The sequence below is a fragment of the Synchiropus splendidus genome, chromosome 11 (genome assembly GCF_027744825.2).
Source record: "Synchiropus splendidus isolate RoL2022-P1 chromosome 11, RoL_Sspl_1.0, whole genome shotgun sequence".
Lineage (NCBI taxonomy): Eukaryota > Metazoa > Chordata > Actinopteri > Syngnathiformes > Callionymidae > Synchiropus > Synchiropus splendidus.
Window position 1 is genome coordinate 20872514 of NC_071344.1, and position 215012 is coordinate 21087525.

A 215012-nucleotide genomic window follows, 5' to 3' on the forward strand; every position below is an offset into this window, starting at 1 on the left:
ACAAAGTGTATGCTCTCCTTAACAAAGAGGTCGTCGAGCTGGTGATGATCAACAGTTTCTACTGCCCATACTTCCTGGTGCTCAAGAAGACTGGGGGGTGGCGGCTGATACTGGACATCAGTCATCTGAACCAGAACATTGTCACTCGTCCATTTTGCATGTTGACCATTTGACCATTTGACCATTAAAAAATGCTAGATCGTGTCAGACAGGGAGACCGGATGACCTCTACAGACCTGACCGATGCATACTTGTCCTGATCTTGCGCAGACAGGAGGGTCAGTTGTTTCAGTACACTCCTTTTGGGTTGGTTAATCCTCGCCAGGTCAGAAGAGGAGTCACGTATACGCACGCAATTGGTGTTGGCACATAGCCGCTTCCGTAATTTGTGTCCCGTGAGAGCGCTAGCGTGCTAGTGGGTGCAGCAGTTCAGACGCACAGATTGTATGCTGATCTGTTTTGGCGGTGGTCGGAAAGTCGAGTCGCTGGTCCCATAGCACATATCACTCCTCTTAGTTAAGATCTGCCATTTAGCTGGCTTACGATGCAGTAGGTTGTGAATCTCCAGGGTCAAGCCTCACTCCATTTGCCTGCTCAGTGGCCCTCTTTGGCATTGTATCTGTGAAGGACATTTGTGCCACTGCGTCATGGTCCTCCGCCTCCTCCTTCATCGGATCTCAGGACCTCTTCTACACTTCTAGCTCACTGGTGGTGCATTTTGCTTTTCGCCAGACCTGACGGTGTAATTCTTTCTCAGATCAAACCAGTTTGCAGGCCATCAGGGTCCCAGTCTGCTGAGGTTTCATCTGTTGTGTATAACTGCTGCTCAACGTTACAAACTGATCCAGATACGTGTGGAGCCTTCTGTCCATGCTCTGTGTTCATTTTGTCTATATTTCTGCATGTTTCCACAAAGTTTACGCATATGGACCAAACGGAGCAGTACCACAGTAAAACTGTGGGACTGTTGTTGTTGGCACTAACTGATGAGTAGCAATGGCACCTACCAACCACCACGTCCTGCAATGCTGCCTCCATCCTCGTCTTTTGTGCAAGGGTTACTTGATTATTTTTCATTGCCGTTTTCTGTTGATACATATTATCGTTGTACTTTCAGTCTGAATTAACCGACTGTTCCTGTCATGACTCCGCTTCCTGGCTCAGTGTCCTTGAGCCATGTTTTGCTTTTTTCCCTCTGTTCCTTTGGCACACGGCTGGAGCTGATTCTCCCCTAATCAACTGAGTACTTAAGCACCTGGACTCTAGCAACAGGTGCCAGATCGTCACCTTCTCTCTGTTCCCCAGGAGTGTCACTTCCAGTTCCTTGGACTCACCCGTTGTTTCCCTTTCTTGGGATTTTGGACTTCTCGTTCCCCCGTGGTAACTCCTGAGTCGCGTGTCTCTCCCTCTCTGTTTGGCTTCTTGTTTTCTCATGCTAGCTAGCTCATTTAACTCCAGAGTCGTGTGTCTCTCCCTCTCTGTTCGGCTTCTTGTTTTCTCATGCTAGCTAGCTCATTTAACTCCAGAGTCGTGTGTCTCTCCCTCTCTGTTCGGCTTCTTGTTTTCTCATGCTAGCTAGCTGGTTCTCGTGTCTCTCCCTCTCTGTTCGGCTTGTTTTGTGTGCTAGCTAGCTCATTTAACTCCCGGTTCTCATTGTTTCGGTCTCTCATGCTAGCTAGCTCATTTAACTCCTGATTTGGTGACGCTTTTGGTTTGGACTTTGTTAGTTTGGTTACTGTTTTTTTCATTCTGTGTTTGCTCTGTTTCTCCCGGTTCAGTGACGCTTTCTGTTGAGTTTGTTTGTTTAATTATTAAATATTATTTCTAATTTGCTCCTGCCTCGTTGTGGCTTTCACCATTTGCGTTTGGGTTCCGCTCCACGTCCCCTCTATTGATCCGTTACAGTTCCACTTCACTTTTGAGGCATTTCACTGAGTGATACAGTGGCATGAAGATTTATAATCTACACAGGATCTTGCTGAAATGTGAGCAGTGTCAATGTCAATGATATAGTAATAGATAATAGTTTCCAGACTGGATCGTGTCACCCTGTTAAATACATGGAAGATTCCTAAAGGATTATGATTCCATAGCAGAGTTAAAATTGTTTTCTATTTTGTATTCATCTTTATTGTTATGAAGATGTGTCAGCTGTGCCTCTCAACTGTCAAGTTTTCAAATTGATTACAATGGGTGCCATCATGCAGCAAAATTGAATATAGCATAAAGTTGATTGATGCAAGATTCAGGTGTTTGGGTGTCATCCTTCTTTCTTGTTCTTTTAGTAGTCATGTATCTCATGGAATAATTTTATCGCTCATGATCTTTTAATCATATGTATATATGTCTCGTGTATTTTAAAGGAAAACATTTCACTGGAGTAGTTGGTGTTGGTGTGTTTGCAGACACAGAGAGAATCAGGATTTTATGAACTACTTTCTGGAGGAAAACATCTATACAGAGTTCACTCTGTCATTAACTGAATACTCAATTCAAATATGTGTATGAATTATGGAGATATTTGGGCAGACAGGCTGCTTTGGTTAATGGCTACATGACCTGTAGGTGTGAAAGGGAGTGTGAACGATGTGTGTATATTCTCTCTGTGAGTGCTGATCTTAATCTCAAGATAGGTGATACTAAAGATGAATTAATGACACAGGATATGCATCAATTTAGGTTTTTCTGTTTAACATTAACAACGATGATCAATTATCAGGAGTGTTGTGCTGAATATGAAATTAAATGAAATTTTATGGAGCCCACAATAACAAAATTTGAAACACTCTGAACTGTTCCTGTTCATTGGCACAACTAAGATAGATTTAAGATGGATTAGTCTATGGAATGATGTGGTTTTATTGGCATCAGTGATGGGGAAGCGTCAAGTATGTGGTAAGGACAGAGTGAGGGGCAAAGAGAAAAGTCAAAGTGCTTACTCCCCTCCCCCAGCAGTCTCGGCATGTAGTAACCTAAAGAACTATTCAAATCTGAAATAAATATAATAATATATAATAACCAACAATACATATATGGTACATAGTGGAACAACCAGAGATTTACTTTATTTTATGTTACAGATCAGGATCGAACATGCTAGAAACCCGGATCTGTTTGATCTGCTTGTCCAGGATTTCCTGCATGAAAAACTCCATGTCTCATCTCCTCTAGGTCTCATCTCCTCTGTATCATCAAAATCAGAATTCATGATGAGGTCCGGCTTTGAGGTGGCCATCTCGACTTCATCTTTGTCCATTCCGACAATCTGTGGAGGGATCTTCTTCCCAGCAAAGTGGTGCTTGTTTTCCTCAGCGCATTTCCAGGCCACTGTCTCTTACCACAGGGGAAAAGGTGAATTGACAAGTCCTGTGTGTAAAATGGTAAGGAATTCCAATAGATACAATATTATTGATACACCCATTGATTCCTTTTGAAAGTGTAATAGTAAATTTATAAACCCAAAGCCCACGTGCAAGCACTTTCACCTTGTATGGCTCTTTTTTTTTTTTTTTCTTCAAAGACCTCCATCCATCTGGCTCTATTGGGATAGAGGGATGGATTTACTTGGAAGAAAAGATGACAAAAGTTTTTTTAAGCAAGGATATATTCTCATAATGTATCATAAACATTACCCTGTATTATGTATTGGGAATTCACAATGTGGAGATTTCATGTGAAGAATTTGTCTGAGCAAAATAGCCATGGTCTGGGTCATGTATAGTGCATACTGAAAAATAATGTCCACATTAAAAAGCCGCATTTGGAACACACAAAGACCATAACATTACAATTCTAAAACCACTGACCATCATCATGTGTACCCCCCAGTTATTCAGTCCCCCACTCCTGAGGTGCACTCTTTCAAGGTATTTGCCTCTGTATATTTGTTGACTAATAATTCTTCCTTAGTTAAGCTTCATTATTGGCATCTTTATAGGTGACCATATCAATACTTCACTTTTGACCACAGCAGGATGGAGAGGTTTTTCTTATCCGTTTTAATGCCACAGTGGTTGAACGTCACCACCAATTGCTGGCAGGCACAAAATTGTACTGATGATGAAGCTGAGAAGGGGCTTCCTCTGCTGTACTACGAGTGGGTGCAGGAGGAGTATGTAGCTCTGCTGGTGATAGTGGTGGAAACTTTATATGACTGGATGATGGTTGCGTGACAATGACACCATGTCTCTGCTGCCCAAACCAGCCTTAACTAAGAAATTGTCAACTCCTTTGGGAAAAGTACTCATCTTGCATTTGACAATATTTATAATAAATAAAACCAACTAAAATTATATAATGTAAATATACACATGTTCATACTGGTAAATAATAAAAATTAACAGGAATGATAGGTCAAGACGTGAACAAATGAATAGTCTATACATTTTCAGTATGCTCACAGAAGTTACTGAGAGAATGAAATTCATGTTGCACAGCAATGCTCATGTGATTCTGAACATGGTTCTTGATCTTGTAAGATTTCATGAATATATTTGAATGCATGTCAGAATGACAAACATACGCAAGTACAAACATTTTCAACATGCATACAAAGTAATGAGTGCACATAAACACAAAACACACAGCACAACGATACAAAGACTAGTGCGTACATTCAACTGGTGATGTAACACGTTGCTTAGTCTCATAAAAATGTATCTGTGGTCTCTTCAAACTTGAAACAGAACATGCTGAAATTATGTTCATTTTAATTTTTTTGATATTTGGACATATTACTTGAGTGCCTACGACAGCATGTTCCTGCAGTACCGCACTGGGAAGGTAGCTATCATACAAGCCAGGTTACCATGCAATTGACCGCACACAATGCATGATAGACATCTAAAAAAATAACTTTGTGGATACGTAGAATTAACACCATCTCTAAGAAACAGTGAATGAAGTCTATGTTCCGTTCCGTTCAGTTAGTTATGTAAATTAAGTAGAAAATTTATATCGCTTGTCGCTCCCTGTCAGTTGGTTCAGATTGAAACTATGGCTACAGTTCGAACCTGGAGGCGGGGTTGCATCTGGTCCAACCTTGCCCATCTGTTCTGCAGTGAGGAGCCTCTCAATCTAGGGCCCAGATGGTACCCCCCTTAAGCCAAGAGCCCACTTCATATAAACACCAAACATAAAATCACAGGTGGATCTAAAATACAGTATGAACTTCCCTCAGGATCCCACACAAGACCCTGTCAGATGCCACTAACTAAGCCTGTCTTGGCCACCACACGACCTGAATGGATCCAAGGTGTAAGCCACATGTGGGGCCTACAATTGCAGCCCAAATGGGGATCCAAGACACCACATAGCATTCCTGATGAAGTGAGAACGAAGAATGTTCATCCATTTCAGAGTAATTCAGTTTGAAAAGGCTGAACTTACTCGATACATTATCCCCACCACGATCTGTTCACTTCTGGACATCATGAGGCTTGATGTTACAAAGCTCGCTCATGCTCCTCGTGTAACATGTAACATTTCAATCAGCACAGTGAACGCTTTAACTTACAAACTTCATGGAGCATTGTTTTAACTGTGTTTATTTCAGTGTGTTTTTGGCCTTGAGGGAGAAGAACATGCATTCACCTTTCCTAACTGGCAGCTCCATCGATTAACTTTGTTTTTGAAGGCGTGGCAGTGGCTGCAGGATCCATCTGCTGCAGTCTCACACAGGTCAGCAAATCGACCATTTCACAGACATGACCAGCTGCCGCAGGTTTTGTGGAGAATCACTCGTGTTCAGTATGGAGCTTTTCCAAAGATTGTCCTGGAATTGTCTGCAATTTGTGAATTCACCTGCAGTGGAACAGCTGTCACTGAAGTGGTTATGGACATGATGTTGCTTAACAGTGATCAAACTCCCTGTAGACAAATAACACTGAAGTTTCTGGTGTCCATGACAAGAATGAGGACAGACAAATGAATTGAGGAAAGAAGAGAATATCTGATACGTTGATTAGACTGTTTTTATTCTTGCCACAAAGGGAAAATTTGGGTTGTCACAGCAGCATCCAAACATTAGTCATCAAAGACAAAACATTAAACTTTAAAGACATCCACACAGCAACAACACAACCAACACAGTGGAAACCAAAGTCCGGAGGTGCTGCCCTGCACCACCAGAGCAAGAGAGAAGCATTGGAACTGGAGCCGGAACCCATCTAATGCAACGTAGGCATCCAACCAGTCTGGAGTACTACAATACCTCAGTGCAATCTATTCCAAGCTCTGCTTTTAAACATTGCGTCAATTGAACATTAACTGAATGATACACATTTTGTCACCTCACACATAACAAGAGTAACACTGATTGGTGTGGGTAATAATAACAATCATAATTTCATGAACACATTTCACTACATGTCCTTTTCTTTCCTTGTCCTTGTCTTCAGCGCTTGCCTACCAAAATGTCAGTAACGTGCCTGACCTGAAACTCTTCTTTCCATCTGCGGTATCAGAGTGTTCACACTCAACTGTCAGCTGTCCAACAGTTCAACCATCAGCCAGTGTGACTCAGACCGTGAATTGACAGTTCATTAAGTCCACATGACTCTCTGCTTGGTACAGCATTCTCTCAGTGTCTGTCCAGACTTCAAGAGTCAACAACCATCGTTGCTACTTGACTTAGCTGTCAGTCTAAGTCAATCTAGGTGTAACTGTTCAAATAAGTCAAGTTCCTCCATTTTTCTTAGTCTGCTACTTACTGTGAATGAAACAAGCATTCAAAGAGAGTGATGTGTTCTTTCAGTGAGTGCACACGCAAAGACCTCTCTGGCCAACTAGCGCACGTGACTGCTTCACTTTGAAATGAATTTTGCTTGCTAGCTTGACATGGCTTTATTCAATCCATCACAAAATAATAATAGTTGTGTAGTGTGATTGTTCTGATAATGTCAAACAAAACCTGCTTTGACTGTGAGATTCACAGGCGTTCAAGTTAGATGTTCATATGCAATGAAAATCTAAGTGAGCGTTGACAAAGCAAATGAAATGCTGTCTACAAATATGGTTAAAATTGTATAACCTGTGTAGCCTGAACAACGTTTTAAAGTCGATTTATTACTGTTTGAAATTAGTACTGGTTTATAATAGAGCACCACATGGCTAAAACTACTCAACCATGTTTTTAAACTTATCAAAGTAAGTAGATATGCTATTAAAATGTTAAAGTACTACTAGAAATGAAGGGATTTCAAATTGAAGTTATTAGTTAATAACTGCATGTAAAGATGATGATTAAGATGATGTTAATGAATGAAAACCAACTTGTTACCCATACCTTCTGTTGCATGTGATTTTCTGTAAAATACTTAAAAGAGAAGTCTGACAGATGGCAACATGAAGTTTGATTTTGTGTCTTACACTGTTGAAAAGCGTTAGTGCGCTCAGGTTTGCAAATCTAGCTCAGGGCAACAAACAAATGCAAAGTTGCTCATCTCAGTTCACTTAAGTTAGATTCATTTTGACTTTTTGCATACTCTTAATCTGCACTTTCATAAAAGCATGTATTGTACTGTTGCATAAGTAGCATCAAACAAAGGCAAGGCCAACTACCTCAACGTATTAATTTTGTTTGCATCGTATCTCACCTCATATGGATCATTTCTGTCAATTCCTTCCTTTGAAAGTGGCTCTAGCTTGTCTCATTTCCACAGATGGACCATAAGTCTAGGGACTGTGGCATTGTGAAATCACATAACCTTTCAAGACCTATATAAAAAATAAAATGATAAAAAAGAGGCCCTTGTTTGAAAAGCTGGGTTAAACCCTTTACTGAAGACTAGAGCTGGTATCTTGGTAGATACCATGCTGCAGAAACTGAATATGAAAAAAAAAGATTTGTAAAAGAGGGAAAATGTAAAACTCCTATCATACTGAGGGCAAATTAGATAAGAACATGAGAGGGAAACTTGTCTGGAGATTTGCTATCAGTGATGACTCTTTTGAGAATAAGCTTCTTAATTCATCTTGAGAGTGAGGATCTCCTCATCCTGCTGGCGGTATCTGACAGGAAGTCAACATTTAAGTATATGCATGTGTTCATCTCTATTAGCATGAGTTTATGCTGAAGTACTGCCTGTGTATGGTTTATGTATATAGCGTGTGTGTCTGTGTGAACAAATGAGGGTGTGACTTGCGCACACTAGGATCACCCGTAAGGTCAAAGTCATCAGTTATTTGCATGCATCATGGCAACTCAGACCATTTCTTCCTGCACATCTGACCCTATCTGACACAGCATTATAACCATCACAACATTGAGCAGCACAGACTTCACTAGATGGTGACCAACCTCTGGCTCTCTGACCATCAGCAGGGTTTCAGATCTGAACACACAGTGATCACCTCTCTTAACCACATGCCAGAACCTCCGGTGTCCCGCAGAGAGACGCTCCTGATCACCAGGCTCCTGTCAGCAGGAGACATCTTGTCTAGTCATTGATACTCCTCAGCATTAAAGACTTAAAGACTCTGTTGGTTCTGTTGGACCTCATGAACCAGTGAACATCACCAGTCTGATTCCATCGACCACAGTGAAGAGTGAGTTTATTCTAGGCCCACTAAATGTTCTGAACTAAGAGCTCTCACAATGCGGTTGTCGCAGACGAGGAGAGTGGTGTTCTTCTCAAGCGTCACATTGCCCCAAGTCAAGCACTGCTCCTGGTGCTGACCCGAGTAGGAAGCACCCACTATGAAGTACTATGAAGAGTTTCATAGAAGCTCTTCCCCCTCACCGGTCCATCTTGACACCAAGCCGAAGTCATCCGTGTGGATGTTGGAGATGTACTCCAGCATCAGCACCTACATGTATTCCATATTGTTGTTATTTTAATTGTCTAACGTCCTTATTTATTTGATATTGTTTTAATTGTTCATTCTATGTGCACTCACTTTATGTACATCTTTGATCTCTTGTGTTTGTCTTTAATGTATTTCATTTTTGTGACTGTGACAAGTCAAACTTACCCATTGTGGATAGCATAAAGGCTATATAATAATTTTGGGGAAAACACAGCCTAATAATGCCATGCATGTCTGTGTTCAGCTGAGTGTGAGGTTGGATGAGGCTGAGCCAGTGAAATGACTACTGACTGGGAGAAAGAGAAATGGTGCTTGGAAATTTATGAGGAAGAGGGACTGAGACATACATTAGTTTTGAGATAACCAATACACCAATAAAAGACTGAATGCAGTGAAAAGAATGACATATAAGATTAAATAATCATACGAGGAGACAGGTGAGATCAAATGTAAAACACTGACTAGCAATGGGTTGACTGGAATGGGGGTGAGGCAGGTAAGATGAATGAAAATCAAAGAAGTGAACTGGCTATAAAGTTGGGTGAGAGAGGTGAGGTGTGAGGAACAAAAGAGTGAGACAGGAGAGGTGGGTGAGAGGCAATTGAGTTTTTGTCAAACTGTCATGAAGACGAAGAAATCAATTTCAAAGTCTTCAAGCTCTTACATCAGAAATCTTAAATAGCATGTAGCTCTTCTTTGATCCTCTTAGACCAGCACGTCAGGAATAGATAAAGGATGGTTTTATTCTTGTTCTGTTCAAAAAATATTCTGTGCCACCAAGAAGTTGAGGTATTGGTCTGATGTAATGTTTCGCCTTCAGAACATTACAGAGTTTGTTTTCATTATTAATCATTCTCAATGCTGGACCCCATTTTAAAAACTTGTTCAGAAGTGGTGACATGTATCCTCATGCATTTTAAGCTGGTAAACAGACAGCATAGACTGCACTGCAGCATCTGTGGCTATACCAGCAGTGAGAAGATTTGCATTGTAGAACATGGTATTAATGACATGTCACAGCAACCTCACAATCTCATGTTCAGAAAGAGTTATGTAAAGACATGTAAAGTCATATTGGTCTTTGTTTTATTATTAGACAAAACAGCTTAGGTTTAATTATATTCATTTGTCTGATATTTTCCATTTTTTTCAGTAGTTTGAAGGTGCTTTCTTCTGTAATTAAGTTTTTAAACAAAGAATGTGATCCTGGGACATTGAAGGTTCATGGTTCGTATCCAGTTCTGGACCTTTCTGGTTGGAGTTTACATGTTCTCCCTGTGTCAGTGTGGGTTGCTTAAACAGCCCAATGCAGTGTCAGGTTTTGAATTCTGCTTGGGTCTGGTCCAAAGTAAAATTGAGGAGGAAGGAGAGAGAGATCGACCAGTTGGTGTAGATGTGGCAACAGTTCCAAAAGCAGTGGAGGGAGGAACGCAAGCAATGAGGAGAAGGAATCATGTAGTCTCTGAGGGAGGAGGCGTAGGGGACCCTTGTCAGGGCAGGGCAGAAGGAGAGAGAGGAGCAGCTGCATCAAAAAACCCTTCAAGCACCCGAGACAACTGCTATAGGACAAGATTAGCAGGAAGCTCGAGATCACACATTCCAAGTGTTCTGTAGTACCTGAGGAACCTCATGAAAGTGGACTGGATGAACCAAGTAACCCCTTCAGAGTAGCAGACATCAGTAACAGTTTGTATTCAAAATGCTACTAACTCTACCACCAGCAACCAGATAAGGAGCATTGCACTGCTGAACCTGTCATTTCTATCCTGGTCAAGTGGTTGAGCTTCTCCCTCACATGCAACAGATACATTGACTCCAGCTGCCAGTAGGCAGCTGTGCCAGGTTTCGTCAGGTGTTCAGAACATTCTGCAGTGATATGGGAGCAGATCCAGAGAGGAAAATGTGAGAGAAGTTACCTGCATCTGTTGGTGGGACTGCACCGAGGCTCAGCTCTGAGCCCCTTCTTCTTGCCACGGTGATGGATGGGTTGACAGATGTAGTTAGACAAGAAGCTCCTTGGATGATGATGTTTGCAGATGACATTGTGATCGGTGGTTTCTTTTTTTCAGTAGTCAAAATTGTTCTTTGTAGCTTGAGCTGTCTAATTACTGAACACTGAGTTGAAGCTTGATGCAGTTGAAAATACAAATGTAGTATAACAAAAATGTAGCAAACATACTGCGCATTTCTGTAAACGTAACCATAAATCTGCCCCTGAACGTTGTAGCTCTAGCTCCTGTTAAAATTTGCACTGTGAAGCGTGTCAGTTATTGGATTTTCCCACAGCTCCATATAGAGGCAGTGAAGCAGATATAAATCAACACCTTTAGTTCTGCAGACTTCATAAATCCTGGATTAATTTTCTTGATGGGATTTACAACAGAGTTGTGTCATTTTGCTTCTGTTTTTACGTCAGCGATCTTAATGACTTAACACAATGTAAAACAATCTCACATTCAAATCTACATCGGGGTGTTTTCATATCACCCTTTCTTCATTGCACAGATATACAGCAAGCGACAGCAAATCACAGCAGTAGCTGTGTGACTGGAGAGTCCTGCATCTTTGGTCAAGTCTATTACATCTCCCAACATTACTGGTTTGACAGAACTTATTTTCCTGACATGGGTCCAGATATCCATAAGGCGATCAATAGAAAATATTCACTAAGGGGAAGAAACCGGTGTATTATTTACAACTCCAGTGACTGAGGGCATATGGTGATACACTGTGTTAACCTTTCAAGCATGTCGCACAGTCTGAAACATTATCATTGTTTTTAAAATATTGTGACATCACAACAATCTACAATCCAAAACTCCTAATCATTCTTTTTGTATCTGGACAGTGAGTCCAACATGTGTCAAGGAACATGTCGTGTCTGATGATATCAGAGTGGTCACTCAAGCACTAGCCAATGTTGTGTCAATGCAAGACAGGTAATGTGACTAAAGTTTACAACCTTCAACAGCAGCTGTGTACAGCAGCCATTTTACACTTCCACTGCCATGTTTGGACACACACGAGAGCTCCACCACTGACCGCTGTCTAATCCTGCTGACAATGCATCATGGGATTGGCAGCTATTGAGTTTGAATAGAATTCACTTTGGGCTTCCCCTGAAAATGTAGACGACCAGCAGCTCCCAAGGGAGACAAGCTATGTGTCACTGTTACCAGTCACTCAGGGATCACTGAGAAACCCTGTTAAGGAGAATGGGTGTACAATGTTCTCAAGTCAGAGAAAGTCATGAGGTTGTCACCAGATGTCAACTGAACATATGTTATAAGGTAAAGTGCACATATACTGAGCTGCCTTTCAGTGGCATCATTGATTGATGATCAGCGTTGTACATATTGATCACGGTAAGTGCAACATATTGATCTCCGAGGTTCTCTAACGCACTTGTGCATGACCTCGAAAACCTTCAAAACTCAGATTGCTTTGACGTTTTTCTACCACTCTTCATCCATCTTCAAGCTTTTTCTCTGCTGCAGTTTGACTCACCATGACCCCACTAATATGTTTATGACTTGTACGTGGCCTGTTGTTTCTCCATCACTTTTTTTCCTGCACAGCCATCAAAAGGCAGCAGCCCAGCTCTCTATTCTTTCCAAAGAAGAATAACACATGACTGCCACCTTACTCTTGAAATGTATATTGCACAGTGATCCAGTTACAGTCATTTGTGACCTCATCATCACCCTTGTGCCTGGGTGGAAGTGTGAAAGTGGCCTCTGGCCACATGCCAAACACACTCAGATGTGCTCCTCCAGGTCTCTTTCTTGAATGTTAATAGAGAATTATTGCACCCCTGATTGTGAGCCATACAGTGTTTGGTCTCTTTAAGTGAAAACATGCCCTGCTACATTGTAGAGGGTTGATTTTACTTGAATCATCACTGGACTCTGGCTGACCGATCATAGTACTTAAGAAGCTGCTACAAAAAATGTGTACTGTTTTACTCATTGTGCCACTGGTCCTATAAAAAGCTCCACAGTCAGCCCCACTGGTCTTTCACTATATACCTCAAGGATCATCCAGGTGAAGTGCAGCATTTCATGAAATAACTTCTTAACCACTGCTAAATATTGTCTTGCGTGATGACCAAGTGTGTTGTCATCGACACAACCTCACTCCCATGGCGTAAGATATTGACGTTGGAAAAGTGTGCTTCCTATACCAATGACAAAGGCATCCTTCAGTGTTGTATGTTGTCGCATTGGTGTTTCAATGGATTTAAGACTTTTTCCTTCCCATGTAATGCTCAAGACAGGGGGTGTGGATTGCGTAGCACGTGTGGGGAGAGTCCAAGGCTTTGGCAGAGAAAAAAAAGTTTTACTTCCGAACAAAAAGATGGCAGTGAATACATGACCCCTTTATCTATTTAGTGGAGTGCCAGCATTACAGTGAACCAGGAAGTTTTGTTTTTGATAATGTGAACTATTGTTTGAGATCCGGTAAGACTCTCAGGTCAGGGTTAGCAGGTTTAACCTCCAGCTGCTGTTCCGTCCCAACTTGTTCCAGTAACCAAGAAAATCTCACAGTTTAGTCAGGTGAGTGCAGATTTGTGATAAAACCTTTATTGGAAAATTGTATATAAGAGACTGCTGATGTATTGACCTGACATCGGTGTCTGCTGCATCATCCACTTCATTCATTTACATTCTTGGTTTTAAAATTGTTGCTGACCACCTTCCAGCCCTCTTGGCAGACTGTCTCACAGTAATTGAAGCTGTACATAACTGCAAGGGTGAGCCGCACTATCACAGAGAGCCCAGTTGCATCCCTGTCAAAAGAATGTTGAAAATATGTAAATATGTAAATTCTTTTATTGCATAATATGTGGGCTTTGGTTGTTGTTTATCCTGGAAATTGATGATAGGCTGAAAGGCTACTTTCATGAAGCCTCATCAGCCAGTCATTAAATCAAAGTTAAAAATGTCATTCTGTTAGGTTGTGGTAAGATGAGGTTGTTGGTTTTCTACCCCGGGTAATGACCACATCCCACTGTCCCGAAGGAAGAGACTGATGTATCTGGCAACCTGGCTCATCCAGCACACCAGAGAAGCCAAGAGAACAGCAACATGCTCGGTCATTTGGTGAAACCATACGGAGTCCAATTGTCTCTCACCTGCTGATCCGAAAGAAATTAGATCTCTACCAAGAGCCATCACATGTCATCAAGCTAGAAATGTCAGATAAGGATTGTCAGTGGGAGGCCCCATCTTAGCCTGGATGAAAAACATCTAAGATGGACATGGATGGTTAGCAGAGAAGGAAGCGCATTTTTATTTCTGCAGTAATAATGTACATCAGTTCTTGTAAAATGGCTCCATCTTTCTCTCACTTGGCTGGTCTGAGGTTCCATTTCCCGAGCTCCTATCAGGTCACTGCTTGCTAACCTGTCTGTTGTTGGTTCGGGCTGAAAGGCAAGCTGGCAGAGCACTCCCCCCTGCTGGTTCTATTTCTTCCCCAGTCGTCATTATTGATCCTGACTGGCTGTCACTGCTGTCACAGTCGACTGACTGGGCACATGACACAACAGCCATTCCTTTTAAGGTGATTTCATTTTCAACTACAAAAGCACTGAGACCATGCATACATTTGCAGAGGAGCTTATTTTGCAACACAGTAAACAATTAAATTGATAAAACAGTTTGATGATTCCTGATTTGAGTCAGCTCACATGTATGAACAGTTTCAGCAGTTAGTTCATTGCCATGCCTGTTTGGTACCCGTATCTGTGTATTTCAGACTAGAAATGTTTTGACAATTCACAAACATGTGCAGTGACACAAACCTGAGAACATATGCAATGTCATGTCATGTTTTTGTCGTATTTGCAGAATGAAGCAGGTTGATGATTCAAACTATTGGAGGACACATCTAAAACTACATGAGCTATAGTGGACTATTTATTATTAATAATAATGATAATAATAATAATAACAATACTGCAGTAACATCTTACCCCAAAAGAAAAAATCTTCCATATTCCAATCTTCTGATTTCAAGAATGAAATATATTGCTGCATGTGTCCTGCATGTGGCTACGCTACACATTATAGATTGTTTGCTCTGAATTTTCTCCCTTTCCGTGCCTCTTTTAAAAGACTCAATTAACAGTGCTCTTCAAGAGCCCAATTTATCAGTCACAGGTGTCATTCTTGATGAATTGGTGGGGACTATCACGCAGACTAATGTCTTTGTCATTGCTACTGCAGAAGGTGCAGAGTTGTACACTGCTAAAAGGAGGAAAACATTTGGAAGGGACAACAACCCCTAAGGCATGCCAGGAGAGGATACTTTAGAGCCCAGTGGGAGCACAGCAGTGTACCCTACTCTACAGATGCCGCAAACATTATTTAAAAAATCTGATTTGCTTGAAAAACTTCAAGAGATCAAACCATCAACTCCCAGAATATATTAGTCTCATATAGATAAATAGACTAGAGAATAGAATAGAGTTTGCGCTATGTATTCAAGAAATGATTCGGCTTCAGTACATCAGTCCTGAATATCTGAACGCAAGAATTCAGAGCATCCCATATCAGCACAGGCTTGACAAACCAAAACCTATTGCTAAAATTTTGCAGCTAATTGGCCGACATGGATGTGAAAATTCAACTTTGTTGAGATTATACACCTCTGTTTTTTGTAATTATTGAGGGGTGCTACGGTGTGAGCCAGCCTGTGACGGATTAATTTGTGTTACCACCCAACTATTCCTAAAAACCTCTGCACGCTTTTCAGTTCTTGGGGCGCAGGGAAGGTCGACACGGCCCTGACATTTTCAGGGTCGAGTTCAACACATTTTTTGACAGGTTTCCAGATGTTCAAGGTTAGGTGGCGCTGATGTAGTCTTTAAAACACCACAGGTCCTTCAGGTCCTTCAGCTGCTGTAGACAAAACTAATGCTACCTCTCGGTCTGCATCAGTCACTGAAAGAAAGACTCCAGCATTCCTTTAAGACTAAACAGGGGTAACTTTAAGTTGGAACAGACCAAGATGGGTAATCGTGGCTGTTCTAAGTTTGCTTCCCCCGTCCATCTCCACTTTCCAGTAGCCGCTTTGCATGTCTAAGGAGTTGAAATACTTGGTACCTTGCAGGCACTCCAAGACCTCCTGCACAACGGCAATGGATAGGCATCATGGTGAGTCTTGGCATTGATGCATGTAAATGAAATGTGCATGACAGGTACATCTCTCCTTGCACCATAAGTACTGCAATTGCACGTTGACTTACCCTTTTGGTTTGATTTGATAACCTCTCATGACAAAAAGCATGCACTCAAACTTTCCACAGTGATTTGGTCCATTCTTCCTTTAATTCTCAGTTCTCATCTTTCTCTTTTTTCCTTTGCGTTCCATGGTCCATAATACACACCAGTTTGCTTACAACAGCCACCAGGCTATAACAGAAATATTTGTCGAAAGAAATGTTGAAATGTATTGTACTCATTTTTGCAACATGTGAAGACATAATCAAATTAATAATTAATAAACAGTTCTGTATTAATTATGTTTAACTATATTAAAACAAAAAATATTTGCCCCCCCCATCATTTTTTTAATTTTCACACATATTTGATAAAGCCCCAAGGAGCCACCAGGGGCGCGCTAAATAGCCACATGCAGTAATTGCTGTGTTGTTTGACATATGGGCGTGAGGGGGCATCTTCCCCATCCTCTGGTGGAGATGGTTCATCAGGTGATTCTAGATAGAACCACTGGACAGTGCCTCAAGGCCAGCTTGCTGTCTAGTGGTGACATGGCAGATCCTATGCCCCGCAGTGTCTGTTGGTGGAATCTCAAGCACTAAATCACTCGGAGAATAAGGAAGTTTGTCATTCATAACAGTGTCAACCCATCAAGATGCCTGCTGGTAAACAACATGATTTCTTTTGTTTTCGAGTGAATGTAATGCACAACTGAACGGCAATATGCAGCAGCTGTATATTCCCTACCCACCCAAAACCAGCACCCACTTCCAGTTGGCCAACAGGAAATGTGAAGCACTGAGACATACTCAACCATTGTCTTGTACAGTAGTTAAAAAAAAGCAGAAAAGTAGTAAGATAATAATAATGAGGGTTTTTATTATATAAATAGCAATATATTACTTTGTTTTGTTTTTCATACTTGTTTCTTTGTGGGATTTTCACTGGGTTAGAGTGTGTCAAAATAAAACACTCTTTGTACATTCATATAACTGAGTTTGTGCTGAAAAAATGGCCTCAAATTTGACATAAAAAAATATTGTGAGGGAGTAATCAGAAGTCTTATTACTTTTTCAAAGTAACTGTGGCAACACTGCTCATGTTGCCAAATGAGCAACAACAACACATTTTGTCACCATGGTCACATGAAAGTAGATTTTGTTTCACTCACATTGACTACAGTTGAAGTGAAAACGTGTATATCGTGGCTAATCAAATCGGTGTTAGGAAAATATTTTGTGGATACCACACACTTTCTTTATCTTGGAAGGTGAACCACCTTTGGCCATTCAAGTGAATAACAGTCAAAGCCCTCCTAAATTAGCATGAAACAGATGGACACTACAAAATTCGAATAACTTCTAAGTACTGTTTACATGGAGACATAAACAATCGTCAGTCAGCTCTTCATCAACCTCGGATCACTGGCCCGAAGGTGTTTTTTCAGTCTCGGAAAGAGGTGGGAGTCACTGGGGGCAAGGTCTTGGTCTTCATTTTCAGACACTTTGCAATATTTGATCATTTAGTCCCCGTCCACACAGATGCAAAATCATTGTATGTGCTCAAGTTTTGTGTCAGATAGGCTTTTCGTTCACATGGATCTTGCGTTTTCACTTATCATTTCAAATATTTTATTGACACCAGGTCCTAAAGATCCAGGTCCAGAAAGATATGTGCAAACACAAAATAACAATATACTAAGTTACTTTGTCATTATAATGATGAGCAGATGATCCTCGTGACACATAAATGCTGCAGAAAAGCACACACAAGTTTAATACTTCGAACAAACGTTCATTTTCTCAAACCATAATCAAACAAGCACTTATGGAATTGAAACAGATTAGTACAGTTGGTGTTGATGGAGCACACAGAGGGTGACTGAACTGCTGCTGAACCGCTCAAAACATGGAAAACACGTGTCCCTGGCACCCTGGTCGATTTGTATTTCAGTGTTGACTCGAAAAATAAGCTCAACCACACCATCAGTAAACACTGTTACTGTGTTAGTCCGGCTTAGTTCACAGTTTTAAAACACATTTAAACAGCTTAGTCTGACTACAAAGACAATTCAAATTTCTCTTCGTCGGACTACACGACCTGGATAATGCAGTTAATAGCCCGGCCTATGCCATACCATGTAGCTGAGTAGCTCGACTATCTGCTGTGTTTCTCTTCAACTTCCTTTAACCATGTCATCTCTACAGTATTATTAGTTCCCACAAGAACATTAGAAGATGTAATTTGTTGGTTTTAGACTACATTACCACGTTAGCAGTCGTTAGCTTGGTTGCTAAGTGAGTCAGGGCTCACAAAACGAGTGATCAAAAACTACTATTCATGTAATACATAGACAACACAGTCTCCAAAATATTATATTTTATTCAGAAATTTGTGAGTCTTTTCCCAAAACCTGCTGAAGGAACTGTATTGACGTTGATGACAGCTCCATGAGGGCGACGCCGTGGCAGCCAACAATTTCAAGAGATTGGTCACAGGCAAATCATCAATGAAATCACTGCAAACTCAAAATCAAGTTCTTTTGGATCGTATTGATGACCTCGACCTCTCGTTCGGGGGTGGTTGTTCAATGGGTGTAGATTTATTGGTGGGGTAGGGGAACAACAAACTAAAGGTGACATGAATATCTTTGTTGTATGTTGTTTGTGTTCACATTGTCACATACTGTATGTCACATGTTTTATTAAACAAAAGGAAAATAATGTCAGTAAATAACGCATGATTTATCAAATGGAATGTAAAGGGTCTAAATGGGCCTATTAAAAGAGCCAAAATATTTATCCCTCTTGAAGTAACAATGCGACATAAAATAGACATAAATACATTATTTTCATATTTCCTGCGATATGAACAGTTAAAAGTCCCGGCGTCAGACTCTCCAGCTCTCTGATAAACACTGCCTTGGACTATGTAACTTTCTCTGGGCGAGCCACCCTGGGGCGTGTTCTGTGAGGGGCACATAACTCCACCCCCACCGCAGCAAGTTCCTTCACAGCATAGCAGAACCAAGGGTTCGTAGTGAGGAGTCCAAGAAGAGAGAGAGTGAAACAGACAGTATAGGGGATGCATTTACACTCTGGCGAAGACTAAGAGCTACGAAAGGCTTTTCTTCTGATCCTGAAGTGGCTATGTTTCTACTCGACTTGTAATTCATTCTTTGTGTTACTGGTCTTGGATGTGTTATCAAATGTGGGGAACATATTTTTGAGATGCTAACAAATGCATATTGTGTATCACAATATAGTGTAGATATAGCCGGCGAAACAGATTAGGCGTTTAGCGGCTAACGTCTGCTAGCATTTATCAGACAGAAAAAATAGTCGATTTAGTGTCATTAGCCGTGTGTATGGGCCACCTGGTTTCGACAAGTGTAACATGCTATATCTCATGTTCTATCTGTAGATGCTGCAGATGAGTCTGATCTGCAGACCAGCTCAGTGCTGGTGAGAGACGCGACCAGTGCCACGTTTCATCATCCCCTATTGAAGAGTATTTTCTAACTCTAACGTCTGTGTCCACAGTCAACTCGGAATAAAAGTGTGAAGGGACGTTTTGATGCTCACGCTCTGATCGCTTTATGCTCCTCCTTGAAACATGCTGAATCATGATGTATTACTCTAGTCTATTACTCTACAGCGTTGTAAACAATGGTGTCATAACACCATTGTTTACAACGCCACAGCTTTAGTGATAGCCGCCAGACCATCAGAAAAATGTTCTCTCATTGGAGATGTACTCTCCAATCAGAGCTGATCAAACGTATTGAAACAAAGTAGAAACAGTTTTCAGCCCATTTTTCACGGAAGAATCCCTTAAACATCACAATGACTGATTTCCGTTGCTCGCAGAACTCAAGTAATGCATTCCAGGCAGACATGTGACGGAGACGGACCCATGATGCATCTTACAGATTCATTTCTCAAAACTAAAAGATAGCAGTGTGTGCTCAACAATTCAGTAAATGTCAAAAAATTCCCCTTTTCGTTATTCTGAAATGTGCAGTCAAAAAAAACTATTTATCTGGGTCCGTCAGTCTTGCAGCTGCTTCCGTTTCTTGCTGGATCCTGGCTCTCCTCACTGGCTGAATGACAGAGTTTGATTCCTGATATTGAACTCTAGATGTTTCTAGAGTTTCCTTCGCAAGTATAAGCTGGACAGTGTTGTGTATATTGCCATCTGTGATTACAACTTTTGCTGTTTCGCCACGGCGTTGCTCATAAACAGATAAACGTGCGATGGGAGGCGGGACCAGAGACCCAGCTTTACGACAGCCAGCAATTACACACATTTCCACTTTAAGATGAATGTACTCCCCAAATTCCTTTACCGTCCCCAGTGTATCCCGCTTTATCTAGCAAAATCATTTTTCACAGATATAGACAAAGCATTCATCTCATTTATTTGGAATGGTCAAAATCCAAGAATTAGGCTGGAGCTTTTACAGAGAACTAAACTTCAAACAATATACCGACTATCCAAACATTCTGTAAACCCCAGGTTTAGGTGATACACTCTTATGTGTGATATAAATTTTGAGGAAATTAATATCACGCATAAAAAACTGCATAATGTTATTAAATAACACTAGATAAAATCGGTACAATTATGGTGGATTGGGAGGAGGAGTTGAGAACACCATTAGAAGAGGATGCTAGGAAATGTGCACTTGAAAAGATCAACAACAGCACCACCTGACATGACAATGTTGACGCTACCTGTGAAAGATGCCGTACCAGCCACACTAATTGAACTCATATGTTCTGGTCATGCTCTGCATTTAACATGTATTGGAGTGTGTGGTAATCCAGGCCACAGTAGTTGGAGGAGGCAGTGACCCGCTATTTCCTCGTTTTCCCTCCGCCACTTTGTCACAGAGTGTCATCTTTAAGACATTATCCAAGTCCTTAGAACTTGATTTACAACCTATTGCCACCATTGCTATTTCCCGGATTATCGAACAAGAGCCACCGAGTCTCAAGAAACCACATGATAATATTATTGCCTTCACCACATTTCTCTTACTTTACAGGAAAGAGGAAAAACCCTCTAAACGCTTGTCAGTGGTTGGCTGACATCCTGCAATTCAACAATTGGGAGAAAAAAAAATTCTCAATGAGGGGATCAGGTGGCCAGTTCTTGAAGATTTGGAACCCTGTTATATCTTATTTCAAAACACTTGAAGTTCTCACTGATTCCGTCTGTATATTTGAAAAAATGTCTATGCTGTTTAATGCGCCATCTTGACTGAAGAACCCCAAGTATATGACTCTGCATTAGACACGTTAATCCAACTCTTACTTTTCTTTCTGTCTCTCAGATTTGTCTCTTTCAGATTATTATTATCACATGGTGTCAAATTACTTTGATGTCATTCCCTTATTCTTGTTCATCTAGATGCATGTGCTCTTGTTCTAGTGGTTGGGATAAAAGGGGAAAATAAGAAGTATATGTTATTATTTTCTGTATGTGTACCCCCATGTATGGTTTCATATTATCTCCAATAAATAACTTATTCATAAAAAAAATTTTTTAAAGTGTTAAAGGGCAAGGTGTAAAAACAACACCCTTTGACACCCGCCACACCCTTTGACACTACATTATCAACTGTTGCAGCGGACTGAAGGCAATGTCAGCAGAAGCAACGGTGAAGAAGAATAGTCAACATGGTGGCCACAGTAACGGTGCCGGTGGTTCTGGCGTTATATCTGCGTCTTTCCCTGACAAAACTCAAAAATGCTCAAAGAAGATACCTTTGACACTTCCATGGAACAATTCCCGGTGTGTATCAGGAAAATACATTCAATGAGCGTGAACAGAATGACAACAATAATTGACTCCAGCATAGCCTGTTGCTGATAACTTTTTTCGGGTTGCTAACCTAAACAATTCCGAGTAGTTCTGCAGGGAAGGATTGAACATTTACAAACACATTGACATGTCACAGACTGGTGCCCGTTCTGTGTACTGCAGAACCAACGTCAATGTGGTGATACTCTGCCTGTGGTTCAACACAGAACCTGAGCTGAGGCAAGACTTCTTGTCTCACAGAAAGGGACAGAATAGTCTGCAGAGGTTTAGAAAACAAGATCATGGATGGCGAAAGGATCTGGAAGTACCCTTCCACCCATTTCGCCTGGCTCATGGACTAGTGAGTGGTATGTTGGGTTTTCAACATACCAAAGTCAACAGCCTATCGAGTAAGTGGTGCCGAGACATATGGGTCAACTTGGGCCAAGCATGCTCCTTCCAGCCATCTGCAGAGCTGCAAGCGGTTGGTCAAGTTATTGCACAATTGTCCAGAACTACAGTGTCGGAGCAGTTGAGTAACATAAAGATCAATCACCACAGAGCTACCGGTTCGACTATTTAAACTACAGGTATAAAGGATTGTACTCCATAAACATGCAGGCAATTTGCAATTCAAGGGGCAGATTTCAGATGTTCTGGGATATCCAGGTTCTGTTCATGACACACAAATCATGAAAACCGCATGTTTTATAAGGCAAGACCCTACGCACCACCAGGTTACACCCTTCTATTGAAGACAACACACATTATATTTTAGGCTTGTTGGGCTGTCACCTTATCTTGCAGGCCCAGCTCTTTCACAAGTTGTCTCAGAGACCCAATAACAATGTTTTTTTTGTACTTTGATTTCAGAAATCTCTGCTCGTTTTCATGTCTGAAACATGTTTTCTCTGCCGACCCTGTAATGTAAGACAGTTTGTTATCAAGGAGTGTTCAAAAATACAATGGTGTTCACGTGAAAAAAAATTCTTCCACAAAGCTAGCATCAAAGATAAAGCTAAAACATAAGCTTGGCAAGTCCGCTCTGTATGATATCTGTCGACACACAACTGCAGAGTAGCGATTCCTCCAACTATCGGATTATTACATTCGGATTTGTTACTTCTAAAAAAATACTCATGTGTACTTGAATGGGTTCTGTGTTGAGTCGTAAGTCAGGACGGTTTGAATATGAATACAGTTGAGTTTGTCAGAAGAAGTGACAACCAGGAAGCGGCAATCTTCTGAGTGAGGGCTGAGATCTGCTCGACAGGGGCAGATGATATGGGAAAAAAATGCATAATCTCATTACAAAAACTCTCCAGGGAGGAGATCTTGGTGCCTAAAGTATAAGCAACCTTGTGCCAGTCCTTGTTCTCTGCTGGGTTCATTCTGGCCAGAGTGTACTGTGACACTGAGAACTAGCATAGAAATCCAAGAACAGATGAAGGAGCTGAATAACAGGAGAACTAAGCAAACAAAACGGCAGGAATTGCATACAAAATGCAGCCCGACATTGGAAAAAAGACGACTCCAGTGAACAGGTGACAGAGTAAGTAGTCCACAGTCAAAATCTCGAAGTCCACAAAACACTGAGAAGCCAGACATGATCCAAGGAGGCTCGAAACACAACCAAATAAAACAAGAAATAACAATTAGTAAAAAAAAAAAAAAAAAGAGCACTGACAAACCCGCGACAGACTCACAACGACAGAGAACAGGGTAAACCAGGGAGGAAAAAAACAACAAAAGTCCACTTGATAAATGCGAGGAACACACCATGAGGAACAAACAAAAACACTCTGAGCACATGTTGCCACTGGCTCGGCATTGCAGCATGAAGTAATTGGGGGAATTGCGGCCAGGTGCTAATCTGTCAGTTTAGAAAGCAAAACAGTCCAGGAGAGGGAAGTGCACAAAAAAAGAAGCAATATTTTGTTGCTATAAACAGTGTTGACCTGTACTGTAGCTGAATGATGTTATTCAGGAACATTTTCTGCATTAAAATATGAATATAATATATATTCCAAAAGAGGCTGTGAGAAACTGCGGTCAACTTCTCACAGAATTTCGAGATTGATCATTTTAAGAGAGGTAGTGAAAACAGAGAGCTTGTAACCCGTCAGTCAAAAATAAGTTCGTGATTTTGATGCGTCGTTAATCATGCACCACTCCTTGATGAAATTGGGATCGATAAGGTTTTCAGTGTCCAACAGCAACAATAAATCATCCCCCTCCCCCATCCCCAAACGTCATGAATGTCAACCGCAGCAAAGTAAGAAGGGACAGATGAGGAGAATGGAAAACAATTCACAACCAAATACTGCTGTTTGATTTTATTGAGTTTCTTTCGCTGAACCATTCAAAAAGAAAGTTTTGACGGGGGAACCACATACGATGTGACAGTCAACATCTATTTGACTATGAAAACTGGTTGGTTTGTGAAGTTTCTTTGTTTTATTGTTTATATTTGTAGATGGACAACTGCAGGTAGAAAGACTTATCAGGTTACAATGATGGGCGGATGAGGTAAACTGAAATGTCCTCTTTTTCAGATCTCAGAAGATGGCGCACTTGTTTGATGAAAAATGTATAGAAGGATTATAAAGCACAGAGTGCCGTCTTTCTGAGCTCTGAAAATGAGGACTTGGCAGTGAGGAAAAAATAAGGTTCAACTTCAGCTATATCATAGCAAGTATTGTAAATTAGTTCCACCTGATTTGATCAGTAAAGGACTGTGATGTCTCTTAGTGACACAGCAAGGAAGAACGCAGTCATTGACAAGCCCCCTCCTCCCCTCCCTCCTCTTTCTCTTGACATCCTGGAGCAGGCCACACCAACGGAAAGCTGTGGGTCCGGACAGAGTTTCCCCTGCCATCCTGAAGTATTGTGCCACTGAGCAGGTTCCAGTATTCACAGACATGTTCAATGCATCCTTGGATTCCTGTCATGTTCCAGCCTGCTTTAAATCCTCCACTATTATTCTCCATACTGTGGGATCCCGAGATGCTCCTAGGTCAGTGTAGAACTATAATCCCTCCACCTGTTCCGGGGTCAACCCCCCTGACTCCTCCCAGCTGGCTGTGCCTGAAACTCCTCTAAAAGAAGAAGTCCAGGAGTCATCCTCATGAGATGCACGAACCACCTCAAATGACTCCTCTCAGCGGAGAAGCAGCAACTCATGACCATTAGTGAGAGTCAGTATGAAGATTGATAGAGAGTAGAGTAAATAGAGCGCTTTACCTTTTGGCTCAGCTCTCGCTTACTAACAACAGTGCGGTAGAGTGACTGCAATTCCGACCTTTCTTCTTCTTTTCCTTTCGGCTTCTCCCTTCAGGGGTCGGCACAGCTGATCATCCTCCTCCATCTCACCCTGTCCTCTGCTTCCTCTTCGCTCAAACCTACAAACCTCATGTCCTCCTTCACCACCTCCATAAATCTCCTCTTTGGCCTTCCTCTCCACCTTCTGCCTGGCAGTTCCAACCTCAACATCTTCCTACCAATGTACTGGCTCTCTCTCCTCTGTACATGTCCAAACCATCTCAATCTGACCTCTCTGACTTTATATCCTAAACACCAGACATGTGCTGTCCCTCTGATATACTGGTTCCTGATCCCATCCATCCTAGTCACTCCTAGAGAGAACCTCAGCATCTTCATCTCTGCAACCTCCAGCTCTGCCTCCTGCCTTTTCCTCAGTGCCACTGTTTCCAAATCATACAACATTGCTAGCCTGACCACAGTTGTGTACACCTTCCCTTTCATCCTTGCCAACACCCTTTTGTCAGCTTCCACCACTTTGCCTTCTTCTCTGCCTTTGCCCTCTTCACCTTCCTCTCCACCATGGTCATCCTGCACACCACCATCATTTGTTGTCTGGCCACACTCTCACCCACTACTGCTTTACAAACACTAATGTCCTTCAAGTGACATCGTCTACACAAGATGTAATCCACCTGTGTGCTCCGACCTCCACTTCTGTAAGTCACTCTATGCTCCTCTCTGTTCTGGAAGAAAGTATTGACCACAGCCATTTCCATCCTTTTTGCAAAGTCTACAACCATCTGACCTCCAGTGTTCCTATCCTGGATACCTAACTTTCCCATCACTTCCTCATCACCTCTGTTTCCTGCACCAACATGTCCATTGAAGTCTGCCCCAATGACCACTCTCTCACCTCTGGGAATACTCTGCTTCAGTTCATCTAATTCACTCCAGAAGGTCTCCTTCTCCTCAAGGTCACACCCCACCTGTGGGGCAGAAACAACAACTACATTAAAGATGACCCCTTCAATTTCACATGACCCCAGTAGTGTCATGTGACCTGAGCGGTGTCATATGGCCGCAGCTGTGTCATGTGACCCCAGCTGTGTCATGTGACCGGAGATGAGTCATGTGACCGGAGATGTGTCATATGCCCCCAGCTGTGTCATGTGACCCGAGCTTTGTCATGTGACCCCAGTTGTGTCATGTGACTGGAGATTTGTCATGTGACTGCAGTTGTGTCATGTGACCGGAGCGGTGTCACGTGACCCCAGCAGTGTTATGCGACCCCAGCTGTGTCATGTGACCGGAGCGGTGTCATGTGACCCCAGCTAACCAAGCTAAAAATAGTCGACTCACATATGCAATATCAAGCATCATGCATATCAAGAATCTTCCAACACAACAAGTAAACTAACTCTCATCATTGAAGTCATATGACACCATTGAGAGCGCTGGATATCAAGGAACTTCAAACAGAGTGATAAGGCTCCTGAATCCGTCTGTTGTGAGACTGAATTTTGTCCACCTGAGACCATCGTATTCTGTGACCGCTCCTCATGGGACAGTGAGCCTGTGTGGCTCAGGCTAAAATGAAGAACGAACAGGTTTCTTTCACTGGAATAAGATGATCCCGATGATATCGTGATGCAGATGTAAACCAGTTATGAGGTAATGTCAAAGCTGTGTCAGAAGCGTGTGTAAACTGATGGGAAAGTTGAGACGTAAAGTAGTCTAAACTGTCAACCTCAGGTGAGTAATAATAACACTGAACCCCAACACCAATCTGTGCAGAAATGACAAACACCGGCTTACGTTGATGAGATGAATGATGGGGTGAATTGGATGGATTGGTGAAAGGGTGATGAGTCACTGAAGTAGGTCGGTCAGGAGATGAGGGAGGAGGCAAGCGGTTATGGAGGGAGGCCTCCTGGTTCTGACCGAGGTGACTTGGAGACGATTTTTTTTTCAAAAAGAAGAAGAGGTAGGAGAAAGAAGAACAAACATGCAATAAGCAGGACCTGCTGCACTGATTTGCCAACCAATCTTCAACTGTCTAACCCCTCACTCAAGAACAAGACCCCAAGATACTATCTCCCTTACAGAGGGTGGAACGTCGGTGTTAAGGAGTTACTGAAAGTGCTCTTTCCAAGGGCCAATTACATCCTCAGTTAAAGTCAACAGCATCCCTACCTTACTGTAAACAGCTTGGATATTCTGCGGTCTCAAAGGGCATCGCCTGAAATGATGAGGTGGGAGGCTGCACAGCAGGGGGCGAATCCGACTCAGGCCACCCAAGACAGTGGCCTGAAAAGTGGCGGTGTGAAAAGCCCCATAATTAAAACAATGATGTTGCTGTCCCCTCTGTCACTGTTCTCTCCCAGAATGTCAGGTTACAGAGTGCTGCTGATTCAGCAACTGCTGTTCTGCTGTTCTAAATACTAATCATATACATCTAGTCTTCTAGATATTGTCTTCAAATGATCGCAAGCTCATTCCAATTATATAACTTGAGACTTGACTTGGACTTGTGAACAAAGACATGAGACTTGGCGTGAGAAATACTTACAGATCATCATTTAGCTCTTTTTGCATCATTTTATGTTAGTTTTGGGGAGTTTACAGACAAATCTCGGCATGGTCTTATTTGCGTATCTTTTTCATCCAACTGGGCTGATGGGGACCCAGACAATTCAGGTTCGGCACTCGGATAGGACCAGGGCCTGTCTGTAGCAAATCACTATCATCTCTATTATACTATAAGTAACATCCGACTTACGGCCGAGATCGGTTCTGACCAACCGGTCCTAAGTCAGATTGGACGTAAGTCGAATGCCATTCAAAATAGCCGACGCGAGGGTTATAGGTACTACTGTAGAGGTAGATCGCTGTGTGAGAGTGAGATGCTGGGATACTGTGCTGCATCAGCATCTGCTGGCCGTGGTCGTAAGTACGGGTGGACGTAAGGCGAGCAGGTCTTTAGTCGGATGTTACTTTCTAGTTTAATTCAAGAACATTATCGGTGTGAAAGGAACGCACCTTTGATTTTGACTCTAAATTGTTATTGACAATTTTTTTTTAGGCTGAAACTCCTTACAAAGGGCAAAAAGCGCAATTTAGAATTGACATTTCATTGGATGGAGGACAGACTTTATTTTGCTCTTCACATACTCTGGTTCTCTCTTAAATGAGTTGCAATAATGCAATATTCAACACACAAGACCAAAGACTAAATATGGACCACACGGAAACCATAACATACATGCCTCTTGAGAACCTCGGCAGGAGTGTAAGACATGAATGCATAAGACTCACCTGCTATAAATTCAGATATTAAATCACGATTGATCCAACATAGATGGGCGCAGCACATAATCAGATCTCGCATGTGGGGTGTGTGGGGTGATATGTGTGTGTGTGTGTGTGTGTGTGTGTGTGTGTGTGTGAGAGAGAGAGAGAGCAGTCTAAGCAGTCCTGAACATGTCAGCCAATGTGTAATTGGGTGCAGCACAGCTCGTAGTGCTGATCAGACTCCCTCAGATATGTGTTAGCGTGCTGAGAATCAATATCTTGCTCTCCTTGAACATGATTCCTGCTGCACTCAACACTCATTGAAATGAATCCTTGTGTAAATGGAGACATACCTGAATCTAGCCGGATGGTGGACACCCTTATACTATCAATGTTTGCCAACGTTTCTTTTCTGAAACTGGTGGACATGCACTTGTCAGTGTAAGTGATGGAAGAAACAAAAATGACAAAAATATACAACAAAAATATATTTTTGGAACTAATTTGTTATGGTTTGGATAGTTAACCACTGTGAGTTACTCTGATGCGTTCTGTTTCCTGTGTATGGGATCTGTATAAATGCGGCGTGTGTGTGTGGGTGATCGTTCAGGGATGTGTCACAGATGAACTGCAACCTACACCCAAAAACACTGGATTATTGGACTCAGTTGGACTCCCTACGTTTGGTTGGGGATCCAAATTATTTGGATAAATTTGACAACTTTATCAAAACATCCAACCACATTATGCTCATGATCACAAACAGGATCCAGACTACAAAAACCTCTCTAACCAGGAGCTCCTCTCCTCAGAACTAGGAGATAACTCAGTCAACCGTCAGACAGTTTCTCTTCTTTAAGAAGGAATCAGTCTACAGGACTTGCACTCATTGGTTAATGCTTAACTTAAAGCCAAAATACACTTTATAAACTGCTTGCTCCAGAATACATGATGCGCCGACATTCAGCAGTAGCGAAACATGCGCTGGGTGGTCACCAATCATCTGAAGGGGTAAAGCTTTGTCCACTAATGCAAGACTCCTAAATGTGAGTCCAATGGGCATGAAAGGAAATGCTGACAGCTTTTTTCAGGGTCCTTAAGGTATATCCTTGGAAGTGTTGCGCCCAACAAACTGAACACTGAGGCACCCAACTTCACATTTACTCAAGTTTTGTTATTTTGCAGATATTTAAAAACTGTATTGATATTTCTGTGGTGATCATCTTTTATTTTGGTTTTATTTTGTGCCTGAACTTCTGCTCTCTTCTCTGTTTTTGAGCATTACCTTCGGCACACAGCTGGAACAAATCGCGAATCACCTGCTGGAGGCAGCAGCCTTCAAACTCCAACTGGTTCCAGTTTCGTGCGCCAAATCGTCAACTTTTCAGACTGGTAACATACTCAAATATTGTCTTGTCACTTGGACTTGCGTTTACTTAGTTGCGTTTTTTCCCTCTCACCGTGTGTTGTCCTGATATTCACGTCTGCTGTTGATTTTTTGATTTGCTCTCCCTTGCTCTCCACAATATGGTTTTGATTTTGGACTTTTGAGACATTTGGATACCTGATATTTTGTGATTGTGTTTGTGGACTAATATTGGACTATTGTGAATTCTTTTATCAAATCACTGTTCCTGCCTCATTGTTTCCTTGACATTTTGCTCTGGGGTCACAGTTCATTTTAGTGACTCAGTTCATTGAATCTTGTTGAGTAAAAAGAATGTTTTTTTGAGTCTTGCAGTTTTGAGTTTCGCCACCTACTGGCAACTTTCAACACTCCAGTTGAATGGTAAGTGCGGTTGGATTTAAATGTAAATTTAATTGACTTTGCCAGTGTTTTACAAATAAAACAAAGTGTCAAACATGGCATGCTGTTAAACAAGTTTGACCAAATTTTTTGATTTCTCTGTTTGCAGACATACTGTATGCAATTTACTGCTTGAATAAAGAAGTGGTTGGCCATCATTGCATGGTATAAATGTCCAACCAGCACAACCTCAGAGCCGCTGATGTAGGCTCTACATCGGTCTAATGTCTAAACCATAGTCTGAACCATCTTAAAGAGTTGGCCTGGCGTTTGGCACCATATGAACAGTAAAAGGTCAGAAAAATATTGCCACTGAGGGAAGAATGCAGGCACTCTAATCAGAGAAATGTTGGAAGATAAATAAAATAGAGGAAGATTTTATAAACATAACAAGGATAAATAACGTAGAACAAATGACTTCCCAGCAAACAGAACGGGTTCTGTACATAATCCTCACGTTACAGACGTGCAAACGTGCCTCGACAGCACTGAGGTAGGTTGTGGCGTGATGCATACAAGATGAATGATTTCACTTATTTCTTTAATACTCTCTTCTAAAGGACTTCCCATGGTTCACGCACATGAGAGAAGCTGCTAAATGGCTTCAAACCAACAAGTGTTTGCTCATGGCTCCAGTTGAAGAACCACCGTTCCTCTAAATGGATGAAGAGGAACAAAATGATGCCATACAGACTTATTACACTGAGTCAAATATAAGTCATCAGAGAGCCCTTACATTCATGTTTAGGGCAAGATGTGACATGAAACTTTTCATTACCCATTGTGACAATAGATGCCTAAAGGTCAACATTGTCTCAGAAGAATAGTTTGTTTTACCCTCTGTTCAGTTTTCAATGGTTTTCGATTTTTGGATGTTCACTCATGTAAATAAAGATTTGTAAATGAACAGTGCTGCTGTGTTTCTCACGACTTTGATCAATATGGATTTGTTTAAAAAAAGAGTGAGTTTTCAGAATAAGAAAAATAAATTCATTAAATGACAAAATTTCAGTGAATTGTATTGTTACTTTGTGCATTACATTTTTCCACAGTGCCAATTGTGTTGCAGATAAAATACAGACAAATGAATGAAGATGTGTTTTTATTCATTTAATACATTTTTATTTTGGATCTGTAGCGTTTTGATCCAATCTCAACTGTATAGGTGTCAGAATTCTCACAGTACAGATTTAAAAACAAATCTTTATTGAAGTCACTTCATGTGACAGATATGATGAGAGAATGCCATCTGACTGGCTTTAATGTCAGGAAATTCATCAATCCATCGTTCTCAACATTTAATCTAACTCCCCAATTTCATTAAAGTGCATTGCGTTGTCTTGTATGGTCTGAAAAAAGTTCCGTCGGATGCGTCATGGATGATTTAAAAAACACGCGTCCAACTTTCAGGTCTTTAAATATGGAACCGTTCCGCCGCTTCCCGGTCCAGACGCCGACGCCTGGAACCACTTCCGGTCTCAATCATCTGCCTGCGCAGCTGGTTATATTTGGGATATCAAGCATCGTTTATTAGTCAAGGGAAGTTAATGACAAGACTCCACTTCCGGTAGCGCCTTTCAAAATTAAATAAAAATGACGGTGATATGACAAAACTGTACCTGCGCATGGGCAAAAGTGAACTATTCCATCCCTGAGATGACTCGTACTTCTCAGGTTATTTTGAAGAGTCGTTCAAATGAACAAATCGTTCAAAAAACAATACATCACTAGCGACACTCTGCTCAGCAAACCATTACTATTTCTGTCCTCGCTCACTGGAAATTTGAGTTTGGCTTTCATCACTTTTATTTTGAAACCACTATCTTTGATGGCCAAATAAATACCATAACTGGCCTTGTTTTGCCAGCTCAGTTCTTCAGTATTTATTTTCAGCCCTCCGCCGAGATTAACTGACACTATTGTTGTATTACTGCGTCACATTCAGGGACAAAAATGTTTTAATTGTTCAAATAAATTCATCCTCTTTTCCCTTAGGTCAAAGGAGATTGCTTTTATATGTTAAAATAGTACTGTTTGATAAGAAAAATTGTGGTAATTATTCAAAAAGTTGTCTTTTTATATGAACTTGAGTTTTCAGTGGAGGCATTAGAGGTGAAATATGTGTGTTCTGCCCTCTTATGGGCTTTGCTATGAGCATTACTTCCATGGCAGCACCTGGGCACTGCACTCACCATCCAGGGGGTGGCAGTATGGTCTTATTCTGTGTGAGGCTTCTCACACAGTTAAACCCAGCAAGACTTTGCATGGTCAACTTCAAGATCTCTGCTTTGTCTTTTTAACTACACTGACAATGGTGCGTGCTTGAGACCCATAGCACAGCCGGGTGTCTCACACCTGGCTTTCCTCACTCATATTGGCTTGCTGCTTGTTGAATTCAGAGCTCAGTGCGAGGCTTTTGTCACTATGGAGAGGCATGTGAAAACCTTGTGCATCCTGGTCACTTGGTCAGCAATGACAGGTGCTGCTTTTAGTGTTTAACTAGTTCTCACTGTGCACATAGACCCCCATTTTATTTGGGTTCAGCTAAGAAATTTGCTCTCTCCCGGTCTTCCTCATTGATCTTTGCCAGACTCCAGATCTGGCTCACGTATTTCAGACCAATGAAAAGGTTGCATGCCTGCACCCTCCACTTGAAGGTTCACCCAAATTTACAGTATATATACACATTAAAAAGAATTCATATTGCACAATTTTCTGTGTGGTTACTGCACTACAAGAGTTATTGCACACTGGATGACACTGCACAGTCCGATGGCCACAAGTAGAAAAGATTTCCTGTGGCGGTTTGTAGTGCATCGCGGTGTAATCAGTCTGGTGCTGAAAGAAGTGAACGGAAACACCTCCGTCCACCCTCACTCCCACATCTGCTGCTCAGTGGATCAGTTTGTCCAGTTTGTTGGCGTCCACTATGCTCAGCGATTTGATTTAACTAAGCACATTGTGGAGTGAAAGGTGTTATCTTTTAGTGCAGTGGAACCGATAGCAACAAAAATCAATAGCCAAAACTTGTGTGATGTCTCTTCCATCAATATACAGTGAAAGCACAGGAAGAGGATTTAAAATTGTCTAAAATTTGTTATCTGCTAAGCCACAGTGCTCTGGGCTTTTGAAATAGTGCCTGAAGCATTGGGACAAAAGCTAACGTACAGCGCATCCAGAAAGTATGCACAACGCTTCACTGCTTCCACATTTTATTGTTACAGCCTTATTACAAATTGCATTAAATGCATCTCGTGCCCAAAAAGTCTATACACAATCACCAATTATGACGATGTGAAATAAGTTTTGGGTGATTTTGACAAATGTATTAAAAATAAAGAACTAAGACATCACATTTTCATAAATATTCACAGTATTTACTTCATTCTTTGTTGATCCACCTTTGGCAGCAATACCAGCCTCAAATATTTTTGAATATGATGCCACAAGCTGCATTCATCTTACCCTCTATCCTGACTAGTTTGCCAGTTCCTGCTGCTGAAAAACATCCCCACCATGCCATGGTGATGAGCAGTGGTTGGTTTCCTCCAAACATGATTCCTGGTATTCATACCAAACAATTTAATCTTTGTTTCTAATGGTCTGAGAGTCCTTTAGATGCCTTGGTTGGTGGACTGCTGCAGAGATGGTTGTCACCTCCCTGACTAATGCAGTTCTCTCCCGGACGCTCAGTTTAGACGGCCGGCCAGCTCTGGGAACAGTTCTGGTGGTTCCAAACTTCTTCCACTTACGCATGATGGAGGCCACTCTGCTCAGTGGAAGCATTAAAACAGCAAATTGTTTTCTGTATCCTTCCCCAGATTTGTGCCTCAATACAATCCTGTCTGAGAGGTCTGCAGACAATTACCTTGACTCTCAAGAATGATCGATGGAAACCGGATGAAACTGAGCTCAGTTCTGAGCTTTATGCCAAAGGGTTTGAAACGTATGTAAATGTGACTTCTTAGTTCTTTATTTTTTATATATTTGCAAAAAGCAAAAAAATAAAATAAAATCACATTGTCATAATGATATACTGTCTAGAATTTGTAGGCAAGAGATTTATTTAACACAACTGGCTACTTTCTTCCTCTGCTCAGTTTGTGATTCATTTTGATCAATGAACAGAACTTTCCTGGTGTTGCCAGCGTTTCTGGTTGTGAGTTTTCACACGTGTGACCGTGAATTGTTTAAGTGCCGCCAGTCTACGAGCCCCAGCCTGCATCAGCCTCTTTGGTTTTCATCTTCTCTTCGACACTGTTGTGGATCTACACTTTGTCTGAATTCATCTGTTTCCTATGGATATTGGATTATTTTCTGGTTGAATTCATTTTATGAACTTTGAAGTCACTGCTTGCTTCTGCATTTGGATCTGAGCTCAGCTACAACGCACAATTTTCTCAATGTATGTAAACACTTCACTTACAGACCACGACTCTACAGTATACATGAAATAATTCGCTTTGTTCTTCATTCAGACTGAGGGAGAAGCATTTGTCATGTTGCAAAGCGGCAACAGCGACCACATTACAAACCATCTCTGTGGTCACTGATGATAGGGTCAAGGGCTTTAGGTTTTTGAGCTCTTGCTAGCAACTCCTTGGTAACATGTGGCCTCACTCCATTTCTTTCATCTGAAAAGTAAATTTAATGACCTTGCGTGGGAAGTGATGCTAAAGTCCCTTGTTTTGTGCATAATTTAAAGGAGAGCCAGGAGTGAACAACTCCATCACAAGTCAGTAGCAGGCCGAAAAACAGACGTGAGTGAGTTTGATCACCCAACCTGTGCTGGCAACAGGTCGGCATCACCTGTCTCAGTCATCGATTCAGTCAACCCCTGGGCTTCATGATGCTGCTAAGACAAACTAAGCAAATTAACAGGAAACACAATCCGCAGGTTCTGCTCTGGGTGCCAGGATGAGGCTGCTTTGACATCTGTTCACAAGCACATGGGAGCCTTTCTGACACTCACAAATAGAAGTTTAATAAAATTGGCGCTTGATCAAGATGAATGAATCCCTCATGACATGCTGATGCAGCAATTCAATACAGCTTTGCAAGCTCAATGCAAAGCTCAATTACAAATTGTGGAATTCCTAAAAGAGCTGGTGAAAAACACGGTGTTGTTAATGAGGCAATTGAAATGCAAGCAAACTAAATTAAGACAAAGCTACTTAATGAATCATTGACTCTGATTTAAATCACTGTCACATGCGGTCAAATCTCACATACTGTATTTAAGGGGAAGAAGCTGCTTGTTTGCTTGGACAATCTGATGTTGACTCTGCTCCCCCCGAATGAAATGGACTTCATGGTGATCAACAATGAATAATGCACTAAATGCATGACTTGTGTTTAGTTTAGACAACGCGCAATGCTGAACTAACCAACTTTTAATCTTCAAGATGGCGTCCTCTCTTGTGTACTATCAAGTTCTCACAAACATATATACAAGATCTCTTACACAGGTGCATGAGCTCATGGCAGTAGGTTGTAGATGTGAGAGAACTTGGTAGTGTGCATGAGAGAGCTAGGAAATATAACTGAGAGAACTCGGACGTAGATGTGACATTACAAGTGATTTTAGGCCCAAACCGCACCTCATAAAAAAATAGATTGTGTACATGAGCTTGTCACTGCATCCCCTAATTAATCATGTGACTATCCATATCTGCAGTTTCTCCCTCAGAGCTTAATATTAGAATAATTTGGAAAGCTATTACTGAATATAGACGATGTGTGGCTCTCTGGCTCTCTGGCAGGATTTCCCCAGGCTGTTTTCTTACCTGTGCAGTCTGATGATTTGTGCCGCTTTGGATAGCCTTGGATGGAAGTGGTTACTGGGATGTTCTGTTGATGAAGAAAACTTCAAAGACATGATGGGGATAGTATGTGGACCTTTGTCTGTGTGTTTCAAAATAAAATGAAAATGTAATGCATGTTAATTGTCTTTGCTTGACTAAAACATAAAAAAGAAAATAACTAAAATACTATCTAATATCTAGGTTTGTTTGTTTTTGTTTTTGCTTTACATGTTTCTGTGGTTGAAGGACATAGTTAACCTTTTTAGCACCAAAGTCACAAAACTGCAAGCCTGAGGTATTAAATATTTTACTCTTCTCACCTCTAACTTCAACAATCTGAGCAATATTTATGAGCATTTTGGGACCATGACTGACTCTAATTCTGAAGAGGAACATTCATCCTCTGATGAAGATGTTCAAGCAGGCAGGACATGTCAGTGATGCAGGAAACTGGACTCAACTCAGTGCTCAACTCACACCAAAGGTCAAGGTCTTTATTCCAGGAAAGGTTGGGTACACGGGTGATCAATCCAAACAGGCAAAAGTATCTAAGGGGGTCGGCAAAATCAAAAACTTCCTACAGGCAACGTTTCAGGGATCACAGGTCACATACAGGGTACACAATGCTGGAACTTTCTCACTGGGACAAGATGAACTGGCACTAGAGAAAAGAATCACGGAAACTAAATAGGAGTTCAGCAGGAGATCAGTGATAAGGTGCTGATTGTACAGGTGGGTGGGACATGACAGGAAGGTCAAGCAGGAACAAGACATCAGTGCAACTCTACAAAATAAAACAAACAGATAAACACGACAAACTAAACATGGCAGGACATGCTGGAGCCAATGCTTTGCTGCGTCCGGGATGGAGGAACAATGGTACAGGAATGGTACAAGCAAAATCAATGAGGCAGCCTTCATCTCTAACTTTCCATAAGTTTTACTTTTTTACAATAATTCCATTGCAATTCCCCTATTTTTATTACAAGTTAATACAATCCAAATAATTGATTAATGATCAACACTATTGATTATGATATTAAATGAGATGAAATGTATGATATATGTGATTAAATGGTAAGAATGTTAAAATAAAATTAAAAAGTAAAATACAAATTGAAAAGAACTTCTCAGAATAACATCCTCATACACCCAATAACATCATCATACACAAAGTAACCAAAAACACATCAAATCATTTAAATGACAACAGCATACCTTTTAAACAAAAACAGTAGGAAAAATATCGAGTTCCACCTCAACAGGCAGAATGGCATCATCATTCATCAACCTGGGGAATGTTGAGTGTGATATTGACTGGCAAAGAGACATCAAGAGGTTGAGCAACTTGTCTAGCCATAGCTGAAGTTATCATCCGGGAAATCAATGATCCTACCAGAGGAACCACACAGCAGGCAAGTATTAGTAGTATCAAAAGTGCTATGCCAGTTAGCGCACTAATCTTAGTTACTCAAGTCATCCATCCCCCACCTGTGATCCAGGTCCACCAGCTCCAGGTGGATGAGGCAGCAACGTCATCTTGTTTCATATTCATAAGCAGTGAATTCAGTTGGTCAATTGTATGTGTGATATTACCAGAAATATCAGGAATGAACGTGCAACATGAATCACCTCTCACATGACATAAACCTCCCTGAGTGGCAAATAAAAGGTCAAGTGCCATTCAATGTTGCATTAGCATGTTGCAAGAAGCTACAATGAAACAATTCATAGCTGAGAAACCAGCAGTCAGTAAAGCAGTTACATTATCGAGTCTGATGTGTAGCTTATCGATGTTTGTGAGTTTGTTAACTGTTCCCCACCAAGGAAAGAACCCTGACAAGAATTTACTTCCAGGGCAGGTCATGAGTCACTTTGAAATGTCAGAGGATGGCGGAAGTGTGGATAATGATGAATAGTGTGTAATAGGTCAGACAAAACAGTTAAAGACAGACTTAAACGTGCCAGTGAACAGATGCCACTCCATCTGTGGGGACTGATATAAGCTACTCCTGCAGACGCAAAGCGCATGCGGTGACCCAAATCCAGCATCACTTGGCCATAGCAGATTTTTCATAGACTGATGAGGTGGCGGAAATCAAAAATTCAGCAGTAACCCATTTTACATCACCTCCCACGAGGCAAGCAGAAGAGTTGTATGGAAATTCGCCAGAAGTGTGATTGACAAGTTTGTCACAATTGGCGTTCTCACCTAAAAACAGTCAGTTGTGTTGCTGGGCTCTGTGTACGCAGAGTGGAGTGAAGTCATGTGTGTCGGGTGGGTTGCTGCAACAGGTTTATAGAGATTTCCACTTTTGGTTCTAAAGGCACTGGACGACTTAGGTCTGAGCACCCCTGAGTTTGTTAGAGACAACAAAGAGCAGTACCATTCAACATCAGTCGGAAGGTGAGGTTTGACTGGCAGAGAACCAGGATCCAGGATCTAATTGTGTGCCACCACATGTTATTTTACAGGTCAGAAGGGTGAACATTGTTATCAATAATGTCGTCTGTCACGTGACCAGAAGAGGTCATGTCATGTCTCATCACTGATAGGAGTTTGGTGATTGTAGCCAAATTGACCAGTTAGGAGTGAAAGGAACAGAACTGATCGAGTCAGGTGATCGTCCTTCAAGATAAAAGTATCTTATCTTATCAATACAAATTCACTCAAATTACCCTGACGTGTCGTTGGGGACAGTGAATCCCCAATCCTCATACCCAGTGCGTCAGACTGCCTTTGTCCAGTCAGAGCAAGGTGTCTGGTTCCACACAACCTCATAGCTGATATAGATCATGGCTCTGGATGACTAAGTTGGACCTCCACTGCAATGATCAGGTCAGAACCATTGAGGAATTGGGTGGTGTTGGCACAAAGACTGGTGATGGTGGTAAGATGCCACAGAACCACAGAAGCAGGAACACAATGGTGACTGCCTCCACAGTTAGGCAAATCACTTTATTAACATTATTTTTGTCTGTAATGAAAAAGACTGAAAGTTAATCAATTTGACTGAAATAGAACAAAAAATCATTAGTAGATGTGCAATTACACTTCATTCTACTACGGCAAAAAAATGTATCTTCCAAGGTCACATGGCATCGCTCCAAGCCCCCCCAAGGACTGCACTAAAGCAAGCAGTGAATCAGTCACAAGCAGCTCTTCATTGCAATGAGCAATTTCATTGGTGCTGCAAGTGTGCTGTGTTTTGTTTCTCTTATCTGGTCATGGGCAGCAGCACTGTTCTCATTAGAGCGTCAGTCTGAGAGAGGGTGGGATGACTGAGCATTGTTGTCATCTTGGTGTCGTCCACTAGATGGAGTGCCATATCCACATCCATGACACTTTCGTTGATCTCAGTCTCTCGTCCAGTGTCCCACCGCAGCACAGTTGAAGCAAAGCATCATCATTAGCATACCAGTACCCACGCCCACGGCCCCTCGGAGAAGAGTGTTGGACCATTGCGAGGTTCTATTTCATATGTTCTCCGCCCTCTAACGGCCTTCGCTATTGGCTAATCCACATCGAGGCACTGGCCTCGGCCTGAGACTTCGCCTGTGTCGTCTGCTTGGGACTTGATCTGGGACTTGATCTGTCCCGCCTGCGTGGCTCTTCAGAAGAGGAGCGCCGCAGGCGGGCGGGTCTAGCACGTTGGAAGGGAGTGGACCTCTCTCTTCCAGCGACTCAGCCTCTTCAGTCCACTCCCAAACCACCTCTCTCTGCACTGGAGGTAAGCAACGGCTCCCTGAGGAGAAAGACCGTACTACCGCCACCTTCCTGGACCGGGCTTATGCCTGCGGCATGCATGTGACAACCCTTGCCAACAACATGACCTTCCTGGCAGCTTCCACGGATAGGCTGTTGTATGAAAAGGAGACTTTGCAAGGGGACAAGCTTCGGAGGATCCAGGTATTGACGGCGGCCTTCCAGAAGATGGCTTTGGCGGCCTCGGTTGACGGAGCACACACGTGCACCCTCACTCAAATGGCGGCTCGTAACCAAGACGGGGCTTAAGGAGTCGTAGAAGGGGAACTTAATTGGAGCACCAATCACCGACGACACGCTGTTTGGCTCCAACGTCTCGGGTCTGCTGGAGAAGGTGCAGACGCAGAAATCGTCGGCCAAGCTCTCCGAGCACTTCCGTCTGGCACAACGCACTCAGTCCGCTCGTTCCAGAGAACGTTCGGGCCAAAGAGATGTCAAGAGATGGCAAGTTGAGTGGGCTACTGTACATCACGTGAAATAAAATAAAATAATGAAATAAAAATAACCCATTGAGATAAACATTCACAAAATAGATACGTATACAACAAAAATATACATTTACAAACAAAATAAATGAAACATTAAAATAAAATAATCAATTTACACTCTTTTCCATACAATTTCATGCATGGAGATGTCCACTTTGGTTCCTCCATTTCACTCTGGTTGTTTCCCATTCTTTTTCTCTGTTCTTTCTTTCTTTTTTCTCAAGTCCTCATTTTTAACCACGGAACCCAGGTGCCCGACCACGTGTTTACACCGGGTGCCTGACTTGGATTTATTCGCGAATGCGACACAGATCCCCGACCTTGTCTTTACTCTGAATATCTGTGAAGATAAGATAAGATCTCAGATAAGCGCTTCTTTCCTTCACAGATGTGAAATCCCTGATTTCACTGCTGGGTCCCGGACCATGAACTGAGTCCCTGACTCAGATAAGAGCTCTGTCCCTTTTTGTTAATTGAGCAACCAAGATCACCAATCCCGTTCTAACAATGGATCCCCAACCCAAAGTTCACCTGACCCAAAGTTCATCTCTTTCAGGTGTATTGGAGTGAGTTGCATGACGCAGGTTGGGTCTTGGTCTTGTCTTTGAGAATTTCTCAGGTGTGGGTCATTTGACGTACACACACACACACACACAAACACACACACAAAGCAGTTTGACAATTCTTGCCGACGGGTATAAACTGCTTCATTGCGGTTGTTGTCAAACTTCTCTTTCAAAATGTCATCATTTCAGCAGTACAACTTTCAAGAACTCTCCTGTTTCTCCATTTGTTCCCCACACTTCAACTAAAGCCTCCTTCCACTCTGGAATAGATGTTTTTGTCGCTACAATGCGTTTTGTTGATGTTCTTTTATCTATTTCTTTCTCTGAAATCCACTTGTCAAATTCCCTCTGATCCTCTTCTTTCCTCTGGCTGTCCATTCAACCCAGACCTCAACACCACCCTCACCATAGCTGATCTCTGGAGTATTGAATTGTTCAGCCAGGTGTATCCGCTATGTGTGTGACTTCTACCTGGGGGGTATTGACGCAGGCGCATTAACCAGGAGACATTGCACTGCCCCTGCACGTCTGCACTGAAGAAACCTGTACAGTAGTGAGGGCAACAAAAGACATATTAGATGGGGCACCACTCCCCTCTAGAGGTACATTTTAGTAATACACGTAAAATTCTTCAAGAAATAGTACCGCTTTATCTAAAATAACATTTCAGTTTTTTGTTTTGAAATAAAATAAACGATTAGAAGATTAAGATTAAAAGATTAGGACTTGAATACAAGCCATTCACATTTATGTAGTTTATATAATTGTGTTATTATTATTATTATTATTATTATTATTATTATTATTATTATTATTATTATTATTATTATTATTATTATTATTATTATTATTGAACCATCCAAAGAAAGTTTCCTTTCTTTTTGTAATAAATGTGCAATTTAATTTTATTATAAATGGTGGAGGCACAAAAACAGGGTCCCAGGAATAGCACAAACAGATCTGTGCAATGATTTGAATGACAAAGATATAAAACAAAAATGGAATAAGGAGTCTTCCCATCTCTATTAGAATGATTGTCCATTGTAGGTTGAGTAATGTATTAAATACATTGCGCATTAATGAAAGATTGAAATAACCTTAAAGTGAAGATAGACAATAACTTCATTAAAACCTACACCCATGAGCAGGAGAATGGGTGACACAGCTGAACACCCAGTTCCAGGAGTGGCCAGAGAAACAGGGAGACCACAATTTTTTTGTACTTAAACAACAAACCCTGCACAATCCATATCATACATATCCAGTCAGGTGTCCAGCTCTGGCTCAAACAGGCAGATACCGGGCATTTTGACTACTACATTAAACAGAACATACGAGCCAGTCATAACATAAACGTGTGACTGTGGAGACAAAAGGTGGATTCATCATTTTGAAGGTTCCTCATTCGTTCCTGTGTCACTGCCTGATCTGGTCCACCTTCCTGATGTGGTCCGGAAATTCTGGTGCTGGAACCGAAAGTTAGTACTACCAACTGATGTTTACTGGTAAGCGCATGCACACATGGTTATATCACAAGTTTTGTTTCTATGTTTTAATTGAAATAGTCTACATTTAACATTTTAATTGATAAATCGTATGTTTTTATCTGATATTCTGAATCAATAATCACTTCAAACTCCTCTACTACTTTTGACCTGCTCAATGCATTATTTCCGATACCTTACAGAGTGTATGGGAAACATTTCTCTTTACTTTTATTTCACATCGATTTAAAATGAGCAGGAGTGAGCACTTTTGCCTCTTAATACACTTTCGCTGAACAAGGTTTATCCAGCGACTGACCATCAGATCAGGCAATGACAGATTCAGCTGTGACAACAACATTAAGGTAGAACTTGCGCATGCACGTTCCTCTCCTCCAGTTCCAGCACCAGAATTTCTGGACCATATCGGGCTGTGACACCCGTTGAGCAGTCTCTTTTTTTTTGTCTGTTATGTGTGTGTTACAGTCACCCCGCAGTGCTTCAACCATCTGCTGTCCATTGCAGCTCCATGCATTTGTAATATTAAACATGAAATATATTGATAAAATACATATAAGGCCATACTTTACGTGTTTCCAAAAAAGACAGTTTACCTTTACTCAAATCTTCAAAGCTTGTCTTTGTTGGACAGGAACACAACATGCTTCTGAGACAATAAAAGAGCAGCGATGTCATTCCCACTGAAACAATCCAGTTCATTGTTTGAGGCACTTGTTTCATCTTCACTTGAATGTCTGGTTGGCTTTGACACATTTGTTGTGGTTTTGTATTTGAAGTCGTATATTTGCATAAGTGAATTAGCATAATCAAGCTATTGTATTTGTTTATTCAAGTGTTCAGAAGATATGCATTCCACACTACGGCAAAGTGAAGGAGCTCCAGCAGCAGTAAATAAGCATCACCGTCAGTCAACTCTATTTTGTTCTGATTTTTTTCCCACTTTCTACATCAACATGCATTAATGTATGTGTTTGGCATTCTGTATTCGTATCTGCTGTGATGTTCAAATATACGCTGGATGCCATCACTATACCTCCAAAACAATATTCAGTCTTAACTTTCATTCACGCAACAAATTATGGTGTAGCTGCAAGTTAGTACAGGATAAATATCCTACTGCCTTGTGCTGGGTATTTGAGGTTTGATGACACAGTATTGAAGGGATGGTGAGGTTTCATGAAACTGTGTCCTGACTGCCAGAGGCCAACAGATGGCAATGCCTGCCGTAAAATGTTTGAATGACTAATTCAAACCTCTCATCCTTTCTAAACCAACCTTTCTACTTCAACGGGACTCCAGGGCATGTAGTGACAATCACCTAACTTTCAGTTGTAGCTTCTGCGTGTCATATCACTGGGTGTGAATATGTTTAATGACAGGGTCGTGTTTTCTGACCTGTGCTTGGTCTACTAAGTTCATCAACATCCAATGATATCTTTCATGAAGGACACATTGAGGTCTGTTTATGTTTGTGACATGGGATTCCCTCATCAAAGTGGAAAGAGTACAGATAGAAAACACAGCTATAGAAAATAAAACATTTGTCATTTCCACATAACACTTGTTGGTCAAGCTCATACTTCAGAGCAGATATTGACCCGATCAGTCTGCCTTCCACCTGTCCACACCTATAGACAGACAGACAGCCCATTGCAATCTAAGAGACATGCATGCAGAAAATGATCAAGGAAAACAACAGCCCAGCAGGGCAACAGCAGACAGACAAACAAGCCAAAAGAGAAGCCAATTACTGCTGCCATCTGTCATTGAGACTGGTGCAAGTCTAGCTCTGGTAAAATAATAAGAGTTAAATAGCCACCTCTGCACGCCCATCATGTCATGGTGCATATGCTGAGAGCCCAAGCTCATGAAGGTTGGCAGAGGAGGGGAGAGAAGCAAATCAAAAGTCTACCAGCAAGGTCATCTACACCACATGAGGCATGGCTTCTGTATTTTTGCCAGAATGTATCCATGAATTATGCTGATCATAGAATGGAGTGCCCAAGGCATTTACAGGAAATGTTTTTGGATTCCTGAATTTAGTGATTTAACTTCTATTGTGCAAAATCAGACCTAGCCCTTCAGCAGCCCTGTGGCAACACTGATGCCTTCATCAACCAAAAGGCTGTTTCTTCAGTTCATTGCTGACTCTAAACTGCTAATCCTCCTAGTGTCTAAATTTGCTCACACTGTTAGGACAAAAAAAACGGTGTCATGTCCCCTGGAAAAATAGAAGAGGCGTAGATGTTTTGCGGAGTACCAGGGCACGTCTGAGACGGCTCACGTGATTGACAAAAACTATTGATGTCTTTGCTGCTGCATGCCTCCCTCCGTGGTTAGTCATCCTGAGCATCAGGGTCGCAGAACTTGAACATGGTCAGAGTGTATTGGAAGATCTACAAAGTTTTTCCTTTTCTGTGAAAATGTCAGTTCATGAGTAGCCCCATATGATACCTGCTCGGACTCCTGTCTACACTACAGCTCAGACTTGGGAACCCACTTTTTCTCTTCCAGAAGGTTACTCCATTGAACTTCCTGTAGCATTTTTTATGACGCTGTAACTTAGTGTCAGACTTTAAACACTCATCTTATGCAGAATGGGTCATAGTTTAGACGTCAAGCATGTAGTTCTCTGACCTCCAGGACAAATAGGGAAAAAGTCAGGCGCCCTAAACAGCAATACAGCTCTGACAAAAAGCATCGTCATTTGTACCTGTTTCTATCTGTGGCATCAGGGCCATGGCCCAACCTTGCCGCACCTAATATTTTGACTACCAAAGGGTTTTGTGCCGGCTGGTTGGAGAGAACACACTAGAGCGCGGAGGATGCCCCGCCTAGCTTTAGGGGGTTCTCTCCTTGGCTAGGGATAGGGTTAGCCCATGGGGAGCCTTCCAGTCACCCACAGCAGGCCTCTGACACCCAGAGGAAGTGGGACCGCCATTAGAAAAGCTTACATCTCCCGGTGCTCCCAAGCGGTCTCCCATTCAAGTACTCACCAGGCCCGACTCTGCTTGGCTTCCGAGATCTGACGAAATCCAACACGCGTTTATTTTGTTTTTTTGTTTTTTTTTACTATATATAATCAAAAAACAATTTATCATCAATTATATTTCAAACTTAAATCCACAATTATCTTCTCACTTCAGGCTTTCATATATTTGTTAATAAATTGTACTTTTTTGAAGAAGAAATATAACATAAATCAAAATTATATATTATTCATTCTTCGTTAACTTTTATTAGTTGGGCTCCTTGTAAAAATCATTTTCAAGTCATTTTCATAAAATCATCATCCAAAAAAAATGGTTTTTGAACATAATTTTAAAATCCTCCATACATTCTATTCCTTTTCTTCATATGTTGCATTTTGCCTTACTTTTGTTGCATACCTCTCTACACGAAGCATCATATTCAATCCCCTCTTCTGTCCTTTTCCTTGGCATTCCAAAAAAACTCTTCATCATTCCACTCCTTCAGTTCCCAGTTTCTTTTCCCATGTTCTTTCATCCTCAATCTGTACTCCAGTAGTTTTGTACAATCATAGAATTCATGTAAACCAGTAAACCAGTTTCATTATTTGTTTCAATGTCTCACATTCATACCTCATTTCTAAAAGCTTGTTCTAATATTTTCCCTTTCAAAACCATAAAACATCCAATTTTTTCACATCCAGTTACATTCTTTATGTTTTCTTTTAAAACCCATTTCCATTTCTGGTTGTTCAAGTTCTCAATATAATTAATAATTTTCTTTACTTTTACCACTGTTTTCAATCATTAACATTAACTAATTTTAGTCCAATATTTCATCCATCTCCATCACTCTTAAAACATTTAGTTCATTATAACAATTGTCCCTTTTAATTTCATTTTCCTAGTTCTCCATACAGCTTTCTCTTTATACCATTCTTTAGTTCTTTGTATTGTAATTTTGTCACCATTTCTCATTTTCCGTTTCCCAATATATATTCCCAAAATCTTCATAATTTTTTTTTTTCCTTTCAAACCCAAGCCTTCAAACTCTGCCTTACTATTTCCCATGTCCATTATTTCCGACTTCGTCATGTTTATTTTTATAATATTTTATAATCTCTACATGTTGGGTCTACATTATGCACATCTGCCCTGTTAAAAACTAAATTGATAAGACCAGTATTCATTCCCTCTATTATTTTAGCATTTTCTTCAATTAAAAAAACTATAAAATTTATATAAAATGCACATCCCAAAGATTCTCAATGGGGTTAAGGTCTGGACTCTGTGGTGGCCAAGCCATGTGTGAAAATGATGTCTCATGCTCCCTGAACCAGTCTTTCACAATTTGAGCCCGATGAATCCTGGCATTGTCATCTTGGAACATGCCGTGCCATCAGGGAAGAAAAAATCCATTGAGGGAATAACCTGGTCATTCAGTATATTCAGGTAGTCAGCTGACCTCATTCTTTGAGCACATAATGTTGCTGAACCTAGACCTGACCAACTGCAGCAACCCCAGATCCAGGAGGCGACTTTTTTTTGGCCAGGCAGTATATTTTCTAATTTTGGAAAAAAGATTGGTACTCCTGTCAACGCCACGAGACTTTTCTGGTTATTGCCCCATGATAGTTCCCATTTCAATTTTCTTTAATTTTCTGTTTTAAAAGATCCCACCATTTTAATATTTGATTCATAATCTTCATTCTGTGTCCTTTTCCAAAATTGTTTTAATAATATCTATAATCTAATCTATCCTTCAATATTTCTTTATTTAAGCACCATATCAAACCCCCTCGGATATTCTCATGGACTCCCCATCTAAATGTTACTATAGAGTGATCACTCATACCTGTTAATTTAAATACACTAGTATATACCTCTTCAATAATTTCTTCACAAACTAACATTAAATCAATTCTACTTTGTTTCATCTACCTTTCTGCAACTTGAGACCAAGTGAATTTCTTTTCATGTTGACTTTTATTTCTCCACTCCTTTACTAATATTGCGACTCCACTTGTACCCAGCTGTCCTACATAAGAATACATTTTGGTGATGGAGTGGATTGCCATCTGATTGGCTCTAGAATTTGACAACAATTGGACGTTTTACGTTCTTCAGTCACAAAGTTATTGTTTATAAACAAATGTTAGGTACAATGCCAAATACGATGACAGTTGTAATCAATACATTTGAAAGCCATTGCAAAATTCCCATGAAATGTAAGATTGAGCTCTTGTTTAAAAAATGATAATGAAAGTTGTCATATCATGTAAACTTATGCTATCACACAATATTCACATTTTTTGTAAGCTCACGAATTGTAATTGCACACTGAGGTCTGTTGACAATGATGGATAAGGGCCATGGCATCTGAATCTGTCTCTCATCATCACCAACGGGTTGGTCATTCCTGGCGTTGAGGTGTTGTATTCAATTGAATAAGCTCCTGTTTGGGAGATGAGATCCTGATGCTCCAGCAAACTGCTACAAGAAGCAGATTCTGTCAAATATCAAACCATGTCAAATGAGTTACCTATTCTCGAACCCCTCCTGTGGCTTGACATATAACACGACACGTGATTCATGGTTACAGTCAAGGCCAAGGAGAAGTATCTAACTTGTGGACAATTACTTAGACCACCACCATTTGCTTAGAAACATTTAAAAGAGGTGAGACATTTCAAGTGAAGCTGTTCTTTGATTGGATAATTCCATCGTATTAATCAGCAATGAGAACCATTGGTTAGCAAAATAACTACAATAACAAGCTTCATTTGCTTGAGGTTTTCCACACCTTAGTTTTGAGCAAACATGATGGATAAGGTCACTGTTTTCTTCAGTGATTCCGAGGGTGTTGTGTCCAGATGCAGGTCAGCAGGGAGACTGCTGAAAGAGTGAAGATGGGGGAGTAAAACATGGACATTTACTATGGAATAGGATGTGGCACATTTACTGTGTAGAAGTACAGAAATGTGGTAATAAAATAGACAAAACATGTATTAAAGAGAAGTAAGTCAAAGTAAAGATGGGGAACTGCCATAGAGTTGGACACATTCATCTTCATGTGTTTTTGCAATGCAGACAATAATTTGGCCTCTGGAGTTCTGGCACAAATCAGAGCTGCAGGTCACCATTTAGGTAAAGGACCTTCAGTTGTGGACAAAATGAGTGTACACTGTATAGTGTGCTTTGCTGACCCCTCAGTCACCTGAAGAGAGCTCAGCTCATGAAGGTCCTCTGATCTCACTCAGGTCCCCACCAGTTCCATCTCATCAAAGCCAAATTCTGCAATGAAGCTGGAGTTGGAGCAACAGAAAGGTAGAGTTACCGTTTGAGTCAGAGTTACAGGGAATGACACACTGTAATTCTGAACAATGTTAATGTTACAGAGTTCGCATATGAAGCCACCCTTCTGCTGCTGGACCTCACATGTTGCCACATTGGTCTCGACCATAAAAATAGGGTGGCTCTCTCTAAAGAAATGGAAAAGGGTCTAGGAGGGCTACACCATCAGATATGAAAAGCTGGGAAACCACCTACAAACGGGCAAAGGACGGGTCCCAAACAACAGCAGAGAGAAGAATCTCCTGGGAGTATATCACTGTGAGTGTTATCCACATTGGACATTTAACAGGGTATTGGTTAATGTGTAGAGGTGGGTTTGCATGGTTCATGATAAAAGAGTTCTGTGTAATATTTACTAACCCATTCACCTATTCCCTGGCAAATGGATGACTGGTGTAGGTCGTTCTGCAGTTGGGCGCGTGCCACTAGGCAGCATCGTGTCAACACCCCTCATCCCCACACCTGATCTTGGCCTCAGCCAACCCCAGCCAGGCCCTTCGAGTGTCAAAAAAGACAAAATGGGCAGGAAAAACAACATAAATTGAGGAAACCAGCTGTCTATTGTACACCTTTTGCTTTTTGGTTAAGTGGCCATTGACGCGGTAAGGTTTCATCAGCTGGGGCAATAGGGGATACGCAGAGTCTGCAATAATGTGCAGGCCCTCTGGGACCAACAGCAGAGGGTTGTCTTCCAGAATTTGAGCAACATCAGTGTAGCGGAAGGCTCGGGTATCATGCCAACTGCCAGGGTGACCAACGCTGACATGGCAAAAGCGCCGCTCACCGCCACAGACAGCAGTCAGTATCACTGAGCAAAACTGCTTCCTATTGTAATAGGCAAGGGCGTTCTCACACTGTGGCTTTCAAATGGTTATGTGACACCCATCACTGCACACAGAGTGTTGGCAAATCCTGCCTTCTCAAACCCTTGCTCTGATGCATGCAGGGCATCCCCTCTCTGGACATGTCAAACTGATCTGCCACACCTCTGTAGGACTCCTGGATGGCTAGGGTCCACGAGCAGGCAACAGACAGGCTGACCTAGGTGCATTAAATGTTTTGCATCTTGCCTTTTCTTGATTTGACTTTCTCCATGAGCGCAATGCAAAAAGGAAGAGTTCCTCCACTTCCAAATCCTCAGCCAATAAATCTGCACAAGAGATTTTCTCGCTTGTACAAACTACAATCCAACAACGTCCGCCGGGCTGTGCCCGAACGCAATATTTTACTTTCTCTTCCTCTTTCCTGTCTTTCTCCTATAATCCCTCCTTTCCTTGTCCTGCTGTCGAATCATCGCCATCCTCATAACTCGCCTACTCCCAAACTACCTCCTTAAGGTCCTGGTCTTCTGCATCTGGTTCACTTTTACTTGTTATACAATCCACTTTTTTCTGTCTGATCATTGTGCTCTTCATACTGTTGTTCTGATTCAGTTTCGTTCTTCCTTTCTGCTTTCCGTCCTCTGAATCACTCGATGGTCTTTTAAAACCTTTGTCCATGTTTTGCACTTCCATGTCCTCCTCCACGCACAGTTTCGATATATGTGTCCGGTTTCACGCACACTGGTATCTGTGGATTATCCTGATATATTCAGGTCCCGATGGTGTCCCAAACTTCATGGAGTAAGGTAAGTACTTTATTTCGTTTTTTCATTGAACTTCACCTTTCAAAACCTTGTCTTCAACGTTCCGGATATTGCCGTCACTCCCCACTCTGCCAATTTCATCAAGATCATTTCGTCTGACAACTAGATGCCACCATTGACAACTGACAACTGACAAGAGACCACCATTTCACATTCATCAATGTCCTTAGCCCACATGGTTTTTCCTTTTATATTTATTCTGTCTTTTATTTTCTTTTTTACATCATCATTTCCTATCTTTCTTTTCCAATTAATCTGCACACAGTAACAGTCTCACAACAGTCACCAAAATGTTTGTTTCTTCCACATCCATTCTTACTGTGTTCTCATATTTGTTCTCATATTTGTACTGTTCATCCATTTTTTCTGTCCTTTTTAGTTAAAGGAAGGAGGTTGTCGTGCCTCCACTCCCTTTTCCTTTCCCTTCCCTTTCTAGCACAATGAACTAAAGGTTCAACGTTTCGTTCAATTCCCTTTCCGGCACAATAAACTAATCGTTCAAAGAGTAGTTCATTGAACCCAAAAGGGAATTGAACAAAACCTTTGAACAACGATGAGCTTGTCTGCACTCTGTCCTCCGTCTTTATTGTAAACATCATTAAAGCAGCTGCGTTCAGCTTACTTGCTCGGTGAGTTTTAGTTCATTTAGTGAGTGATGCCACTGAAGTGGTCTGCCTGTAGCCATATAGCCTGCTTAGTCGGTGCGAGCAACCCGGGGATGATGCGCCTTCTGCGGGGAAGCATCTCAAGCAACTCTCCACACAATTGTGGTGGTTGAAGTGTATATATATATATATATATATATATATATATATATATATATATATATATATATATATATATATATATATATATATATGTATATATAATCCTGTTGCCCCATCTCTCTCTCTCTTCCCCCTTTCATCCCTCCGTCTCGCCAGACCTCACACAAAAATATATCTATGGGCAATACAAACGTCGAAAAGCCTTAATGCGCTCCACGTAACAAGCCAGCACCAAGGGGGTTCCAAGATGTAGTGGATGTAGCGTTCCAGAAAAAAAAAAAATCTGATAAAACCCGGAAAATATCCAAGCTGAAGGTGCAAAGACTTGAGGAAACCCAACTGAAAACAATGAAAAAGATGGAACTCAGGATACGCAGATAACTGCTACTGCTAACGAGAAATGTGATGAACCCCCATCGGACCACAATGAAGACATCACCTCAGCCTAAGAAAACATTGGCTGCAAGATTAAAAATGTCAGGACGGAAATCAAAAACTATCTTCAAGTACTGGGAGAGAAGGTGAGAAATCACATGAAGGAAGAACTGGACACTTTCAAAAAGTATAAACATCAGCGGTTAGCAACACTAGTCACCAAGAACGAGAGAGCTGGCGAGTTGGAGTCGCGGGTGGAAAAGTTGGAGAAATGCACTCAAGTGGCGAATGACTCACTGACACAGCAAGAGAAACTTCAAGACAAAACTCACAGACCCGGTCACGAAGGAACAACATTCACATCTTTAGGGTACCGGAGCGAGCCCAGGGCGAGTCTGTACCCAAGTTTGTTGAGAATTTGCTGAAACGCAAACTTTTCCCAGGTGAAACTGTTGTACTTAATATTCAATGACCCCACAGTGTGCTACTTCAGAAACCCACAAATCATCCCATCATTGTGAATTTTCTGGACTTCCCTGTCAAGGCAAGGATTCTGAGAGAGGCATTGAGGAAGAAAATTCAAGTTGGGAACCCATCGTAATCGTTCAACCATGACTACACTTTGGAAATCATCAGATCTAAGTGTTCAATTGTTTTTTGTTGTTGAACTTTGTGCTCTGTTTTTGTGTGTCATAGTTGTGACAATGAACTGTCTCATTGTTTGGGGCCTTTGCTGTAGAAAATGTAATGGCCACAAAATAAAATTGTAGAGATGCAAGCGTAAATGGTCTACATAATCCAATTAAAAGAAGATGAGTTATATCCAAAATGTAAAAAAAATCAAGTACAAATCATATTCCTTCAAGAGACACACTTACCCAAGCAGGAACACAAGAAACATAAACAGTTTGGTTTTAAAGACACATTTCATTTGGTGGTGGTGCTCGAAGAGGGGCTTCAATCTTCATATCCAACTCACTTAATTAAAGAAAAAAAGGACAAGGAGGAGCCATATGTCTTGGTGAAAGGTAAACTAGAGAATAATTTGATCACACTTGTAAGTACTTATAGACAACCAGGAAATGACAAATCATTCCTGAAATCACAATTTGAAACTATTATTTAAGAAATAGGGATTCTCATGTGTGCTGTAGACTTTTATATAATTCTGAATGCCAAGTAGGACACGACAAGTGAAACAAGGGCCACATCTCCGATGATATCTGCTCAAACTATTATTGACAGAACTATGAATGTTCAATGTCAGGGGAGAACTATTATTATTATTCTGCACCCCCATTCTGTTTATTCTAGAATAGATTATTTTTTCATGAACACAATTCACAGAAATAAAATTAAAAGATGTGATATTGGGTTCAAATCACAGTGTTATTTACATATGTCTTAAAATCTGAAGTAAAAACTCTCTTTGGAAGTTGAACATTGGCATGTTAAATAATAAAGACAGTGAAATAAATGAAAGAAGAGATACAAAACTATATTGAACATAATAAAGACAGCCAGGTTTATTCAACTATAATATGGGATACAATAAAAGCAGTATTGAGAGGCTCTTTAATATCAAAAGCTGCATACTTAGCAAAAAAAAAAAAAAAGGCGACTCAGCATGTGTTGATATGAACCAGAGCAGACGACTGCATCTGGAAACCTAGGACCAATCCATTTAATAAAACAAACACCGATCCAGAGAGTCAGAGTCAACCAGTGTCATCATCAAAAGTCTTGTGTTAAAAATGAGTTTAAAATTACGATCATGAACCAAAGTCCACCAAACTCCACAGTGCATCCACAGTGAGGGCGTCCAGGTCCTCCTGTCACACCCTCCTCTCATCCAACTCGTCGTACTCGTCCCAAAGCTTCCAGGGAGTCGGCAGGGAGGACACCCGCTTTACACGCTCTTCGTCTGAAAGAGTCAGACAAGTGGGACAAGAGTCCAGCTCCAGCAGATGCTGTAACCCAGTGTGCTTGACACAAGAATCGTGGTTATCGAAATCAGGCATCTCACCTTTGCACACGTTCAAAGACTCTGTACTTCCAAGCATCCAATGGTGATAACACACTCTCAGGCAGAGTGAAAAAGGAGGACGTGTAGCGGCGGACCGGAGGTCTTATGGGGAGAGGAGGAACCTTCTTGGGTGGAGAGCTAATCAATTGGTCTCAGGCACGAGACTAGTTGTCTGAGTGGGGGTAACCAATAGCGAAGCCTGTTAGAGGGCAGAGCATGTGTGACCACCTGCCACTGTGCCCGGAGCGGATCACGCCCCACACGGGGGCCGAGCGCATGATGCCAGAAAAAAATGACCACAGTGGCTACCTTAAGAGAGTCATAGTTACTCCCGCTGTTTACCCGCGCCCATCATTCACCCTCCGACAACATTGCAACAACACCCGCTGCGCTAGGTGCCAGTCGAGGCGACTCCTCAGCGGGGCAAAGCATCCTCGCAGGATCGAGGGTCAGAGTCCCACCACGCCCCACGAGTTGACGCACAGGTATGGGTCCCCCGAGCCCGCATTGCCCCTGCAATGACGAAGAGTGGAGGAGGTGAACAGTAGAGAAGTACCCAGTTGAGGACTAAATGCGACTGCACTTTTTTCGCTGGGAGATCAGTGCGACAGGGTGGCCACTGCATCCAGCTGCAGCCTGTGCCCAGGCCCGTTCAGCCCTTAGAGCCGACTTCCTTTACCTACCTTGATCCAACATGCCAGAGGCTGTTAACCTTGGAGACCTGCTGTGGATATGAGTATATCCTGGCATGAGATTTACACCTTCTCAAGGTCCAGCGAGAGATCACCAGATGACGCCGGAACTGTAACGCTTTCCATATGTGAGGAAAAAAGAGCTAGTTTAAGGTGGTAATGAATATGGCTGGAAGGTGGGACGGCTATTGAATTAGTCATCCCACTACAAAGAGACGAAAGCAACTCCTTGTACAAACACTGTTTTATATCATTCCCCAAACTCTTATTGCCGCGTATTAAACCTCCAACAAGAAGGACATGTTTTTCTCTCTAGCTCTCTAGCTGTCAGTCTGCCTGTTTTAAGGCATTTCAAAATCCATTTCATGAACTGTTGCTTGAGGAACAAGAAAGAGATTATCAAATTTTGCTGGTATTTCACATTATGCTCCAGATCCTGAATAAGTATCATCCTCTTGCCCACACTTACAACCCCACATCACTGGGTAAATGCCAATGATCAATGCAAGCTCACCGACTGTCTTGCTCAGTTGCATCATATAAGCGATGTTGTATAAGCGAACGCCTCTCTCTTCCAGCTACCTGATGGTGCACAGCAGATGTCTATGCTGTCTGAGGGCTTCTCAAGTTACCTCTGCCTGTCACAGCAGTGCCACTACCAGTTTGTATTCTTTGGCATGCGCTCCTCTTCACCTACCTCCTGTGTGCCGTCACCTGCATGTTGATCTTGGATGTATATATATATCTTATTATGTGATTATTCAGATCATCACAGATCATCATCTATGTAAATATGTAATTTGTATTTAGGCACTGTTTAAGGACAATCTGGCCATTTTATTTCAATTAATGTTTATTTCAATCTTATCTCTTATTTCATTACTTTTCACATTTACATGTCATGTCTTTGCACTTTATTACCGTGCTGTTGATACATTACAGGTGTGACAGAAGTGACAGAACATAAACAACCACAACCACACATGTGCACACACAGGCTTGTCACACCATCTTTGTGGGGTCCGCTCATGGCTTCATCATAATGCTTTTGTCACGCCTCTCATCCTAGGGGTCCGGTGAGTTGGTCTCAGGGGTTCTGCGGAGCCTCCGCCGCGTAGGTCACACACACCCGACTCATCGTATCAATTTGGGATGACGGCCCGCTTGGCCGTGTCAAGCACACTGCTGTAACCCAGTGTGCTTGACACAAGAATCGTGGTTATCGAAATCAGGCATCTCACCTTTGCACACGTTCAAAGACTCTGTACTTCCAAGCATCCAATGGTGATAACACACTCTCAGGCAGAGTGAAAAAGGAGGACGTGTAGCGGCGGACCGGAGGTCTTATGGGGAGAGGAGGAACCTTCTTGGGTGGAGAGCTAATCAATTGGTCTCAGGCACGAGACTAGTTGTCTGAGTGGGGGTAACCAATAGCGAAGCCTGTTAGAGGGCAGAGCATGTGTGACCACCTGCCACTGTGCCCGGAGCGGATCACGCCCCACACGGGGGCCGAGCGCATGATGCCAGAAAAAAATGACCACAGTGGCTACCTTAAGAGAGTCATAGTTACTCCCGCTGTTTACCCGCGCCCATCATTCACCCTCCGACAACATTGCAACAACACCCGCTGCGCTAGGTGCCAGTCGAGGCGACTCCTCAGCGGGGCAAAGCATCCTCGCAGGATCGAGGGTCAGAGTCCCACCACGCCCCACGAGTTGACGCACAGGTATGGGTCCCCCGAGCCCGCATTGCCCCTGCAATGACGAAGAGTGGAGGAGGTGAACAGTAGAGAAGTACCCAGTTGAGGACTAAATGCGACTGCACTTTTTTCGCTGGGAGATCAGTGCGACAGGGTGGCCACTGCATCCAGCTGCAGCCTGTGCCCAGGCCCGTTCAGCCCTTAGAGCCGACTTCCTTTACCTACCTTGATCCAACATGCCAGAGGCTGTTAACCTTGGAGACCTGCTGTGGATATGAGTATATCCTGGCATGAGATTTACACCTTCTCAAGGTCCAGCGAGAGATCACCAGATGACGCCGGAACTGTAACGCTTTCCATATGTGAGGAAAAAAGAGCTAGTTTAAGGTGGTAATGAATATGGCTGGAAGGTGGGACGGCTATTGAATTAGTCATCCCACTACAAAGAGACGAAAGCAACTCCTTGTACAAACACTGTTTTATATCATTCCCCAAACTCTTATTGCCGCGTATTAAACCTCCAACAAGAAGGACATGTTTTTCTCTCTAGCTCTCTAGCTGTCAGTCTGCCTGTTTTAAGGCATTTCAAAATCCATTTCATGAACTGTTGCTTGAGGAACAAGAAAGAGATTATCAAATTTTGCTGGTATTTCACATTATGCTCCAGATCCTGAATAAGTATCATCCTCTTGCCCACACTTACAACCCCACATCACTGGGTAAATGCCAATGATCAATGCAAGCTCACCGACTGTCTTGCTCAGTTGCATCATATAAGCGATGTTGTATAAGCGAACGCCTCTCTCTTCCAGCTACCTGATGGTGCACAGCAGATGTCTATGCTGTCTGAGGGCTTCTCAAGTTACCTCTGCCTGTCACAGCAGTGCCACTACCAGTTTGTATTCTTTGGCATGCGCTCCTCTTCACCTACCTCCTGTGTGCCGTCACCTGCATGTTGATCTTGGATGTATATATATATCTTATTATGTGATTATTCAGATCATCACAGATCATCATCTATGTAAATATGTAATTTGTATTTAGGCACTGTTTAAGGACAATCTGGCCATTTTATTTCAATTAATGTTTATTTCAATCTTATCTCTTATTTCATTACTTTTCACATTTACATGTCATGTCTTTGCACTTTATTACCGTGCTGTTGATACATTACATAATCATTTTGTCTTACATTTCTGAGAGATAAATGAGGAGTATGGAGAATAATTTCTTCTCCTTAGCTCTTATGATTTCTGCCTCTTATTCCCATTTTCCCTATTTTGCCAAACAGTGTGCACTAGAGATGGGTAGGTGAAAAAAAAAAAAAAAAAAAAACAATTGAAAAGTTGATGAACTAGTGGCCTAATTTTAAGAAGCCACTAGATAGCGCTCTTGGCTTAGAAATTAGGTGAAGTTTCAGCGAATTAGTTGTTCACATCCAAACATTTCACAGCAGACAGTGCCATCTGGTGACATGAACCCCCATTCAACCATCAGTCGTGAGCACGGTTTGTGTGTCTGCGTGCATTTGTGTGTGTTTAAACATATCTATCATAGTGAGGTCCATTCCATTTTTGTGAAAACACCTCTAGTGTGGCTCATAGTCTTTTTGTGGCCCTTTGTAAGCCTCAATTTGAGGATAAAAAAATCATGGTTAAGTTTAGTCACGTTTTGAATGCTTAGGTTTAGGAACCTTATTGGAGGTTCGGAACCCCATCAGTTTCATATGTGCATTCACCAAACCCTTATTAGGTAAAATAATATATATAATTTTTTTCCTTCAAATTCAAGACATAGTTAAATGTATTATTAATGGTGCACAAAATGCATGAACATCTCCTTGTTCAAAGAACAAAACCAAGACAGTGTGACAGTGTGACTTCTGCTTTGAGAGACTAGATCAGATATGCGTGGCTTCACCTCGGCAAGTGCCACACTCATGTCATTTTCAAAGCAGAGTCCGTTCTTATCCTTCATTTCTATGTCCATCATCCAACAGTGACATGTTGATTATTGAGTGCATTAAATTTCCGCAGCGCGGATTGGCCAAGCAATGTAACGTGATCATCTGTATCCATTGACGGCCAAGCGGGCCGTCATCCCAAATTGATACGATGAGTCGGGTGTGTGTGACCTACGCGGCGGAGGCTCCGCAGAACCCCTGAGACCAACTCACCGGACCCCTAGGATGAGAGGCGTGACAAAAGCATTATGATGAAGCCATGAGCGGACCCCACAAAGATGGTGTGACAAGCCTGTGTGTGCACATGTGTGGTTGTGGTTGTTTATGTTCTGTCACTAAGTACTGTTGACAGTCGTGTCCACCCACTCTAACATGCCAATCTCATCGTCACTTGCTTTAATCACTCCTCATTACTCTGTATGACCTATCTCTAATAACTGAACTTAACCGGCAAGTCAGAGTGAATAGGAGGTCCTCCCGCCTCTCCCTCACTTGCATGCATGTAGGCTGTGCCCCATTTCTCACCCTAACACTAGTACTTGGTTTTGAGTGCCCTCCACTATGAAGTGGCCTCCGAGGACCAAGTGAAGTGACTGACGTCCCTAAGAATTGGGACACCACTTCATGACATCACACATTAAGACAACGTGTCATTAGCTGCCATGTTGTGTTTTGTTTCCTGCCGTAGTCTGTCCTGTCTCAATTGAGCTTCATCCCTCTTTTCTCCAGCTCATACCACCATCTCTCCAGCTTATCTTTTCCACTCATCTTTACTCTCACCACAATCACTACGTCGTCGGCAAATATGATAGTTCCTGGAGACTCCTCCCAGTCTGTCAGTCAATAACAATAGCAAACAAAAATGGTCTGAGAGCTGATCCCTGATGGATTCCTCCTCTCAGCCTGAATCCCTCCATCACTCCTACAGCCCACCTCACCGCTGTCTCACTGTCCTACTACTCTGAGGCTCCTTGCAAAGTGCAAAGTGAGGACATTTTGGCCGGTCCTCACTTTGTCAAGCCTCAGTTTGAGGGTTAAAACTCCTGACCTCCTCATAGGTTACTACATTTTTCTTTAGGAACACACTCATTCTTTAAGAAGTCTCATTGGCTTTTTCATACAATACAACTCCTTCTAACCTTCTGTGTACTTCTCTATCAACATCCTGTGATCCTTTTAAATGTTCATTTTGATCTTCACCGTTATACTAGTATAATAGTTTTATGAACATTAGAGCTAAGTGTGATGTTGTTTTTGCCCATGAGTATTTTCCGGCCCTCTCCTTTTAGCCAGAAAGCTCTATGTCCCAGCTGTGGCTCATGTCCCACCTGTGGAGGCGAAGAGATGTCAGATCATCACTGAGTCTGTTTCTGCCTGTTGAAAAATGATGTTAAGTATCCTTGGAATTCTTTAAGATGGTGTACAGTCATCATGGACCTGTCCTAGTGGACGTGTGGCATATAACTCCACATCACCGAGTCAATGTCATTGATCACTGACTGGTGTCAACTATCAAGTGAGAGCGTCTTCCATCTGCTGCTTGGTGTCTTTGCTGCGATTCACTTTTATCATCTGATTTCCTGCAGTAATGAGCTTCTCATCTCCAACTGACCGGTATGGCAAACTGGATTTGGTGTGAGATAGGGGTTCTATTCTCACCTCGTGTCTTCATACAGTACAACTCTCAAGTATATGAAGGGTGCAGGACAACCCTTGATACTAATTTAACATGCAATTTGATATCTGCAGTTTCACAGCAATGGCCACAGTCTTTGGACAACCTGAATCCGCTCTAACTCTGTGTCCATATGAAACATACAGTACATGTATTACCTGGAATGGTGCCTCTCCAGCAGGTGAAATACAATAATGTACTGGTGAAATAATCACAAATGAAGCTGATAAGCAGCTCACTTTGAACTGGAGGCATATTTTAGGGATGATGCAACAAAGGACAACTCATGAATGAATTACTTTGATTGTAATTCAATTTGAAAGTACCAACAATGCAACAAAAAAGTCAGCTGCAAGAATGGTTGGAATTGTTGATATAAATAAATCAAGCATGTCCTCGTCATGTGACTGTTTAGTTACGTTCTTTCTCCACCGCTGAGTCCCGGCTAGCCTGGGCCGCGGGTTAGCTTAGACATTAAGCTACTCTCCTTAAAACACATCTTTAAACATGTCAGGTTTGGATCCAGTGGAACCGGACATTGAAAAAAAAATTCGGGATAAGGTACATCGATTCAGGACACAAGCTGATTGGTTCTTTCTTCGGAATCATTTTGCAAAGGCACTGGGCTTTTACACAAAAGGGCTTTGCTTGAAGCCAGATGACAAAAACTGCCTTCTGGGTCAATACAGAAGTAAACTAAGGCTGGGAATGCTTCAAAGTGTGTTAGGTGATGTGGATGCCTTCCTAAAAGACGACAAGTTGTACTGGATTGGAGCACTGCTCGAAGCAGAACTCCTGTTCTTTGTGAATGATGCTGATGATGCTATGCTTTTGCATCGAAGGGAGCCGAGAGTCTTTCCGGTCACAGAGCATAAGTTTAGTACTTTGAGAACCCAGAAACAGTTAAAAGAGGTGCGGAAGGATATCAAGCGTCCATCACGCCTGGTTGCGTTTCCAATACACCCCCGTCCATCCCTCTTTATACAGCGCTGGGATCCATTTGTAAGGAGGATCATTAATCAACAGCCCAGACTGCAAAGACCCAATATCCTTGGTGTTTACCCCTACAAACACAAGTTCTCTCTTTCCTTCCCCCAGTCAAAAGGTAACGCATAGCCAACAATGCCTTTCCCCACTCCTGGACTTCCTGAGCACCAGGACAGACAGATCACAGGAGGAACGACTCTAGTTTCCTCTGTTGTAAAAACAATCCAAAACCTGATTTAAAAGACCTGGAGAGAGATTCACAGCCTGAGACTTGGAGTTTGGAGCTCTTCTCATCTTGTGTGTTTGCCTATACCTTGAATCAGGGCTTATGACCTGACTGTATGCTTTGAAAAAAGTGAGAAATTGATGGTAGTGAAAAATCAAATGTGAACTGGTCTAAATGACCCAGAACAATGGAATTAACACCTTGTCGGATTGATTCGCGTCTGATGTGATTTTGTGTCACTATCTTAGACTTCAGTCAGTGCTTGTAAAGTGGTGCCTGTTTTACGCACAAGTACAATTCCAAATTCAAGCAAAATTCAAATTTAAAAAAATAAAACTGATGGGTATCATGATGTAACAATGTTTGTGGGTCCATATTTATTTATTCCATTATTTTCTCTTTCACTGTCTAACTTTGTTGAGTTGTCACAAAGCCCCTCATCGCAGACTACCTTGCACAGGTCTCTCAGAACTCAGAATCGTCTTTTTTTGCCAACGACAACATGAGTAACGGTGCAAGGTGACTGACTGCACAGTACAGAGTTCTGCACACGAGGGGGTCTCGTAATCAAATACTTGTGTTAACTGTTTTGGCTCCTGGACTCGGGGGGAAGAAGCTGCGCCACATTCTGCTGGTAATGGCACTCAGCAATCTGTTGCACCAACCAACTGCAACCAAAGCACTCGCTTGAACCGGTGACAGAGGTGCAGAGAACAGGCTGAATGATGGATTACTGGCACTAAATCTGCAGCGTCTGGGAAAGGTTGTCCATCCATCTGCCTTTGTGGCCAGGAGTACTTTATCTGCTGTTTTGTTCTGTTTAATTAGTACTGTCTAAGTCTCTGTGCTCCAATCCTTGATGCTGATGCTCCCCAATGTGACTGTCCCTGACTGAGTCACAATGACAATGTTCACAACACAGTTTAGAAAAAAAAATTGATGCCTTTGTCTCACCAAAATCTGACTTTAACTCAACAGTTGGAGCGATAATAGATAATCTAGTCGCTCAATTGCGCTACTGTGATTTTGAATGCATAAGAACAAAGAACTGAAGATGATCAAATTACATTCTATGCCTATGTATAACTAGAAGGTGCTCTGGTCCGTGGGTCTGTGTGGACATTCATATCCTCCAGCACTGAAGACTGAATTATGCACAGTAACAATATTGAATCCATGTTATATAATAGTTAAGCAAATGTCATACAGCTTGTCATGTAAAGCATTTGCAATGTGGAAAGGGAGATGGAAATAAAGATTAATTCATTCAAACAGAAAACAAACAAGTAGTCAAGAAACAAACATGGAACCTTAAAATAAGATCCGGGACATTGCCGCCAAACATCTGTCTGTGACCAGCTCCATCAGGCCTTGTTGGACAGTCGCGCCACCATCTTGTGGAAAGCCACCACTGTCGTCTGGGACTGCTCCAGGCGTTCCCCCTCGCTGCCCACCTTCTCGAACACCGCCTTGTCCTTGGCCACCAACACCATCATGTTGTTGGCAAGAATCTGGTTATGGAGCGCGGAGCAGTAGGCTCTGTCTAAGAACTACTGAGATCACGTCGCCACATGCGGCCCACCTGGTCTGGTAGCGCCAAGAGTCCAAGAGCTGCGAATGCTTTGAGACCAAACACAGGCATCATGATGGTCTGCAGTGTCAAGAACGAGCTCACATGACTCGCAGGAACGAAACATAACTATGTACCTAGCATCCGGTGATGATCACAAGTCAAAGGCTGAGTGGACAAAGAGGCTGAACAGCGGAAGACAAGGGGGTTATCGGTAGTGGGCAGTACCTACCTGTCAAGCCAATCAATCGAAGTCTCAAGCCAAGGCCAGTGCCTCGATGTGAATTAACCAATGACATAGGTCTTTCGAGGGCGCAACACATCTGACATAGAACACCATTCATTTTATCCAAAGCACTGTTTCCCCCCCCCCCCCCCCATTTTCACCTACTAATAATTTAGTACATAACCTACTGATGCCGTTTTGGTTCATTTTTCAACGATGACTTTGTCGGGTTTTAACAGCACAGAGCAGTGGAAAGCCACTGTTCTCCATCACTGCCGTCTTGTGGCGGATCATGCTCCCTGCCGCGTGCTGGACATCTCATGCTTCAGTCCGCCTTTCCAGCAACATTTGTAGGCGATTTGTCTTATGCGTGGAAACGAGTCTCATCTCGTTTGATTAATTAAAGTTTAATTAATGAACAGTGTGACCACTGGTGGCGCTTCGTGCAACAATGCACACAAAGAGCGAGCGTCCCAGACTAACTGGAGCCAGAAACTTGTGATACGTTCCAGAGCCGCAGTACGACCCACGTAAGAATGGAAATGTATTTAAATGTCATTCACCGATACATTCATATTCATCGAACCTGTTGACTTTATTTTGTGCGTCAACTAATTTATGATTGTGAATCTAGCTCGTTATTTCTTACTGTCCAAAGATGAAAACTAATTCTCATCTCTGAGTTGTCTCAGGTGTCTGTGCACAAGCTGCGAATATAAAAGCTGTCTACCCACGCTGGCGGTTTTGCTGGGTGGATGTGCGAGATTTGAAGTGAAAGACTTATGTGCTGTCAGTGCAAGGCGTTTATGTGGGAACTAGTTTGTTGGTGAGGCGGAGGGATATGCACTCATCTTGGGCTGCAGCCTATTTGTCTCCGGGAATCTGGAGGACATAGCATGGGGAGAGAGACGGGACGATCGCCAACAGACGGATCGAAGCTACGGTAGATTGATCACAAAGTCACTACCACCGTAAATAATCATGTAAGTGTGTCTTTACTAGAGAAATCTGTTAGTAGAATGTTTCACTTGCTTTTTAGTGCCACGGGATACATCGCTATTATCAGTTTACCTTGAGAGCTTGGCTAACAGCTAGCATAGCTTAGCGTGAGCTGTGAACTTCCAAAAGTTTGCAGATTGAGGAAAGGGTGTCTGTAAGGCCGAAGTCTCCCGTGGATAGCATCAAAAGTGGTTAAAGCTTGATGGACAACCATGTGTTGTCATGAGATTGCATTCGTTTTTTACTGTTAACGGCGTCAGATCTTTAAATCAAACGGCGAACTGTTCGGTGGTCTGTTGCCGAGCTAAGTAGCAAACCTTCGTGGTATATTAATGCTAGAGTCTTTAAGCACCACTGACATGTCTTTGTTACCCCAGTGAGTTCAAAATATAGCCTTTTGAAAGAATGAATAATGATCGAGCGTCACAACGGGGACTGCGCTGCTTTTTATCTGTCAAATGAGTCCCAGTCCACAACAAGACAAGTAGAAGAGTGTTACGTAGGTCGCATGAATTTCATGTCGCAACGTTTGACTCAATCATTTCTACCGAAGGGTCTGAATGTATTACCATGCCGTGGCTGAATTGTATGCTATGACACACGCACACACTCGGCGGAGAGAGAGTGCATGAGTCCATATGGGCTGATGTGTCATTCTAGAGCATGTGTCATGAAGTGGATGGACAGATTTGCACGAATAACGACTTCCTACTAAGGATGGGTGAAATGGGTGAAGTTATCACTATATATTGCCGTTCTGGCAATAATGATAAAAAGCACAATAAATACACTTGCATTGGTTATTTGCATTTGACTCTCGACATTCAGTATTGAAAGCCAAATTGTTTTATGAAAAAAAGAAAACTTTCCAAACATACATAAAAGTGTCAATCAGTCCTATTTCTAGTGTGATAAAACAAATATTTCTACGGTACTTTTTTTATTTTCAAAAGTACTTGTGTGTGTGTGTGTGTGCAGAGTGCAAGTTTGTTGATGGTCCTTCATTCCATGTTATAGCGCTGGCGCTGCCTATGAGACAGTTTCGGCGTGATCAGTGAATCGTATCTGGGGACGCAGCAGTACTGCCAGTACCAGACCGGATTTCTGTCCAATATGCAAAATCCAATTTTCACCACCGTACTGCAGGAGACCACATCAGAAAAAATATTTGAACTACTGGATCAAACCAAACCGACACTGGTCCAGAGACACTGGTCCCATTAAGTTTTTATGTTTGTATACACACATCTTATGTCCTGATTCCTGTACTTCCTAAGAAGGATTTTCCTCTTCATTCCTAATGCACGTAGTCTAATGAACTGCCCCATGGTCAGCTACTGTAATCACTGGGGAAGCATCAAAAAGCACCCAATAATTTCCAGTATTGCGTTGTTTTTGATATCATATGCAAATCACAGCTTGCCGCTCGAGCATGCAGCTGGTATTATAGAATAATCATTAGCTTCAAATCTAGAGGTGCTAACTGAAAATGACAATTAAGGTGATTTGTGCGGCTTTGAAAGAATCTCTGTTAGCTCGCGGGTTTAAACGCTCCATCCTGCCATCAAGATGAGGTCACAATAGAGGAGCGTCATCATCATTTGAAGTTTCCTCTTGGATTGAGTGTCAGACTTCTGGTGACTTGATGTTGAAATCTCTTCATGATTTTGATAGAACGAGCTAGGGATGGACGATAACTTATCGTACACTATATACCCCCAAAAACAATCTCCATCATGACAATTCTGCATCTCACGATGGATTTGATAGACACAGCTCACTCGCTGCATTGGACCTGCACATGTGAACATGATGAGACTGTGACAGTGTGCTGCGCTCTACAGCTCTGCTGCTCTGCGGCGTGACTGTTGTGGAGAGTGTGATGGACTTTGGTTGACAATCGTTTTAAACTTATTTTTAATACAGGGAACCTTTGATAATGACACTGGTTGACGCTGAGTCTCTGGAACTGTGTTTATTTTATAAGATCAAGTGGTCCTAATTTCTTTTTTTCTTATGCGGTGTCTGCCTTGGTGCATTACAACACATGCAGAGTGTCCCGCTCCGCTGGCGCCTTGGCGAAACACCATGGTGAAAATAGCTGGATATTGGACAGACATCCGCTCCGGTATTGGTGGCGACGTCGCCTTCCGCGTCCCCATTAGGGTTCACTGATCGCGGACACTGTCTCTCAGGCAACGATAATCCTACAACCCGGCATCAGTTGGGGACCATCAACAAATTCTTAAACGGTCCAAGTTTTAGTGAAATATTCAATAAGGCAATGAAAAGCAGCCATTTTAGGAGAGAGAATTATGAAAAGGTTTTTCATCACACAAGACAAAGGACAGTTTGTATAATGATTTCGAGAATATGACCAAATAATCATTTATTCACATTATTTCTAATATTCCTTCAATAGCATCTAGGAAATGTGAACTCTTAAGAGACCTGAAATAAAGAAGACAGGCGGCTCAATTTAATCCCTTTTTCTCATCTCTACACTTAGTTAACTATATTTAAACATTAACAAATAGTGATGATGGAGACAAACCCCACAAATAAGCTTTATGATGAAAAACAGAAGTTATAGCATTTATTGTGATTTTTCTTTTTTTTTTTTTTTGTCCATATCGCCCATCCCTAGACCGAGGGAAAGGAGGGATGTTGAGTCCACCGAGTGTTTACGGGGAGGCATTGCTGGAGTGCTGACACACAAATGCAGACTAATTGTACTGCATTGCTGTATTCCGCAGCAAATACGGAACGTTTTTGCTTTTGATTTCTGGTTAAATTGATGTGGACTCGCCATGTGTGGATGTTGTGTGTGTGTGAAGTATGCTTCAAGGACTGAAAGGCAGACAAGATAGCGGAGGGTGCTGTGGTGGTTTTGGGGGAAAAACAAAATTAATGTCTTTTTAACAGATAATCATAGAAGACCTAGTGGGCTCACAGGCTAGGCGTTGAGAACCGGTTCCTATTCAGAAGTAGTAAGAAATAGTCCAATTCTCTCTAATCGTAAGATATGTCCATTTTTGTTCCCCTTATTGGTTCCTGACTGCTGTCTGACTGTTAATCTTTGCTGTCACTGCATGCTGACGGCACCACGTCACCACCTACAGCTGGTCACAGTCACAGAGAAGTTCGAGCATCAATGGATAGTTCAAAAGTGTGGCTTTGACTATTTTCAAAGATGACACACCTTTAGGATGATCGAACCTCTTCAGCATCGTGGTATAATGATGAAAGAGTGTTCCGTGTTTCAGCTGTGATTCTGGACACCCAAGAGCTAACAGCTGTCAGTTAGCGCATAGTCTGTTGTTGGATCAGATGAGATTGATTCTTTTGTTTTTTGTGTCCAGGGTTGTAAATCCAATGTCATGACACGATGAGTAGGGCTTTATACTGGCACTAATGATCAGAAATGTAGGATGTCGTGCTGAGAATACAGAGCGTCCAATTTGTCATATTTTGCAGCTCATGTCCCCAGTTAAAACCCTGGGACACAAGAAGCTCCACCAAAACCAGTGTCCCTTCAAATCTTTCAGAAAATTATGCAAATGTATCATTAAGTTATTGAATCATGAATATCCTGAGCTGAATAAAGTATATCGTATAGTGAGATTAGTGTATTGCTACAACCGTACTTAGGAAGCATGTTCTTCACCGACAATTATAACCAGAACTAGGGATGCACCGATGCCAATCCTGGTATTGGGTATCAACCTGATATAGCCTCTTTAAGTGGGATCGGGCATCTGTGAAATATTGCAGATCCGGTATGTGATCCTGGCATTTAACCTTTGTGTATAGTGCTCACATTGATGTCATACACGGCACCCATCGTAATAACACGGCAGCAGCTCTGTGTGTGTGTGTGTGTTGAGGGAAGTGCTTCATTGAGTGATCGATTATGAATAGTAAAATAATACACAACAAAAGTTTAGTTATGTTAATATTTTCATTGAAAGAAGACCTTTTTAAGCATGACAGACCTCCAGAGTGCCACTGAGATTTTTTTCTCGGTCACACTGGTGTCAAGCCGGTCAAATGCATAACCGAGTTGTTTTTAAATCTGATGTGGCTCTAACTTGACCACCCACACCTTCACGACAGAACGATTGAGTTCGCCTTGTCAGACCCATGATGCTGAAGACTGCACCACAGAGATGACAAAGCATAATGGCTGACATGATGACTCACTTCAGAATTTTGACACTGACACTCAGTGTGTCAGTTTTTGGTTACTGGTTAAAAAGCTGTCTTAAAAACGAAATGCAGAACCAAACATATTTGCTCCATAATGCGAAGAGAGAAAGAATGAGTGCAGATATAAAGCAAGCTAAGGCAAAGAATGATTTTGTCTGAAAATGATCCATTCTAGAATAAAGTCCTAATTGTTGTAAATTCAAAAATACACAAGATTGTGATAACATTGAAACAGTTATTCAAAGTAAATGAATGCTGAACATTTGTGTGATCCATGATTGGAAACTGGCCACCTTCTTTGAGGATTCTCTGTCCACACTCGAGTGTGTGTGTGCGCGCGTATAAAGAACAATGACTGGGGCTGCTGAACAGCTGTGTGCTGGAAGGGAGTGTTTCAGGCAGAGATGGGATGAGACAGGAAGCAGCACTCTGCGGTCACATCCTTTCTGCAGGGGCCGGATTCACAAGACTTTAACATCTGCTGCTCCTACAGGGCACATGACTTTCTCTGGCTTGTATGGACCTGATGGATATTTTTTTTTAATGTTTAAAACAAATGAACTTAATCTGAAGTTGTTGCAGCTCATTCATGCAATGTCCCAAATATTGATATGAAAACCTTTTTAATTGTTTTAGTGTGAAAACTATTTGACACATTTCATTTTATTGCAATGGCACATTACATTCAAGTGCAAATAAGTAGTTATTTGCACCGTGTTCAACTAATATGCAGATGCCAAACTCTTCGACAAAAGTCAATGTCGCAACAGTAGAAAACTGGCACAGCTGTTCAGCATTACTTCCCTTCTTAAAGCAATATTTTTCTGAAACCAATAGTATTAATGAATTTGTTCTGTATGTATATGTGTCTATTAAATTGATTTTAAATCAAAACCATTAAATATTATCTGTTATTAATTAACTGATTGCATCATTTCAGTTTGTATTTGTAGGAGCACCATCACAAGTGTGATACCTGTTTGCCCAATGACTTGCCAATTACTCTGCTGAAATGCTTTTCCTCTTCATTACAGTTGGAGATCACAGAACGGACCAAGGTGAAGAGGATTTTCTTTTGTGGGACGTACTGGCCAGGTCTAGCCTGTTGGCCTGGTTAGAGTCTTACCAAAGTCTTGATCTCCGCTCAAAGCGACAACCCCCTCCTACCATCAGTGGTTCTGACCTCGCTGCGGACAGCTTGCTGCAGGCCCCTTCCTGAGCAGCAGCAGCTGTGTCCTGCCGGCTCACTCCTCTCCCTCCCCTGCTTCCTGTCCTTGGTCAGACAAGGCTAAAGCCTCATCCCATTACATCTCCCATACCCCACCACTTATCTTGCGGCACACACACACACACACACACACACATACATTTACCTTCGTTGGTGGCTCCTGTTCTCAACCACACGTTTTGTACAAATTCTTGCGCATCTTAAGTTGGAGATTGGTAGTTGTTTGCGCCCTCTGGCGTGATTGAATTGGACTCAACAGTTCACACTGGTGATTGGACAACAGCCTGCAGAATGACCTCCATGTCCAGTCTGTTCTCCTTCACGAGCCCTGCAGTCAAGCGACTGCTTGGGTGGAAACAAGGTGATGAGGAGGAAAAATGGGCTGAGAAAGCAGTGGACGCACTTGTTAAGAAGCTTAAGAAGAAGAAAGGTGCCATGGAGGACCTGGAGAAAGCCCTGAGCTGTCCAGGGCAACCAAGTAAATGTGTTACCATTCCAAGATCACTGGACGGAAGACTGCAAGTTTCTCATCGAAAAGGTCTGCCTCATGTTATCTACTGCCGAGTGTGGCGTTGGCCAGACCTGCAGTCCCACCATGAGCTCAAGCCCCTGGAGGCCTGCGAGTACCCGTTTGGGTCGAAGCAGAAGGAGGTCTGCATCAACCCGTATCACTACAAACGAGTGGAGAGTCCTGGTATGTAGTTTTGTTGTCTACTTGTTGCTGTAAGGCTTTTTTATCTTCATGTTTAGTGTTTAAGTGTTCACTTTTAGGCTTTACGACTGCAGAAGTGCTTTGACCATAGCCACCTGTTTTAAGCAGCATCACACGCTTTGTCACAGGAGCCTAGATAGAGGCTGCTCAATAACTCATCACCGTAGCACTTAAACAGCCGTTTGCGGCAGAAGTCAACCAGGCTAAAGTTGTGACAGAAAGCTATAGATAAGCTAGGCTTTTAGCATACACACACGCTTTTAGCGTTCCCAGTCCATTCCCCTCAAATAACAAACGTTAACAGAGATAAACTCAGTAGCTGTTGCCACAATAACACTTTCAGATGCAGGTGTCTCCTGGGCAGTTGTTTTACTTGACTGTGATTAATTAAAAGTAAATACGCTTCCATGTCGCGATTGGCCAGATGTGGATAACCACGAGATTACGCCAAATTATGGTGGCCAAGCTACGGCTGCAAAAAGGTTGAAAATTGGTGAATTTCAATCTTATAAGGCGGATTTATCTGGCGGAAACACCTTTTTCATGGAAACCATTGTGAGGTAGGACTGCAACTAACAATTATTTTTGTTGTGGAATAATTTATTATTTTTTCGATGTAGTATAGATTAAATACTAATTGCAATTACCATTTTTTTGGGCCGTATTTTGAATTTCTGTTTAACCTAAAGTTGCTTATATCGTCTCACTGTGATACTCCGACACCGTATATTTTTAAACTAGTATATTCAAATAATCCAAGAACACATACCCCTGTGAAGCATAGACCATGAAACAGTTGACGGAGCCCTCCAGTTATTTAAAAGAAAGGTCTAAAAAAGTCTTATTTGCATAATCTAAAACGATGCATTCAGTGTTGCTCCCTAGTTCAGTTCTGGTTATTATTAGGAGACACTTCACATCACTGTAAAAAAAAAAAAAAATCACTGTAGTGGCGCAAATGGGACGTGTGTGACATCCTTAAAAACACACCAATCTCCTCTTACAACAACAGTTAGTGCCGTGCTAACTAACTTGCGAGCTGTTAGCTCGAGGGTGTGTGGTAATCACATTCATGGGTGAATGGGAGTAATTGTTAGTATTTACTACTATATTATTGTGCAGGCCTGCATCTTTGGGGATTGAAGGGTTATGCCATGTGTTGAGAGAGTGTCCATGTCATTTTAAAATAAGATCATCATTCAGCCTCACTTTTAGTGACTCAGACAAAATGACGAATTGCTCGCCATCAGAGATTCCAGTCACAGCTCTGTTGAATCACAGTGCATAGTTCAAGAGGCTTGAACCAGTTGGTCACTCAGAAACTTGAAGGCCAAGGGAGTGTGGGCTCTCACTGTAGTTAATGTGTTTAGAAGTGTTTGTATGGCTGTCTGCTTCTCCACGTGCACGTTTTGAATGACACTGCTTCACTCCCGTATTTGGTACCATCACTTTCAGTCAGATAAAGTCAGCGTGTTAACTAAAATGTAGGACAAAAAATCCATATTATGAGATGAATCCCTGAAATAAATATACTTTTTTTTACTGAATGGTTTGGGCATATTTTCTGATGATATAAGATGTTGGTTTGTTACTCCTTTTTCTCTCTACAGCACTGGCTCAAAAGGGAATTGCTCATAAATTGCATCAAAATTTGCTTTGAAATCTTATGCTATTTTCTTGGCATGCAACATTAATTAAGTTTTAAGTTCTAATAAAGCAAATCAATGATTTTTTTGTGATTTCAATGCAAGTCAAAATAACTGATGATTTTTTCCCTAATCGCCAGGGTTTACAGCTTTGCAGCAATCTCTTCTCTGAAGTAACTTCGCTCGCAATACAATCCACAAAGGTCAAGAGGTTTCCATCTACCAGCCTACTCCCTTCTTACAACAGAAAATCAATAATGCTAGCCAGCTCTTTGCAGTCTTATTAGTTTATTCGCCTCAAGCAATCTAGATGGGGTGTGGCATGAGCTAGTGGCCGTGTGATTGCATCAACTACTCAGAATAAAGACGGGTTCGTCTGTGTTTAACTCATGTACATGCTTTGGAGTTGTAACGAATCATTTTTGGTTATTCAAATATGCTGACATGGCATGCGTAAATGGCCCTCAATTTTAGTTGTAAATGTAGCATTTATGTTGGACATCAGTTTTATCCCTAAGTACCAGGTAGGATTTCCACCAACGACCAATGGTTGATTAACTCCAAAGGAATGCTTATAATGATTTAAATACCCAAATAGAGTGAAGTCGGTCATCTTCACAACATAAACATACAATCAGTGAATTGAGAAGCAACAAAAAGAATCGTAACAAGTGGACAGTAGAAGACACGTAAAAATATTACGTGAGCATAGAGTGAACATAGTGATCGATCACATGTAGAAAGGTATGTACAGAAACTGGACTCTGATTTCTTTTGGATACAGTAAGGAGAGATTGTATCACCACCCTTTTATACGCCATCTCGGCTAATAGTGGCTTGTTTTGTTTCATCTAATATCGTAACTTATAGTTAAGCAATGAGCGAGAACAATGCCAGTGTTGAGGACAAAATCCCTCTTTATGATTGCAAACAGATTATAATGAAAGAACATACGAGTTCAAAAGTGTGCTCGTCTTAAATACAGTCGGTACTCCGGCACAACCACTCCCTGTTTTCAGATGCAATGTGTCCTTTCATTTACAGAAACAAGACATTTAAAAACTATGATGAACTATTCAACCTGTACTTTTTCTATACTCACTTGTAGCCAGTTGAACATGCCGTGTGTTCAAGTACGTTATAATTCCTTGTGGCGATGTTTGAGTAACGGCATTACCTGTAGTTCGAGTTTTAAGTTTCTCAAACTTGTAATTTTAAAGTTTGTGTCCATCTTTGCTGGCAAGTTATTGTGAATAGGACGCTGCAAATTGAGCTACATTAGTGTGAATAAAGACAAGGGTTTTGTTGACATTAACTGTGCTTCTCAATAATAAATACATTGAAATTGATGTACAGTTCCTTTTGTTTTGTTTGTTCTTGCAACATGAAGCTTGGTTGAAGTGGAATAAAATAGAAATGTATTTTAGTCATGAAGTAAAGTAAATCGGCAGCAACTCTGATCAATAAGTGTTTTTTTAATCATAAATTTAGCTGTTTTATTGCTGTTTTAGCTGAATAAACCTGATCCCTAAATCTTAGTCAGTATGATTTTTTTTTTTTTTTTTTAAATCTCATGATGCCAGCAGGATCCTGTCCATTGATAACTGATGCCTATAGAGTTGTTTTGCTTCTTTTTTTGCTGTTTTGACAAGCCAAAGTCAATTTGGTTATACGAATACATATGGAAGGATCAAGGAGATGGAGTGATGACAGTGAATGCACAATTGGATGCATTTAAAGTCTGAACAGAAATGATTCTGATAATCTACCTGAATCACAAAAACATGTCTTCTTCTTGCTCTTCTTCTGCACATTGTCGTGAAATAATTTTCTTCCACCTTTCTGTTTTCAGTGCTCCCTCCTGTCCTGGTACCCAGACATAGCGAGTTTAACCCACAGCACAGCCTGTTGGTCCAGTTCCGCAACCTATCCCACAATGAGCAGCACATGCCCCTCAACGCAACCTTTCCAGAATCCTTCCAGCAGCCCCATAGTGGCGGCAGCAGCAGTACGGGTGGAGTCAGCAGTGGCTCTTTCCCCATCTCTCCAAACTCTCCTTATCCTCCATCTCCAGCCAGCAGTGGTACCTATCCAAACTCGCCTGCCAGCTCAGGGCCCTCCAGTCCATTCCAGCTCCCAGGTACGCTGTGTTATTGATTTCTGGCCCCACTCTGAATTGCAAGGCAGATTGTATGCTCTCTGTTTACATAATCATAAATGTTTTTACTTGCCTAAACGGGACTGAATAATAATGTTATCCTATCTCTTCAGGGATTTGAGTATTCAAGATATTATGACAAATCAACACTATTCTCCTTGCTCATCCTGAATGTGAAGCTTTGTTAGTGGAAAGCGCTTTGCCTTCGATTGACATCTGACACCCCTACAATGGCAAATGCCTTGACTACCACAGCCCAACACCCTGATAACGTCTCTTGAACGTGTGTCCTATGAGTTCAGAAACATTCTCAACAATGCTGTGAGACAAAATCACAATTTCATTATTTCTGACACACCATTATTTCAAATCCGATTCAACAGGAACTTGAGTCCGCTCCATGTAAATGATCATGGTGCACTGCCACGACAAAATAAGAGCCAGCATGCCTTTATTTCTCTATCTTACAAATGTGTATTATATTGTTTGAAGATAGTTTAAAGTACTCCATGATTTGTGGCTTGAGAGGAAGTCAGATCTTCACCCCGTCACCAAACGTGGAACTGCCCGCACTGCACATGCTCACATGCCCACCAGACGTGGAACTGCCTCTGTTTCCCATTTCACTTGCTCAGACAAGGATTTCTATGTTGCCAATATGTGCCTTGTTCTCAGCTGTGCTGAATTATGACTTCCACCATTACTAATGTACGCACTACATGACACAAAATGACTTGACCTTATAAAACCAACAGTGACTCTCAGTCATTAATTAATTTCATTTCAAGTGATTAGTAATGTCAGCACTGTGAGTTTCTTCGATTATAAATACCTTTCAAACGGTTGTTGCGGAGGTGGGAGTCTGTGATGTGATGTTTGGTGCTCTCTCCTCAGCTGACACTCCACCTCCAGCATACATGCCCCCTGATGAGCAGCTGGGCCAAGATAGCCAATCGATGGAAACCAGCAGCAGTCTGGTGCCACAGACTGTGGCCCGAGGAGGTGAGGATGCTGCTGAGATGCTGGTCTGTCTACCAAAATTAGTTGACACACAACTGTTGAACAACAGCTCGACCAGAACTGACGGTCAGAATCATCTTTATTTTAGCCCAATAGCTTTCTGCTGTTCCATTATTAAACTGAGGCATTGTTGCTTAAGTGTAACGTGTAAATGCTAATGGTGGGTAAATGATGTGTCAGTCGGTGTGGCACCTCTGTATTCACACAGCTCTGACACCGTGACGGTGTTTCATTCATGCACCGTCTGCTACAATTAATTATATTAGTTTTCAGTATATTTTTGGTACACAGCATGAAGCATGTGGTGCAACAATAACAGATCATTAAACAGGGGGTTGTTATTTTTAGTTAAAAAACGTTCATGTAACGTTTTGGGTCAAAGGTGATTTAATTTATTACACAGAATATTCAATTCAGATTTTTTTTTTTTTTCCGTGTACCGTAAGAAAACAAATTCAATGTGAGAACACTAGAAGTTTTACTTTTATTTTACGACCTGGATGGGCAAGATGGAAGTGTAAGGTGCTGGGTGTTGTTGACATGCTTTGGCAATGGGAAGTACCAAAATGTTCTCACATTTTTGTGGCTGGCCGCTGCTGATGAGAGGAGAAAAAAAGATCTCTGATCTTCATTTGACTATTTCATTAGTAATCTGAAAATTGTTGAATAATTAATATTGTTCTTTTTTGTATGTTGTGTTTTGGATTCTGAGAAACCTCTTTTGTCTTTTGTGTTTGGCTGAACAGATGTACAGCCAGTAGAGTATGAGGAGCCGAGCCATTGGTGCTCTATTGTCTACTATGAACTCAACAACCGAGTAGGTGAGGCCTACCACGCCTCCTCAACCAGCGTGCTAGTGGATGGCTTCACAGATCCTTCCAACAACCGAAACCGTTTCTGCCTTGGTCTGTTGTCCAATGTCAACCGGAATTCCACGATTGAGAACACCCGTCGTCACATTGGCAAAGGTAGGATTTGCAGCGCTGATAGTTCTAACGTGTCTGCCCATGTAAGATTACCAACCCAGCTGTCTCGCTTCTTTATCTCACAGGAGTTCATCTTTACTACGTGGGAGGAGAAGTATACGCAGAGTGTCTCAGTGACACCAGCATTTTTGTACAAAGCCGTAACTGTAATTATCACCATGGCTTCCATCCTACCACTGTCTGCAAGATACCTAGCGGCTGCAGCCTCAAAATCTTTAACAACCAGGAGTTTGCCCAGCTTCTGGCCCAGTCTGTCAATCATGGCTTTGAGGCAGTCTACGAGCTTACCAAGATGTGCACCATTAGGATGAGTTTTGTCAAGGTACTGTCCTCATTACAAAACTTTTCCTTCCTTGTAGTTGAAAAGCACTAGTTGCCAGTGTGTTGAAACATTGCCAGTTCAATCGGCATTTCAGACATGTCCTTGAGCTGGACACAACTGGCGAACACAGCAGCTGGCACACTGTGCTGGAGTCTCCTGTGATATGATGTGTGACTTACAATAAAGTTCTTTAACATAGTTTTGAAGCTATTTCCTTATTATATCTTAACACTTGACATTACTGTGGAGGTGCAGTGAGTTGGCTTCTGTGTAATTCGGCATGCATTTTTCCACTTTTCAGGGGTGGGGAGCGGAGTATCACCGACAGGATGTCACAAGCACCCCCTGTTGGATTGAAGTGCATCTGCATGGCCCACTCCAGTGGCTTGACAAGGTTCTTACGCAAATGGGCTCACCGCTGAACCCAATCTCCTCTGTTTCCTAATGGTTCAGAAGTGCTTTGTCTTTAAGTCCTTTTTTTTTTTTTGTTTTTTTTTTATGTTTTTAATCTTTCCCTCATTTTGTCCACCCATTGGTGATTCATAATTTAAAGTGGTCTTAATAGAATAACTGGGGAAGGGAATGAGCTCTCTCTTTGGTATTGGAGAACAAAGCAGCCAGATTCCAGTGGTTGGGACCGAGAAATGTTACAGGCAGATACCAAGTGAGAGATTTCAAGCAGCAAGGACAACGTGAACACTACAGCTCGGAGAGCAAATCCTTTTGAGCTGCTGAGGCTCAAGTGTGAACTTGACTAATGTTGATTTCTGTGTCCCACTTATCTGGTTGTCTCCATTTTTTATTTCTTTATCTAGTTTTTAACAAAGCAGAACTGTTTCCTTGTGTCCAATAGATGCATTTACTGATTTTGTCACATTATCAAATAGTTTCTCACAAATCTCACTGTTTTATCCTTGGGATTTACTGTGGATATTGCAACAATGTTTTCTGTAATACAGTGATAGAAATAAACACTGAGATACCACCTTTTGGAAAAGTGATGGCCGACCAGGTATTAGATATGAGCAAGGAATCACTGAAGAGTTCTAACATGCCATAAGCTAACATTGTAAATGTTGCGTCTATTGTCATAGAAGTAGTCATTTATGATATAATCCAACATTGAACATCATTATTGATTTCTAGTCTGTACTCTCCTATTCATGTACAAGTAACATTGTCTGCATACTCACTGTACTAACAATATTGTGCACTTGAGAATTTTGTGGAGGCATATTGAATTGTGCCCTGGGTACCAAGACAGTTATTGCTAGATAATTGACTTGATGAAATAAACTTATTTGACTTTTGGAGCACGTGTTGCACTTCTTTCACTCTCCAATTAGACAAATCTGTTTCATTACTGATGTCATTTATAACTGAGTTTTTTAGAATTCTCTGTGAAAATTACTTAAGACTGTTTTTTTTTTTTTTAAGTGTGGAGATTCCACACATTCTTTCACCAGCAAGACTCATGGAGCTTTCAAGCCAGTTATGTGCTCAATGTTTTCTTCTTTTTTGGGTAAGGCAACTGAAACCACAACTATCGTACTAAATAGGTTGATGGGTACCACTGCTTACTTGTCCCTCATTCCATCCTGTCGCAGTGATCATTAGGTGAAACTGCAAACACTTGATGGCTGTTGCATTGAAACCGCTCTTATTTGTACTTTCGCAGGCCTGACCCTTTTGAGAGGCTTTGCTGTTGGATATCTCCATCATTGCACTGATGAGTTACACATGCCCTCGCCACCCCGCAGAGGGCAGTATTCCTTCCAGCATAAAAGACGGGGCAAATTGTTGCATCATCCGCATTTGTCTTCATGTGCACCTAAGAAACACGGCACTGAATTGAAAGTACTGATGAAGTTCCTCAGTTGTTGCATAATTGATCTTGTCTTCTGCTCGTTATGGAGATTGACTTCAAGGTGTGTGTGTGGCTCCTTTTTTCAACCGCCCACTGTGTTTCAGCTCATGGTGCCCAGACTATTTTTAGGTGAATTGGCCTGTCAGGCCCTTACACCTACATACAAGGTAAAGCAATATGCCTTCATTGTTTGGTACAGAGCTCTGCCAGTTGACCACAGAAAGATCCACAGCCCGAAAAGAGATCAGATGAGGGAGCATGTCTGTATACTGGTAAAGAGTCCATCTCTCCTGCTGGGGCCTTTCCTTCCGTGCTCCAGGCTTCACCCACCATCCTCCAGAAGGCCTTGCTACTGCTAACTCAATCTTCCAGTTCGCTGCGAGGCCCATTAAGACCAACCAGGCCCCAGCAGCTCCAACAGTTGAAACTGACAGTCTGACTTGGGAAAATAGTCGGTTGCTAGTTCTGCTAACACTGGCCGCGGGAAGAAGAGGACATTCTTCCAGTCAGCTTCTGAAAAACATTATTTAAATAATGAGAAGTGCCATACTGACATTGAGTGTTTTCCTAAAGTACGTGTTAACTCCTCTGTTGGCACTGAGATCAGTTTGGTCAACACTCCTAAGAGGGAAAATCAGGATGTTATGGTCCTCCCTGCTCTGTCCATGATCAAGGGGGATCACCCTTGACGGCCTTCTGTCAATTGGACTCTCTACCAACCTCTCAGAAGATGCAGGTCTGACACAAAATGGATCACCGCCTCTTCTGCTTTGACACAAACTGTTCTGGTGTCCCAGAAACATCAGGAGGACTCACACTGTGGACATTATGTGGCAGTCCATGTGAATCCTCCCCCTGGTTTTTCCACGACCTAAGAGGTTTTTGAAAGGTAGACTTTCCCACTGGATGCATGGACCTCACCCCCTGTGTAGGTTCGTCTGCGTCCAGCCTTCAGTTCATGAACCTCACAGACTGTATTGAGGAAATTTGGGACCATCCGTGCCCTCCTCTTCCTCCATAGGTCAGAAAGATGCTCAAGCTCTACAATTCTAGAGACAGAGGTCCAGGCGGCGTTCTACTCCGGCTGCGCATTGGTTCCCAAGAAGTCAGGCAGGTAGACACCCATTGTGGGCCTCAGCTTTTTGAACAGGTAGGGAGATAGGATGACCTCCAGAGATCTGAGAGACGTTAATGCCTATGGAAATATATTTCAAAAGATGAAATAAACTTTTTTTCAGTGCAAATTCAATGCTCATTTCTGATCGTCTGTTTGTCTCTGATGAAGATTGCAAGTGGCAGCTAGTGGAAACACTGCTGCGTTCAAGTGATGTCAGAACATCATTCAAGTTCCCAAAGTGCCAGGACTCCAAAACACATCTTTCAAAAGATTCCCGTTTTTTTTTTATGGAAATCAGGAACACGATCAAAATGTAATCGTGTGTTCACTTAGTTAAAATTTCAACTGAAATGTATTCTGTTATTTTGCTAATAGACAGGTAAAAACTCGGGATGCTCCGATTGATCGGTCACCGATCATAATCGGCCAATTTCAGTGGGATCGGTGAATACCGATCACTACCTGTCACTGCCCATCAAGTTCATTTTTTCACATCATGGACACAGAAGGTCTCATTGTCAATCCACATGATCGGTATCTGTGATCTGCATCAAAAATCCTGATCGGAGCATCCCTAGTAAAAACATAACCTCCAAAGGCCTCAAGGAAGCTCTGACTGCACTCTGCAAATGAAAATGAAACTGTGCTTCATGAAACTTTATCGGCACATCACCGCTAAATCAAAAAAATGTCACACTGAAATGGGAAGATTAATCGAGAGAGGATTAGAAGATTAGAAGCAACTAACTGGCAGCAACACACCACACAACATATAAGACATCACACACATAGTTACACACATGTTACACACAACCACTTTTCATAAAATAGGGGAAGTGGGTAAGGGGCTGTTCTTCACTCTGCTCCTTTTGAGCCTGTGAGATACACAAGAAATTTTGCCTACACTAAATGTAGAAGCAATGTTATATGAAGCAAAGATATATATAAGTCATGCAAATGTCAAATGTAATAAGAATGTTTTAGGGGAGAATGAAACAAACACTGATTCAGTCATAGTCATTGAATATTTGTGACAATGTGTTTCTTCAGGTGGACTTTGAAAGCATTACATTCACTGAACAGCACAGAAGTACTTCAAAAGTGAAACACATCAGTTCTCACGAGGGGAATTCTCTGACGTATTTCCCTCCAAAATATAACCACACGGACAATAGAAAGATAATAAAGGCTTTCGATGATTATGGAAGTAAATTGATTGAAAAAGATATAGGACACAAATGACTGTTGCCACATTTTCTGTTACATACAAAAGAACAGTTTTTTGATGTTTTTTTACGTTATTTTTTTCATAAATAGCTGTTATTCCGGATGTAGCAAAAAGGATGGTCAGATACAAAGTAATAATCTGTATCAAATACAGGAAGAAAATATCTCAATAGTGTGGAAATGTAACTGCTATTAAATGATTACTGTAATAACAATGAATGTAAATAATTATTAAAATAGTAGTTGTTACCCGTATGGTCAACTTGCTATTGGTCCACGTTGGTGTACATCGTAATTATTCTAAAAACAAATGCCCCGCTTGGCGAAATGTCACCGAAACAAATTTGATTCCTTCGACAGCGTGTTTACACATGACACTTGAAACACTATGGGTTTTTTTGAAGGCCACTGCAGCGATACTCATCTTTAAACCTCTGATTTGTCTAATCTGTTGAAGTTTAAATGTTCCTGCGCTTATTTACCGTAACAGCCGGAAATGATGTGGCTCCTGTGTAGCAAGCCCAAGATAAACACGTAGACAGAAGAACAGGGCGAGCGAACATGGCAGAGAGATAGATGCTGTCACCGATTAAAATGGAGTAAATAGTGGCAATAGTATAGTTTAGCGATTTTGGAAACAGGTTCTTACCCAGAAAGAAGTGAGATTTTCGGCTGCGTATTCTTGGTAAGTCCAGCAGAGTTCTGACAGCTGCTAACGCGGAGCTAACATGCTACCAAGCCTCAAAGCTATTTATGCTTAATAGTGACGCTGAAATGATCACTTTTATTAAATGCATTGCATCATTTGGGCTTCGTGTCAGACGCTGGGCCATTTGAATAAATGTAATTTGCTTGAAAGATAACAAATGTAATACGAGGCATTTGAGACTTGTAATCAGGTTAGCTTGAACGCCGACACGCTAATGTGTCTTCTGTGTCTGCTTGTTCATTGAAAGTGGCATTATTATTTAGTTGAAGATACGACCCCACGTAAAGTGCATGTGTTCGGGAGCTAGCAGGTGATTTTTACTTAAAAATACTAAAATCTTAAGGTAAAGCTTGGTGCTATGTCAAACTGCAAAAAACGTACCACAGTGCATATAGATAAAGCATCACTACACTGACATTTGTCTTCCAAAATGTTGTATTAATTTGTACGCCTCGTTTCATGCTAACCTTAGCTTTTTTTTATTGTTATGGATGTTTATGGCCTTGCAATGAATGTATAAAATTAAAGGAAATGTAATTGAGCTGGGTACAGATGTCTGAAAGCACCCTGGTCCTGCAGTGTACAGGTGAGCCATTTGGCTTCCTACGTCATTCCCACTTGATGTCATCTGATGTCAATTTATGATGCAAAATCTGCCTACCCAACTGTGGTTTAGATTTCATTTGACTCACAGTCATGATTCGTTTGGCATCTGTACAGCGAGTGGTCTCAACTCCCAGTTCTGTGCCGTGGTACAGCACACCATTTAAACAGTATTTTATTAATTAATTCATTTTTTATTGAGATGATTGTCTACCACAATATCAAAACGTCCTGAAATTGACATAATATAGCATCCTTAATGAATGAGGAACTCTTTTCATCTCTTCCTAGCGACAAGCTCATCAATATGGTGTAATGGAAGCGTAACTGATGTTGAAAATATATTTTGTCCCCACTGCCAAGCACTGGAAATATTGTGTGCAATATCATTCATCCAACATCTAGTTGTAAAATTGTGCAAATCTAATTACAGAATGCATGTTGGACACATACCATGTCACATCAGAGGTCAGGTCCTTGTTATGCTATTGTACTTGGTGGTATATTTCTGTCAGCAAAGCGTCATCAACCTAATTCTGCTCAGGTGAACCTTTGCCCTAAATAGACTAAATTGTTAAGTTATTTTGTTTTCTTATATTAATATTCCTAAGTACTAGAGGGGTCACATGTTGTTGTACTTGATTTTTCATTATCGAACCAAAGAATCTGGGCATGCTTCTTTGTCTTGACCTCCACGTTTCCCCCAAACAGGTTCTCCATTTGGTCCAACATGGTGCGAGCGGTGCTGGTGACTGCCACCAGTTTAGCTCTGACAGGTGCAGTGGTGGCACATGCTTATTTCCTCAAACACCAGTTTTACCCAACGGTGGTCTACCTCACCAAAAGCAGCCCCAGTATGGCGGTAAGACCACTATGTTGCTACTATCAAATTTGTTGCCCCTATGTTATCAATGCTTTGTAATAGCTCACAAAAAGCCTGCTTTTTTTCAACTCAGAGAGGAATGAAGTAGTGGATGAATAGTGAATAGATGCTGCATTGGCCCTCTGGTCTAGTCCGTTAACATAAAAGAGCTACATTTGCTAATCAAGTCGGAGCTCTCATATGGCAGACTTGGGGCTCTGTGGTGTGAATATTTCATTATGTAAAAACCTGAAACCAAATCAAAATGTACTTCTGATGCTTCAGAACTCGTTTGATGGTCTCTCCGTTGTTGTATGACCGCAGTCAAGCGTTCATCTGACACACAAACGGAGTAAATATAGTATAGCTGTTCTCACTCTATTGACTAGTTCAGTGGAACCAGAAGGACTCCAGAGCTCATGGCGCCACCCTTCATCACGAAGGTGAATTGCGCTGCTTGTAAATACCAATCAGACTCTGCATTATTTTCTTTTACTAGGTTATCGTTCATGTGAACTTGACAATGTTGTGTGTTTCCTCTGAGATGGATTTAGTTAAATTCAGAATCTCATAAGAGACACATGTCATGTTATGTTGTGGAGGATATTTTCTCACAATGTATCAAAAATCAGGCAAAATATCGTAATAGAATCATACTGAGAATGACCTGGTGATACCCTGCCCCAGTGACTTGCTGCTTTCCAGTTAGCAAATGCCTCTGTTGTACTTTTTCATTCTAAGATGCTTTGGTTAGACACTACATCCACACAACAGATATACCATAATTTCCAGACTATAAGACGCTACTTCTTTCTTGGGGTGTTAACCCTATGGTTTATACAACAACACGGCTAATATATGGGTTTTTACAGGCTAAAGAGCCTCATGATGCCAAGTCTTGTCACATCAAACCAATGTGTTCACAGACATTTTATTTATCTTAATGCTCTCGACTAAACAGGCAAAAACAGCATATTTTGAGAACTATAAATAAAAGGTGTGACGAGTTCATGATTGAAGTGCAGAACATTCCTGAGTTTGTTGTCGTTGAGTCACTCTCAATACTGGACCCAATTTTCATAACAAGTTTTCAACAATCATCACGCATGATAGGCTTATAGACCAATGTATATTATGTATGTACAAGATCTATAACATTTAGTGGGTGCTGCTAATACGCCTGTGCGCTCTGTAGTCTGAAATTTACGGTATGTAGCTCAAAAATACATATTTACAGGTGGTTATCGTCATGAGACCGAAATATGTTCTGGGTGTGATTTTGGTCTATTTAAAGTTGAACCGGTTCACTTAAAAAATGCATTGTGAATGACAGAGACATCAACGTTACCTTGTGTTGTGGGACTGGTTGTTCAGTCATGCAAAAGCAGAACCATTATTTTTAAGAGGTTAATACTGAGAAACACAAGATATTCCAATTATTGCAGGGATGAATTAACGTTTCTCATTGTGTATTTGCGTCTGTTTTCTGCAAATAATGTTTTTGTGTTGTAGGTTTTGTATATCCAGGCCTTTGTGTTGGTGTTCTTGCTGGGGAAGTTCATGAGAAAGGTGTTCTTTGGCCAGCTGCGAGCTGCTGAAATGGAGGTGGAACATATTCTCTGTGGTTTGTCCTCAGGTTTTACAATCAGTCCAACAATCTGTGTGTTTTTCTTTTTTGTCACCAGCATCTGATAGAGCGATCGTGGTATGCTGTGACAGAGACATGTCTGGCTTTCACTGTGTTCAGAGATGACTTCTCGCCACGATTTGTTGCCCTTTTTACCCTTTTGCTGTTCCTCAAGTGCTTCCATTGGTTGGCTGAAGATAGAGTAGATTTTGTAAGTATACTTCCTCGAGTATATTCACAATTCTACTGTGAGTCCTGTGCCGAAATACATTACTACCTCCTATTATTTTTTTTAGTACAAAATGTACACCAATGACAAACACATGATCTTTTCAGTGCCATGTCACATAAATGTCACATAATTGTCAACATTTTAACATTGCTGAGAAAGTGAAAAAAGAAAAATAAATCTAAATAGGGATGCTGAAACGTTTGCCAATGTTCGGAGTGGGAACTGTCATAAAAGCAGCGGTGGAAGACAGCTGCTTCCACTGAGTGCTCTCCCTCTTTCTCAGAGCCCCGCTAGAAGCTTCACCCAACTGCGACATCTCACGTCGAAAAAAATGATTTTCAGTTGTCCGTCTGACAGAATTATTGCTGTATTGAGCAAGGTTTTTCTATTTTATCCTCCTTGAAGGAGTAGAATCATGTCTGAATTTAAATGACTTAATGGTTCATTTTTTCACATCATGAACACAGAAGGTCTCGATCGTTTTGATTACAAATTCGTCGTCAATGCATGTGATCGATGGTGATTGGCAGCCTGGCTGAACGGTATCGGTGATCAGCAGGAAAACTCCTGATCACAGCATCCATAAAATCTAACGTTTGTCTCGAAATGTATTAAATAGATGTGTTTCTTTGTTTATCAGATGGAAAGAAGTCCAAACATCTCCTGGGTTTTTCACTTCAGAGTGTTGTGTAAGTACAAACCATCTACCAAAACAGATTCTCTCTTTCCTTCAACCACATCACCTTGTCTACTTACTCCATTTGAATATTTGTGAGGACAGTGCATCACGCTTGCATGAGTCACATAGTAAAGTAAAGAGTCCCAATTTTTTCACTCCCACAAGATGTTAAATGAAAACAAAAGATGTGTTTCTGTGCTCCAGCCCTAATGACTCTGCTGAGTATCCTGGATTTCCTCTTTGTCAACCATGCTGCTCACAGCATCATAACCCGGGGCGCCTCGGTTCAGCTGGTTTTTGGCTTTGAGGTTTGTCATGTTCTTATGTTATTCCTTCCAGTTCTGCTGTCTAGACTAGGGGTGTGAATCTTTTACTCTCATGATTTGATTCAGAATTTTGGGACCACGGTTCGATATAAAATTGATTTTTGGATTCAAAATAATTTTATTTATAACGATTTCTGATCATGATTTACTCTCATAAACTTTGATGACAGAATGACAATTACAGACATTAAAGTTTCTTTTTTCACATTTAGAATGTTTTAAACATTTATTCATGGAATTGTTCCAACTGTTTACATAAAAGCAATGTCACACACTGCAAGGTGCCTCTTGACTTAACAAAACATCCATTAAACATGCCGCCTATTATACTGTATCACACTTCACTGGTGACGACCGTTCTTTTAGTTTTTTGGTGAAGCTGTGGCACGGCTGTCTCAGGGAAAACTTATGGGCTTTGCTGTCTGTAAAGCATGGCGGGGTGAAGTATGGACATTGCTTGTAGTTGTAAAATGGTGGACAGCCAGCGGATTTTTATTTTTAAATCGATTCTGAATCGTTACAAATGAGCATCTAAATTTTTATTTGAATTATTTGCACACTCCTAGTCAAGAGTAAGAGTACACAGCTGAGAGATTACGATGACATGGCGACCGCTGTATTCTAATCTGTACACAGTGCAAGTGCTTTGAATAATCAGGCACTCAAATTAAAGATGGCCAGACCCAGTACATAAGAGCAGTGGTTCAACATTGCCAACATAGTTTTTTCTTCCTTGTTGCAGCAGAAGCTCATGTAGACACACATTGCCCAGTCAAGCTGTTGACGCATTAGCCAGGTATTGTAGTCTGTATTCGGAGTATGCTGTTTAAACACATTTTTAAAAGCCCATTCTCAGCCGAACTAAGGCGATAATTCAGTTTTATGGACCGTCATATAACCGGGTTTATATTATATATTGTCCTGTGTTCATATTAGTAGTGATTCATGTGGATGTAATTAGTTTCAGTAGTTAAGCATTTGTGTTAACTTTACAAGCTTACTGTCCTTTGTTGCCCAGTATGCAATTCTGCTGACAATGGTGCTCACCACCTCCATCAAGTACATCCTGCACACTGTAGACCTGCAGAGTGAAAACCCCTGGGACAACAAGGCGGTGTATATGCTCTACACTGAGCTATTTACAGGTCTGTGTGTCACTGAAAGTTTGCCTTTGAAGACAATTTCACATGAACTGTAAATTAATATGTATCAGTTTCATCCCAGGTTTCATCAAAGTGCTTCTCTATATCTCCTTCATGACCATTATGATAAAGGTGCACACATTTCCGCTGTTTGCCATCCGTCCTATGTACCTGGCCATGAGGTGAGCACTTCTGTTAAACCTATGGTTACTGTTGTGTTGCACTTAAAATGAAAACCACCTTTATTTCTGACGTCATTTCTGATGATTATATATTTTCTGTGAAAAGTTTACTTATCTGTCGTACATTTGCTGGCCAGACAATTTGGGGAAAATCTGTCTTAGTCATGCAGGTTTGGATTCCAGCCACTATGAAAACTTATGTCAGAGTTACTATGTTGGAAAAAATAAGCCTAACTTTAAATCAGTGTAGGGTTTCTGCCTGTTTTTTTATCCGTGGCAGAGGAGCGATAGAGAAACAATGACGCCAAGGGGAAAGTTTTGGCATTTACTGAATTGTCGACTCACCATGAGGGTGCTCCCACTAAGCTGCACGCATGTGCAATTGTGCACTGCTGCGCTGCACTGACTCTCTGTGCATGAAAAGAAATCTATGCTGTGCACCAAAAATCCATCCTTAATTGAATATAAAATACAGTCATTTCTGGACTACAGGGTTTCTTGCTGTCAAGACATTAAGGGTGTGCGTTCCAGCTCCTTACTTAATCCTCAAAAATGCAAGTTCTCACGAGGAGCAAGGACTGTCCCAATTCTTAGGAACAGGCTCACTGTTCCATGAGCAGCAGTCACAGAATATGGTGCCCTCAAGTGGGCAATATTTAAGCTTCACAGTAGACAGATTCATCAGTTTGAGAAAGGATAAATGTGACTTTAGTGGCCTGAGTTAGTTGTATTTGAAGATTCTCTATATGTATAAAATATATTGAACAAATATGTAATAATCTATTCAAAGACATTTGATTGTCTTTCATTTCTACAATTATGTGATTATGCAAATTCTTGAATTGTCATGAACTATTACTGCAGTCACCACAGCCACACTTTTAGCTTGGAGTTTGAAACCAGGCGTCTAAAGCCCTGCCCCATGACATAACCCCGCCCCCAGCCCCTCCCCTCCTCACATACCAGATCATCGACTGACATGACAAGTTGCTTTGTAAAAACGAAACTGCAAACATCAGTCTCTACAAAAATAACTTTTTTTAAATACAAACGTCTGAGTCAAATAATCGTTGACTGAACTGAACTCACACTTTCAGGTCCATGGGTCTCCAGGGCAGTTGTTTTACTTGACCCTGATTTATATATTTTTATAATAATTCTTTTAATTACTACAAGCTAAATGTCTACAGTTTTGTTCATATTCTTTCATATATTTATGCTAGATAAGCACACAGTTGTATCAACTCTGTATCTGTGTATCATTCATTCAAATACACTGTTACCAAAAGTGCTTGCTTACCTGCCTTGACTCACAACTTAAGTGCCATCCCATTCCTAACCCATAAGGTGCAATGGGATGTCGGTCCACCTTTTGCAGCTATTACAGCTCTTCCGGGTAGGCTGTCCACAAGGTTAAGGAGTGTGTTTACAGGAATTTTTGACCATTGCGCATTGGTGAGATCGCACACTGATATTGGTCAAGACGGCCTGGCTCTCAGTCTGCACGCTAATTGATCCCAAAGTTATTCTATCGGATTCAGGTCAGAACTCTGTGCAGGCCAGTCAAGTTCATCCACACCAGACTCTGTCACCCACTCATGTTGGAAGAGGAAGGGGGCCGCTCCAAAATGTTCCCACAATGTTGGGGGCATAGAATTATCTTGAAGCATTCAAAATTCCTTTCACTTGAACTAAAGGACCAAGCCCAACTCCTGAAATACAACTCCACGCCATAATTCCTCCTCCACCAAATTTCACACTTGGCACAATGCAGTCCGAAATGTACCGTTTCCCTGGCAACCTCCAAACCCAGACTCATCCATCAGATTGCCAAATGGAAAAGCATGAGTCATCACTCCAGAGAACGTGTTTCCACTGCTCTATAGTACAGTGGCGGCCTGCTTTACACCACTGCATCCGGAATTTGCATTGCACTTGCTGATGTATGGCTTGGATGCAGCTGCTCAGCCATGGAAACCCATTTCATGAAACCCTCTGTGTACTGTACTTGGCTAAGTTTGATAGAAGCTTCCAGCTCTATAGAGAATGAGTATGCAGAGAGTCGGCGACCTCTTATGCACTATGCGCCTTAGCACACACTGACCCCTCTCCGTCAGTTTACATGGCCTACCACTTCATGGCTGAGTTGCTGTTGCATCCATTTTCTTAAAATAAAGCTGACAGTTGACAGTTGACTATGACAGTTCCACGCTGGAACTCATTGAGCTCCTAAGAGCGGCACATTCTTTCACAAATGTTTGTCAAAACAGTCTGCATGCCTAGGTGCTTGACTTTGTACACCTGAGGTCAGGCCAAGTGGTTAGGACATCTGATTCTGATCATTTGGATGGGTGAGCAAATACTTTTGTGGCGACTCGCAAAATGTGGATAACCGCGAGATTACGCCGGTAAACAAATCTGCCTTTCAAGCTATGGCTGCAGAAGGGTTGAGAATCTGTGAATACAGGCACTAATGATTGGCCATTTAGGACGTCCTGCTAAGAAAAACGGGGTGTCCTGTTCTGAATGAGAACGCCCAGAGGCCCCTCTAGCTGAAAGCCTTATCATAGTTGACGTCGACTGGTGACTTACAGTGGTCCAAAGGACTGTTCAGGGACATTGTGTTTTTGTTCAGAAACATGAAAAATTAGAGGGAATGTTGATGAGGAGTAAACCTGTCAGCCGTCATCATGCAGTTTGATATAGCAAAATCACACCACGTTCACGGTTGTCATTCAACATCATTTGTTACATTTAGGGTTGCCATACCGATCACATGTATTGACAATGAATTTGTAATCAAAATGATGAGACCTTCTGTGAACATGTGTAAAAATGAACTTTAAATCATTTTAATTCAGACACGTTTTATATACCTCTTGAATGTGAAATAAATAGATAAACCTTGCTGAATGCAGCAATTATTCTGTCAAGAGGACAACTGAAAAACATTTAATTTGATGGGAGACGACACAGGTGAATCTCTAGAGACTGTGCTATGTCTGTGAAATATTTACATACTGTAGTGGAGCGCTGCATTTATGAAAGTTACCACTCTGCACCTGACTCCAAAACAGCGACGGATCCGGTCGTTTCCATTTCCGTCTCTGCGTAAACAACACCTGAGAAAGGCATGTCATCTGGCTTGGTGAAATTAATAATTATTTCTTATCATTCCGAATGTCACGCTCGGACCGGCAGGTGTTGCTAAACGTCAGCTGCACTAACAGCCTGCTGCTGAGGAACCAGTGGTCTCGCTTTCATGAGCCCAGAAAACTCAAGTGCTGGTGCTTTAAATGGCGTTTTTAATTTGACAACTGATTGAAAGAACCTTCTCACCATGATACAGAGGATCATACGCATCACAACCAGCGGTGCTTCTGAGCGCTGGCTCTCGCACGTGATCAGTTGTTGTGATCGGCAGTGACAGGTAGTGATCACAATCACGCTGAAATCGGCAGATCATGTTCGGTGACCGATCCATTGGAGCATACCTAGTTACATTAAGTTGATCTTAAAGAAATAGAATTGTTTCTCATTATAATATTCATGTAGCAACTGTTTTATATTGACATGTATTGAGAAACTGATTTTATTGTGTGATCTTTTCTGATTTCAGGCAGTTCAAGAAAGCTGTGACAGATGCCATCATGTCTCGTCGAGCCATTCGTAACATGAACACGCTGTAAGTGTCCTGTCGTTGGATTATTTTATGTCATCTTGACTACAGTGAAAACACACTTGATTTTGGTTGGAGTGGATTGTAACTATATACCCTGATCTCGATCTGCTCAGGTATCCCGATGCCACTCCAGAAGATCTGCAGGCATCTGATAATGTCTGCATCATCTGTCGAGAAGAAATGGTTACAGGAGCTAAGAAGCTGCCATGCAATCACATTTTCCATTCCAGGTTTGTTGTGCTACAAACTAGCCACTGAACCAGTTCATTCAACTCCTGTTCCATTCCATGTATCCATTCTGTCTGCAGCTGCCTGCGGTCCTGGTTTCAGAGGCAACAAACCTGTCCAACCTGTCGCATGGACGTCCTGAGGGCCTCAAATAACAACAATAACAACCAAACTCCAGCAGCAGCAGCTCAGGCTCCGGCTGCTGCACCTGCAGCTCCTGCCAATGCTCCTGCGGTGCCGCCTGCCAACGGTGAGATACTGATACACTACAGACACTTCAGTTACTACTCACCTGTGTATTCCTATAAACAGTGCAGCACCAATTTCAAAACTATAACTGCCCCATATTCATGTCAAAGTCAGTGTTGTTTCTGCTTAATGGAAATGACTGAGCAGATTATTGTGTTGTATTGATGCAGTCCAGAACACAGATTTGATGGTACCATTCTGCTACGTAGTACCTACTGATGAAGAACACAATATTTTTTTAAAGGCAGTTAAAGGTCATTGCATGATTGACAAGCCAAAGAAAGAAACTGCTGATGTGGAAGCTAATTTTTAAGTCATCTCGTGGGCTCAGGGACATACAGTCTGTCGCTATGTCCTCGTACACACATGGTCTTTCCAGGTCAGTGCTTGTGTCTTGTGTTCTCGTGCACTAGCACCCCAAAATGCAATGATATTAGAAACTCAGCAAGTCAAAAGGACTGCCTTATGTGCCTAGCAGAAGTCGCAATCCGTCTCTACCAGAATCTCTGCAGTCCTGTTGAAGCAGACACCAAAACAAAGAAGTGCTGAATGAATCTGTGGGACACTAGTTTATTATCATAGTTCCTTCCACCAAGGAGGCAACGTTTTTGACAGTCTTGGTTTGCCTGTCTGTCAGTGTTAACATAACTTCAGATGAAAGTTTCCGGAAATGTGCGAAATAGGACAAGGAACTAATGATAAGGATCACAGTCTGGATCCATGAAGTTTTCTAAAGAGAGTTTTATTGTTATATTGTCTTATTATTATTTTCAGTATTTCTGCCAGAATGGCACAATGGTATTAGATGTTACTCAGATCCAGCAACGCAAAAGTATTGAAAATAGGTTTCGCCTTTTGTTATTGTTATATAGTCATATTTTGTTGTCTGCCACTGCCAGTCATCAAATTCACCAGATCGATCGAGCACACATTTGTGTGTCATGAAACATTTTACCAGAACTCGCTTAATATTGACATATTTATATTAAGTTCACATTAAGTGAGTGTTGTTCTTCTTGTATTCATTGCAGTGGCTGCAGGAATGTTACCGGGCTTTCCACCGGGTCTCTTTCCTTTCTGGGGTCCCTTCCCAGGAGTCCTGCCCCCTCCTCCACCTGTAGGAGCTCCAGCTGACACAAACCGTCGCAGCACTGATGCTTCACAGGCAGCAGGTCAGTGCTTTTGGGAGCACGTTTTTTTTTTTTTTTTTTTTTTTTTTTTATCCTCTCATAGGGTCTCATGTGCATGTCTCCCCCCCAGGTACCAGTCAGTCGTCCTCATCAACTGCAGATCCGGCTGCAGCATCCGCCTCAGGGTCCGCTCAGCCAGGGTTCCCTTTCTCTTTCCCACCACCTTCCTTCCCCAACACGCCCTGGCTGCCCATGCCGCCACCCCCTCCCTTTGGTGAGTTCCATAACTCTCCACAGTATTATGGCTACAGCAGAAGTTGCTTTTTAGACTGACAGTGTATATTTATCCTGTATGATAATTGGGCTTGGAAATGAGGAGTATTGCACTGTACCATACTTCGGTTTTAGATCATAAAGATTATGATTTACTGCTCTGTCTTTGACTTCAGTGCATTTGTATGAATCAAATCTTGTGTATGTCTATGTGGACAATATGTTTGTGATGGTTTATGAGGATTAATGAAACTGAGGTCTCGTTTTTAAAGCGCGAGTGTCACCTACTGAGTCCCGATGATGAGGACACTGTTTTAGTGACACCATGTCAGCCCTTCAGTAATACTCATTTGTCAAACCAAGTTATCATCCAGGCTTCTGCCTCCACGGGTACTAACCTCTCCTCTTCCTCTCTTTTCCAGTGTCATCAATGCCTCCTCCTCCTCCCTCTCTTGCTCGCTTGTCTGATGAGGAGCTGACCGAGATGGAGGCAGAGGGCCGCAGGGGCCTGGAAGCCAGACTTCAGTGTCTTCAAAACATTCACACCTTGCTGGACGCAGCAATGCTCAACATCCACCACTATCTGAGTACCGTGGCCACACTTGCGTCAGTTCCTCTTTTGACTTAAAGTTTGAAGGCTTTGAGTTTGATGCTTATTGTTGCCCGAGTGAATTTGAATGAATGTAGTTTCATTCTCATAGCTGTTTTCTGCAGTTCAAGCATAAAGCGCTACACGTTTTAGTACAACTCTTTTGCTGTAATTGATCCTATGTGCCGATTGTATTTCACCATAACTAATGTTTTTGTGGGCCATTGTATTGCCATATTTCACACTCGGATTTTAATTTCCAATCTCACGTTAGAGTTCATTTAACTGCCTTTGTTTCTGTGGTGATTATTTAGTAACCTGCCAACACATGTTCACTCTCCAGGCCCACGAGGACCGACTCAGGTGCAGGAGAAGTAAGCCAGTCAACACAGTCTTCTTCCGCTGGTGCTGACTTTGTGGGCCAGAATCCGAATATTGAATTTCCAGTCTGTAAGTTACTGACAGTGGTTGCTGTGAATATTGGCTTGGGTGATGACTCTCAAGGGCTTACATGGAACTACACGCAGATTGTGAATGAAAACTTGTGAAACTTGACTGCATAAGATGGGATACAAAAAACTGCTGTTGTTGGCAAAATTGTAACATTAGACTGCATTTGACTGTTTATTCTGTTTCTTCTGTTCACCTGTAGCAGATGCTGCAGCAGGTGTGGTTCATCCTGCCGACTCCACCTCCACTTCCTCAGAGGCAGAAAGACGAGAGCTGCAGGAAGACCGTGTTGAAGAAGGAGAGGACGACGGAGAGCCCAATGCCGCAGAACTACGGCGGCGGCGTCTTCGCAAGCTGGAGACTGGAGCGTCGTCTTCCTTTTCTCCTGACAATTGATCCTTGAGTTTGGACATATCACTGTGGCCCTTTAGGAACACTGGACATGGATGATAGGTTGTTGGACATCGCCTTTCCAATAGTGGCTCACTGTGAGTCACTGTATTCAATCCGCTAGTCAGACTGCAATAGCATGTAGTTGTGTGATCAATACTGTTTCCCAAGAGCAACTCCGGGATGGTTGGGTGAAAGCCACTTCTGTTGGATACAAGGAAGCTGTGTGGCGTTTTTCAATAGTTTGTTTTCATTTAGTTATGTCATACGGCTCAAGGACAACCAAAATCAAATCGAGGGAGACAGTCTTTCTTTACTCTTTATCACTTCTGTTTCTAAATGTTCAGAGCGGGTGTTGTAACCTACTGATTGTGTATATACTGTATAAAGAGTTTTAATAGGATGATCTGTACATACCGCAGAATAAACTGTTTGCCGAGGGATTGTTATTGTTGTCAATGTAACAGTTATGCCAGGATTTCTAAAATCAACTGAGTCAATATCGTTCTTGTATGTATGAATGTATTTAACAAGTGGCATGAAGGAAGGCTCTGCTTCTGCTTTAGTGGACATCCACTCCGGTGATCCACAACACTGAGGCCATGAAGAAGACAGGCGCACAATGTGTTGAATTAAAGATAGTGATCGGCTGATGAGGCTTCATGAAACTGTCCTGATTTTCTGAGCTCAGTTGGTGGCACTCAAAAAAAAAGTTCAAATCCCAACGATTTGACAGCAGAGAGTGTTCTGTGACGACTCTGTTTCATGAAGCTTCATTAGCCCAACACTAGTAGAAGAGGAAGAAACTGAGAAGAGTTATTATTCCTCTACATACGACAAAACTAATAACTCACTTTAGAACATCCTCTGCCCAGTACTGAGGTCAGCAGTGTTCCGACATGAAAAAGGCAAACCATGCCTGTTGAACAAACTGATTCATTCATATAGTGTCAAATCCATATTTTAGGAGAAAGATGGCGTACTTGAAGATGAGACCGAGTCTTCTGTCTTAGGTTTGGTAGGTGAATTTCAGTTCGATAGGATCCACCCATATATTTATTAAAACGTCACCTGCGATGAGGTCTCGTCTATCTGGATTTAGGACCAGGCCCAGGGTCTTGGAGAGTATGCTGTTCGAAAGGAAAACTGTGGATTGTGACATGTCTTTCAGACGCAAATTCCACACACAAAGTAAGATTAATTCTAACCAAAGAATCTTAATCATACATCCAAGTTCAAGTTCAACACATTTACTTCTTGTTGCCATTGAGTTTTTAATGGAGAACAAAAGTAATATTCAAAGACTTATTCATTTTCAATGACAAGTGGAATGTGCTATGGTTAATCACAGCAAACACAAAAAATAAATATATTTTAATATATAATATAATAAAAATAAAATATTCAACCGAATACTTCTCACTCAATGTGGGTAGCCAAGTCTGTCAGAAGACCTATGGAAATGTGTACACATTATTCACTGTCATGTTACATTTGACTTCTTAATGGGCCACTTTGTTTTTGCATTCGCAATAATAATAATAATAACGCTGTCCCTCCCTTGGCGCATATTAAAATGTATTTAGAAGATATGAATGCTTCTACCTAACCTACGATTTCAGACGAGCCCCGGTGGTAATGAAGTGTAATAATGTTTATTAAATTAAGTGGTTATAAACGATGGAAATGAACGATAACTTTCTTTTAAACTACATTTCCAACTAGTTAACTTACCATGTCCAATGGAGAGGACCGTCGCTGTAACAGTTGGTGAGGAGCGGCTGAGCAACAAGCGGTACAGTAGCTGTCCCGGATCCCGTAATGACAGGAGGCTTCCTCTGGGCGGGGCTACCGGGGGATTTCCGACGACGACAAGTGACTTGCGGAGCAAACAGCACCATTCTCAAGTCAGTAGATTGCGTCCTTGGTGTGGTTGAAAGCGAAATATTATAGATCTTCGTGCTCTTTCGTGGACTCTGAAAATGTGGACACTGCCTCGTATATGTTCCTCAGCCTACAACGAGCCAAGACTACTTAAAGCACATGATTTGGACCTGACTCTCAGAGGGATGAGTTCACATCAGTGAATTAGCATTACTCCATATCAATACATTCTGTTGGTGAGTCAGTAAGATGGAATCATTTCATGAGCATCTTGTAATGGAGACAACAGTAGAAAAGCGAAAGCAGATGAGTTGGACAGTCGTCTTTAATGACGCACAACAACAACAGGGAAGTGAATAAAAGAACATTTTATCAGCTTTTCTCTTGTGACATCTGCCTCGCGAGCAGCTGTTTGCACACACTGATAACAGGCCAGGTCAGTGACTGGTGGAGCAACGACCAAAAAACATATTTAATAAGTTAAACGTCAAAACTGTTCTCTCAAGCAATATCCATAGCTATGAGGTGGAAGTGTGTGATCAGAGGGCAGCTGTTGGTGTGGAATCATGTTATCACAAAGAGCACCACAAATGCCACAATTATAAAAAGAGAAATTTAAAACAAGAAAATCAAAAGGTGCTGCTCATTGAAAGCTACAGATATTAAGTCATGAATTCCCAGTGATGTCCTCTTCCAAAAGTTTGGTCCCTTTCAGCTTTGGAGGTTTCTGGTGAAAGTGCAAAAGAATCTGGACAGGACCACTGTGCAAAAACCAGTCAGGACAAAGATGTCCGTCATCCAGGACACAAGCCCACAGGTCAGTATTGGGGAGTGGAGTAGAGGGAGTGGTGCTGGTGGTGAACAGGCGATCGGCTACTTGCAAAAAGGAGAGGAGCCGTCTCTGATCCATACCAGCTGCAACAGGAGAAGGACACAGTGGTCAAACACAGTTGACGGCAGTTTAAGAGCCAGTCATGTCAGAAAATTACTTTAAATTTCATTTTGCATGTGGATCAGTGCAATCCTTTCCATCCCCTGTGAACTTCATCTTAAACTGAACCAGACAGGAGATCTTCTAATCTGTCTGAACACGCTTCTGATCTATTCATCCATCTTCAAGCAGACGTGAGTTGTTATGACCAGCCTGAATATCAAGTCACGCCTACACTTGGCATGTACTGTGTATTGTTGCACTCAAATATGGAACTTGTATTCAAGCAGTGTGGAGAAATCCAACATTACACTTGGATCATTTGATATCACAAATCAGTGAAGAGCTCATACATACTTTACTTCAGACAGTTATGCACACACAGTGATACCTTAAGTGCGGGTGAGACATGTGACCCCTTGGAATTACAATGTCCTCCTGACTGCCTTGAGGGTCATCAAAAAAATAGGGACGAGGGAGGGCTCTGCTACTGCCGTTGACATGGCCGCCCTGAAAGCATGACTGACAATGAATGCACAACACAACACCCTTCAGACTAGTGATGGGTAGCTGAGATATCAAACAGAATTGCAGGGTTTATGAAACAGTGCCCTGATTTTCAGAGGTTCAGAAATGATGTGAGGTTTCATTGAATTACTTGTTCAAGTCCAAACATGTCTGAAATCCTCTGTAAAGCATGGCCATGTTTCATGAAACCTCACCATCCCACCACTACCACAGACTGCAAAATGCACCTCTTGTTGAGGTTGCCGGACTCTGAAGATGAGGATGAGCAAACTGGTCGGCAGGAGCTCCCAGATAAAGAGGATCGCTCCAAAGACAAGGAAGCCACAGTCCCCAAGGTCATTGTGCAGGTCAGCCTGAGAACAAAAACATTTAGTACCACTGACCACTGTTCCTCGTGTGTATTTGTTGGTATTATCTCAATGACTTCTCCATCAGTTATTTCCCAACATGGTTTGCTACATCAAGTCAGCCTCCTTTACCGAGATTGCCTCTTAATGCATGTACAGTTATCCTAATTTATCACATCCATGAAAATCACTGGTCGTCTTCCTCTTCTTTTTTGGTACCTCCATCGAAATTCTTTGTCCTTGTTCCTCCTACATATGTGAGCATCAGATTTTTTTTTTTTGTCTCAGCAGACTGAGTCTTCCAAATAAAACATGAATTAAAAAAAAAAAAACTTAGGAGAAGAGACCAATGGCACTGACATAACACAGCCCTTAAGATGTCAGTGAAAAACTTTTGCAGGCTTTTTCAAAAGGGGAGTGAACAACTGACTGGATATTACGCAGGGGAAGCATTACCTGATCCGAGACGTTGTACCAGTTGAAGTTGAAGGCCTCCACGTGGTTGTTCAGGGACATGAACAGCACAGTCAGATTGTAGCAAGCTCGGCTGGTGAACAACAGAATCACAGCGGCTCCAAGTGCTGCAGTGCGCCACACTGTGGTCCCCTGCTCCGGCAGGAAAACCCTGTTAGAGTCATCTGGGTTTTAATACAGAACTGCTCCAAGTACAGTACCTTGCTGGTCAGGTAAAGACTCATGGTGCGAGAGTGTCGAGTCAGCAGCAACAACAATGAGGCCAACAGCACAGCGTCCAGGATGAAGAGCAAGTCATTGACCAGGACTCTGATCAGAACTAGGTTCCAGGTCTGGTCTCCTGAGCCTCTTCGATCTTGCTCGCCAAGAATAGCGCACACCACATTAACACTGAGGAAGATGATGCTCATCACACCATATATTCCCCGAGCCAGCCACCTGAAACGGAGTCCACAGATCACATCATACACACTATTTTGCTTCATCTCACACACACACTTACATGTGCCGCGCTGCTTCTGCACTGCACGTCCCTCTTGCTTTCAGCAGCACCTGCAGCAGACAAATGAGGAAGTTGACAGCACACATCTAAAAAGTGATTTACACATGGTTCAAACATTAGTCATAGAGACTGTCACTTTATGGAATCCACTAGCAACTGCATTGGAGACTAAAACTGGAAACAATAGCAAACAGGTACAGGATAATCATCTGAAATCCATTCAGTTGTTTAGCTTTAGTGAAGGAACTCAGCTTGAACACAAACATGTTCCAGCAGAACCATAGGTTTTCCGATCACAACATGACCCTTCATAGTATGGACTGCAGAACCAAAACTATCTGATCTACAGATGCAGTATGGTAAAAAAGGATTTGTGCACTCAACACATTGCCCACCTCACCTGGGTAAAATACAGGTTAATGAGACTGAACGTGAAGAACTGAAGACAAACTGGGAAGCAGTAGAGCACCCAGTAGGCCGCGACAGGAAGGTGGTTGGCTTCCAGGGAGTTGCGGAAGTAGAAGGAGAAAAGAGTGGTACGCAGGGCCGCCCACAGCAGGCAGAGAAAAAGAAAGACACTCTGATAACTCCATCGCTTGTGTCTGTATATGTAGAGAAGCCAGAGCTGGGCATAAACCACGAGGAAGAGGCCAGAGTACAAGGACGTGTAGAGGATGGTAAAGCCAAGCTGGACGTAGGGAGCTACAGCAGGACGGAGGGGCACAGGGGGAGGCAGAGTGGAGGCATTGGGAGCAAGAGAAGCTTTCAGTGGATCTTCTTCCATTGGTGGCCTGGAAAACTAATCATCACAACAGGGAAACCACTTCTCCTTTTGGATGTATTAGTTCACACGTGACATCTGAGAAGAAGTGAGAGGAAGGTTAGACTTTTCACTGTGCTTTCTGTTTTCACGCAACAATGTGCCGGTTCTGAAGTTGAACAAACAAACGAACTACTTACACGACTCTGTCGATACTTAATGCGATATTCGACAGTGGTCGACCTTTCCTCCGTCTGGATACGTTCAACAATCATTAAGTCTGGTACATTTGATGTTTACTCGCTGGACTCGATATGTGTAAGCGACCAACGCGTTGCTTTCATATGCCTTATTGAGCGTATAGCGTTAACACGAGACTGGGAACAAACGTTCGTTTCAGTATCATTTTCAATATGTTTTCGTTTTAAATAAGTAACAGAGAAGGGGAAACAAGAAGGACTCACCACACTCTCCGCCGGCTGAACTCGATGTCAATCGCTGCAGTTTCCTTGTTGTTGAGATGACGTCACGTGATATAGGCGGAACCTCCGATTTGATTTCAGCGACCAATCAGCGCTTACAGGAAATCGCGGTTACTTCGATTTGATGTTCACACGCACTGATAGGTATCAGGGCACAAATAAACAAGGACCGAAGTCAACGTTTTATCCCAGCGTGTTACACGGGTTGTGATTCAACGGGGTTTATGTACGCTGTAGAGTATACCGCTTATTATTATCGGAGGCCGAGTCAGAGACACTCTTGGTAAACGTGCACTCGCGCGCTGCTTCATCCGTTAATCCGGCGTGGTCTTCAGTACTGTTGAAGATGCCGATGGTTTTAAGAGTCAGGAAATCTATTGCAAGCAACAGCCAGGAGCTCACCGCAGAGGGATGGGACGGAGCACCGCAGAAACAGAATCGCCGTCGAAGGCAGACGGTTGCGACGGACGTGGTAGGTTTGTATTACTCAGCTTTTCCACCTCCTCTTCCTCTGCTGCCAGCCACGTAGCTTGACGCTAACAGTAGCACGCTAACTACCTGAGAGAAGACACAGAGGTATGTTTGTTCGCTAAGTAACTTATTTTAAACTCTGAAAAACAATGTAAGAGTCGGTTACCGGCACTTTTGCATTAAATGCGCCATAGCTTTTTGGAGGAACTGACGAAAGTGCATGTAAATTCGTCTCATTGTTTCCCTTGTCCTTTTGCGTTGCTGCTTGTAGGGGATGTTTTGTCGCCAACTGAATTTGTATTTGTACCATATTAGGTGAAAGAGGAGTCAGACTGCGATTCAGACACGGGAGAAGAAGAGATGGAGAGACATGAGACGTTGCTGCCGGAAGAAAAGGCACAGGTATGACTCAGAGTCATTTCCGATCAGAAGGCAGCGAGTGCAAGTTTTCTCCAGCTGATGGTTATATGTTGAGCTGCTTTCAGCGAACAGTCGTCGATACAGAATGTCTGTGAGACACTGGTCGCCCTTGTAATGCTCCCCAAATCCACAACACACATGCTTTCATCTCATTTTCTTCGTGTTGTATGGTCATATTAAGAACCAAATCAACATTTTTATGGTCGTCTGTTCCACAGGAGTTAAAAGAGTGTAGTGTGGTGCTGGACCGAATGGGTTTCTGTGACAAGGATTCCAAGAGTGAGCTGGATGGGAAGGAGGAGTCTAACATCAGGGTTGGAAAGCCTGTCTCAAGAATCCCAACATTTACAAAACGGTTTCCTGGTTCAACACAAGCCACAGAGATTGGGCTTTCCAGAAAAGGTTTAGTCAGTGATGCAGCAGAGCCTTCTGAGGCCGCAAGCCAAGCAGTGGACGTTGTTGCTGATGTCGGAGAGAAGCAGCTTCCAGCATCGTCAGTCTGTGATACACCCTTGTTTTCCAGCAGCAAAGACCAATATGCAAAGGTGACTTCATCTCAGTCTGAGTTGAAAAAGCTACCTCTGATGACTGCGAGTCCCCGGCCCTCTCTCAGACAAGATCCAGGACTTGAGGCATCTTTGCTGGCCCAAAACAAGCGCAGAGACCTGCAGCTGATGGACCAAACATGTGCTTATAGCAACCCCAGCAACGTCAAGTTAATAAGTATTGACACTGAAACCAAAATCTCTACCACAGGAAGTCTGCTGTCAGAAGCTGCAGGTACTCCTCATACACCAAAACCCTTCCCAGTGGAGTACATTATGGAAGAGGAACCGCCATGGAATGCTGAAATAGCAAACACACTTGAATTACAAGACAGCAGGTCCGCTTCAGATGCTGACGTTGACAGTGATTTGGAAGACAAAGCCACTATAAATTTGAATGAAGAGGAAGTGAAAGACCTAAGGGAACTTCATGTAGACTCCCAGAGACTCAGCGAACCAACTGAGGAAGAAGAACAGATCACAAACCCAATCAGTGCACTGGAAAAGTCATTCAAAAGTAAATCCACCATGTCCGCTCAGGTGAGTCGTTTGTGACTAATTATTTTTAACTTGATGGGTGAAAACAATTGTCCTCTGTGCCAACAAACCTTAGCCTTAGAGTGAAATTGACTTGATTTTGAAAAAATGAAAAAAAAGTCTAAATATTGCCAATTTTATTCTGTATAATCAGAATCTATGAATATGTTTGCCTTGTCTTTTTTCCCGTATTAACTTTCAACTGAAATGCTGACTACTAAAATTGATTTAACTGACCCTTGCATACTTGCATACTTTTTCACATGTATGTATCATACATACATCTTCAGTGAACCACGCTATTCACACACACAAGCTCACACACATTGACTTGTGGGATGGAACCGGAGTACCCGGAGAAAACCCACCCAGGCAATTACATTTTGAATTGTCTGGACTGTCACATCATAAATTTAAATTGCATCAGCAGCACAGTGATGTACAGTAATGGAAGTAATTGATAAGAGGCACAGCATTCAGTCGAGCTTGACATCTTGTCTTTGAAAATGTAGCATGTTACTAAACCTGTTTTGCTGTCTAACATTTCTCGTTCTTCAGCGTTCTAGGTGCTCCAGTTTTGGCCTATTCTTTCTCCTGCCCACGGCTCTTTTGCTCCTTGGGGGGCTTGGTCAGCATGTTTGGTACTATGGTCTTCCCATGTCAGTTGTTCAACTTTGCTCTCAGATGGAGCTGCACTGCCTGGAGGGCTTTGGTCTGGTACAACAACCCTGCAGTGACGATTGTCGGTAATATATTGACTGAGAAAGATGAAAAATATTGGGAGTTTTTGAAACCTATGTTGGGTGAAAACACTAAATTCTGTATACAGGGCGCATCTTGTGGAGAGCATTCCAGAGGGTCTTTATCCCTCTTCCCTCTCACCTTGGCAGAGTATTGGAAACACTTGGCTCCACCTGCTGGACAAAGCTAACCACTCTGTGGACGTTGCCGCTTTTTATCTGACTCTGCGGGATCTACAGTTTTCCAATCCTACTGATGTTCAGGTACAGGTCGCATTATTCACACAAGCAATAAATCATTCTACTGTATGTCCAACACAATGTCTTATACTATAAATATATAAACGGGACTATATATGATGTTGGCATGAGATAAATGAATTATGCATTCACTGATCTGTATAGTATATCTTTATAACTACTGAGCTGTAAAAGGGAAAAAAATATTATTTCAAGCCATGTAAACATGTAATTGTAGTTATCCCCACTGTGAAGCCCAACTCTACTCACCGCCATTCTGTGCGCATTCACAGAGCCGTGTCACTGCTGCCAACTGCAGTGTCTGTAAAAGCGTTCGTAAGGCTTTGTTTGGACCCATTAATATCTCAGTTTAAAGCAATGGTCCAGGGTTCACAGGGTTCATTTCTGTTCCAGATGAGACAGCACGACTCATTCCTGTTTCTCTGATGCTAAATCCACGGAGCTTTTTGTTGAATGCTTTCTGTGTTTTACCCCCACAACAATTTTATTGTTACAAATTTTGATAATTCCAATACTTCTGTTCACTCCCTTCACGGAAAAGTGGTCCCAGATGGCAGGTGGCAGACTGCCTTTCTTCAGATGGGGGTGGCTCTGTTGCTTCATTGAAGGGAAATGTCAGTGTTTTGTTGCTTGAATAGAAAGAAAAATAGTATTATTCACTGTGCCTTTTTTAATTTCAATAACCAGTTAGTGTTGACATACAGGTATTCTCATATTTCCCTCTGATTTATTGTGCACCCTTAGTGTCTTCTTCATTACTCATTCCTTCTCATCTCTTTGTAATTACGTTTCAGGGAAGAAGAGTGTTTGAGCAGTTAAAGCAACTAAAATCCAAAGGTGTGAAACTCCAAATAGCTGTCAACTCTCCACAGACCTCCTCTCAGGACTCACGAGAGCTGGCTGATGCTGGTAAGTATTCGCTCTTTCACAGTCACTGATTCCCAATTTGCATACATGAATATGAGGAGACCATGCACTGTGCTGTCCAGCGCCACAGCCTTTGACTGCTGCAGAGAGTCTGGAGGACTTCGGTTCACGATCGTTGTGTTGAGTGTATTTTTAATATAAGAAGCCCATCCGTACAATTTAGTTAACTATTATGTTGAATTAAACTGATGATGACGTTGGAGACAGACTCCAGTGATACAGAGAACAGACAGACTGCCTAGGAAGTGCTAAGTTTCATCACCCATGTGCTTCATGGAATCCTGCATATTCGTTCACTTTGATTATTGATTTACAATTTTGTCTACAATGTTATAGATTACTTCCAGTAAATAAACATTATTTGTGTTGTCGACTATTAGTCATCTCTTAAGATAATAAATGTTGGACTCCACTGCAAACTTAATTATGCATTATAGTACACTGACTCACTCACTTGCTATCAGGCGCAGTCATCAGAGAGGTGAACCTCAAGGCATTAACTGGAGGTATTGTCCACACAAAGCTGTGGGTGGTGGACCAGAAGCATCTCTACATTGGAAGTGCCAACATGGATTGGCGCTCTTTAAGTCAGGTATGAAGGGAAAAGACCATGTTTGGTATTCTGTCACTGTCCTTGAAGCTGCTGTGTCTTAGCAGGTTGTCTGTTGGTCATTTTCTCTCTGTTGCTGTTTCTCTCAGTTGTCAATCTTCCAAGGCAGTTCTTATGAAGTGTCAGTGGTATAAGGGCATTAAAATTTGCTTGAATAATCCTCCAAATTTTAACTCCTCCAAACTCCAAATAAGACCTGATCAATGTTTGTGTTTGGTGATGTGTCACCTTCAGGTGAAGGAGGTGGGTCTGGCATTGGAGGACTGCAGCTGTCTGGCTCAGGATGCCGGCCGAATCTTTTCTCTCTACTACAGCCTTGGTGTCGCCAACGCCTCCCTCCCACCGTACTGGCCAGCACGCTTCTCTGCTCTTTCAAATTCCCAGAATCCTATGCCACTCAAGTTGAATGGAGTCTCTGCCCAAGTCTATCTATCTGTGAGTCTGACCAACACTCTATATCGTTTGATGTTTGAGACTGTACATCAAGTCAAAGCATGACATAGTTCAGTAGCCGTAGTGTATAACAGTAATCTGTCAAGTAATATACAGTGTTTGTTCTGAGTGTCTGTTGGGGAGGATGAGGAACAGTAATTCCCAATTCAATCTTCTTTTAGTGCTTTCGCTAATTCAGCCTCAGTATGTGTGGTGCTGTATCATAAAGCAAATATTCCCTCGAGGAGACTCCTTGTCACTTTTATTTCAGACTGTGTGAGGGCAGAGGTCCTCCAAGCAGCTCAGTTCCACACAGTATTGTTGTCCTAAATGTAATCCTTCAGTGAGCTCTTTAGTGGTGGGTACACTGTTGTGTTCAAGTGGCATCTGAACTTCTCAGTGTTCAAGCGTCAAGCAGTCTTCCTTAGCAGGGCTAAAATAATGTTTACTGAACAACAACACACAGCTGTTATTGCTATTGACTTTTATAAAGTCATGTTTTGTCAGGTGGGCTAACCAGAGAATATCTGTTGTGTCTCTTGTTCAGACTGCTCCTCCTCAGATTTCAGCTCGTGGGCGCTCAGATGACCTCAACACCATCTTGAATGTCATCAGTGACGCTCAGAATTTTGTTTATATTTCTGTCATGGACTATCTCCCACTGTCAGAGTTGACAAAGCCGATCAGGTAAAGACACAAAACGCAATGCAAGTCCTTCACATCATCCAACTATTTCATGATACCAGCTGTCTGTCAGGTTCTGGCCTGCCATTGACTCTGCGCTGCGTGCTGCTGCCTGCACGGCCCATGTCAAGGTGAAGCTGATGGTGAGCTGCTGGCAGCACTCTCAGGCCTCCATCTTCACCTTCCTGCAGTCTCTGCAGGTGCTCCAAAAGCCGCCACTCTCCTGTGACATCCAAGTGGTGCGTTAGAAATCATGACCAAACAAAAACTTGTTCAAACATGTCAGTTCACTCTTTTCCATTTTCCTTGCAGAAAGTGTTTACTGTGCCCTCAACTGAAGAGCAGAAGAAGATTCCTTTTGCAAGAGTTAATCATGCCAAGTTCATGGTTACAGACAGAGTTCTCTATGTCGGTTAGTTGGACCCGTTTTATTTATTGTGGTGCCTTGATTTCTTCAACCTACAAATGAAACCTCAAATGTCGCTACACTATTGAAAATGGTTGCAAACAATTGCAAATGATTGTTGTGAATGTGTACTTTCAAATCTCCCCTCAATACAATGTGCTGGGTAGTAAAGCCTGCCATGCAGACCATTCAGATGTGCCTTAGTTGCTGGATATGCACATGTACATTTGTCACTCTCTCATTGAATATTTGTTCTGTTGTGACTTAACCTTATCATTCACATTATCAAGAACTGAAATCATTTCTTACTGTTTGTGCTCTTGCCATTGTCTCCTCTTGGTCACTGATGACCAACTGTTACTGTACAGAGTCCGAATGTGCTATGGATATTTGAATATTCTAGCAACCCTAGCATAGTATTAGCATTTTTTCTCTCATTTCATTTATTTATTTGTTTTTGTTTGTATTTTGTAATTTGTAGAGTCTGTTTATACGTATTCAGTGCAGCATGTATTCAGCAGCTAATATAGTGCACATGACTTTAGCTGCTCAGGTAAATGTAAAGTTTATTTTATAACTTGTCCAAAAAAAAAGAATATGTGCGGGGAGCTGTTTTACACCAAACTCTTAAGTTTTCCAGTTTTTGCAAAGTCTTACAGTATGGTAATGTATGTTGCAGTTTAAGTTAGAAAATACATTTTAAAAAAACTTTTAAATAATATGATTTCCCTAGGTTAATAGTGGAATGATAGCTAGTCAATGCTTGCTGAGGTTATGATACATGCTCTATGGCAAAGCCTCCAAAGTCAACTACAATTGTGGGAAGCAGCACTTGTAATACTATTGACTATTAGGGGGCAATTATCAGGTTTGTAAAAGTATTATTGGATAAAAATCTAACCAAACCATTTTTTGTCTTCTCAGGCACATCCAACTGGTCTGAGAACTATTTCACACAGACTGCTGGAGTGGGTCTGGTGGTCAATCAGACTGGTTCCACAGTTCGAAGTGACCAGACGACTCTGCAGAACCAAGCAGAAGAGCTCTTCCTCCGGGACTGGACATCACAGTACGCCAAGTCCCTCAGCGTAGAAGACATGCATGTCTGCCCTCTTGTCAAGCACTGAAGGTTTCCATTTAAGCAGCACTTACGCTCTGTATTGACAAGGACAACTGTTTTTATGCACCCGAAATGTCTAACTCAGCTGCTTCTCTTGATGACTGCTGCGGCCACTCTCTGTATATGTATATGATGTAATTTGGCCATGCCTTGAACCATTCAACTATTCTCCTGTTGCTACAGTTTTTGAATAATCTGATGCTGGAAATAAAATCATACCAAAAAGACATGCGCATCTACAATGACTTGTGGACATTTTCAACCTTTCCAGTCTGGGATGTTTAACCACACCTGTTTGTTTCCTGGTGTGCATTTCCACTCTGGGTTCCTTATGTTAGGCTAGAGATATAAGATCATACAAGCACACATGCATCACAACACCCTCCTTGTCTTTGTATAGATACAAAAATACAGATTTGTAGTTTTCCACTGTACTATTCATCATAGTGTGTGCTTTTTATATATCCTAAAATCCTTTCCTTTAAATATTAGTGAAGTGTTTAGTTAGCGTTTGATTTTGCCCTCCAGTGGACATCATTATTGGCAGCATGATGACGACTATCTTGTCTTTTATATTCTTACAAATCAAATGTAGTGCAACGGTGACTGAGGCAGGTCGAGAATGTAAGCCTGAGTGTCTTAGGATACACGATCTTTGTTGGTGAACTAGAACGAGCGGGAGTGAGCCAGCGTATTGTCCATGCACGATCTTTTTGACGGTAGCAACATGGACGCTAAGCGCGAAGCTCAACCTGACGAGTCTCCCACCGAGACCGTGAAGCGGACCAAAACTGAGACTGAAAATGGAGATAAAGCTGATCGGAGTGATGTGCATGTTCTATCCGGTTTTCAAATGACGGCTGTGTTGAGTGAATCCGCCCGAGAAAAGAACATCTTTCTTCAAGGAAAGGTGCTTCACGACTGACGGCTAGCGTGGCTAAATGTTCCCTACTTTACGTTTGTGACTCGTGTTTTTGCAAAAGTGCTGCAAACATCCAGCAAATACGTTATAGAATTAAGGTTCATTGAAATGGATGGGTAATATCAAATGTCTTTTGTCCATGCGTGATCACATAGATCGCTTACGTATACTGTATTAGGAAACTAATAAAGAGCTGTTCCTCCTCCAGCTAAATGACGAGACGGCCGTGGTCATCTTGGGTAAGACGCCCATTGAGCAAGGCACCTTGCCTGACATCTTCGCGGAGTCGACTCTGCAGCTGAAGATGAAGAACGACATCTACAGCGAGTACCGCCTCCAGCCTCCCGCTCAGCTCAATGGTACATTTGTTGACTGGTTCAGCCACGGATGGTGTCATAAGTGTGTGTTTTTGTGCTTGCAGAGATGAAGGTGACTATAGTCCATCCTGCCACCAAAGAGCATGTCAACAAGTATACGCGCCAGGACCGAGTGCTGGTAGAGGAGACTGGAGAAGACTACCAGTCCATCACCCTGCCATTCATCCATGCACAGAGTTTTAGTCTGAAGGTACATTCATGGCTCTGTCTGCTGCTCACTGTTCTTGACCCTCCACTGCTGATGAATGAACTGAGCTTTGTGTTTGCGTGTCTGACAGTGGGTGTACAACATTCTAGAGAAGAAGGCAGAGAAAGACCGGATAGTGTTCGAAGATCCAGATGAGAAAGTTGGATTCATCCTTCTCCCTGATTTAAAATGGGACCAGAAGCAGGTATGGCCAGTGTCAGCTCTTTATTGATGCTTTGCTTTCTGGTTGAGGTTAAAATCCTCTGCTTTTGTGAGTCATTGGCAGTCTATATTTGTGGTTATGGACTGCTGAATAAAAATTTGGAAGTGAACTTAATATTTAGCCAGCTGTTTCATTCCAAATCCACCTCCTGAGACTGAACTTGAACTTCATCTCAGACTGCCAGCTACTGCAGTCCTGGAACTGCCTGCCAGACAGGACTGCCCTTTTCTTACTGCATGGAAATTGACGGGTTAGTGGATCAAACCAGCTAACTTATTGTTGTTTGAAAGGGTGAAACGTCACTAACGGAGCCTGTGCAGTCTCCCCGACTAAAATGAGCTCATGCTTTTAATATGCGTGTACTTGTAGGTGGTCACCTGGCAAGGTGGCACATATTCACAACAGGATTAGACGAATCAAAACAGACTTGTCTGCCTGATGTCGCAGATTGTTGTGAACTCTTCCAGTGGTTCTCCCTCATACATCAGCACTCTGAGGAACTAGAGTGAGAAATGTGGCAAACAATATCGAGTGGACACACCATTTCCAGAGCTGAAGAAGTTCATGATTGGCAGAATACAGAATCGCCTTCTCAGTAAAATGTAGCTGCGCCCAGCTGTTTAAGAGCTGACATGTTGGTGTTGCTCTACCCTGAGACCCAGTGAAAGACCAGACCTATGTTTCAGACAGAGGACTTGTACCTGATTGCCATCGCTCAGCAGAGGAACATCAAGAGCCTGAGAGACCTTAGGTCCGAGCACCTGCCGCTGCTGGAGAACATCCTCCAGAGGGGGAAGGTAAAACCTACTGCCAATTGTTAAGAACCACTGACGGTAGTGATGTGACCTTCAACATGTGTCTGTCCAAGGATGCCATCCAGCAGCGGTACAGGCTACCTGCCAGCAAGCTGAGGGTTTACCTTCACTACCAGCCATCCTACTACCATCTCCATGTGCACTTCACCAATCTAAATTACGAGGCTCCTGGCTGTGACGTGGAGAGAGCTCACCTGCTCACAGATGTCATCCAAAACCTGCAGTCTGACCGGGACTACTACATCAAAAGGACTCTTCACTTCCCTTTACGGACTGACAACAAACTGGTCAGTCTGTTTGAGGAGGCAGGCAGACTGTAGGCCACTGCAAGGACACTTTAAATCATAAAGTGTTGTCTGTTCACCTGCATCTGTGCTTTTTCCATCCAGATCAATAAACATTTATCTTAGCTATTTGACACATGAGAGTAATGGAACATGGTGTGAACTGTATGTGGTTTCAGTGACATTGGCGTTTTTGTTCCCTTTAGTTCTCATGAGGTCATGAGGTACATGTCTAATTTGAACCTATTACCTAATTCCACGTAGCAAATCCGGTAAGAGGATACCGTTTTTATTAGACGTTCTTTGAGAGCGCGGTTGTATTATCAGTTATTACCACTAGATGGCGGTGTTGCACACATCTCTAAACATGAACACCCTCCTGAAGTTCGTTGTTCATTTTCACTGAAGCGCGATGCAACTAATGCTATCAAGACCGCACTCACTGTTCTTAATCTTCTTATTGACGGCCCTTGCCAAAGTACCCCCACACCCCACTCAACATTTACATTCATATTCCTGAACTTAAACCTTAAAAAAACCACTGCTTTTGTTGATGCGACATAACGACTATAAGTTCTGTCGCACTACTTTAAGTCCCGCAACGGTGCATTTGCTGCGTTCGACAGTGGTCAGGATAGTTGATCTACATTTCGGTTGCTGTGAATATTTGTTAAAAAGACAGTGCATCCTTTACTATTTATGTTCCCACGCATGTTTTTCCGTGGTTTCAACAACAACTCTCAGCAATACAAATACTGTTTTGAAAGCAACTGCTGTCACATTTACATCTAACAGGACCACAAAGAAATCTGCGGTTTTACAGGCAGAGTGGACTTTATCACGGTTCTTATTCACATTCTTAATTAATGTATGTCTCATTTTCTCGTCAAGATATGCGAACTTCACGCGATAACATGATATTGTTGACCACTTCGGTCGATCTAGGTTTTCCGAGGCGCCAGTGAAGGCATCAGCAGCAGCAACACGGAGACGAATAATCCAATCATCAGTTCTTCAGCAGCTCTCATGTCGTGGCTCCGCTCTCTGAGGGATGGTTTTACTCTGAGACCGTTCGAGATCCACGGGGCTGGGTGAGTGCCTCTGCTGCTGATTTGACTGCCACACTCACCGCAACTTTTACGGGAGTTTAACGCCAAACTACGAGACAATTTCCGATCACTGATCGATATCAGTACGTGCTAGACGCGGCGTTATGGTGAGTCGGAAAATCCTCGTCGTGAAAGCTGTATTTCTATTCTAGTCCCAATCCAGATCGCGATGAAACATTCACTTTGGCGGCTGGGTAGCAACGAGGCTCCAGAGATAATGACTTAGATAAATTCCCCAGAACTTGTGGCTGTACGTCACTCTACAGGTCACAAGTGTAAATCTTCGATTTACATTCTGTGTACCATGACTATGTCTGTGTGAGGGGGAGAGTGAAGCATAGTCGGGATTAAGAAGTTCTCTTCCGCAGCTCAATACCATGCTGTTTTTGAGTGGCAGTCCAAGGCACATCCGAACTCGGAGAAATCTGAACGCTCTAGTCTAAATGGAATTCGTGGATTTCAACATCAGTTGCAGCTTTGCGATTGGCTTGACGGGGATGAAGTTTTTCCGTTGGAGCGCGTTTGTACCGGTGTCTGCGTGTACAGTGCATCGATTTTACGGTTGCACAACCACTGTATCAGTTCAAGATTTAAGAGAGCTAATGCTTATTTGTTCTCGTGTCATATCCAAGATTCGTGTGTCAGAAAAAAATCGAATCATCAGTGCTTGAACTGAACACTTCAAATCACTTGATTTCCACGTGTCAAGTCACGTTAGTTCATTCCTAAGCAATAAGCAGTCATCTGACTATATTTGCAGTTATCCACTCACGCCATCTCACGCAGCAAAGACCGAAGTGATGATATCATGATGACAACATCCTGTATAACTTTTCTCCACATCCCCCATCGACTTATTTAAGGTGTTTGTAAACAGAAGAACTCCAAAACAGACCAAATATTCCACTGAAACCTTCACGCTTCTTAGGCGTCCATCATTTGGCTGATCAGTACAAAGATTTTCTCTAGGGCTTTAAGGTTTTCTTCTCATTCATTCTGCCTGCCTGTCTCCTGTGTGTCTTAAAGGAGCTTGGTGACGTCACTGCCCCCTGCTGTCCGTCATGAATTAGATTAGCGCCATTCTTCCTTCCCACTTGGGACATTCATGTTGCAACATACATGTAGGGTAGTGATACTGGGTTAGAAAATCACTTTGTGGTTGAAAATAAGTGCCTTGGCGGAGGTGTGTGCTGTACCAGTGCCTTTTTTGTCTTGGAGCTTGTGTTATTTGGTCTCAACGTGTTATTTGCCTGGCTTGTCTATTAAATCCCAGTACTTTTCCTGCAGTTACTTGTTTACTTCAGTTATGGTTTAATGGCTTGTGTATGTCAACAGTGTACAAGTAGGGAAGTTGTCATGACATGTGTGTTGAAAAAAAACTGTGTGAACTCTGCGACTGATTTGTTTGGAATGGAGGCTTAATTCCTGCATAGATGGCTGCCAGCAGTCACGGGACAGACGCATTGTCGGACAACAACAGGTACTTGGGAGGAAATCAGAGTGCATCAGGGACACACATTCAGACGAAGCTTCAAGTGCCTGACCAGGACAGGATGTAAATTCATAGTCAGATGTTGAGCCATCTCTCTATCTAGAAATAGGGAGAGAAGTTCCCTCCTTCTCTCTCTCCCCCCCCACACTACCCTTTTGTCTCCCCCCCTCAGTCACACACACACTCCACCCAGAGCAGAGTATGATTACAGGGTTATTTACATTACAACATTGAGCTGAGGGAAAAGAGGGTGAGAGCTGAGAGAGAGGGTGAAGATGGTTTCCAGATGTGAGGTGGAATTCAGTGCGCTGACTCCACCTCCTCTGAGAACTTTGTCAATCTGTGTGTGTTTAACATGAAGAGAAAGCCTCAAATTTAGGGCAGAAATAACTGGAGAGGAGGAGAACGGATGCCAGGGGTTCAGCGCCTACTGATACTTTTAAGAATATGAATGGATCATGAATCGTTTTGACTGTCATTCAACTGCGTTGTCCACCACTTGCCTACTTCAGAATGATTCTGAACATGCAACTCTCAGCCATTACTCCTCATTCTTGCTCATCTTTCATTAGTTATGCGTCAGTGGGCCTGAAGTGCTGCATCTGGGTTTCCACATTACCATCTTGGAACTCTACTCTCAGCTTTGCAGTGATGTGAACTCTTGGTAGTTGTAGTAATCCTGGTCAGGTCAATCTAGACTTCATCACTTCCTGCTGGAATGCCACTTAGATGGGCTGTGGTCACTCGTCGTCCCTAGGCTGACAGTGTGTAATGTGTGCTGCTTGTTTTGGAGCTCCTCAGAGGGGCGGAGCCTGACGGATGTTTGGGTGAGCGGAGTCTGAGAGGTGAAGGTGAGGAAAGTGTGTGTGTGACTGGAGTTGTTCAGCGGCTTCTTAAAACAGCCAACTAAAACAGTAACCGGCAATATCGCATGTTAAACAATATTAGGATGTAGAGTGAGCACATTAAGATGACCCCTTTGTCTATTTTGCACACATTCACATGATCAGGACACAGAAGAGACTTTTCTAATGTTCTGGAGCCATCCATGCTACGTCCTGCTGTTCCTGGTTGTAAACATCCACAACTCTTGACGTCTTGAGTGGATGTTCAGCATCAGACCCAGTGATGATTTGTGTTGTCCTTAAATTTACATTTTATTTTCCAAAACCAGCAATATCTTATTTATATTGAAGCAGGGATAATTATCTTTGCCTCCTTTTATTAACAATAATAATGACAACCGTGACATGAAATGTTCGTACTCGTACATCGCAATAACACAAATACCCCCTCATATAACTCGTATTACTTCGACGCGTGCATGAGAGGTTGGCTACTCTGACTCAGACATGCATCTGCAATTTAACCCCAAAATAAAACAGAACCGTCTGTGACGTTATGAAAACAGCAAGCTTCTACTCCACCCCTCTGTACGTGATGAATGTAATCTCATCACAAACCTAACTGTTACAACAGTCAAAAGAAAATGGGCCATATGGCTTGATCACTTGATCCATGATGCGTTACTCTGGATGTCTCACCTGGATTATGAACCACAAAGAATTTTCAGTGTCTATGATGGTGCACGTCTCAGTTTAAACTGTGGCCCACAATGTGCTTTCCATTGTTCGGCTGCCAAATCCTACTTGGCTTGACCTGGTTTCATGTAAGAGGCACCAACGCACATATGTTTCACGTTTCTACCCGTTAATCCTGCAATTCAGTCTCAGAGAATACTCAAACCACTGTCGTCTTTGAGAAGGGCCCTCCATGGAGGACTAATTCATGAAGCAAATATCCAACGTCTGTTGAAGACTAAAAGAAGGAAACTGGCTGAATTTTGTTGTCATGAGTTACACAGCTGTGGTTGGTATGAAAGGGAAGTCCCTCCGCGATGGGAATGTTTTAGTGGCTTCAAGTTAATAATGTGTACTGTGTTAGGAGGTCTGGAGCCTCAAAGAAGTACATGACGGGTTGTGCAGTACATGTATGCAGACAGTGATGGTGGGAGTCAAGGTGAGAGGAGGAGTCCATCAGGGACCACCTCTGGGCCCATTCTTGTAATTGTGACGCTATTGTTTTTCTCGTCAGCCATTTTTTTTCAGTACGCTACTCCAGAGCTTTCGTCGTAGAGATGCCATTCTAAAGCCTAAACATGCGGCTTGACCAGGAATCGCCTGCTATCACGTTTCTCAGGCCTAGGTCCCAGAATTCCCAAGATATTCCAGGTTTTGTGGACAAAATTTTCCATTGAAAATGAATGGGAAGACCAGTCAACACTTTAGAAATCTGCTTCTACTTCAAGTTCTACAAGTTCCCCCCCCAAACTTTGGCCAAGAAACTCCACTTCATCAACATCACAAAAAACATCCAAGCCAAGTCATTTCGTTTGTTCACAAATCAGCAACGATTTGACAAAAAAAAACCCCCAAAAGCTAGAGTGTGCAATCAGGCTGGTTAGAGTGGAGCATCCATCAATCCTCGTCGGGGCAGCTACTTCAGTTGGCCATGCCAAACGCCCTTCTACCAGGCAACATCTACCAGCTCTGACTGAGGGTTCTCGAGACGCTCCCAGGCCAGTGTAGAGATATAATCCCTCCACCTGTTCCTGGGTCCACTGCTCGGTCTTCTCTCAGCTGGCAGTGCCTGAGACACCTCCAAAGGGTGGCATCCAAGGGGCATCCTCAGGGATGCCTGAACCACCTCAACTGACTCCTCTCAACGTGAAGAAGCAGCAGCTCTACTCCGAGTCCCTCCCGAGTGACAGAACTTCTTACCCTATCTCTAAGGGATACACTCGCCACTCCTCGGAGAAAACTAATTTCAGCCGCTTGTATCCGGGATCTCATTCTTTCGGTCATGACTCACAGCTCATGACCATAGGTGAGGGTCGGGATGAAGATTGATAGGTAAATAGAGAGCTTTGCCTTTTGGCTCAGCTCTCTCTTACACACAACAGTGTGGTAGAGCGACTGGAATACCGCCCCTTCAGCGCCAATTCGCCGACCAATCGCCAAGTCCCTTCCCCCCCCACTCCAGAACAATACCCCAACAAACATTTCCATGGGCAGGGACTCATTCCTTACCCAGAAAGAGCATTCCATCCTTTCCAGATGAGAACCATGGCCTCTGACTTAGAATTGCTGAACCTCATCCCAGCCGCTTCACACTCACATGCAAACCTATCCAGCGAGAGTTGAAGGTTGCGTCGCGATAAAGCCATGAGAACCAAATCATCAGCAAATAGCAGTGACTGGATCCTCAGGCCACTCAGACGTCAAGTGGGCTGCTCACTGTGAAGTAAACTTTTAATCGGCATGAATTCTCAGTTACAACAGACCCAATATAATAGATATATAGATATAAACAAGAGACATGTGCATGCACATGTCTCTTGTGCATGTATTTTTAAAATTCATACATTTTAAAATCGGAATATCAAGTGGCGTGGATAGAATGTGTGCTATCTTCTATATTTTTTAATATATATTTTTTTTTACGTACCTCATGTCTCCAATAACATCACCCCAGTCTGTGTTATGTGAGCGACGCTGCAGACTGGACAGTCTCATCTTCACTCCACTGAATGAAACAGACTCCACAATGATCAACAATGAATAATAGGTGAAACACATGCCATACGTTTAGTTTAGGGAATGACAAAGTGAAACGTGGAACTAGGTCATGTTAAATCGTGTTGATCGTGGATCTGATGACATTCTTAGGACCACGGCTCACATCGGCATTGAAGGTGCTCTGAGGTGGGGGGGCGGCGGCTTGGACCACGTGCGGCCAGGTTTATTGTTTATGTTCCAAAGTTAAACTCATGTCACAGTCTTTGAACAATATTTTTATATTTTGTTGGAATAGCACCTAACTTTTTCTTCTCATTTCCTGTATAAACAATCATCTGAATAGCAACTTGACCAAAATCGCAGCCAGTTCGTGGCTCATTCTATAAAGAGCCGCATAAAAGTGGGCAAAGAGCCGCATGCGGCTCGGAAGCCTCAGGTTGGCCAGGCCTGCACTGACATCTGGGAGTGTCAGTGGCTGTTTGAGGAAACTCTAATCTGGAGCAATTAAATGGATTTCACAGCGATCAATGATGAACAGCGCATGAAATACATGACCGGACATGAAGTTTAGTTTAGCCCATAACAACGTAACACACTAACTGCCTTCAAATCATGTTGATCCTGGATTTTGAGATTGATTGATTGAGATTTGTGATTCAAATTTGAGGACTGCAGACAAATTTGAGGACGGCATCGAATAAATCCAATACTACTACTACTGTCTGTGGGAAAAAGATGAAAATCACCATTCATTGAGCCTTCTACCTCGGTTCTGTTTAGCGCCAGCTTATTTTATTTTATGGCTGCCTTGTTGAACTCATCCGTGTTACCTTCAGGAGACGTTGTTTCTCTTATTATTATTGGTGTGGCTTTTTGGTCTTGCAGTTCACTTTGTCGAATGATGAGCCAATATTTTGTATTTGGTTTTGGAATGAATGTTCCCAAAGCAAGTTTTACGTTTCCTGGTCTGACTTGGTTTTGCTCTTAGTAGTGACTTAGTAGTGTTTGTGTTGTGGATGCTCCACCCATTATCTGCAAACACTATCTTTACAGCTCGATTGCATCAAAAACAAGATTCAAACTGTGTTCTAGATGTGTTTCTGCCTGAGGTTTGATTTTGAAGCTCAAAGGTGTGAAACTCAAGTCACACAAGGAACACACTTTTTATTTTAAATACAGTCCCGTTGGCAACATGACAACATTTCTATTTATTGAGCACGCAATGTGATCTCAGTGTGTTGCAATTCTTGGAGCTTAAACATTTCTGTTGTTGTCACCCGATGTTGAACCAGTAGTATGTTTTCCTTATACGCACTGCCACTTTCCCTTCATTCATTTCATTTGCTTCCATCTGTTTTTGGAACTTTCCATTTGTTGGATGTGATCTGGTTTTTGGTTAAATCACAAATTTTCACATATGATTTTAAGATTCTTAAGGGGCACATTAAATGACTTTCTGGGCCCTGATTTTGACATGAGCCAAAGATGTCCCTACATTGGTGCACATCACAAACACACACTCTGCATGAGCAGCCTCACTTACACCGGGCTGGAGTACACTCCTGTGTAGGTTCGACTTGTGACAAAACAAGCTCTACTTACTTCTACTTAGAAGCATTATAACTGAACCAAGCACACACAGTTGTCCTAACCTCAGCTCCACTGTGGTTTGTAACCTGCTTGAACAGATGCTGTGATGTTTCACAGACTTCCTGCTCACCCAAGCCCAAGCCTGTTCAGCGAGTATCAAACTCATCAAGTTTCAATGAAGTGAATCAGAGACAATGATCTGCCAGGTCTGCCGAGGTTAAGACATGCACTCCACTGGATCAGGCCCGATGATTTACCAAAGCCTCTGTCACTTTCCAATCGCTCTGTCTGTAGAATCAAGCTGTTGATCGTGATCCTTGGTTGTATCTCGGGCCCTTCACGCGGGATGGTCTCCCCATGAATGCCTTGTGTATCAGGTTGTTGCATCATTTTGGAAGCCACACATGGAGACAACCAAAGCTGGTGTTGGTCGATAAGCTCATTAGTTCATTAGCTGTGATGAGCTGTTTTCCTGTCTGTGAATTCTTCTGCTGTGCTGCACAGTTGAGTGCAGTGCTTTGATGCTGAAGTAGATCGACCTATCACTGACCTCTTGATGGACTTCATTTTCATCAAATTGGTGAAGTCAATGGTGTGTGCAACCGAGCAGGACAGTAGGTTAGAATCGGGCATGATTTAACACAAGATAGAAAGTGATGTGGCAGCTGGACGGAATACCAGAATTAGCCAACAGCTGTGGTTAGATCCTCTTTAATCTACATAAGTTCCAGGTCTGAATGAAAATGCTGGTAAAGTTTGGCACATTCCGAGTTGGATCTACGATCAATGATCCTTTGGCTCATTGATGGATCGGCATCCGTTCCAACCGGGTCCAATTGCTTGTCTTGGTTCTTTCTTGTGACGAGTTTTGTCATGCTTACTCCACATAATGGTAATATGTAAATAACAGTATGACTGTTTTACAATTATTATTATAATTCTTTGGCAGGAATCGACCTCCACAGATCACAAATTGCTTTTGGCAAATTGTTTGCTTGTTTTAACAAGTAGAAAAAGAGAGCCTGGTTTTTCATTGTGAAGCATGAAGCAACTGTGGCTTCACAGTTCTGGTGTTCTGGCGTGATCAGCCGGCAGAAAGGTCTCATTCATGTCACATCGCTGATGATGAAACATTTAGTGTCCGTTGGCAAAAGAGTGCTTCCTGTGGAGAGGTTGAGCATGAAGGTGTTTGTTTGCATCTAACGTTGGACCATAAAGTAAGAAAGAAAGCAGCTGCAAGGGGAGGAGATGAACACGGGGCCGTCTTATGTAAACACCTTTCTCCACCCTTGGTTCATCCCCTGCAACACTGACAGCCATGGTGACCAGCCGCAGACGATCGAGGCATGCAGCAGGCAGCGTCTCCTCTCTCCACACTCCATTGTTTTCCCTTTAAGTCACCGTAGCAGCAAGGATCTGTGCCAGACCCAGAAAGACTTTGGTTCGTCGGGTGGAAACGCTCCAGTGTTCAGATACACTTTCTTGTCTGTTTCTTGCTGTCAAGATTTTAAATCAAAATTGACTGTAGAAAGCAGGAAGAGGTTCCAGCATGGTCTGACAGGAGAGAGGACACCACCATCTGAGTGGCTGTGGGTTCGCTTCTTTTTTTTTTTTGGAGAGCCAGGACTTCTGTGTGGCATGGCAGGAATTACTGGATGCTTCAAAAGCAAGAAGTAAGTTTGTGCTGTATCAATCTGAATAGCTTTATTCACTGCTGAATAACATCAGGAGTGTTCAGGAAGCATTTGCCCAGGTTAGTTGTGAGTGGAAATATGTGAATTCTAGTAGCTTGGATTGATGTAGGGGATGAACTCTTGGAAGGGTTTTTTGTTTCAATTGGATGTTTGGCCTAAACAGTCGCTTTGCTGTTACCATTTTGTCAAATATTCTTTCTCGTGTCTTTCACAACAGTGCTTGAAAATGATGATGATATTGTCGCTCCAGGTATTTCTGTGTGTGTGTGTGTGTGTGTGTGTGTGTATGTGGGCTTGTTTATATTGCCTTGTGGGGACCAATTCTTGACAAAACACTATTCTCAAGGGGACCTTTTGCTAGTCCGCACAGGTCCAAACCTCAATTTGAGGATGAAGGCTTCAAAATAACAATGTGATTATGATTGGGTTTCAGTTTGGTTCAGAGTCATGGTGAAGGTGAGCCATGTGTTTAAGGGTTCAGTTCAGGTGAGAGGCTGGGGAAAGCGTTATGGCAATGAGAAACCTCACCATTCCCCACTAGGACAGAAAAACAAACGTGTATGGGGGGGTGTCAGTGTGGGAGCGTGTGCTCAACCTGTTGAATGTTAAGACAGTTAATGACTTGTTCGCTCTTGTGGTTGGTTCTCTGACTCACAACTCAGAGTGATTACTCACATGATCTTCCCATAACTGAACTTTTGTTACACGCTGACACAGAACAAGTGACATCGTTGCTGAATGAACCCTGGGATGTGAGGCTCTGTTATAAATAGCCGGCTGGCTTGGCGGTGCGACGGGACCACAGGGGCCAGTATAATAAGAGGCTTCAGTTTTTTTAAGTACAGCAAAGCATCTTACTGTGGCGAAGTGCTGTGTTCAGTGATAGCCTCTCCAAGTTCCCCAGCCTTTCAGCCTCCAGACATGACGACTGTGTCACCAGTTTGAATGGCCACTCGGTTGACTTGGACAAACAGTGTGTTTGTGAAACAGACAGAGGGTGAATGAGTGAGGAGTGGGGGAAGCTGATGGAAGACCTCACAGATCCAACCTTTAACTTCTGCTTCTGCTTCTGTAACAACGTTGATAAAGTTGTCCTCAGTAGACTGCATTAAAAAGCCATGCTGAAGACCTGACTGGAAACTGTCTGAGTATAACCACTCCTTGTTTTTCATTCTTTAGTAGCAGCAACTGTAGCTCTGTTGTGATCTCTATACGCCCAGACAGATTTTTGTCAATGTTATGTGGACACGGTTTTAAGACGTTTTAAGCAATTTTTGTGGTATGCATTTGAGTAAGCATTTAGTTTGAAAAACAGTGTTATGTTTGCTGTGAAATAAACATTTGTCTATTGTCTGTTCTACTGTGTTATTCAATCATCATATCATTCTATTGTCCATTTCCAGTTTAGAGACAGCTCAGACGGCGACACTCTCTGAAGCCTCTTGTTCTCCAGCTCTGTATACAGGTGTGTGGATCACACCAGTCCGCCCCTCCGTGCCTGCTCTCTGTGTTTCAGGGGTTGTCTTGAAGAATGACATATAACTTGGGTAGAGCTTAGCGCCACGTTTGGTCGGACAGACACAGAGTTTTACTAGGCTGAATCTTTCACTGTTTTGGTCTTAACAGGGCAAACACTGCATTACTGCACACACCGCTGTGTGCTTTGTTTCTGTCATGGATGTAAGGTGGGGGGTTCGGTTTCCTCACGCTGTGAAGCAACCAGCACTTTGTCACCCATCATCAATCCAGTGTCACTGATGAAAAATCACATTATCTACTGGAAAGCCACTCTCAGTATATAATATATACATTAAGTTATTGAAATAACTAACGGTGCCTACTCGCTGCTAAATAGCTGCCAGTGTCTGTTCAGCTAAGCGACGATTATCTGTAGCAGTTAACGTTCATCTGTTTGTAATAAGCTAGTACGTTGTGTGTTCTTGGTTCTTTCTGTTTCTTGTAGTCGTATCAGGCATTTTATCAGGATCCTTCAGTTTCCAGTGATTGTGTAACCTGGGGAAGCAGAGTGTGTTTATCAGGAATGGTGATGCAGCTCCGAGTGAATGTGGACCCTCAGAGTGAGTGATGTGATCCCAGCGACTTTCTGTCCCAAGTCCATGTATGGCTTGTTGCTAAGAGCTCGCCACAAATCAAACAGGAAGAAGGGAATGCAGCTGTGAGGGAGACGGAGACAACAGAGACCTGAGTGCCATTCTCAACATAACTGATGTGGCAACCAGGGTCTGCGAGATTTACTGACCATTACACCTGCGCCAATTGAGAGTTAGTTGGCAAAAATGATGTGTGAAGGAGCATTCTCATGTGCTTGCTGCACTTGAACTCTGGTGCCGTGATGTAGTAACCCTCAAGATGTTTTTCACCATGACCCTGTTTTTTTTTTTTTTTTTTGGTTGCGTTTCATTTTGTTTCTGGCACTGATTCCTTCAATTTAGTTTTAATATTCACTATAATATTTCACTATGTTCTAGTTTGGGAATTATTTTTATTCGTGCTGGTGAAATATTGTGTCGATCTTTGTCGATCATTGACTTAATTTCTTGTTAGAAGTCCTGCCTTGGCCGGTGCGTATTTGCTCGCGATGTGAACTGAAACTTCTGTCTCTGAGTTACAGCATTATTTTCTTGGCAAGACAAGCGATTTGTGTATCTTTTTTTTGTAAAGATCTGCAGATCATGTGGAGCTCTTTCTTTGCTCTTCTGTTTATTTGGAAAATAATTGATTGTTTTCATTTATCTTTTTGGAAGTGGAATTTAGCCGGCGTGACAGAATCTTAAAAATAACATCATTTTTGACTGAATTTGACTGAACTTATTTCGCAATAACACAAGATATGCTGATACAGCGTCCAGTGGATTATTCATTTTGGATAATTCTCATGTATGTCTGTCTGCTGACATATCCATGCTATGCCGCTAGATACCCTGCACTTGTTTCTACCATATGAATAAATCCAAGCAGGCTTTTAGCTAAGGGGGTGTCTGGGCATCCTGAACTGGAAAACATGATAAAATGGACGCCCACTTTTTCTCAGTAGGTCGCCCTAAATGTCCCTTTATTAGTGCCTGTATTATACCCAAACCGTGGTGTCATCACTCTGGTTTCAATGAAAAGGGTTTCCTCCTGGTAATTTCGCTGACTATGATTCACTGAAATTCACTGATTCTCAACCCTTTTTTAGGCTTAGCTTTGCCCTCGCGGATGCCATTTTTATTTATCCACATCGTGTGAGTCGCAACACTTGCAGCATTGAAGCGCGCTGTTATTGATGGGATGTCTGACACTGATGAAAGGAGGAAACTGCAGTTGTAATTCAGTATTTGACTCAGGTGGTTGTTTGATAAAAAGTTATTTTTGTACAAATAGATGTTTACAGTTTCTTTTTTACAAAGCATCTTCTCTGTCGATGACCCAGCTTGTTGGGAGGGGAATGGGCTGTGGGAGGGGTAATGGTCTGGAGGCGGGGACTTGGACGCCCTGACTCAATATCTTGGCTAAAAGCCTGTTCTGAGGACATAACAATAGTGATGATTTAAATGAATTGAACAAAAATCTTAATTCTACAGTTGAAGTCCTGAATTAATTGTTTTCTCCTTTGACAGCCAACTATACACAATTGTTCTGTGATGGACTGTTTAAAGAAGACTGTAGTCCGAGAGGAACGTCCAGCGACAACAATGACACAGATCTGACACATCACAAAATATAGTGTTGTTCACATATTGCCATGAGAACTTTGCAGACACTGCTGCTTCCATTTTAGATGAAGCCTGTATCTGCCCATGCTGCACCTGAACTTGAAATGTTCTTTTAATCCAACCTGCCACTTTTGTCCACTCAAGGTCTTGTTGTTGTTGTTTGCCGTTCCACATTGTTCAGCCACCCAGCGGATGCATGTGGGTGCTAATGAGAAGTTAATCTCTCTAATGAAGCCGGGCCACCTCCTCGTCTGACTGGCAAGATAATCCGTTGTTATGTAAGGACCTTGGCGCGCACACACATCCACACCAACTCTTGTGAGGTCCAAATAAAGCCACTGACGTGCATGCAGGATTATTTTGTGAACAAACACAAAGTTTGCACTGCAGTCCTGCTACATCGCTGAACAACAGTGACGAGTCGACACAAGCAGACCTGACAGACAATGGGGGTGTGGAGCGCAGAGCAGATACAGTCAGGGTGTGAGTATATTAGTGGTGCGGTGGATCACTACTAGAGATGTGGAGAGTTTTCTGGGCTCATGAAAGTGAGACCGCTGGTTCCTCAGCAGCAAGTTGTTAGTGCAACTAACACTGTGCAACAGGCAACGGTCTGAGTGTGACATGCGGAGCGCTAAGCAAATTGCCTAAAAAATAATTATTCATTTCACCGAGCGAGATGACAAGGCCTTTCTCAGGTGTTGTTTACGTGGAGACGAATCTGTCGCCGTTTTGGAGTCGGCTGCAGCATTCTGCAAGGTTTTCTATCCCCCCCTTGAAGATGTATATAAAAACATGTCTGAATTAAAATGATTTAATGATCCATTTATTCTCATCTTATATGCATTAGGTCTCATTGTTTTGATTACATATCCATGGTCAATCCATGTGATCGGTATCGGTAGCGATCGGCACTCTGACTGATCGGTATCTGTGATTGGTTTTCATCACCGGTACTCCAGTTTTTGACTCACTTTTATTCACCTGCATGCATCCTGTCTCATTTTTACTGACTTTCTTTCCTTTTCTCTCTAGTTTCTCTTCTACTTTAAGCTTGTGCTCATTTCTTCCTCATTTCTTACTATCAGAACTTTGTCGTGGACTTTCTCTGGATCTAAAAAGACACAGAGCGGCTTTGTCAACCGTCAGGTTAAGCGACAGATCTGTGTGGACGAGTCTGATCCTCACTAATGGTGACTCTTCATGAGCCTGGCTTCATCAGTTCTTTTTCACATCTTCATGGCTCAATGAATACATATGTATTCATGAGTGGACCTCCACAATGGCTTTCACAAAACTATAAAAATACCATGGATGTGAGAATGTATTTTCACGTTTCTTTTCATCAACAACTGACAGAGTTGCACAGAAATCTAATATTAATGAAGCAGCTGTCACCACTGGTTTGGTTGGATTTGTGTGTGTAATCAAATTAAAATTTAAGTAAAATTTTAAAGATGTTAGTCGCATAACTAACAAAGAGCTGGGACCACTGCAATGGAGATGAGGTCAACCATCGCAGCGGAGGTCTGCTCAGCTGACGGATGTCGTCGTCTACGAGATTTCATCTCTAGGAAATTTGATTCTCTAGATATCTTGATTCCGTATATTTTGATTTAGTTGAATGTGTATTGTAGTTTGACTTTGGCAGACTTACCAGACCTGCTTGGCTTTAAGCTCATTCTTCTGCTAGCCCACAAGCTGCTTAAATTCTTTGGGATCAGTTTCTCAAAAAAGAAAGCTGATCTGCCGGCATCAAATCGAAACCAAAAATCAACCATGAGGAATGGTTCAGAATTGCAGAGTGGTATTCTGCTGGTGTCCGCAGCTCATCAGCTCAAGGATGAAGGGAAAACTGTTCTTCCAGGAAAAAACAAATGTCTTCAAATTGTATTGTTTTTTTTACATTCTTCCCGAGTCAGCGGGATTATTACGTAGTGATGCAGTTCATGGTACAGGGTCTGTTTCTCTAACAAGTTCTTTTTCCCTTTCATGCTGCTCCTGGCTACAACTCCTCTTTTTTTCTCCTCCTACCGTCCCTTTCCACTCTCCTCCAGACTGTTCCCTTCATACTCGTCCCTTCACCAGTGTTTAACGTCCCTCCACATCTTGTTCTGCCATCCTTTCCTCTGTCCCACGACCTTTGCACTCCTCCGCTCACCTCCATTACGCTAGATGAAGCGGAGGATGTCACCATGGAGAGCAAGCTTTGGAGGCAATCAAAGGTCAGTGACTATGATCTCTGATCCCTTAGTTGTGACGTCATCAAAATCCCTGCTGGGGTCCATGGAGTACAGAACTGTGATGCCTGTGTTATCAGCTGCAGCAACTGTCTCAGCAGCTTATCAGCTTTTGGAGTTCTTTTCCTTGTTTTTTACGGGATGGTTTAAATTGCAATAAACCATGACAAGGTTTTCGATGGTTCTTTTTAGGGATGGGCGACATGGATGAAAATAATCTCTAAAAATGTATAAACTTTGGCGTTAATAAATATTACAATAAATATAACTATATGTGTATATATATATATATATTTATATATATATATATATCACCTGAGCTTTATTTCCTCTCATGGATGGATTGATCTTGATTTCACCAAGTTTATGCTAAAGTATGAAGAAGGACCAAGTGCAGCTCATTCAAAGCTAAGTTTCCTTTTGACTGGTGATCATGTGAAAAACATAAAATTGGTGAAACTTCAGTCACGTACTGCTGAAGTGAGCCTGCGTCACCTGCCCTTTATATGTCTATTTATTCATTAATTGTGGCTGTTTTCTTAATATAACAAAAATGAAATGATATATGATAAATAATACAAATAATAATAGAAATAAACATGACGATTTTCATGCAAATCTAGTCCATCCTGCACTTTCTTAAACAATTCCTTCAGGTGATCACTTTGCTGCAATCACAACTGCTACAATCCCTGTGATGTCTGTGAAGGTGCTGCAATTGTGTCCAATCACCACAACATTCCTTCAAATTCCCAAATCACCTCAGTCAATGTTCGCCAATGTTCGCCTACCCCTCTATGCAGCACGTGTGTCATCATACACACATCATATGCATTCCCTCCTTGTTGAGATGAAGTCATGTGCGACGCCAAACGCTCATAATTTGCCGGCAAATGTTGCCGCCAAGTGTCACAATTTGGATGTGAACTTTTCTGATTATTTAAATGTAGAATCGACGGAACTAAAAAGCGTAACTCACTAGTGCAGCTCGTAGTCACCAGAACACTATAGGGGCGGTCGTGAACAAATATGCCTGACCACGAGATCCATCTCTCTCTCCACGCTATTTCTGGCACTCTTACATCCTGACCCTGTGTAACACGTCACCAGTTGCTGTTTCATTGACCGTATTAATGAGCCGCTGTATGACTGAGGTCATCCACGCAGAAACATTACCCACCTTTGCCTTTCAATCTTTGCACTTGAAATACATGTTTTTTGCAAAATCTTTGCAACCTGGAGCCTTTTTTTAGCCATCTTATTTGCAAAGTTCCTTATTTCCCGTCATGTTGTTCCAGAACCATAAATGATTGCGTATTTCACTGCAATTTTTAAACAAATACGCACCAAAATCAAAATCTTGCCCACACTTTCCGCTGAGCATGTTGTTGGTCCTGAGCAGCCCTACTCGAATGATGCGTGTGTAGTCCTAACATTTTCAGTCAAACATGACTTAATTTTGGCACAAACTATGGAAAGCTCCCCCTGAATCCCAGTGCAGTGGGCCCCTTTGGTTCTATACCGCTGTCACCTTATTCCTGAGTTACACGTCTCTCATTCAGCATATGAATTTTAGCTTTGTTTCCAACAATCATTGGCATTTAAAGATTTTGCAGGTTAGGTTTATTGTCTTTTTCTGTCCAATATTTCAATTTGTCCTCAATGTCTAATTGTCGAAACAATCATGAGGGAGTAATGTTGACTGTGCTTCTTCAGCGTCATTTGACAGGTTTCTTAGTTTAGTTAGAGTGCAATGAATCCTCACACTTCTACTGAAATATCCCACATTCAGCTCTGTGGCAGAAAGTGGATACATGGACTCAGTGTTGCAGTGTCATACCATTCAGACATGACTAACAGCAGAGGCATCAAATTGGCTGTTTATTACTTTGTAATCCAGGAGCTGATCACATTGCAGGTGGAGAAGCTCCTTTATCAGCCATGTAAGAAGATTAAGACAATTACTGGTGAGAAAATAGACACAATTTAAACCAGTGCCTAGACTCGGTGTGCTTGTACATGTGTGTTTTTCACCTGGACAGCGTCCAGTTTTGCAGCCATTGTTGTTATATTAAAAGTTTGTCTCTCTTTCAGTGGTGACAGCGTCGCCATGGCATCAGATACATCTGAGGTGATGGTCAACCATGACCCGACTGAGACTAATGAAGAGTGCTCAGGTAAGACCTGCAACACTTTCAGTGTTCAGTGTTTTATTTTTTATATTATGATTTTTTTTTTAGTGGCTTCAATCATTAAGCAGTGTGCTTCTAGATGTTGACACAACTGTGAAGAGACAAGATCAGAGACGGGATGTTGTCTGCTTCTTTGTTGACCATAGTGTCAAAGCGGCAGTTTGAGCCAGTTCTGATGCTTCAGTGATAAGTGTGAAAGTCTGTCCAAGTTTTCAGTTCTTTTAGTCTCTTTCCTTGACAAACATGACATCTATGTTCTTCACTATTTCTGCAACATGTTTTTTAAATAGTAGAAAAATGTAACCACATTCGATATGCGGTATTCAGTGTTATTTGGTTTTTGGACGAGGATTTGAAATTTTATTCGGCTGCGGACACAATTTTCAAATTAGCGCATCCCTTGTTATCGAGACACCTGTCCTGGCACCCTGTGTTTCTTTGAACTTAACTTTAACACTTTGGAGAAGGAACTGAGGTTTAAATAGTTACAAGTTGTTGCAGCTTGAATTGACCTAGAGGATCACATGTTCAGCCTTCTACACCTTCTACTAAGTAAGCATGCTGAGTGTTACAAGGAAGAAATGATCACCCATAGCCAAATATCCATGCTCCGTTTGGGTGGCCACTCTCCAAAAACAGATGAGTTTTCACATCTGTTTAGCAACCTGTCGTGGTAGCCATGTGCTAGTGTGTTTTACCCCCCTAATAGACTGCAGTACCAGTGACCCTGGAGCATGTTGAGCATGAATGGATGAGGGAAAAATCTGGGGTAGCCTTCAAGAGGTGTGGGATGATGCTGGAATATATTCAATGCCTTCATGAGAACAGTTAAGGGCTTCATATATATAGAGCAGCCTGGCCTTCTTTCTTGGCCGACATGATGTCATAGTTAATATTAATAATGCTAATAATAAACGCATGAATGGCATTCTGATGGTCAACACTCATAGTTCTGGAACATCCAGTTTATGACAGTGTAATACGTTTTAATAGTGGCAAACACTGCCCCCTCACATACATATATAACACATTTAAATCTCACAATGTTGTGGTGAGATGTGAAATAAAATAGCTGAAATAATTTAATTCCCCACTCCAATCTCGTTAGTCATTAACATCCTGCAGGTGTCAACCTTTGTGTTGGTATGCTTGTGCACAAATAACCACATAGGTAAAGTTAGGTGAAGTGAAAGTTTAGTTCACAGCTTCAAGGTATGAGGTTCTGGAAATATTGCTGCTGTGAGTCACCTTCAGCTAGAAAGCAGACTGGTCATACGATGTCTGCCGGGCATACAGCTGTAGTCTATAAGGATGTTATAATGTTCCCTTCTATTTCTTCCTATCTTCATATCCAAATGTTTCCTCTCCTACTGTAAGGTCGCATTCTGTGACAGCCATGCATGTGATGTTTTGGTTGATCCGTCCCTATGGAGGAGGTTGCTTGAAGGGATCTGTTTCGGTCCGTGCTACAGACAGCAGTAGTTTGAGGCTGTTGACAGTCACAGAAGTGTGTTTAAGTTCTCTGTCTCAGTGGTAATGGAGCTGCACTGGAGGGGCGGTTTTACAAGTGTGTCTTTCGTTAAAGAGCTTGTGCCGACCCACTCCCGTGGTCTGATGACTGTAAATGGTCACATGCTTTCATTCAATGTCTAAATGATGTCTAAAGCCGCTGCAAGAATTCAATTCAATGCCAGAAAATGTCCTCAATGTTGCTACGGGGACTACAAACTGGCTTACAAATATAAATTTGTTTTTTCACCAGACACCACTGAGTAATATTATAATATCACCATCATTGTTTAAATATATTGCTGTGCATTATCTGATCAAAACTGGCGTAAAACATCTGAACTCTAAAATCTGATTATCCTACTTAAGCACTCGTTTTTTAGAAGGATGTTTACAGTTTGGACAATCTTCCTTTTTGTTACAACGTAAAAGTAACAACAATGGAAATAAATCAAATGAAGTCCAGACACAGCCCACCACAGCTACACACACATAATTTATACATACATAATTTGATACATTTATATATTTATACACTAGCACTACGATACAATTACATCACAGGTGAACATGTGTAACACAAAATACACTTCTTTAAATATAGCAGACAAAATACAGTACGTATAACACTGACAATACTAGACATACAATATACACACCACAATGGAAACTAAAGCAATATATGACACAGATGTGTTACGGAGAACAGATGCTGCCACTTACCTTCTCAGGTATACACGCACTTTTGAGGGTTAGTTTAGCGGGCTACCAGACGTCACGTGAAAAGAACCGGAACTCAAATAAAATAATGAAATAAAAATCACTAGTTGAAATACACATCCACAAAATTTGTATATTATGTGTGTGTGTGTGTGTGTGTATATATATATGTATATATATATACATATATATGTATATATATATATATATATATATATATATATACATTTACAAATTATGTTTTTTTCTATGAACGAAGTGTGCCGTGACTTAAAAAAGGTTGAAAAACACTGATGTAAATCATTGGGTCTTTTACAGTCCCTGAAATGACTTTCATCTTGTTCTGTGTTCATCTTCAATTGAAGTGCCAAGCAATCATTTTCAGTTCTCAGAGTCTGTGTCCGTCCTCTTCAGGCAAGAAGAAGTCCAAGTTCAAGAATTTCAAAAAGTTCTTCGTCAGGAAGAAGAGAAAGGAGCCGGTGTCTCATGGAGTGGAGTCGGAGCTAGTGGCCAGCAAGTCCAGCGACAATGTCAGCAAATCATCAGGGAACGCGCTCAGTTGCTCTGACAAGGAGAAAGGGTGAGAATACACATTCGCCACATTGGGTTGTGGGCTTGGACTTGTTTCACGGTCCAGAGGATGACATGACTCTTTCTATGTATTTCTAATATAATCAAACAGTGACCAATCAAACAGTGATGTGCAAGTGAAGAGCTTCTAACTTGGATTGTTGTCTCATCTAATCACAAGTGGTTTTCCTACTGAGGTGCCTCAAATCCTCAGGTGGATCTCTGCTAGTTCTCTTGTCAAGACTTACATGAAGGCAGAGGCGTCTCTGTCAGAGCTTCTTGTATCTAGAACAGCCTGCCAGAGGCAACCTGAAGCACCTCCACTGTCTACACGCTCTTCAAAACTTGTTTTTATGAGGGTGCATTTCAGTAATATCCTCCGAACTTCTTGCGTTTGCTGACATGTTTTGGTAGCACACGCATGTCTACCCAGGAAACCAGCAGACCAATGTTTTAGTGAACTTACCGACCTCAAACTAGGCTGTTGTTGAAAATATATGGTTTCAACGTATTCAGACAAAACTAATGCTAAGACATAAAAACTTAGTGGTTTTCACAATGAAAACATGGCATGATCAAACTTTTAAACATTAAAGCTTGTTGTTTTGGTGATTTTTAATTATTTTTAGCATTGTCCAGCTGCAATCCCTGGTGTGCCCCAAGTGTGATATGTGTTGGTGTCCTCCAACTGTGGTGACTTCTTTAGCTTTTAATTAAAATGTGTAAAACTGTTTTTAAAATGTGACAAATGTATTTGAAGAAAGGAATGCTGTAGTTTAAACATCCTTCTCCTCAGCCACGATTCTCACTCTGCTGCTCTTCCTGTGTTTGTCCGGTGTAACAGAGGGCTTCTTCCTGTCCACGTTCCCTCTGCATTTTTTCGTGTGCCACTTCCTCCTGTGATTATTGTCATGCGAGAGCTGATTATAACTAGCAGTCATTATCCATGCCACTATCTTCTCCTCAGTGCTTTGAGACGTGATCTGAACTGACTTGTTCTTTTTTCTGTCTCGATCAGGTCCAAGGTCAGCCTGGGTAGCAAGGCCTTGTCCCATGATTCTGTGTTTGTTTCGGACTCATCGGAGGCCAATGAAGCTCTTGGGGCGTCCCAGGACAGCATTCACGGGAAGGTGAAGTCGCTGCAGGTACAGGAACACACACTGCCACACATGCACAACCTGCAGCCGCTCACACTCTGACCTTGGAGAGATCTGGAAAGAGGATTTTCCAGCTGGAGGATTATGAAGGTCTTGCACAGTTGGAGTTCCAGCATTGATGATTCCAACCTTTTAGCCTCACGGGGTCAAGGGTTCCACCAGGTTCTGAATTCATAAATGGAAGTACTGTAGTCTGCTCTGATGTCTAATGTAATGTGCAGTCATCTGCTGGTTGGAGGGGAGATTGCAGTGGAATGGTGTCTGTGGTGACTCAACAGCAGGAAAGACAGAGAAGACTGCTCATATCTCAACAATCTGTTTGGAATGGCTTGTGATTCAGTGGAGAAGAGTACATTTTGGAGTGTCCTCTGTTCTTCCTGAATTCCAGTCGCTGCTTCTTTTCCGATCAGTGGTTGACATGCTTCAGCAGAGAAGCAAGGGTCCAAGGGTCCAAATGCACTACACATCGTCATGACAGCAAATGGTCACATGACACTTTCCAAAGCATAAACAACTGTTTGTAACCTGTTTTGCCGTGTCAGCATTTGAGCCATGGGCTGTCTAACCGGTGCAACTGTGTGTTAGCGTCCTTGGGTCTTCAGTGCAGTGTGAAACCACTTAAAAAATGAAGGAGGAGTGCCCGTGCAGAAACTGACACGAACAACACAGTTTCAGGATGATCCCCACTAGATCCAGGCTACAGGATATATATATATATATATATATATATATATATATATATATATATATACAACAAATGGAGCGGAGAAGTGACAAAGGAAGAACGAAGGAAAGTGATTTTTGGCACAGCTGGGTTCAGCATGCAAACAGCCACATTGTTGCTGAAAGCCTTTTCTTCTCCTAAGACACATCCTTCAAGTGGCTGTCGTTTGATGCAGAGTGACCTTTTGGTGCGGTTAACAGAGGAACTGGTAAAAATCAGGCCGATGGAACAAGTGGCTATAACAGGAGGAGGTGAGCCTGAGACAGACAAGATGAGCTCCAGTTAAACTGCACTACTAAGCTTCCTCCTGCATGAGGCACTAATGAGATTTCCAAACAAAGACAATAGTCTCTCTTTGGAAATCCTCACACTGTCGGGCGTGTAATGATGCTGTCACCTTGAAGCCCTCCATCACTCCTACAGCCCACCACACCACTTTTTAACTTTGCGTCACAATGTTAAAATGACATTAGACATTTCTGGGGCAAAACTCTGTACGTCTTGTGATGCTGTAGAGATGCCTACCCGCTGCAGCTGCAGACATGAGAGCCAGCCAGCCAGCCACAATGGCGGTCTGTCGGCAACACTTGTCCATCAACAGAAACTGAATTGCAGTTCGTAACATGTGCGCCCACGGAGTCAGTTGTAGCATTGAAACAAGACACGTGGTCTGAAGTCACATCACCAAATGCAAGCGCTACCAAGAGGCTAAGGAACAAAAGCTAACTCGAGCTAACCTCAGGCGAAACCTGTGCTTATGGAGCTTCATGTTTTGGACAAGCAGCCATGTTCTGATGTGGAAGACCGGAGCAATCGGCAGCTAAACAGTGCTCCTGCCCCCATGATGCTCATTTCCTGGACATGTAGTTGATGAGAAGAGGCGCAGTCTGTCTGGTTATAAGGCAACATTCCTGTAGTTAACAAGTGATGAGTGAAGTTTACATTCATTATTCATTAAAGGGAATAAAAGTAACTTTTTTTCAATATTGGACATGTTGCTTTTTGTATTTTGTTAAGTTACTTTAAAAGTTGCAATGATTTATTGAGTTTGTATAATTGTTATTTAGTAGGTTTATATAATTAATAAAAAAAGTGACTTTTGTGTGTGTTGTAGAAAAATAAAAATTGGCAACAGCTGGTATCAGCCCCCCCAAAAAAATAAAAAGATGAAATACAGACGAAAAAAACAGAAAATGATGAATGTCTGTAAGTACCCTCTGTAGTTACAACAGTTTCAACTACGCACCAAATATTTGGTGACCGAATATATTCAGCCGAATATCGCAAAAAAGCCTCATTGGGTGGAGTGCGTTATGCAAGTCCTAAAGAGTGGCATGAGATGCAATAGGCAGAAGGCTTGAACGATAATTTCACTTCAATTCGACAACGCAATGTAGTGGCATGCGTATTTCAAAAATTCTACTCTATGAGGCCGCAGGAGAATACAACAACTTACTCCACAACCATCCACCAAGGTGGTGTGGCACAACCTGTCAGTACAGCAGCAATATCATCGCCCCGTGTCACTGCACTGTGTGGTCATGCAGACAGGAGCAGGAACACCAGATGTGAATTGTCCTAGCAATGACTGTTTGCTCTCCCCACCTGTCTGAAAAAGCTTAATCGGCTGCAACATGCAGAAAAGCTACTGTTTGAATGAGCATTGTTGAGGAGATAATACCAAACTGTGCGGACTATTAACCACTTGTCGAACAGCATTGTAAAAAGTGCTTTATATAGTATTAATTATTAATAAATTTATATTATTTATTTATTAATATTTATTATTAATAAATATTTAATTATTAATTTGTTTTTTTTTCTCCTCGCAGCTTAGTTTTACGAGCGAATGAACTTCATACTACAAGATTTTGGGCCTTGTCACATTTGATCAATGAAATCACAGACATTTTATTGACTTTAGAGCATCCCACTGCGCTGGTGTTTTGAGAGATCCACCACCAGAGTTGGTCCACAGGGGATGTAGTTGTTTGTGCCAGAATACACACAGGGTAAACAGTGCATTGAGCACTTTGTTGTGATTTCATTGGTCCAATTATTTTCACATTTTCATTTCATTTTCATATCACACATCAGTCTCAATGCTAGAGCAGTGCATCTTATGGATGTTGCAAATCTTTTTTCTTCTTAAATATAGTGGGTGGCTTATATTCAGGTGCACTCAATAGTCTGGATGGGATGATTCTTGGCCAACCAGAGGAGGGTACCTACTTGTGCTGTTACTGTGTTTATGATATAGAATTCACAGCTTAAATTATCAAACTTGTGCTACCTAAACAAACAGCTGTTCGTTGAGTGTTGTCACGCTGCAATATAAGTGTCTTAGTTGTCTGTGCTGCTCTTGTTCACTCCTATAGTAGTTTATTGACCTTGCTTGTCTGCTATGAAGAAAGAGAATAAAAACATGTCCAAGTCCGAGTGCAGAAAACAAAGTGGATCAAAGTGTTTTTGCGCGTTGGAGACACAACTGAATGATAAACTGAAGGGCACTGTGTAAAGGCTGTCCTCTTTGGCCTGAATGTTTAGATACTTGGTGGTTCTTTTTCTGTGAATGAGAACATGAAGCAGGACCTTCTGGTTGCTACAAATCTCACTTACTGGGAACATTTTGATTTTATGTTGTAATATATATTTTAAAATACAAAACATATAGACGTGATATATATTTTTATTGTATCTATCATCGCAGCCTGAACTCCAAATGTTTGTGAGGGGTGTTCAAAATTAGAGCTGCCACTGTAATTGTCTCTGGATGTGTATATAACCACATATGTTAAAATCCAAATGTTGCATCATCAACCTCCACAGACCCCTTGTTCCCTTTGATGACCTTAAAATACGGACCAGATCTAGCTTTCCTGCTGATCGCTTTTAGGTGGCATAAACTGTGAAGATTTGCAGAACGTTAGCCACCAAACATGAAAAAAAATACTGATAACACACAAATGTGAACTCAATATTCTCCAACTTATTAACCCAGCGATCGCACAAAGTTAGCTGTTCTAAATTGCCATTAACAACAATCAGCTATCGCTATTGTGTGAACTTTAAGGACCGCTGCTTCTGCTGGTGTGTTAGTGGGCCACACAGCAAGCACTGCAGAACCATGTTGATTCTGTAGCGCTGCACCAAGGTTATTGTAAACCAATGAAAAAATGACAACTAGAAAATTGTAAATCAATTTTGTTAACTGAAATGAAAATAAAAATGAAAGTTTTTCATAGAACGATAACTAAATGAAACTGCATTGTCTGTTTACAAAACCAATCTAAATTAACTAAAATCATTTTTTTGCATTTTGAGATCATTCAGAATCCATTTTTTTTACTCTGCTGGTTTTATGACTGCTGCCTGCTGTAGTGTGTCAAGTCTGTGATGGCACTGGTGTTGACAACTTGACCTGGCAACACTGACTAGCGTGATGGTGGTAGTTGGGCAAAAGCATCATCTTTCCAAACTTAATGCATTTTTTTTTTACATGGAGTTTTTATTACTGACGCTCTATCACTTCATCTAGTTTGTTAGAGTTCCTCTTTCTCTTCCTGCTTGTGGGGTGCCAGCTAAGCATTGAATGTATGTTCTTAAATATATATAGTTGAAGTTGTGTACATTATTATGTACGTTAACATAGTTTGCCTGCACTGTGGGATTAATAAAGGCCATCTAATTTAATCCAATCTCGTTCTATTCACAAGAGAGGGGGAAACAAAAGGAAGTTGCTCAAATGTGGCATGTGAGTATGAGAAGCTTGAAAGATGTGTGAGAACCTTATTTCATTTGGATTCTACAGCTTCTTTGTTGTGGCCATGCATATACACACCGTCCCCTATATATTCACATTCTTGCACATCATTGTTTATTACTGTTTTTGAATGCTTCCTAAATGAAGCTTTTCCCAAGTAAAGACAGAGAATGTTTGCTTAATGCAGCTCCACCTGAAGCAGGCCATCAGACTGGGCACTCCTCCATCCATCATGTGTGTGAAGCGGACGGAAGACACCGGAACGATGTCGGATGACGACGGCCTCCCCTGCAGCCCCCCTGAATACACTGCCACTGTAAACGACTTCTCAGCCTCCTCATGTTCCCATGACATCTGTCTGTGGACCATACCTTTACTCCAATTTCCATTCCTGTTTGCTAGACTCAGGTGCAGAGGGACAGCTCGGCTAGTCTGGACAGTGAGGACGAACAGGTAAACAAGGCAAGCAAACAAAACTGCAGCTACAGTTGTAATGTGTGTCATGTCTTGGCCTTCTGAGGGAGATTGTTTTTCATGCCTTTTTAAGAAGTTAAGACATCACATTGGGAGCTAAATGAGTTTTGGTTTCCATTTGTGATTGACTGAAAATGTATTTTGTTTGTGTTTATTTATGTGATGACGCATGGTTTTGATGGATGTGTTTCATTCGACATTTCCCTGTTGGCTGTAACTGATGATGATCACTTACTATTTTTCCAACAGTGCTGTCACTCAGTCATTAGGTCACGTATACTGTGTAGCGCATCAATACATTTAGGTTTTTCTGGTTTGTCGTTTGCTTATTTGTTTGTTTAAACATTATTGGTATAAAAGTAGCTAGAGTTCAGACTGACTGAGAAGGAATAACTGCGGTTCTCGAAACTCAGTGTTGCCTTGAAGTGGAACGAGTTAAGAGGTCAATTGATACCACTCAACGTTTTTCTAGTGTCATTTAGCAGCTTCTTGGTTCTGGTTGTCAGTCACATGCCATCATAAGTTTGTATGTAAGAGTGGAGTTTTAGTCACGGGGTCAGGTCATCAACCAACACATTCTCACTCATAGTGTATCAAATAGTGACTATTTTCAGTGGACTTTTGGGGCCCAGAATGACTCCAAAGTCAGCCTTGTGCATTGCATTTGGCATTCAAATGGAGCACGGTTCACGTAAAACAAAGGTTGGGTTTAGGGTTATGCTAGGGGTCGCAACCATTAAAATTCAGCCAAAGATAAGCAGCCTGGATCCACGAAACATAATGTTGCATATGAATATGCACGGTTCTGCATTCCCTATGTACCACCAGTGTGTGTAGACTTGTGCACTGTGGCTCAGCGTGTGCACAGCACACATAACCACACGTCTCAGAAGAGGAGAAGAACAAAAAGCTTAATCTGGTTCATTTTGAAGAACCTCCCATTGGTATATAACCTGCAATGACACTAAATCCACCCATTTGAGTTTCAATTTTCATGCTTCTTCAGTGTTCTTCAGTATCTCCACTGCAGCCTGTGCCGTTTCCCCACATGTGATAAGGAAGCATTTCCGGTCTGAAGCCATGCTTGGTGTCAAGAATGGCCTCTTTGTGTTTGTGCTTCTTGTTGTGTCATCAATGTATAATGACATTTATTCATCAAAAATGTTTTTACAAAACACACAAGCGCACAAACAAGTACCTCTACACAGACATGACTTAACTTTGTTGTGATTTCATTGGTCTGATCTGATGAGTCCAGTTATATTGGTAATATCACGTATCCGTCTCAATGCTGGACCCCGTTTCAATACAAGTTGAGAAGTTATTACTTGTAGAGCAGTGCACCTTATGTATGTATGAACTATCATCGCCCAAATGCATGTTCCATACTTAATCTCCATGTTGCTGAAATCAGGAATCTGCTGTGGAAATCATGATTTTCTGCTCCAACATTGTGCAGTTCTAATAACTGTGTGTGTGGCGATGAGGTCACCTTTTTCTTGCCTCCATCATAATGAGCAAACCCACTGTGCATGTGGGTGTCATGGGTTGCAGTGTGTGTTGTTGAGATGGGCCGGTGTGTACTTATGTGAGCTTGTGTATTCATGAAGTATTCGTGTAATCCTGAAAAGGTAGTCTGAAATGGTGCTTTAATCTATACTTAGTCTGTGAATTCATCTTCTTTTCATTCCAAGTTTTTTTATGGTCCACGCATCACTTTTCATTGTGCCTGTATGTGTAGCGAGGTTGAATTCCAGTGGTTCTGGCTTTGATTTTTGTCTCCAATCTTTGGGAAATTGTTTCAGCCCAGACACATGTTTATATACCTCTTTACTAAACTTGGTAGGACTTGAAATAGAATAGAATTTCAGAATAGAATATAATTTACTGCAATGGTCAGTGGGGGTCCCACCAACTAGGAAAGTGCTGCGAAATAAAGTCCTTTTAATAAATAAAATAAAAATGATCACAAATTTATCTGTCTGACGGCTGAGGGGAAGAAGCTGTTCTTGTGACAGGAGGTTCTGGTCTGGATGGACCGTAGCCTCCTGCCAGAGGGAAGAGGAACAAACAGTCCATGACCAGGGTGAGAAGGGTCGGCTCTGATCCGACCTGCACGTCTCTGGGTCCTGGAGACATACAGGTCCTGAAGAGGTGGCAGGCTGCAACCGATCACCTTCTCAGCAGAACGCACAATGCGCTGTAGTCTGCCCTTGACCCTAAAGATGGCGCTGCTTGTATGCATGAGTTATACCAAGCTTGTGCACAAGTGTGCAAAATGGCTGCCCCACCCAAAACAACACTTTCAAGTAGGGATGGTCTGATCTTGCTGCCGATCACCGATACCGATCGGTGGATTGACGATGAATTTGTAATTAAAAAGATGAGACCTTCTGTGAACATGATATGAAAAAATCACCCTTTAAAATCATTTAAATTCAGGTTTTTATATACCTCTTCAAGGAGGAAAAAAATGGAAAAACCTTGCAGGCTGCAGCAACTATTCTGTCAACTGGAAAACATGTAATTCAATGTGAGACGTCGCAGTTTGATGAATCTTGAATAGATTTTGCTATGTCTCTGAAATATTTACATACTGTCCACTTGTTGTGGAACTCCAAGACAGAGAGCACTGCATTTATGAAAGTTTCCACTCCAGACATTTTCAAAGGTTTCAGATTCAGGTGGCTCACGAATGCTGCACCCAACTCCAAAACGGCGATGGATTTGGTCGTTTCCTTTTCTGTGTAAACGACACCACTAGGAGTCTCTCCTGAGTGACACGACTTCTGACCCAATCTCTAAAGGAGACGCCCGCCACCCTTCTGAGAAAACTCATTTCAGCTTCTTTTATCCGGGATCTCATTCTTTCAGTCATGACCCACAACTCATGACCATAAGTGAGGGTTGAAGATTGATTGGAAAATAGAGAGCTTTGCCTTTTGGATCTGCCGTCTCCTGTGATAAACACAACAAAATGAGTAGCAGACATTTACACATTTGTTAGCATCTAAAAAATAAGTTCCCCACATTTGATAACATACCAAACACATTATTTCTGCATCTGGGTGATTCAGTCGTCCTTGGTTCTCTTGCTCAGTCAGGTTCAGGCTCTCTCTTCTTAGACTGTGGAGCGTTTTAGTTCGTGGAAAAACCATACTCTCTTCAGTGACAGCAGCTCCATGCAAATACTTGTTCTTTTTCCTCTCAGATAAACACACACTTAGTTGTCTTTTAAGACAGTTGTTCCGTGAATTCCCTAAACATCGCACAATTCTTTCTGGGTCGCATGACCGCACTTCATGACGTCTAGCAACTTATGGGCCAGAGAACTATGTAATGCTAATGTATAATGTAGGCTTATTTATGGATCTAAAGTGGATGAAGACTGTTTCATCTTTCTAACAATGTAGATAACTCCCAAACCATAGGTTAAGGTCTAAGCAGTCCCCTTTAAAATGAGTATTTTTGAAGTCCTCAGAAGCAGCCAGATCAGACCTTGTCATCATAAGAACCTCATATGTTGTTCTTGACCTTCTTATTGCAATGTAAACATCTGATAAGGCTTTTGTCATTTTTTTTCCTGTTTCAGTTTTTTTTTCCTGTTTGCCTGTTTAAGTTAGGTGCTGTAGTCTTCACAGCTTGTCCGTATGACAATTTCCTCTTAAGGATTTCTTTTTCTGCTACCATTTCATAATGGCATCCAATTTATTCAACATTATTTTTTCTGGATAATTTCATCACTTTTCTTATGCTGCCAAAACATTTGTTCCCAGCAGACAGGTCAGTTTGTGCAGTGGACAGGCTCTTGTGTGGGTCACTTGAAGCTGAATTAACAGATAGTGGTCTGAGTTTCTGTCAGCTGGCTGGGCTTTGTGGACTTCTTGTGGACGTCTCATGACTCTGCCTCTGTCTGTGTGTCTGTCCAGGAAGTAAATGATGTCTCTAACTTCGCATGCTGACCCTGTTTAATGAATGTTTCCTGTGTTAATAATTGCCATTTCTGGCATTGGCTTAATGATTTGTCTCCTGTGTCCAGCACTCCTGCAGAGTGGAGAACGCCCTGGTGGTGATTCCTGCAGACTTCAGTCAGCCAGCCAGTCCTTTCGCGTGCTTGGACAACTCCGCTGCCAAACACAAGCTGGGCCTAAGACAGAAGGCCTGCAACAAGAGGAAGCCTGCCAATGTAAGCAGAGCAGCCAAAACATTATGACCACCTTGGGTGAAATCTTACGAATTATGACTCTATTGTGTGCCGGCAAAGATGTTTATGATGGGATGGAGTTCTTCCTCAGTTGGGCTCCATTTTAGTATCAACAGGTGTTGACTGACACTATCAGTTGGAGTAAATGACAAATAATTTCATGCTCCAGATAAATGTCAACAGACATGCTTGTATTCTGAGGGAAGCTAGTGTTTGATGTCAGTTCTGAGACAGGACCTGCTGGCAACTGTTGACCCACCACAGGCATGTTAACGTTTCCACTGGATCAGGATGTAAGAGTAGGTTTTGAATTTTGTAAGTGTCTAGCTAGAAGACCGGCTTTTATTTTGAAGTCTACTTAACAGGTGTCAGAAGTGAACTTTCAGATGAATATGCCTTTCTCAAACACTGCTCTTCCAGAGGCTAGAGGTTCAAGCTGAGTGCAACTCCACTCTGGTGAAGAACCACGTGGTTCCCTTTCCAAAATCACTGGATGAAGAGGAGACAGAGAAGACACCAGGTTTACGCCTGCAGTTTACTCCATGATGCTTCTACTGGCAGCCAACATTTCTGGTGTGTTTGTTCCAGACACATGTGAGGATGAACCAAATATGGAGAAAAAGCAGTTAGAGGAACCGTCATTGCCTGGAAACGAGGAGACAGAGCATGAGTCAGAAATCTCCCACTGTCCAGACACTTCTGGTCTTCCTGAATCGGATCCCTCTGGGGAAGCAGCAGACCACCAGCTTCTGTCCTCCCCCAGAGCCTCCACCCCGGACAGTCCCTGGTGAGTGCACACATTTCCTGCCACCTATCACCCTTGTACTACATACTGACTGCCTTGTGTCTGATTCCAGTGCTTCCACAGCGTCCCCTGCTGATCAGAAAATGGACTTGGACACTGCTGAAACAAGTGAGAGGGGAGAGGACAGAGTCCTGGGTGTGGGAGTGGATGACCCAAAGACACTAGAGGAGAGCAGGGAGGAGAGAGCTGCGAGTGTGGGAGAAGATGATCACAGCGCACCAGAAGAGAGCACGTTTTTAGAGGAGGTGCTAACCTCCCTGAAAACACCTCACACATTAGTGATTGACAGTGTTGGACTGTTAAATGGATGTGAAGAGAAAGTGGAAACGGAGGACCTGGTCAAACAAAGGAAGATGGAGGATGAAACAGATGGAATGGCAGCTACAGCGATGACTGCAGATGATGGAGGTGGGGATGAGGAATATTCCGAGGACTTGGAAGAAGCTGAAGAAGAAGTGGAAGCAGATGAAGAGGAGGTAAATCCAGAGGCTGGAGATGAGAGGGAAACAGATGAGGAGGAAAAGATGATGAAATGCAAGGGGGAAGTACCTGATAGCCACCAGGACATTCCCTCTGGCTCATCATTGTCCTGCGAGAGTTCAGAGGAAAATAAGACGGCTAGCACAACAGTCTGTCACACGCTTGGTGATGAGGAGGAGCTCAGTGAAGATGAAGATGTAGAGGACGAGGAGGAGGAGCCAGAGGTGGAACTCTTCATGCCATTTGGAGTAAGTATTCCCTCTGTTTTTTGTCTTTATTATTGGTAATTGAACATCGGACACTTGCCCTATGGACGAGATGGACTTGAGTGAACAAATGATAGACGGTGTGTCTAGTGCTGGAAGCCTGTATACAGAAAATCCTGAGACCGGAGTGACTGATTAAAAAGTTGTGTAAAATGGTTAAAATGTTTTCAGATCATTTTACCAAATAAGACAACTTTCAAGGTCATTTTTTTGCAGCAGAAAGATAAAGACTGCACAGAGGAGCCTGAGGAACCTGGACTGTTCCAAACACAGTCAGACGTGGAGGAAGCTGGGTCCAACTACAGTGATAAAGAGGACGTCAAGGTGGACGTGGATTCCCCAGAGGAAGGAGTGAAGGAGGAGCAGGATGACTCTGTGGTGGAGCAGGAGATGACAACATTTGGGTTAGAGAAGGTGGGCGTGGATGAGGAACTGGAGGATGATGAATGGGGCAGGAAGGACGAGGAGGAACAGTTGGAGGCATGGGAGCGGCAAATGTTGGATGCAGGACGAGCGTCGTTGGACTTTGAAAGAGATGAGGGGACAGCCGAGCAGAATGAAATGCTTGTGGAGCCTTTTTCTGACAAAGAGGAGACCTGTGTCGTGTTGGAACACCAGGATGATGGAGATGATTGTTTCATAGAGAGCGATGAGCCCTTCCCTACTCAGCAAGGTGCACATGAGGAGGAGGAGGAGCCACCTGCGGAGCTGGACGAGCAGACCCAGCAGCTGAAGGCTGAGATGGAGGCAACACAGCCCGATCAAGAGGAGCAAATGACTGTCAACATGGAACTGCTGCAGGAGACAGAAAAAATCCAGAGCAGTGTTCCTGAGCCTTCAGCCACGCCTGTTCCTGAATCTCAGTCGGGAGACCTCAGTCCCAGCATAGTAAGCGCTACAGTTAGCTTACAATTGTTTTCCCCAAATTCTGAAAAGTCAGCTGAACCTGAAGTTCCTGAGAGTAGTTCTGCTCTGGTTGAGGTATCCCAGGAGCAATGCTTCCGGACTTCAGAGGAGAAGTCACCCATAAGTGAGGGGATGATAGAAGAAGAATGGCATGAAGGACAGTTGTGTTTAGATGCCGTCAGCCCCAATGGTCCAGGTCGGAGGAAGGTCCGCTTCACCATTGCCACAGCTTGGCAGAGATCTCTGTCCAGTGAAGGCAGTGGTGAGGCCTCATTCTCACCTCCACCCTCAAACATCACGTCGGAGCCTGCTGCCACCTCACTCCCAGACACAATGGTAGGCACAAGGAGTGCACCGGTGGAACCTGAGTCATCGGGCTCCGGAAGAGTGGAAAGTATTGAGGGCACATTTTCCAAATCACAGGATCTGATTCAAGCTTCTAAAGGTGAATCAGACTTCGACCTCGGGAACACATCACTGACATATCCTGTACACTCCAGCATTAAACCTAAATCCTCTTTCAACTACAGACAGCTCTGTCAAGGTGGAAGGCACCGACAATCCGTTCGGGGTTAAACTGAGGAAGACGTCTGTGCGTTCCCGTCTCAGCCAGGAGGAGGAGGTGAGCAAACTTCATCTGACACAACCACAAACAGTGATGTTTTTGTGTTTTGTGGGGACATTCCATTGCCATAATGCTTTCCCCAGCCTCTCACCCTAAACCTAACCATCTAAAACACATGGCTAACCTTAACCAGGACCTCAACCAAACTTCAATGAAATTGTAATGACCCAGTTATTTTAAAGTTTTGTGCTTAACATCGTGGGGACCGACATAAGGCGAAAGGTCACAAGGAGGTGTGTTTGCAAAAATGGGATTCCATAAGTACAGCGATACAAGTTTGCTCACGCGCACACAGATTCCTTATTTTCAATAAATAAAGATTGTACACCTTGAAATGTTTGCAGTGAAGCGATTTCAGTGTGATCTTTTTACTTAAGGTCCCAGCAGAGTCAAATCTCTCCAAAGTGGAGTCTCCTCAGTCAGTGAGTGATAAGTCACTGATCCAGCCAATCACAAAGAAGCCTGCGCTTCCCAATAAGCCTGATTTACACGGGGACAGTGTAGTGAAGACCAGGCGTATCTCAGGTGTGCAGCTTCACCCCTCGACTCAAATACAGTGTTTTCATTACTGTTGGTTGCTTCTTTTTAGAACCTGCCTCAGTCTGCAGTGGAGCTTCAGATGGACCCAGCTGGATCTCTGTGGCCAAACAGAAGCAAAAACTCTACAAGGATCATTCTCTGAATGAAATTACCATCAAAAAGGTAACTTTGTGCATGGGTTTGTCTGTGTCTGTGTGGAAAAGCACACACATAGTTAAGGTTGTATGTCTTGCTTTAGGAGGAACATGATCGGAAGTCCTCACTGCCCATCTTTAACGCCTCAGCTACAGCTGGGGAACACAGACATCAGACTTCAGACAAAGGTGAGAGATGTTAGAAGATGTCTCTAAGTGGGTAGAATGTAATGCCGCCCGTTCGAGGCTTGATGCATCTGTTTGCCTGTCTACCCTTCAGTCATCAGCATGTTCTCATCACTCGCTGAAAAGGAGGGTCGATGGGTCATGACCCCTCCAACTCCTGTGCCACCTGTATCTTCTAAATCCATTCCAGCCCCTTCTGGCTCCAGGCCTCTGGTTTCTCCTGCTGCTCCTAAAGCACTTCCTCACCAGGATGTGTCACCTGTGCTGTCCAAGCTCACCCACCCACTGTCTTTGAGCACAACACCCAACCTTCCTGCTTCCCGAGTGGCTCCTGGGCCGACGGTCACTAAAACGCCAGCGCTGACGTCACAGCGAGGCATCCCACCGCCAGCTCTGCCCCAGAATGAGCCGCCCTGGATGGCACTGGCCAAGAAAAAAGCCAAAGCCTGGAGTGAGATGCCTCAGATAGTGCAGTGAGGTGATCACGCCCTGTCTGAGGGCCAGGATGGACTCGATCACAATTGTGCACGTTGAGGGAGATAGAGGAATTCTCTAAAACCTTTGAAGCGACGACCACTCTGACTGTTTCTGTGTTGGCTTTGAACCAACTTAGTGAGATCATTACTGTTTTTCACTACTTGTAGCTCTCCAACTGCAGGGATGTCATCATTCATTACACTACTTTTATGCAATGTATCAATGTGGTAAACTCCAAAGTTCAGAACCAGGACAAAACTACTTGTAAGTGTCTACACAGTTAGTCCTCCGGTTTATAACATGATTTCAGTTTGACGTTTTAGTATGTTTTGTTTGGCAATGTGAGTTTTTGTTTAAACATGCAGTAAATAACAAATCATATCTCTCTTTTAATATCTGACAGTTTTACCAGGTCAACTAAAATAACTTGAAAGTTATAGATGTAATGTTATATCTTCACAATAAATCCCTTTAAAGGCAATGGAAGTGTGCTTTTTGTTTAAAGCAGCATTTTTCAACCGGTGGCACAGTAGTGAGTGACTAGTGAGTCAGGTGTGCTGTAGGCAATGATCCAGTTTCACGTCATTTTTCCAGAAGCACAAGGGGGCCTTGTTATGAACAACATGTTGACGATCTACTAACGTGAGGAGATTACATGGATTCGGTCACATTCTTTCTGTACGCTATAGATCAATTCTGGAATTCCTTCAGTCGCAGCGGCGCGCCTCTTCTTGAAGAAGCCGGTCAAATGCCTAACTGGTTGTTTTCAAACCTGATGCGCCTCCAACTTGACCACACAGAACGATGGAATGTTCCTTGTCGGAACTGCGACGCCAAAAATCGTCTGCACTGCAGAGCTAACGACAAACGTGACGTCTCACTTCAAAACTTTATTGACTCTCAAAGTTTGCACCGTGGATAAAAAAACTGGCTAAAAAATAAATGCAGACCCAAACAAATGTGCTCCAAAATGTGAACAGAGAAAGAAGCATTGAATAATTAACAAGCTGAGGCAAAGAATGTAAAAGAATTGGAAATGAGCCAAACTAGAATAAGTTCTTTGGCCCAAATTCTCAGATTTTTTTTTGTTAGTATGACTGTATAAGTCATTTGAACTGTCAGAAAAGCCCCAGTTCCTCAGAGTTTAGGCTTCGTTCTATGAATCGAACAACAGAGCTGATCAGTAATGTTGCAAATAAGTGTCAGTCTTAGCGATTGCAAATCACGCTGTTGTCCCAAACCTCAACATATCATTCTTGTATATTCTTTGTGTTGACATCAGTGTAAGAACTTATTGTACCAGTGGACTATCGCTCAGCGACTGCAGATAAGCTTGGTCCAAACTTGAGATGGGGCTTTGTCCTCTATGTACAAACCTGCTCAGGTTTCAAGTATTTCTTTCTTGAAGGACTCAAGAAGACAATTTCACAACAGAAAAAATAGACATGAATCTTGATTTCACAATTAATATCCCCATTCTGGGAGTTTGTTGTGGGTGATGACACATGGATGTGTTCTTCCCGTGTATTCAACTTGTACTTCAACATGTTTGCAGGTTCATGTCCAGCATGCACATTTTTAAATGTAATGCATTCTACAACAAGCATGTGCAGTTCCTTTGTCAGGGATGTTATACTCATTCATTGTGTAATGTGTTTTCCACGAGGTGCTGGTTGCAAAACCTCTCAATCACGCAGCCATTTTTAGCTACTCAGCATTGGAAGGAAATGTGGAAAGCGCCACAGCGGAGATCAGGGAACTCCCACAAGAATTCAAATAAAAGCCCATATTATACCAAAATATAGTTGGGCAGACGTGATGAGAAAGAGAAAGTAACTTTAAAGAAGGACTTAACTCAACTTCAAGTTCACAACAATTCCACTTCAGAAAGAGACATGTAACACTTCCAGTACATTTGTTTGGTTCACTGATGTCGTTTTATTTCAATAGCAGTCACACTTGCTTGAAAAAAAAACACACACACACACAGTACAATCTCTCAAGGGGCAAATCAAACAAAATCCGGGTGGGTTTTTCTGCTACATTATCTCATTTCTTACAATTTGGCCCTTACGATACAAAAGAACTGTATATCATTTCATGATGGATACACACACGGCAAATAACAAAAACCATTTGTCACACAGCCATGTAAAATCACACAAGTAGAAAAAAAAGCTGAGGTCGACAGTGTCCCCCCACACTTGAGCAAGGCCACAACATTGTTAGGAAATCTTCCGTTTTCCTTTTGAGTACATCCCATATATACAGCCATTCCATTACGAGGGAGGGAATGCTGCGCTTTTGTGACGCTGGTGTTCAACTTTCACTTCTGTATATATGCCTGTGATCCTGAGGCCTTTTGTCACACGACTTTCCCTTTTTAAATTATGCACAAAGGATAAATACTTCATAAATATGAGGTGATAAAAGAAGCTGGAGTAGGTTACATCAACACTGTGATCATTGCAAACACAAACAGAAAACGCTTCTGCCTGTTATTTAGACAATACAAAGAACTAGACAAATACTTCAAAACAACAACAGGAAAGCATGAGCACTCCTGCCACTTAGCTTAGTATTGCAAAATGTGCCTTTGGAAGGCAAGAAGACATGTAAACAATGAAATAATGGGAAAAAAATGAAAAGGTGAGCAGTCATCAGTCCATGGTTCTTTAGAGCCAGTCAGAACTCTTGGGTAAACATGCTACTTTAAATGACTTGCAACAGTGGCTGGGCAGGTTTCCTGACTGCTACGTCTGCTATGACCAGTTATCAACGACTGCTGTGGCTCTGTTAGCCATGAGCGTGGAGCCCAAGTTTCAGTATGTTGGAAGGAGGTACAAGGAAGAGCATCTCATTGGACCATTCAGTTTACCATGAGGTGCGCAGTATTGCTTCGTCATATTCCCTCTTCAGGGATTTATGCATTCATCCTTGTATGATTGGAGGGATTTACACCACATCACTTGTTTTTCTAGATGAATTACATACACTCTTAAGGAATGAAAACATGGTGTTGGATCCCTATTTTTAAAGTTAAAGTTCGAACTTCACCCAGAAAAAGAATCCACAGTGGAAGACAGTTTTGCAAGGGGTGCTATAATTACTGATAAGGCAGCCAAAATTCCAAAAATCCTGAATTAACAAGAAGATAAAATTTGGCGGCAAATGGTTCTGTTTTTTTTCTCCCTTTAATAGCAGAAAAGAAACACAGTACAGAGGCAAAGCAGTCTGGGTAAATAAAAAGCACTTTGGCATAGTTTGAAAATAAAGGTTTATCAAGAAAGTGGTGCTACACGTGGTTGTTGAGAGGAACACCATTGTGCTCAGTAGAAACGTGGAGCTCTAAAAAATGCCAGGTCGCAGCTGGAACTTTTAGGACAAATGAAAAACCACCACTGTGGGGCATGACTTTTCTAGTTGAAACAGGCGGGCACCGAGGACAGCTGTGAACAAAGACATGAAGAAATCACTGCCGTCTTGCTTCAACAGCTAATGAGAAGCCTTGTCTGCTCACTTAGAGAAAGACTTGTGAAAGTGGACGGCGCAACATCAGTTCTTTGTGCATCAGAACAGCAGATCCACTGCTGCTGGAGGAAGAAAGGAAGTCATTTACTGCATCTATCTGCAGGACGAGTCTCAGCGATGTCGGCTGTGGGCCATGAAGAGTAGCACTCTGCGGATGCCGCTCAGACGATCCTTTAGAGACGTGATGGCTAGGAAGGGCAGCTGAGCACGACCTTCTAACGGAAGAACTGCGAGCAACCACCAGCACCAGGACGGACCGTTCGGACTGGCCTGAGGGTGACGAGAAGACAGTGTTCTGACCTCACACCATGCTCCAAGACAACAATCATGGAAACCTTGATCACTGACCTTTAGTAAAATAGTGCATGCATACGTGTGTGTGTGTGTGTACGTACCTGGAGCTTGGAGTCTTTCTCAGGCATCGGTCCAAAGTGTCCTTCGATGCGGTCCTTCTGCTCCTTCTTTAAGGAGTTGACCCACACTAGAGCCTGGTCATACACAGCATCATGCAGAGACTGCAGCTCCCCCATAGCCACGCCCTCCACCTGCACACATAGTCATGATTGGTACCTCAGCAGTTAAGCAGGTTCACCTCTACATACCTTCACGTCCTCCAGGTACTCAATTTCAGCTGTGTTGTATCCATCCCTCTCCCTGTGTCTGATGACCTTGAACCTCCGCCTGCCGATGGTGTCCACTACTGACCTTCCATCTGAGAAAAACTTGACGCCACGGATCTCCAGCAGACACCCGTAGTCTGCGAACCTGAGGAAAGAAAAGCAAATCACAAACTTCTCATCCCGCTCTGATGGATGTGACCATCGATAGAAGATCAGCACTGACCCTTTCAGGTCGTCGCTCAGACACATGCCGAAAGAATTGGTTCCGGTCTCCATGCAGCGGCGGATCATCAGGCGATAGCAAGGCTCAAAGATGTGGAGGGGGCAGGGCACGGTAGGAAAGGCCATGGTGCACACAAATATAGGCACGTTTTTGTCGAGACTGAGGAGAAAGAATAGTCAACTCAATCCAAACGTCCCCTAAACATTTCATTTCATTTCAACTCTGTTAATAACATCAGTGAGTCTCTTAGTTGTCAACATTCTTTGCTCTTGTTACTTTCACATCTTCTATTACACTGAACAGATTTGTAAACACAACATCTTTCAAACGGCATTTTACATGTTGGTGTATTGTTTGTATTTGCTTGTATTGTGCTTGTTTGTTTTTTTTGCAACATTCACACCTCTGAATAGTGCTGTCACCCAGCACACAATTATTACTTATTATTATTATTATTACAACTAACCAGTGGGGCATGTTGGTGACTCGGTACAATACACATTATGTACGACAGGTTAACCCGTGGTCTGTCTATATGCTGTCAGACCCACCCACTTGTATGTGCATCCGCCATTTCCACTATCAGTACAAATAACTTTCCACAATTTTAAAATTATGTGATGAGATAAAGAAATAAACTAATAAAACTGAAAACATAACTAATAAAACTAATAAAACTGACATCGATCAATACTTCATCATGCTCGACTGTAATGTTACGTTCCGTGATGGGCTAATAAGGTGTCATAGAACACTGCCCACTAGTTGACACACAGACAGAACACACACACAGAAGCCCCATCAACCCATCAATCGCCACACATATTTCTTCCCAATAACATTCAAACACAAAAGCATTGAACACAGTAAGGATTCTTCTCCTACTCAAACTACTCAACCACTGGACCACACTGCAAAAGGTGGTGGAGTAAGCAGTGATTGATTTCAATCACATTATTGATAGGTCTATTGTGCCTATGTAACCTAGGAAATGGCAAAATTACTAGTGAATGATTTTAGATGCAACAGGATTTCCAGCATTATCAGATTTAATGTATTTAATTAAGAAAATAATTTCATGTTAATTACGCGCGTTTAGTAATTCTAAACTTAATCAACCCCCCGTGTGTGCATAGAATTTCACTTGTTCATTTAAGGTTTTAATTCTTGCATTTAGAAGTTTGTCTTGTTGCCACATACAGTAAATCATGGCATGGTGCCGGAGTTCACATTTCTCAGAGATTGATTTGACCGCTCATTGAAATTGTAAATGTGTGAATGCCATTAAAATGTTTTGTTCAAATGAAGTTGACCTCCAGGAACATAAAACCAGACACCCATCGAGGAGGTCAGTGTGTCAGAGAGCTGGCTTATGTTGGTGGGTCAGTGGGTCATGCACCGCCTGTCTTGACAGGAAAACAGAGATCACTTGAACATACTTGGAAAGCTCAGCCATCTCCTCGAGGTGGATTCTCTGTCTTTCAGCGAGCTCAGCAGGAAGATACTTGGATATTAGCGCCTCCATCAGGACTGTCTTACAGTATTGCCTCTGAACCAGGTACTTAGGGAAGACAAGAGGAAAAGGACCACTGAGAATCAGGGAGGACTTGATGTTTAATACCTACAGCGCATCTTGTTTCATTGACGCAATAAAAGTAGCAATAACAACAGTTTTTCCAAAACACAACTCCATGTATTCAACACATTCTCATTTGTCGACTAGTTTTTGCCCTCGCAGAGATGAGACAGCCTGGAGGTGTACCTCAGAAAGCTCCTCTTTACAGAGCGGACACTTGGGGTTGTGGTCCATGCACCTCTTCAGACACTGGAGACAGAAGGTGTGGCCACAGGGAGTGGTCACTGGCTCGTAGAACAGTCTTGAAGAGGAAAAACAAGCAACATGTCACTTCACAGTGGGTTGGGTTTTAACTCCTAAACCTCACCTCATACAGAGAGAACACTCCAGATCTGCAGGGTCCAAAAGGCTAGCATCCTCAGGTGTTGATGGGACAAGTGACCAGTGGGACTCTTAAAAACAAAGTTTGACATTAGCTTAGACAAGAGACAACAAAGTCCCTGCTCCAGATCAGATGTGAGAAGCTCACCACACTTGGACTTCTTGGATTCTGATTCATGTTCCTCTTCTGAAATCTTCCTTTTCCTCTTGTGAAGCACCCACTGGTCAAGCCTCCTGACTTGTGAGGATCCCTGACTTACTAGTTTGCAGTGATTGGACTCATTAGGTGCACGAACGACGGAGGCCAGACTGGAGTGGGAAGACATCTGGGTAGCACTGAGGGTCTATGGGAGGGAGTCAGGGCTCGCATCATTTTCATAACATGGACATCAATGAGCTCTTTTCCTACCTGAGCAGCCATGTTGCTTTTGAGATGAGCTCGAGGTGGAAGCACGTTGGAGAAGTCTGAAATGTGTTCTGGGACTTGCTCCGTCAGAGGAGTCAGGAGGTCACATAGAATCTGATAAAAGGCACCTTTTATCAGACACGCCTTAAGAATGAAGGCTTCTGCTGTGATTGACATGTAAGGAAAACATCAATCATATTTCACCTTGAGTGCTTCACTCTTCGCGGGTTTGCAGTCAGGTTCAATGGACAGACACAGAAGATACTCCTGCAGCGCTTCCTCAGTTCTGCCTAGAGAGACCAGAGCCTGAGCCTTGCGAACATGGCCCTGTGGGGGATAACGACACCATCCATTGTGGTAAGATGAACATACTGATGTGCTCCACTCACCTTGGTCCAGTGTGGCATGAGTGTGCAGGCCATCTCAGCATCCTGCAGAGCGCTTTCATAGTCTTTCAGACTAGAGTGGATCTGGGATCGGTTACTGAACAAGATGTGGTCTGTGGGTGCTAGGGGAGACAGAAGGGAGACGTGTGGGACTAGTTTTGCCTTCTCTGTTACTAACAGTGCACAGGTCTGAAGGAGAAATCCTAAACCAACTTCATTGATGGCCTGTGTGGTACAGCGATTTTTTCAGACTGAAAACTTAAGTGTGTCAGACCCGTGCGTGAACAAGAGAGACAGTCATTGAGGAGGTAGCACCACAGGTTCGGGGACTACTAGATGGAAAGGTGTGGAAAAGGACGAGACTGGATCCATTTTAGTGTCACAGACTGTGAAGTCAGAGTGGTGACAATGAAAACAATGATTTTCCGCAATATAGTAGTGCAACTTCAGTTGTTGTGCGGAGGGTTCCACAAACATCTGAGATCGGAATGCTGTTGTAATACGTACATGTAGGATTTGAGACCTTACACTCAAACAACCCAATGTCTTTAATTATTTGTTAAGCAGGTCGTTAATAAAATATATGAATTCCTTCATTACATGTGTACGACTACTTTTGAGTGAAAAATTATGTGAATTGTTGCAGTGCCTTCCCTTACTGACAACCTACACTGCCTGGCCAAAAAAAAGTCACCACCAAAAAAAAGGGTCATAGACTCTAATATTTCGTTGGACCACCTTTAGCTTTGATCACAGCACACATTCGCTGTGGCATTGTTTCGATAAGCTTCTGCAATGTCACAAGGTTTATTTTACATCCAGTGTTGCATTAATTTTTCACCAAGATCTTGCATTGATGATGGTAGAGTCTGACCGCCGCGCAAAGCCTTCTCCAGCACATCCCAAAGATTCTCAATGGGGTTAAGGTCTGGACTCTGTGGTGGCCAAGCCATGTGTGAAAATGATGTCTCATGCTCCCTGAACCAGTCTTTCACAATTTGAGCCCGATGAATCCTGGCATTGTCATCTTGGAATATGGCCGTGTCATCAGGGAAGAAAAAATCCATTGAGGGAATAACCTGGTCATTCAGTATATTCAGGTAGTCAGCTGACCTCATTCTTTGAGCACATAATGTTGCTGAACCTAGACCCTAGGCTCGTACCTATTTGCTTAGTTAAATCCAGGTGGCGACTTTTTTTTTTGGCCAGGCAGTGTAGTTTGTCAATTTATCTGAGACTTATCTGAATCAGTCTTATGACAGCATTAAATGAGAACAATAGACAGATGCACTGTCAGCGCTATTACTTTAGTGTAATTCTTAAAGCTCATTGATGCGCTGAAGGTAAAAGTGAAGAGTTCAGGGAAGTGAAAACATTGAATAAACTGAAACATTCAGGATGATTTCAAACTCAATACTGCAGGCTTGTTTTAAGCGACATCATGTAAACATCATCATCGGCTTCCTCTCTCCCTTCCGTTGTTCTTGGATCTCATTTAATTCCAGTGCAATGTTGAATCAGTTGTGTTGGAATAACTATTTGAATCTGGGTGGTAATTTATTTCATTCGTAACCATAAAGTTTTGCTTTGTTTGCCTGTAAAAGACACTTTATTTGCAAATAATCTGCATTATTTGGATCAATAAATTATTAGTTTCTAATTAATGAATGGAAATTTATTTGGTAAAGCTCCAGCCTTAGAATATAGAAAAGAACTGTATCATTAGTTTGCACTCAGTATTTCAACAAGGAATAGATCTATGAGTCGCTCCAAATGAGTATATTTTAAGCGATCCTTTGAAAATAAAGATAAACACCAAACAAAAAGTTTAATGATGCCAGTGTTATTTACAGGAGCTGTTCTGCACTCAATAATACTGCAGCATTTCCATATTTAAACAACCACTTTAACATCGAGAGAAGATATTGTATAGCAGTTACCTTCGGTTGCTCAGAGTAAATGTCTGCATCACAAATTAGAACACTTACAAAACCATGTGCATTATCAAGGTCATCCACATGGAAGGTTTCATAACACAAAAAACTTGCTAATGACTCAGCGGTAGCTTTTCTTTGCTCCTGACTTGAGATTGGCCACTAGGAAACATGAACTGTGTTCAATCAAAAAAGCTAAGCCACATTTGTAGAGCAGTGTCAGTCACACCAGAAACAATCTGGACTCACTTGCGCATGCACACGCACGTACGCGCACATGTTTGCAGCACCACCTTTGTGGGAACCGCTCATTGCCATAATGCTTACGCCAACCATCTAAAACAAATGACTAACCTTAAGCAGAACTCTGGAACCAAACTTGGGCCCAATTATAATGATCAAAATGTAGCTAAACCTTGTGGGGTCCCATATGGCAGTTTCCCACAAATTGGACCTCACCTGGATAGATATGTTTAAACACACACACACATATACACACACCAGTGAGGACCACACAGGATGATTGCACTCTTATTTCCCTCCCTGGACTTAAATCTATATGCAGATGTACTATACAAAGCAGATTATCATCCATGTAAGACCTTACTCCAGGCTAGCTTCTGATAGTTAGTTCAGAAGGTGTCAAAGTACTTCAGTCTGATCATAAGCTTAACTCACACTGACTAAGGAGGTTCCGTGATCAACCCAGCTGTCTGATCCAGTTGCACAGTTTTAAGGTTAGCAGTGAGACTGGTCCAGAGATAACACAAACACTTTTGGTAGATAAAGAATTGAGGGGGTTTCTTCACCACAGTATGAAGGCGAAAGACAGGCTGGGGCAGCGAGTGTTGTTGGCTCTTCCTGGGAACACTTCCAAGAGGTAACCTGAAATAGTACCCTTGACCCACATTTGCTTGAATCCCGGCTTCACGTTACACAACTGAGGCTGGTGACGTACTTACGCAATGTTTGGATCAGTAGGCCAGCCTACATAACGCTGTTACCCAACACGTGCTCTGCTTGACCCGGCGCCCCTTCTCTGGCACATATTTCGCTCCCCACGTACTGATAACGTGAACGCGTCTTACCGATGAGGATCGCTTGGTTGTATTTGTCCAGCGCCGCTTCCACCTTCTTCTCGGCATATAGCCCGTTTCCCTCGCGCCGCAGGCGGCTAGCCTGGTGTGAGCTCGGGAACCACTTGGCCAGCAGGTTGCTCAGAACCACGTTGATTCGGTAGCCGCGGACGTCGGCGGCCCTGGAGCTGTCCCCGCACTCCCTGCATGTAACGGTTCCGTCGGTCTCCCGTCTCTCCCGCTCCAGACACTTCTTACAGTAACAGTGTCCGCACGGTAAAGTCACCGGTTCGTACAGACAGCTCAGACACATCCGACAGCCGCCGGGGACCGCATCAGCTCCGGCGCGGATGCTGTGAATCTCCCCGGACTCCTGCCTCCGCAGACCAGTCAGGTATTCGAGGAGGTTGCCCAGGTGAGAAGGCTTCAGTCTCTCGATCTCCGCGGCTCTCCAGTAAACTTGCAAAGCTTCCGCAAATTTCCCCCCGAAAGCGAGCGCATCCGCCCGCCTGACCAGCATCTCCTGCCGGCGGTCCTGGTCCCTCACGGTCGCTAGCTGGCACTCGTAAATGTCCGCGGCCAGGTCGAAGTTTTTCGACGTGAATGCTTCCGCTGCGAGCTGCAGCATGCTCTCGCTCTCCGTCACCATGGCTGTTTACGGAAGACAGCTACCGCGCTCCTAATTCAGTGCCGCTGCGCGGCTACCCGCGTGCCCATGACGACGGTCCGGCCCGGCCCAGAAACAACTGATGACAAGCTCCGCGGAGGAGAGAAAAACTGGGTTATGTAAAAAGTTGCGTCACCTGACGGCGTCTCCGCCCGCTCATTGGTTCAGAGCAGAAGCTGTTACAAAACAATGTGCCATGTAACAGTTGGAGGCTGTGAGCGGGAGACTGTCTGACCTGCATGCAGGATTCCAGAAAACAAGGACGGGTCATCGGCTCTGCCGCGACACTGCTGGACCTGAGCCTCTGCCATCAACTCGACCTCATTCACCACAACAGAGAGCTGCCTCATCAAGTGCCCTATATGTCTTCTTCTTAAGATGCATTGTGATTTGGTGCAAGTCACTTGCTAAGACTTTAAAATGTAGGAACTCCACTTTGGTGAGTGACATGCTGATGATGTCTGAATGACCTGGAAACCTGATGTCATGGTCCAACTGCATGTAACTCAGACCCAGTGAACCTGACACACTTCTGTTCCCTGAGAAGCAGTGAGTCACATCTAACATGGGTCACAGTAGCTTTGACAAAAACAATAATACAATGATTTGCTTTTTAATGAGTGTGCAATGTTTTTTCTTGTTTTTTTTTTTTTTTAATCACATTATTTCAGAACAGTTTTTCCACAGCTTGCTGTGAGGGGAAGGTCCAGATATGATGTACATTTCTTGATCTGAAAATGGAATCTAGTGGAATCTTCTACTGCTTCTTTTTGAAGTCAATATATAAGAACATTTTATCCCAAAACTAGTCAGTGACCCTCAGACTGAAGGCGGACATTTGACCTGCAGGGAGAAACTGTCAGCGTGACCATGTTAGCCAATAATGTTCACCTGTTTATTAGTGTGCATAGCTCCTCTGTGGTTACATGTGTGCTGGAGGAACTGGGTCAACTTGACAAACGGCACCAGTGTTGTTTTTGAGTGTTGTGGGGCCATATCACAAATAATGTTGCCATTATGTCATGGATTCATAACCTGGGTAGTGAATACAAAATAAAATCTTTGTTCAACAGAAGTAGTTTCTGACAAATCAGGGGTGGGCAAACCATGAAATGTTTTCTTTCCACAAACTATTTAGTCCTGATCATAATTATCATTTAAAATGTGATAATTGCAATAACCTTTTAAATGAATTTAATGAAACCGCTTGATATTGCAGAGTGTTGATCAGTTAACCCTATATTGTGATGAAGTCTAGTGGTCTTGTGGGTAACTATATATAAGTCTATGAGGAATCACATAAGCCTGACTCATGGAGCATGACGTTGATGAGAATAAAGAAGAGACAGGTGAAAGTATGTGATGGAGAAAAGAGAAATAAAGCCCAAAAGAACCAAGACAGAATAATGTGTGTAAATGAGCGAGAGATGCAGGAAGATCTGATGAGTTCAAGTTTCTGGGATCAGTCCTACAGAAAGAGACTAAAATAGATGAAGAGGAGGGTGCAGGCAGGTATCACCAGGTGGAGACAACTGTCAGGGAGGACCTGTGAGAGAGTGGTAGGTAGAGTGAAAGGGAAGCTCGACAGGACAGAAGTGAGACCTGCCACGATGGATGCCGGTTTAGAGACAGTAGCTACGTCGCAATGACAAGAAGCAAAGTTAGAAGAGTCCAGAGCCGATGATGCTCAGGCTTCTATTGGGGATGACCAGGAAGGACAAGACTCGAAACAAATCTATCAGAGGGATGTGGAGAAATTTGGAGACAACAGTAGGGAGGCCAGACTCCAATGGTTTGGACATGTGGAGGGGAGAGACGGGATGACAAATGTTGGAGACATGTCTAATCCGAACCCTGGGACAAAGGAAAAGACCACTGACTAGCTATATAGGCTGGCTGGCAGCTGTATCACTGATGGCACACGCATGTGATGTGATGTGAAATGCAACTCCAACAGGCCAAACAAAATCTTTTTGGAATGGCGAATGTTTATTCAGTTATACTACTGTTAAATCATTCTCAATAAGTTAATACAATTTTCATCTTCCTAATAGAGTCCAGTGACAAGCTGTCATCAGAACATACACATACATAGAAAATTTTCCCACATCTTATGTCTCTTGGTTAGGTTCTTATCTGTCTTCCGGACGACTCTTATTTTGAAGGTATTTTTAAAGCTGTCATCAACATCTCTTGGGGGGGAATCATGCTACATCCATGCAGCTCATGGAGGAAATTAAATCATGATGATGAAATATATTCTGTATAGGTCACTAACTTTAAAAACTATTACTTCACATCGAGGCACATTTTAAAAGAGGAATGAAGCAGTCACCTGGGTTTTGCCAATGGCCTGTTGACTACTTTACCTACCACTGACTGAGGTGCTTTTCCAATTCGGGTAATGTCAGATGGAAACAATTAAGCTTCTTTCTAGCTTCTAAGGAATGGAAATATGTTGGAGGTCATCAGTTACCTCCTAGATGAGCATGTAAAGTGAAGGTTTGGGAGCTTTAATCAAGTGGACAACGAATCCAGTTGTGTGTTCTCCGTAGAAGTGCTTTGTGCAGTGGGGTGTCGTTTCTTCTTGTAGCTGGGCCAACGACACACAGGGCAGCAGTGGCGTCCAGCTGAGAGCCACACCACTATGCAGCGCTGGTGGAAGACATGGCCACAGGGCAAGCCCATCAGCACATCCCTGCTAACAAAGTTCTCCAAACACACAACACACTCAGAGCAAGGCAGCATATCGCCTGGCCACGCTGAGCAGTCACAGTGAGGGTGGTGGGAGGCTTCCTTCTTCTCTACCTGGTCAGCTGATGCTGACCATTCCTTACAACAACCAGAACTGGACTGGGAATCTAGACAGGAACACACTTTGCGGTTCAGAGTGCACTCACCACCGGGTCCAAGTCTACAAGCTGTAACTTCAGCCCGCTCCTCGCAATCTGTGTCTGAATGTGAGCCATCAGTCTCGTCATCTGTTCTCGCACTGCACCCTTCCACACAGACCACTCGGAATCTCCAGGTTGGCAAGCTTTTCATATAGTCCATGGTCACCAATGGCCGCAGCCAGAGATCAGGATAGGCCAATCTCTCAAAGAAGACGTTTGGATCATCATCCCAATCCGAGAAGTCAGAGGGAACCTGCTGCAGAGATGCAATGGGGTGCAGCAGGTAGGATGTGTACCAGTCCCATAGACTCGCCAGCCACTCCAGGTTGGTGGTGCTGTCCTCCTGAATTCTGTTGCCACAGCGACGCTTCTTTTCAAAGTAGTCCACTAGCAGCCCATGAGCAAGGTAGGTAGACAGGAAGAGGGCAGGGTGGGACGAGTAGAAGGTCCAGTCGGCTCGCACGAGACTGGCCAGCGTGGTGGTGTCTGCGTACCTCAGCAATTTCAGGCTGAAACCGTACAGAGTGTCCAGATAGGGTAGTTGGATGAGAGCCTGCGGGAGATGAGCATCATTACTCCCATTGAAGACAAAATCAGCTAAATATCTTGTACACTTTCAATCTCATGCTCTCCTGCCCTCCAAGGTGACGGTGACAGAAGTACTGCACCAAAAATGTTTTATCGAATGCTGACCACGTCATCAGGTTTGCATGGCATGCAAAGCATAATTGTGGCAGAGATGTTATTATGAATGAGTGAGTTTATTTCAGTGATCTCTAATCTGTTGACATGAAGTACATTTTATGTTACCAACATTATCATGGTCTAGGACAGAGGTGGGCAATTAAATTTCCCAAGGGGCCGGGTTATATATTGTGACCGTTGAGAAGGGCCGTCAAACACAAAGAGAGGAGGACAAGAGAAAATTGAAAATAAAAATCATGTGTGATTATGAATCTACACTGTAAAAATGCATAGAAACTGTTGGTTTGTTGTGTTTTATTTAATTTAAACCACATTCCATTTAAAGATTGTCAATGTGGCTCATACATTTCAAAATTTACTTACTGACAAGAAATGCTCCTAAAATAGCCACGAGAGAAGATTTAGAAAAAATAATTAAACAAGAAGGTTATGTTTCAGTTACATCATAATAAACAAAAAACAATCCATAAGACAAAATGTCAGAGACAACAACAATGTCAGTTTTATAGTTTTGCTCTGACTCCAGGAGGGCCACATAAATACAGTCAAAGGGCCGCATTTGGCCCCCTGATGAGATCAGATCGCGAACGATTAGATCATATTGACGATTGGCCAAAGATGGTATGGACTGTCACATTTTATACACTATTGTATACAAACTGTCACTCACAGAGAGTCAGAAAAAATATGCTGGTCAAAAGCACAACTTAGAGTTGTTTTCTGAACCTGATGTGCCTCTAACTTGACCACACACCCTCACATCAAAATGATGGAGAGTTCATCATCTCTTTATTTACAATTGTAGAGCATCAAGGTTGATGCAAATGCAGTGCAAAATAAATGCCTTCCAAAATGGAAACACTGAAAACAATGATCATGCGAAAGATTTGAGCTGAAACTCCCCCAAAACAAAATAAAATTAGGTAAATCTGGCATATGTCATGTCCACCAATTGTAGAAATAAAAACAGATATGTTTTCTATAGCAAGAGATTGTGATATACGGCAGGTGATACACCCAAAAGAAATGAAGAATGTCTTTTAGAACAAAATAAACCGCTGGTATTTCCTACCAGAACAGGAAGCCATGACACCAGCAGTATGGAGTTGTAAGTCCCAAGTGTTCGGATTAGAACCACAAATCGCTTCACTGTTGCTCCCTGTGAGCAAAAAATTAAATATGTTAGAATCAAAGAAAGCAAAACATTCAGATGGCACAAACATGACAAAACATGAGTTATTTATTAGTAAAATCGGCATAAAATTGTCATTTTTTTAAATGTCACATTACTCTGAACACACATGATTTCAAGATCCTGAGGACCAGGTTCAGTTGACAAGCTAGCTACTACTACAGCAAAATGGACAAACGCAAATGGAAGGTATAGATGTTTTAGAATGTTGCATTTGAGCTCCCTCAGTTTGAAGATAGTAAGAATAACGGACATCTGGTTACCAAACCAGTGAGCACTCTGAAAAGGCAGCTCACGACCCAGGAAAGACCTGGTGACAGCTTGGAGAGATTACAAAGCAACAGATTTGGGAACAGAAACAATGACGACAAGCACTGTCAGGTCTCAAGTTGCAAAGCTGCAGATAAGCTACAGATAAGCAGATAATTTTCATTTATCATGAAAATTATCTGGGTTATCATTTTTATCATGATGTCGTTGCAATGTGCTCAAATGTAAAAAAAAAAAAAAAACTTAAATTTACTGAAATCATTAAATATCACTTACTTCAGTAGAAAAAATAATATGCAAGTGTATGACATTTGTGTCACTGGTGAGATTGAAGAAGCAGCAGCTCCAAGCATCACTGACTCGTCCACTCTAAATGTGGGAAGTGACGTCTTGACATTGCACTGTTTGTATTGTTTTGACAGCAGAGTTGTGGATGTTTCCAACCAAGAACAGCAGGAGGTTGCACAGATCACTCCAGAATGCTCTGACCATGTAAATGTGTTATGTATGTTATGTTAATGGAACAATGGTGAAATGAAACGGTCTTGGCGAGCTGGTTTGTTCAAATGTGAATCAAGAGAGGTGACGTTTCTGATGTTTAACACCATACAGTTGACTGATTTCATGAGAAAAATGCCCGTGCAGCATGTGAGGGATCGCGTCTCAGAAGCAGACACAAACATAGACACCTGCTCAGACAGTTGTAGCAGCAGAGTATCCATTTGGGACGGTTATAATGCATGCAGCTGGAGTTTACTCCACCTGACAAGACGGCTGACATCACACACACGGACCTGAATGGCCCAGCCTTTATTTACCCAGAAACACAAAATCACTATTTACTTATTTGAGGCAGATTCCAATGATGAACACCAGCAATGAGAAGTCACAGAAGTGAGACACCATTTGCAGGGAATTTCTGAAAGATGCGTAATCGTCCCTAATTTTACCACATTACCACGTTATACCATTTATACTGGTAACTGTTAGATCCCTACATGTGATCCCCAAAAAAGAGTGGGAAACCATCAATGAAGACTGAATCCATACCGTGGAAAGTGTGAAATGGGCTGGGCAACGTTATTTACATTCATTGACAAGACATAAACGTTCCAGAAGAAAATATCAGGCCACAGCATTTTCAGGAGACTTAATTACAGTATAACTGACTTGGGAGGGATAGAAGGAGCCTGAGAAAATGATGGCAGAAAGCCTCGGAAGAGGAAAGGAAACAAAAAGTGAGGCGCTACCAGGTGACATCAAACCGTGCCTAGCAATGCTGCAAACAGCTGTATCTCAAAAAGTATTGGTGAGGGGAATTGAAGAGAATCTCAGCACTGCAAAGCCCAATTCAGCATTAATTTCTCAATGTTACTTGCCAACAAACCTTTACTTGAGGACAGTCCCAAAGAATGCGAACGTGATTGGCTGATTGAGTACTACATTGTCTCAACATTTTTTAGACTCAGCATTGCCACTTAAAATAGATTTTCTTTAAGGAGTTCTAACAAAATGTATCATGTTTTTCCAAGAAAGTTCTGTGCAGTGATTGGTGCAAGTATTTTGCCAATCTTCTTCATTTAATACGTTCGAGTCTTCCTCCATTTAGAGTAAATATAAAGTGTGGAGTGTTTACAGGTTCTTTGCATGTGTGAGTATATCCTTTAAATTTGCTTCCCCTCCATTTGATCAAGAAGTGCATCGGTAAATATTTTCATAAAGTCAGTTTCAGTTTCTTCAGGTTGAATGTGCTTACTGAAATGATGCTTAAGTTGTAAATACCCTATCTTGTTTCTCTAAATTGATGGTGTCTTTCAGTTGCTGAAAACTTTAAATTTATCCACAATAGAGCAATATGAAGCAACTCCACAACCGTTCTTCCACAACCATTTAAATATGGCGTCCTTCTGAGCTGGTTTAAAGTTGTGGTTGAAAGCAATCCATCTTAGCTGCTTTATATTCCCTGAACGTTTCAGACTCTTAGATTCTTTGCGCCTAATATTCAGTGGAACCACTGTGCAACAGCTCAGTTGGGCTTTCTGAAGCGTCTTAATGAAGGTACATCCTAATAATGATTGGAGAGGAATTTCCATTTGCTCTAATTCCAGTTCTTTCCATTTAGCCTCATTTTTATAATGACACCAACACATGAGGTATCTTACTTGAGCAGCTTTATAGTAGCTCTAGAAACACATCCACCACATCTATATATAATGATTGAATAATGAACAGTGCAATTCAAGAGGTGTGAGGACCAGAGAATAGTAGATCTTCATCACAGTTAAAGGACACTCACACTGCTTTTTCCAAGAACATTCTTCCACAATCCTAGGTGAGTATTGGAGGACAACAAACCTGTGTGATGAACAGATCCATCCAGGCCAGCAAGTTGATCAGGACAAGACTCAACACAAAGAGATCGTTGACCTCTGGCTGCACTGACCGGAGAAATGAGTCCATGGCTGCAAGAGACAGAAACTCACCGGTGCTGCAGACAGAAAGGAGCAAACACATTTGGTTTGTCAAACCAACCAAAAAACAACATATGTGAAAAAGGTTACCTGTTCCCATAGCGATATATCCCTTCAGGCATCTTCAAGATATAGGCAGGAGTCTGAGTCACACCAATCTCGGACAAACTACTGTGGTTATCCCACTGGCGGACGTCCACAAAGATGAACTCAATCCTGCCAGTGAACTTGACAGACAGTGAAGAGAAGAATGCAGGGGGCTGGGGCAGGTGGGCAAACATGAACATTTTGACAGTGCAGGTTGAGTCAGAGTTCCACTCCTCCAGTAGCTTTTCAGTGGAACTGAGAGTTTTGACCCGATGAGCCATGTGTGAGGTCATCCAGCGAAAGATGTGATCAGTTTCAATGCGGCGGCCAGTATATTCCTTGAGGACCACTTTGCCTTTAGAGGCTGATGTCTGAGGGACAGACATGATGAGGGTGGAGCGCTGCCAGCCACGGCGGATACATGGCCTAGAGCACAAACAGTTGTATGCAGAATTTGAAGTCTCAGCCTTCACGTGAACATTTCTGGACTCTCTAGACAGTGAAATAGTTTACTTTTAACAACTTCAAGGTGATAAAAACTCCTTACCTGTAATCGTGGGAGCAGTTAAAGGTACCGGTCCTGATCCCAAATTGAGACACTTTCTGCACCATCTTTCCCCAGTTAGCGTGACTGAGCAACGCCTCACGGTCCTGAGCAATGACCTGTACATGAACAAAGCTGATTAAGTGGGAGCTGAAAACACACCTCAGCTCATGCACTGTGGCACAATCAACATCTGAATGATTTTTTTTTATTCCACTGAAGTATACAGACCTCTTGCCACAGCTTAAAACAACGGGAACTTGATGTAAATAAAACTTGTTGGTTTCCCTCATCAACTGCCTGTAAAAGGTTATCACCACTGCAGTCATCATGGGGGATGCACCCAGAACAACAACTGCAGGTTCTACATGAATTGACCATAAAAGCTTAACAGTTCCAAACTTCAATTGCTCTGTGCTTTCTATCTGGAACAGTCTTTTTGAGTGTCAGACTGTCACATAAAACAGAAGGAACATTTACAAATTTACATGCTCATGGCTTGCGACACTTGTGGTTGTTTGGTCTTACTAACCTGAACCAGCCAAATCCCATCTTTCGTGTCTTCAACTAGTTCATAGAAGTGCATCTCTCCACTGAAGTGTGTGCTGCTGGCATCTCCCTCCTCATTTTGTTCTTCCTCCTTCTTGATGGCTGAGTACAACTCCCCTTGAGTCAGCTCTCCTGTCAGGGAAAATGGTCCCATAAATAACAAAATACAACCAGGATAAAATTGTGCGATATCTAATCAAGGAGATAATACATGTGCAATTACTGCATTTGGTTGTTACTTGTTGTTCCAAAAATAGTGAATAAAGCTAAATAAGTGCTATGTTATCAACCACCTTTTTTGAAGCACAGAGAAAGTGTTTGACCATTTTGATGACAGCAACCAAACTTCACGAGAGGACAGCTTTAAAAGACATAATAGATTCTATTATACATTTGGGACTTTTTGGACAATTTGAACTACAAATTGATAACTTATTTAGAAATTTGCCTAATCAGACACATCCATGGTTACAATAAATGCTCAGGTATTTTAGATGGAACCAAGCGTTTTGACAAAAAAAAAAAAAAAAAAAAGATTTAGTGTTTCACAACTGTTTGTTCCCTAATATGTTACAAGAGTGGCATTTTTTCTATATTCCATATTGCTCTGTACAAATAGATCAAAAAGTAAAATTGCACAAAGAAACTAAATTCACGTGATACAACCATTCCCTCAACATTCTCTTGGAGAGCCGCCTCTCCAATCCAACTAGAGGTGTCAAATGCTGAAGCAGCTGTCATTGTCACGGATTACCTTCTTTTAATGACCAAAATGATGAAGAAAATCATTTTCATGTGATTCAGGACCACTTTAAACCCATCTTTACACATATCTTGCGAAGTGAAAACGATGCCACCCCCATGTCTCGGTGAAAACCCTATTTGTCCATGTCTGTTCCAACGCATCCGAGTCACAAACTTTGCTCACGCTGACCGGGATTCAACCCAATTCATGCAGCAGACTTATTTTGCACAGAGAAGTCAAACACTGAAGCTCACGGAGTGAGGATATAGTGGATATACTTAGCAGACAAGAGTCATGGTCGTTTCCCTTGAAGACGTTGGAAGAGGACAAGGTGTATTCAAATGCATGACGAGCTGCCTGACCTGACTTCTCCACCAGCTCGCTGACATCCTTCTTCTCCGGCAGCCCGGAGTAGCCCAGTCCGCGACACTCCAGGATGGTCTTCAGCTTCTTGTAACTGAGGGTCACTGGGTCCACGAGCTGGGTCGCAAACACACCCGTTTCATACCAAACTACTGCCTCGAAGAGCCTTGCCAGCATGAACAGTAAAAGGAAGTAGAGCAACAGGAAGAACAACTTCAACCACATCATCGGACCGGACACACTTCTAGTGACACTGAGCGGACATGGAGCACTCGGCTTGAGTCACAGCAGTAGGACGTAGCTCGCGCTGACAGATAGCTTAGCTTAGCAACCACGGCTAGGCCTCGGTTTTGTAAACAAGAAATAAAAAGGCTTGCGGTGAAACACAACCAGGAGGTCCGGATCAACCCGGACCACGGCGACGGCACCGGGATTGACACGTGTAATGACGCCGATGACAAATATTCACAACAAGACGAAAAATATATTATCGGACGGATACTTTTCGTCCAGTTCAGCTGCTGGTGTACACAACTCTGATGTCATGTCCGCTTCCGACTCGCTTTGTAAACAATATACAAAATAAAGTTTTAAAAGGATTGATGGTGAGGAAAAAACCACGCACGAGACACTCGCCATAGGCAAACTTATTTAGAATTGTTTGGCATTCCTTTGAGGGTGCAACTCAGATGGGAGGGTACCACGGGGCAGATCAACAACGCAAGTCTGTTTCTGGCATTTAAAACTCCCACTTGAAATGCAATCGTGAGAACAAGATTTAATTTACTGGACAAACACACTTATTGCTTTATAGTCAAACTGGTCACATACTAAATCAATATGCTGGAGGTTTGATGTAAAGGTTTCTCATGACAAAGAGCAATTCAAAACCTTTCACCCATGAGTGAAAAACCTGGGTCACCAGGGGCCCAAAGTAGCACCATGTGTCAGAGAGGGGTCGCACGGCTACCATTCATTCACCATTCACCATTCCAGTAGGGCATAGTCCCAATGACCATCCAGCTACTCTCCTGCAGGATCATCGACTGCGACTGCAAGATGGGTCACAAAGTGCTACGAGGAATGGGCACCAGTGTAGAGGACATAAGCCTTGACACGTCAATTGGTTCCCAGAACATGCTGGATCACCTCTCCAGCAGGGAAAGGGCACGATGTTTGATGTCGAGAACCATCAAGCAGCGATCCATACTGATTTGTGCATACAGTATGTAAATGAAGTATAAAGCAGAATTGTAAATCAACAGTAAGACAGCGATGTGTCATTTTAAAAGTATATGAGTAAGTACATCATGAATATCAAATGTGAAAAAAAAAGACAAATCAAGTTGTTGTTTTTAGCAACATTTTATTTTGAGAACACAAACTCGAACACAAGTTTCTCATTTTTGACGTTGAAGGCACTTTGTCTTGACTTCACATACTTGATAAGTTTAATTCTGGTCGTTGAATGCAATCACATCATTATTGCTTGGTATTTACACTTCACAATTTTGTTGCTTCCAAAATCTTGACCAGTGACATGCAACCATCCCTGTTCATACCTCAGTCACCAATTCTGACCAGTGAACACTGAACGTTTAAGAGTAAATGAATGAAGGCCATGTTGTCAGGAAAAAAAGCGAATTGTGTCGTGCATTGCAATATGCATTTATAAATTCAGATTCCTAGATTTTATGTAAAGTAGATGTTCAAAATTTGTAGCACTCACAAATGATCTATATTTTTTTTTTGTTAAGAAAGCATGTTCTTGAAAAAAACACTTTTTAAAAACAGTTTTTTATTGGGTCTACAAAACTTCCACTTGATTTGTTACATATTTGAACTAACCTTAGTCAACAGTTAATTCGTAGTAATAACATATTTTTAAAATGATTAAAATCATGAAAGTTATTAAAGCCTATCCTATTGTACTATATTATAGAGGACATTCTTTCCATTGTCATGCTTCATCAACAGTGTTTCGTTGGGATGAGGTGTGCCACAGAGAGGGCCCATTTAACTCGCAACTGATTTCACTGTTTCTTGTTGCAGATGCAGTTTTCGTTTACACGCCGCTGTCATGGGAGGCGGCTGATACCGGCATCTTTTGAAATTCTGATTCTGACGAGTACACACATGTCAACTAGAGAGACGTCCTGCTGATTCATCACATCAATGGTGCCTAGTGCCAATCTCAAAAGTTTTATTTCCACATCCATGCTGAACACTCATCATCGGCATGGCACTGATCAGTCTGACAATCTATCACTATCATTTATTCATGAGCTATCATCAACTATTGTGACACAGTCAGGTAAGCGATAGACAGTGTCTTGCGTCATACAGACAGTGGGGATCGTGAGTCACAGACCAGAGGTGCTTCCTCCTCACTGGACCAGCTTCAGAGCGAAGCGAGACGTCAGTGTGTTTCCAAAAACAGCACCCCCATTCAGCTAGTCTCCGGCTCCACAGACTTCCTCCAAGTTCTTGGATGTAGAACTCGAAACCCTCAAGAAACTAATATATTCCTCTCACTAGACCCAGAAGTCTGTGATAATTCCTCTCCCTCTTTCACTGCACAGCAGTTGTGTTACTCCATTCTAAGCTACTATAACAAGTTGGAGTCGATCAGTCAGCCAGCTGTGCAGGGCAAAAGTGACTGGGAAAGACCAGAGAAGAGGCGGGAAACGTACAATGTTGCAGATAAGAAAGTATGTCAGCAGAGTGATGACAGGTGGACTAGCATTACAACTCTCAAGTTTGCAGCAGCAGCACAGAGATGTATAGAAGATCAATTACATTGCTACTACATCTGCCAAAAAAAGAATCACAGGACTGAATCCTGAATGGCATTAATAATTGTCCTTCCATTCATTTGACATCTTGAGAGTTGTCTTGGTCCAATTTAGGATTCAGTTGTTCCACTATGAATGTTTGGGTGAACGATGTGGCTCACACATATAGGGTTGCTAGTTAACTCTGCCTTTGCTCACTGTCACACACGTGGAACTGGGCACCATAGATTTATTTTGGTCAGAAGGGAGGCACAATTGAATGAAGTATGAGCACAAAATGGAAATAAAAAATGTCACAGGAATGCAGGAATGCAACAGAAAAATGAGAAATAGTGACAATTAACGACTCCAGTAATTCTTTGACCATCCGTGACACTTGGTTCAATTACGACCAAGTCTCCTGACATGATGCTTCTATGGAGATTTTGAACCCATCCTAACGCTCGCTAGAGCACCCTGATATGGTCTCAAATACAGGCGCAAATAATGTAATAAAAATAAAGATTCACAACATCCAACAACTAAGGACATGACCAAAGGTTTTGGTTTGCTTGTTCAATGAAAGTATTATTAAAACAATTGTGAAAGTATGGCACAGAAAACAAATGTGAGCAAAGTTATGTTCTAACAGTAGAAAGAGGCATCGTCCAAAAGCGTGCCTTAACTCTATTCTGTATTTCATCAGTGAGAAATGTAGTAGACCATCGAGATAGGAGCAACCGTAATGATGAAGCATGTCAAACAACCAAACAAGACACTCTCTAGCATATTATGTTTATCTATGTACAATTTCAAGCATTTTTAAGCAGTGCAGGTGGTGAGGGCATAACACCACAGAAGTAATGATTCTCTCCAGCAAATTAATGATGTGACAAGTGAGTGATAGTTTCATACTTTCACAAAGAAGAGTTTATAATTTCTTCTGTCAGGACAATTGCACTAAGGTTCATCACCACAGATTACATGTAGTTTAATTTACTGTATTTTGGTTGAAGTAAAAAGTCACTGCGGACATTTGTGTTGACAGTTTCACTTAGATGAAAAGGTGAAACTGTGATTGTGGTCCCATCAGTTTGTCTGAGGACCATGAACCACACCACTACAGAAAGGTGGATGCAGCAATAACTGGACGTAGTATCTGACTGACCTGTGGCTTTCTTATGCAGCAAACCTCTGGTTACAGGGATTAAAATTTGGACGCAACTTGTAAAGAGGGCTTCACACTTAAAGACTGCTTCTCCAGCTGTGTGTCCCGGACTAGCACATACAGGTATCCACTGTAATGTGCTGCTAGTAAAGGTTAGGGTACTTGAGGCAGAATCGGTTGAATGCGTCGTATATGGCCTCCCTGAAGATAAAGCAGAATCAATTGTGAAGAAAAATTGCACAAACTAGGACACAGCAATAGTGACTACGGACATAAAAGTGGCCTGGGGCTGATGTTGGACCCCGCTACAGCAATGTAATATGTTTCTTTTAAAAGATAAGAAGGGTCAAGTGCCTTCACCAGAAGAATCTCCAACTCTGACAGAACACCTCCAGAGCAGGTTATAGATTATAAATGTCTGTTAATATGAATAGACAGCACTCACAACAATGACAAATTGCATTTTGAGGTTTCATCCAAAACTGTCTTCCTTAATAGAATGTTTATAGATTTATTCTAGTTCAAATCACCATCCTTTGCTTGCTTGGTCACTTGGATGTCATTCGTAGATCTGCATGACTCATTGCAAGAGCTTACTGTTGAACCCAAATCTAAGAATCTCTAGTCTGTGAAACAGCATAGGCTGTGGCAGGGACATTATAAAACACTGACTGCAATACATCTACTACATAATGTAGACAAGTTCAAGTGTTGCGAGGAGGTTGTGTCAGACATTTTAGACAAGTGTGCTAGAAAACTAAAAATGCAGAATACCGCATCCTAGGGAGGGAAGTGAGAATTGATGATTGTTTTTGTGATTTAATATAACTCTAGAGACACCATAGTTATCATTGTGGATTTTTTATGCTCATCTTTTAATCTGCTTAGTGCTATACAGAGTTCTTGTGACAACTATGATTGGGTTAAAAAAAATGAATTAATGTATTTATTTATTCATTTATTTATTAAAAAATAAAGGCGTGTTTGCATTACCTAAAGATATTTTGCTTAAACAGATAGGCGCTGATGTGACCCCCGTTGAGATAGCGGACTTCACAGCCGGGCCAAATCTCCTGCAACCCAAGGACTCCCGCACGAGGGATGTAAGCATCTTCTTTGGCCTGGACTACGATGATAAGACTGGGATCAACTGGAACTAGGACAGGGACAAAGCCATGACGAATCAAAGTTAGTTGAGGCCGATAGCACATGAAAACTATTAATGTTGATTTGTCAGCACATACAGCTCTGGAAAAAAATAAGAGAGAACTGCAAAATTGTGAGTATTTCTGATTTTACTATTTATAGGTATGTGTTGTAAGTAAAATGAACATTTCTGTTTCTTTTTATAATCCACTAACAACATTTCTTCCAAATTCCAAATAAAAAATATTGCCATTTAGAGGATTAACTTGCAGAAAATGACTAAGAAAATTACAAATGGTCAAAATAAAAATGATGAAATGTTTTCAGACCTCAAATAATGCAAAGAAAACAAGATCATATCAATTTTAAAACATCACATTACTCTTGTTAGCAAGGGTTCAGGAATCAATATTTGATCACTCCTGGTGCAAAAATGAATTTAGCTCAGCTTTGTTTGATGGCTTGCAACCATCCATCTTCCTCTTAATCACATTCCAGAGGTTTTCGATGGGGTTCAGGTCCAGAGATAGGGCTCCAGGCCATGACAGGGTCTTGACCTGGTGGTCCTTCACCCACACCTTGACGGACCTAGCTGTGTTGCAGCTAGGTCGAAATATGCTTCTCGGGACAGGGCTAGAAAAAAGCCCTTCATCTATGAGAAGCAAAGAAGAGCCAGGCTGATGTTTGCAAAAGTCCATAAGGATTGGACCGTCGAGGACTGGGGGGCGCTCGGCAATGATCTGGGGATGCTACAGCATGGCTGCAATTGGGCAGACTTGTCTTTGCGTGCAAAGTTATCTTGGAAGAAAACTTGCTTCCTTCTTCTCCGTCAATATTCCCCAGCTCTGTGGATTGTTTTTTTCCAGCAGGACAATCTCCATGCCCTACAGTTAGGTCAATCAAGGTGTGGATGAAAGACCACCAGATCAAGACCCTGTCATCACCAGCCCAATCATGGAGCTGAACCCCATTGAAAACCAGTGGTAAAGAGGAAGATGGATGGCTGCAAGCCATCAAACAAATCTGAGCGACTCACCGAAGAACTATGAAAAACGCTGGTAGAGAGCATGTGAAAACGCATGACAGCTGTGATTAAAACTCAGGGTTATTCCACCACAATATTGATTCCTGAACTCATGCTAAGCTAAAACACGAGTATCGAGATATTGTAAAATTAATATGATCTTATTTTCTTTGCCTTATTTGATGTCTGAAACATTGCATCATTTTTGTTATTTTGACCATTTGTCATTTTCTGCAAATACTCTAAATGACAATATTTTTATTTGGAAGAAATGTTGTATATTATGTATATTACGAAAAGAAACAAAAATGTTCATTTCACTTAAACCCATACCTATAAATAGTAAAATCAGAAATAGTGACAATTTTGCAGTGGTCGCTTAATTTTTTTTCCACACTGCTTCAGCTCGCAAGCCACTTAGAAATGACCAGGTCACAATTATGAATCTACCATGAAAATGCAAAACAAATTTATAAATAGTAGTATAGAAATAGAGTATTCTATATTGCCCATTATACTTTCTCTCTCTGCTGCAGGTTCACATCATTGGTCACATCAGACCATCAGACAGTGCGACCACCATGGTTCCTCGCATGTGCCATTTGATCTACCAACATTGTCTGTGCAACCGACTGGTAATCACCACAACTGCTTCATAGAAGAACATCATGAAAACTAGAATAATGAAAAATATGTTGTGATTCAAACAGTATTGTACTAACCAGAGAAGTTGGCCATATGTGTACACTCATCCATCACTCCCTTCATGAAGTTTATAGACTCTCGGTGCAGAGATGGACGCAGGCATTTTGCCGGTTGTGACTTCTTTCCATGCTGCAACTTGTTCATTTGAAACCTTTGAGAACAAGGAATGTTAAGTAAACAAATTGTAAATATACACACTTCTTGTGCACCCATTATTAATGTGCTGAAGAACTAAGATTTTTTCCACATGCACCAAAGGTTTTTTGATAGTGTGTTCATAAATCGTCTTTTTTATACACAGCACAATACCACAGATTTCATCAGTGGCATCTGGCCCTTTAGAGAGATGTTGACTTCATGAAGGAATCTGGGTTCTCACAGTAGATGACAGGGAACATGACAGACAGGTGTTGGCTGTGAATCGAGCTGGTATTATGGTGTGCCATTTGATAGAGGGAACCTTGAATGCAGATGCCCTTATATCTGCATGGCCAGCACACTCACCGGACCAGTCCCACATTGAGCAGTGGGATGCTGTAGATCCCTGTACTCAACAGTGTGATCCAGTTCCGACTGATACCCACAATTTTTTCTCAGCTTTCTCTCATGAGGACTGGACCACAATCAACAATCCTATGCAACCGGTGGTCACACTGGTTACTTATTTGCTTTCTGAGCAACACAATAAAACAGCACATTTCAAAGGAGAGGTGCTCACACAGATTTTTGGTCAATATTTGAGCGGAATAGGCCTTTTGTGTAGCCAGAAAAAGTCTGTTCCATGGGCCACAAAATGAGAAATGAATGCACATTTCAGAAGGTGATCAAACCTAGTAGCAAGTCAATTACCTTGTTAGGAAACCCAAACTTGTTCCAGTGGTATTTGATGATGTAAAAAAAGGTTCTCCTTCGTTCCCTGCTTTTCTCTCTTTAGTACTTCTGTCGATGAACATTCTTGATCCTGTATCAGCCTCAAGTCCAGTCTTCGAGTACCATTCCATTGAAGATCTCTCAACTACAGTCAGTCCCAGCAGACGTTCCAGGGAGTCCACAGAGGCAGGAGAGCTCTTCATCAGTTCTTGAGACACTTTAAATGAGTCAGTCTAACACCAGAAGACATGAAAGGTTTGATAGATTATACAAAGGAAAATATCTCCCCAAAGAATTGATTAAAATGCTTTACCATACCCCACAGTACTCCAAGAGTTCGATAATCTCTTCTTCATAAACTGAATTGATGGCATACTGCTTCTCCAGCTCTGACCAGTTCACTGCACGGCTGAGCACTCCCTGAATCACCCCACAAATAACAGTGACTTCAGTCCATTAGACAGCAAAAGATATGGCCACAAACTAATCCTGAGAGCAGCAACAGTGCATCTGTCACATATTAGAAACACTTCACTTTTTCCAGTTACTTTCATTACAGCCTTATTCCAAAATGGCTTTCCCTCTCAAAATTGAACACTTGATACCTCAAAATGACAATGATGATTTATGGAAATATGTTAAAAATAATCTCGGATACCACACCTGCAGTGTTTCCTCTAGAACAGTGTTTTTTTTACCTTTTTTAAGCCACTGCACAGTTGGTTAATTGAAAATCCACTATGCAAACTTCGATAGTTTACAAGTGTCAAAGTTTGGAAGTGAGACATCAAGTTAACCATTAGCTCTGTTAGCTCTACGGTGCAGATAGTCCTTGCCGTCGTGGTTCCGACAAGAAACATGTTCTGTCGTGAAGGTGTGTGGTCAAGTTAGAGGTGCATCAGGTTTGAAAACTACCTAACAAGTTGCATGGGACAACATATTGTACAAAGTAAAATATTTTAAACACTAAAGTGTCTGTGATGACTATTTTCAATATGAACGCTAGCATGTCATGACAATGTCATAATACAGTACCTCTAATATTCTCCATAAATGTATATGCAAGCTTCACAAAACAGACTAATACAATGAACGACGAGCACTTGCATTTGAGTACTCGCGGATACTGAGTACTTATGCCATTACACATAGTAACTTTGATTTTTTCCATATATATCATTTTTGAACAGCATTCCTCAGTCAACACAAAAAGAAACAATTTTCAGTGGTATTGGTTTTGAGGTATCGGTGGCCATTCTATGAGTACGAGTATTCGTACTCAAGCCCGGTATCGGTGCATCCCTAGCTGAAACGTTGGAATTGTAGAAAAAGAAAAGTTGCCCTAAAAACGTGAGACAAGGAAGTAGGACTAAAATTTTAAAATAATGTTATCAATATCCAGCTGCAAGACTAAACATAACCACTAGAGAGAAAATCCAAGCTGTGGTTCTCTGTAAAACATTTATCAGTAAATAAAATGTTGTGGGATAGCTGTCTGAATCCTTGCAGTACATGAAAATACATGAGTCGAACACATTACCGTGGTGAAAACACTGGAGGCAGTGGACCAGGATAAACATGGCACAAGCGGGATGGGCTTGGGCCAATTGGTCACAGCGAGGGATGCCATCTAGACAAATGAAACCAACCACATATACACATCATTACTCCCGTCAAAACAATGAAAACATAATTCAGTCACCACACTTCAGGACACTTACATATCCTCCCATTGAAATGCCTGTCATTCCGAGTGGTGAGTATCCCTCTCTCTCAAGCCATCGAAGCAGGACAGTGGACTCCAGGATAAGAGCTCCACCCATCACAAAGAGGTCTGACACATTCTTCAGACAGGATCGGCTGAGATCGCACACAATGACTTTTACATGCCAAAATGCAAATGTTCACATCTGACACCTGTGTCAACTGCAGCCTGGTGCTGCCTCTGAAGGAGGTGCCAGTTGAGGCAGCACAAAGGAAATTCTCAGTGACACTTTTCATTCAAATGTTTATAATATTTGTAGCCAAAAATGATCAGCACAAGCTAACTTAGTTGTTCGATGTAAAAAGTTTTTCATTTTGATTGATAAAGTGGGTGTAAACTTACAGTTGGTCTTTCGGTTTCCTATATCCATGTGAGTTGAGTCAAGGCATGAAGCATTCTGGATGCTTTGGAAACAAGTTGACATGTGCCGACGCCAGAGATACAGTAGATGACACCAGAGGTACAAAATGACAATGGCTGTAAGTGCTAGCACATTAGCATAAATAAAATATACATCATTTTTAATTTTGAGTCATGCTAGATTGTTTTATTTTTTTTTAAATATGACACTAGGCTATAAATATACATCTGGGAAGTCTTCACTTTCTTTTCTACGTCTCAGAGATCATTATCTAGACAACACTTTAGTCTAAAGTATTTTATACAGACTGCATTGGAGATTTTTAGGGAAGAAACAGCCAAGCCAAAACCAAATTCTCTAGATTTACTGGTCCCTCTATGTTCCTATACTCTCATCTGGGATCACAGACTCAAGCAATGAACAAGACTGCTGAGACAAGAGGCCAAACTGTGTCCACAGACTCCCTGAATATACAGTGCCCTGAAAAAGTATTTGCCCCCTTCCTGATTTCTGTTTTTTTGTTTCATATGAATCACACACAAAGGTCTCAAATCATTAAACCAATTTTAATATCACTCAGAAACAACCCAAGGAAATGCAAAATGCAGTTTCTAAATGACGATTTTATTTACCAAGAGGGGAAAAATTACAATCCTATCTGGCTCTGTGTGAAAAAGTAATTACCGCCCCCTGTTAAGTCACAAAATAACTGACTAATTACAAATTTGGGACAGATGAGGTCAATTTCACAAGCCACACACAAACCTGTTTACCACGATAGTTGTCCAATCAAGAAATCACTTCAATAGAATCTGCCAGAGAAAGTGAAGTAGGCTACAAGATCTCAACAACCAATGCATCATGCTCACAAGTTCAAGACCAAATGAGAGAAAAAGCGAACCACTGTCAGAGCTATTATCCACAAATAGAGAAAATAGTCGAGGAATACTCGACAGACTAATAAAAGTCCGACGACTCATCCAGGTGGTCACAAAAGACCATATCTAATTGCTGGCCTCAGTTAAGGTCAGTGTTCATGACACTGGCCAAAATCCATGGGAGAGTTTGCAGAGTTTGCTGTCTGCAAAGAACACAACAGCTCGTCCCACTTTTTTCCAAAAACCAACTTGATGATCTTAATTTTGGAGAAACATTCTTGTGGACTGAAGAACTTTTGAAGGGGGTGTGGCTCATTACATCTGGCATCAAAATGGCACACCGTTTGATTAAAAAAAAAAAAAACTTTATGCCAACCGTGAAAAATGGTTGTGGCAGTGTGATGGTTTGGGGCTGCTTTGCTGCAACTAGTTGTTATTGATGGAAGAATGAATTCTGCTGTCCACCAGAAGATCCTGAAGAAGAACGTCAAGCCATCAGTTTTTACCCTTAAACTTAAACCCTCATGCATCAGGACAATGCTCCGAAACACCCCTGCAGGTCCACCTCTGAATGGCTAAACAACAAATAAAAGGTTTTGGAGTGGCCAAAATCATCAGGTGGGCCTTAGGAAATTATCCAATACTCAACTGGAATGGCTGGAACATGTAGAAGATCTGCAGACGTGAGCAAATCACATGGTTCCTTACAATCACACTTTATGAATGACAGATCTATGCCGACATGCAGACTCACAAGCAGAGAGAACTGACACTCTTCATAAGGGTCCTCCGCTTACATTCGGCACAAACAAGCCAATCCAATTGGCAATCATTAGGCTCAATAATTTAGACGTTACAGTTTTATCTTTTTTGTTCAAACATTTTCCACAAAAAGAATGAATGAATGTTTATTTCAATCTCTAACACACTGTAAACACCTCACATGACAAATTATGAGATATTTGTAATAACCTTAAATAGCATGACATCATTTTTACATTTTTACACATTTCTATTGACATTTCAGACATTAAGAAGGAGCAGATTGAAGCCCCTCATATCCACAATTTCAAATAGTGTCTGTGTGATATGTTGTGTTGTGTGATACAGTTCCTCAGTTCCTTCTTATCTTTTAGGTCTAGTAATCTAGTAGTTTCTGTGTCAGATGCAAGATATGAGTTGTTCTAGCACATGGTTGGAAGATGTTCCCTCTTCAACTTTTGCTCCTCTGGATCAGGAGTTAGTTTAAAAAGTCATTGTAGATGATACACTAACAGTCCATTTCTGGCTCCATACACCGGCAGTGTCGCTCTCCTCGCTCAGGTAACGTCAGTACTCTTGCTTTAGCAAACTAAAGTGCATTGCCATGTGCTCAGGAGACATTTTTACTCAAATAAATGCAATTATTTTTTCCAGCTTGCATACCAACATAGCCGTATGTCATTAGGTACATTTTCCCCACAAATTAAACAGGATTTTCTACAATTTTGATAAAGCACACTTGCTTTTGGGCCAGGGTTCCATTTGTGTTTTTTTTTTCCAATGAATTAAGAGTGGCACGGCTTAAGGTGGAGGTTGTTGTTTTTGTGTGGGTAGTGTAAGTATTGAGTTTAATTTATAAACAATACTTCAACAGCACTCATGACCACTTGTGCATAGAAACTTAAAGGATATAATATGGATTTTCCAGAAGCAGTGACGCCATTCCAGCCTCTTTTATCATTGGTCGTGCCATAAGGGTCCTCCGACGCCAGAAGAACTAGAAAAAAAGAAATGTCACTGTTAAGTTGATGAAAAATATAAGCCTTAAAAATCCCCAAACCGCTGCAAAAAGTACACAAATGCAAAAATAGCATGTCAGTCTAACGTAGAGATATTCAACTTGGTCCTCCAAGGTCCGGGGTGGTGTAGTTTGTGATCCAAACAGTCCAGAACACATCGCTGTTTGATTACCTTACGTGTGCTCAACTGAATGGACCAAAAACCTCCACCAACCCCAACACTTTGAGAAGTTTAAGAACCCCTGGCCTAACCACCTGTCATCACAAAAAAGCATCACAAATCGCTCTATAATGGGACACTTTAGTTTGAAATGATTTGGGGTATTCAAATGAATAATATTATTTTGGATTCAGAATCATCTTAATTGAGTATTTTTTCAAGGGACTTTGACACCAATTTCACTTGATTCCTCAGCAAAACAAAAAGATAACATAAAATGACAAGGAAAGGAACAGTCCACAGCAGCAAGGAAATATGATATTTGTTCAGTCTGAGGTAGAAGTCTGTGTCACAGTTGGTGCTCAGAGCTCTGCAAAGTCAACTATAGGGAACACGGGAGGACAAGCAGACAAGGGTCTGCTGTGGTGTTGTCTGCATTTATACCCTGCTGGCCATGAACAAGTCCTAAAAAGAGGATGGCTTGGTGCAGATGATCTTCTCTGTGGTTCCGAGTCTCTAACATTGGGTTTTAGATGGCGCTGCTTTCCTTGCTTTTCTCATTGAAGCGCAGACACTTTGTACCAGTCAGCTTTATGTAGCAGAACAAAGCTTACATCCTGATTCGTAAGGGCACATATATTTACATGCAGACCAAACATGAGTGGTCACAATTGTTTTCATTAGTTGAATTCATCTATGGGAAACTTACATGATCTCCAGTCCCAGCCAAGTGTATGCACACTGGTCTGCTCCCTTTCCACTTCTTGGGAACAATGAACTGGAACCTATAATAATCACAATTCAATTCAAAACAATTCATGGGCATTTGGAAACAAAACAAGAACTTAATTATTCCTTGGCTTTTTTTATGAATTCGCGAGTCGTGCACCTGTCACTGGACAGAAGAATGAAGACGAAAAATAGTCGGTTCCAGATTTGGAATTCTGTAAAGAGCTAGACTAAATACATGACTTTGGTTTTCTTTTGAAGAAAATATAGTGAAATCAATGTTTGAAATCAATGTCTGACATAAAATAACTTCGAGGCATGATAAGACAGATTTCTTTAGGGCAACGGAGGCCAATACACTTTGGATTGTTTTGCTGAACAATCTTAAAGCTAGCATATGAGAATGATTCATCCATATATAGAAATGGTTGTCTTTTGGCTAACATTAGTTCAGTGTTATTCAACCAGTGTTCTGTGGCACACTAGTGTGCTGTGAGAGAGTCAGGTGTGCAGTGGGAAATGATCCAGTTGCACCTCATTTGTCCAGAGACACAGGTGGATTGATATGATGACATGTGCACCAATATACAAAGACAGAAAGAAAAAATGTGGTTATGAAGCAAGCTGAGACAAAGAATGTAAAAGATTTGTTTGGAAATTACCCACACTAGAATAATAAAGTTCTTTAGCCTAAATTGACAGATGTTTCTTTTTCCTTTAGGATAAACACTGACTGAAAAACACGTGTGAACGTGATAAAATTGAAATGTTATTTAAAATTAATAAATCATAATATATATTTGGCCATATTGCCTGCCCCTCTCTGGAGACATTTTTAAACAAATACATTTTCTGCAATTTGATAAGTAGCATGCCAAAACAGAGTGTCAGTAGCTAAATATTTTCACTAATTAAGAGGGATTTTCTACACTTTCAACTAATGTGCTTTGGCCGAGGTTCCTTTGGTGGTGTGCCTCTGGATTTTTTTCAATGAACCATGTGTGCCATGGCTTAAAAAGGATGAAAAACCGCATTATCTAATGGCATTTTTTAATCGAGCAAAAATGCCAAACTCAGGGTGAGGAATGGTGTCTTATGGCTAAATATCAAGGTTTTAGGCGATTCAAAACTCATCTGTATGAGTTCGGTGAGACAGATATAACATTACAGTATACACAAAATAGTCAACAGTGAGTGTTGACCATAAGTTAGTTAAACATTTAAATAAATGAGGTCCATCCCCAGTCCATCAGTATTTGTAAATGCCATGAGAAGTAAGGTGTGAACAAGAAATTATGAACCTTGCTTTGACCGCCTCTGGGGGCAGGATTCCAGGAACCAAATGTTCCAGAGGAGAGATGAAGAAGCCATCATGTATCAGGCAGTCAGAATGCTCCTCTGTCTTGTGAGACATAAAAACAGCAGTAAGATAGATGTGCACACTATGGAAAAGAAGGTCCAGTCTGGAACAAATACATACCTTATCTATGTAGACTGGGAAGTCTTTAGGCACCAGAGACTTGCATCTTTCTCTGTCTCCAATGATCTTCCGGAACTCAAAGATTCTGAAAAAGGACATACGTTGCTTTTTAATACTGACTTCAATTTCATAAAACTGTTGGCACTATCTACATATCATTTCTACAATAGTTACAGTTTATTACCTATCTTCACTCACAATGTTTATTTCAATCAAACATTCCATTTCATCTTTTACTATTGACATCATGACTCATATATTTAACCAGCTATATTGCTACTTATTTGTTTTTCCCATGATCCTTTGCGAGTTGTGACATCAGTCAAATTATGCAATAAGATCAGTTGTTAAAAGGAATCTGAGAAACAGTAAGTCCATGCAAGCGCCATATGTCATTTTTAAAAGTCAATTTCTCTGAATTGAATGAATGCCGTTCTTTCACACTTCGCTGTTATGTAAAGCACTTGTTCCAAGTAAAACAAATCACGCATCTACACAATTTTTTTCAACAATTCTAAAATAGTTTTCTCATATTCATTATGATTACACATTGGACTTTTTTTTTCTTACAATCTAATAACATAACATTTGTTCATATTTATTCTTCTTTAACAAGCTCCAGATTTGAGACAATTATCATATTCCATTCTCATGTTCATATGAAATCTTATATTCTTTATATCGATTTCATTAAATTCAATTAATTAATGTCATATTTCTCTAGAAAATTTCCTGATCAGTTATCTGGAGGAATTAAAAGAGACATAACAAAACTGTGTAATGTATTTCATATTGCACAAAGGATCATGTTATCGTAATTTCCATTTTATTTCAGAGTCTTACCTAAACAGTTACAAACATTCCAGACCGAGATATCAAATTTTTGTTGCTCACTTGCAATGCTAACCTCTTAAGGTCTTCAGGCTTCCCCCATCCCCCAATGAAGAGTTTGGTGAGGAGCAGCCTTCTGTAGAATAGGTCCAGTCGGCTCACACCCATGGGCCAGCAGCTGGCACCTGGGCAAGCAAGCAAACAGACACACACTCTCGGTTACTTTCAGTTAAGTTGTATCTAGTTTAGCTATAAAAATGGCCAGCTTGCTCAAAATGCATGCAAACGTGTGTTTTTGCATCTGAAATCTAACCATCCAAAACAAATAACCTTAAACTAACCTTAACCTCTGAAACAAACTGAACAACAGCGTATTGAAAACACAACTTCGAAAGCAAAATAACTAAACAATACAAAAGGCAGAGTGTTTAATGTACAATAATTTACTTTCGTTCCCTTTTCAATAGAGAATGAACCCAAATGTGAACTTCACTCATCACTTAAATGCTGGAATGTCTTCACCAGTGGAACACGGCTACTCGTCCATAACAATAAACTCCATGAGCGTTCACCCCGTGGTTCACTCCGGTCAGCTTTCGCTAGGTTAACTTCTGAGTAGCACTCACATTTGGTGCAGTGATTTGAGCCCAAGTGACTCGTTTTAACGTTACGGCTGAGTCCGTGGTTGCACATGTTGCGCAATTCGGTGGTATTTTCCTTGATGAAGTACTCTCAAATGACTGCCATCGCGGCTGGCTGGCTCTAATGTCTGCTGCTACTGGTTTGCTGCATCATTGCAACAACATGCATTATTATCGTTATTTTCTGGAGCTATGCCTGCATCTGTTTTGTATTGTCATTTCTACACCGTGATGTAAAATTTCTGAGTAATAATATTACTCAATATGTATGAATATTAATTAAAATGCCATTTGTCAAAACACTTAAAAAATATAACAATAATAATAATAACAACCGTACAGCATTATAGTAATCGATAGAAATATTATTTTGGAAGTAAATATGTGCCTTGCGGACAGGAGAGAGACTCTCTTAAGGAGCACAAGAAAAATTCGGAAAAAAATGCTTGAAATGTGAAATCACAGCTGACTACATCAAAACCACCAGATGAAAATAAACAGTGGGGTCTTGATTTCAACATTATATATTTCTCATGAACTGTGGAACTTGAAGAGAGTACATCAAAAACAACATGACAACATAAAATAACTTGCTCAAGTTAATTTTCAATGTTTAAATCGTTTGTCTGTTAATGTTCTCTGTGATGCAAGTATTGAGAGAAACCTGTGTTGTTTATATGCTCACCTCAATCAATTTAGATGAATTTGGGAAAAATAAAATGAATAAATAAGACAACAGCGCTTTAATCGGAACAAAGCCAGAAGGGTCAATTAATTTTGTTATTTGACCGAAGCGCCTAGCCCCAACCTGAAGCAGCGAACACATGTTAAGTCTGCAACACAAACATGATAAACATGTTGAACTATGAAGCGCTACGGTGAATGAATAACGACTGCAAATGACGGAAAACTACTCTCCAGATGAGACTGTTCCTTTTCAGAAGTCCACGCTCAAAAGACAAAAACGTAAAATGCAACCTTTTTTTCGACAAAACGAAATGCTTATATATACATTCGAAAAACATTTCTATACATGCTCCACTCTATATACAGTAAGTATCGACATTGTACGTATGGCCTATTGGGTCAAAGCAGGACACGTGATTGCAGTGACGTCACTGCCGTCGCGTCGATATTGGCGTTCGTCATTTGAAAACGTAAATATCGTACTACTCACCAGCGCGCTTTACGAAATGATCACATGGTTTGAATCGCGTACCGTAATAACGACAATAGATGCCCAGCAAATACGACTCCCCGACGTGCCATCACGTTCATCAGTATGACAATGACACAGGGGTATTTTTTGCAATTAACCCTTACCACGGTGTATTTTTAGATCCCTTCACAGTTGTGCTTTGACATGAGTACGTTTGTGGATGATCACTGTTGCGCATCCGTCCACTGAACAATCCCTTACCCACTGTCCTTGTACAAACTGTAGCATTAGCGTACTTAGCTGCCATTCATTTAGAGCGGAGCAGGAGGCTAGACGGCCTGGTTAGGAGAACGAAAGACATTTCGCGATCGTACCTCACTCAGTACACGGAGTTCATGCTGTGGCTGCTTGAAATGACCTCTCACAACCAACTACATGCTGTCCGACACCGTCCGACGGCACAGTGGACGTCCAACTGGACCTGTTGTAAAGTTTCACGTGTCCTCCCTCCAAACCACTTCCTGACTGGCTTCAAAATAAGGTTCAAAATACGGTCTCAATACATCCTATACTACAGACAGATGAAACATTTTGTACACACGTTCCATTTGTGATAGAGAGGTAAAATAATGGTGTCATCAGATGACAATCATACTGACAAATCTAAACTAAATGTTTATCACAGCAATTCAGAAAGTTCTTTCTCATTTATCTACTTTACATATGCACAGATATGTGTAATGGTAATGGGTGCTTAAGAACATTCCCACTCTGAGGAAGGTGCGTAAGATGTGGTAGCACAGCTCTGACCATGTATCACACAAAAACAGAACACTGAAACTACAAATAGAACCCATTGAGTTGGCATGCGTCTGCCTTGCGAGGAGGGGCCAAGCAACATCTTCTTTGCTTCACAGCAGAAGAAGGCCATAAGAATTTTGAAACTCTTAAGCATTGTTTTTTTTTTTTTTACCTGTAAGAGAACCCACATGGGAAGATAAAAAAAAAAAAAATCTACGGCTCATTGTTATGTGTGTAGAGTACACAGATAGCCCCGATTCCTTCTTCTTCCTTTATGAGCAGTATATAGTATATATTTAAGATGTTGGTCAGTGCAGTGTTTTTCAACCTTTTTAAGCCACAGCAAACTTGGTTCATTGAAAAATCCAGAGGCACACCACCAAAGTAAACTTGGCCAAAGCACAATTGTGGTGAGTTGAAAGTACTGTCGCAGATCCCTTTCAATTTGTGAAAAATATTTAGCTACTGACACTTGCACAGCGGTTTTGGCATACTATTTGCAGAAACAAATTGCAGAAAATGTATTTGTTTAAAAACTGGCAGGCAATATTGCAAAAAATATATCACACCATGATTTATTTATATTTAATTTGATCACATTGTCTCGTGTTTTTGAGGCTATCTTGTGAGTTTCTGGTGAGTGTTTGTCCTGAAGGAAAAAGAAAAATCTTACAATGTAGGCCAAAGAACTATATTATTGTAGTTTGGATAATTTCCAGACAAGTGTTTTATATTCTTTGCCTCAGCTTGCTTCATGACTACAATTATTCTTCACATTTTGGGGAGCATTTGTATGGGTCATCTGTTTTTTTGCCAACTTTTTACCTATGGTGAAAATTTTGATAGTTTACGAGTGTCAATAAAGTTTTTAAGTGAGACGTCACATTAACAGTGAGCTCTGTTAGCTTGACGGTGCAGACAGTTTTTGGTGTCACAGTTCCGACAAGGAACGCTCCATCATTCTGTTGTGAAGGTGTGTGGTCAAGCTAGAGGCGCATCACATTTGAAAACAACCAGTGATGCATTTGAGCGACTTCTTCAGTGAGCCTGTATGGGAAATCTGTAGGGAACTTATCCCACCAGCCTTCGCCGTGGTTTTTAACCAATGGCGAAGGCCATTAGAGGGCGGAGCACACATGACATAGAAATCTGCGTTGCTTATGTAACAATAGTTCTATGAATATGTGCACAGCCCTCGAACGGTTTTTGCTATTGGTTAATCTTCATTGAGACACTGGCTTCAGCTTGAGACTTTGATTGATTGCCTTATCGCCCAGGTAGGCACCGCCCAGTACCTTTAACCATCTTGTCTTCTGCCGTTCAGCCTCCTTTGGAACTCAGATGAGGAGGAGGATGGAAAGACCTCAAGATGACCACCTGCGACCGGTACGCCAACGTGATCACCTTCAGCCTGAAAGTAGGGTTGGGCTGAGGGGTCACTGAGTCCCCTTCTCTCCCAAAAGACATGGGCCTGGAATTGACTGACGAAGCCATCAGGTTACTCACCTGCTTTGCTATCGACAAGGCCAGAAGCAATACTGTCTTAAGAGTCAGATCCTCCAGTGATGACTCCGCCAAAGGTTAAACTGGGGAATTACCCTCCAGAACCGCGTCTGGGATCACACCTCGAGCTCCCGGGAGTGTGCGAGAAGAAATGGCTGCGAGGATGGGCACGCACTCACGTCATCACAAGCACATGACAATGGTGAAAGCAGCCAACTAGGTGTTAGCTGCTAGCTTGCCAGGGTTGCGAGACTCAGGTCTGTCAATAGAGGGTTCTTGGTGCTTGTGTCCCGACTGTGACTTCCTCCCTCTGGCAGACGAGGACAATGCGGATGACGTGGGCGGCTGCTGGTGCTGGGGCCTCCCAAACCGAAACTCCCTCTTGCAAAACGTCCCCTTAGGCCTGGCGTCGGGTTGTGTAGCGGTGTCGTTGCTTGGGCTGGAAGTGCTGTTGGAGATGCGCAGAGGTCTTCTTAGCCTCCATCTTGACCAACAACTCAGGGACGTTTGCATCGTTGCTGCCGTCGGCGATGGGTGTGCTTGCAGATAATTGTGCCATCCATTGAGGCCGGGCTGCGCCATCTTTTGGAAGGTCACCACAGTGCCCTGTCTGGGACCACTCCAGGAGCTCCTCCTTCCTTACCGTCCTCTGGTGGATCCACAGCCACCGACTGGCACTGCATCGTCAGGCAGTCCTTCTCGTCAGGGACGCGTTGCTTGGGTCCCGACCAGAGCATAGCTGAGGGAACCAGAAGACAAAGCAAATCAAATGCTGAGTGGACAAAGAGGCTGAGCAGTCAAGGGGCTCATAGGTGGTGCTTGCTGTGCCTACCTGGGCAGTGAGCCAATCAGTCGAAGTCCCCCCGTAAACACGTTCAAATTGTTGATGATCTAATGTCATCATATCACTTCCAGTGAAAGTGGATCATTTCCCCCAGCACATCGGTCAAAAAACGCTGGGTTTGTTGATCCTTTATTTAATTTCTAGATTTTGTGGTGTCAGCTTCATCTGGCAGTACTGCCTCCATCTGCACCCTCTCCCCCGGGGGGAGCACTGAAAGATTTCAGATGGACTCAGCCGCTCTTGATCTTCCTGGCCTGGCTCCTCCACTGTCACGGCTCCCGAGCACAGGCAGGGCTGCCTTGAGTTTCTGAGTTATTGAGGAACTTCAAGAACTTTTATTTTCAGTCACTGTCAGAATAAATGTTTCCGGAACACTGATGATTCAATTCAGAAATGCAACAATGTTAGGAATTACTGACGCCTCAACTTCCTCGTTGCCTTTTTTGAAACGTAAGACGTATCTGTTGACAGCTGGGTTGTCTCCAAAGACCCCTCCGTTTGTTTAACAGACCTGTCGTCTTCTTGCTCTTGTGTGCTTCGGTGAGCAGCAAGCGCCCTGGAAAGCTCAAGGTTCAGGCTAACTTGATTGTCCAGTTGCCACTTAAGATTTTTGGCTGTGTCTTTTTGCAAGATAGCATTTTCTGCTATTTTTTGTTGAAGACTCTCTTTTGATTTAACTTCCATTTCAAGTTTTTGTCGGAGAAGTATGGCCTGGCGTTCGGCCATTTGACACCTGAGCTGTAGTTCTTCATATTGGCCTCTGGTCCCTTGGTCCTGGCTGGAAAATGGCAAATTGTCTCTTTCAGCAGGATCGTCGATCTTTGGATGACCATAACTTAAAATCTGTGCTGCTTTTAGCTCCTCTAATTTTCGGGTTAGCGCCTCACACTTTGTATCTGCATCTCTCTGGAGAACAGCCATCTCGTCGGTCAGCCTTTGATGGAGTGCTTCCTTCTCCAGACTCATGGAATGTAACAAGTCGCTGTCTTCTTGCAGCCTTTTCTCATGGGATTTAATTTTGATCTCAAGTTTTTCCTTAAGGCTCTCAGCCTCTTGTTCAACAGTCAGCAACTTGATGCTGATCTCATGGTGGGCAGCCGTCATTCTTGTCAATTCCTGGCTAAGGATTAAATTCTTGTCCTTCTCAGCCATGAGTTCTGCTTTATAATTCTGTTGGTTGAAAAGCTGAGACTCTTTTAACTCCCGCACCTCTCTTGAGAGCGATTGTTGCCGAATGCTGGCATCTCTCTGCATCGCTGCAATCTGGTTTGCCATATTTTGTCGCACAACCTCCTTCTTAGCTCTCCAAGCCTGAAAACGCTGCTGGTTTTCTTTAAATATTTCTGCGTTACACTTACTCTCTTCATCAAGTTTCTGCTGAAGGACTGTCGCCCGGTGTTCTGCATTATCACACTTAGTGGTGAGCTCCTGGTGTGAGCAGGTTATTTTCTCTAGTTCTTGGGTTAAAAGTAAATTTTTGTCTTTCTCTGCACGTAGTTCGGTGGAAAATCTTTCTTGGTTAGTTAGTTGAGTTTCTTTGAGCTCTTCTACTTCTCTCAAACGCGCCTCTTGTCTTAGAGTGGCATCTCTCTCCAGTTCGGCTACCTTTTCAGCCATTTTTTGCCGAAGTGCTTCCTTTTCTGCCCTCAAGGACTGAAATCGCTTGATGTCATCTTGCACTCTTTCTTCATGAGACTTGATTTCATTGTCAAGTGTCTCCTGAAGTTGTGCTGCATGCTGTTCAACCGTTTCATACTTGAGCGTGAGCTCCTTGTAGGTCACCGATATCTTCTCTCGTTCCTGGCTCATGTACAAGTTCTTGTCCTTCTCAGCTTTCAGCTCAGAGTTGAATTTCTCCTCCCTGAGCATCATGGCCTCTTTTTGCTCCTCCAATTCCCGTCGTAGTGACTCCAGCTTCATTGAAGCATCCCTTTGCATTGCTGCCATTTCTTCAGTGAACTTTTGTCGAAGAATTTCTTTCTCCGTCCTTAAGGACTGGTAAGACCGTAATTCATTTTCTACTTTTTCTTTGTTAGTCTTCATTTCCATATCAAGACTCTTTTCTATTCGTGTGTTCTGTAGTTTAAGGGTCTCACACTTGAGGACAAGATCCTCGTGTGAACGGGTTAGTTTCTCCAATTCCTTGACAAGACGTGAGCTCTTGTCTTTCTCAACTTGAAGATCAGTGGTGAAATTCTCCTGCATGATCAGCTGGTTTTCTTTGAGCCTTTCTATCTCTCTGCTAAGAGTTTCTTGTTTCATGGTGGCCTCTCTCTGCACTTCCATCATCTCTTCCTCCATTACTCTGTAGGCAGCTGCCTGAGTGGATGTCATATTCTGGAGGAGAAACCATCCGGGTGAAGACTCTGGGCCCATGTGGAGGCTCTCACTCTGCTGGTCATTTGCGTCACACTGTGATGTGGCATGAGGGACACCTCTGCTGGGACATTTGGTTTCCAATGCCAGAATATCATGGAGTCGCTGAACCTTTTGGAACAGATCACTGCAATCGCTGGCGGCTGTCTGCAGAATGCTCTCTGGCTCCTGCTTCCTTGTGAGCATCCAGTCTTCCAGTTTTTTTGTGATGGCTGCCACATCATTGCAAAGTGCATTGATGTGTTTATTTCGACTCTGAAATTCACTGGAAAGATCCAACAACACTTCTTTTGAGTCACTGGGAGAACGGGGTTGACTCCTGCTTGTGTTGGACGCACGCCTGTGTGAAATGTCAATGAGCTTTTGTGCCAGACATGGTTCCCCAAAAACCCGTTTCAACGTGCTTAATAAATGCGGCGGCGCACTTATGGCACGCTTTGATCGGCCTTCCATATTTATTAATGATGCTACTGAATATGTAGTCTTTCACATATACTAACATTGGCACTGTTTCACCAGCGGTTTTATTAAATTTATAAGAAATAAATAAGCTAACCAAAACAAAGTACTGTGACATCAGTGTCCGGTGTGATGTATGACAGTCAATATCCATCACTGATGCTGCAACATCAAAGACAAAAAAATAATAATTTGGCACTTCATCTGAGATTAATTTTTGTGTCTACGGGTGAGAGTTTAATTGACACAGCCGTCATGATTACCTCTATGCGGGGAATACCAAAATTACTATCAAGAGTGTAGTGCTGAAGTGATGTCACAATGATGTCATCATAACCTTCAATATTTGATGAGAATATAAAAGTGGCACATGTGGGACCTAGATGTGGTCTGTTCCTGCCCACCAGGACAATTTATACATGCAGGACTGAGTCTAACTGGACAGAGGAGGGAAGCACAGCATTGATAGTCACAGAGCGCTCCATGTTCAGAATTAAATTAGGAATTTATATGTATATGACCATGAATACAAGTTTCGTTTTACAGTTCCTTGCCTCTTGGATGAGAAACTACACTTGCACCATCTTGGGGAGCACAAAGGACCAGATGCTCATGAGACAGGTCGAAGAATTAAAGAACCAAATTCAAACTATTCACAACCACCGTGTTTCATTTGAGGACAGACTACATAAAATCTCAACTCTCCTTCAGATGGAAAAAGATGAAAATCAGACTGTTTTGAAACAGATTCAGTATGTGACCAACATTCTTGAAGGAGAGAGGAGTAAAATCTGCCGCCTGGCGCATTTGTGCCATAAGGAGAGACAAAGGTATAGCCAGGAGCTTTCCATGGTAACGCAAATTGAAGAGCAACTGCTGAGAATAAAAGAAGAGTTGAGGAAAAGACGCTTCCAGGAACCGGGTGAGGAAGAAGCACACTACCAAATTCACAAGACTTACAGGCAGTTGCAACAGCGGTATGATGCCGACATCTTGGAAGGAAAATCCAAAATTGTAGCCCTAAAGAAAAGACTTGAGAAACACATGCGTCTACGCGCTGAAGAAAGGAAAGCCTATGAGCATTTGATTGGGAGAATGAAGAGAAATCAGGATGAGTTGAAGCAAAAATTAGAGCACCAGAGGCACCAAGCAGCTGAGAAGGAAGCAAGTATTCTGGATAAACTGGCAAACCTGAGGGGAAAACTGAATCAACAAAAACATCAATTTGAAGTGGTGGAAGATGACCAAGGGGAGAAGGCTGTTGCACCATCGGCGAGGACTCACCCGGCTCACCACCAAAATGTTAAAAGTAGTTGCATTAGTATGCTGCTGATGCTCGGCTATCTCGCTGGTGTTGCTGGAGCAGGTTTAGTGACTCTCTGACTCAAATAAAAAGCAATGAATAATCAATATTGATGCTTGATAGTATTGGCACGCATTGTTCCCCAGAGCTGCTATAGCTGTTGCTCTCCCTCCTCACAAAATCATGGCAGTTCTAGGATAAACAAAGTAGACACACGCGTTGGTCTTTGAGGACCGTCAATGGCATAACGCTTATCCAGCCTTTCATTTTTTACCATCCAAAACAAATGGCTAACCTTAATCTTGCTAAAAATCGTATAATAACGGAGGTATTTCCCTTAAAAAAGAGGGTTGAAGAAGTGAGGAATGACCAAAATGTCCTCACAACGCTTAACTGGCACATATGAAATAAAAATCCTGGTTCTATGAATTATTTTAGGTATTAGGTTCTATGAATATAATCTCCTCTTTGGCCTTCCTCTCAACCTTCTGCCTGGCAGTTCCAACTTCAACATCTTCCTACCAATGTACTGGCTATCTCTCCTCTGTACATGTCCAAACCATCTCAATCTAGCCTCTGACTTTGTCTCCTAAACACCTGACATGTGCTGTCCCTCGGATATACTGCTTCCTGATCCATCCCGGTTACTCCCGGTCAGAGAAAACCTCAGCATCTTCACCTCTGCTACCTCTAGCTCTGCCTCCTGTCTTTTCCTCAGTCCCACTGTTTCCACATCACACCTGACACTTTTCTTCAATTATTCCATCCTGCCTGCACACGCTTCCTCACCTCTTTCTCACACTCTCCATTGCCCTGGTCAGTTGTGCCCAAGTACTTAAAACCCCCCACCTTCTGTTTCTCTGTATCTACTCTTTCCCACAACTTCATTGTATGGCTCATCAACTTTATCCCTCTATAATTGCCACAACACTGGACATGTTCTCCCTTGTTCTTGAAAATGGGCACCAGCACACTTCGCCTCCATTCCTCAGGAATCCTCTCACTCTCAAAGACCTTGTTAAATGTTCTCGTCAAAAAGTCTACTGCCACCTCTCCTAAACACTTCCAGACATCCTCTTCAATGCCCTTCTCACTTCAGCCTTACTATCGTTGCTATGTCCTGATCTACGATGGTCACTCCTTCTAGTTTTTGTTCTCTCTCATTTTCCTCATTCATCAGCACTTCAAAGTGCACTTTCCATCTCAGCAACACACTTCTGTTATCAGTCAAAACATTTCCCTCTCTATCCTTGATCACTCTAACTTGCTGCACATCCTTCCCATCTCTATCTCTCTGCCTTGCAATCCTGTACAAATCTCTCTCACCCTCCTAACTGTCCAACCTCACATACAAGTCCTTGTAGACCCTCTGTTTGGCCATTGACACCACTACCTTTGTCTTATGTTGAGCCTCCCTGAACTCCTGACTACTCTCTTCTGTTCTCTCAATGTACCACTTTTTCTTAGCTGACCTCTTCCTTTGTACACACTCCTGCACTTGTTTGTTCCACCACCAAATCTCCTTATCCTCTTTTCTTTCAGATGACACACCAAGAACTCTTCTACCTGTCTCCCTCATCACCTCAACTGTATATGTCCAGTCATCTGAAAGTCCTTCTTGGCCACCCAAAGCCTGCTTCAATCCCCCCTGAAAGCTTCCTCTTTCAGCTTCCACCACTTTGTCTTCTTCTCTGCCTTTGCCCTCTTCACCTTCCTCTCCACCATGGTCATCCTGCACACCACCATCCTATGTTGTCTGGCCACACTCTCACCCACTACTACTTTACAATCACTAATCTCCTTCAAGTGACATCGTCTACACAAGATGTAATCCACCTGTGTGCTCCGACCTCCACTTCTGTAAGTCACTCTATGCTCTTCCCTCGTCTGGAAGAAAGTATTGACCACAGCCATTTCCATCCTTTTTGCAAAGTCTACAACCATCTGACCTTCAGTGTTACTATCCTGGATACCTAACTTTCCCATCACTTCCTCGTCACCTCTGTTTCCTGCACCAACGTGTCCATTGAAGTCTGCCCCAATGACCACTCTCTCACCACTGGGAATACTCTCCTGCAGTTCATCTAATTCACTCCAGAAGGTCTCCTTCTCCTCAAGGTCACACCCCACCTGTGGGGCATAAGCACTAACTACATTGAAGATGACCCCTTCAATTTCTAACTTGAGACTGATCACTCTGTCCAAAACTCTTTTCTCTCTTCTAGAACATTCCTGACAAGCTCCTCCTTCAAGATGACTCTCACTCCATTCCTCTTGCCATCCACACCATGATAAATCAGTTTAAAATCATATCAGCCAACACTCTAGCTTTCCCTATCATAGTTCCCACATTCAAAGTCCCTACTCTCAAACCTATTATCTTGTCTTTCCTCTTCTCCCTCTGTCTATTGGCACACCTAGCCCCTCTCCTCGGCATCTTTTGGAATGCAGCTGCTGTAACTTGCGCTCATCGGAGTTCCTCCCTGTCCAACCTGTCCTTCTCAAAGAGGGACCGGTCCAACGCTGGCCCAACCCTCATTCTCCACAGTACAATACCAGGTGATGAACATAAATGGGTCTTCAGAGTTTTGAAGGCAATTTCACAGTTTTTGGTCCCTGTCACCAGCTGTCTGCCAGTAACCTTTACACAAGTCAAGGGTGGTCATCAACCCTTGGCATCGGATATGCGTCAAACTCAGAGGCTGCATTCACCTTCCGAAAATCGATGCAGAGGCGGAGGGAACCATTCTTGGGGACGATCACCCTGGGACTGCACCACTCTGAAATAGAAGGTTCAATTACCCCAAGCCTCCTCATCTCATCCACCTCTTTGGCCAGTTTCCCAACCAAATGCTGGGGAACTCGGTAGGGTTGCTGGTGAACTGGCCGTGAATCTATCTGGCAAATGGCATTTGCCACCACGTTGGACTTTCCGGGTCTGGCTGTGAAGAGGCAAGAAGTAGTCTTGAAGAGCTGGAGGATCTGATCCACTTGCTCTGGTTCCAGGTATGCCAGTACAGGAGTAGCACTTGTAGTCAGCGACTCCAGTCCCACGTCTCCATCTTCTTCCGCCTCCTCCTCCACCTTCTGTGCCACAAAAACCTTTTGTGCCGTGTGGATTGGCCATTCTTTCCACTCTTTAATAAGGTTCACATGGTACGTCTGTTTTTGTTTCTCCTTGTCTGGATGGAACAGTTCATAGGTCACGGGGCCCATTTTTCGGGTGACCACATACGGCTCTCGCCATTTGTCCAAGAGCTTGTTGGTCGTACCAGATCCTCTAGTTTTCTAGTTTTGGGCCTTTTGCAGGTTGACTTCTGCATCTCCAGCACAAACTGCACCACTCCTCTGTTGGTGAAGATAGTCGAGGGTACTTCCCAGCCAATTCGGAGCAGATCCAATGGGCCCTTTCGCTCCCAAATATACAGCAGCTCAAATGGTGAAAAACCTGTGGATGCCTGGGGAACGTCACATTATGCAAAGAGTAGAAATGGCAGCCAACAGTCCCAGTCTTTGCCGGTGTCATTTATACATTTCTAGAGCATCCATTTCAGCGTCTGGTTGAACCTCTCCACCAGACCATCAGTCTGTGGGTGGTAGGGAGCGGTCTTGATTGCGGTGATTCCCAACTGCTTGTAGAAGAGCTGCATTAGCCTGGAAGTAAAGTTGGCTCACTGATCTGTCAGAATCTCCCACCCTGGAGAAGAGCTGCACCAGTGCACGGAGGACTGTAGGGGCTGTAATGGTGCACAAGGGAAATGCCCCTGGGAAGCGTGTGCCACAGTCACACACCACCAGAATGTATTCATGGCCTCCGCTGCTCCTTGGCAAGGGACCCACAATGTCCATAACTATCCTGCAAAAAAGGGTAGAGATCAAAGGCAGTGGATGCAGGAACGCTCTGTCAGATTTCCGGTTTGAACAGGCTTTTTGACAAGTATCACATGTGGCACAATATTTCTTAATGTCAGAGTACATGGAGGGCCAGTGGAACCGATTTCAGACAGACTACTGTCAAATTCTGGAAGCGACTAAGCACAGGGTTCCTCTCTGCTTGGCTTTTTATCTTAATTCTCAAACAAACCTTTATCACTCTCTTGGAGTGGTTTCACACCCACTTGAGTTGGAGTCACTACAGGACCAGACATTTTACATTCTCCCGCTTCCCCAAAGTCAGTTGTGGCTGGCTGGTTTTCCCAGTAACAATTCCATAACAAGTGGAAAGTCCCTGCCCAACAGCACAACAACAGGCAGCTTCTTCCACCACACCAACAGTCACCAGATAAAGCTGTTCATCAATTGTTACTGAGAGTGCTGTGCTGCTGTGGGATACGGGCACTTATCTCCATGAACACATAATACTGTATGTCCTCCAGTCTGCCGTAATCCACCCAGCTAGCTGGAACCAGCCCCCGTCTCATCAGTGACTTGTAACTGCCACTATCTAATAGTGCAGTCACTTCATGGTCCATTATGGTCACATATTCAAAACATTGCAGTCTGTTCTTCCCAGTCTCCTCTTCAGGCCTGGGAACATAACATGCCCCAGAAAACTCTTCCGCACTGGGCAAACTGACGCCTACAAGTTCCTTACCAATGACCGGATTCATACCTTTGCTGCTTACCAGGTCCTAGATGGTTTGGGGCTGAGCTGGCAATAGCAGAGGTCTCCTGGCCTGCTCCCCTCCCTGCCAGTTGGTGCTGTGTTGGTTGAGTTGTCGGCCTGTAGATGCTGGTGAGACGTGCTGGAGGTTCTCCTCTGCAAGCATTGAGGTATTGAAGAGCCAGCTTGGCGGCGGTGAGCCCCTTGGTTGGTTCATGGTTCTTGGTTGGTTCTCACCTGCGCTGGAAGCACACGGTGTGGTTTTGTTGCTCACACTCTGATCACTGTTTGTCTGCTCCTTATTGAAATACATGACAGCCATGATGTAATAAGAAAGAGGAAAAGACCGGAGACCCAGCTTTACGACAGCTTGCAATCACACTCATTTAGCAGCTGTGCCACCAAAAGCAAATATTCTCAAACTACACATAGCCGCATTAAGACGCATACCCAAGCACACGTTAAGCCTTGTTGCCATTGTGGGCAACCGTCAACCATATTCTATAAGTCTGCCTGTGGAGTTCAAAATCCTGAACAAAACTATTATGTTCTGCAAGGGCTTATCTGGAAAACTGCGACGTTGGTTTCAGGACAGAAGCGCAGACCGTGGGTGGAAAGGTACAGGGACAGCAGTGCCTGCCCAGAAACTGTGCTAAGAACAGCAATGAAGAACAAAGTAACATTATGGGAATGGTCATGTTTTGCTGCTGTGCCTGACTGAAATGGTTTTGATGCAGTTGCTGCATTGCTGCTGGACGTGCAAGAAGCAATGACGTTTATGAGCACAGGATTTTATATATGATATTTTCATTTTACAGTATATACATGTACACAAAATAACACTTCTGTACACTGAAACACTGAACACAACTGAACTCCTCTGTGCCAGTTTTGTACTGTTCCATCTAGCTTGCCGGAGCTGAGTCCTCAGATAAAATGCATAGCTGCATCACTCATCTGAGTCTCCACAGTCCTATCAAATGGCTGCGATTAGTATATATAGGTTAAGGTCACGTCAAATGTATTGTTGAGACATACATTTGACATTTTTCTGTCAGTCTACAGAACTCCTTTTCCATCGTTTGGGCCTCCCGAATCCAAGTGCATGCCTGAATGTTTTCCACTTTGATCTTGTTGGTTCTGTCAACATTGTCTCAGACACTGAGTCCTGATTCCCTGAACTATGAATGTTATCCTCCGGGAGGGAAGACTGTGGAAATATATCCCAATCCGTCACACCTAGCCCCTCTCTACTTGACTCAAAATTAGGAATATCAAAGTTCAGATCCATCTGAGGCCTAACCTGACTTCGCAGCTCCTCTACTTCTCGTAGAAGTGCTTCATGGTTCTTGGCTGCCTGACTCTGTAAGACCGTATTTTCTGCTATTTTCTGATGAAGAGCTTCTTTCTCAGCCCTTAAGGACTCTATTAATAGCTTGTCTTGCTCTAACCTGTCTGCATGAGCCTTCATTTCCTTCTCAAGTCTCTGCTGAAGGAGTACAGTTTGTTGCTCAGCAGTCTCACATTTAAGACTAAGTTCCTCATTCGATTCTTTATTAGTCTCCTGGCTCTCTGGCAAGTTCAATTCATTTTTCACTTGACAGTCAGGCCGAGAATTCTCTGGGTTGAAAGTCTGTTTTTCATATAAATCATCTATTTCTTTCAGCAGGGACTCCTCCCTTAGGGCTGAGTCCCTCTGAATGACTGCTATTTCCTCCAGCATTTTTTGATGGAGAGCATCCATGTCGAGCCTCATCGAGTGGATTAATTCCCTGTCTTCCTTCACTCTTTCCTCATGATGCTTCTTGTCCAAGTACGTCTGTTGTTGGAGGAGTGATGCCTGCTGTTCAAATTCCTTACACCTGAAGCTGAGCTCGTGATGCAAAGTGGTGATTTGGTCCAGTTTCTGTCGCAGATGTAAATTCTCATCTTTTTCATTTTTAAGCTCAATGGTGAAATTTCTTTGACTGAAGATCTGTGCTTCTTTCAGCTCCTCAATCTCCCTAAGAAGACACTGTTGCTTACTGGTACAATCTCTTTGCAAGGCTGCCATGTCATCTGCCATCTTCTGACGGTCAGCCTCTTTCTCAGCCCTCCAGGACTGGAACTGATGCTGGCTGGCTTGAAATCTGTCTGTACTATTCTTAATTTCCAAGTCAAGTTTCTGTTGAAGGAGCAGAGCCTGGTGTTCAGCAGTCTCGCACTTGATGATCAGTTCTTTGTGTAAACATGAAATTTTCTTTAGCTCCTGGTTTAGAAGCAAGTTCTTGTCTTTCTCTGTGTGAAGATCAACAATGATTTTTTCTTGGTTGGTGATCTGGGCTTCTTTCAGCTCCTCTACTTCTCTCTGAAGGGCCTCCTGCTTCACAGCAGCATCTCTCTCTAGGACAGCCATCTCCTCTCCCATTTTCTGACGAAGAGCCTCCTTTTCAGCCCTCAAACTCTGTAAACTCTTGATGTTTTCTTGCACTCTTTCATCATGAGACTTGATTTCATTGTCAAGTGTCTCTTGGAGTCGTTCTGCATGCTGTTCCAACGTTTCACATTTGAGTCTGAGTTCTTGATTTAAGACTAAAATCTTTTCCAGTTCAAGGCTGAGACTTGAATTCTTGTCTTTCTCAGCCTTGAGATCAGCAGTGAATCTCTCATGGCTTATCATCATGGCTTCCTCCAGCTGCTCCACCTTCTGGTGAAGAGACTCCTGCTTCACGGAGGCATCCCTTTGGATTTTTGCCATGTCCTCTGCCATCTTTTGACGAAGAGTTTCTTTCTCGACTCTTAAAGATTGATAGGAACGTATTTCCTTTTGCACTCGCTCTTTATTCGACTTAATTTCCATTTCCAGATTTTTCTGAAGTCTTGCGTTGTGCAACTCTGCTGTCTCGTACTTCACGACCAGATCCTCGTGAGCGTGGGTGATCTTGTCCAGTTCCTCTCTGAGAAGCGAGTTTTTTTCCTTTTCAGCATGAAGATCGGCTGTAAAATTTTCTTGAATGATGAGCTCAGTCTCCCTTAATCTTTCTATTTCTCTGCTCAGAGATTCTTGCTTGATGCTGGCCTCTCTCTGCAAGTCTGCCATTTCTTCCTCCTTTTTTTTGAGGATGGCTGCTTGGTCTGGTGTCAGGTTCTGGAGTAAGAGGCTGTCGTGCTGGTCCGTTGTTTCGCACTGCTTACTGCCGTTTATAGTAACAGTCCTGGGGTTGCTGAGGGTTTTGCGATGTTCCTGCTCTCTAACCAGAATGTTATAAAGCCTCTGGACCTCGCTGCGAAGCCTGTCGCACTCCCTCAGCTCCTTCAGTTGGATAGAGTCTTGAGTTGGCAGGCTTGAGCACATCCAGCGCTCTAATTTGTCTGTGATAGTGGCCACATCTCTACAGAGAGCATCGATCTGTTTCTTTGGATATAACATTTCCGCAGTTAGATCCGGATACGCAGATACTGCATCACTCAGAGCACTAGTGCTCGGTTGCTCCATTCTAATTTGTCAGCACGTCTCTGATGTTTTGCTGTCAATAGATGCGATCTGTAAAGGTTGTGTCCTTACACTATCTTTAAAAGCTACTCTGTAACCTCTACTTATATATACTTTTCATCTTTCCTCCAAAGATCTCTGGTCCAAAGTACCCCGAAGAGGATTTTGCCTTAAATCATGTTCAGAGGAAGTGATTATACAAAGCAAAACTGGATTTGTGGACTAACTTCAAGGTTTTTAAATAGCTACTTAAAAGGTTGTTGTGACACAATATATTACAGCGTCACTGCTTGACATCAAAGCACAAGTTTAAGTATATCAGATAGCTTCTTCTCATATCCAATGTAATCAGCTAAGTCGACTAGAAAGCAGGTAATTGTGGCTACTAGAGCAGCCTAAGATCCAATGTTGTGGAGAGGCATTGCAACGATGGCAATCTCAGCATAACTATGAACATTTAATTCCAAATCGACCGCTTATAGCAACAATGCATAACATTTAGACATAAAACATTATTTTCACATTTCCTGAGATGACAGGTTTCAGTATGAACAGTCAAAGTTAGACTCTCCAGCTCTCTGTTAAATGCTCCCTTGGACTATGTAACTTTGCCGCCCGGAGACGTGTTCTGTGAGTGGCATCCACCCCGACAGCGACACTTCACAACAGAGCGATCTCAGTAGCAGAGTTCTTTTGTTTACATCATGGCAGCAGAATGGAATGACAGCGCAAGATCCCAATATCTGTCAATATAGGAGATGCATTTACAGCCTGGCAATAACTGAGAGCTACGAAAGGCTTTTGTTCTGATCCTGAAGTGCCGATGTTTCTACTCGGCTTGTAAGTCAATTTTCTGTTCACTGCTGTCTCTGTTGTGTTCCCAAATCATTTTGAAGGGATACAAATGTGTATATGCTTGTTGTTTGTATATAAGTGTCATATATATGTTTGCAGCGAAACAGATGACCTGCAGTGCTAAAACAGGTGCTCCATATACTTTGTGTATGGTGAAAATAGTTTTTCAATGAAATGATTGCCAGTGAAAATGACTTGCTCATGTTCTAACATAGTTATGGATGTCTGCTGTTTGTCGTATTGCACTGTCGAAGGTACTGTGAACATATAGCTGGCCAAACCATGTTAGTCAATATATTGTAGCAAAATACAGTCTTTGTACTGGACTTGTAAGGCATTCTTCTGTAGTCTTGTGTGTGTTTGTTGTGTGTGTCTGTAACTGCCGCCGTTGAGTCCTCTGATCGGCAGACCTGCTCGGAGCTGCTGAGAGATGCGACCAGCGCCACATTTCATCATCCCTGGCGATTCTCCTGGAACTGATTGAAGAACAATAGTTTGTAACTCTGACGTCAACTTGAAATAAAGGTGCGAACGGACGTTTTGATGCTCACACTCTGATCGCTGTTTGCCTAATTGAAACAGATGATAGTCATGATGTAATATAGATAGACAGGATAAAAGCTGCAACTTCGGCTGTATTATTCTACAGTGCTGTAAACAACGCCACGGCTTAAATGAGAGCCGTTGAGATGAACATGACAGTTTTCAGCAAGTTTTTGATGGGAGAAACATCACAATGACTGATGACGGAGTTCCATCTCTGATGTTGAATGATAGATGCTTCGAGAGTTGCCTTTGCAAGTAAAAGCATGACAGTGTTGTGTATATTGCCATCTGTCATTACATTTTTCACTGTTTCCCCACGGCCTTTCCTCATAAACAAATAAATGTGGAATGGGTGCAGGTCCAGAGACCCAGCTTCATGATAACTTGCAATTACACTCATAAAATAGTTTCACAATGTAGTTGTGTATCGCTGGGGGATGATTGAGAGTGCAACTTCTTTGTGATGATTCCCAGATTTTTGTAGGTGTAGGTCATGTCATAGCTCCCCCACACGGGAGCAGCACTTGATCGGTTTGGGGGGTATAACCCGCCAGTCGTGTTCTGTATGTTGAAAAGGTTGAAAAGAGTAAAACGTCCATCCACAGCTTCTGAACCGTAGCCACTCGTCCTCTTTTCGCTCCACCCTGCACATCAAACCCCAACAAACACAACGCAGAGTACCGGCGGGTGCAGCGTCGTCGAGGCAGCAGACCAGCATAGAAGTTTGGGTTACATCTTTGGTGCCGTGACCCCTTGATGGTGGATGTCGTGAGACAAACTTTTAAGACTTTTCTCTTTTTAATCTGTTGTCGACATTGAGGAGTAGTGAGATGTGCTAACTTTTGACAACGTAACTGCAAATGGTGCTGTTATACTGATGAAGGGTTAGAAAGTGAAGAAGATACTGCAGTGTGACACCCAAAGTGCATGTCCAGAGCCAGTGGCGCGGCTCAGGCCTTATCATCTGCCCCCCACAAGTACTGAATTCCACCAAACGCCACAGAACTCTCCTCATCTGGCTCCTCTGCAGTCAACTCCACCACCTCCAGACCTCTCAAGACATTACAGTCATCAGGACGCAACTCATCTAGCATCACTGGATTACAACCATCCTGCTCCCTGGCCTGATCAAGCTCAGCCATTCTCCACTCCAGCGTATCAAACGCAATCTGGACCCCACCGCACACAGTCAGTCCCTGGTGCCAGGATGGCAAATACAGTGCCCCAAGTCTTTTATCCAGGGCACAAAGAGACAATGGCACCACAGCCCTCCAGGGTGGCAAATCCCCAAATTGCATACGGGGGTTTCCTGCAGACCCATCAGGTGAAAAATGTGCAAATGTTCAGTGGTAACGCTGACAATAGGATTCTGGTGGAGGACTGGATCAGAGATATGCAGTATCTTCTGGATGCTATAGAACTTCCCTCACATTTGCGTTTCCCAACTGTAGTGCGACACCTGAGCGGGGAGGCCAGGAAGTTGGTTTTGAACCTGCCGGTGCATGAGCAGAATCCAGCCAGAGCCTTTGAGGAGTTGAGGGCCGAATACAGCGAGGCACAACGCTCCCTGGATCCACTGGCTGATTTCTACGAACGCAGCCAGCGACCAGATGAATCGGCATGTTCATATCCAATAAGTCTTGAGGCTACACTGCGTGCTGTTGAGGAGGACGAAAGAGGTGGCCGTCCTTTACCTGACAGAGACAACAAGCTGACCAGGCAGTTTCTACGAGGACTGGCAGACGAGGAAGTGTATATGCGAATCTCACCTATGAAGCCCAGATTGTTGACTTTCAAAGAGCTGCAGGAAGAGCTGAGAACCCTGAGCCGAGAGACTAAGACGTTTCAGTCCAGACACAGTCCGAAAAAGATGTTCTCTCAAGTTCATGTGGCTGGACATCTGGCTGACATAAAGGAAACTGAGAAGTCCACAGAGTTAACGGAGATTGTGAAGAAGCTGGCCTTGAATCAGGAAGAGCAGATGAAAAAGCTGTTCCAATTGGAATCCAAGATACAGCTCCCGGATTCCCTGCCCTCTCCAACGCCATCACAGGCTCGTGGTCAAGCACTTCAGAGCAGAGAGGTAGTGTGTTACAGATGTGGTCGGGTTGGGCATATAGCAAGAGTGTGTAGGTCAGTTCTGTTAAATACTGATCACATGCAGGCTCCTCCGCTAGTGCCCACACAGTCATTGACGCCTGCCCACGGTGGGGCGACATCCCTGCCACCTCAGCATTTAAACCACTAGGATAGTTACTGGGGCAACCATGGATACAAAGCAAGTCCCCCCACACAAAGAGAAGAGCAGCAAAGAGACTGCTCCCTTAGTAGGTCCTCGAAATGAGGGCGAGGTTCTGATAAATGGGTTGAAGTGCCGTGCTCTCATTGATTCTGGTTCTCAGATCACCAGCATTACTCACAGCTACTGGTGCAGTCATCCTTCACTAAAAATCAAAAACCTCAATCATCTAACATTCCCATAGAAGGTGCCGGAGGTCAGACCGTCCATCATCATGGTGTCCTGAACATCAGCTTAGAAGTGTTGGGCAAGAAATTTCCCAGTGTTCCTGCATTTATTGTACCTGACTCTGAGTACTGGTCTTCTGTCCCTCTGCTGGTGGGAACCAATGTCATCCGTGCATCCAGGGAGCAGCTTATAGCGTCTTATGGTCAGCAGTTTCTCCATCGAGTGAAGGAAGACCATCCAGAATGGTATACGGCTCTCCGGCAGGTGGGCGACATGGAGGAGCAAGATACACGTGAGATTGTGGGCCCGCTAGTGTACACTGGCAGGGACATTAAAGTCCCAGGGGCAACAGAAATGGATCTGCGTTGCAGGATTCGAGCTGGGCCACAGAGAAAGTCTTACACTGCCCTGATTGAGGGTCACAGCTAATATAGTCTCCCCCAAGGTCTGCTAGTAGCCCGAGTTGTCGCCGATGTGAAAGGAGGCATGGCCCCCGTCAGGGTGATGAATTTATCCCAACGTACCATTACGCTGAGGGCACACACTCACATTGGCCAAGTGTCTCTGATTAACAGGGTGATCGAGTCTCACCCTGCGCAGGTGGAAGCAAAGGATGGTGGGAAGAGTAAAAGTTTCAACCAGGTTCTTGCGGCCAGTGGGGTGGACCTAACTGAAGCTGCAGTTGAAGATGACAGCCAGCGGGTTCTTCTGAAGGAGGACTATGGTCACACGAGTACTGTGCTGCACGAGATCCCCCTGGTGGACTCCAGACCTTTCAGGCTGCCTTATCGGAGAATCCCACCCTCACAGTGGCAAGATGTCAGAAAAATGTTGATGGAGATGGAGGCTGATGGTTCCCTGAGGTTGTGTGTAGATTACAGAAAACTGAACTCCTACAGCACGAGAGACGCATTTCCCCTGCCGAGAATAGAGGAAGCTTTGGAGGCTCTGGGACAGGCCCGGTACTTCTCTACTCTCGATCCTACCTCTGGATATTGGCAGGTGGAAGTGGCGGAGCAGGACAAACACAAAACGGCGTTCAGCACTCCAATGGGTCTGTTTGAAGCTAACAGGATGCCTTTTGGCCTGCAAAATGCTCCCTCTACCTTTCAGCGACTCATGACCTGTTGTTTCGGCGACATCAACTACACTCAGCTCCTCATTTATTTAGATGACATCATAGTGTTTTCTAAAACATTTGAGGAGCACCTTGAACGACTGCAGCTAGTCTTTGATCGACTCAAGAACCATGGTTTGAAATTAAAACGATCAGAATGTCACCTGCTGAGAAAAGAAGTGCAGTACTTGGGGCACGTGGTGTCATCTGAAGGAGTGAGAACTGACCCAGAGAAGATCAGAAGAGTGAACGACTGGGAGAGACCTAAGAGCAAGAGAGAATTGCTGCAGTTTCTGGGTTTTGTCGGCTACTACCGCCGTTATGTGCAGGATTTCTCTCCTATAGCTGCTCCATTATACCGCCTCACCACAGGTGATCCCAGAAAGAAAAAGAGAGGATGAAAGGGAAGAGCTGGCCCAGACCCACCATTTATTTGGACAGATGAATGTGATTCAGCTTTTCTTACTCTAAAACAAAAGTTGGTGACTGCTCCGGTCCTCTGCTCCCCCGACTACAGTTTACCTTTTGTCCTGCAAGCTGACGCTTCAGGTGATTTTCAACATCCAGTACAGGAGGGGCGGAGCAACACAAATGCAGATGCTTTGTCAGGCATGTCACCGCGAGAGGTCACCCAGGTCCTGTGGTGCTGCCCGCACACCGTCTATGATGTGGGTACAGAGGGAAGGGAGTCACCTACACAAGTTCCATTAGAGGCTGAAACTAGCCAGAAAGTGGATCTGGATGAGAGATACTGTGGAGTCGGCACTGACTCTCTCCCTGCTCTGACGAAACAGGAAATCCGTGAAAGTCAGGGACAAGATCCGGTGATTGGCCCGGTTTTACACTTCAAGAGTAGAAACCAGAAACCATGCCGACAGGAGAGAACCGCAGGGGGAGAGCAGGTGCTCCTTCTGCTAAAAGAGTGGAGGAGGTTGGTGATTAAAGATGGTCTCTTGTACAGGAACATCAACGACTGCCAAAGAGGACCTACATGTCAACTGGTGCTACCTGAGCGTCTGAGAACGTTTGTCAAAACTGCACTTCACAATGATTGTGGACATTTGGGATTCGAACGAACACTGCAGACGATAAGAGAGAGGTTCTACTGGCCCAAGATGTTCCATGATGTAAAAATGTGGTGCGAGCAATGTGAGAGAGCAATGTTGTTTGAGGAAGACTCCCACGGCAGGTCACAGGGCCCCCCTGGTCAGCATCCACAGTGGTGCACCAATGGAGCTGATTTGTGTGGACTTTCTAACCCTGGAAAAATCCAAAGGCGGTATAGAAAATGCGCTGGTGGTGACTCACCATTTTTCTTGCTTCGCACAAGCGTACCCAACCAAAGACCAAAAGGCCCAAACAGTGGCCAGGGTGTTGTGGAAAAACTTCTTTTGCCAGTTTGGCTTTCCTGCTAAATTGCATGCAGACCAAGGGAGAAATTTTGAAAGCGCGGTGGTGAAGGAGTTATGTAAATGCACTGGCATAAGAAAGACTCGCACGACCCCTTATCACCCTCAAGGTAATGGCACTACCGAGAGGTTCAACAGAACTCTGATGAACATGCTGGGAACTCTGGAGCCTCACTTGAAGACACGGTGGCATGAACATGTTCAGGCAATGACACATGCTTACAACTGTAGCAAGCATGACTTGACTGGGTTCACACCATATTTCCTGATGCTTGACAGACATCCCAGACTTCCTGTCGATCTAGTGTTTGGTCTTGGGAGCAAAAATGAACCTTGTGAGTACCATGAGTATGTCCAGACTCTACATGACTCGCTGTCACAAGCCTATGCAGTGGCCAATCGGATGTCACGGATTGCAAAGGAGCAGCAGAAGAAATACTATGACTTGAAAGCTGAGAGTCATGAGTTCAGTCCGGGTGATCGTGTCCTGGTAAAAGTGTGCCATGTGGAGGGCCGACAAAAACTCGGCGACAAGAGGGAGTCCTGTCCCTATAGTGTTGTGAAGAAACAGCCTGGTGTTCAAGTGTATGTTGTGAGAAAGGAGGGCCAGGAGTCAGAGAGAGTGGTCCATGGTAACCTGCTCACACAATGTATGTTCCTGCCAGTGGAGGATGGCACTCACCTGGAGACAGAGGAGGTAAACCTGGCAGAAGAAGTCACAGAGGCAAGACTTGACAAGGGAGTAAGAAGTGATGTGAGGCAAGAGGTTAATGAGCCACTGACGAAAGATGACCATGAAAAGGAGGATATAGATTCGACGGAAACAGAAGGATCGGCCGAAGAAGAGTGTGTGACAGCAAGACCCTCCCATGCATGATGTCACACCCATGAGAAGAAATCCAAACCGAAATCGTCGTGCTCCAAAGAGGTTGATCTGTGAGCGCCACATTGCGGAGGTCGCTGACCAATTGAAGATTCAGAGAGGTTTGGAGTTGTGGCAGAAATTTAAGGGCAGAAATGCTGCAACACGGGGTTCAGAGTAGTTTGGACGCATGTTGCTGTTTTTGTTGTTTACACATGTTCCTATATTTTGCATGACACATTACTGCTTGGCCGACTGACACGAGTTAAGGTTTCTTTTGTTGTGTTCTATTTAGGAGAGTTATGTGTGTGTGTTAGAAGGTTTCCTAACATTCTGATTGACTCGGAAGTCAACAATTAAAGAAGGGGTGAATGTAGGTGTAGGTCATGTCATAGCTCCCCCACACGGGGGAAGCACTTTGGGGTTTGGGGGGTATAACCCGCCAGTCGTGTTCTGTATGTTGAAAAGGTAAGATGTCTGAATGTTCTCTGAGTCGTTGTTCTTTAAGTTGTGTCCGGTAACTCTTGTCCAGTTCGTCTGTGGTGTAATCTGTGTCATATCATTAACTGTTGTTCATTGTTTCGTTCTTTGGTTTCGTGAAAACAGATTGTAAATTGTTTGTTCGTGTTTTTTTTTATACTAATTGGAGTCGTGTTCTGTATGTTGAAATGGTTGAAAAGAGTAAAAAGTCCATCCACAGCTTCTGAACCGCAGCCACTCGACCTCTTTTCGCTCCACCCTGCACATCAAACCCCAACAAACACAACGCAGAGTACCGGCAGGTGCAGCGTTGTCGAGGCCGCAGACCAGCATAGAAGTTTGGGTTACATTTTCATTCTGGCTCACTCATTGACGATTATGCTCTTTATTATTCATTGATATACACTTTAGTACAGAAAAAAAAACAATTCACGAGGGATGTTAATTTTTTTTCACCATTAAAAAAAGGGTGGAAGCTGTGTTCATGACGCCATGAGCTGTGTAGTGACGCATCACTGGGGGTGCTGAAACGCAATCCGGTTTCCCTCATTTTCCCTGCATGATAAGAGTGTCCCTTCTCGAACCTATAATTCTTAATTCTCAGATTCTTCAAATGAGATGCGTGCACTCCGCTAGGCTACCGACCAGTCATATGCAGATGAGCTCTAAATGTGGAGAACATGTGGAGAACTAGAAATAGACCATTAAACATGAGTAGCGATTATTTAAATTTTGTTTTTGTTAGGAGGGTCGGTGCCATCCCACCACATCCCCCCTCAACTCGAGTATATATATGATATATATTGATACAAGAAGCCTGATTGTTTCCAACTGGTCTCACAGATTGAGGAATATGTAGTTGCTTTCCCGCCAGATCATGAAGGCAGGGTAGAGGGGCTCAGAGAAGCGAGCTCTGAAGGTATGAATGTGACTCAGTGTATCAGCTGTTACTTTGTAGAATGTCAGCGTTCCTGCATTCCAATCCAAGAAGACACCAAGCTTATCACAGCCGGTCTCAGGTACTGAAATGTAAACGCAGTGTTTATCATGTTCAGCGTACAGAGTAGGATGTGGGGGGCTCCAGCGATGGCCCAAACACCATGACATGACATTCCAGCCAAGCCGGCTGTTGTCACCGTCCCCCTTTCTTGACATCCCTTTGTAGCAAACCCCCACGGCAACATCCTCGCTCTGACTGGTGCTCCATTCCACCTCCCAATAGCACTGACCCATCAGACCCTCTTGAGCCAAAGCCTGATGGAAGGGATGGAACCTCTTTGTGGAAAAAGAGGGAGACAGCCATTTTCCATGAGTCACCTTTTTGTTTTCTTCGGACATGGCAAGATTACCGTTTACTGTCTCTGGATCCAGAGAGACATCACAGCCATCTGCAAAAGACATTAGGAAGTTGTTTGAAAGACTCCAGTATATTGAAAAGAATCTCACCACCACCTAAACGACATACATTAAATAATTACTTACACCAAAGTAATTGTTGCCGCTCTGTAAGATTTTCAACGTCAGCAATGTTTGGCTTCGTGAACTGCTCAGAGACCAGCTTATGTTTCCAGTAATGGTAGATCGTGCCTCCCTGGTGCTTTGGATTCTCGATTGCAGCGACAAGAAACCTGTAACTCTTGTTATTCTTCAAAGCCGCAGCTAGACGGCAGATATATTGAGCATGCTCCATCATTTCACTCAGCACTTCATCCGACTGAAACCAGCGCTCGGGTTTTGGTTCCGCACTGCTGTTTGCAGGTTTCAGTTCCAGGCCATCTAGGTAGCGGCTCATCTGTTGAATCTGCCCATCTTTGGACTCCAGGGAAGTAAATACAAAGCACAAGGTGTCATGGACATCTGCCGCAAGGACAACATAGTCCAGCTCAGCGGGTTGGGAGATGACCTTGACCTCGGACATCATATTGAGCACGGAGTTGATTATGGTCACTTCTCGCTCCTGATCTTCCAGCCACTTCTTCAATGCCCTGTGACTGAATGGTGACTTTGCAATGTCTTTCAACACGTTCTCCAGTGACTTTTCTTCATCTTTGCCACCTCGAATGGCAGGGAGTTTCTCCTTGATGACCCGTTGCAGGGTTGCCTGAAGGTCCTGGCAGTGCTTCTGGAAGCTCCTCAGCTTCTCTTTGATGGCTGGGAAATATTTGGCTGCCTTTTCCTCTAAGAGATCATTACATTCCAGTTCTGATTCGATCAACTCTTCCAGACACTCCCGAACCTTTCTGACAAGCCCGGTGCTAATCTCTGCCTGTAGTCCACCTGTTTGCGAGTAGATCTTGCTAAGTGGCATCAACCACACCATCACAGGAGACGTCTTTCCCTCAGTTTTCAGAACTTTCGGCAGCTGTACATATGTCCTCACGGCATCTTCAAAGGTTGCTGGGTTGCTCTCAAGAATAAAGTCACCGTAGAATTTACAGGAAAAGGTTTCAGTCAAGGCTTTTTCCTCTTCTGTGAGCTGTATCTCAACCTTCCCTGAAATGTTGAAAGAAGGAATTTTCTTGATTACTGCCTCCATGCTGCCCTTAACCATCTGGACACTGCTGGCGTCCAACTTCTGACTCTCAAACACAAAAAAAGCGTTCGCCCCATAGACTATGGCGGTGACCATGTGTGTGGCCATGCTTCTGTCAATGATCTCCTTCTGCAGCGAGTTCAGTGGCCTCTCACTTGTCAGATTAAGTTCCCTGTAAGAGGTTGTGGCCGAGTACTCTAAGATTACTCTGCTCTGGTTCTTGAACTTCTTCTTTTCATTGAGGTACTTGGCTGAACCTCCCACTTCTATCAGCCCACCAAGAAAGCTGGCACTCAGTGATGCATTTACATCTAGCAGAGATGACTGGGACGTGGTGGAGTCTGACGCAGCAATTTCAAACTTGCTGCTCGGAAGGGCACACTCCATTGCCATGTTTTGCAAAGATGCTTCATCCCACAAAGTGAAACCTGCAGAAAACAAATGCTGGACTGTAAATGAATATTTATCACATTATCAAGCACATTATAGTATTCGACCAGTTTTTCAGTCCTTCATTCATTCATTGAAATAATTGAGTTATTGGGGGGTGTAAAGCCACGTTTTATCTGAGAAGTATATTAAAAAGTAATACAATAAATTTTTTTATGAAGATAAGTGAAACTATATAGCTATATGCGGTTATTTTTACATCTTTTTTGAAACTACTATTCCTTATAGTAAACATTTTTGTGAAGTCAGATAAGTCATATGTGAGGTCTCTTGGGTTCAGTGGATGATGAAAAATGGCAGCTTCTATACATCTCTACATTAATGCAAGTAATGCGATGAAGAACATTTCAACCAATAATAATAATAACCAATAATTTTAATAGACAGACATTAAGTAATGATTCTCCAGCAGTACATTGCTACATAATAAATGCAGATAAAACCAAGAAGCTGGTGGTGAACACCGACAACATCCTTTGTACTGATATCGAGAAGGTGGCCCCATACAAGTACCTGGGTGTTCACCTGAACAACAAACTTGATGAGAAATACAGATGAACTTTTCAAAAAAGGGCAGAGAACACTCTTGTGGACCTCCGTCTATGACTCTGAGGTGGCATCAGCCATTTTCTATGGAGTCTTTAGCATTACAGGCAGGGACAGAGAAAGGCTGGACAGACTGGTGAAGAGAGCCTGCTCAGTCCTGGCCTGCTTTCTAGACTCGCTGGAGGAGGTTGGAGACAAGAGGACTGTGGCCAAAATGTCATTCATGATGGCCAACCTGTCTCACCCCCTCCAGGACACCCTGTCGGCACTGAGCAGCACCTCCAGAAGCCTTTCTGCCCAGTGCTGTCAACAGTAAAATTTGATGGTACTTTATTATATATTTATTATATATCTATATATTAATAATGAGCTTTATTTTGTTTATTTTGTCATGACATAAGTTAAATATATAGTAGGTATTTATTTGTTTTTTGTTATTGATAGCTTGTGACATCACTTTTTTTTTAATGCTGATGCTTTGTGGACGTCTTGATGTTTGTTCTGTATCTTTGATGTCTTTGGTATGTGTCAGTGTCTTTGTTGTCAATAGCCGCTGTGACATGTTGAATTTCCCCACACAGGGAGTAATAAAGGCAATCTAATCTAATCACTTCCAGGTGCATGGTGTTGCAAAGGAGGTATGTTGAACTCATATGTGTTTTGTGTTGTGATATCCATAAGAAAGTAAATAAAACAAATAATAAAAAAAAAATAAAAAAATAAAATAATAATAATAATAAATAACTAATAATAATAAATAAAATATCAAATTCATTCATTCGCTCATTGTTCAAGACATACACTTGCCCAATGAGTCAATGCCACTGAACTCTTTCTACCTAGAGTTATATGCTGGTGGTTATCCACACTGACCCCTGCAGCTGGATTTTGACTAACCACATCTCACCTGGAATCTGCTCATCTTTTCTTGCATCATAGAGCATCCCAAGAGTAAAGGGACGGCCCATAGCAGGAATAGTCAGCAAACTAGAAGCCATGACGGAGATTTGAAGATGACCTGCACAGGATCAGAAGACACATTTAGCCAGCAGATTCTAACCACTTCCCAGAGTGCATCACTTCCAAGAACATTGTATTACCCAGTCAGCAAGAGCAACTGGCAGAGGCTGTCTGCTGTGCATGTAATGGGTGATACATTGTTACTGTCTAAATACCTGCTGAGCGTGAGAATGAACAACTCACTCTGAAGGAGAAGTAAAGTGGAACCTCAGTTCTTGACCACAATCTGTTTCAGACGGCCGTTCGAGAAGCGATTTGTTCGAAATCTGAATCAATTTTTCCCATTACAGTTAATGGAAAAAAAAATGCGTTCCAAGCCTTAAAATAGGCTTTTGTAGGAGTGAATGTAGAGTGTCTGCTGCAGGTGCGCTGTTCGTCTATGTGTGCGGTTGCTGCATGTGGGAGGGGTTGCCGAGTGAGTGACACTCTCCAGAAGTGAAGAGGTGCCCGGTGCGTGTCCAGCTCTGAATGTGCGGTTCTGTGCAGTTTGGCTGTGACAAAGTCATAAACCAAGTCACGCTCTGACCGGGACTCGCTTCATCCCTGTCTGAGCTCCAGCCGACAACAGGACATCAAACCCTGGAGTGCGCTCCAGCCTCAGGGGTGTCGAGAGCGAGCACCTCCCCTGTGACACTCTACCACGGTCCAGTGCGGGTACAGGAAATGTTTTACAGAAGAATAAACAGCCAGTAAATGTAGCTAACGGGACACGTCTGATTACAGAGACTGCGTTATACACAATAACAAAGCGCGTCGTGGGTCAGCTGATCGGTCTGCACACGTTATGGTTTTTCTGGCTTTTTTCAGGGCCGTTCGAGTTCTGGATTTTTGTTCGAAATCCGAAGCAAGAAAATCTCAAAATTTGGGTTCGAACTCCGATTTGTTCGAATTCCGGGACGTTCAAAAACAGGTTTTGCAGGTTTTTGTTCAAACCCAACTAGCACACACAGCTTTACTGATCAGGTGTTTGAAAACTGTAACCAGTTGATTGTCAGGCTTGTTTCAGCTGAAACCTCATTGGTTAAACAGCACATGCTTGATGGGTTCCAGCCCTTTGGCTGGAACAATCTAGACACCACTGGAGTGGTCTCACTTCAGCGTTTTAGGCATGATCAGATGGCGGAGTCTGTTCTCACATCCTACAGGTGTGCAGACCTGATATGTCCTGTCCATCCTACAGGTGACCTGATGAGGACAGCCGGTTCCTGTAGTTGGATGCTTGGTGCTGGACTTCTTCATCCATCACCACTGAGCCAATGTTTTTCTTTTTTGGTCATGGTAGTTTTCTTTTTTTTATTTCACTTTTTGTTTGCTATTTAGAAAGTTCTGCTTGTTTTTGTCTGACACAAATCTGATTTCATAAAACTGAAATGCAACGACTTGATGACTTATTAAAAAAAAAAGTATGTAGTAACTTATTCCCACAAAGTAAGTAGTAAGCTATTCCCACAAATGTGCAACACACTCATCGTGCCAGTCATAGCCTGTGGGTTCATGTTCCTGGCTAGTAGTGTCCTCACATGCACTCTGGAGCTGAAAGGCTGAACTTCTCTTCTAGTAATATTTGTGTTTTGATGAAATCATAGTGATTTGGTGCTTTTGCCCTCTTTCCATGTCGGACCTGGCCAGCCTGCACCCTGCGTAGCGGTGCTGGCTAAAGGATTTGGAATCATGACCTTATGAGGAAAAATAACCAACATTGGTGCCACAAACATCTTCACCATGGTCCATAAAAAAATCAGCAGGACATCTAAAAATCTAGTTTAGGTTTAAATACACCTGCGTAACTATAGCAATGTCTTAATCATCTCACACTACACAATGAGGGAAAACCCTGATGGGGCCACACCCATGCTATAATTGAACACCTAGTGGTGGGCTGCATTACTGTCAGGGCAGAACCACTCAATGCCCACCGGGCAGGAAGAGGAAGAGCACTTGGGGTGGAGCCCATTGTGAAGCCCTGCTACAGGGCATTGCTCACATTTGGAGAACCATGGTTACTATACGTAACCCTCCCGCTGTATGTGTTTCTTGCACATAGTTATATACATTCAACTAAAAAAAACAAACAAAAAACAATAATGAATCAACATATTTGCTGAATATATAGTGCACAGAGAGACCACTCTTACTCGAGAGCTAAATGACTACACTATACCATCTCTATTCATCAGTCATGCTGGAATTCCCCACAGTGGTATGGAGCTAAACCACTGCTGGGTGTGTCCAGTGAGATTGGCCAAGGAGTTATCGTGACTGTACATTCGGGCCGTTTGCTTATCACAACGCAGTGAGGACACTATGAAGACAAACCTTTCGGTTTTGGTTTGTTAAGGCTGTGTGTAAATAATGCAATGTGTGGTGCTTTCATCCGGACTGTGTAGAAGTCCGAACTTTGCTGTCACACTTGAGTGCGCCACACGGTGAAGTCCTCGTCATGTCGATATCCATCAAGCAGGAGGTTATTGTGTGTCTCTAATGACGCATGTCACATGTGTGCAGACAGCACTCCCACCAAACTATGTGAGGTGTTGGTTATGCCGACTCTTTACTTCCCTTGTCAAGTGAATAGAGAGCCATGGAGACTTGACATGGTGTGGTCTGTTCTTTAGTTTGCAGAATAAATACGGTGTGGAAAACCCTAGCTTTCAATCCCAGAGTCCGCCTGAACCATTGCCACAGCAATGGTGGAATCCTAAATCAGAAGAGGTCAGTCTCATGTGATGTGATGTTTGCTTCCTGTATGATAAAATGCACACACTTTTACAGCGTATAGCATAGTCCAGACTGTATAGGAAACTAGAAAGACAATGTTCACGAAAGTGAAAGACGAGTAAAAACCTCTTTAATGTTAACTCACCTGAGTGTCACGTATTAAGCTTGCTGGTGAGCGGTTAGGTCCAATCCTTTATAGAAGACTGGTTTTGCAGCATTTCTCCAGCTCTGTTTTCTTCTGCAGAAGGCTTGTGGGTGATAAACAAAATCAGTGTCTCCTCCCATTCCTAGGCATGATTTAACCCTTTAGACAACAGGGGAAAGTGTCTCGTGGATGTAACTGTAGTTCTATGAGAGTGTCCCTAGTCCTCTGCATCCTCTTCTTGTTGACAGTGGAGGAGCAGGTGTGTACTAGGCGATCATCTCCAGTGGCCGACTACTGACAAGCACACATTCACAAGACTCACGTGATCGAAAAGGGAGACCTATCTGTATCAAATGGCAGAACCAGCTCTCCGGAGTTTTTCCCCATGATAATTAATTATTCCAAGGGTACGACACACAAGAGAGTGACCTACAGAGGAAAGAGACACAGAATGATATACGGCCTGCTTTAATAGAGGGAGATTATCATCACCACCATGATAAAATCAAAACGCTCGACTAGGCTGAAAAATCTGTGTGCGCTTTGTTCTTTCATTTCATTTCTTGTTTAAAAAAATATATATATATATTTATATATATATATATATACAATGTTTCACTGTCCTCAAAATTATTCATACCCTTGCTAATTCTTGTGATTTTTTATTTTGTGATGAAATGAATGATTTTTTTTTTTTTCAAATTTGTGTGTCAGTTATATGTGGCCAACAATTGAAAGAATGACAAAAAAACATTTTTTTTTTAAATATTTATTTCTGTGGTATTTGATTTCTGGCGTCCCCCAAAAAAGCCATGTTCAAAATGATTTATACCCCTGACAATCTTTCAACAAAAATGTACCAAATGAGGTAATTTTTTTGTCTAGTACCGACTTCAAGATGTCACAATGAAGTAAACATTGTTGGCCAAATGTTAAAGTGAAAAAATACATCTTTCCAGAACAGTATAAATAGGGGGAAAGTGTTCAGGTCATTCTTCCTTCTGGTCAACATGGTCAAGAAGGAGGAGCTCAACGAGGACCTGCGTCAGCGTCTTGTTCGTAGCCACAGTGAAGGAAAAGGTTACAAGACTATTTCCAAGCAGTATGATGTCCCTGTTTCAACCGTCCAGAGCATCATCAACAAGTACAAGAGGTTCAACACTGTTAAAAAGCTCAGTGGCTGTGGATGGAAGCATAAGGTGTCCCCCAAACTTGCGAGGAAAATCTGCCGAGAGGTCAACACCAACCCACAGATGACAACCAAGACCCTAATGGAAACATTCGACCAGGTAGGGACAAAGGTGTCACGATCCACCATTGAACGAGTCTTGCACAGAGGAGGTCTCCATGGACGTAGACCTCGGAAGACACCGCTGCTCAGTAAGAAACATCTGTCAGCTCGCCTGGCCTTTTGTAAACATCATGAGACAAAGTTGGAGTTATTCGGCCATATGGATGCTCAGAATGTCTGGAGGAAGAAAGGAGAAGCCTATAGGCCAAAGAACACTGTGCCTACTGTCAAGTATGGTGGTGGAAGCATAATGTTATGGGGATGTTTCTCCTCCAGTGGCACAGGGAATCTTGTCAAGGTCAAAGGAACCATGAAAAAAAGAGGATTACATCAGGATACTCGATGAAAATGTGAAGGCATCCGTGTGAAACTCCAGCTTGACCACTATTGACGTACCAGCAAGACAACGACCCTGAACACACTGCCAAGGCAGTGAAGAAATGCTTCAAGGACAATGATGTTAATGTCCTGGAATGGCCAAGTCAAAGTCCTGACCTCAATCCCATTGAGAACTTGTGGCATCAGTTGAAGACCAGAGTAATGGCGAGGAGACCAACAAACCTGACCCAGCTTGAGGCATTCGCCAAGGAGGAGTGGGCCAACATCCCACAGGAGACATGCAGGAAGCTTGTGGACACGTACAGGAATCGTCTCGAGGCGGTCATAAAGAATAAAGGCTATGCCATTGACTATTAAATAAGACAATGGACTAGGGTATGAATAACTGTGAACATGACATTTTTGGGTCTCCA

At 42.5% G+C, this 215012-nt stretch overlaps 11 protein-coding genes across 30 annotated transcripts; 5 read left to right on the forward strand and 6 right to left on the reverse strand.

The window, feature by feature from the left end:
* The first annotated feature begins 63329 nt into the window (after nt 1-63329).
* smad5 (SMAD family member 5) lies at nt 63330-77090 on the forward strand. 2 transcript variants are annotated; one of them, XM_053879628.1, is made up of 7 exons: nt 63330-63487; nt 68747-69634; nt 73151-73438; nt 74351-74542; nt 75223-75444; nt 75528-75784; nt 76086-77090. In XM_053879628.1, exons 2-7 carry the CDS (start codon nt 69232-69234, stop codon nt 76227-76229), a joined length of 1506 nt encoding a protein of 501 aa, XP_053735603.1. In that variant the 5' UTR covers nt 63330-63487; nt 68747-69231; the 3' UTR covers nt 76230-77090. The 2 variants fall into 2 exon arrangements, with proteins under 2 accessions (XP_053735603.1, XP_053735604.1); XM_053879629.1 differs by having other exon boundaries at nt 74351-74458.
* A 3406-nt stretch (nt 77091-80496) lies between these two features.
* syvn1 (synovial apoptosis inhibitor 1, synoviolin) lies at nt 80497-93791 on the forward strand. 2 transcript variants are annotated; one of them, XM_053879746.1, is made up of 16 exons: nt 80497-80680; nt 82019-82169; nt 83682-83774; nt 83855-84007; nt 84669-84717; nt 84912-85015; nt 86052-86178; nt 86258-86357; nt 89977-90042; nt 90153-90269; nt 90348-90517; nt 91548-91688; nt 91777-91920; nt 92342-92525; nt 92852-92958; nt 93161-93791. In XM_053879746.1, exons 2-16 carry the CDS (start codon nt 82038-82040, stop codon nt 93352-93354), a joined length of 1881 nt encoding a protein of 626 aa, XP_053735721.1. In that variant the 5' UTR covers nt 80497-80680; nt 82019-82037; the 3' UTR covers nt 93355-93791. The 2 variants fall into 2 exon arrangements, with proteins under 2 accessions (XP_053735721.1, XP_053735722.1); XM_053879747.1 differs by having other exon boundaries at nt 93164-93791.
* Nucleotides 93792-95535: 1744 nt separating this feature from the next.
* On the reverse strand, nt 95536-99565 carry gpr137 (G protein-coupled receptor 137). Of its 4 annotated transcripts, XM_053879756.1 has the most exons (9): nt 99239-99565; nt 98975-99151; nt 98415-98873; nt 98015-98064; nt 97713-97950; nt 97495-97644; nt 96919-97044; nt 96555-96673; nt 95536-96147 (listed from the first exon to the last, which is right to left on the reverse strand). In XM_053879756.1, exons 3-9 carry the CDS (start codon nt 98796-98798, stop codon nt 96051-96053), a joined length of 1164 nt encoding a protein of 387 aa, XP_053735731.1. In that variant the 5' UTR covers nt 98799-98873; nt 98975-99151; nt 99239-99565; the 3' UTR covers nt 95536-96050. The 4 variants fall into 4 exon arrangements, with proteins under 4 accessions (XP_053735731.1, XP_053735728.1, XP_053735729.1 ...); XM_053879753.1 differs by lacking the exon at nt 98975-99151; XM_053879754.1 differs by lacking the exon at nt 99239-99565 and having other exon boundaries at nt 98975-99232.
* On the forward strand, nt 99015-106622 carry pld7 (phospholipase D family, member 7). Of its 3 annotated transcripts, none has more exons than XM_053879750.1 (12): nt 99015-99728; nt 100043-100129; nt 100366-101232; nt 101788-101975; nt 102059-102233; nt 103025-103139; nt 103622-103749; nt 104002-104202; nt 104747-104886; nt 104957-105122; nt 105196-105295; nt 106214-106622. In XM_053879750.1, the coding sequence occupies exons 1-12, from the start codon at nt 99603-99605 to the stop codon at nt 106414-106416; spliced, it is 2496 nt and encodes an 831-aa protein (XP_053735725.1). In that variant the 5' UTR covers nt 99015-99602; the 3' UTR covers nt 106417-106622. The 3 variants fall into 3 exon arrangements, with proteins under 3 accessions (XP_053735725.1, XP_053735727.1, XP_053735726.1); XM_053879752.1 differs by having other exon boundaries at nt 99586-99732; XM_053879751.1 differs by lacking the exon at nt 99015-99728 and adding an exon at nt 99755-99832.
* A 500-nt stretch (nt 106623-107122) lies between these two features.
* On the forward strand, nt 107123-109958 carry dcps (decapping enzyme, scavenger). The gene is made up of 6 exons (XM_053878895.1): nt 107123-107319; nt 107540-107690; nt 107753-107898; nt 107987-108100; nt 108805-108915; nt 108987-109958. Exons 1-6 carry the CDS (start codon nt 107137-107139, stop codon nt 109251-109253), a joined length of 972 nt encoding a protein of 323 aa, XP_053734870.1. The 5' UTR covers nt 107123-107136; the 3' UTR covers nt 109254-109958.
* A 164-nt stretch (nt 109959-110122) lies between these two features.
* zgc:66433 (uncharacterized protein LOC321250 homolog) lies at nt 110123-144843 on the forward strand. Of its 8 annotated transcripts, none has more exons than XM_053878890.1 (17): nt 110203-110308; nt 124454-124621; nt 126731-126813; nt 129472-129637; nt 130646-130772; nt 135459-135587; nt 135674-135733; nt 139785-139931; nt 140370-140469; nt 140538-140736; nt 140807-141482; nt 141717-142851; nt 142937-143028; nt 143409-143556; nt 143621-143733; nt 143810-143894; nt 143986-144843. In XM_053878890.1, exons 2-17 carry the CDS (start codon nt 124572-124574, stop codon nt 144366-144368), a joined length of 3693 nt encoding a protein of 1230 aa, XP_053734865.1. In that variant the 5' UTR covers nt 110203-110308; nt 124454-124571; the 3' UTR covers nt 144369-144843. The 8 variants fall into 8 exon arrangements, 7 of the variants coding, with proteins under 7 accessions (XP_053734863.1, XP_053734864.1, XP_053734869.1 ...); XM_053878893.1 differs by having other exon boundaries at nt 135674-135724; XM_053878892.1 differs by having other exon boundaries at nt 110301-110433.
* Nucleotides 144844-146794: 1951 nt separating this feature from the next.
* LOC128767123 (LON peptidase N-terminal domain and RING finger protein 3-like) lies at nt 146795-155271 on the reverse strand. Its single transcript, XM_053878874.1, has 12 exons — nt 154514-155271; nt 151495-151613; nt 151310-151432; nt 151109-151219; nt 150848-151043; nt 150686-150770; nt 150505-150619; nt 150182-150303; nt 148743-148901; nt 148502-148664; nt 148295-148444; nt 146795-148169 (listed from the first exon to the last, which is right to left on the reverse strand). Exons 1-12 carry the CDS (start codon nt 155148-155150, stop codon nt 148011-148013), a joined length of 2139 nt encoding a protein of 712 aa, XP_053734849.1. The 5' UTR covers nt 155151-155271; the 3' UTR covers nt 146795-148010.
* Nucleotides 155272-155958: 687 nt separating this feature from the next.
* rnf103 (ring finger protein 103) lies at nt 155959-165541 on the reverse strand. Its single transcript, XM_053878875.1, has 7 exons — nt 164988-165541; nt 163864-164012; nt 163335-163450; nt 162791-163213; nt 162585-162717; nt 159840-159926; nt 155959-158615 (listed from the first exon to the last, which is right to left on the reverse strand). Exons 1-7 carry the CDS (start codon nt 165214-165216, stop codon nt 157686-157688), a joined length of 2067 nt encoding a protein of 688 aa, XP_053734850.1. The 5' UTR covers nt 165217-165541; the 3' UTR covers nt 155959-157685.
* A 2577-nt stretch (nt 165542-168118) lies between these two features.
* Nucleotides 168119-183105, reverse strand: abhd18 (abhydrolase domain containing 18). Of its 6 annotated transcripts, XM_053879409.1 has the most exons (14): nt 182835-183100; nt 180737-180845; nt 179830-179914; nt 179651-179751; nt 178330-178405; nt 177352-177438; nt 174783-174808; nt 174397-174535; nt 174216-174305; nt 172994-173095; nt 172655-172908; nt 171823-171956; nt 169924-170086; nt 168931-169131 (listed from the first exon to the last, which is right to left on the reverse strand). In XM_053879409.1, exons 2-14 carry the CDS (start codon nt 180826-180828, stop codon nt 169074-169076), a joined length of 1407 nt encoding a protein of 468 aa, XP_053735384.1. In that variant the 5' UTR covers nt 180829-180845; nt 182835-183100; the 3' UTR covers nt 168931-169073. The 6 variants fall into 6 exon arrangements, with proteins under 6 accessions (XP_053735381.1, XP_053735386.1, XP_053735385.1 ...); XM_053879406.1 differs by lacking the exon at nt 169924-170086 and having other exon boundaries at nt 168119-169131; nt 182835-183105; XM_053879411.1 differs by lacking the exon at nt 169924-170086 and having other exon boundaries at nt 168119-169131; nt 179651-179747; nt 180724-180845; nt 182835-182858.
* Nucleotides 183106-183982: 877 nt separating this feature from the next.
* On the reverse strand, nt 183983-188474 carry LOC128767459 (flagellar attachment zone protein 1-like). The gene is made up of 2 exons (XM_053879539.1): nt 185597-188474; nt 183983-185503 (listed from the first exon to the last, which is right to left on the reverse strand). Exon 1 carries the CDS (start codon nt 188435-188437, stop codon nt 186020-186022), a length of 2418 nt encoding a protein of 805 aa, XP_053735514.1. The 5' UTR covers nt 188438-188474; the 3' UTR covers nt 183983-185503; nt 185597-186019.
* Nucleotides 188475-205926: 17452 nt separating this feature from the next.
* On the reverse strand, nt 205927-213406 carry LOC128767678 (stonustoxin subunit beta-like). Its single transcript, XM_053879890.1, has 4 exons — nt 212970-213406; nt 209994-210104; nt 207040-208518; nt 205927-206945 (listed from the first exon to the last, which is right to left on the reverse strand). The coding sequence occupies exons 2-4, from the start codon at nt 210082-210084 to the stop codon at nt 206395-206397; spliced, it is 2121 nt and encodes a 706-aa protein (XP_053735865.1). The 5' UTR covers nt 210085-210104; nt 212970-213406; the 3' UTR covers nt 205927-206394.
* Between the last annotated feature and the right edge of the window lie 1606 nt (nt 213407-215012).

Coding starts and splice junctions, on each gene's coding strand:
- smad5 (XM_053879628.1), top strand. CDS start 69,232: ATGACCTCCATGTCCAGTCTGTTCTCCTTCACGAGCCCTGCAGTCAAG. Junction 73,439..74,350: donor CAGTCCATTCCAGCTCCCAG/GTACGCTGTGTT, acceptor CTCTCTCCTCAG/CTGACACTCCACCTCCAGCA. Junction 74,543..75,222: donor CAGCTCGACCAGAACTGACG/GTCAGAATCATC, acceptor TTGGCTGAACAG/ATGTACAGCCAGTAGAGTAT.
- syvn1 (XM_053879746.1), top strand. CDS start 82,038: ATGGTGCGAGCGGTGCTGGTGACTGCCACCAGTTTAGCTCTGACAGGT. Junction 85,016..86,051: donor AGCTGGTTTTTGGCTTTGAG/GTTTGTCATGTT, acceptor TTTGTTGCCCAG/TATGCAATTCTGCTGACAAT. Junction 92,959..93,160: donor GAATATTGAATTTCCAGTCT/GTAAGTTACTGA, acceptor GTTCACCTGTAG/CAGATGCTGCAGCAGGTGTG.
- gpr137 (XM_053879753.1), bottom strand. CDS start 98,798: ATGGAAGAAGATCCACTGAAAGCTTCTCTTGCTCCCAATGCCTCCACT. Junction 97,645..97,712: donor GTCTTTACCTGACCAGCAAG/GTACTGTACTTG, acceptor CTGCCGGAGCAG/GGGACCACAGTGTGGCGCAC. Junction 97,045..97,494: donor GGTACAACGTCTCGGATCAG/GTAATGCTTCCC, acceptor TTTTGTTCTCAG/GCTGACCTGCACAATGACCT.
- pld7 (XM_053879750.1), top strand. CDS start 99,603: ATGCCGATGGTTTTAAGAGTCAGGAAATCTATTGCAAGCAACAGCCAG. Junction 101,233..101,787: donor AATCCACCATGTCCGCTCAG/GTGAGTCGTTTG, acceptor CTCGTTCTTCAG/CGTTCTAGGTGCTCCAGTTT. Junction 104,887..104,956: donor GAGTTGACAAAGCCGATCAG/GTAAAGACACAA, acceptor GCTGTCTGTCAG/GTTCTGGCCTGCCATTGACT.
- dcps (XM_053878895.1), top strand. CDS start 107,137: ATGGACGCTAAGCGCGAAGCTCAACCTGACGAGTCTCCCACCGAGACC. Junction 107,691..107,752: donor GCCTCCCGCTCAGCTCAATG/GTACATTTGTTG, acceptor TTGTGCTTGCAG/AGATGAAGGTGACTATAGTC. Junction 108,916..108,986: donor ACATCCTCCAGAGGGGGAAG/GTAAAACCTACT, acceptor TGTCTGTCCAAG/GATGCCATCCAGCAGCGGTA.
- zgc:66433 (XM_053878888.1), top strand. CDS start 110,244: ATGTCGTGGCTCCGCTCTCTGAGGGATGGTTTTACTCTGAGACCGTTC. Junction 135,734..139,784: donor AGGACGAACAGGTAAACAAG/GCAAGCAAACAA, acceptor TCCTGTGTCCAG/CACTCCTGCAGAGTGGAGAA. Junction 140,470..140,537: donor GGAGACAGAGAAGACACCAG/GTTTACGCCTGC, acceptor TGTTTGTTCCAG/ACACATGTGAGGATGAACCA.
- LOC128767123 (XM_053878874.1), bottom strand. CDS start 155,150: ATGGTGACGGAGAGCGAGAGCATGCTGCAGCTCGCAGCGGAAGCATTC. Junction 151,614..154,513: donor CAACCAAGCGATCCTCATCG/GTAAGACGCGTT, acceptor TGTCTCCCCTAG/CACCCACAGACCACATCTTG. Junction 148,665..148,742: donor CTGAGCGACGACCTGAAAGG/GTCAGTGCTGAT, acceptor TTCTTTCCTCAG/GTTCGCAGACTACGGGTGTC.
- rnf103 (XM_053878875.1), bottom strand. CDS start 165,216: ATGATGTGGTTGAAGTTGTTCTTCCTGTTGCTCTACTTCCTTTTACTG. Junction 163,451..163,863: donor ATGGGATTTGGCTGGTTCAG/GTTAGTAAGACC, acceptor GTTCATGTACAG/GTCATTGCTCAGGACCGTGA. Junction 163,214..163,334: donor AACTGCTCCCACGATTACAG/GTAAGGAGTTTT, acceptor TTTGTGCTCTAG/GCCATGTATCCGCCGTGGCT.
- abhd18 (XM_053879406.1), bottom strand. CDS start 180,828: ATGGGTGTGAGCCGACTGGACCTATTCTACAGAAGGCTGCTCCTCACC. Junction 178,406..179,650: donor CCAGAGGCGGTCAAAGCAAG/GTTCATAATTTC, acceptor TGATTATTATAG/GTTCCAGTTCATTGTTCCCA. Junction 171,957..172,654: donor AGTTTGGGTTTCCTAACAAG/GTAATTGACTTG, acceptor TTGTTCTCAAAG/GTTTCAAATGAACAAGTTGC.
- LOC128767459 (XM_053879539.1), bottom strand. CDS start 188,437: ATGGAAGGCCGATCAAAGCGTGCCATAAGTGCGCCGCCGCATTTATTA.
- LOC128767678 (XM_053879890.1), bottom strand. CDS start 210,084: ATGGCTTCTAGTTTGCTGACTATTCCTGCTATGGGCCGTCCCTTTACT. Junction 208,519..209,993: donor AAAAGATGAGCAGATTCCAG/GTGAGATGTGGT, acceptor TGTTTTCTGCAG/GTTTCACTTTGTGGGATGAA. Junction 206,946..207,039: donor GCGGCAACAATTACTTTGGT/GTAAGTAATTAT, acceptor TGTCTTTTGCAG/ATGGCTGTGATGTCTCTCTG.